General features: G+C 38.4%; 1 protein-coding gene across 1 annotated transcript; it reads left to right on the top strand.

Annotated features, from left to right (window-relative positions):
* Window positions 1-35,608: 35,608 nt before the first annotated feature.
* Window positions 35,609-234,458, top strand: CCDC148 (coiled-coil domain containing 148; the record flags this gene model as incomplete). The annotated part of the gene is made up of 13 exons (XM_080689084.1): window positions 35,609-35,725; window positions 48,510-48,613; window positions 53,246-53,328; window positions 53,531-53,682; window positions 55,203-55,298; window positions 55,378-55,559; window positions 78,300-78,438; window positions 80,568-80,774; window positions 142,284-142,424; window positions 169,537-169,655; window positions 227,832-227,949; window positions 230,116-230,256; window positions 234,312-234,458. Exons 1-13 carry the CDS (start codon window positions 35,621-35,623, stop codon window positions 234,456-234,458), a joined length of 1,734 nt encoding a protein of 577 aa, XP_080545210.1. The 5' UTR covers window positions 35,609-35,620.
* Window positions 234,459-247,989: the final 13,531 nt, after the last annotated feature.

Here is a 247,989-nt window from a genome sequence, read left to right on the forward strand (position 1 = left end):
GTATCTCTCTGGCAAACTTGCTCTGCCTCACCAAACAGTGCTCTCTCCACGCAAAGCCTTTTTCAGATGTTGAGCAGATGTTGGCACCCTGCTCTTGGACTTCCTAGCCTCTAAACTGTTGTTTAAAAATAAACTTCTATTCTTTGTTAATTACTTAGTCTGCAGTACTCCATTATAACAACAGAAAATGAATGATAACATTATATAATTTTTCTATTATTCTAACTCAACTCTCTATATTAGGAAAGGCTTTAATAGGAGAACCACTCTATTCTCTGTGATATTCTTGGAGAACAGATCCATTTGTTTGGTTCCCAGGAAAGCTCATCTATATAAATTTTTTTTTTCAGAACTAGGGGTTGAACTCAGGGCCTAGTAATACAGCTATCCAAGTACTCTACTATGGAGATATATACCAGTCCTTTTTTAATTTGTTTTTGAGGCAGGGTCTCCCTAAGTTTCTTGGTTGGTCTTGAAGTTGGTGATTCTATTGTCTCAGCTTCCTGAGTAGCTTGGGTCACAGATATGTGCCACTGTGACTGGCTATAGCAATGCCTTTTAATATGACATGTTCCTCAATGATTTATCTTTAAAAATCTGTCCACCTGTGTGACCTGCTCTCTTGTCAACTCATCTATTTAATTTTGGCTGCCCTTTTTCTAAATTGAAGCCATCAGTGTTCTTGGCACCAGCAGATTTCTGTCAATCCTCTTTTTATCCATTTTTCCTCTATGTCTAAAGCTGTCCACTTGGCCCCTAATTTGCAGTTATACAGAACTGCTTGTTTGTACTATTCCAAACACATCAAGCTATTGTGCTCCCTGGACTTAAATATCTCTGTTTCCTTAGATCATCCCTCTCCTTGCACCAAATGAAACTGTCCCTACTATTTGAGACTCATGCCATACACATCACTTGTGCTTCTATTTTATACGTTGGCCTTTCACCTCCCAAAGCAAGATTAGGCCCATCTGCTCTGAGTGCTCCAGTAACACACTGTGTGTACCAGGGCCTCTGGCTCGCTCTGCAGACCGGTCTTCAATGTGAAATGTAGGACAATCCAGGCAGTGTTAGGTCTTCTGTTTATACTTCTTTCAAATCCAAGGCAATATATTACCTTTTCTAATCTTTAATGCATGAATTCACCTTGGTACCTTCATTCAAATTTCCAATAGTTCAGGTTTTCTCTCACGTATTTACTCCTATTCAGCACATTATGAAATGTTCATTATTTTTATCTGGTTTTAGATTATGTTAACTCTTTTTTTAAAAAAACACACGAAACTACCTTCTTAAAAATGACAAGTGTCTTCAATGCATTCCCACACAGAAACTAGGATCATAGATAATACTTGTAATGTGAGCAAAACCAGTGATCAGGGCCAGCCAGAGCTGGGTCCTCTATACCGAAGTGATTGTGTGTGACGATGTGTACTAGCTGTGCCATCAGACCCACTCGAAGTAATAAAGGAAACAATAGCACTCCAATTATGTCTTATGGAAGATTTAAAATTACTAAGATCACTCAATATAGATTTATAAAAACTATAACTATCTAGAAATGTTATCTTAAGGATTTATATCACTCTGAGGTAGTAGATAAAGGTAATATGGCAATAGAAATAATTTATATAATTGTAATAATTTTTAAATGCCCCAAACACATTATTGACAGATAATGCTAAAAATTTATGGGTAAGACTATGTAATAAAAATGTTTAGAGGCTTCTACCATGATTTTAAGACTTATGCCTAAAACCATTAAGAATAGAGGCCATGTTGTCTTCATCTGTGTAGCTTCAGCACTAGCCATCATGATGCCGGGACATAACACGGTCAATAAATGTTGAACGAGTAAATAAATCACTGGACTAACTAACATAGAAAAGTGGACACACTGCAGAAAAACCTTACCTGGTATAACCTCAAACTGTGGGTGAGGAGACATCAAAGAATTTGATGACTCAGGTACAGGAAGTAGATTTTTTGGTGTGTGTTTGTTTGTGGTTCTGGGGATAGATCCCAGGGCCTAATGCACGCTTAGGCAAGTGCTCTACCACTGAGCTGTACCCCAGCCCCAGAAAGTATATTTATGTCTGAGGATATGACAACATTATGACTCGACCATGTGAATGCATCTGGTCATTTCATCATTTCCTGTCTCATGGAGAAAGAGAAAGACTTCAAAGTAAAGGGAAGAATTGCCCTCCTCTTTGATTTTTCCTAAAACCATGTAACATTTCCCATACGCTCCATCTGGCTCTTCTTTCCTCACCCCTCCATTTTTTTGTCTCTTTTACAATTGAAGCTTTGTTGCCTAACGTGCTCACCTGAATCACTCGGTGATTTTACTCACTCCCGTGTGGCCACAGTCCCAAAGGTATTTTCTGATCTATGATTACAGCTTTACTTACATAACTCTGTAAAAGCCCATGCCTCATTTGTTAATATAGGCAACAAAAAATATTTCAAATCCATGTCATGTAATTAAATAAAAAATTTCACCTCAAATACTCAATTGTTTTACTATTAATTATCCTTAGAAATTCTGGGTTCCTAATATAGGGATCCTGTAATCATTTTTTATAAATAATAGCATTCATTGCTGAAAAAGCAGTATGAAAACTTATGTTTTCAAAAGTAAAGAAACGTATTTCCCCCCTTTTTTTGTTGTACTGAGGATTAAGCCAAAAGTCATTCTACCTCTGAGCTATGCTCTATCCCATATATACATATTTTATACATATTTTCACTGTTGCCGAGGGCCTTACTAAATTTCTAAGGCTGGCCTTTAACCTGCCATCCTCCTGTCTCAGTCTCCCCAAGTACTAGGATAACAGGCGTGTGCTGCTACACCTGGCTTATTTTCCCAATATTTTAAAGGAGGAAAAACAATTTCAGTAAGTAGCAATATAAAGTAAAACCTCATTACTTTTGCAGTAAATGTTTAATTATTCATCTATGTCATCTCAGTGAAATAGCCTCTGAGATTTTATGATAGTTATAAGATGAACTAATGTATTTCAGGACTAGTAATGTGGCATTCTATAAATAATATTTATTTTTTATTAAATGTTTACCATAAATATAGAATAGCCTCGTTGAATGCATTTTTCATTGGATTTGGGAAAGAATAGCAACCTTCAGTAACAACAAGTGGAGTTTGTCTTTAATTCACTACCCAATGTAGTTTGAACCTAGAATGCTCCCCACAGACTTACCTGCTGAAGGCCTGGTCCCAGCTGGTGGCACTGTTGGGAGCTGGTAGAGGTTTTATGAGGGAGAGCTTAGCCTAGGAGGTAGGTCCCTGGCGGGTGTCTTAGAAGGGCGTGTCTGGTCTCCATTCCCCTCTCTGCTTCTGAGCTGCCACCGGGGGAACATGTTGCTTGGCTATACCCTTCTACCATCATCTTCTGTCTCACTCCAGGGGCTTGGAGTCAAGTGGCCATGGACTGAAACCTCTGAAACCATGAACTGAAAATTTTTTTCCTCCTTTAAGTTTATTTTCTCCAGTATTTTGCCACAGTGACAGAAAGCTGACTAATATATTGCCCATGAGCACAAGAGGCGACTGGCTGGTAAGTACCACAGTCAGGGACCATGTCTCTGGCACCCACTGGTACAGTCCCCATACTAGTATAGCAAGTAGCAAATAATAAGAATTCACTAGCCAGGCATGGTAGTGCATACCTGTAACCTCAGTACTTGGGAGGCTGAGAAAGGAAGATTGCAGACTTGAGGCCAGGTTCAACAATTTAGCAAGGCCCTCTGCAACTTAGTGAAACCCTGATTTAAAATAAAAAATAAAAAGGAGGTCTGAGGGTAGAGCTCTGAGTTAGGATGCCCTTGGGTTCAATCTCTAGTGCAAAAGAAAGAGTTCAATCAATATTGCCGAATGAACGATTGGCATGCATGTACACTCACCCTGTCCTAAGCAGTGCATTTCATTCTTCCTGGCTCAGAAAGACAAGTCTCAAAGAATAACTGTTATTTGGGGCAATGGCTTTCTTTTTCTGAACTGGAGAGTCTTGGTGCTCTCTGGAGATGTTGAGAAGTTCTGCAAAGAGTAAATTCCTTTCTGGCAAATCTTTGATATCACTTGAGTATATTTGTCAGGATTCTTAGTTATAATGCAATGTAGCTCCAGCAAAAGAAAAATGTATTGGCTCGGAGATACCAAAATGTTAGAACAAAAGAAGTCAGGGAAAGGGCAGGGGTCAGCTTGAGCCTCAGCAAAAAACACCACATCCATCTCAGCATGACGTCTTCACAATCACCATAGATGAGGGTTTTGTTTGTTTGTTTATTATTTTTTTGTTTTTGTTTTAGTAGAAAACCTGGTCCATGACAGACTTTTGTCACTGGATAAAGATTGACTTCAAGCTTGCTTTGGCTCCAAGCTTTTTAAAATCTTGGGGAAAAAATTAAAATCTTGGAAAAAGAATTTTGTTTACAAAAGTTTGACTATTAAAATGAGTTTGAACATTTCTTCTCTAAGTAGTTAGTTTTCACCCCACCACTCTCTCACCCTCCTAGCTTTCTCCCCATCTGTTCCTCCTCAGCAGCATTCCCTCAGTCCTGAACGTGGACTCTGTGCCCAGTCTTTCTTCACTCTTGACTCTCCTCCAGGCCCATTTGGCCCTGAGCTTTCCAGTATTTTTGTGTCTTGATAAGCCTTTTGGTCCTTCTATCCCCTGGTCTTGAGAATATTCCCTGCTTATAGAAGCCTCTTCTCAATTCTTGTCTGGGAGTAAGTGAGTCATATAATGTATAAGTTTCAAGATAATGTAAATCACAGTTATTCTATATCTTCCTTGTACTCTTTTATTTCTTATTTTTTATGGCACTGGGGATTGAAACCAGGAGCACTCAACTACTGAGCTACATCCCAAAACCTTTTAAAATATTTTATTTATTTATTTATTTTTTAATTTTTTATTGGTGCACTGTATTCATACATCATAGTGGGATACAAACTTTTGTAGACATACATGCACGCATCGCCCAGTCAGCCCCCACCCGATCCCCACCCCATTCCCTCCATATCCCTCCCTCCCATGCTTGGCTTAGTGGTTGACATCTAGTATTATAGCAATTTATCCAAAATTAAAGATGATAATCTCACATAACAGTTTCATTTGTCTGATACCAAGCTTTTGATGACTTAAAGATAACATTTCAATATTTCTTTTTACTTTCTTACCAGAGAATATTTTTTCCTATTTTTTAGGTGAAACTATCATATATTTATATATTTATTTTTCAGGAAAAAAAAATCTATCCTAATATGGAAAATGGACTCTAGATACCCAAAACGATCTTGAAAAAGAACAAAGCTAGAAGATATATATTTTCTGATTTCAAACCATATAAAGCTACAATAATTGAAACAGTGTAATTCTATTCTAAAGGCAGATATATAAACCATTGGAGTTAAATAAAAGCCTAGAGCTAAATTCTTCCCTATATTGTCAAGTTATTTTTGACAAGGTTTCCACGAACATTTGGTGGTGGAAATAATAATCTTTTAACTAAATATTGTTGAAACATAATAGATACATGGAAAAGAATAAAGTTGGACCCTTACCTAATCCCATATACAAATATTAACTCAAAATAGATAAAAGACCTAAATATAAATCTTAAGACTATAAACTTTTAGGAGAAAATCTGGGTCATAAAACCTCACAACATTGAAATTGACAGTGATTTCTTGGATATGATTTCAATGGCACAGGCAACAGAAGAGTATACAAACTCCCTAAAAAATAAAAAAAAATATTGTATATCCAAAGACAATGTAAACAGAGTTAACAGTTACTAATAGAATGGGATAAAATATTTCCAAATGCTATATCTGAAGGTATATTAATATTCCAACTAGAAATCCTAAAAATTAACAACAATAAAGGCAAACAATACCATTTAGAGATAGGTAAAAGACTAACATAAATAATGAATCTCCACAGATAACCAATCTTAGTTGTCTGTTGGATGGAAACTCTTGTTTCTTTGGTTATGGTGTGTGTTACCTATTTCTTCTTTGTAGTTAATCTCTTTGAGTATTTTCTCTAGTGCTGGTTTTGAAGACATAAATTCCTTCAGTTTCTGTTTGTCATGGAAGCTTCTTATTTCTCCATCTAATTTGATACAAAGTTTTGCTGGGTAGGAAATTTTTGGCTGGAAGTTGTTTTCTTTCAGAGTTTGGAATATGTTACTCCAAGCCTTTCTGGCTCTCATGACTTGGTTTGGGAAGTCTGGAGTGATTCTAATTGGTTTGCCTCTGAATGTCACTTGGCCCTTTGTTTTTGTTGCCTTTAAGATTCTCTGCTTGGCTTCCACATTGGTCATTTTGACAATTATGTGGCGTGGGGATCCTCTTCTCCGATCCTGTCTAAAGGGAGTTCTATAAGTTTCCTGGACCTGTGTATCAACCTCTTGCTCTATGTTTGGAAAATTTTCTGCTATTACTTCCTTGAAGAGATTGTTGATCCCTTTGGTTTCACTTTCTTTTCCCTCCTCTATTCCAATTATTCTTAGGTTAGCTCTCTTAAAATGGGCCCATATTTCTTCAATATCAGATTCCTGCTGTCAGATATTTTTTCCTAGATTAGAAACTATGCGTTCATTTTTGGAATGATCATCTTCTAAGAGTGAGATTCTGTTCTCCATGTGGTCTAATCGGTTGTTTGTGCTTTGAATTGAGGCCTTTACTTCATTAATTGCATCCTTTATCTCTTTTTGGCTCTCTCTGAGTTCTTTTCGAAGCACCTCTATTATTTCTACAGTTATTTTCCTGATTTGATCTTCTAGAAATCTCTGATTTTCTGTTTTATCGGGTTCTGATGTTGTGGGGTTGTGGGCATTCATTGCTCCAGTATTATTCCTCTTTCCCATGATTTCGGAAGTTTGTGCCTTCTCTGGGTTCTTCCCTTGGGTCACTATGACTTCCCTTAAGGTGTTCTGGATCTCGAGTCAGTAGTATCTCAGACCCCACTACTCCTTTACTGGGTTGTATCACAGAGTCTCCGACCCAGAGAGTCGATAGAGGCTGCTTTAGACTGTGGGGGGTGCCAGGTTGCAAGTTCTCCTATGGTGTGATATCTCTGCCACCGCCCCTCCCCCACTGGGTCAAGTTCCAGGGAGTACAGTACTGGGATTTCTCCTCTGTGGCCCGCAATTTGACTCACTGTTCTTGAGTACGCAGATGTAGCTCTACTGGATTCGGTGAATTCTCTGCTGCTGCCGCTGGTGGCAATATGGCACTGCTGCTACGCCCTCGGCCGTGAGGCTGGCATATTTCTTCTTGGTTTTGATTTCCACTCTGAATCCCTGCAGCGTGTGCTGAGCTCAGCCACTGGGAGCTTTAGATTTTACCTGCGGCGAGAAATCCCGCCTGGCTGTTCCACAGCGGCTCACCTCAGCTTGCTGTAGCTGTCCGGTGAAGTCGCCACTGCTGCCGGCAGTATGGCGCTGCTGCCGCGGCCTCGGGTGTGAGGCCGGTGTATCTCCTCTGTGGCTCTGAGCTCTGTTCTCAGTCTGCTTTCTCTCTGGAGCCTGGTGATTTTTTTGTTTCTCTGGTGATGGTGTTTTCTGGCTATGAAAGGCGCTGATTTTGTGGTAATGGAGATTAGTTGTTAGCGGGGCTCTTAAGCCCAGCTTTTCTCAGTTGCCATCTTCCCGGAAGTCCTCCTATTTATTTCCTTATTTATTTATTTTTGAGGTACTAGGGATGGAACCCAGGGGCATTCTACCTCCAAGCTACACCCTCCCAGCCCTATATTTTATTCTTTATTTTGAGACAAGATCTCGTTAAGTGGCTTAGTCTGGTCTCAGTTTTGTTTTTTTTTTTTTTGTTTTTTTTTTTGTTTGTTTTTTTTTGGTGGTACTGGGGTTCCTGGAAGCCCTTCTTCCTCCGGGCTACACTCCCAGACCTATTTTATATTTTTGAAACAGGGTCTCTTACGCCAGCATGGCTGGCTTCGAACCTGCGTGATCCTCCTGTCTCCGCCTCCCAAGCGCGGGGATTACAAGCGTGCGCCACCATGCCCGGCTGGTCTCAGTTTTTTGATCCTCTTGCCCCCGCCTTCCAGCCAACTGGAATTATAGGCTCATGTCATTGCATCTGGCTTTCCTTGTACTTTTAAAAGGTTTTCACTTAAGGACAAAAAGCAGTTATTTGATGTCAACTGTATTCCCAAGCAGTATGTAAATGGGATAGGAGTTCTTAAAATAACTTCCTTTGCAAAGTGGAACACCTTCAAACCTTAGACACCTTGTATTTCCTCTGATAAAAGTAACTAAACAACGACCTTGACGAGTAATACAGCACCTATGAACTAAACATGGGAATGATCAAGATAGTCTTTTACTTTCTCTCTCTGGACAGTCAAATAAAATTTTTACTCCTCCACCTGTCATAAAGCCTGACCTAAGTCAGATTTGACAATGGCATTATTTCACTATGACCAGAGGAACTGCAAGCTCATATTTAGAGCAGGACATTTCACCTGTAGCATCCTACTTAAACTTTAATGCTGAAATACAAACTGTGAGCAACTTGTTTTGGAAATGTTACCCCCTTCCCTTTGAGATTGGATCTTGCCCTGTTGCCCAGGCTGCCTGAGCTCCTAGGGTCATGTGATCTTTCTCTTTTAGCCTCCCAATTTAACATAACCATACCCACCTTGGAAATAAATTTTGCATCTTAAGAAAATAATTTCAGAGCCAGAGAATGACATAAATTTCAATCATCGAAAACTTCTGTGGAAATAAATAGGTAAGGCTGCAGTCCTCCAGAGCATTCTTCACATAGCTCTATTGTGAATTTATTTTAAAATAAAGGAAAATGAAATTTTACTTTAGTTTATGAAGACATGGTAAATGATTTTGAAAGAGTTATGATCGGACTTTTTAATTTTTTTTAAGAGAATGTGGTTTGAGAATTAAAGATGATTTGGGATCAACTAAACTATCACAAGTTTTTCATGTTCTGTAATATATCAATATGAATTCTATCATACATAATTTTTTCTTCTTTTTTGTCTAGTCTCTTTATTTGAAATAATTGAAAGAAGTTTGGGCTAAAATAAAGTTAATTAGGAGATTATTTAGTCTGTATTTCTTCAAGTTGTAGAAAGAATAAAAAATATGTAATAAGGAATTTCTCATATTGAAGATCACTGACATATGCTAAGAAATTTATAAGTAGTCTATAAGCGCTCGGTGTGGTGCTAGATGCTTATAATCCCAGTACTGGGGAGGCTGGGACAGGAGGAGCACAGGTTTGAGGGTAGCCTTCAGCAACTTGAGGCACTCTGCAACTTATTAAGATCCTGATTCAAAATAAAGTATAAAATAAGGCCAGACATATAGCACAGAGGAAGAATGTCCCTGGGTTCAATCCCTGGTACCACACCAAGTATTCTATGAGAAATTAAAGACTTATTTATTTCAAGGGTAACATTTAAGGAAGAGTATAAGTATTTGGTCTAAAACAAATCCATGCAATTTTTTTCACTCATAAATTTATGATGACTTTAGTGTCAAGTGATCACTTAAATGACAATGTGTACATTTTTATATATTATTTCTCAAATCAGGATCTACAATCACAGGGTCTCTGAACATGTTTCAAAATATCTATGACTGATAACAATAATAACTAATTTTATAATATTTTGATACTACATATCTTCCAAGAAAATTTCATGCATTATTTGCTATAATCTTTACAATAACTCTAGGAAGTACCACTATTTCCCTCATTTTATATATAGAAAAAAAACCCCATAGGTTTAAGGAAGTAAGGGAACTCGCCAAAGGCCTCAAGCTGGGTTTTGAACCCAACACTATAGTTTCAGTTATTCACAGGTTCACATACTTTGAGTTCTGTATTTTTTTCAGCCTGGTAGGTATAGTGAGGACTGTTTGTTTTTTTTCTCATTGATAATCTATATTTATTATTATTTAAAAAGCATTTTCCTTCATTAGATGCATATATATTTCAATTCCTTAAAAAGAGAGTATGACTATTTATAGAAGGAACTAATTCAAATATCAAATATTTTTTGAGTTGCTAATAGAAAACTGTTAACTTATAATAGCAAAGTAGAGGACTTTTATGGAGGTACATTATATAGGAACAAAAAATGTTTCCTCTACCCAATTCCTTCTGCATTTTCTATCCTTCTTCAACAGTTAGTCTTAATCCCATGAGATGAGAAAGAACAAAGCCAGTCTTTACACTGGAAGGAGGAGGGAACTGTGGTAACCCAGAGCATAGTATTGGAATCCAAAAATGGGAAGGAGGGCATTTGTGTAGGATGGCCGACCTACATCAGTGTTAGAGGCCAAGGTGGAGATAGCAACCATATGCAGGAGAAGCTTGGTAACCTAAATGGAGTGACATGGTATAGTGTGTCAGTGCCCAGGATGAGAAAGCATCAACATGAAGGAGCGACCTGAGGGGGACACATACCCACGCAGTGGGGATTCAGAATGAAGAAGCAGTCTATTTGGAAGGGCATAGTTGGCCATGAAATATTAAAGCCTATATGGGTGGTAGTGGGAGGGCACCTCCTGTGGATTTTTGGATTCAAAATAGGACAAGGGAAGCATTTGTATAGAAGAAGTGAGGTATTGGAGAGGGGATATTGGTTATTAGTGAGTTGATCAAATAAAAATATAAAGATAATGAGAGTCAGGTTTCCCACTGCTGGAGAAAGGTAAAAAAAAAACTAGACTGCACTTTCCAGTGCTGTTTTAGTTGAGATATAAGTGTGTATCATAGACACTGATAAAGGTGTGTGTGTGTGTGTGTGTGTGTGTGTGTGTGTGTATACACACACACACACACACACACACACACACACACACACACATATGTGACTTCCCAATAGCCACGAGTACATCTAGTCCCAGATCTTGTCTTCTAAATACCAATTCCAAGGAATTTAAACACCTTGGAAAACTAACAGAGCAAGGACTGTGACCAGCAAAAAACAAGATGAGCCTGGAAAATTATCTTGTGCCAGAAAGAAAGGAAAGATTTCAGGAAAGATTTCAGCAGGACACCGAACTCTAAAACCATATATGTATTTTTTATTCCCTTTTCTCTCTTGCATGAATGCTTGTTATATAGCTGGAATATAACCAGGGGTTTGAGTTGATTCTCAGTGATTAACTGGTATAAACTAGAACAAGAATAGAGTGGACTGTTTGGAGCTAGAGATGGTTTAAAACTGAAGGCATGTGAAGGTGAATACAGAATTGAATCATACTATGAGTAGGGAGAGTATGTGAGAAGGAGGAGGTGTAGACGTTCCTGAAAAAGAAATGAATAATTCTGTGACACGAGGGACCTAGGAATTGGTTTATTGTCAAGAATTGAGTCCGAGAATAGTAAGAGATAGGAGGAACTCACCTGGATATCAGGATCTATGGAGAGATGATGCTTTCAAAGGTTATGGAGTTTGGAACATCTCTCTGTGGGTTGAGAAAGTGATGGGAAAAACTCTCCAACCTGAACTTGTGGTTCAACTTGAACATTTAACTGGATTTCCCACTTAAAAGTGCATGCATTAATTTGAAATTTAAGCTCTGGGAGGCTGAAGCTGAAAAAAAAAACAGCTTAGAAGAAAAATTAATATGCCCTGTAACCACATTGCCTATGATTAATTTGCTCTCATGTATAGGGAAGCAGTGATGTGTATGGGAGTGGGTCTTAAAGTAAGCAAGCTAATTATAATGTTTCTTGGGAGTTTTAAAAATAAGCATACAGAATCAGAAACCACGAAAAATCATGAGTATGGTGAAACAGTAAAGCCAGTTGCTTCAAAACCTGATTTTGCAATTTTCTAAATGTGCATCTTTGAACAAGTAATTTAACCCCTTTGTGCTTCAGTATTCTCACCTGTAAAATGGGACTCATAGCAGCTGTTATATTGTGTCATGCTGTGCGGTAAAGATGCTCTCTCGGTAATTAGCTCTTGCTTCTTTTTCCCCACACAAATACATATGCTTTACCCAATAGGATGCTTCACATTTTAGCTAGAGTAAAGCAAAAACTATACTGTAAAATCCTGGCTGAGTGTAATGTTAACAGTTTGATGGGGGCAATACATTGAGAATGAGAAAGAGTTACAGCTTGTCCTTTAAGGCCTTTGGATGCGGCTGCGGCACCGAAAACCAGGGGAACAATGCAAAGCCTTGCTTTCAGGATGCCCTTGTTATGGCAGATGGGCACGACCAGACAGATGGTGACAGGTTATGTTCTCTTTCCTTTCAAGTGACCCTACTCTGCCAAAAGGCCACCTCCTATTCCAGGAAGGATGCTGGAGCTCCCCCAAAATTTGCTAGAAGCCTTGTTTGACCTACAAGTGAACAGGTGAAGAACTCCCTTGATATGCCAGAGTTTAACTATTATTATGTAACTTAAGAGAGATAAAGGAAAGATGTTATCCATTCAGTGTTTGTACAAAAACTGAATCAGATTAGTCAAGCAATTTTGAAGTTCCTTCACTTAATTTGTTAACATCATTGTGTCTCCTTTCATATAATGTTTTACAAACCACATACTTTTTGTTTATATTCTGTCTTTGTTTTTTAAGGCTTCAGCCCATTCCACTGAATGCCTGAATACCTACACTCTGTGCATTATAATTATACATGACAGCAGAGTTCATTATGATGTATTATTACATGCACATAACATAATTTGGCCAGTCGTGTTTCCTAGTGCCTACCCTTTCTCTCTTACTTCCTACCTTGCTCCTTGACCATCTTCATCTACTGGTCTCCCTTTCATTTTCATGAGTTTCCCATTCTCCCACCTTCTTTTCTTTCTAGCTTCCTTCCACACATAAGAGAAAACATATGGCCCTTGACTTTCTGAGAATGGCTTCTCTCTCTTACCATAATACTCTTAAGGTCCCTCCATTTTCCCGTAAGTGACAGAATACTGCTCTTCCTTTGGTTGAATAAAACTGTATATTCTATATTTATTCTATTTGGGATATATAATATATAATCAGGATTATACATAGAATCATAAATATATGTATATATAATCATATTTTCTTTATACATTTTTCTGTTGAAAGATATGTAGACTGGTTCCATAACTTGGCTATTATGAATTATACTGCTATAGACATCTATATCATCTATTTAACCAATCCCCTAAAAAGAAAGTCTTGGGGTTTTATTTATTTATTTATTTGCGGTACTGGGGGTAGAACCCAGAGGCTTTCTACTTCCGGGTTATATTCCCAGACCCATTTTATATTTTATTTGGAAACAGGGTCTCACTAAGTTGCTGAGAGCCTCACTAAGTAGCTGAGGCTGGCTTCAAACCTGTGCGATCCTCCTGTCTCAGCCTCCCAAGTGTGGGGCTTACAAGCGTGTGCCACCACGCCCGGCTTGAGTCTTGGGGGTTTAAAAGTATATGTTATAAGTTTTAATAGAATTAATATCTCCTTTTACATATCTTTGTGCCTCTTATTGTACTATTATGGTGAATTCCTCAAAATTGAAGCACTAGATTTTCAACACACATTGCCAAATTGACTGCCAGAGGTCCTACCAGTGTACTCATCTTTACTGGCATTAACTGAGCTATTTCACTATACTCTTGCCATTACTGTGGCATAACTATTTAAAAAATTTCTCTAAGGCTAGGCATGGTGGTGCACCTCTATAATCCCAATACTTTGAGCCTGAGATGGGAAGATTATAGGTTTGAGGCCAGACTCAACAACTTAGTGAGATCCTGTTTCAAAATAAAAATAAGCCTGGCGTGGTTGCACACGCTTGTAATCCTAGTGTTTTGGAGGCTGAGACAGAAAGGATCCCAGATTTGTGTCCAGTGAAGCCCTCTGCAACTTAGTGAGACCCTGTTTCAAAATGAATTTGGCTGGGGGTATAGCTCAGAGGTAGAATGCCCCTGAGTTTAATTCCCAGCACCACGATAAACAAACAAACAAACAAACAAACAAACAAACAAACATATGGCTGGGGTATAGCTTGGAGTAGAACGCCCCTGGGTTTATTCTCTACTACATGCAAACACAAAAATATATTTTTGTGAGAATTTCAGATAATAAATAGTAATGGTAGTTAATGCACATGCCAACCACTCTTTTAGCACTTTGCATGTGTGATAGACAGGACTCTAAAGTGACCCCACAACTACCTGCATTCTAGTTGCACACACGTGTAACTCTCAGGACTGTGAATATGTGGGACTATCTCTCTGCTGATGAGACTGTATTATACGGCAAAAGAGATTTGGGGATGTAATGAAGGTTCCTGGTAGTAGACCTTAAGATAAGGGAGATTTCCAAATAGGCCTGGTCTTATCAGAAAGACTCTTTCAAATCTGAATAAAATAAATCTATATAAATTATAAGCAAATATATAAAGTATGTGTTTACTATGTGCGTGATGTCAACTTCGAGATGGAACGGAAAATGCACTGGCAGAAGTGGAAATGGCCTCACCTTTCCAGTTTCCCTCATATGAGTCAGTAAAAGCAGAAGAGCAAGCCAGGCGTGGTGGCGCACCCTTGTAATCCCAGCATTCGGGAGGCGGAGACAGGAGGATCCGGGTTTGCGGCCAGCCTCGGCTACTTAGTGAGGCCCTTTGCAACTCAGTGAGACCCTGTTTCAAAATAAAGAATAAAAAATAGGGCAGGGAGTATAGCTCAGGTGTAGACTGCCCTTGGGTTCCATCCCTAGTACTGCAAAAAACCAAAAACAAAACGAAACAATAACAACAAACAAACAAACAAAGCAGAAGAGCAGCAGGGGGTTAGGATCATTTATCTGAGAAACTGGGACCACAGGTGTTTTGGACTTTGGGATATTTGCATATGCATAATGAGATACCATGGGGATGAGACCCAAGTCTAAACATGAAATTTATTTATGTTTCACATTGGTTTTATACCCATAGGCAGAAAGTAATTTTATACAATAATCTCCACGTGCCTGAGTTTTGCTGTGACCTGTACTATGAGCTCAGGTGTGGAATTTTCCACTTGAGATGTCACATCAATGCTCAACTAAGTTTCAGCCTTAGGAGCATTTCAGATTTTGAGATTACAGAAGCCCAACCTGTGTCACCTGCTTGTCAGTGTTCTCTGCTGTACACCTTGCAGTATTAAAAAAGGCTACTACTCAAATAAATAAATAATGTGTTTAGTTAATAACCAAATCATTAATTTCAATGTACCTCTCCACAAAATACTTATTAATTGCAAGTGGAAAAAAGAGTAATTTTATAGTGGGAAACCTGGCAGACACTACTTTCCATAAGTGTTCAAAGTAAACATAATCAGAAATGGATAATTGGAAACCAAGAAATGAAATAAAGACACAACATCATTTCTCTGTTATTTCTGCCACAAATATATAACCTGGGTCAAATCATGAAGAAACACCAGACAAACCCAGGTTGAAGGACATTCTACAAAAAAAAATTGGCATGTAATCTTCAAAGTGTCAGTCAAGATCATAAAAGTCAAAGACAGACTGAATAGCAATTCCAGACTAAAGGAGACTAAAGAGACAGGACAACTAAATGCAATGCTTGATTCTGACCTGCAGCTTTCTGCTATAAAAGACATTACTGGAACAATTGACAAGATTTGAATGACCTCTGAGGACCAGAGGATAGTAATATTATTAATGTTAAATCTCTTATTGTTAACGGTTGCCCCATAGCAATATTGAAAAATGCCCTTGTTTGTAGGAAAGGCACCCTCAAATATCCAGTAGTGATGGGGAATTAGGGCAGCAATTCCACTGACATGGAATTTTTTCACAAAAATAAACCCACCCTTCCCTTGCTCCTTCCCTTGCTCCTTCCTTCCCTACCTCCCTCTCTCCTCTCCCTGCCTTCTTTCCTTCCTTTGTACTGGGGACTGAACCCAGGGGCATTCTGTCTCTGAGCTATATGCACAGGCCTATTTTTTTTTTTTTTTTGACATAGGTCTTGCTAAGTTACTGTGTGCTGCTGGCCTCAAGCCTGTGATCCCCTGTCTCAGCCTTCCAAGTATTGACATTATAGGAATGCTCCACTGTACCTGGCTAGAAAAATAAATTTCTTTATATTGTACTTGCAACTTTCCTGTAATTCAGCGATTGCTTCAAAATAAAATTATTTAAAATTATAAAATAAAACATATTTTCTTTCTTCCATTGAAAATTTGTAACAGGAGCAAAAAAGTTAAAATTATAGTAATGTTTCTGTTGCATTTTATATATAGCTTTGCAATCATTTATTAAATATGCATGTAATACTTATATATACATACACATTTTTATAAAACATGCATATATATTATATATATTATATATAATATATATATATATATATATATATATATATATATATATATATATATATAAATATATATATATATATATTTTGGTGGTACTGGGGTTCCTGGAAACCCTTCTACCTCCGGGCTACACTCCCAGACCTATTTTATATTTTTGAAACAGGGTCTCTTAAGCCAGTGCGGCTGGCTTCGAACCTCCTCCTGTCTCCGCCTCCCAAGCACGGGAATTACAAGCGTGCACCACCACGCCCGGCTTTGCTATTTGTATTTCTTCTTTTGAAAAGTTTCTATTCAGCCAGGTGTGGTGGCGCACGCTTGTTATCCCAGCATTCGGGAGGCTGAGACCAGAGGATCACTGTTCGCGGACAGCCTCAGCTACTTAGTGAGGTCCTCTGCAACTCAGTGAGACCCGGTTTCAAAATAAAGAATAAAAAATAGGGCAGGGGCTGTAGCTCAGGTGTAGGCTGTCCCAGACCCGCAAAAAAAAAAAAAAAAAAAAAAAAAGTTCAGTTCAATTGCTAATTTTGTGATTGGGTTTTAAAAGTTATTTATGTATTCTAGATATTAATCCCCTAACAGAGGAATAGCTGGCAAAGATTTTCTCCCATTCTGTAAGCTCTCCTTTTAGTCTTTTAGTTGTTTCCTTTGCTATGCAGAACGTTTTAAGTTTAATGCTATCTCTGGGCGTGGTGGCGCATGCTTATAATCCCCCACCCCCACCCCACGATTGGGAGGCAGAGACAGGAGGATCGCGCAGGTTCGAAGCCAGCCTTGCTGGTGTTAAGAGACCCTGTTTCCAAATAAAAATATAAAAATAGGTCTGGGAGTGTAGCCAGGAGGTGGAAGGGTTTTCCATGAACCCCAGTACAATCAATCAATCAATCAATAAATAAATTTAATGCCATCGCATTTATTCTGTGTGTATGTGGTCCTGGGGATTGGACCCAGAGGCATTCTTTCTCTAAGTTATACTCCCAGCCATTTCTAATCATTAATATTATGAAATAGATTCTTGTTAAGTTGCCAAGGGTCTCCCTAAATTGCTTAGGCTCGCCTCAAACCTATGACCCTCCAGTCTCTGCCTCCCAAATACTGGGATTACAAGCATGTGCCACCATGCTGGGTAGATGTAACTATCTATACTCCCGCTAATACTGTATGAATGTTCTGATTGCTCTACTTTCTTACAAACACTGGGTGTTTTTGTTTTAATTTTAGCTATACTAGTGTGATTAAAATGTCTTACACTGTGGTTTTAACTTAGATTTTCTCTTTGAGTAAAGTTGAGCACCATTTAATATGCTTATTGGCCACTTGTATATCATTTTATTGTGAAGGGTCTGTTCAGGTTTTTTGTACCATTTTCTATTGGGTTATCTGTCTTTTCTTACAAATTTATATGTGTGTATACTGCAAATATTTGTGTGGCAAATATATATTTTTTACAGCTGGGGTTTCCTTTTTACTACCTTAATGATATCTTAATGATATCTTTAGATGAACAAAGGTTCTTAATTTTAATATTTCCCAACACATTACATTTTTCATTTATGATTAGCTTTTTTTTTTTTTTTTTTTTTTTGCGGTACTGGGGATGAAACCCAGAGGCATTCTACCTCCGAGCTGCACCCCAGCCCTATTTTTTATTCTTTATTTTGAAACAAGATCTCACTGAGTTGCAAAAGACCTCACTAAGTAGCTGAGCTGTCCTTGAACTGAAGTTCTCCTGTCTCAGCCTCCTGATTGCTGGGATTACAAGCTTGTCCACCATGCCAGGCTATGACTAGCTTTTTTTTTTTTTTTTTTTTTTTTTTTTTTAGGAACTGGGGATGGAACCCAAGGGCATTTTACCTCCAAGGTACACCCCCAGCCTTACTTTTTATTCTTTATTTTGAAACAGGGTCTCACTGAGTTGCAAAGGGCCTCACTAAGGAGCTGAAGCTGTCTGTGAACTGTGATCCACGATCCTCCCATCTCAGCCTCCTAAATGCTGGGATTGCAAGCCTGTGCCACCACGCCCGGCTTGATTAGCATTTAAAAAAAAAAATCTTTGCCAACTCCAGGGTCATGAATGTGTTCTCCTTTGTGTTCTAAAAGTTTCATTTTTTATCTTTCAAATTTAGGTCTGTAGTACATCTGGAATTGATTTTTGTGAGTGTTGGGAGGGAGGGAGCAGAGAATCACTTTTTCCATATGGATATCTGAGGGATCTAGGGCCATTTGTTGAAGTCTCTTTGTTCCTCGCTACACAGCAGGGTGACTCGCCCATCACTAATCAGGTGACAGATACGCATGGGTCTATTTTTGGTCTCTTTACACTGCTCTTTGGCCTGCTTGCCCACCCTTGATCCAATAACACACTGTCTTAATTGCCGTAGCTTTGTAAAGGAGCTCGATATATGGGGCTGAAAATCCTCCAGCTTTGCTCGTCAAAATTCTATTGGCTATTCTTCACCCTTTGCATTTCTGTACACAGTTAGAAATCAGCCTGCCAATACTCACACATACATAAAAACCTTCTAGGATTTCAATTGAGATTGGATAAATCCATTTGGAGGAGTTGACATTTTTACAATATGGAGTGTTTCCTACTATTTGAGTAATTTGCTGAGGATGCCACAGTTTATAAGCAATAGATCAGGAATGCAGTCTTTCACAGCCTGCCTTCGAAGCCCAACACTACACTTGAGTTTAGATATACCCATTTTGAGGATGTGCTGTTTTCATTTCAATTATAATAATAATGCATATAATTATATCTATTATTATATTTCATATGATATATTATACTATTTGGTATAATAATATATTATTATTTAAATTATATATGCATGTACACAGTGGTGTTATTTTGAGTTCAACTACATAGACACTCATACTCACTGGTACTGGGGATTGAACCCAGAAGCTCTACTTCTGAGATACATGCCTTAGCTTTTTTAAAAAATAATTTTTATATGAAATATGGTCTCGCCAGGTTGCTGAAAGTCTCATTAAGTTGCTAAGGTTGGTCTTGAACCTGCAGTCCTCCTGTCTCTGCCTCCCAAGTACTGGGATTATAGGCACGTGCCACCATGTGTGCTGGTTTCAATTATATTTTAAGTGAGCCTCAATTTACTACTTTGATTAGGGATTTGTAGGCATGTTCATGACTATTTCATGTTATTGGCCATTATATTTTGAACCAAAGTATTGTGATGGTTTTGTCGCAGTACTGGGGACTGTACTGAGGGCCTCACGCACACCAGCACAGCTCAGCAAGCAAGCACTCCGCCACCGAGCTCTCTCCCAGCACACTGGCTGTACGTTTAGAGCCAGGTGGAAAACCCTGTGCAGACAAATCCTCACTGTTGGTCCCTGTGCTTCATGGTCATTGGCCCCTTTCATCAGTACTCCCCCTTTCTAATTCCCCTGGTGAAAAGGAGAAATCTTGTATTCCCTCTTTCTCTAACGGAAAGAAGCTTACTTCCCCTCTACCGTCTCCACTGCCTTTCAGAAGATGTTACAGAGATGGTTCCTAAGAGAACTTCCAAATCATTATTCAGGTGATTCAATATGGATTCTTTTGCAAAGACATCATGAAATAAAAGTCAGTGAAAAAGTGCCCCTTCCTTTCCCATGTGGAGTGAAGTGGGTCGGGGGTCTTCGGGACCAATGAAGGGGGGTCGGCACAGGAAAGACCCAAGGCCAGCCTCGGAGATAAGCAAACAAGCAAGCAAAAGCTTTATTAAGACAGCCCAGCTTCCTTTTATATCAGGCAGCTGGGAGGAGGGGGCTTCTGCTCACAGCGGAAGATCGCACAAAGTCCGAGGCGCTTACTGATTGGGTGGCTCATGCCCCAGTGGGTGTGTTATCAGGGGACCGGTTGTTGGGCATCCCGTGGCCCCTTTGGCAAGCTCTGAGGTAACCAGCACGATCCGGAAGAGAAGCCGGAGAGGCGCCATCTTTGGCATGACTGGGCTGCTTATCCTAACGTGTAGGACTGGGTTGATCTGACAGCTGCAGAAGTAAGTCTGACATCTCTCACTGCACAAACCTCTGCAGCCCCTCTGCCCACATTGGACTGCTACCCTCTCCTGAAGAGAACTGCTCATCCGGAGCTAGCACACCTCTCACTACAGATTCTACCCAGACCACTGTTTTAAAAAACACATATAAACTGGGTGTGGTGGTGCACACTTGTAATCCCAGCATTGGGGAGGCTGAGATAGGAGGATCGTGGTTCGCAGACAGCCTCAGCTACTCAGTGAGGCCCTTTACAGCTCAATGAGACCCTGTGTCAAAATAAAGAATAAAAAGTTGGTCTGGGGTATAGCTCAGAGGTAGAATGCCCCTGGGTTCCATCCCCAGTACCGCAAAAAAGCTACAAATATATATATATAAAATATTATATATATTTATTATATATTATATATTATATATATTTATTATATATACAATATATATTATATATAAATATATATTTATATTTATATATTTATATATTTTATATGTAATATATAATTTTATATGTTGTGTGTATTACCAGTGATAGAAACCAGGGGCATTCTGCCTCTGAGCTAAACCCTCAGCCTTATTTTATTTATTTACTTTCAAACTGTCTCACTAAGTTGCTGAGGGCCTCACTCAATTGTTGAGTCTAGCCTCAAAACTTCAATCCTCCTATCTCAGCCTCCCAAGTACTGGGACTCCAGGGATGCACCACCACAGCTAGCTCATATTTTATTTCTGTATCTGTGGAGGTATGGTGTGACATTTCGATACATACATAAAATGTCATGTCAGATGGGGTGAATGTCAGACCACCTTTGCTACATCAAACTCCCCCTAACCAGACTCGAGGGACCTAGAAAAGGGAAAAGGGAGTGAGTGAAGCTTTCTTTTTCCTTCCTCTTTTCCCTCTGTGCCGTGCATCTTCCTCACTCTTTCCCTCCCTGTAGATACCATCTTAACACCTTTAATCTTCTTTATTTCTTCACCTCCGAGCCTAGAGATCTTTTCAAACATAACTGGCAAGAGCACAAGTGAATAAACATTTCTTCTCCATTGTGATTATTTTATTCATTCAAAATGTATTAGTAGCTACTGTGACCCAGGCACTGTCATTTAGCAGTTTTATAGTCCTTGGTGTCAAAAGATGATAGATTCCTAATTTTTATTAAAAGTTTTTTTAAAAAACTTTTATGTAACACTTAAGAAGGAAATTGCTTTTTGCAAAGTTAATCCTTTATGAAAAAATGATTTATTCTATAGTATAGCAAACCCACAGATATATTCTTCTATGTTACTTTGTGTGTGTGCATTATTTTTTAGTATGATAATATATCAGAGTATGTATTTTTTCTTTCCTCTTCCAGAACCACCTACACATCTTTTCGCCTTACTCTCTTTCAGCCTGTTGAAGCTGCAAATGAAACTCTATTAGAGTTTTAAAATGGGATGTAATATTTTGCTAGGTGTAATTTTCTCATGCTACTATTGAAGAGGAACAGCAGTGATATTTTCTAGAATTTTATCTCATGTCGATATTGATGGGCATTTTTTAAAGTAATTTTTTTTTTTTACTGGTTTACATGGAGAGACATCAAAATCCCCCGGGTACTTCATATTATCCCAGTATGTCAGTTGAGAATTTGGTTTGGTTAAAAATTATGGGCCCTGAATTCATAGGCCTTGGGAGTTATTTTTCTCATTACAACATGTCCAGAGAGAAGTGGTCCGGGGTAGGCAGCAATAGCAAATTCTTGATATCGATGTCCTAGACCATTTTTACTTCCTCCTCTGTAATTATTAGTATGCACCTTTCATCCTAATAGTGACTACATCGTCATAAAGGACCTCCTAAGTCTAGTTTCACATCAGCACTTCAAGCAGAAGGAAAAGAGTGAGGGGGTATGGGGGAAGTAAGGGAATGCTTATAAGAAATAGCAAATCTTGCCCTGAGCTCCCAGCCGATCTCTACTTATATCTCATTGACTGGAAATGTATGGCATGTTTAGAACATCAGGAGTCTCAAATGAAGGGCAGTATTTTATAGCCTTAGACAAAATTTTGGGATGTCAGGGAGGGGAAAAAAGGAGGATGGATATTAGTGCCTAACTGTGTCTGTCACAATTTCACACTTCAGAGGATAAAATTTCTCAGTAATGGCAGCGAAAGCAGATCAAAATTCCATTAGTTGCTGAACTCCATCGCCTCACTGGTAGCCTTGGCTTTAGTAGTTTTCTTTAATTAACAAGTTTTTAATTAACAAGAGATAGAGCAAAGCATATGTGACCACTAATCACAAGAAAAAAAGCACAGGATTTTAAATCATTATCCCTGTGAACTTAATCAGTATTTTCTGTCCCCTTAAGTCTCCCTCTCCATATAATACAACTCAGTCACAGGACTTATGTGGACATCTTTGGGGAACCATTATTTACTTTTCATAGCATTGTGTATTTGGGAGTCTGCAAATAGTTTGGAAATGTTCAAGTGTAGAGTTTATAGGAGGTAACAGCTAAGCCAGCTGTGCTGAGTTTGAACCCTGTCCTGGAGGGCAACGAGAAGCCATTTCATAGAGCATGAAGTTCTAAGATGTATTTGTGTTTTCTTTGAGATATTACTAATTCAGGCAGTTGTGTAGTAGTTCCTGGGCTAAAAGAACAGATAAAAGGACATTGTAAAAATCTACTCAGAGGCCGGGCGTGGTGGCGCATGCTTGTAATCCCCGCGCTTGGGAGGCTGAGACAGGAGGATCGCGCAGGTTAGAAGCCAGCCTCAGCTACCTAGTGAGGCTCTCAGCAACTTAGTGAGGCCCTGTTTCCAAATAAAGTATAAAATAGGTCTACCAGAGGTAGAAAAGTTCCTGGGTTCCACCCCCAGTACCACACACACACACACACAAAAAAAAAAAAACCCCAAAACAAAGATATCTACTCATAAGATTCAAAGGGATGGAATAGATAACTTTCCTCTACTGACAGAGTAGGAGTAGAAGGGACCAGGAAGAAGACAGAGAACTTTTTTTTTTAAATAGAAATTGATTTTAAAAACTTGTAAGTGTATTGTAGTCATACATCTTAATGAAGTACAAGATGGTAGAGGATATATAAACACATCACTCATTTAGCCGTTCCCAAATTCCCACCCCATTCCCTCCCCCTCCCTCCTTCTCATGTTTGGCTTAGTGTTTAAATTTGCTATGTTTGTTGATATGCATCATGTACATTAGGGAATTTCCCTCTTCCCCCTCTCATTCAACTCAGGTCACCTTATTTGCTAATTTATAGTATCTCCTTCTTTGTCTAGAGTTCTTCCTTTCACCCATTTTCTCTCTATCTTCTGCATATTAAGAAGAGCATCTGATTTCTTATTTTTTGTGACTGATTAATCTTACTTAGCATAATGTTCTCCAGTTCCATTCATTTCCCTGTAAATGACATAATTTTGTTCTTCTTTATGGATTAGTAAAATTCCATTGTGTAAATACCCCATAGTTTTGTAATCCATTCATCTGTTGATGGACATCTTGGCTGGTTCCATAGTTTGGCAATGGTGAGTGAATTGTACAGCTATGAACATAGATACACATGCATTAATTTGGTAGTTTGGTTTTCATTCTTTTGGGTAGATACCCAGAAGTGGTATTGCTGAATCCTATGGTAAGTTTGTTCCCATTCTTCTGAGGATCCTCCATATTGTTTTCCAAAGTAGTTGCACTAATTTGTAATCCCACCAACAATGTTTTAGTGTTCCCACTTCTCTACAACATAGCCAGCATTTGTTATTGTGTTTTGAATGATTGCCATTCTAGTTGGAGTTAGGTGAAATCTCAGGGTAGTTTTGATTTGCATCTCTCTGATTGGTAATGATGTTGAGCATTTTTTTTTCATACATTTATTGGCCATTTGAATTTCTTCTTTTGTGAAATCTTTATTTAGTTCACTTGCCCATTTTTTGATTGGGCTATTTGTTTTATTAGTGCTGAGTTTCTTGAGTTCTCTGTATATTCTAGGCATTAGTCCTTTATCAGAGGAGTAGTTGGCAAAAATTTCCCATTCTGTTGGCTCTTGGTGGAGGTTCTTGATAATTTCCTCTGCTGTACAGAAGCTCTTCCATTTAATGCAATCCCATGTATTGATCTGCCTTTTAGTTTCTTGTGCCTTTGGGGTCTTATTGAGAAAGTTTTTACCTGTGCCTATGTGTTGCAGTGTTGGACCTGTGCCCTCTTCAAGAGAGCCTCAAGGTCTCTGGTCTAATTTTCAAGTCTTTGATCCATCTTGAATTGACTCTTACGCAGGGTGAGAAAGTAGGATTTATTTCCATTTTTCTGCATATGGTTTACCAATTTTGCCAACACCATTTGTTAAACAGGCTATCTTCTTTCCAGTGTATGCTTTTGACCCCTTTGTCAAAAATCAAATGGCTGTAAGTGTGTGAATTTGTTTCTGAGTCTTCTATTTGGCTCCATTGGTCTGTGGGTCTAGTTTTGTGCCAGTACCATGCTGGTTTTATTACTATGGTGTCAGATATTGTGATTCCTCCTGCATGGTTTTATGTTTGTTTGCTGAGAACTACTTTGGCTATTCTGGTTTTTTTGTTTGTCTTTCCAAATGAATTTAAATACTGACTTTTATATTTCTGTGAGAAATGACTTGGTAATTTAACAGGCATTGTATTGAATCTGTAGATCACTTTTGGAAGAATGGCCATTTTGATTATATTTATTCCGCCTATCTATAAACATGGAAGATCTTTCCATCTCCTAAAGTCTTCTTCAATCTCTCTTTTTAATGTTTTATAATTTTCTTTGTAGAGGTCTTTTACCTCCTTGGTTAATTTTATTCTTCAGTATTTTATTTTTTGTGGAATATCCTGAGTATAAGTGTTTTCTGGATTTCTTTTTCAGTGGGTTTATGGTTGGTATACAGAAAATCTTCTGGTTTTTTGAGATTGATTTTTTTTATTCAGATACTTTGCTAAATTTGTTGATCAGTTCTATAAGCCTTATGTTTGCATTTGTTGGGTCTTCTTAGTATCATGTCATCTGCAAATAGTGAAAGTTTGAGTTCTTCTTTTCCTATTTGTACTCCTCTGATTTCCTTTTCTTACCTTATTGCTCTGGCTAAAGTCTCAATACTGTATTGAAAAGAAGTGGTGATAATGGCCATCCTTGTCTTGTTCCTGTTTTTAGGAGGAATTTTTGCAGTTTTTCCCCACTTAATATGATGTGGACTGTGGGCCTATTGCATTTTTTAGAGTATAAGTCCTAAGTCCTACAAACTTCTTGTGAAGTTTATTCCTAGATATCTTTTTTTTATTCAGTACTGGGGATGGAACCCAAGGGCATTATGCCTCTGAGTTACATCCCAGCCCTATTTTTTATTTATTTTAAAACAGGATCTCTCACTGAGTTGAAAAGGACCTAACTAAGTAGCTGAGGCTGTTCGTGAGCCACAATTCTCCTGTCTCAGCCTCCCAAATGCTAGGATTACAAGCATACTCTACCACACCTGCCTGATATCTTGCTTTGTTTATTTTTGTTTTAGTTCATATTTTAAATAAAATCTTTTGTTTTTGAATTATGAAAAATTTATTATGTAGATGAGCTTTTTAAGTGTTTTTATTAATTCTAATCATTTATCTTTGGTTCCATTAGTTTTTTCAAAACAATAATTTTATCTTATGCAGACTAGAATGCATAATGTTTCATAATGGAATTATAGACAACATTCTGCTTTAAATTTAAAAGAGAATTTTAGATATTAGGAAAAGCAAGACTGTTAAAGTGAGACTTTGTCCGTGTGTGTGTGTGTGTGTGTGTGTGAATGTAAGCCAAGGGCATTTGACCTCCAACTATACCTCCTGCCCGATTTTTAATTTTTAATTTTAAAACACGGCCTCACTGAGTTGCAAAGGGTTCACTAAGTAGCTGAGGCTGTCCATGAACCAACATCCTCTGGTCTCAGCCTCCCAAATGCTGGGAATACAAGTGTATGCCACCATGCCTGGCTTGGCCATAATATTTAAACTCAAAAACAAAGGGCCAAGTGACATTCAGAGGCAAACCAATTAGAATCACTCCAGACTTCTCAAACCAAGTCATGAGAGCCAGAAGGGCTTGGAGTAACATATTCCAAACTCTGAAAGAAAACAACTTCTAGCCAAAAATTTCTTACCCAGCAAAACTTTCTATCAAATTAGATGGAGAAATAAGAAGCTTCCATGACAAACAGAAACTGAAGGAATTTATGTCTTCAAAACCAGTGCTAGAGAAAATAGTCAAAGAGATTAACTACAAAGAAGAAATAGGTAACACACACCAGAATCAGAGAAACAAGATTTTCCATCCAACAGACAACTAAGATTGGTTATCTGTGGAGATTCATTATTTATGTTAGTCTTTTACCTATCTCTAAATTGTATTGTTTGCTTTTATTGTTGTTAATTTTTAGGATTTCTAGTTGGAATATTAATATACCTTCAGATATAGCATTTGGAAATATTTTATCCCATTCTATCAGTAACTTTTAACTCTGTTTACATTGTCTTTGGATATACAATATTTTTTTTATTTTTTAGGGAGTTTGTATACTCTTCTGTTGCCTGTGCCATTGAAATCATATCCAAGAAATCACTGCCAATTTCAATGTTGTGAGGTTTTATGACCCAGATTTTCTTCTAAAAGTTTATAGTCTTAAGATTTATATTTAGGTCTTTTATCTATTTTGAGTTAATATTTGTATATGGTATTAGGTAAGGGTCCAATTTTATTCTTTTTCATGTAATTATTATATTTCAACAATATTTAGTTAAAAGATTAGTATTTCCCCCACCAAATGTTCTTGGAAACCTTGTCAAAAATAACTTGACAATATACGAATGAATTTAGCTCTAGGCTTTTATTTAACTCCAATGGTTATATATCTGCCTTTAGAATAGTACTACACTGTTTCAAGTAGTTTAGGTTTATATGGTTTGAAATCAGAAAATATATATCTTCTAGCTTTGTTCTTTTTCAAGATCATTTTGGGTATCTAGAGTCCATATTCTATATTAGGATAGATTTTTTTCTGAAAAATAAATATATAAATATATGATAGTTTCACCTAAAAAAAAAAGAAAAGAAAAAAATATTCTCTGGTAAGAAAGAAAGCAAAAAGAAATATTGAAATGTTATCTTTAAGTTATCAAAAGCTTGGTATCAGACAAATGAAACTGTTCTGTGAGATTATCATTTTTAATTTTGGATAAATTGCTATAATACTAGATGTCAACCACTAAGCCAAGCATGGGAAGGAGGGATGGGGAGGGAATGGGGTGGGGATCGGGTTGGGGCTGACTAGGTGATGTGTGCATGTATGTCTACAAAAGTTTGTATCCCACTATGATGTATGAATACAGTGCACCAATAAAAAATTTAAAAAAAGGCAAGTGAACTAAATAGACATTTCACAAAAGAAGAAATTCAAATGGCCAATAAATGTAAAAATGCTCAATATTAGCAATGAGAGAGATGCAAATCAAAACTACCCTGAGATTTCACCTAACTCCAGTTAGAATGGCAATCATTCAAAACACAACAACAAATGCTGGCAAGAATGTGGAGAAGTGGGAACTCTAGTACATTGTTGTGGGACTACAAATTAGTGCAACCACTTTGGAAAAGAGTACAGAGGATCCTCAGAAGAATGGGAACAAACTGACCATAGTATCCAGCAATACCACTTCTGTGTATCTCCCCAAAAGAATGGAAACCAAACTACCAAACTAATGTGTGTTTATCTATGTCCATAGCTGTACAGTTCATCATTGACAAACTATGAAACCAGCCAAGATGTCCATCAACAGATGAATAGATTACAAAACTATGGAATATGTACACAATGGAATTTTACTCATTCATAAATAAGAACAGAAGTATGTCATTTACAGGGAAATGTATGCAACTGGAAAATATGCTATGTGAGGTTAGTCAATCACAAAAATTAAAAATAAAAAATTGGACACTCTCCCTAATATGTGGAAGCTAGTGAGAAATTGGGTCATAGGAGGAACTCTAGACAAGGAAGGAGAAACCATAGATGAGCAAATAAGACGACCTGAGTTGGCTGAGAGGGGGAAGAGGGAAATTACCTAATGTACATGGGTATACATATCAAAGTCACTAAGCCAGATATGAGGAGAAGGGAGGGGAAGGAAATGGTGTGGGAATTTGGGAAGGGCTAAATATGTGATGTATTCATGTGCCTCCACCATGTAGTACTTCATTAAGATGTATGACTACAATGCTCCAATAAAAAGTTTTTTAAATGTCATGAGATCTTTCAGATAAAATGGTTATGTTTTGCTGTGCATGGTAGTATACAACAATAATTCCAGGACTCGGGAGGCTTATGAAGATGGTGGATTTGAGGCCAACTTCAGCAATTTAGCAAGACTCTGTTTCAAAATAGAAAATAAAACAGGTTTAAGGGTGTAAGGGTGTAGTTCAGAGGTTGAATGCCCTAGGATTCAATTCCCAGTATCACAAAATAAGGTTATGATTTGGAACCACATCAAAGATATTTCATAGTTATTATTCTAACATTGCTTAGACAGGTAGAATTCCCATTTTCTTAGAAAGCTCACTCTAAGGGAATTATTAAATAATCCACAAATCTACACCATTAATTAGTTTAAGTCAACAATGTATCTATATGTTTTCTAATTTTAAGCCTAAGTACAACTTTCCTACTTCAGTGTATTAAATTCTTATTAAACAAAAGGACATACAATTTAACACCGTGAAAACACTGCCCTATTACATAAATTATCTCTTGGTTATTTTTCTCATAACATTATAATCATGCATGATTTTTTCAACTTTAGAAAAGTTACCTTTCATCTACCCTGAAGACAGTAGTTAAAAAGTCATGCTAATTTGTTTGTTTTTAACAAAAGTTTAGATTCTTTACCAAATCTGCAAAACGGATTTTGTATTAGAATGTTTTTTGATCCTTTAGGAACTGAGAAGCTATTGTTATATATCAAAGTGGTTTTCTTATGAGAAATTTCTCACAAAAATATATTATTTAAACTATTTTCAGTAGTTGAATGTATCTAAAGACTTAACATTTTGATGACACTCAAGCAATTTCTAAGATGTCATATAATGTGAACATGGAACAATTTCCAAAACAAAGTGCTCTTAAATTATTTAAGGTGAAAATTTCTCCTAAAGTAGCAGTTACTCAGCCAAAAGCATTTTAACTACAGGCTGGAGTTGCCTGATTGAATTTCTTACTGGTCAGCATAAAATTGACATGACCTTGTTTGAGAATCAGGAAGTGTTTGTTTCAGTACAGTTTCATAATCCTTTGTCTAAAGTGTATATGGCTCAATATATTTTGAGTTTTTCAGATTTTTAGAATTGTATTATAAAGCACATTCTTTATGATCTCTCTATCCCTAGTGAGGACTGAGACAGTACCATATAGTTATATACCTAACAACTTTTTGCACAAATGTGTGCATATTCACATTAAATAAGGTAAACTTTAGCTTAGTTTGGACATAAAAAGAAATGATTTTAGCTCAGGTTGGGTTTGGACACTATTGTGACAATAAATAAGCCTTCATTTTCAGAGATTTTTTTATATCGTGAGATTTTGAAACTGAAGTATTTCTGTTAGTGATGAGGTTTGTGAGTTTGGTTATTTTTCTGAACTTCAGTCATCTCAAATGTTAAAATGAGAAGCTGGACCAAGTCAGTATTATGTAAACTTTTCAAATTCTCCACCTGAATGTCTATCCAGTTCTCTGAATTTAAGAAATATTACGATTAACCCAGCTATATAATACCTCAGTTGAATGATTCCTTAGTTTAAAGGCCTTCAACATTCTTTAAAGGTATTAATATTTATAATTTATATCTAAAGATTCAAGTATGTAGGCTAAAAGAGCTTTCACATGGTCTTCTGTGTCATTGGGACCAAACAAGGGTTCAAGTTTATGAAGACAGATTAGTTTTTGGTTATTATTTTCATTTCCTGAATACATTCTAGTTTAAGATTCTTATAGGCATAATAAAATATGAATAGTGTAAGGCTGGTGGGAAACTGCAGTGCATGATTTTCTTCTGAAAACCAAGAGGACCATTTACACAGGGTTAGATAGGATTCACCCAAGGTAGCAGAGAGGGAATCAGAAAAATCCCATTGTTTCAAAGCCTGAATCTTTGAATCTCTAAATCTCAATGCCAAGAAAACTGAGTTCTAAATATAAAGTGGCTGGGCTATCTACCAACCGAGGAAAGACTAACCGTTATCAGGTAGAGTACCAATGAGATCCTTCTAGATAGAGATAGCAGACAGGGACAGTTAAAACAATGGGTGGCGTAATTAAATGAGAATAGCAGACAAGGTGCACAGGTCTGAGGTAACAACTCAGCCTAGACTGGTTTTGGAGACTTCCTTTGTGTTTCTGGTACCTGTATTGTAAAGATAAAAAATGTATTTGATTATCTTTGGATATGGAATACTGTTTGATTTTTCTTGCCCATTTTCTGTGATCTTCTCCCTTGACACTTATTTAAATTACCCACTGGCCTTGAAGGGCATTTAAATTTGCCACTCCTGAATACAGCTTATTTTGTTAAAGCAGATTAAAATAAATTGATAAGTAGGAAGAGGGAGGCTACAGTGTGAACTTAGGAATTGTTATTATGCTACTCTTCTGAGTGGCTAGAAAACATTCAGCTACCACCGGCCACCTTTTATTCATTTCCTGAAATCGTACTTATTGAGTATCGCTCTACGCTGTGTATATTGTGGGGGCATAATAAGAAATGAGACAGAGTACACATGTCTATGGAGGAAGACAAACATTAAATCAGTAAATATGCAAATGTGGAGATTGATACAAATCATAATGGAAAATAAAGGAATAGGATAAGAAAGAGATAAGAAGTCTTCTCCTATTTAGATAGAGAAGTCCGACTGGGTCTCTCTGAAGGGGTGATATATTGGTCCAACTGAAGGCTGAGGAGAAACCACCAGGGAAAAGGAAAAAGGAAGTCTTCCTAGTGGTATAGTGTTTACCTAGCATGTGGGAGGTCTTGATTTAAAGCACCACACAAACAGAACAAAGGAGGAAAGAAGTATCTTTAAGGCAGAGGTAACAGCAAGTCCGAAGGCCTTATGACAGTATGAGCATAGTGTATTTGAGGACTAGAACAAGGGCTGTGGTTGAGATGCGTGAAGATGCTGAGTGGAGAGGTGACCAAAATGAGGTCATACTGGACTTGATAAGCCATTGAAAGGAGTTTGGATTCTCTGGGGAGTCTGGGGAAACCACTGAAGGACTTCAAGCAAAGTCAGATTAGAGCCTTTAAGAGGTTACTTGTATGGAGGATGGAGCGTAGGGTACAAAGTGGAATTGCTGCTAACATTCAAGCAGAAGGTGGCTTGGTTCATGTGGAGGTGGTAGACATGGATAAGTTGGATATGCATTTTGGAAGTAGAATTTAATGGATAAAATGTTGACATAAGTAAAAATCAATATAGCATGGATTAACAATGTTATTTACATCTTGAAACAAGACTTTCTTAGGCAAAGACACCGCAGAAATTACATATAGGAGCTTATTCCTATATTCCTAACAATGGTGAGCAATCAACATAATTCATGGTATCTTGGCAAAGTTTTCAGAAGTCATAGACCTTTGCTATTTTCTCTTCCTTTTGAGACGTGTTAGGTTACTGCAAAGGCCATTAGATATGAGTAATTCAGCCTAGTGGATATGGTACAATATTATGAAAAGAGGGTACTCTTACAGAGCCACTCAAGTAATGTTTGTCCTGTAGGCGATATTCCTAAGAAGACGTCAGCTCAGTTGAGTACTATTGGTTGGTTTGGGTCCACAGAATTAGACTGAGGTGAGGTGTAGTGGCACATGCTTATAATTCCAGTACTTTGGAGCCTGAGAAAGAGAATTGCAGGTTCAAGGACAGTTTCAGTAAGTAGTAAGACTCTCATCAACCTAGTAAGACCCTGTTTTAAAATAAAAAATAAAAAGGGCTGGGGGCGTAGGTCAGAAGTAGAATGTCTCCCTATGGGTTTAATCCTCAATAACACACACACACACACACACACACACACACACACACACACACGAAATAGATGCTGAGGCAGATTTTGGGGTATAAAATATTTATCAGAGACCCATACCAATTAAAGAAAGGAGAAAGAGGCAGGATTGAATTCTGACTCCATAAGTCAGTTTTGATGTAGGTCCAAGAATGACTAGACTAAGTCAACCCAAACTTCTGGAGCAACGATTTTCCATCAGAGTGTCCCACAGGGGGCCTAACTTGCTTAATGCCCTGTCTTGCTCAGTCACCAGGCATGGGCTCAGTCACTGGGCATGGGTACACCTTTGGTTTAGGCTGTTCTCTGCAGCTGTCCAGTTCTAAAGGAGGAGTCAGCTGGAGGCTCTGCAGACCACATTCCCATGGCTAGGCAGCAAATAATTCCTGGAGAGGGGTGGGTGGAGGAATGGGCTGGTATATCTCAGTCTTCACCACAAGTACTGTGTTACTTATAAGTACTGAGTAATTTATGTAGTTTCTTTTTCCCCAGTGACTCAAGGTAAAACATGAACAGTTTTCTAATTACCAAAATATTTATCAGTTGAAACAATCCAATAAAAGAAAATTAAAAGGGACAAGATTGAAAGGAGTCACCAAGAACAGGAGTGGCTCAGAAGAAGAACACTAGTGGCGGGAGTTTTCTAGAAGCCAGAAAAGGCAAAATTTAATGAAATACAAATTGTTGTGGCACTCAGTTCTGGGCCTCACTGTTGAAAGTACTTCCATTAACACAATTTTAAAAATATACATTTATTTATTTATTTATTATATTGGAGATTGAAGCCAGGGACATTCTATCTCTAAGTGATATCTCCAGCTCTTTTTATTTTTTATTAAACAATTTTTTAATTGGTGCATTGTAGTCATACATCTTAATGGAGTACAAAATTGTAGAGCATACATGCACACATCACTCTTTTAACCCTTACTCCATTCCCTCCCTCTCCCACCTTTTCGTGTTTGGCTTAGTGATTGACTTTGATATGTTTGTGAATGTGCATCATGTACATGAGGGAATTTCCTTCTCCCCTTCTCCCATTCCCCTCATTTTGGGTTGCCTTATTTGCTCATATATAGTTTCTCCTACTTTCAGAGTTCCTCCAATTACCCCTTTCTCCCTAGCTTCTGCATATTAGGGAGAGCATCCAATTTTTTTTTTTACTTTTTTACTGACCAATCTCACTTAACATAATGTTCTCTAGTTCCATCCATTTCCCCGTAGATGACATAAAGCAGGATCTTGCTAAGTTGCTAGGTCTTGCTAATTTGCTGAGACTGGGCTTGAACCTGTGATCTGTCTTTGCCTCCCAAGTACTGAGATTGCAGGCATGTGCCACTGCACCTAGCCTTTTAAAACCTTTAAAAAAATGTTGTGAACTTTAAACTGTCTCTTATTTCCTTGACAGATATGGAAAACATCAATAAGAGCAATTCGCCATTCACGGCAATTCAGCGAAATGCTAGCTCAGGTATTTTTCTATTTTCAACTCTTTTAAGATTTATAGTGGATTATAATAAATAATATATAAACGGGATGACAAAACTAAAATTATATAAATTGGAATGTTGATTTCCAAAATTTAAGGACAATTTTATTTTCTGGTTACATTGAATGATTGATCAGTTCCTAACAAGGATCTGGTTGGGGTTTTTTTTTTTTTTCTTTTTTGGTGGTACTGGGATTCCTGGAAGCCCTTTTACCTCCGGGCTACACTCCCAGACCTATTTTTATATTTTTATTTGGAAACAGGGTCTCTTACGCCAGCGTGGCTTGCTTCCAACCTGTGCGATCCTCCTGTCTCCACCTCCCAAGTGCGGGGATTACAAGCGTGTGCCACCGCGCCTGGCAATAAGGATCTGTTTTAATCTTCACGTGACCAGGATAAACTTGTTTTTCTTCACAGTGCTTACCTTGAAATCATTTGAAAGCCTCTTATAGTGAATCATATAACCCATGATTTCTTTGATAAATCCTTTTACTTTATGTAGTACAGATTCGTTATTCATAAAGTGAAATAAGAGTACATTTTTTTTTGTTTGAATCATTTGGGTTATTACACTTTATGCTACTTGACCTTAGCTATTTTCCACCTGTGATTTACTTTGTCAGAAAGGTAATATACTAAATTAGGACATTATATGTATTTGGGTTGAGAATAATGACAGATTTTGCAAAATGATAAACTTATGTTACCTGCTAGATTTTTTAGTTTGTTTTAAGCTTTTTTGATTTAATTTAGATTATTTTGATTTCACTAGGTTAGAAATTTATGTATGACTTAAAATCTATTTATGTAATTTGATTAATAAAAATGTGATACATACATAGTTACAGTTGATTCTTTACACATTTTAAATAAAAGGAAGGGCTTAAGAGTGGTGATACTTGGTATTATAATTTTCTATAGTCCACAATATGCTGGCTCACATAAAGCTCTTACCTCTGCTTTTTTTGTTTGTTTGTTTTACAAATAATGTTAGTGCTGGGCGTGGTGGCGCACGCTTGTAATCCCAGCTCTTGGGAGGCTGAAACAGGAGGATCATGCAGGTTCCAAGCCAGCCTCAGCTACTTAGTGAGGCTCTCAGCAACTTAGCAAGACCCTGTTTCCAATAAAATATAAAATAGGTTAGCCAGGCGTGGTGGTGCATGCTTGTAATCCCTGCACTTGGGAGGCTGAGACAGGAGGATCGCGCAGTTTCAAAGCCAGCCTCAGCTCGCTTATGAGACCCTGTTTCCAAATAAAATATAAAATAGGTCTGGGAGTGTAACCCAGAGGTAGAAGGCCCCTGGGTTCCATCCTTAGTACCACCATAAAATAAAATAAAATAAAATAAAATAAAATAAAATAAAATAAACGTCTGGGAGTGTAGCTTAGAGGTAGAAGGCCCCTGGGTTCCATCCCCAGTACCACCAAAAGGAAAAAAAAGAAATAATGTTATGCAAGAAATATAGTAACCATATTATGAGAGTTTTTTGGCATAGAGGTTAAAATAATATTATGAACATTATAACATATTATGTCAGATATTTGCTTTAAAATATTTTAAAATAAAAGTCTGAATTTACATTTTTCTTTAACTATATTTTGACTTCCAATAACATTATACTGTTTCTTTGTCATTTTTGTTTTTATGAAAAATAGATAATCTAGCATTACATATGAAAAATAGGATGAGAAGTACCAAGTATAAGCCAGTAGACTATCAACAATTGCGTGCATTAACTCAAGCAAAAAAATTTGCTTCTGCTTCTACAGAACTAAAGGTTAGAAGTTGTATGTGTATGTATTTTTCTAGTTTTGTACAATTGAATTCCTGGGAAATATATTTACATTTCAGATGCAAAATAAGTGACTAATTTTTTTTAGAATATTCAATTACTGATAATAGTGAACAACGGCTGACATTTATTGAATGTTCTCAGATATAGTTACAGAGTTTATATGCATTACTTGTTTAATGTTCACAACACATTTATGAGGTCTGAATTCGACTTTGCTTTTGGGAAGATAGTTATTTCATTAGCCTTCAGCAATTTCCAACTTAACCTGAAAACTCAAAGTTGCTAGTAAGTGCCAGCTATGGATTATTAACTTATTTAAGGCTCCTTCTCCAACTGTATAAATATGCCCTCAGCTCTTCTCTATTCTAGAATTCCCTTTTTAACTTGAAGATATGTTTTATGCCATGGAAAGGTCAACCTGAACTAAATTTAAAAGGGACTTATGTGCAAATGTCTGTGCACAGCGTTTTAGGGTGACGTATAGTTTAGGATTATTAATGCAGTATATTTCTCTTTTGTAAGTAATAGAGTTCACAGAAAATGGCATTTTTCACTGTTTGTTTGAAGTGAAAAACTGGTTTGGTGAAGAAACACATTAATTTGTAAGCTTTCATTTATATTTAAATTTTTCTTATTTTGTTAAACTTGCATGTCTTTTTATTATTTGCATGTATTTAAAAGACAACTATTCAAAACACAAAAAACAAAAAAATTAAAGACAACTATTATGATTTGAAAGCACATTTGATACCATATTCTAAGAAATATATCCATGAGCTATAGTTCTTCAAGCTAAGGTGACTCCTTAAAACTAGGGCATTATTTGATTAAGATATAACTTTTAGCTGGGCGTGGTGGAGTACGCTTGTAATCCCAGCATTCGGGAGGCCGAGACCGGAGGATCACGGTTCTCGGACAGCCTCAGCTGCTTAGCAATGCCCTTTGCAACTCAGTGAGACCCTGTTTCAAAAATAAAAAGACTAAAAGATAGGGTTGGGAGTGTAGTTCAGAGGTACAATGGACCTGGGTTCCATCTCCAGTACCACACACACACACAAAAGATAACTTTTAAAATGATCTCATGTTATAAGGACATTCAAAGAAATGTATAAAAAAATTACATAAATATTATCCTAATAAAACTGTATCCATTTCTCTGACTTCCATTTTGACCTGTTATACACACATATAACATCGTTATATGTGCACACATATAGGTACACACATATTTGATATATTGTACACATACATACATAAACATAAGCGGTTATACATATTTTATTCCATGATAAGCACAAATAGGAAATCCTACATACTTTTCCTTTTAAAATTTTACCATACTATCTTTACATTATTTAATGGTTATATGTTATTTATTTACTTCAGTCAACAAATATTTATTATGTGCCTACCATCTGCCTTGAAGATACACTAGTGAACAATATAGCCCTCACCCTCATGGAGATAATATTTAGTGGGAGAAGTTTTCATCAAATAAGTGTGGAAATAAAAATTATATTAAATATAAGCTGCAATAAAATATGCTGTGTGGTATATAGTTACAGAACTTGGTCCTGATTGAATACTTAGGAGAGGCTTTTCTGAGCAAGTGAAATTGGAATTGAAATCCCAAGGCCAATACGAATGAACTTAACCAGAACAGAGGTGACAAGTATTGTACTCCAAACAGGGAAAGAGGCATGCATCATTGCTCTGTGATTTTGTTTGTTTGGTATTTGGGTTGTATCAAGTTGTGTGATGTTGGAATTCATGCTACTATAAAAATCTTCTTCATGTTTGAGAATAGCCCTAACTTCACAGGATAAATTCCCATGATTGGGATGTTTGAGCCAAAAAGTATCAATTAAAAAAAATGTTTATAGATCTCTTGCCAAATTGCTTTCCCAAGGTGTTCTTTTAATTTATTGATAACCACTGTATAACATAATCCAATGACCTTGTCAGTATTGAAATATGCACATATATATCCCTAATCGTGCTCATTTATCGATCTATTCATCTATTTGAGATGCACCAAAAGAGACATAAATGTAGATTGTAGCATTGTTGTATGTTACAGTCAGTATATGGTCAATGCAAACTCTCTGATAATAGACTCACTATCAAAGAATAAGTATATTTAAGCTCTGAATGATTACAATTTGACACTAAGTGTAGGAACACTAATTTCTCAGCACTATCAGCCACTCTATTGTGTCTCTGGTCATAGTGCTATCCACTTGTGAGATTTAACAGATGCTGTTTTAACTGGCATTTTATTTTAATTTGTTAAGTAATTAGTTAATCAATATAGTGGTACTGGGGATTGAACCCTGGGCTATTTCACCTCTGAGCTACACCCCCAGCCCTATTTTATTTTTATTTTGAAACAGGGTCTCACTAGGTTAATGAGTTTCACTACTTGCTGAGAATGTCCTAGAACCTGCAATCCTCCTGTCTCAGCCTCCCAAATATTAGGATCACAGATGTGTACCACAAACCCGGCTCAACTAGCATTTTATTTATTTTTATTTTTTATTTTTATTTTTAATAAGTTGAACATATTGAAAATGGTGTATATTTAGATTGTGCTTCATGCCCTAGCCCCCTGCCCCCATTCCCCTTCCCTCTTCCCAATAAAGAGTATTCAGGTTAACCATGCTATATTTATACTATTACACATATTTGGATATAGCTCCTCCATTGAACAACCTCAGCTTTCTTCCTCTCTTATCCTTCCATTCAAGTTTGCTGAGATTTACCCTCCATTATCTGGAGTCCCTCTGGTATTACCACTACTCCCTAGCTTGGCCATTATTAGAGAAAACATATGTCCCTTCTCTTTCTGTGCTTGACTAACCTCACTTAACATAATGTTCTCCAGTTCCTTCCATCTTCTTGCAAATGCTATTATTTTATTCTTCTTTATAGCTGAATAGAATTACATTGTGTGTATTTCCCATAATTTTGTAATCCATTCATCTGTTGATGGAGGTCTAGGTTGGTTCCATATTTTGGCTATTACAAACTGCTGCTATGAACATAGGTATGCATATGTTAATGTAGTTCTCTGATTTCAACCCCTTTGGAAAGATACCCAGGAGTGGTAGAGCTGGATCAAATGGTAAATCTATTCCCAGTTTTCTAAGGAATCTCCATACTGATCTCCATAGTGGCTGTACAGAGAAAACTACAAAACATTAAAGAAAGAAATCGAAGAAGACCTTGGAAGATGGAAAGATCTCCCTTGCTCATGGATAGGCAGAATAAATATCATCAAAATGGCCATTCTGCCAAAAGTGATCTATAGATTCAATGCAATCCCCATTAAAATACCAACAACATATCTCATAGACCTGGAAAAATCAGTTATAAATTTTGTATGGAGAAAGAAAAGGCCCAGAATAGCCAAAGCAATTCTCAGCAACAAAAACCAGGCAGGAGACATCACAATCCCAGACTTCAAATTATCCTATAGAGCAATAGTAGTAAAAACAGCATGGTATTGGCACAACAACAGGCAGACTGACCAGTGGAACAGAATAGAAGATACAGAAACAAACCCACACATCTATAGTCAATTGATCTTTGACAAAGGGGCCAAACTCAGACGCTGGAGATATGACAGCCCTTTCAACAAATGGTGCTGGGAGAACTGGCTGGGAGAATTTGTAGAAAGTTGGATCTGAATTCTTACTTCTCACCATGCACAGGAATCAACTTGAGATGGATCAAACACTTAGAAATTAGGCCAGAGACTGTGAAGTTATTAGAGAAAGGCATAGGATCAACACTCCAACATATAGGCACAAGGAGTAACTTTCTCAATAAGACTTCCAAAGCTCAGGAAATTAAAGCAAGAATTAACAAATGGGATGACATCAAACTGAAAAGTTTCTTCTCATCAAAGGAAACCATCAAGAACCTAAAGAGGAAGCCTACAGAATGGGAGAAGATCTTTACCAGCAACCTCTCTGATAGGGGTCTAATATCCAGAATATACAATGAGTTCAAACGACTCAACTAGCATTTTAAATAGCACCACTAAGCTTTTTTGTTCAGAGTGGAATATAATTCAGGAAGAAGCTTTTTAGTTACATGTTTTCCAAAAATAACTTTGTACTTGGGATTCATAGCTTTCCAAATTTTAAAGCATCCCTTGTCTCTACAGATTTATAATGATAAGAAATTGTCTTTTAAAGCATTTTGTATTGCCTGTTGTTTTGCATTTTGACTAGTGAGAACAAAATGTGTCCCGGGTACCTTGTGATTTTGACACTTACTGTTATTCTTCATATAGCTTTCATTTTTATTATATCTGGATTAATAAAATATATTGGGAGTGTTGTTTTACATAATTTTTGGAGTTTTGCCTTCATATTTAATTTAGAAATGACGTGTTCACATTTTGCTTTTAATTTGTTTTTGCAAAATATGAACAATTCCAAAATAGGACTTTTTATTAAAAGACTCATGGGTTAAATAAAATTAAATGACTGGAAATTAAATAAAATTCTTAGTTTTAATGGTATAAATATTAAAGTATCAAACTGCCTTTACTAAGTAGGATCATAGTTATAATATCATTATATTATTTCTTACATTCATTATTTAAATTTTTATAGAAATGTGTTGGCTCAAAAAGAAAATGTGAGTCTTCTTAATGTTACACAGCTAACAAATTCTCTCTTAATATTTGTATTATCAATCTATTTTCCTGTACTTAAAATATTTAAGTACTTCAAAGTGTTAAATAAATGTATTTTGTATTTTATTATATTGAAATGTATTCATTTTACACATAAAATTAACAGTTTTAATAATCATTGTTAATTATTATAACACTTTAGCAATAATATGTATATTTAAGTGGGATGATATAATGTTAACATTTAAAGTGTGTTGCTTTAAGTTATATCTAGAATAATTAACTGTTTACCTGATTTGTACCAAAATTATTTTACTAATTAGAAGTCACAGTTATCTATATAAGCCTTGTGTCATTAGTTAACGATCAATTTCTGGATAAAATGAACATTGACTCACATGCTGAGATTGAACCTGAAGCTATATAGAAGTTCTGAGATGAAAATTAAGACCATTTTTTGGGTACACTGTATATAAATATTTTTTGGGTATATATATGTATATAAATATTTTGGGGGTACACTGTATATAAATATAAATCCCAATTTATTATGTATAAATGGCATCTTTACAATTATTTTATATGAATTTCTCTGCTTACTAAGAATGAATAATTTTTTCTGTCTTACTCAAGTATCCATCTATTCTCTTTTAAACCTTGTGTTATAGAAAACTATAAACATGTGAAAAGATAAATTATATAATGAATCTTTGTGTAGCATCAGCTAGCTTCAACAAGTATCAATCTTTTGCAATCATTCCTTCTATAATCCTGCCCATAAACTTTCCCCTGTACTCCCTGATTGTTTTGAAGCAAATTTTAGATACCATGTTTCATTCATAAATAGTCTAGCCTGTACATCTAAAATATTTGAACTACAAAATTTCTATATCATTGCCATGCCTAAAATGTTAATTTTTCAATAATTTCAATTGTCTAGTCAATATTCAATTTCCTTGATTCTCAGAATTTTAAAAATTGTATTCAAATTAACACCTAAATAATATATATTACAATTAGTCCTATTAGAATTTCTCCACAATTTTATTGTATTTTTATAATTAAATGAATCATGCAATTTATCCTTTGTAATTTTCTTATAGTCTAAATTATGCTGATTGCATCCTGGCAGTATCATTGAACATATTTTTTTCTTTTATTTCCAGGAAATTGGTAGTTGTAACTAGAGAATTAATCAGATTCAAGTTCAGTCTATTTTGCCAATATATGTATTGATGGAATTTTTGTTTTTTAATCTTTTTTCTATTATAAATGATACTGTAATGAATAGTTTTGTACCTATATCAGTTTAGTTTTTCAGTAAGGTTTTCAGGTGTATGTTCATAAATGATATTTCTAGTACACAGATAAATCTATATTAAATACCATGATATATATCCAAATTCCATCTATGGGGGTTGTATCATTTTATATTCCCATTAAAAGGACTACGTTAAGAGAGAGCATGCTCCTCCATAGTCTCACAGAATATTTTGTTAAATATTTGATTTTTTAACTGAAAATAGAACTACCATATGATCTAGCTATACCCCTCCTCTTTATATATCCAGAAGATTTAAAGTAACACACTGTGAAGATACCTGCATGCACATGTTTTTTGCAGTATAATTCTCCATAGCCAAGTTATGGAATCAACATCAGTGCCTTTTATAGATGAAGAGATAAAGAAAATGTGGCATACATATATAATGGAATATCATTCAACCAGAAAGAACAAAATCATGTCATTTACAGGAAAATGAATGAAACTAGAGATGATCATGTTAAGTTCAATAAACCAAACTCAAAGACAAGTACCATGTTTTCTTTTATATGGAAAATCCAAAATAAAAAATGACATGAATGCAGAAGGAAGACTATTAGTGAAGAAGAAGAAGAAGAAGAAGAAGAAGAAGAAGAAGAAGAAGAAGAAGAAGAAGGAGGAGGAGGAGGAGGAGGAGGAGGAGGAGGAGGAGGAGGAGGAGGAGGAGGAGGAGGAGGTTGGGGTCAGGGAAGGTTAAGGGTGGATAATAGAGGCAAAAATAATCACAATATGGTACATGCTATGTGTACAATGAAAAACACTATTATGTATAATTGATGTGTGCTAATAAATATTTGAATTTTTGCCAACCTGATAGATAAGCAATTGTATCTTAAGTGTATTTATTTGTATTTTTGTTGATAGTTCCTTTTAAAAATTTTTATTGGTGCATTGTAGTCATACATCTTAATTGGATACAAGATGGTGGAGACATACATGCACATATTGCCCAATTAGCCCTTACCCAATTCCTATCCCACTCCTTCCCCCTCCCTCCTTTTCATGTTTGGCTTAGTGATTGATACTGATATGTTTGTTAAATTACATCATGTACATTAGAAAATTTCTCTCTTCCCCCCTCCCATCCCCTCAGGTTGCCTTATTTGCTCATCTATAGAATCTCCTTCGTCTAGAGTTCCTCCTATGACCCATTTCTCTCTTAACTTCCACATATTAGGGAGAACATCTGAATTCTTATTTCTCTGTGACTGACTGATCTTACTTAGCATAATGTCCTCCAGTTCCATCCACTTTCTTGTAAATGATGTAATTGTGTTTTTCTTTATGGCTGAGTAAAAGTACATTGTGTATATATTCCATAGTTTTGTAATCCATCCATCTGTTGATGGACATCTTGGCTGGTTCCAGAGTTTGGCTATGGTGAATTGCACAGCTATGAACATAGATACATATGCATTAATTTGGTAGTTTGGTTTCCTTTCTTTTGAGTAGATACCCAGAAGTGGTATTGCTGGATCCTATGGTAAGTTTGTTCCCATTCTTCTGAGGATCCTCCATACTGTTTTCCTAAGTGGTTATACTAATTTGCAATCCCACTAACAATGTAGTAGAGTTCCCACTTCTCCACATCCTTGCCAGCATTTGTTGTTGTTTGTGTTTTGAATAATTGCCATTCTAGTTGGAGTTAGGTGAAATCTTAGGGTAGGTTTGATTTGCATCTCTCTGATTGCTAATGACGTTGAGCATTTTTCTATGCATTTATTGGCATTTAAATTTCTTTTTTCATGAAGTATCTTTTTAGTTCACTTGCCTATTTTTGACTGGGTTATTTGTTTTCAACCATAAATCCACCGGAAAAGAAATTCAGAAAACACTTCCACTCAGGATTTTCTACAAAAAAATAAAATACTTAGGAATAAACTTAACCAAGGAGGTAAAAGACCTCTACAAAGAAAAGTATAAAACATAGAAAAAAGAAGACCCTAGAAGAAGGAAAGATCTTCCATGTTCATGGATAGACAGAATAAATATAATCAAAATGGCCATACTTCTAAAAGCGTTCTACAAATTCAACACAATACCCATTAAATGACCAAGATCATTCCTTACAAACATAAAAAAAAATCAGTCCTTAAATTCATTTGGAACAACAAAAACCCAGAATAGTGAAAGTAGTTCTTAGCAAAAAGAAAAAAAATATGCAGGAGTAATAACAATTCCTGACTTTAAACTATACTACAAAGCCATAGTAATAAAAACAGCATAGTACTGGCACAAAAATAGATACATAGACCAGTGGAGCAGAATAGAAGACTCAAAAAAACAGATCCACACACTTTCAGCCAATTGATTTTTGACAAAGGGGCCAAAAATATACACTAGAAAAAAGATAACCTGTTCAACAAATGGTGTTGGCAAAACTGGTTAACCATATGCAGAAAAATGGAAATAAATCCCTCTTTCTCACCCTGCACAAGAGTCAATTCAAGGTTGATCAAGACTTGGAAATTAGACCAGAGACCTTGAGGCTCCTTGAAGAGGGCATAGGTCCAACATTGCAACACACAGGCACAGATAAAAACTTTCTCAACAGGACCCCAAAGGCACAAGAAACTAAAAGATGAATCAATACGTGGGAATGCATGAAACTGAAGAGCATCTGTACAGCAAAGGAAACTGTCAAGGACCTCAATCGAGAGCCAACAGAATGGGAGAAGATTTTTGCCAACTACTCCTCCAATAGAGGACTAATATTTAGAATATACAGAGATCTCAAGAAACTCAACACTAAAAATACAAATAACCCAATCAAAAATGTTGATAGTTCTTTACTGAGGAATAATTCTTATAAAATGCACAAATCTTGAATGTACGTCTCAGAGGATTTTGACAAATGTATACACACATGTAACCAACATTTAGATTGTTTATTGTTTATTGATCTTTATTTGTAAAGGTAGATTCTTTGGTCTAAAGAGTTTTTTGGTGATATTTGAATATTTATATTTAGGGTTTATTATATTGGATTGTCATAATAAACCATACATAAGAAACTTCTGGTTTCTGATTCTTTCATAAAGAATAAATTTAGCCGGGCGTGGCGGCGCACGCTTGTAATCCTCGCTCTTGGGAGGCAGAGACAGGAGGATCATGCAGGTTCGAAGCCAGCCACGCGCGCTGGCGTAAGAGACCCTGTTTCCAAATAAAAATGTAAAAATAGGTCTGGGAGTGTAGCTTGGAGGTAGAAGGGCTTCCAGGAACCCCAGTACCACCAAAAATAAATAAATAAATAAATTTATCATTTTTACTCTTTTAAAAAGTATTTATTATTTTTATTATTATATGAATATTGACTAATGTTAATTGTAGAAGTTAATGGGTTTCACTGTGGCCTTTCCGTTCATGCATATATCATGTTTTAATCACATCCTCTCTCACTAGTACTTTAACATGCCTGCTCCTCCCTCCTCTGACCTGGTTTCCTTTCCCTTTCCTAATAGCCTTTCTTCTACTTTCAGGTCATCTTTTTATTGTTTTAGCTTCTATATATATGAAAAAAAACATGTAATACTTGTCTTTCTGTGTCTAGCTCATTGCATTTAACATGATATCTTCCATTTCCATTCATTTTCCTGAAGATGACATGATTTTATTCTTCTTTATGACTCTATGACACTCCATTGTGTGTAGAACCATATTCTTTATCCATTCATTAATGGGCACTTAGGCTGATTCCATAGGTTAGTTATTGTGAATCCTGCCAAAATATAGATATGCAAAAATCTCTTTTGTATGCTGACTTCATCTCCTTCAGATATATAACCAGGAGAGGTACAGATGAATCACACAGTTGTTTTAGTTTTAATTTTTTAAGAAAACTCTGTACTGTTTTTCATATGGCTATAGTAGATATCATTTCCACCAACAGCGTATAAGGATTCCTTTTTATCCATATTTTCACTAGCATTTGTTATTTTTCCAAAGGATTTTCAAATCATGAGGATTTTGAATAAGTCATTATCCACCTTATGTATTGATTTTATATGGCTTATTGCCTAGTAAAATGAATTGACTTTATATGGCTTATTGCCTGGTAAAATGAATTGGAATCATCTGAAAATCTCTCTTAATAAAGATAACTTTAGCCGGGCGTGGTGGCGCACACTTGTAATCCCCGTGCTTGGGAGGCAGAGACAGGAGGGTTCGAAGCCAGCCACGCTGGCTTAAGAGACCCTGTTTCCAATAAAAAAAATATAAAATAGGTCTGGGAATGTAGCCCAGAAGTAGAAGGGCTTTTAGGAACCCCAGTACCACCAAAATAAATAAATAAATAAATAAATAAAACTATAAATCTCTTTGTTTTTTGTAAGGCTTTTTTCCCCTCATTTTTGACCTACAGATAGAAGTAGAATCAATGAGTGAACTTACAAAAAATCAGGATGTTGTACAAAATATTGTGTCTAGTGAAAAATCATAGCTTTATTTTGACTTTTACAGTCTATTTAATTGGCCTTTCCCTAGGCCCAAAGGCAATAGCATTGATTTTTTTCTTAAGCCATAAAAATGTCCATGCCTTTCACCAATGTGTTTTAATTTTTTTGTACAACTTGAACCAAATATGTCAAAGAAATCTATTTTTAAAAATTGTGTCTGTTGCAACAAACTTTAGAGAATCTAGAGAGTAAATAGTTGGAATAAGTTTTAAGATTCTTAAAGCCAGTGGTAGAGGACTAGACTCTAGAAACACTGTATTTTTATTTTTCAGTAGGTAAAATAGAGACTTCTGAATGTCTTTTTTTTGTAGTATTCTTTACATGTGTTTTCTAAAATTTTGTAATTGTAGAACCCTTAAGCTATCCTGTAGAAAAGATTTGACTTTGTATTTTAAGTAGTCTTTAGGTTAATTTGTTTTCTTATTTCCTTAATTTTGAATCAGAAACCAGAACAGCAGAAAGATAACTCAAGGTTAAAGTAATCAGTGAGTAATAGCTAGAAATAGCATGCATTAAGAAGATTCCTTTTTGGAACTTGTCTTCTGAAGTTTTATATCTTCATTATTGATCTTTTAAAGTTGTCAGAGTACTAAGTGTTTAATAGCAGATAAATTATGAAACATACAAATTTCATAAAGTTTCCAATTTGCACTTTTATACATGTTTTAAAGTGTTAATATAGGATACACAGGTTTAGAGTACATATAGGTCAGAGTGTAACCAGGAAACAGACACTAATTGAGAATTTGAAGTAGAGGAGCCTTTAATGTTGGGAGTCTTTAAGTGGGACAGCCACTGAATATCACTGCCACCCCCAGGTCAGATAACAAAGTGGCAAGGCTGTACCATAGCCCATGGGTTGCAGTTACAGAGATGTTTGGAATCATGGTGGAATTGTCCAGAGAAAAGTTGGAGCAATAGAGGAGGTGCAGATCCTCCTGAGAGTAAAGAAGGCAGAGGTGGGGGTAATGCCTTGGCTGCTCCCTCTCTCTCCCCCTTCATTCTCCCATAGCCAGCCAGTATTTTTGTTTTGGCTGAACCCAGCTGCAACCAGCTGAAAGAGGTGCCTGAGAAATACAGGCTGCTTTGTGATTTGGAGCAGATCAGGGAGTTGGCAGGGATGGTCTAAGATACGGGGCCTGGCACGAGTTGGCAACGGAAACCCAACAGCACTAATTATGTGCTACATTTAAAAAAATCATAGAGTAGATTGAAGATTGAAGTTAGTTCAAAATTTAGGTTTCCAGGCTAAAATATTTTTCACTATTTAAGTGCTTTTGGATGAATCTTTGCCTAATATTTTAAAAACTTAATTTATAAAGTCATGGAGTTGAAAGATTAAAGGTTCATGTTCAAGGTCTTTGTTGTAAGTACTGAAGCTGGGACGAATGCCAGGCTTCCTAACATCTTATCTAATGAACCTTTTCCATTTATGCCAAAAGACCAGATAAAATTTAATCCAAACACTAAGATTGTATGTGACTCTGGTGTTTAGGAGCTTTACAATCCTCAGTCTTTTAGCTTTCTTTACCTTTGGTGTCCTCATCTGTAGGGTGGGACTAACGATACCCACACTGTCAAGTAAGATGTGTCCAACAGGAGAGAAATACATGGAAAACTCTTGAGAAATGTCCTTAGACCTATATGAATTCGTGTGTTATTATTGTATGTGGAAACAGAGTGATTTCACCCATCTTTTTTCATACTTTAATAATAGTTATTTAATTTATTAACATTCCAAACCATTTTCTCTTTCCTCTTTATGCCTTTTTTTTTATGGTACTGGGTGTTGAGCCAGGGGCATTCTATCTCCCAGTTACACCCCAGCCCTATTTTTATTCTTTATTTTGAAATAGGGTCTCATTAGGTTGCGGAGGGCCTCACAAAGTTTCTGAGGCTGGCCGCAAACCTGTGATCCTTTCTCAGCCTCCCAACTTCTTTATGCTTTTTTTTTAAAAAAAAATACTTTCATCGGTGCACTGTAATTATACATCATAGTGAGGTTCAAAGTCATGCACACAGATTTTGGTGTGATTCCCTTCAGATCCCACCTCTCTCATACATAATAGAAAGTTTGGTAGTGATACCTTCATGCATGGGCATAACATAATTTGAGTATCAGTATAGCACTTTTTGTGTGTGTGTACTGGGGTTGAACCCAGGAGCATTCTACCTCTGAAAGAGCACTTATTTTAGGTGGATTGTGTGTTAGAAGATGCACTCATAAGGATTGAAAAAGAATAAGTATTTAACTTAGAACATGCAGATTAAACATTTCTGTTGTGGAAAGGACACTTAAACTTTGAAGTTGCTACTCTTTTGTTCTTTCTCTAAATCTAGATTAGAAAAGCAGTGCAGACATCAAAGACATCTAAAGAACAAATGCTAATAAAACAACACAAGCAAGTGTGGTGGCAGGAACACCAAAGGCTGAATGAAGTCAGGTAAGAAATGGGGGAAATTTTAATGAGAACAGGAGGGAATTACACTTCCCTCATCAGATGTTCTATAATCTATTATGTTTCATGCTAATTAAACCATTACAATAAAAACTTAGAGTTACAGTTTGAATTTGAGTCAAATTAAAATCTTTTTTGTTTTCTTAGTTCAGTCTGGATTCCAGGGAATATGTTAATATGGCTCTTGCTTTTCATAGGAAAAAATATCATCTCTATCTGCCAATCATTTTCTCTTCTGCATATTTCCTCTTGTTCTTGCATCTACTTATGTTATACTTCGCTCATTGCATTATGGTGCCATAGTTACATATGTAACCTCCCTCTACAGCGGTGAACTCCTCAAGGGTGATCATTGTATCAGTCATCTTTATGCTGGGCTATGTAATGCTGGTATGTACATGCTTTCAGTGCATGGCTGAACAAATGAGCTGAGTTCAAGTGGTTTAGTGGTTTCACAACGTTTTCAATTTTAATTATTGACATGCCAGTACCAGCAGTCACTTAAAGATGAATTAAAATAATTTTCTGTTTGATTGTAATTGTAATGTCAAAAAATAAAGTTTCTGCAAAAGTCAAAGCAAAAAGAGAAGGCACATGTGTTTTTCCATTTCAGGCATACCTTAACAATGTTGGTATTTACAAAGTATTTTTTTAATGTGCATTACTAAGCATTTGTTTTACATCAAAATAGATAATTTCTAGGTTCTTATTTGAAGTTTCCAAATACTACTAACTTTACTTTTGAGTTAGGTGCTTCTCATGTCAATCAGAGTTTCTTATTCTGGCAAGTGATTCCTGTACGTGAAATAAAAGGTTCATGCTGAGTAAGGGTTTATGGTATAATTCAAAACAGAAATTATATTGACTTTATTACCATATCACTGTTATAAAAACACCTAAATCAAGCCAGTTACCCTTAAAAAGGTCACCTTTTGTGGAGAGTAAATATGTGAGTCCATTAGAAATTATTTTTGAAAATTTGCATAATTTGAAATATGATAAAAAGGAAAACCATTATTAGGAAGCTTTAATTATGGTGTTCACTGATGCAAGCTCAATTGTTAAAAAAGACAGTTTTTTTTTATCTTGGCTGTTCCATGTCCCCTATAATGTATGTGTTAATTTGTTCTTGAGCTAGATAGAAGAAGCATGTGAATATTATTCTGAAAAATAATTTTGTCAATTGTCTTGGAATTACTTAAAGTTGATGGACATAAGGAACACTTCATAATAATGACCTTAATGTCTTGCAACATATAAGGTCTAAAAATTAGACAAAAACAATTCCCAGGAAATTTTCTGTGTTATTATAGGATACAGATGAATTTTAATGTATATTTAGTGAAATTAAAAACTAATAGCAATAGGAGATAAACTAGAAAAATGGCTACATTTGTGGAAACTTTAGGGACCACCAGCAAATCAATATTTAAGATTTATCAATGTTTGTCAATTTTTACAAACCTGTAACATCTTAATTAAGTAAAAGATACCTAGCCTTGCCAGAAAACTCTTTGAGAATCCCAGGCCTACAAAATCTAAGGTTCTACAATGGCATCTAGCTTTTGTGAAGTAATTTAATATGTGCCAGAAAATATGGTAAGTACTGTATGATGTTGTCTTATTTGATCTTTGCAATACAGGTATTATTGCTATCCCAATTTTATGGATGAGCCTCTTGAGTCTCAGAAGACTAAAATTACTTGCAGGAGGTAAAGAAGCCAGCTTGTGTAGAGCTAGGACAGAAGCATTTACACTTGTCTGCAGTCCTCGTGATCTTAGAGTTGAGCAGCTTTTTCTTTCTTTCCTAGGGTTCCATTCATATCACCTGAGATCTAATTGTTCTGCCTTGCTAGCTAGAAAAAAATGAAGGCAAACCTCAATTCTTTAAAATCTATGTTAAGGAAACTAGACAAAATTTCCAAATGTAAAATTATGTTTAATATTTAAATGCATAAAATTTTATGTAAAATTTAGTAATCTTGCTCTCAAACTATATCCCTTGAGGTCTGACCCACTTCCCAGAGTGCCTTACCCATTTGTTTCCTTGTAGCGGTATGAAGAACCTTGAGTTTCTGTGTGATCGCTTGCTAGATGATATATTCTTCTACACAGTGAACCACCTAAAGGTGAACCAGCCTAGTCATGGGTGTTTTTGAGCCCTCTGGAGTATGTACCTCTTCTCATCCTTCTTGGGTGAGACCTGGAGGTCTCCTCAGAGCACCAAAGAGGACCCATGGCTTCCTTATTGTGCTTATTCATATGCTCTACTTTCGCTTTCTAGGTGCTCAAAATATGAGGGAGCTGAGTTGGATGGTTTTTAAGTGTTACATTTTTTATTAAGCAACTCTGTTCTGAAATAAATTCTGCTTTGATTCCATGATAATGCACCCATCCTCCATGTAATAGGTGTAAATGTGATTTTTTTTTTTTGGTACTGGGGTACTGGGGATTGAACCCAGGGGCATTCTCCCTCTGAGCTACACTCCCAGCCATACTTAATTTAATTTAAAAATTTAAAGCAGGATCTCACTAGGTTAAAGAGAGTCTTACTACTACTTGCTAAAATAGTCTTCAAACCTGTGATCCTCCTGTTTCCACCTCCAAAGAACTAGGATTACAGGTGTGCTCCATCATGCCCAGCTGTGAATGTGATCTTAAATATTTCTGACAAAAACTACCTGATAAAAAAAAGACAGTGTGAAGTGTCACTTACAGTAGCACACTTTATTTGTACATATGAACAAAAACCCTGTCTCATTTAAGTGAATCAGATTAGAAGATGACTGAATGTATGTATGGAATGGAATTATATGCGTCAATTAAAATTGTAATTATTTATAAAACTATTTAGAAATATCTTAAAATCCCTGTTAAGTGGAGAAAAGCATCACAATATAAAATATTAAATACAATATCATTACGAATATGTAAAATATATGTATTTGAGGGCTAGACATTTATTTGTAAAAATGAAAATAATCATAGCTAAGTGTGGTGGTGCACACTTGTAATCCCAGTACTTGGGAGGCTGAGATAGGAGGATCACAGGTTCAAAGCCAGCCTCAGCTACTTAGTGAAGCCCTCTGCAACTTAGTGGGACCCTGTTTCAAAATAAAAAGGATTAAAAAATAGGGCTGGGAGTGTAGTTCAGAAGTAGAATGTCCCTGGGTTCAATCCCCAATTCCACACAAAAAAGAAGAAAATTGTATTACGATATTGTAATTATTACTATTTTCTTATACCTTTTTAAAGTTGTGTTTTAATAATTGTAATAAACAAAGAACTCACCTCTGTGATTCAGTTGACGGCAGGGGAGAGAATACAGTTGTTTGTTTTTGTGGTACTGGGGCTTTAACCTAGGAGCATTCTACTTTTGAGCTAGAACCCTCAGCCCTATTTTTTATTTTTTATTTTAGAAACAGGGTCTCACTAAGTTGTAGAGGTTCTCACTAAGTTGCTAAGGCTGGCTGTGAACCTGAGATCCTCCTATCTCAGCCTCCTAAGTACTGAGATTACAAGCATGCGCTATCATACCCAGCTAGCATATAGTATTTTTAATACCCATTTTGAGTTAGTTATGGTTTTGCCCTAAAAATGACTATATTTTACAACCATAGAAAAAAAAACCACACAGATTTATTACTCTTATTAACGTAAAAAATAAAACGTACTTTGACTCTCATTTCCCTAGCTGAGAATCTCATCGTTTCTAAACTTTTAAAATAGCCTCCTCGCCGGGTGTGGTGGTGCACGCTTGTAATCCCCACGCTTGGGAGGCAGAGACAGGAGGATCGCGCAGGTTCGAAGCCAGCCGCGCGCGCTGGCTTAGGAGACCCTGTTTCCAAATAAAAATGTAAAAATAGGTCTGGGAGTGTAGCCCGGAGGTAGAAGGGCTTCCAGGAACCCCAGTACCACCAAAAAATAAATAAATAAATAAATAAATAAATAAATAAATAATAAAATAAAATAGCCTCCTCATTGGTCCAGGTTTGCCTAATCGCCTCCTCTTTGCCTTCCATTTCTGTTGCTCACCTGTTTTCAGGTTCCTCCTCTATCTTGCTGCCTGGGGGGTCTTTTTGGAACTCTATTCTGAGCAGATGAGGTCAGCATGCTGCCCTGCGGTGGCTGCCCCTTGCCCTGCGTGCTCTGAGCCTGGAGCAGGGCTAGGGCTGCTGGGTGCTGCCTTTGCTTAAGCTGCTTCTGCTTGCTCTCAGTGAGCACCCAGCCCGTGGTAGGAATTTAGCACATAGTCAACCACACCAGATTAAATGTTGCTAATTTCACTTATTTTTAAACATATATATTGTATTTATGACTGTAAAAATATTGATTGAGAAGCTGGGCGTGTGGCGCACGCTTGTAATCTCAGCATTTGGGTGGCTGAGAAAGGAGAATCTGGGTTTGTGGCCAGCCTCAGCAACTTAGGCCCTCCGCAACTTAGACCCTGTTTCAAAATAACGAATAAAAAAATATATAGGGCTGGGGGTGTCGCTTGGAGGTAGAATGTCCCTGGGTTCCATCCTCAGTACCGCCAAAAAAAAAAAAAAAAAATATATATATATATATATATATATATATATATATATATAAACATATCGATCATGTCTATTTCAGATGCAAATTGGAATCTGAAATAAAATCTTTTCTACATGAAGAGAACATTGGAAATGAATGTCATCATGACCTTGTGAATTTTGGTAAGGTTTTTTTTCCAATCTTATATTTAAAGGGGAATATTGTTTTGAGGAATAAAAACAGGCCACTGACTTCATATTCTTTTAATATTAATAGCTGTTTGGTTTTTTTCTTAAAGAATAAAAGCTGTACTCTAATGATCTCTTCTTTAAGAAACTTAAAACAATAATGTGTTTCCTTGATTCAATTTTTGTTTCACCATAGAACAAGAGTTATCAGAACAATGGTATCCATATCTTAAAAATGTGATAAATCCTATTCTGCAGCTGAGAACAGATCTCAAGTACAGACAGCATCACACTTTGCAGCATTCCCACCCCCGGACGGAGTTTAATACAGTGACAGCACTGGAAGAGGTCAGTATGTTACCTTTATTTTTGATAATGATATATTTCACTTTTGTCCCAACTATAACAGTTTGAGTTAAGAAATGTGTGTTTTGTGTCTTTAAATAGAAGGTCACTCAATATCTCATACATATGCCGAGTCTGTCTCAGCACCCTCATTTCTTATAACTGGTCTCTCCACTTTCTTCCTGGCTCCTCTTCCCAAGGCATTCTGGGATCTACCCCAGTGCCCGTTTCTACTGGAGCTCAGCACCATGGAGGCTGGCCTTTTTGTTGTGCCTCCCCTATGCCAGGCTCCTTGCTGTCCCAAGGCCTTTACGTGGGCTGTTTCCTCTGTCTCATTGATGGCATTTTCTTTCATTTACTCTTAAATGTCCTTTCCTCTGAGAGGCCTGTCCTCAGAAGCCCAGCCCAGCCCAGCCTCTCCTTACCCCAAAACCCTGTTTTCACATCACTGACCTACTCCTTATCTATTTTTGGTTTGTAGTGTGTTGACTAAACTCAACAGAGCATAAGCTCCATGTATATACTTGGGCTGGGTGTGAGGGTTTATTTATTTTTCAATTATTTTTATTGTTGTAAAATACATGTAGCATTTATCATCTTGATCATTTTTTATAGGTACACTGTAGTCTCACATAATGTGGATCATATTGGCAATGGCGTACACTCACACAGTACTTGATGCCCCCCTGCTTCCCCATCAATGAGTGTGTCCAGGTTGACCATGCTACATTCACACTTACACACATATTCAAATGTAGCTCCTCCATTAATCAACCTCAGCCTTCTTCCTCTCCTACCCTTCCCTTCTAGCTTTGCTGAGTTTTCCCCTCCATTATCTGGAGTCCCTCTGGTATCCCCAATGCTCCCTAGTTTGGGCATATTAGAGAAAACATATGTCCCTTCTCTTTCTGTGCTTGGCTGATCTCACTTAACATAATGTTCTCCAGGTCTTACCATCTTCTTGGAAATGACATGATTTTGTTCTTCTTTGTTGCTGAGTAGAATTCCATTGTGTTTATTTTCCATAATTTTGCAATCCATTCCTCTGTTGATGGAGACTTAGGTTGGTTGGGTGTAATTTTTATTTCAGTACTTCTCAGATATTCTTTAATGTGTATGTAGTTTGTAAATAATCATACTATTACTAAATTTAAATCTATGCTCAGTTGGGAACTAGAGGCAAGGATGCAAGGGAAGGGAGGGGTGATTGAAGCCAAGTCAATTTGGTAAGTTCTCTGCCTTACCATAAACAAAGCTCAAATGTGGGTGCAGGGAGGCTATGGCCCCGCTGTGAACCTCCATTTTTGGGTTATACATTTGGAAGCTTCATTGAGGCTCAGCTGTTTGATGGGCACTTCCTGGCAGCAGCTCTTTAATTTTCTTTCACAGGTCCTTGAAGAGAATTTATCTTAATCTAACTTTTCATCACTTAATGACTTTTGAGAAGAATTCATGCATCTTTAGACATAAATATCAAGTGAACTGCAATAATTTGTGTACTACTTGTTCCACATGTCCTCTAGGTTGACTCAGTGAAGAAACAATTGAAAGCTGTTGTTGAAAGCCTTAGCCTGGAGCAACAGAAAATTGAAAATGATCTTTCAGACTGGAGTGTGAAAGTAAGTGTGCAGCAGCTAGTCGTTAGTTTATCAGTTTAGCATTTATGTCAAACAAAGTAATCGTAAAATTTCTTTTCAGATACTAGCTTATTCTTCTGAAGAAAAAACTAATCTTCTTAGTGAACTGCCCATGGAATTAGAAACTTTGGAATGCCCATACCCTGATTTGAAATCTTCAATCCTTAACGAGTTCTGCAACTTCACAGAAAAATATCAAAAGAAACTTCAAGATTTTGACCTACAGTTAGAAGACATATACAGGTGATAAAGTACAACCACTTGACTCTTGTAGATTTTTGACACTAAATTTAAAATTTTGGTGATTATACTTCTGATTTACTGTTTCATGGTTACTATAGTCAATATATGTTTTATATTGACTATTTGTTGAATAGAATAGAGTTTTATTCCCCAAATGAAATCCCACTTATTAAGCTTCCTTATTGCATAGGTAAGAATAGTTTTCAAGTATAAATTTTTAGTAACTATGGATTTTTATTTCAATATATAAAGCTCCTCTGCAGTGGAAGTTTACAAACAGCACCAATAATTTATTATAATGGAAAATATACCAGTGAAACTATGTTACTTATAATCAACTATGAATTTGTCCTGTGGTAGATACAGTGCATGTTTGTGAAAATTTTAAAACCTTTATTATAGCCAGATATGGTGCCACACATTTGTAATCCTAGTGCTTTTGAGCCTGAGACAGGAGGAGTGCAGGTCTCAGCAACTTAGTGAGGCCCTTTGCAACTAAGATCCCATTTCAAAATAGAAGAATATATCAGGCTACGGGTGTAGCTCTGAGGTAGAATGCCTTTGGGTACCATCCCTAGTACCACAAAACATAAAAAAAAATAAACAAAAACTTTATTTAAAATGTTATTTTTAAAAAGAAACTAGACTTTTTGTCGTATCCTAAGAATTGTAGTCATCTTCTGATTAGTAAATGTTCAGTGTTAAAAGTTCAATTTTGGCAGTGGTCATGTTCTCAAGTGTCTTCTATATTATAATTCACATAAAGGACAAATCCAGGTTGCACCCTGAGTCATCTCAATGGTCTGCCTTAGGTGCTGTCTGTATACAAAGTCTCTAGGGAATGTTTTATTAATGTTTATGTTTGTTTGATAATGTTAATGTCAACAATTTCTCAAAAGAATTTATATTTAGAAAACTTCTGAAAGGACACAGTTATAACCAATTTAAAATAAAAGGCTCTTAACTTTAAAATAGAAGATGATGACTATAATGATGTGTGTGTGTGTGTGTGTGTGTGTGTGTGTGTGTGTGTGTTTTGCTGGAGATTGAACCTAGGGACATTCTACCTCTGAGCTACAACCCCAGCCCATTTTATTTTTATTTGGAAACAGGGTCCCACAGTGTTGCTGAGAGCCTCACAAAGTTGCTGAGGCTGACTTCAAACCTATGATCCTCTTGTCTCACTTCCCAATTATTAAGAATTTTTTTTTGCGCCACCATGCCAAGATACATATTTTTATATTTCTTACCACTAGTTGTGAATACAGATTATCTGTTTGAAGTCACTGATGTTTAGAAATAAGGAAGAAAACCTTATATCCTATCAAGTTGCATTGTATACTCTGGGAGCTCCCTGGTCTAAACTCTTGGGTCAGAGCTGTTTCTTACCTCATGGATGATAGAGCCAATGCCAGAGGAAGTCTGGGCCTTCCTGACCTTAGCATCCTCTTACACCTCTGTGAGATGTTCCTGTGTTCTTCCCCATCAGATTCTTGTTGGTCTCCTGAAAGCCCCTCCTTCCCTACTTCTCTCGCTTGCTTTCTTCCTTCCCAACCTGGCAATAAAGCTGAAAATAAATATTTATCATGTATACTTGATTGACTGATTCATTAATTATCCTTTAATTGGAATGCAGTAACAGTGAAGTATTAGCTCAACCATGCACATAGCTTAAGTCTCTAGTGGTAAAATGAATATCTTCTTCCTGCTCCCCATTCCAAGCTTGTTAAAGAGATTTCAGAACTCATCAGGCCAGAGGAAGAGGGGGAAGAGGCATTGTGATTGGGCTGATTAGCTCTGGCTGTGAAGGAGATAAGTCTGACTCGTGCTTTTATGAGCATGCTGTCTGGCCCATGACTTTTCCTCCCAGATGACCCCTTGTCCGCTTAAGAAAGCTGGCTGAATTTGTGTGTCTCTAGGTTAGCAGATCTTAAGTGTGGAAGAGTTTGCCTTAGCAGCCTCCTTCAGCAAGACCTAGGCATCACAGCTTACTTCCCTTCATTTTTAGAAATCGGAAATTAATTTCTGCTCTGCCTTCATTTTAACTCTGTGCCACTCAGAAAAGTTGGGATTCATAGCTCCGTTGAAATTACTGAGTATTAAGGAGAGAATTAGTTACATAAATATCACATGCTAAGATTTCTGTGGAAGAAAGAAACGATGAGGACAAAATGCTTAGGAAGTCTTGATGGAGAAAGTGAAGTTCTCCAGAGACATTGAAGAGTGGACAGGCCTGGCGTAGGCAGGGAGGGATTCTAGGAAGGGGGACTGAATGACTAGATACAAACCCCTTAGGGTCAGAGTATTTGTCCAGCTATATTTATGCGTTTAACATCTAGCACGCTCTGCACGGCAACATTATAAATGATTGAGTTGAATTGAAAGTGAAAACAATAAAGAAAAGAGCAGCAAGGCATGATATGGGCAGCAGGAGTCTACTTTGGAGGGAGGAAGGTTCATCAGTTCTAGTGGAATAGTCTGCCTGCCACATATAGTTATCCCAAATACATTTTATATAACTGATGATGCGTTTTACTTGATGAATATTTATTGAACATTCCTTAATATACAGTGGTCTCTGCTATGCTCCTTGGTAGGAGACTCAGAGAGACAGACTAGTCTAGGCCTTGCCTATGAGAAGGCTCGAAATAGTTTGGGGAAGAAACATGCATATATATGACCAAGTCAAACATATAGGCAAACAGTAATTGAAGAAAATCTGAATATGTGGGCAGTGAGTAATGAAACTTTAGTAAAAACTCAGTGAGTTCTCAGAAATTGTTTTATTAATGTTATAAAGTAGAGGGAATATATTGGATAAAATGGAGATGGTTTACATCAGTATTCTGTGGCTGGTTAGCAGTGAGGTATATAAATATACTGTTCTAATTAACACAGTGAATTACATCTTCAATTATAATATTATTTGTGCCAGATATGGTGGTGCATGCCTATAATCCCAGTACATGGGAGGCTGAGGCAGGAGGATCATAAGTTCAAGGCCAGCCTCAGCAACCTATAAGACCCTGAAACAAAACAAAACAAAGGGCTGGAGATGTAGGTAGGAGGCAGAATACTCCTATGTTTAATCCCCAGTAACACACACATAATGATAATTGTACTTGTTTTTTTTTTTTTTTTTTTGTCAGAATCTATTTTGTTTTCTTTTGTGGCATCAGAGATTGAACCCAGAGGCATTTTACCTCTGAGCTAAACCCCCAGCTTTATTTTATTTTTTATTTGGAAACAGGGTCTTACCAGAGGGCCTTGCTGAATTGTCAGGGCTGGCTTTGAACCTGGGATCCTCCTGTCTCGGCCTCCCAAGTACTGGGAATATAAGTGTGCACCACCATGCCCAGCTAGGATCTACTTTATTTTGAAGTGACCATTTTTCCTTTGGGTTCTAGTTATATCTGGTGAGAATTCTCCCAGAGTGTGTGTGTGTGTGTGTGTGTGTGTGTGTGTGTGTGTGTTCTCACGCATGCTTATGAGAGTGAGTATATGAATACTTTTCAAGGACCATTAGCCAACATTATTGTTTTAAGCCAGTATGATCTGGGTTTTTAGTTGTTTGTATCTAAAAAACAGCACTAATTTGACACAACTATTACCTGGCATTCATAGTTTACATTAGTCACAATTCTCCCACCCCTAGTTATTCTCAATTTTCAAACTTTATTTAGTTATTAAATAATTTGTTTCTATATAGCAGTTTTTTAGCGTCTATCAAATCACAAAGCACATACCATATATTCCAATAGTTCCTATCTCTTAAAAAGATATTATAGTACACCCAGAAGGCCCCGGAGGTCCTTAGGCGACCCCCCCTCCTCAGCCAGAAGGCCCCGGAGGTCGGGCCGCATGGCCCTGACCCCGGGAAGGTGGGTGGACGTGGGCGGGGCTCCCTTAGGTGACCCCCCTACCTGGAAGGCCCTGGAGGTCCGGAGCCACATGGCCTGACCAGGAGCGGGTGGGCGGGTGCAGGCGGCGCACCCTTAGGAGACCCCCCTCCCACCCATTAAAAAAAAAAAAGATTTTCATCACTACCGAGTGCCTGATCCCACATCCTCCCCAAACCACACATACTCTCTTCTCTTATTTAAAAAAAAAAAAAAAGGGAAACAAACAAAAAAATATTTGAGAGGGGTTAAGATGACCCTGGTGGCAGCTAGAATATTGGAGCTGCAGACAAAACATATCCATCTGAACTGGAACTTTTGGAAAAATTCCCAACGAAGGAGGACTGCTGCTTCTCCACATCATTAAGAATCTGGGACATCACCTGTAAGGAGAGAGTCTAGCGGAGACCTAGGAGGAAGGCGGTGGCAGCAGCAGTGGCTGAGATGGCGGTGGAGACTTGTATTTGGGAGAGGCAGACATCTGATCCAACCCACCCTGATCCTCTGAAGAAATTACCCCAAAGGTCAAATGCTATTGTCCATGCTTAGGAACACTGGACATTATGCGGTATCAGAAAAGAGCTTGGGAAAGATTTGAAATGAAGGCAGTCACATTGGCAGCGGCAAGTACTTAGCAGAGGCAGAGATCTGACGTAATACACCGGGAACTTTTGAAGAAATTAGCACAGAGGCAGAATACTACCACCACACACCCTTGGAAACATGGGACAACCTGCTGGGTGAAGAGGGTGCTCGGATTGGACCCTGCCGAGGGGTGAGGCCAGTGCTGGGGCCAGTGAGGCCTGGATTGGAGTCTGCTGTGAGGCAAGGCCGCTACTGAAGCCTCCGAGGCCGGGATCGGAGCCTGCCAAGGGGTTAGGCTGGTCCTGGGTTCAGTGAGGCTGGGATCGGAGCCTGCTGTGAGGCAAGGCTGGTGCTGGGGCCTCTGAGGCTGGGAATGGAGCCTGCTGAGGTGTTAGGCCAGTGCCTGGGCCAACGAGGCCGGGATTGGAGCCTGCCGTGAGGCAAGGCCAGTGCTGGGGCCTCCAAGCCCTGGATAAGAGCCTGCCGAGGGGTTAGGCCAGTGCCTGGGCCAACGAGGCCGGGATTGAAGCCTGCCGTGAGGCAAGGCCGGTCCTGGGGCCTCTGAGGCCAGAATCGGAGCCTGCCGAGGGGTTAGGCCAGTGCCAGGGTCAGCAAGACCGGAATCGGAGCCAGCTGTGAGGCAAGGCCAGTGTTGGGGCCTCCGAGGTCAGGATCGGAGCCAGCTGATGCGTTAGGCCAGTGCTGGTGCCAGTGAGGCTGGGATCGGAGCCTGCCACGAGGCAAGGCCAGTGCTGAGGCCTCCAAGGCCGGCATTGGAGCCTGCCGAGGGGTTAGGCCAGTGCCAGGGCCATCGAGGCCAGGATCAGAGCCTGCTGTGAGGCAAGGCCAGTTCTGGGGCCTCCAAGCCCTGGATAAGAGCCTGCCAAGGGGTTAGGCTGGTGCCGGGGCCAGCGAGGCCAGGATCAGAGCCTGCCTTGAGGTATGGCCGGTGCTAGGGACTCGGACACCAGGATCAGAGCCTGCCAAGGGGTGAAGTCAGTGCCGGGGCCAACGAGGCTGAGATCGGAGCCTGCCATGAGGCAAGGCCGCTACTGAGATCTCCGAGGCAGGGATCGGTGCCAGCCGAGGGGTTAGACTGGTGCCGGGGCCAGCAAGGTCGGGATTGGAGCCTGCGGTGAGGCAAGACTGGTGCTGGGACCTATGAGGCTTGGATCAGACTTTGCTGAGGGGTAAGGCCTGGACCGGGGCCAGCGAGGCCAGGATCGGAAACTGCTGTGAAGCTAGGACGGAGCTGGGACTTGTGAGACCAGGATAGGAGCCTGCTGAGGGGTTAGGCAGGTGCCAGGGTCAGCGAGGCCAGGATCGGAGCCTGTCATGAGGCTAGGCTGGTGCTGGGGCATCTGAGGCCGGGAGAGGAGCCAGCCAAGGGGTTAGTTTTGTGCAGGGGCCAGTAAGGCCAGGATTGGTGCCTCCCATGAGGCAAGGCCAGTGCTGGAGCCAGCAAGGTCGGGATCAGAGTCCTCCGGGTGGCCAGGCCACTACTGGGGCCGTCAAGAGTGGGATCGGAACTTGCAATGTGGCATGCACAGAGAAATAGCACAGAAAATAAAGTCCAGATGCTTCCCCTAATTAGCAAGAACTAGGAGGAAAGGGGGTACAGGAGGAGGTTGAGTAGTAGAAAGGGCCCTATTGAGAAGCAATTAAGGTGACCAATAAGAGGGGAGGGGATGGGGAAGGATGGAATCTCTCTAAAACTCATGAGGTGTGTAAACAATTATATCAAATATAATCACCAATTAAGCATGGGATCAAGGGAGGGGGAGGGAATGGGATGGGGATTGGATGAGGGCTTATTGGATGATAGGTGCTTGTATATCCTCTCGTCTTGTATTCCAAAGTGATGTATGATTACAAGAAAATAATAAATAATTGCCACACACACAAATGATATTATACAAGTATACTCAAATATGTACATACTGAATTTTTTTTAGTTACTGCAGTAGTGAAATATTGAGGGAAAAATCTTAATAAGAATTATTTCACATGTATACAATATATAGACCTATTACAGATGCAAAACAGTGTGAAAACTTACATATAGTGCCTGGAATAATATCCAAGGGTTAGGGTAAGATATAGATTTAAGAAAATAAAGCAATGTATCGTACATATTATGTAAACAGAGAAAAATTGGCATAAGCATATTTACATACATTCAAACACACACACAGCCACATTTGCACATTTGTGTGTCTCAAAAATACACAAAAGTAGATAGTAGAATTCATTTCCTCTGGGAGGGGAGCCAGGTGCCTGGGGGATGAGGTGTGAATTTTTATTATATCTCCCTTAATTGTCCTTTTTGAATTTTGAATATAGTTTCTGTTCTAAACCAAATAATTTTTAAAGGAAAAAAGTTGACAAGAGTAAACATTAAACACTAAATAGGAAAACATTAGCAGCATTCCAGACACAAAATATCAAAATCCTAACATATAAAGATAATTTGCAAATCAATTGAATTTAATTGAAAGGAGAAAAGGAGATCAAGAGAGATTATAGTCATATTTCAGCAAATATGTATTAAGCATCTACTGGCATAAAATAGACAAAAATATCTGTACTCCAGGAGCAAATGGGAGACATGAAGTTATAAATGCAATACATAAGTAAATCCTACACAATAGAGTGTTTGAAGAGGATAAGTGCTATGAGAAATGTAGATTAGGATAAGAACAATAGAAGGAGCTGGGGTTGTAGGGCATGGATTGCAGTTTTAACATAGAAGTTTGGGGATAGGTCTGATTGAAAAAGTGATATGAAGGTATAAAATGGATTGAGAGAGCTAGCTACGCAGATATTTAGGGTAAAATCATTCCAGGCAATATTTATTGCCTGGAATGGAATTGTACTTGAATAATAGATAAGGAGAGTAGTGGTAGATGAGGCAAAGAAGTAAGGGTGAGAAGTGAGATGATTACTTATTTATTTATTTATTTTTGTTTTGGGGTATTTTTGTGGGTGTGGTGCTGGAGCTGGAACAGAAGACCTTGTGCATGGTAAGCAAGTGCTCTACCACTGAGCAGCCACAAGAGGTAGGATATTTAGAGCTTCGTAGCCATTTCTAGAACTTTAGCTTTTACTCCAAGTGATATGGGAAGCTATTGGGAAGTGTTGAGTGGAAGTGAGCCATGACAAGACCTGACTTAGGTTGTAGCATTGATTCTCTGGTGGTTTCTGTGCTTAACATAGACAGGGGTGGGGGAGGGCTGTCACAAAAATAAGATTGGATATTTATGTTATCAGAGTAGTCCAGGTAAGATGATGGTAACTTGGATCAGGGAGTAAGAAGTAGTGAGAAATAGATATCTTCTAGTGTATTTTATTTCTTTTTAAATACTTTTTTTGGTGCATTGTAATCTCACATCTTTATATAGCTCAAAGTGATAGGAACATGCATGCACACAGTACTTGAGTTCTTTATATATACTAGATATTTGTCCTCTAGCAGAGGAGTTAGCTGACAAAGATTTTTCCCCAATTTTTGTAGGTTGTTGAATGAGGGGAGAAATCAGGGGAATAGTTGGAGGAAATTGAGGGAAGGAGATGGGGATGGGAAAAGTGGAGGATTTAGGAAAATAGTTCCAATAATGCTCTATCCATATATGAAAGTATCACAGCAATCTTATGTCTACAGGGAGGGATGAGGGGAGAGCAGGGTAATTATACAACTTAGGTCCAAAGTGATATACAATTACAATGCACCAATAAAAGCATAGTAGAGAAGCAAAGTCAACAACATATTCTGACAGGACAGATTTCACAAGGAGCATGAGAAAGAAAGAGCAGCAAGAATAGTCCAAAAGAAAAATGAGTCCTATTCAGAAGCTGACATACAGAGTTGCCATCACCTGAGGTGGAGAAGACTATAAATGAAGTAGGCTTTGACTATGAGGAAGATCAGTGTTTCTGGTTTGAAGTCCTATTAGCTGAGCATGTAAAGGTTTTGTGGAGGTAGTGGGGTTTGGGGTTTGGAGTTCAGGAAAGAGATATGGACTAGAGTTATGTATTTGTGAGCCATTAGCAAGAAACTCGATGTGTTTGCCAAAGTAGTGAATCAAGAGAGAAAAGACAAGGTCAAAGAATGATTCCTAGGACCTGCTGGCATTACAGTGTCAGAAGAAATGAGTCTATGAAATCCTAAGAAAGACAAGAGAGAGTGGTGTCCTGGAAGGCAGGTGAGGAGGGCGTGAAGGAGTGTTGGCCCACTGCACGATTGCTGCAAGTGGTCAATAAAAGAGACGGATAGGAGACTGTGACTCTAAATGGAGCCCCTGTGGCCTTTTACCTTGAAGAAGTAAACTGCAAATGCCTGAACAGAGTGGACTTGAGAAAAGAAAAGAAGATAATGTACATGGGCAACACCTTTAAGTTTTTCTGCAGGGAAGCAGAGTAAGTCCTAATATTGTTCTTTGCTCTCTTTTTGTGTGTGTCTTTTGTCTTTACTTTGCTTAAAGTGGGAAAAGTAGCTATTGGTGTGTTGGACACTGATGAGAATAGTCCAGTAAGGAATAAACACTGCTGCTGCAAGAGAGCAAGGGTCTTTGCTGAGTGATTTCCTGGAACTGAGGAATTTCGTACCCAGTGGAGGAATACCCACAGTTGAGTCAGGTACCAGAGTAGCAGGTGGGGTGTAGAGTCTGTAATGCCAATGTTGGGAGGTAGACAGATGTCATGGTGGTGCTCTGTGAAACCCTGGGTGATAAGTTAAGCACAAATTATTAATGAATCTTTTTTCCTTATTAAAGTAATGAAAATTAAAACAAAACTCATATTTTACTTATAAAAATGATAAAACATAAAGGATTTTTTTCCAAGGTTAGAATTGGCATGAGAGCCAGGTGTGGTGGTGCACACTTGTAATTTCAGCATTCAGGAGGCTGAGACCAGAGGATCATGGTTCACAGACAGCCTTAGCTACTTAGTGAGGTCCTTTGCAACTTAGTGAGACCCTGTTTCAAAATAAAAAATAAAAAGTAAGCCAGGGGGTGTAGCTTAGATGTCGAATGACCCTGGGTTCCATCCCCAGACTCTCAAAAAAAAAATTGGCATGAGAGAAATAGGCATTTTTATATGCAATTGGCATGCACATTTTTTGGCAGGCAATCTGGTACTATGTTGTAAAAAATTTTTTACAAGTAGAGCCAGGTGTGGTGTTGCATGCCTGTAATCCCACTATCTGGGAGGCTGAGACAGGAAGATCACAGGTTCAAAGTTTGTCTTAGCATCTTACCAATACTCTCATCTACTTAGTAAGTTCTGTTTCAAGATGCAAAAGGGGTGAAGGTATAGTTCACAAGTACAATGCCCCTGGATTCAATCCCCAGTACTAAGTATGTGTAAAATATTGTATATATGTATACTATTACATATATTATTTATATGTTTTATATATACAAATGATAATAATGTTTGTGTCTTTAGAAAGCAGGTAGAGTGCAAAAGGAAGTGTGTCAAGAGATGTGTGCATATATGAACATATCACTTTGAATCTCACTACAATGTATAACTATGATACACCAATAAAAGTTTTAAAATAAAATGATATTTAAGGAATGATCCTGGAAATGAAATAAATATTTGTCTTCAAGGGTGATCAATATTAATATTTCTTTTCTTAATCATATATAAATCTTCAAAACTACCTGAATAGCTATCAAATAGGGGATCATCTTCATCAATTGTTATATAGCCACACAATGTAATACCATACTGATAATTCTCGTCTGAAAGAATTTTTAATGACATAGGTAATTATAATATTTTGCTATATAATTAAAAACAGGATTCTAAATAGTTTGTATAATATATATGCTCTATTTTTCTTTCCTTCTGAAAGTATTACATCTACATTTATATAACCACCACAACAAAAAAAGACCAGAAGATTATCCACCCAAATAGAAATAACTGTAGTTATCCCAAGGCAATTAAGTTATAAAACATTGACATATTCATTCTATTATAAAAAGAAAAAACACAGACTTAAAAAGAATCTAAGTTAAAGGTTGAAGAGGAGACAGCTGATATTTAATGATGACCCTGTTCCATGACATGACACACACACACATGACTACTCAAATTCCCCCATTTAGAAAGCCCTATTTTACAGATGAAGAAGGGCAGCTCAAAAGAGCGAGAGTGATTTCCCTGGTTTCTTAACTGGTAAATAGTGCTGCAGGACTGCTGCTCTGTTGTGTCCCCTCATACCAGGCCATTTCAGGATTTTATGTGTGCCAGTATGTGGATAATGGGGTTTGAGTACTAGATGGGTGCTGCTTAGTATAAATATGTGAGCCACAAATGTGAGCCACATGCATAATTTTACACTTTTAAGTAGCCATATTAGAAATCGAAGAGAGAGCTGGGCATGGTGGCGCATGCTTGTAATCGCAGTATTTGGGAGGCTGAGGCAGTAGGATCGCAGGTTCAAAGCCAGCCTCAGCAATTTAGAGAGGCTCTAAGCAACTAGTGAGACCCTGTTTCCAAATAAGAAATAAAATTGGGCTGGGAGTGTGGCTTGGAGGTAAAGTACCTCTGAGTTCAATCCCCAGGACCAAAACAGAAATTAAGTAGGAAAAAGTGAAAATTAGTTTTAAATGTTTTATTTAACTCATTGGTTTCAAAATATAATTTCAACACACAATATTTATTTTATTTTATTGGTGCATTATAGTCATGTGTTGTGACAATAATTTAAAGTTATTGAGGCTAATGAATTAATGAGGAATTTCATATTCTTGTTTTAGCACACTAATTTTTTTGAAATCTGTTTTCCATTTTCTACTTGAAACACTTTGGAGTCAGGTGTGGGGGCACACACTTGTAATCTCAGCATTTGGGAAGCTGAGACAGGACCACATTTCATGGACAGTGTCAGCTACTTAGGCCCTCTGTAACTCAGTGAGTCTCAGTAGTTTCTGAGGGCCTCACTAAGTTGCTGAGGTTGACCATGAACCTGCGATCCTCCTGTTTCAGCTTTCTAGGTACTGGGATTACAGGGGTGCACCACCATGCCTGGCTAGTAAAATACATTTTAAAAACAGTTTGACTCTATTGAAATTCTTTTTTTAGTCATCATGTTTTCAAAGCTTTTTAGATTCTATTTGGGCTGTATTTCATTAGTAACACAAAGACAAGTTTAATTGCTTGTTTTAGACTCAGATGAGATTGTGGCTTTTAATTTCCTAACATTTGGGTGAATTAATCATATAGATGAGACATCATTGTCTGATGCTCCATTTAGTTATTCCAGATCTGAAGCCAATATATGGGAAAATGCTATAGAGGAATAACAAGTAATTTCAACTTTATTGTTGATAGGTATATTAAATTTTATAGTGTTGGTTCATAATTAATATTCTATTATTTTATGAGATCTGACTACAAATGCTATTTAATATCCACAGTCATTTTAACAATTTTGCCCCCTGTATCTACATTGCTAATACACATAGTTTCTTATTTGTTAACTAAATTATTTCAATTTATCCTTATTGTTAGTAACATTCAAGATAACTGTTTAGTACCATGAGCATTTTATTTTATGCATTGTTCTCTTAATATAAAAATAATTACATTCATCAGAGAACTTTATTTTGGTACTGGGGATTGAACCTAGGGGCATTTGCCAAGCTACACTCCCAGCCCTATTTTATGTTTTCCTTTGAAACAGGATCTTGCTAAGTTACTGAGAATCTTCCTAAGTTGCTGAGACTGTCCTTGAACCTGCAAACCTCCTGTCTCAGCCTCCCAAGTACTGGGATTACAGGTGTCCACCACCATTCCCTGCTTAGAGATGATTTTTTTAAAAAAAATAAAGGTAATCAAAGAAAAGAAACTAAAATTTACTTAAAATTTCCTGTAACCAGAAATATCTTCTGCTACAATTTTGTACATTTCAAATGTATGTATATTGTTGATAAAATAAGAAAATATACATATCTACTGTTTTTTCCTGCTATGAATAACATCTATGCTATTCCTGTTTTCAGGACTTATTGATCTTTATGTATTATTTTCTTTTACAACATATTTTTAATTTGATGCATAATATAATTATGTATGGTTGTATCACATAAATTTAACTCATTTCCTATTTTTGGACAATTATTTATTCCATGTTTTGCATTTGTTTAGAAACCTTAAAATAGACCTCTTTATTACTATATTTTAAATAATTCTGTAACCATCTCCTTAAGATGAGTTTGAACATTGAGTCAAAGGACATGGAAAATTCTAAGGATTTTGAGAGTATTGTTAAATTGTTTTCTAGAAGGGTAAAAACAATTTATAGTACATCAGCAGGCTTTATTTATTGCTTCATTTTTAAATTATTGATCAGGGTATTAAAGGATATTGGTATCATGAGAGTCTTGTTCATAATCTCCTTCTCTCCCTTTTCTCACATTAACCCATGTATCATGCTCTATCAATGTCCTCATGTGACAGTTTTACCAAAACATAAGTAAATATATGTGTAATTATATAATAACTGTGGCTCTTCTTTTGTTTCAAAGTAAGCCATATGCTCTATTGCTAATAAGAATGAAATGAATAAAAGCCCACATCAGAGGCAACACTAAAGAACCAGTGAGTGGCCTCACATCAGTGTAAAGGTGTTACCATGAGCAGAAGCTTACATGCATGAAGGTTGCTTGATGCACCCAAGAGAGAAGAAAGAAAAAGAGGGAAGGAGCCTAATATATAACTGACACATGCTTACTGGGGAGGGAGCAACAAGCTGAAACATCAGAGCCTTAATTGCCAGGTGGCATTTTTTCAGGACTCTTGGAAAGTTTTAGTGCCTGAGCATGTCCAGTCTCAGGTTCTGGTTTCTGGTCTGGGTTGGTTATATCCTAGGAGTGATTAGTGAGGGAAAACTTTCTTCCAAAGAGAGGCATAATGAGTTGATCCTCCAGTTTCCTCAGTCACATTGGTTGGACAACCCACTCGACCAACGTCCTGGACTCTGGCAGCTCCCGCCTTCCCCGGTGCATTCCAACATAACTGTCCAGTTTGGTTCTGGGATTTATATTTGTTGGGGGGGGTGGTTATTAGGGATTTATATTTGTTTTGGGGATGGTTAATAGTTACAGACAGTAGTTTTCTTCATAGAGCTTAATTTTTAATTTTTATTTTTTTCTTTGTCTCACATCATAATGTGGATCATGTAGATAATGGTATATATTTACACAGTACTTGGTGCCCCCACTTCTCCTTTTCCCTCCCTCCCAATACTGAGTGTCTAGGTTAGCAATGTTATATTCACATGCATACACATATTCAAAAGTAGCTTTTTCACTGATTAACCTCAGCCTTCTTCCTCCCCAACCCCTCCCTTCTGGCTTTGCTGAGGTTCCCCCTCCATTATCTGGGGTCCCTCTGTTATCCCTAATACTCCAACATCATTAGCCAACAGGGAGATGCAAATTAAAACTACTGAGATATCTAACCTCAATCAAAGTAGCAAGCATAAAGAAGTCAAATGACAATAAATGCTGGTGAGCATGTGGGGAAATAGAAACTCTTTTACACTGGTGAGAGTACAAACTAGTTCAGCGCTATGGAGATCAGTGTGGAGATGCCTTAGAAAGCTGGGAGTGGATCCACCATATGATCTGGCTATACCACTCCTGGGTATCTTTCCAAAGGGGTTGAATTCAGAATACTACAGTAACATATGCATTCCCATGTTCATAGTAGCACAATTCGTAATCGCCAAAATATGGAACCAACTTAGGTCTTCATCAACAGATGAGTAGATTGCAAAATTATGGGGAATATGCACAGTGGAATTCTACTCAGCAACAAAGAAGAACAAAATCATGTCATTAGCAAGAAGGTAGAAAGACCTGGAGAACATTATGTTAAGTGAGATTAGCCAAGCACAGAAAGAAAAGGGACATATGTTTTCTCTAATATGCTCAAGCTAGGGAGTATTAGGGATACTAGGGGGACTCCAGATAAAGGAAGGAAAACCTCAGAAAAGTCACAGAGCTTTAATAGCTTAGTTTTAAAATAGATACATCATTGAAAATAACCACTTGTGACTTTATACTTCAAATTAGAAACTACTTTTGATCATTATTTAACCTACTTTGGGCTTACTTTGGGAATAAATTATGTTTTTAATTCTCTTGGCTACAATGGGATACATTTTATCAAAAACAAAATTAGCAGTTTCTGCAGAACACCTCAAACAGCTGTCTCAGAATTTGCTTTTGCTTAACTATTGTTACTTGCATGTTATATCTGTGTGAAAAGGATATGTAAGAATAGTGGTTAAAAGTATCTAGATCAGCTGGGCAAGGTGGCCCATGCTTGTAATCCCAGCGTTCGGGATGCTGTGACAGAAGGATCGCGGTTCACAGACAGCCTCAGCTACTTAGTGAGGCCCTCTGCAACTTAGTGAGACCCTGTTTCAAAATAAAAGAATAAAAAATAGGGCAGGGGGTGTAGCTTGGAGGTCAAATGCCCCTAGGTTCCATCCCCAAAGCCCACACACACAAAAAAAGTATCTAGATCAATAGTCTTTACTACATTATTACAGTCCATACATGCTTTTTTTTTTTTTAGATATGCCTTTGTTTTTTTATTAGTTTCACAGTGGGGGGGGGGATCTTTAGGCTTTCCTAGGTATAGAAATCTTTAGGCTTTCTTATGTATAAAATCATGAATAATGTCTTCTGCAAACAGGAGTATTTTGACCTCTTTCTATTCTATTTGGATACTTTTGATTTCTTTCTCTTATGTTGTTTCTTTGCCTAAAATGTTCAATGCTATATTGAGTAAAAGATGAATGTGCACATCACATCTTGTTGATTTTAGAGGAAGTGAATTTAGCTTTTCCCATTCAGCGTGATTTAGGCTGGCTATATATATTTGCGGTACTGGGGTTTCTGGAAGCCCTTCTACCTCCGGGCTACACTCCCAGACCTATTTTATATTTTTATTTGGAAACAGAGTCTCTTAAGCCTGTGAGACTGGCTCCGAACCAGCGTGATCCTCCTGTCTCCATCTCGGGGATTACAAGCATGTGCCACCACGCCTGGCCTGGCTATGGGTTTGATTTTTATGACTTTTATTATGTGGCAGTACATTCCTTCTATACTTATTTTTGAGAGTTTTTATCCTGATGGCATGTTGAATGTGTGTGTGCGTGTGTGTGTGTGTGCGTGTGTGTGTTACTAAGGATTGAATCAAGGGGTCTACTAACTCTAAACTATATTTCCCAGCCATATTTTATTTTATATGAAACAGGGTCTCACTAAGTTACTGAAGCTGTGCTTGAATCTGTATTCTACTGTCTCAGCCTCCCAAGTACTGAAATTACAGGTACACACCCAGATGGGATGTGGAATTTTATTGAATGCTTTTTCTACATCTATTGAAATGATGATATGGCTGTGTATATGTGTATGTATCTGGAATTGAGCACTGAACTCAGGAGTGCTCTATATCCCCAGTCCCTTTTATTTTTTATTTTGAAAATGGAGTCTTGCTAAGTTTCTGGGGCTGACCTTGAACTTGCCATCCTCCTGTTTCAGCCTCCTGAGTACTGGAATTATAGGCTTGTACTGCCACCCCACTTAATCATATGATTTTTTCTTCATTCTATTGATTTAATATATTTGCTGATTTGTATATGTTAAACCATCCTTACAGTCCTAGGATAAATTCCACTAGCTCATGGTATGTAATCTTTCTTACCTGCTGTTGAATTACATTTATTAGTATTTTATTGAGAATTTTTGCATCTGTGTTTATCAGGATATCGCTCTGTGGTTTTCTTTTTTCACGGTGTCCTTGTCTGGCTTTGATATAAAGATAATATTGACTTTGTTGAATGTGGAAGGATTCACTCTCTTTCAGTACTTTGCAATAATTTGAGAATTGGCATTAATTCTTCTTTAAAGGTTTGTGAAATTTTCTCAATGAAGGAAGCTGTCTGGTCCTGGGCTTTTTTTCCCTTGAGATAATTCTTAGTAGTGATCCACTTCCAGGGCTGAGATGGACTTATTTCCTCTAAGGCAGGGAATAAAGTAGATGGAGAAGGTGGGTCCTAACTGCAATCAGCATTCTAGTGGACACAAGAGCAGGGATAGGAGCAATGTCTACTACATCACTTCTTTATATACTTCTTATGATGAATATAGTTATTTAAAACCTGACATGTGGGCTCATTGAGCTATAACATTTTATTTTGAACAGGGTTTTTTATTTTGATGTTATTTAAAAACTTTCACTAAAAATTATATTGACTTTTAAAATGGAGTAGATAAATCTAGAGGAAAGAAGTAATTTAGGAAGCTTTATATCATCCCCCTCTACTCTACCTTTAAGAAATATATATTCTAAGTAAAAAATTAAGCTTCCTATGTAAATTATGACTGAAAAGTACTGAGTATAGTGTGCTTCATATTTGGAAAATACAGCTATCAAATATCCTTCCTGTAGAAAATTCTGGATCCATCACTTTTAGAACCACTCCATATTTTCACTTTCTTATCACCCCACAGAAGAATGAAGATCTGGATACTGGTGCAAGTTTCGGCTTTACCCTATAGGTCACTTTTAAAAATTACTTAAATTCAACCAATTTTACCATGCTCCTGAGAGTTCATTTATTCTGGTTGTCAACTCTTAACCGAATAGCCAGACCGGGTGGAACCCAGGAACTCTAGAGGTGAAAAGTATGAAATGGTAATGGATCTCCTAGAAAGAGAATGTGCATACTCAAAGAAACCAGAGAAGAAGCTTTGTTGATCAGAAGTGGGTCTGGGACCATTCCCCCTATAAACCAGAATGAGAATCAAAGTTTTATAGTTAGGCAATGGGACCGGGGTGGGGTCATTGATGGGTGAGGAGACAGTTTCAGAAACCAGACTGATTAGACTGGGCATTGGATGGTTCTAATTTGGAATGACAGCATTGAGAAATAAAGGAGACTTGGGTTCTTCACAAGATCAGACCTGATGCAGCCAGACAAGGGGATTGTGGTAGCACTGCTCTTTTATCCACAGTAATCTACTGGTGGCTCTCTGCACTCTTGCTCCTTAGTGGAGGTGTACTAGGTGTTCCCTGACACATATTAAGAGATAAGAGTTTTTCCTTAGGCCAAACTTACTGTGGCCATTTGCCAGTCCTCAGGTGCTGATTACGGCACTGACTAGCTCTAGAAGGCACTAATTGCCATTTTTCCTGGAAAGCTCCCTTCCCTCAGAGAAAATATAAAACAGCTCTCAGCCAATGTATACACACAATGTTTGGTTTCATAGACTTTTTCATTGTTAAAGTACCTGTAAATATCTCCTTTGCCCCTTGCCCTGTTTCTACCTCCTACATATATTTTGATGTTGTGGAACTAGTACCCCATGGAAGTGGTTTTAATATGACTCTGATAAAAGGTAGTAGCTAAGCTAATTGTGAATCAATCTAAACTTTTTTGGAATGACTCAAAGAGGTAAAATTGCAGAGACAATTGTTCTGAATCAGGTTGCATTTTTAGAGCCTGGTTGTCTTTGTTTTCCAAATTACATTTTGTCTTACTTCCTGGAAGATCAAAATGAAATGATATTTGTGGATTGCAGTATTTGAAGGTTGGGGGAGCTGCTTGGGGATTGAGTGGTAAATGTCTTGCTCTTCTTCAGTCTGAAATTTCCTGAGGCATTAGCAGTACGCAGTAAACCTGAAAACAGTAAAATCTTGGTGTGCTGGGATAAAAGTAAAAATTACAAAATATTTCAACATTAGAAAATTTGGATAGACCAAAAGAATCAAAACTGCAGACATCTGCCAAATATATTTCTGTCTAAAGAAATTTTTAATTGAAAAAGTAAAATTATACTTATTTTCCAATCCAGAAAGCAGATCAGGGATCAGAATATTTTTTACTATCTGTGTAATTTAGCTAGCTTCATTACGACCACCATCAAAGCAGTTAAACAAGAACTTCAAATCAACTAGCTTTAGTCTGTTATTTTATATGTGTTTTTCAGTACAAAAAAATGAAGATTTGATTAGGAAAGACAAATGTCTGGATTTTAGTTTAGAAATATAAATATATTGAATATAATTTTATTTTAGAGGCTAACAAGCCATGTTTTTAGGAACTGGGTACTTTGTGTTTGTCAAGAGGCTATTGTGTGTGAGTATTCCTCTTTGGTTTTTCCTACACAAAGGCTCAGTGTGTGTGTGTGTGTGTGTGTGTGTGTGTGTGTGTGTGTGTGTGTGATATGTGTGTAATGGTGGAAGTTTCTTCCTTCCTCACAAGCAGCATTCTAATGGAAATGTATGACTGTGCCAGTTGTTGCCTATGTAAATATTTGCATCAAGACTTAAGCCTGCAGCTCTTCAAAACTGCTGTAAATGCTCTGAAAATAATTATATCAGGAGTATTTATATGTCATTTCCTTTCAGTGTGTTTTTCATTTTTATCCTACATGTACTAGAAAAATGACTTACAATTTGCGTAATTGTGGTAACTAGAAAAAGCTGTTGGGATACAACAAGGCTTCTCAAATCAACAAGAAGGTCAAAATGGATGTCACCACTGTTTGCAGTACGCTTGGTTTGAAATATCTGGTTTTAATGTTTTATAGTTGTTTCATATGTTTAAGTGGTTTTTAATGTTGTCACTAAAGTGGCACCTAATTAATACATCCACACAATGTAAAAAAAATGCAGTCTGCTTCACTCAAATTTGCGCAGTTTTTCCAGTTGCTATATTTATTTATTGCAATGTACACTGCTTAATGTGTGCTTTTATATGGAAGGCATTTTAAAAAATGTGTGCTGTTTGCATTCTCTTTGAGGACAACCACAATCTTGTACCACTGTTCAGCAGGAGAGATCATCAAAACAATTAGTTTAAGAGTACTTCTCCATTTACCAAAAATTTTAAACTATATTTTGAAAATTATGGGTAAGATTGCTTGTAGATGATCTAAGGCTAGGCTCTATAGAAACAAAATGGAGAAGAGTGTTCTATAATAAGTGGTTTCTTGGGGATGCTCCTGGAGAAGGAAGTGGAGTAGGGTGGGGAGATCCTATGCAGGGAGGAGGGTCCATGGAGACTGGCTCTGCCTTTCCTCCTGCAGTAACATTCTAGAGTGCAAACGATGCCACATCTGGAGGCAAGTGGGCTCTCCTGCACCCCGTGCCTGCCAGCCATTGGTCATTGTTGGCCCTGGAAAGAGGTTGGGAGCATAGCCTCTCAGGGGGCACCCATAGTTCTCCCCAAAAAAGGAACTGCTTCCATGGATTACTAGCCAGGACCCATAGCACCTTGGTGACAGTTTCAGTTAATAAAGGCAATCTGGTTCTGGTAGCAATGGCCTCCACCATAAAGATAAATGACAATGTTAAAAAAAAAGGGGGGGGGGAACATTTTGGATCCAGTTTCTGTCATTTTCCCTCCCAAGGAAACACCACTCCACACACATCTTCATTTAAAATCAAGTAAAGGCCGGGCGTGGTGGTGCAGCTTGTCATCCCCGTGCTTGGGAGGCTGAGACAGGAGGATCCCGCAGGTTCGCAGCCGCCCTCTGCTGGCTTAAGAGACCCTGTTTCCAAATAAAATATAAAATAGGTCTGGGGTTGTAGCCCGGAGGTGGAAGGCCCCTGGGTTCCATCCCCAGTACCACCAAAAAATAATAAAAAATAAATAAAATAAAGATGGAAATTTAAATTGTGGGCTGATTACAGAGACAGTTTAAAAAACATTAATAAGGATGTGGGTTGTAGTTCTCTTCATGTGTGTTGCTTGGGTATGGTACTGGAGAATGCATCTGGCTAACTTTGCTGTTAAAATGTATTCATGTCACCATAAATGAAAATGGCTTCCTTGAGAGAGAATCTGAGATATTGTCCATGAAAACCTGAGGATGTTTAAAATGCCAGGTGCACTCAGGCAAGCCTTTGTCCTGTTTAATTTTCCTACTTGAAATGCTGTATTTGCCTTTGACTGTCTATACACGCAGAACTGATTCTGACAGAATTCAAGCATTTGGTGTGTTCGATGAATGAATTCCTCTCAAATTCCTTTTCTGTAGTGGATCATTATGTCACACTGAAGAACTGTAAAGTATTTTTCTTCCTGGTAGAATACCTCCAAACCTCTTATTCATCCCATTATAGAACAGGTAGAGAAGGCTTTCTTCTTTAAAAAAGAATCTTAACTTTTCACATTATTTCTACTAGAATAATGAAGTGCCTTATAGAAGCTGTGTGACCTTGTATGAGGACAGTGGAATTCCCATTAGGATCATTGATTTGAAAGGTTTCTTATTGTGTTTTAAATTGCCAGATATTTTTTTTAGCAGCATAAAGACATCAAACCGTTTTTTGGATTGCACAATTCATTCACAAGTACAAGATCATTGATACAGTAGAAATAGAAATGGCAGATCTCCATCTTGGATCAAAGAAGTATTTGTTGCTAATAATATTCCCTCTGATTGCATTTGTACTTGATTATTCTAATTTATTAAACAGAAATAATAATATGCAAATAAACACAGAATATAAAGAGACATTAATTCAGCTTAGAATTCAAACTGATAATGCAACTTTTTCATTTTGCATAGGACTTTGCTAATACTTTATATAGAGTGTGAACTGTACCAGTACCTAGAAATGTTCTAAAAGGAATCAAGCATTTTTTGTTTGTTTGTTTTTTGTTTTGGTGGTACTGGGGTTCCTGGAAACCCTTCTACCTCCGGGCTACACTCCCAGTACCTATTTTTATACTTTTTATTTGGAAACAGGGTCTCTTAAGCCAGCGTGGCTGGCTTCGAACCTGTGCGATCCCCCTGTCTCCGCCTCCCAAGCGTGGGGATTACAAGCGTGCGCCACCAAGCCGGCAGGAATCAAGCATTTTGGAGCAGAATAAATACGTGATTGGGAAGATGACTTGCGGGGATCCTGTTTGAAATGGTTTCCTTGGTGATCTGAAATTTAGCACCACTGGTTATCTTTTTACTACCAATAGTTAGTATTACCCCCATAAAACTTGACATTAAGACAATAAAATAAAACATAATGTAGCCTTGTCCTTATAGACAAACTGTAAATAAGTGCCTTCCTTAGGCTGATTTTTTTCTTTATGTAACTGTTCATTTTGTCTATGTTTGTAAATGTAGGAACTTTGTTACATAAGAAAATTCCTTTTAATCTGTATGCATAGTAATCAGTTTGCCAATATTTGAATTCATTGTCATGGTTTTTAAAATATTGCTATAGGCAAGATAAAATAAATACTTAAAACATTATGTCTCATTCTTTAAATTTGTCTGGAACTCATGGAAAAACCAAGTAAATTATTGAAAGAATCTTCTATGTTAGAATTTAGAAACTTTTTTTTTCCTTGGTGGTACTGGGGATGGACCCAGGGGAATTCTACCTCTGAGCTTCACCTCAGCCAAGTTTTTTTTTTAATTATTATTTATTTATTTATTTATTTATTTATTTATTTATTTTTGCGGGTCTGTGAATGGAACCCAGAGGCATTAGACCTCTGAGCTACACCCCCTACCCAATTTTTTATTCTTTATTTTGAAACAGAGCCTAAGTAGCTGAGGCTGTTCATGAACCGTGATCCCCGGGTCTCAGCCTCCCAAATACTGAGATTACAAACATGTGCCACCACGCCCAGCCTGTTTTATTTTTAATGTGAAACAGGGTCTCACTGATTTGGGTGAGGGCCTCACTAAGTTTCTGAGGCTGGCTATGAACCTGTGATCCTCCTTTCTCAGCCTCCCAAGTACTAGGATTACAAGTATGCACCACCATACCTGGCTTAAACTTTTATTTAATAGACAATAAATCTGGCTAGCATTTAAGGAAATAAATCTCATTTGGGCCAGGCTCAGTGGTGCACACCCATAATCTCAGTGACTGGGGGGAGGAGTGGGAGTTAAGACAGAGGATCCCAAGTTCAAGGCCAACCTGGGCAACTTGGTGAGATCTGCTCAAAATAAATTTAAAAGGGCTGAGGATGTACCTAAGTGATAGAGCGCCTCTAGGTCCAATTCCTAGTACTTCCAATAAGTAAGTAAGTAAGTAAGTAAGTAAGTAAGTAAGTAAGTAAATAGATAAGTAAATAAATAAACAAATAAATGAACGTTTTCCACTTATATATCACTGGAACAATTATCAGCTTGAACAAGTTGAGGTCCTTTAAAGTCCATGATTCTTTAACTATATTTCGTGACATTTTTGTTGCTTCTAGAAACTTTCAACTAAGTGAAGAAGACCACTGGATGTACCAGGCTATTCTAGATCAGTATCCAGGAGATCTCCTTGGCAGAAGGACTTTGTATTTGGACATGTTACAAAGATGTTTTCCCCATAAATCTAGGCATGATCTGGTGAGTGCTGATCCTCCTTACATACTGAAGAGTTGGATTGTTTAGTGGTCAGCAATTATCAAGCCAAATATATGGTACTCTAGAAATTATTTTTTCTATGTTACAGAAAGCAATAAGATGACAGGTAGAAAGCCTAGGCAGGCCATTTTTTCAAGTCCATACAGTCTATAATAAGAAGGAGAGGGGCCATTCTGGCAACACTTGCTCACTTGGAGCCCATTTGCCACAGAGATCTTCATGGTAGTCCCTGGGCCACTCTGCTAGTGTTGGACTCCCAGGTGTCTGTAGTTACTGCCCACCGCTAGAGGTTCTGCCACATCTGGGTCTTGCCTGGAAATGGAATGCCTGCCTCTCCACCCACAGAGCCTGCAACGCCCCAGACCTTCTAGTAGTGGGCAAACCAACACTTCCTGGAGGATGGCACTTACCTGTAACCTCCCTCCCCCTCACAGCAGCTCTGCTTGACCCCTTACATGGGTCTAAAGCACAAATACCCCAAATCCAGAACTCTAAGACATGACTCAAATTTTATCCCAAGAAAGAATTGGGAAATTATTGATTGGTTTTTTAGTGGACAAAGAAAATAGAAGTTTCCAATTCACTAATTAATTTATCAATAACTTACCTTATGTATGTAAATAAGCATATATACTTAATTTATAAAGAGCCATGTTGCAAAATATTATCACAGACTCTGTGCTTTGTCAATTGTTTTAAATTAAGCAAGTAACAACACTCACATGTGTATAGAAGTTATTGTATATCAGTCCTGTGGAAACCCTTTTAACAGACAAAACAGTAGATGAAAGTACTATTGTTACTTATTTTCTGATAAAGAAACTGGAGCAAAGGCCACACAGCTACAACCTTCTTCTCCCATCCTTCCTATTTTCTCCTCAATGATCTGTTTTAATTCTGTTTTTTAACAAAAGATACCTGTTATATAGTAAATATTTCACTCTGAATTTTTAAAAATTCTTGATTTTTAAATTATTTTTAAAATTTTTATTTTTCCTTATCAATTTTATTTGTGTGACCAGTTATTATTGTTGCCTTTGTAGATTTCTATATTTTCCTACTATAAACATGATGAAATTTTTTGCATTTACCTCTTACATTGGATTGATTAGTATGTGTATATAACTTAATATTGGGCAAATATATATTTTTGGCTTCATGGAACAAAGATAAAAAGTTTACAGAACAAATTTTAATAGTCAATACTTTGTTTAAGTGAGACCACAGTCTGTTTCATCATGTACTTTAGCCATACCTAAAGTATTATTTCAGGTGAGACATACTTTATGTTCCTTGTTAGCTTCTTTTCTCACACCAATTAGGAAATAAATAGGTCAAAATCAGCGGTGTGGCCTGCCTGGAAAAAGAAAGAATGATTTAGGTCAGTGACTCTCAACTTGAGAAGATACATGTTTGTGTGAAGAGCTTTTAGAAATTATCTGCAGGGGGGTTCAACTCCCTAGGTTCTCTCCATTCTTGTACTCCCTACAAGATGCAGATACTTCGCATGCTTGAGATTCACTGCCAAAAGAAGCTCGTGCTACCAATATGAGAATGTCCCGTCTCTCAAAAGTGAAGGACGGGATGCGCTAAGTGTCATTGCTGTAATTCCTTTAAGTTTCGCCATCCTGATATCTGAGTGTTCCAATAATTAAAGGCAAAACTGAGTCTTTGGGATAATAATCCCAAATAGTAGCGATTCTTTTAATGTTTACCAGTATGTTATCTAACTGAAACACTTGGTATAATTGTTAAAAATGCCAAAAATGATTTAAAGATGATGTATGTAAAGTTTATTTATGGAAGGAGTATTGTTCACTGAATCATTGCCATTTATAAGTGGAAGCTGTTTTAGAGGCCACCTGTTCTGACTCCATTCTATATGAGGAAAGCAGGGACTTAGAAACATCATGACTTGTCCCCAGTCGCCAGTTAGCCACAGGCTTTGAAATTCAGAGCTAGTACCTGGTTCCTGTATTTATGACCAAGAGTTTGCCCCAGTTTTTCAGAATCATTGGTTATACATAATTTCATTTATTTTCTGTAACAATGACATAAAATATGGGCCCATTTTCACGGTGAGAGTTGCTTATCCTACATGATCTTTTCAGGTAGAACATGAGAAATATTGTGACCAGTATCACTTTGCGAGGGAGCAGAGGAGGATCCTGATAGAAAACTGGAGTAAGAATAGGGAAGACTTTATACAGAAGGCTGTTCTCACCCTCCTTGAGGCCTGTGCAGCTCACGAGATGGAGAGCATACTGGCAAAGGACAGGAAAAAGCAGCAGGAGATATGTGCCGATCTGAAGGCCAAGGTGAGATGCTCTGCAGTAGGATTTTGATATTTGAGGGGTTCATGGGAGAACATACTTTTCCTTTTGTTCAAATCTGACCTAAAGTTGAGGTCTCTGAAAAGCCTCTCTTGAATAAAACTGTTAGTTTGAACCATATGAAATTGCAGTCCTTTTAGGTCAAAACTAGTCAACAATCAACAATTTCATAAAGTTCAAACTAAAGTAACTATAACAGGATATTGATTTTGAGATTTTGCTGGAAATATCCAACACCAGAGTGAGCTTCTGGCTGAAAACACAGAGTGGTGTTACAGAGGCTCTGTCTGGTGCTGAGTTAAGACTCCAGGATGCCTCATTCACATCAAAGACATCAAAGATCAAGATATTAAGTGGAGGAAGGATTCCTGAGGCGATAGATATGTTGGGGCAAGCTCCTGGGGCTCTGCATAACCTTCCACAAGGAGTAAAGGAGTCCAAGGGGTTTTTCTTCTCAGACAAGTGAGGGGCCTTCCATGATGGCTTGGAGAACCTTGTGGATAACCCTTGTAGTTGAAAGAATCGAGGGCTGGTGTCTGATGCTCACAGGGAAAGGCAGAGGACCTGCCTCCATGGCAGAATTGAAAATATGAGCAGCTGCTGTTTGGGGAACAGCTGCAATGCCCGGACTAGTCACAGGTGCAAGAGTCTTAGAAGCCTGATGTGCATGTCCCTACCCCTACCCCCCGCCTCGTGATTGTTGACAGAGACCATTGAAAACAAATTTTATTGAGGTACAGTAAAAATAGAACGCACAAATCTTGATTTGTTGATAAATGATACAGTAGGAGAATATACAGTAGGCATAACAAGAAATTTTATTCTCTTGATTAAAAGAAACCTGGCAAACATTACACTACAATAATTAATAGTATATTGAAACAAATGTCTCTGTTTTGAGAAATTAGAGAGAAATGCTTGTGCTGCATTTCTTAAAACAAAAGATACTGTTGGGGTGAATCCTTGCCTCAGGAACTCAGAATCAGTGGGCTCCTTGGCTAACATGACGGGAAAGAATTTCAGCACATGCCAGTCAGAGATGTGAACAGAGGTTTATTTTGGGAAAAGGGAAGAAATACACTTTCAAGAGAGAATACAGAGCACTTCAAGATGTGGAAGGCATCTTTGGGAGTTCAGGCTTTTTTTTTTTTTTAAAAAAAAAGGGACTTTAGTAAGGGGTGGGCTAGAGGAGATATGTGAGGATGTTTATGGTTTATGAAGTATCTATTGGGTTCACTTGCCCATTTTTGATCGAGTCTTTTTTTTAAGCGGTAAGTTTCTTAAGTTCTTTGTATATTCTAGATACCAGTCCTCTATAAGAGGAGTAGCTGACAAAGATCTTCTCCCATTCTGTTGGTTCTCCATTAGGTTCTTGATGGGTTCCTTTGCTAAACAGAAGCTCTTTACTGTATATTTAGCCTTAATAAATATTGACATAATAGATTTCCAAAGTGATTATACAAATTTGGACTCATTTCATTTCTTCACATCCTCCCCAGCATGTCCTGGCACCTCACTGTGGTTTTTATTCGCCCTTTCTCTTGGGTTGCTTTTGTTGCTATTGTTCATATTGTCCCTTATTTATTCTGTATACAAGTTCTGTTTCTTTTTACTTTCTCTCACTCAATGGCTTGTCTTTTCACTCAATTAAGTGGTATCTGTGGATGCATGAAACTTTTTAATTTTACTTGAAGTATTGCTTTTTATCTTAAATGTCTAAGTTATACATACAAGCCACCCTTTTTTGGAGAAAGTCCTAAGAGTTTTGTAAATGTATGATATGTAGCCACCACCACAGTCAAGAGATAAAATAGTTATATCATCTTTCAAGAATTATTTATATCCTTGGGTAGCAAATCCCTCACCACCCTCCAGCCTTTGGCATCACTGGTCTGCTCTCTGTACCTCTAGTTTCGCCTAACCTAGAATGTTCTATAAATGTGGTCATACAGTATATAAGCCTTTGTGTTTAACTTTCTTTTTTTATTTCGTGTGTGTGTGTGTGTGTGTGTGTGTGTGTGTGTGTGTGTGTGTGTGTTAATGGGGATTGAACCCAGGTGAGCTCTACCACTGAATTATACCCTCAGCCATATTTTTTTTTGAATGGGGGTCTCAGTAAGTTACCGTGTACTGCTGTCAGCCTCCCAAGTACTGGGATTACAGAACTGAGCCACCCTGCCCTGCAAATCTGACTTTCTTCACTAAATATAATTAATCTGCAGTCTAGCCATATTTGTATTTGTATCAATACTCTGTTCCTTTCTATTGCTGAGTAGTGCCCCATTATATATCTCTATTATAATTCATCTATTTGCTAAATGTGTCCAGTCCTGGGCAACTAGTGGTAAGAATGAGATTTAGGCTTCCTGGGAGCCTGTGCCCTTGAGAAGTTCTCTTGCCACAGTTCTGCCCCTTCCCCTGCCTGACACAGCCTCAGTCTCAGGCAGGCCTGTATCTCTGGGTCATGGAGGTAGGGCTGACTCAGTGGTCCTATTCGCTTCTGTCTCTTGCGTTGGTGGTTCTTGTGAGGGAGACAGTTTCCTGCTCCTCCCCCAGGAGAAGAGGTTTTCCTGTTCTTTTCCCCCAGTTAAGAACGTCTACATTTGGGCCCTGTGGGCTTGCTGTTTCCTGCTGTTATTCTGTAGGGTGGTGCTTCTTCTCTCATGGACCCACACTGTCCTCGATGGCTTTCTCTGATCTCCTTCCCTTATCCCAATCTTTCCTGGAAGCACTTTGTGAGATTTCTGGAGAAAAGCCTACAAATGCAAATTTCCCTCTCTCTGTATCTACCACAGGTTCTGTGCATTCATGCTCTGCAAAATTTTAATGTTATTATTATTCATTAATGAACTACGAAGTTTTAGCTACCATCTTCCTACTCACTGGCATGGTGGCCTTGTCTTCTGCAGGTGCTTTGCTGTAGGTAAGCCACTTCTCACCCCATGTCTCTCCTCGGAGGCATCTGTCTCTCCTTAAATGTCAGGCTAGTTTATTGCTCTGTGGCCTCTGCTCTCTGGTAAGCTCAAGAAAAGTCCTGATGTAGGCAATTCAACTTTTTAAATTTTTACTGTTAAAAAGGGAATGACAGTCTTTCCAACTTTCCATACCTAAGTGGAAGGTGAAAAGTCCTAATGAAATACTGTTCATCAATTTTTTATGTGCCCTATTTCAGAAATCACTGGCTGGTGACAAGGATTGTGGTCAAGATATTTCTGCCCACTGGGGCTCCTGCCAGGGATGAATGGAACCCCAGACAGCAGGCAGAATAATAAATGGGAACCTATTCGGTGGAGAGAGAAGTAGCTAAAGGAAAATGCTCATAACCCATATTGGGGCATTTTTCTAGGAACAATCCAGCTGGCAATCAAGGCAATGGAATTGCTAAGAGGTGAGAGGTCAGCATTAAGCACCTGAGAGGTTTGCTTAGAACAGTGCTAACTGACAGATGAGAATGGCGTTGTCCTCTCCTTCACCTTTCTATTCCTTTTCCTTCACCATCCGTGGGCCCTGAATGTCTAAGTAGCTACGGTTCAGCTTATCTTCTGAATACAGATGATAAGTGTAATCAACATGCTGGGCCTGAACACTTTGATTTTTGAATCGAGACTGTTCTATGACTTAGAGTTACCAAGGGCCCTCTCTAACCCAACAGGGGGCCACACATCCTGCTGAATTTTCATCTGGTGACAAAAGAAATATCTGAAAAAAAAAAAGACCAAAAAAAGTAATGCCGCATGTTGATCATTTCTCATACCTCATGCTGTCCAGTGCGCCGAGCACACTCTGTTGAGCACACCTCCACACCAGACATTCTAGTAGGTGCTTTTTGTGCATTTCCTGGTAGCATCCTCAATCACAGATCCAGGTTGCCATGTGCAAAGGCATGTTGCTGCAGTGTTCACCAACGAAACCAGAGACACAGTTGCAGGACACAACAGAATGTGGATCTCCTCAGAGAGGCCTGGTCTCACAAGTGTTGCTATGGATTGAATATGGTTTGAATGTGTCCCCCAAAGGTTCAAGTGCTAGAAGCTCGGTCCCAGGGTGGTAATATGAAAAGTGGGGAAACCTTCCTGAGGTGGGACCTAACAGAAGACAATTAGGTCATGGGAGCTATGCCTGGGGAGGGATCAATGTTGGTCTCACAGGGTGTAATTCTCATGAGAACATGTTATTATAAAGCAAAGGCACCCCATGTGCTCTGTCCCTTCTGCATGCAGTCAGTTCCCTTTCTGTTTCTCTACCACACTGTGACACAGCCGGGGTCCCCCATGGTGCCAGCATGTTGCACCATGTAGTTTGGGTCATGGGTCATCTAGTCATCAGAATATGAGACAAAGAAAACTCCTTACTTTATAAATTATCCAACCTCAGGCCTTGTGTTATAGAAACAGAAAATGAACTGAGCAAGAGTGAAGAAACATTTCTGAATTTTCAGGACTAATGCTTCTAAAAGGGCAAATGTGGGCAAGAAGTGAAAAAATTGGAACAAAATTGTAGTAAACTGGATTTTATTTACTACCAAGATAGTATAAGCATTGAAATCTGTGTTCCTAATGAGAGACTGAGACTACAATTATAGATGGGACTGATAATATATCATAAAAGGAAAGAGATAAATCTGTAAATTCTATAGTAATTTAAAATGTTAAATCATGCTTATATTTTTAATTTTTTTTGTTTTATTTAAGTACTAGGGATTCAATCCATAGCATTCTACCTCCAAGATATACCCCCATCCCAGTTTTATTTTTTTTTTAATTTTGAAACAGGGTCTCACTAAATTACTGAGGGCCCAGCTAGATTGCTGAGGCTGATCTTGAACCTGCAATTTTCCTGTCTCAGCTTCCCAAGTACTGGAATTACTGGTATAGAACACCATGCCTGGTGAAATTATAGTGGGAGAAAACTTGGAAATTTGTTCTCATTCTTTATTTCACATGTCTGAAAGCCAAGTCTGGAAAAATGAAGGTACACACTAGCTTATTCCACTTGAAATTTAATACTATCTCAGCCCCACACAAGTCTGCATATAAGGATCCTACAAAATAACAGAAGATATTTATTATACTGCAGGCCCCAGTGTGCTATATATTAGACCCAGAGAAAGGGAAAAATATTACTTTATTGTGTCATAAATTTGCCCTTTCTAAAACTAATATGCTGGCTATAATAAACATTAATTAAACATTTAGCTATAATTTTGTTCTCAGCCTTGGAATTTAAAAGGCATTTTGGGGGGTGATTTAGATGATTTGTATCTTTTCAGAAAAGTGTTAGAGGAATTTTTAAATCATGCACACACTCTGCTTTATTTTAGTTTTTGTCAGTGCTGGTTGCTGTAGCAAGCAGAGGCATTTATGTTTCTCACCATGGGATAAGAGTGTTCATCCTGCCCCCAGGAAACCTGCTTATCGATCTGCTCAGTTTTCCCAGCCTACAGTCTTTCCCTGGGCCCAGCCTAGACCACCCTGTTAGCTGTGCATGGATTCTTCAGCATCCTTATCTTTCTGCTGCAAGGCTGGGGAACCTGGTTCCCAGGGCTGTCTCACAGTTGGCTTTCTTTGTCTCCAAGCTGGGTGGCCTGTGCTGCTGGGGGGAAAGTGAACACGAGAGGCCAGAGGCCAAGAGGCCTTTGTTCTGTCCTCAGCTGGCCTATTCCTTTATGACTGGCTAGAATAGTTGCCACTCCCTTCACCCAACTCCATAGACCCACAGGCCCAGACTCCAGGAGACAATGGCCTCCCACTTTATTAAGAAAATTAAGGCACTGGGAGTGAACAACACTAATTCCTTCCTCTCCTTCCTCTCCCACATGCTTCTTTCTGTCTCTTGCCAGTGACTGGCCTTCTTGTAGACGCAGGATGTGATGCCTCCCATGTGTCCAAATCCAATCCTTTCCCCTAATGTTTAGAAATTAGACCCACCTAATATTTTAGATTCTACTGACTTTCTACCTCACTTATTTTTTTTCTCTCTTACTCTTTTTAATGTTTTCCACAGCTTATATGTGTGCTAAAAATCATTGCTATGCAAAGAACTTTTTCTTTAGTTGATCCTCAAGGCTCTATGTCTGCCCTTATATCTGAAATCAACCTAGCGAAAGAATAATGAACATTCCTGAACTCAGTTCGTCTGACCTCTCCAACCCACCAAAATCCTCTTCTCTTCCCAAAGCCACACGTGGCCTTCCCATTAGCTGATCTAGTCCGTGTTCTTCACCTGGGTCTTGACGGGACTCTCCATTTCTCTGTTGACCACTCTGTGACATTCTTTACTCTCTTGGAGTCTACAAAAGTATTCCCTTTGCCATATCTTAAAGCAATTTTTGTCTGCCTGTGCATGCCTTACTTGTCTCCCCACTTCTAAAACCTTGCACCCTCCAGGTTTCGATCCTTACTCTTTATTTTTCTCTCTCTTTTTCAATTGGCCCCCAAGAACCCTTGTGACTCTATCAACCCTTATGTTATATGCTAATTATTCTCAAATATTTTTCCCCATTCCTGAACAGTTCTCTCTTGAACCTCATATATCTCGCAACATACTGATTATACTAGATTAAAAGTCTACAGATGCCTCAAACTCAGTGCCTAAAATAGAAATGCTCATTTTTGTGTGGTAAGTTTGTACTTCTTTCACGTAACTTAGCTTCCCATTCTCCCTCATTCTCGTAGCTATTTGACAACCAGACGGTTTTCATTCTGAGCTCTCTCCCCATTCCTTCCTATCACTGGACTCTCGCCATTGCTCTCGCCATTCACTCTGTAATGCTGTGCAGCCTCTCATGGCTGTGCATTACGTCTTTCCCTTCTAAAACATGTCCTTTAAATTCTGGGCAGAAAGCTCTATCTAAAATGCAATTCCGGCTCCCTTAACTCATTAGTGGCACTACTTTGCTTATAAAATTAGTCAAACTTCTTGGTATGGCTTTTCAGGTCCTCAGTAACCTGAACCCTGTTTCCTTCCCCAGCCTCCCCTCTTTTTTTTTTTTTTTTTTTTTTTTTTTTGTGTGTGTGTGTGTGTGTGTGTGTGTGGTACTGGGATTCCTGGAAGCCCTTCTACCTCCGGGCTACACTCCCAGACCTATTTTTACATTTTTATTTGGAAACAGGGTCTCCTAAGCCAGCGCGCGCGGCTGGCTTCGAACCTGCGCGATCCTCCTGTCTCTGCCTCCCAAGTGCGGGGATTACAAGCGTGCGCCACCACACCCGGCCGAGCCTCCCCTCTTGACACACTCCACACCACACTTTCCAACTTAGAAATTCAAGACTCCCAGATGGGCATGGCGGTGCACGCTTGTAATCTCAGTATTTAAGACAGGAGGATCACAGGTTTGAAGACAACCTCACAACTTAGTAAGACTCAGTTTCAAAATTAAAAAAAAAAATAGTACTGGGGATCTAGATCAGGGCAGAATGCCCTTGGGTTTAGTACTCAGCTCAGGGTGGGGGGATACAAGACTCCCTGTAACCCGCCCTCCCTCTTCCCGGGCCGCTTCACTGCACACCATTCTGTTCCCTGCCCCGTGCATCTGGTCCTGCCATGGTCGACTTTGCCTGGAGTGCCTCTCCTCTCCCTCCCTTTTGTCTTTGCCTGGCTAAATCTTAATCATCTTCAAGATTCAGCTCAAATGTTTGCTATAGAAAGCTGTCCTGGAGTCCATGGTTAGAGTCAATACATTCTTTGTCCTAACAGAACTCTTGCTTGCCAGTGGTTATGTTTGCAAGACATTGAAAAATCTACGTCCCTATAACCCCTGTGAGCAGGAACCTCATTTTTTTCATTTTGGTGTAAACCTCTTCTCTCCCCCTCAAGTTTTCAGCATTTGGAACATGATAGGTGCTCAGTATATTCTGCTGAAGCAAAGTAAATAAGTTTCAGGCAATTTTATCCTGTTTTCTCGATATCTCCTGACATAGTACTATTTTAGCTACCTTCTCTCTATTTATGAGGAAGCTTGCTGTCGAAACAAGTATATCATGTGCAAAATTCATTAAGAAGTGAAGTATAAGTCTTAATTATCAACACTGAATATGTTACAATGTTAAATGTAGTTTTAAAAATAAAACATGGCTACCTAAAAAGCTGAGGTTATTTCAGGCATGAACAAGGTCGCCAGGCATTTTCCTGACTCACCTTGTTTTTATGCTCCTTGTTTCAGTCTCTAGCTGATTTTAAGATCTAGTCAAGAAACCCCAATAGTTAATAAATTGGGTAACGTTGAGGTAGAAGTTACTTTTTTGTGTGATACTGGAAATTGAACCTAGGCATGCTGTACCACTGACCTGCACCTCATTTCTTTTTTTTTTATTTTTTATTTCAAAACGGTATCGTTAAGTTAATGAGGCTGGACTTGAACTTGTGAGCCTCTCATTTCGGTGTGTATCACTATTCCCTGGCTAGAAGATAGTATCATTTGAGCTTCCTTTTCACATTTGATAGTTCCTCATGACACCATTTCCTTCCATAATTGCCTCTTTCCACAGATTTCAGCCTCCTCTGTTGTTGGAGAACAAAATTGGACTTGGGTTCCACAAATCACATGTGAGTGGTACTTTATTCAAATAGAGTTTTCTGAGGCTAAATTTCAGAGAATTTCACGTATAGCTGAATCCAGACTCATTCTCACGCAGTAAGAAACTATAAAAACCTGGGCAAATGTGTTAGAAAAGTGTTGGATAGTGAGTACATGGATAAGATCCTTAAGAGAAGCTTTGAAGGTGACCTCCTCATGAGGTCATTTTTCAATATGCAGTTGAGAGGTTCATAACCCAAGCAGAGAATGACAGTCTTGATAAGTGAAGGAAGCAAAGACTGGAGTTTGGGTTGCAAAGATAGCTAGGATTTGGGAGAGAGGGTTCTATAGGTGGAGGTGTTTTTTAAAAAAAGAGCCTCCACAATATAAATAAAATGGTCCTCAGAGCCTTTGCCAATATATAATCTCTGGATGTGCAGACTGAAATACCAAAAGGCCAACACAAAACAGCTCCAAGGCTGAGAACAGATAGAGACTCCAGAGATCACAGGACAGTTCTGGGGTGTGGAGTCAAGATGGAGAGATCTTGCTACTCTATATCTTCATCTGAATCCCCACCCGCAAAGGTCATGCCTTGGGGAGAGGGACTACATCTAAGATTATGGACGAAACTGAAACAAACCTACCCTAAAACAGTCAAAGCAGCCTCAAGATCCACTGCTGACTTAACACTGTTTATAGACTAGCAGCAACCCAGAGCCTCTATAGTATATATCACTCACAATATCTAGCATATAACAAAATTATCATTCAGTAAAAGGAAAAATAACTGATAATCAAGGAATAAACCCATCTCAGAAATGATCTACATATTGTAATTAAGAGAGAAAATTGTTTGTGTGTGCTACTGGGGATGGAACCCAGGAGCATTCTACCTCTGAGCTACTCCCCAAGCCTTATTTTCTTTTTTTTATGTTTAAACAAGATCTCACTAAGTTGCAGCAGATCACACTAATTACCTGAGGCTAGCTGAAAACCTGTAATCCCCTTGTCTCAGACTCTCAAATACTGGGATTATAAGCTGCGTCACCACCCCAGCTAAATAAAACTTTAAAATAATTGGTTAATATATTTTTAAAAATGAAAGAAAAGACAGATAAAATGGATGAAATAAGTAATACTTCAATGGAGAATTATAATATATAAAATAGGGTAAATATTAATTGTAGAAATACAAAATGTAATACCTAAGTTAAGTGCCCATTGGATGGGTTTTAGCAGCAGACTGGACATAGCAGAAAAGAGGATTAGTTATCTTGAAGACAAATCAATAGAAAATACTCAAACAGAAGCACATAAATGGAAAATAATAAAACTAAAAGTAGAATAAAATATAAAGTTCAAAAGAGATATAGAACATGGTAAGAAAGTTTATTATAATTAAGATTCCATCAAGGGGAGAGAAAGAATGAAAAAGTCAATATTGAATAAATAATATTCCCCTCAAACTTCAAAGGTTTAAGACCAACCTCAGCAATTTATTGAGACCCTCAGAAACTTAGACCCTGCTTTGAAATAAAAGATAAAAAGGGCTGGGGACACAGCTCAGAGGTAGGATACCTTTGGGCTCCATCCTCAGTAACCCTGAGTGCCTCCCCCTCATACAAATGAGTAGGAACAAGAAGCAGTAATGACTCAACACTCTCCTGGTCCAAGTTGATCCTGCAGGTACACAGGGCCCTGATTCAGATAACCTCTGAGGTAAAAGTGGCCACATAAAAAAGCTTATCCATCAGTCTAATGGTTTAAGTGACCATCTGCAGAGGAAAGGATTATTTTACAATGCATTAACCATCTATCAGTGTCCATGAATGTCATTTACTTTTATTTATATTTCTGGCATCAACTCAGGGAATATTTCTTTCTTTGGTAGCAGGTAATTTCTTGGCTTTTAGTGATTCCCACATAATATGCTTCCTTGGTCAGAGAAGGAAAAACACACACACACACACACACACACACACACACACTGGTGAACAGGAATATCCAGTGTAGCACAGGAATTGGCAATGATTCAGTAGTTTCTGCCAATCTGAGACGTTTGTTCATTAGTGTCTTCCCGTGGTCCCCCGTGCCACGCGCCATCAGCACAGTCAGTGTTAGCAATGAGTTACGTGCACCATCGTCTTCCCTCTAGACTCTGCAGCTGGGAGCATTCACGAAGAAGTTTCCTGTGATTGACCATGTAGATAACATCAGCAGAAACAAGAGAGCTCTGAAAGCCTATAGGCATCCATGTCAGAGTATTTTTTGGTCACAGAAGCAGATGGTGTTTTCTCTGTACAGCTATATTGTACTATTTGTGACTCTTGGCAGGTAGTTAGTCAAAATTCCACAGGGTTTGGGGACTTGATGAATCTACATATTAGTCCCAAGTAAAATATTCTAAGTATCCCTATCTTTAAAATATCGTAGTTTTCAAAGCATATTTGTCTGCATTGAGGTCTATTTTCTAAGTTTAAAAGAAGATGTACTTTTTAATGTTCTTTATAATGAGAGCTTTATATTTCAGTGGCAAGTCATAACATCTCATAAGATGTTTTGCAAATGAAGATACTTGGTCTGGAATAAAGATGTTTGTATTTTACAGTGACTTTGTGCAATAAAAAATCAGGCAACCATAATCTAAAGTACCGGGTAATTTAAGGGGGAAAGTCACAACTTGGAGCTGGAAAGCAAGTTTTAAAAAAGTACCTGTTAAAAATAAATACGTGGCTATTAAAAAACTTCTAAGTGTGTCTGGTAGAACAGAATCTGGAATCTGGAAAGAGATCTATGTATCTAAAGTCAGTTTTATTTTCAACAAAGATACAACGTTAATTCAAATAAAAAAGGGTAGTATTATTGAAAAATGATGTGAGCTATTGAATATCCAAATCATGAATGTGAACCTCACACATCCATCAAGCTCTTTACAAAAATTAACTCAAATCTGGGTGTGATGGCACACATCTGTAATACTAATACTTGAGAAGATGGGACCAGAGACTTACAGGTTCAAGGACAGTATATAGTAATTGAGTGAGACCCAGTTTCAAAATAAAATAGGGGTTGGAGGTATGGTTCAGAGGTAGAATACCCCGGATTCAGTCTCTAGTACCATACATACACAAAAATTAACTCAAAATTAATCACAGACTGACATGTAAAACTGAAAACTGTAATGTACAGGGTAAAACAACATAGAAAATTTTATTACCTTGGTTTGGGCAAAGGTTTGTTAGATATAGCACCAAATGCACTGTTTTAAAAAGATAAAAAGGATATATTGGCCATCATCTAAACTACTAAAAGACACAGATACAACAATAACTCAGGCTATTCACTAGGAAGAAATATTTGCAGATCACACCTCTAATGAAAGAGTTATTTCCAGGATTTATAAAAGAATTCTCAAAACTGATAAGAAAAAGAAATTCAAATTTTTTAAAAGAGCAAACATTTTGGCCTCCTCACTGACAAAGACATAGGGCAAATAAGATAAGAAAAGATGCTCTATGTCATTTATTATTAAAGAAACACAAGTGAAAATCACAATGACATATTAGGCTATACCAGCATAAAGTCTAAAAATTTAAACTCTGGGCTTAAAGATAAGTGAGGAGGGCAAGATGGCAATGCAGAGGCCATCGACTGCCTGCTCCTCCGTGGTGTGTGTCTGCATGTTGTGGTGAGTGACCATGGGAGAACACCTAGGTTCAGCAGCAATAAGACAGAGAGCTTGTGAAACCCAGGACAAGAGCATAGCAAGAGAAACAGAACACCCTGGCACGTGTCACCAGGTTCAGTAGCGGGGAACGGGAACCTCTTCTCTGTGGGGCTAACAGTGAAAGAGTTTCAGCAAGCTCTATCAGCTCCAAAGACAGCACTTTGCAGAAATGTAGCCTATATAGATGAGAGACCTAGGGCCTGGTATGGTGGCTCATGCCTATAAGCCCAGTACTTGGGAGGCTGAGACAGGAGGATTACAGATTTGAGACTAGCCTTAGCAATTTAGCAAGGCAGGCAGCAACTTAACAAGATAGGGCTGGGAGGTTTAACTCAGAGATAGAATGACCATGAATTCAATCCCCAGTACCCTCCCCCAAATCCTTAAAACAATAGATCAGAGACCTAAAGTCTGCGTAGTGCAGTGGCTTTAGAGGAGTTTATTGCATCTCCCAGTGAACTCCCAGAGTATTACAGTGGGGAGTCATCTTGAGAAAGAAGCTATTACCTGACTTTGTACTGCTCTGGGAACCAGCAGCCCTGCATATTCCCACCTCTGAGACCCCGCAGTCCTTGCACTGCACTGCTTCAATGGGTAGTTGCCGCATAAGACAGCCTTGGCTCAGGATAGTGACCACGACACAAATCTGCTGAGAGTTCTGTGCTGTGGGGGACATGGGCTGCAATGTGGAGGGATGTGGAGAGAACTGCCATTCAGAATCAAGCGATGGGGAACCTGACTCCCTGAGACTGGGAGGCCTGACCAGTCACGAGTGGCTTCTCACAGGTGCCATGACTGGGGGCTCCTGGGCAAAGGGCAGCAGACCATGTGTTTCTCACTGCCACCCTCCTAGCACAGCTTTTTTTTTTTTTTTTGGTTCCACTAACCACCCCCCTGGGAGCATCTAGACTTTTGGAGCTCTGACTTTTGGCCCAGTTCTGGTTATGCTGTCTGCTGTCTAAGATGCTTTGGAGAGAAACTATGCGTGGTGCTGCCTGCATTCCACACTAGCACGTTCTGGCAAGTACCTCAGCTGAGAGGAATTTTAACCAGCTTCAGCCACAACTCATAACTCACTCCTGCTCCATACCTTAGGGGTACTACAACTAAAAGAATCAGAGTGGAGTGGAGAACCCTAGCCCACACCCTGCCCCTGGGCCACACAGCTAAGAAGACCTGGAGAGAAGCTTTGCTTGGCATAGGCCTCATCACCTCCCCTTGCTCACTCCTCTGAACATCCAGACTGAGATAGCTCTCTCCTCCTCTTCCTCCTCCTCCTCTTCCTCCTCCTCCTCTTTCTCCTCCTCCTCTTTCTCTTCCTCCTCCTCCTTTCTCCTCCTCATCTTTCTCTTTCTCCTCCTTCTTTCTCCTCCTCCTCCTCTTCCTCCTCTTTCTCCTCCTTCTTTCTCCTCCTCTTCTTCCTCCTCTTTCTCCTCCTCCTCCTCTTCCTCCTCCTCCTCCTCCTCTTTCTCTTCCTCCTCCTCCTCTTCCTCCTCCTTCCTCCTCTTCCTCCTCCTCCTCCTCTTTCTCTTCCTCCTCTTTCTCCTCCCCCTCCTCCTCCTCTTCCTCCTCCTCCTCCTCTTCCTTCTCCTCCTCCTCTTCCTTTCTACCACTACCACTTCCTCCACTATCTCCTATTCTCTATTAATCTTTCTTTTCTTTTCTGTTGTTGTCATCTTTTTTTTTATCCTCTGTTGTTGGCTTTTTAAATTTTTTATTTTATTTTATTTTTTTTGTGGTCCTGGTGTTTGAGATCAGGGCCTCACACACACTGGATGGGTGCTCTCACACTGAGCTACACTCCCAACCAAGCTGAGAGGACTTGTGCCCCACTCTAGCCACAGCCCAGTCCCACTAAAACCCTAGTGGACACTTCAAGTTAAAGAATAGTGGGGACAAGAGCTCCTAGCCATCAACCATCCCCCAGGGAAGGCATAGCTGAAAGGATATGAGGTCTCAATCTTGAGCAAATATCTTCACAGTAGCAGCAGAGAGTGGTAACAGGATTTCTCTGACACTGCACCTACAAGGATTTGCTAATCAGTCATACCTGAACCTTATAAGGTCACACTTTGCTCATGAGACTGGGTGTGAGAGCCATGGGTAGGAGTGGGGAGCTTGATTCTGTCCTCCATTTCTCTTTGTGAAGCACTTGGGTCTGCGCCAATTTCTAATCAGAGAATAAGAGCATCAAGCCCTTCATAATAACTAAAGCAACCAGTATCACAATCATTTTTTTTTTTTTTTTTTTTTGGTGGTACTGGGGGTGGAACCCAGAGGCTTTCTACCTCTGGGCTATACTCCCAGACCCATTTATATTTTATTTTGGAAACAGGGTCTCACTAAGTTGCTGAGAGCCTCACTAAGTAGCTGAGGCTGGCTTCGAACCCATGCGATACTCCTGTCCCAGCCTCCCAAGCGCGGGAATTACAAGCGTGTGTTAATAGAACCACTATCAGCAGTGACTATGGAAGCCTCCATCACCTGACAGGGACTGCCATTCCCATTGTGGAAGCAACCACTGGGGATTTACTGCGCATTCTCTGTTGTTTATATCATAATTTTCTTAATTACTAGAGTGTCTCCACTTTTGACAGACCTGTAGAGACAGTGGGTCTCTGACTCTGACACAGTATGTGCTTTACCCAAGCCCACTAATCACAACTAAAGAAGCTACCAAAAGATTACACTATGGTGTCTAGCTGGAAATAAACTCAACATTACACAACAAACTGATATAACAAGACACGTCAGTAGAAAAAGCTTTTTGCTAAGAAGGTAATCACATAAAGGTGGAAGAGATAGCTATCCCAACAGATGTGCAAATCTCGACATAGAAGTACAAGAAATATAAAAAATAAGGCAATATGATACAAGTTAAATTAAATAAGGAAGAAAATGCAGGATATGAATGAGAAATTCAGTAAAGAGAAAGAGTAAGAGATTGAAAAAGATCCCAAAGGCACAAGAAATTAAAATGAGGATTAATATATGGGACTGAATGAAATTGAAGAGCTTCTCTGCAGCAAAGAAAACTATCAAAAACTCAAGAGAGCCAACAGAATGGGAGAAGATTTTTTGCCAGCTACTCCTCTGATAGACTAATATCTAGGAATATACAGAGAACCAAGAAACTTACCACCAAAAAAATAATAATAACTGGATCAAAAAATGGATAAGTGAACTAAATAGACATTTCACAAAAGAAGAAATCAAATGGCTGATGAATGTCTGAAAAAATGTTCAACATCATTAACAATCAAAGAGATGCAAATCAAAACTACCCCTGAGACTTCCGGGAAGATGGCGACCGAGAAAAGCGGGGCTTAAGAGTCCCGCTAACAACCAATCTCCATTACCACAAAAAGAGCGCCTTTCATAGCCAGAAAACACCATCACCAGAAAAACAAAAAAAACCACCAGGCTCCAGAGAGAAAGCGGACTGAGAACAGAGCTCAGGGCCACAGAGGAGACACACGCGCCCGAGGACGCGGCAGCAGCGCCATACTGCCGGCGGCAGCGGCGAACTCAACGGACGGCTACAGCAAGCCAGGAGAGCCGCTGCGGAACAGCCAGGCGGGATCTTTCGGCGCAGACAGCATTTAAAGCTCCCAGTGGCTGAGCTCAGCACACGCTGCAGGGATTCAGAGTGGAAATCAAAACCAGAAAAGAAAAAATACGCCAGCCTCATGGCCGAGGGCGTTGCAGCGGCGCCATATTGCCACCGGCGGCGGCAGCAGCAGTGAATTCACCGAGTCCAGTACAGCTACATCTGCGTACTCAAGAACAGTGAGTCAAATTGCGGGCCACAGAGGAGAAATCGCAGTATTGGGCCTCCTGGGACTTGACCCAGTGAGGGAGTGGTGGTGGCAGAGATATCACACCATAGGAGAACGTGCAACCTGGCACCCCCCATAGTTTAAAGCAGCCTCTATCGACTCCCTGGGTCGGAGACTCTGTGATACAACCCAGTAAAGGAGTAGTGGGGTCTGAGATAATACAGACTCGAGATCCAGAACACCTTAAGTGAAGTCATAGTGACCCAAGGGAAGAACCCAGAGAAGGCACAAACTTCCTAAATCATGGGAAAGAGGAATAACACTGGAGCAATGAATGTGCACAACCCCACAACATCAGAACCTGATAAAACAGAAAATCAGAGATTTCTAGAAGATCAAATCAGGAAAATAACTGTAGAAATAATAGAGGTGCTTCGAAAAGAACTCAGAGAGAGCCAAAAAGAGATAAAGGATGCAATTAATGAAGTAAAGGCCTCAATTCAAAGCACAAACAACCGATTAGACCACATGGGGAACAGAATCTCGCTCTTAGAAGATGAGCAATCCAAAAATGAATGCATAGTTTCTAATCTAGAAAAAGATATCCAACAGCAGGAATCTGACATTGAAGAAATATGGGCCCATCTTAAGAGAGCTAACCTAAGAATAATTGGAATAGAGGAGGGAAAAGAAAGTGATACCAAAGGGATCAACAATCTCTTCAAGGAAGTAATAGCAGAAAATTTTCCAAATATAGAGCAAGAGGTTGATACACAGATCCAGGAAACTTATAGAACTCCCTTTAGACAGGATCGGAGAAGAGGATCCCCACGCCATATAATTGTCAAAATGACCAATGTGGAAGCCAAGCAGAGAATCTTAAAGGCAACAAAAACAAAGGGTCAACTGACATTCAGAGGCAAACCAATTAGAATCACTCCAGACTTCCCAAACCAAGTCATGAGAGCCAGAAGGGCTTGGAGTAACATATTCCAAACTCTGAAAGAAAACAACTTCCAGCCAAAAATTTCCTATCCAGCAAAACTTTCTATCAAATTAGATGGAGAAATAAGAAGCTTCCATGACAAACAGAAACTGAAGGAATTTATGTCTTCAAAACCAGCGCTAGAGAAAATACTCAAAGAGATTAACTACAAAGAAGAAATAGGTAACACTCACCAGAACCAGAGAAACAAGAGTTCCCATCCAACAGACAACTAAGATTGGTTATCTGTGGAGATTCATTATTTATGTTAGTCTTTTACCTATCTCTAAGTTGTATTGTTTGCCTTTATTGTTGTTAATTTTTAGGATTTCTAGTTGGAATATTAATATACCTTCAGATATAGCATTTGGAAATATTTTATCCAATTCTATTAGTAACTTTTAACTCTGTTTACATTGTCTTTGGATATACAATATTTTCTTTTATTTTTTAGGGAGTTTTTATATTCTTCTGTTGCCTGTGCCATTGAAATCATATCCAAGAAATCACTGCCAATTTCAATGTTGTGAGGTTTTATGACCCAGATTTTCTTCTAAAAGTTTAAAGTCTTAAGATTTATATTTAGGTCTTTTATCTATTTTGAGTTAATACTTGTATATGGGATTAGGTAAAGGTCCAATTTTATTCTTTTCCATGTAATTATTATTTTTCAACAATATTTAGTTAAAAGATTATTATTTCCACCACCAAATGTTCGTGGAAACCTTGTCAAAAATAACTTGACAATATAGGGAAGAATTTAGCTCTAGGCTTGTATTTAACTCTAATGGTCTATATATCTGCCTTTAGAACAGTACTACACTGTTTCAATTATTGTAGCTTTATATGGTTTGAAATCAGAAAATATATATCTGCTAGCTTTGTTCTTTTTCAAGATCGTTTTGGGTATCTAGAATTCATATTCCATATTAGGACAGATTTTTTTCTGAAAAATAAATATATAAATATATGATAGTTTCACCTAAAAAAACAGAAAAAAATATGCTCTAGTAAGAAAGAAAGCAAAAAGAAATATTGAAATGCTATCTTTAAATCATCAAACGCTTGGTATCAGACAAATGAAACTGTTATGTGAGATTATCATTTTTAATTTTGGATAAATTGCTATAATACTAGATGTCAACCGCTAAGCCAAGCATGAGAAGGAGGGATGGGGAGAGAATGGGGTGGGGATCGGGTGGGGGCTGACTGGGCGATGTGTGCATATATGTCTACAAAAGTTTGTATCCCACTATGATGTATGAATACAGTGCACCAATAAAATAAAATTAAAAAAAAAACTACCCCTGAGATTACATCTAACCCCCATTAGAATGGCAATCATTAAAAACACAAACAATCACAAATTCTGGCAAATACGTGGAAAAGCAGGAACTCTGATACACTGTTGGTGGGATTGCAAATTAGTACAACCACTTCGTAAAACAGTGTGGAGGATCCTTAGAAGAATAGGAATGAACCTATTTATTGTATGACCCATCTGTTTCATTTCTGGGTATCCACCCAAAAGAATGGAAACCAAACTACCATAGTAATGCATGCATATGTATATTTAGAAATGCACAATTCACAAATGCCAAACTATGGATCCAGTGAAGATGTCAGCAGCAGATGAATGAATTATAGAACTATGGGATATATACCCAATGGAATTATAGTCATAAAGAAGAAGAAAATTATGTCATTTGCAGGGAAATGGATGGAACTGGAGAATATTATGCTAAGTGAGATTAGTCAGTTACAAAAAGTGAAAAGTTGATTGTTTTCCCTCATACGTGGAAGCTAGGGAAAAATTGTAACATAGAAAGGACTTCAGACAAAGGAAAAGAAACCTTAGTTGAGTGAAGAGGGAGATGAAAGGAGGTAACAAGGGAAACACCTCAATGGCCATGATGTACATATACAAACTTATCAAAGCCAATCACTGCTCTGAGTATGGGAAGAAGAGGAGGGGAGGGAACAGGGAAGGAAGTAGGGGAGGGCTCAGTGAGTACTGTGTGCATGTGTGCCTCTATCACCTTGAACTTCAACAAGATATAAAATTACAATGCACCAAACGCCGGGCGTGGTGGCGCACGCTTGTAAGCCCAGCATTCAGGAGGCTGGGACCAGAGGATTGCGGTTCGTGACCAGCCTCAGATACTTAGTGAGGCCCTCTGCATCTCAGTGAGACCCAGTTTCAAAATAAAGAATAAAAAAAAAAAAATAAGGCAGGGGCTGTAACTTGGAGGTCAAATGCCCCTGGGTCCATTCCCAGACCCGCAAAAAAAAAAAAATAATAATAATAATAATAAAATAAAATTACAATGCACCAATAAAATATTGGTGAATTAATTAAAAAGAATCAAGTAGAAGTCTTGGAAATAAAACGTCCAATGAGTCAGGTAATAAATTTAGTTGGAAGCCTCAACAATAGACTAGATCAAGCAAAAGAAAGAACGATACATCTTTTTTTTGTGTGTGTGGTACTGAGGGTGGAACCCAGAGGCTTTCTACCTCTGGGCTATACTCCCAGACCTTTTTTATATTTTATTTGGAAACAGGGTCTCACTAAGTTCCTGAGAGCCTCACTAAGTAACTGAGGCTGGCTTTGAACCTGTGTGATCCTCCCGTCTCAGCCTCCCAAGCTCGGGGATTACAAGCGTGCACCACCACACCTAGCAAATAATAGATCTTGAAGACATGTTTCTCAACGTATTACATTAGACAGAAACAAAGAAAAAAAATTAAGAGTGAAAACTTAGGAAAAAAATTAAGGAGTCATGATCTCTGAGACACCATTAAAAGATCAAATATTCAAGTAATTAGCATACTCAAGGGAGAATAAATAAAGATGAAGGGCATAGAAAACCTATTTAATAAAATTATGCAGAAAATTTCCTATATCTTGGGAAACACAACATCCAGATGCAGGAGGCCGTTAGAACTCCAAATAGATATAACCAAAAAAGAAACTTTACACAATATATTACAGCCAAAATTTTGAAAATACAGGACAAAAAAAAAAAAAAAATCAAAATCTGCAAGAGAAAAGGGCCAAGTCACATGTAAAGGAAACCCTCTTAAACTAATAGCAGATTTCTCACCAGGAATCTTAAAGGACAAGAGGGCATAGAATGATATATTTCTCATCCTGAAAGAAAATAACTGCCAACTAAGATTACTACACACAGAAAGGCTACCTTCAAAACTAAGGTGACAAAAAGACCTTCCAAGATAAGAATAAATTAAGGGAATTCATGACAACTAGATCGGTCTTACAAAAGATACTTAAGAAAATCCTATATCCAGAAGTGGAAGAAAAATAATAATCATAATGATGGGCCCAGTAGTGCAGGCCTGTAATCTCAGTACTTATGAGGCTGAGACAGAATGATCTCAAGTTCAAGGCCAACCTGGGTAACTTAGTGGGACCTTGTTGCAAAATAAAAGTAAAAAGGGCTGGGGGTGTGGCTGAGTGGTAGAGTATTCCTAGGATTAATCTCCAGTACCAAAAAATGAATAATTATTATCATGAGAACATTTGAAATAATAAAGCCCATGAGAAAAGTAGATATACATATGAAAAATAGGAAAGAAGTAAACATTATTAAAACACAGAAAACCATCAAATCACAAAGACAAAAAAGAGGGAAAGAAACAGAATATTCAAAAATAATCCTAGAATAGTTTTTAAATGACAAATTCAAATCCATACCTTTCAACAGTAACTCTGAATGTCTATAAACTTAATTTTCCAATTAAAAATACAGACTGGCTGAATGAATTAAGAAACAAGACCCAACAATATACTGTCTACAAGAAACTCACTTTATCTTTAAACATATTCACACACAAACTGAAAGTGAAAGGTTATTCCAAGCAAATGGAATCCCAAAACAAGCAGGAGTAGCTGTATTTATTTCCGACAAAATAGACTTTAAGACAAAAATTGCAGGAAAAAACAAGGGGTCAAGTTATTAAGAATATATAACAGTTATAAATCTATATTCACTGAATTTCAGAACACTCAATTTTATAAAACAGTCCCCATCAACATCAACACTATTGTCCTGAAGGGAGAAATTGACCCCAATATAATAATAGTGGGGAATTTCAATACCTAATAGATTCAGATTCAGAGAAATATTTAGACAAAATAGTAGGGAATCTCAATACAAACATTCAGACAAAATATTCACAAAGAAACATCAGAGTTAAATATGATACAGATCAAATAGACTTAGACATTTATAGAATATTCAGTTTATGCCAGCCTGCTTTGTATCTCTGTGGTCAAAACACCTGACAAGAACGACTTATAAAAAGGAAAGTTTATTTTGGCTCATTGTTTCAGAGGTCTCAGTTCACGATCAGCCAACACCATTGCTCTGAGCCTGAGGGAAATAAATAAAAGGCATATAAGTAGGAAATAAGGATGTCAAATTACCCTTGTTTGTAGATGATATAGTTCTATACATATAAAAACCTAAATACTCCATCAGAAGACTATTAGAAATGATAAATGGATTCGGGAAAGCAGCAGGATACAAAATCGACAATCAAAAGTTGGTAGCTTTCTATACACCAGTAATGAATTCATTGAGAAAGAAAGAGGAAAGCGATTTCATCATAGTAGCCATAGAACAACAGCAAAATATCTAGGAATAATTTTGAGCATGGGAAAGAGCTCTACAATGAAAATTACAAAATACTGAAGAAGGAAATTGACGAAGACACTTAAAATGAAATGACTGTCCATGTTCTTGAATTTTAAGAATGAATAGTGTTAACATGTTCATACTACTCAAGCAATCTACAGTGCAGTCCCCATCAACATACCAAAGACACTCTTCATAGAACTAGAAAAAAAAAACAGTTCTAAAATCCATATGTACAAAAGACACTAAGTAACCAGTGCAAATCTTGAGCAAAAAGAGGAACTCTGGAAGCATCACAATACCTGATTTCAAGACATACTATCATGGCAAAGTAACAAAAAGATCATGGAATTGCCATAAGAATAGATACATGGACTACTGAAATAGAATAGAAGAGCCTGAAATAAATACACACTTTTTCGAAAACTAATTTTTGACAGGGGTGCCCAAAATATCCAATGGAGAAAGGACAACCTCTTAAAAATATGATGCTGGGAAAACTGGATGCCCACATGTAGAAGATTAAAACTTGATCTATATTTCTTACCTTAAATAAAAATTAACTAAAAATGCTCAAAAACTTTAAGATCTGAAACTACCAAAGGAAAACATAGGAGAAACACTCCAAGAGATTGGTACAGGCAACAATTTCTTGTATAGGACTCTGAAAGGCCAAAAAGCAGAAGAATTGACAAATGAGATTAGATCAAATTAAAAAAGTTTTGAACAGCAAAGGAAAGAGCAGGGTAAAAAGAAAACCTATAGAACAGGAGAAAATACTTGCCAGCTATTAATCCGACAGAGAATTAATATCCAGGATATATAAAGAACTTAAAAACTTAAAAGCCAAGCAGTTAAATTTAATAAATGGGTAAATTATCCAAATTGACACTTCTCAAAAGAATAAATACAAATGGCTAATAACATTTTTTTTTGGGTGTGTGTGTGTGGTACTGGGGATGGAACCCAGGGACCTTCTGCCACCAGGCTACACTCCCAGACCTATTTTATATTTTATTTGGAAACAGGGTCTCTTAAGCCAGCTGAGACTGGCTTCGAACCTTCGAACCTCCTGTCTCAGCCTCCCAGGAGTGGGGATTACAAATGTGCACCACCACTCTCGGCAGGCTAATAACATTTTTAAGTGCTGAATATCATTGGCTTCAGGGACATGCAAATCAAAACCATGTGAGATTCTATATCACCGAAGTTAGAATGACTATCAACAAAACACCAAATAAAAAAATGACAGTGAGGATGTAGAAAAAAGAAACACTTATATGGTGTTGGTAGCAATATAAATTATTATACTCTCTATGAAAATATGTAGTTTTCTCAAAAATCTAAAACCAGAACAATCATTTTATATATTTGGAAGAAATAAAGTCAACAAACAAAAGAGACACTTGCATACTGTGGCACTATTCACAATACTAAGATATGGACTCAGCCTAGACGTCCATCAACAGATGAGTGAATGAAGAAAATATGGTATTTATATACAATGAAGTATTATTCATCTGCAAAGAACAATGAAATAATATCATTTTCAGAAAAATGGATCACACTGGAAGACATCATATTAAGCAAAATAAGCCAGACACAGAAAGACAAGTATTGCATATTTCTCTTATATGTGGAAACTAAACAAACAAAACAAAAACAGATGACCTGAAAGTAAAAGAGGGATTACCGGGAACTGGGGATGGGGCTGGAGGAAGAGTGGAGGAAAGGAGAATATAGAAGAATGAATAGATGTGCTCAATGGACAATGTCTACATATATGGAAAATCCCAGTAGATTCCATTACTTTGTATAATCAGTATGTTAATAATTTTAACATAATATTTTCATAATTTTAATATTGAATAAAGTTTTAGTAGGTCAGAAATGGCTAAATTTTAGCATTTCATAAGATATAATCTAGTATGTAGATAAGTGTAAGGTGTAAGAGCTCTTTTTTTGGTGGTATTGGGGTTCCTGGAAACCCTTCTACCTCCAGGCTATACTCCCAGACCCATTTTTATATATTTTTTTTAAAAATTCACAAACAGGGTCTCTTAAGCCAGCTAGGCTGACTTTGAACCTGTGCCACCCTCCTGTCTCTGCCTCCCAAGTGCGAGGATTACAAGTGTGCGCCACCACGCCCGGCGTGTAGCTCGTTTTAAATTATATGTAATGATAGCCGGGCATGGTGGTGCATGCTTGTAATCCCAGTGCTTGGAAGGCTGAGACAGGAGGATCACACAGGATCAAAGCCAGCCTCAGCTACTTGGTGTGGCTATCAGCAACTTAGTGAGACCCTGTTTCCAAATAAAATATAAAATAGGTCTGGGAGTATATCCCGGAGGTAGAAAGCTCCTGGGTTCCACCTCCAGTACCACCAAAATAAATAAATAAATAAATAAATAAATAAATAAAATCTAATGATGTGTTAGCAGCACAGCTTTCTATAGAGATCTTCCCTTTCCATGTAGTACAAAGACTAACTGTTCTCTTTCTCCCCATAATGTTCTTTCTGTTTTCATCACCCATATTGTATTTATTACTTCTGATGTAAATGTCTGTTTGTGTGTTTATTGCTGGACTTTTGAAGGAAAGAGTTCCTTTTATTATTGTTATTGTTATTATTATTTAGCACCATGGATTGAATTCAGGGGTGTTCTATTTCTGAGCTACCCCTCAGCCTTATTTTTTATTTTGAAATAGGGTCTCGCTAAATTGCTGAGACAAGCCTTGAACCTGTCTCAGCCTCCCAAGTACTGGGGTTACAAGCATGTGCCACCACGCCCACTTGGAAAAGTACACTTTAATTTTTGTAACACTAATGCCTGACATCAATTCTAATTCATAATGGGCAATCAACAAAAACCATCATTAAATTAATATACCCTTGAATAGATTGCATTTGTATAAAACTGGCATTTTAAAAATGTGGCATAAAGAGGCATCTTGATACTCATGTTCTCTGATAATCTACTTTTGTTTCAAATTGTTCACATCTAGCTTTGATGTTGTTCCTGGTTTTAAAAAATTGCATGGTAAATCTGTTTATGGCATTAACTCTGAGTTTATTTAAATTGATCCCCACAGTTTTCATAATACAAGAGCTATTCTGGCTTCTCTCTCTATTTTTCTTTAACTGGAAACTCAGAGGCAGATCTGGTAGTTTGCCCTTTTCCCCTGGCATTGTTGGACTGGGAATGTAGGCAGTGAGAGAGGGGATGACTGGGTGGAAAGACTCCAGTCCAGGTTCCTGGCTCTTAGCTCCAGGGGCATAGGAAGCTTGTATCAAAAGAATTTCAGAATTTCAAAGTCAGGATTGACGGTTTGTGGGTGGAGACATGCAGATAATTTTTTTGTGTGTGGTACTGGGGTTCCGGAAAACCCTTCGACCTCTGAGCTACACTCCCAGACCTATTTATATATATATTTTTGTTTTCACTTTTTTTTTAATTAGTGCACTGTATTCATACATCATAGTAGGATACATACTTTTGTAGACATACATGCACACTTTTCCCAGTCAGCCCTCACCCAATCCCCACCCCATTCTCTCCCTATCCCTCCCTCCCATGCTTGGCTTAGTAGTTGACATCTAGTATTATGGCAATTTATCTAAAATTAAAAATGATAATCTCACATAAGAGTTTCATTTGTCTGATACCAAGCTTTTGATGACTTAAAGATAACATTTCAATATTTCTTTTTGCTTTCTTTCTTACCAGAGAATATTTTTTTCTTTTCTTTTTTTTTTAGGTGAAACTATCATATATTTATATATTTATTTTTCAGAAAAAAATCTATCCTAATATGGAATATGGACTCTAGATACCCAAAACGATCTTGAAAAAGAACAAAGCTAGAAGATATATATTTTCTGATTTCAAACCATATAAAGCTACAATAATTGAAACAGTGTAGTACTATTCTAAAGGCAGATATATAAACCATTGGAGTTAAATAAAAGCCTAGAGCTAAATTCTTCCCTATATTGTCAAGTTATTTTTGACAAGGTTTCCACGAACATTTGGTGGTGGAAATATTAATCTTTTAACTAAATATTGTTAAAAAATAATAATTACATGGAAAAGAATAAAATTGGACCCTTACCTAATCCCATATACAAATATTAACTCAAAATAGATAATAGACCTAAATATAAATCTTAAGACTATAAACTTTTAGGAGAAAATCTGGGTCATTAAACCTCACAACATTGAAATTGGCAGTGATTTCTTGGTTATGATTTCAATGGCACAGGCAACAGAGGAGTATACAAACTCCCTAAAAAAAAAAATATTGTATATCCAAAGACAATGTAAACAGAGTTAAAAGTTACTAATAGAATGGGATAAAATATTTCCAAATGCTATATCTGAAGGTATATTAATATTCCAACTAGAAATCCTAAAAATTAACAACAATAAAGGCAAACAATACCATTTAAAGATAGGTAAAAGACTAACATAAATAATGAATCTCCACAGATAACCAATCTTAGTTGTCTGTTGGATGGAAAATCTTGTTTCTCTAGTTCTGGAGTGTGTTACCTATTTCTTCTTTGTAGTTAATCTCTTTGAGTATTTTCTCTAGTGCTGGTTTTGAAGACATAAATTCCTTCAGTTTCTGTTTGTCATGGAAGCTTCTTATTTCTCCATCTAATTTGATAGAAAGTTTTGCTGGGTAGGAAATTTTTGGCTGGAAGTTGTTTTCTTTCAGAATTGGGAATATGTTACTCCAAGCCCTTCTGGCTCTCATAACTTGGTTTGGGAAATCTGGAGTGATTCTAATTGTTTTGCCTCTGAATGTCACTTGGCCCTTTGCTTTTGTTGCCTTTAAGATTCTCTGCTTGACTTCCACATTGGTCATTTTGACAATTATGTGGCATGGGGATCCTCTTCTCCGATCCTGTCTAAAGGGAGTTCTATAAGTTTCCTGGACCTGTGTATCGACCTCTTGCTCTATGTCTGGAAAATTTTCTGCTATTACTTCCTTGAAGAGATTGTTGATCCCTTTGGTATCACTTTCTTTTCCCTCCTCTATTCCAATTATTCTTAGGTTAGCTCTCTTAAAATGGGCCCATATTTCTTCAATATCAGATTCCTGCTGTCGGATATTTTTTTCTAGATTAGAAACTATGCGTTCATTTTTGGATTGCTCATCTTCTAAGAGCGAGATTCTGTTCTCCATGTGTTCTAATCGGTTGTTTGTGCTTTGAATTGAGGCCTTTACTTCATTAATTGCATCCTTTATCTCTTTTTGGCTCTCTCTGAGTTCTTTTCGAAGCACCTCTATTATTTCTACAGTTATTTTCCTGATTTGATCTTCTAGAAATCTCTGATTTTCTGTTTTATTGGGTTCTGATGTTGTGGGATTGTGGGTATTTATTGCTCCAGTATTATTCCTCTTTCCCATGATTTCGGAAGTTTGTGCCTTCTCTGGGTTCTTCCCTTGGGTCACTATGACTTCACTTAAGGTGTTCTGGATCTCGAGTCAGTAGTATCTCAGACCCCACTACTCCTTTACTGGGTTGTATCGCAGAGTCTCCGACCCAGAGAGTCGATAGAGGCTGCTTTAGACTGTGGGGGGTGCCAGGTTGCAAGTTCTCCTATGGTGTGATATCTCTGCCACCGCCCCTCCCCCACTGGGTCAAGACCCAGGGAGTACAGTACTGGGATTTCTCCTCTGTGGCCCGCAATTTGACTCACTGTTCTTGAGTACGCAGATGTAGCTGTACTGGCCTCGCTGAATTCGGTGCTGCTGCCGCCGGTGGCAATATGGCGCCACTGCTACGCCCTCGGCTGTGGGGCTGGTGTTTTTCTTCTTGGTTTTGATTTCCACTCTGAATCCCTGCAGCGTGTGCTGAGCTCGGCCACTGGGAGCTTTAGATGCCCTCTGCGCAGAGAAATCCTGCCTGGCTGTTCCGCAGTGGCTCACCTCGGCTTGCTGTAGCCGTCCCGTGAATTCGCCGGTGCCGCCGGCAGTATGGCGCTGCTGCCGCGTCTGCCGTGTCCTCGGGCATGAGGCCGGTGTATCTCCTCTGTGGCTCTGTTCTCAGTCCGCTTTCTCTCTGGAGCCTGGTGATTTTTTGTTTCACTGGTGATGGTGTTTTCTGGCTATGAAAGGCGCTGATTTTGTGGTAATGGAGATTTGTTGTTAGCGGGGCTCTTAAGCCCCGCTTTTCTCGGTCGCCATCTTCCCGGAAGTCCTCCTATTTTTATATTTTGATTTGGAAACAGGGTCTCTTAAGCCAGCGAGGCTGGCTTCAAACCTGCGTGATCCTCCTGCCTCTGCCTCTCAAGTGCGGGGATTACAAGCGTATGCCACCACGCCTGGCTAGATAATTTTTTAATGTATCATAGTACTCTCTGGGCAATAATGAAGAAATTAACTATATTATTTATTAAAGGAAATCTCTATTTCAATGTTATGTATTGAAAGAAATCCCATAATTCTATGATATCCAAGTATATTTCTACCTAGTAAGGCATTTAGTAGTCTGCGCAGTGTCCCCTTAGGGTTCGTTGTCAGGCTTGTTCTATCCTACCAAATGAATTCTCATCAGAGTACTTTTACCACAAGCTACTTGAGAAACATCCCCATTTTGAAATTGTCTATAATAATGTATATTGAGTTTCTCCTGTATTTTCTCACTGTAGCAAATGTTTTATATGGTTGCTTTGGCTTGCTGGAAGTTCTTTTTGTGGGTGAGAGAGGCAGACTAGTGATAGGATAAAATTGAGCAAAAAAAAAAAAAAAAGTAGAAAATGAAGTGCCAGTGCCTGAGGCATCTATAAGAAAGAGAATCAAGTTTCTAGGTTTGAAAGGATTATAAAACATGTGAAAAGTGATTCTTCTGGGCTCTATGCCTATTTCTGTACTTTCATAACAGATGGAATTTATAAAAGGCATATATTGAATGCCTCAGTATTAGAAAGTGGCTCAGGTTGCTTGTTACTAATATACTTAGCAATTAATTACAAAATCATTTTTTGTAAGTAGAATAGTTCATCATGTATTCACTCAACAACTAGCTTTTACACACCTTCCTTATGTTACTGTGGCACTGTGATGGGTGCTGGGCATTTGGGCATGAGTAAGATGTCCTCAAGGATCATCTCAGATTCCAGTGGAGAGACATATACATAAACATTTAGTAGTGTGGTACATGCCATGGAAGAGATACGAATAAAAATAATGGGAGCACAGAGGAAGGGATGTCCTCTTCAGGAAGAGGCAACCATTAGAATAAACTCCTAAAAGATGGCATTTGTCAGCCCAGTAAAATGAGCATAGAGGACATTCCAGGCAGCGGGGACTGAGGAACCAGTCTACAGATCAGAAACAACATGTCAGGGTACAAAAGCAGTTCTGCATTTCTTCTGAAATTCTGGGTCAAAAAGTAATGGGAGGCCAGGCGTGGTGGCGCACGCTTGTAATCCCCGCACTTGAGAGGCAGAGACAGGAGGATCGTGCAGGTTCGAAGCCAGCTGCACGTGCTGGCTTAGGAGACCCTGTTTCCAAATTAAAAAAAATGTAAAAATAGGTCTGGGAGTGTAGCCCGAAGGTAGAAGGGCTTCCAGGAACCCCAGTACCACCAAAAAAAAAAAAAAAAAAAAAAAAAAAGTAATGGGAGGAAGGCTGACGAGGTAAGTGTATGCTAAATCTTGCATGACTCTGCATGCAATTTCAAGGGTTAATTTTTAGTTAATGTGTGTGATGAACCATTAAAAGATTTTAGCAGGGGAAGGACATATTTTTGTTTTATGGATGTGTGTGATACTGGGCATTGAACCCAAGGGTGTTCAACAATGAGCTTCATTACCATTATTTTAAATTTATTTTTGTTTTGAAACAGGATCCTATTAAGTTTCTGAGACTGGCCTTGAACCTGAAATCCTCCTGTCTTAGCCTTCCAAGTACTGGCAATATAGGTGTATGCCACCACACTCAGCTCTAGGACATATTTTTTAATTTTTAATTTTTATTTTGGTGGTACTGGGGTTCCTGGAAGCCCTTCTACACTCCCAGACCTATTATATATATATTTTTAAATGTGGAAACAGAGTCTCTTAAGCCAACAAGACTGGCTTCGAACCAGTGTAATCCTCCTGTCTCTGCCTCCCAAGCACAGGGATTACAAGCGTGCGCCACCACATCCGGCTAGGACATGTTTTAAGATCAGTCTAATAGCTCGGGGTAGTGTGAACAGAGATGGATTTTATGAAGACAGATCTAGGGAAGGAGAGGGCAGTACTACAGAATTTATTGCTATAGTTTGTGTGAGACATGACAGTGGTCTAAACTAGAGGAATGATAGTGGAAATAGAGAAGGGGAAGAGAGATACTTAGAAATTTAAATGGGCAGAATGGGGGAAAAAGAAAAAGCCAAAGGTGTCCAGGATTTTTATTTTATTACTGGATGTGTGGATTAATTCACTCATTCACGCATTGTTTCATTTTATAAATATATAGTGAGTGCTGATTTTATGTTAGCATTTTTTTCTAAATACTAAGGAGTTAAACAGAGAAAAGCCTCCCAAATCCCAACCTTCATGAAGCTAGTTTCTAATGGAAATTAGAATGATTTACAAGATGAACAAGTAAAATAGATAGTGTAAGAGAGTGGTAAATGTTAGAAAAATATTAAGCAAAGAGAAGATATGAAGTTGGGAAGGGGTGAGGCATAGTAATTCAGATGAGCTGGAAAACCTTTTTGAGAAGGTGGCAGCTGAGAAACATTGTAAAAGAGATGAGACAGCAATCAGTGTGTCTAGGAGATATCTACTCTAAGCAAAAGGAGCAGCTAGTGCAAAGGCCCTGTCTACTCTATTTGAGGAGTAGCAATTAGAACAGTGTGCTTGGGGTGAGCAGAGGATGACATCATCTGACTTAACCAGTCCAACAGGATCCCTCTCACTACTGGTTTGAGAATAGACTAAGAGCTGGTAGACCCATAAGGAAGCTTTTGCAGTAAGCCAGGCTAGAGATAAGGGTAGAAGTATACTATGTGCTGTGTGGTAGGTATGCTCTGTCCCCAGAATTTTGTTTCCATTAGTATGTGTCCATAAATAAAATAATCATTTTTGTTTTACAGTCTGCTAATCTTGCAAATGTCTTTGTTTTTGATGGTTTTGGCTCATTTTGTTTTTGTTCCCATACCTTGTCATTTGGTTGTCAACTAGTCAATGAGTTAAAAATGCTTGTAGAAATCATTTGATGCCTAGTTAATATTATCCTCTTCCAAGATCACATGATGCCTCCTTCTCCCATTTACCTGAAAGCATTAAAAGTCCAGGACCAGCGAGGTATGGTGACACATGCTTATACTTTTAGTACTTGGGAGGCTGAGATAGGAGGATTACAGATTTGAGACAAGCCTCATCAACTTAGTGAGGCCCTAAGAAACTTAGTGATATCCTGTTTCAAAATCAAATGGGGTCAGGTGTAACTTAGAGGCAGAATGCCCTTGGATTCAATTCTCACTACTAAAAAAAGTCAGTAAAAGTCAGGACCATGGCTTGCAGATATTTTAATAACTCAAATTATCCAGGGTCCCTGCCCAGAGCAGAGGATATTTTACTCAGATTTCTACCCTTGGTGACTCCTTTAGCCCTATCTATGTCGTCCTCCTCCTCCTCCTCCTCCTCCTCCTCCTCCTCCTCCTCCTCCTCCTCCTCCTCCTCCTCCTCCTCCTCCTCCTCCTCCTCCTTCTTCTTCTTCTTCTTCTTCTTCTTCTTCTTCTTCTTCTTCTTCTTCTTCTTCATTTGTTGCAATACTGTATCCATCCTCAGCCCTTCTTATTTTTTATTTTGAGACAGGGTCCTACTAAGTTGCTGAGGCTGGCCTTGAACTTTATGAACCTCCTGCCTCAGCCTCCTGAGTAGCTGGGATTCTCGGCATGCACCTGGGCAGTAACAGTCTATGATTGTTTCTGTTTGTGCAACCCTTCCAACCCCGTGCTTCTTTGATGATACTTTCAAGGCTCTGCTCCTCTTCCAGGTGGTGATGGCCAAGTGCTCACTCCATTGTTGTTTACAAATGTAGTGGCTTCCAGTGGCTATCCAAATTCCCCCAAGGAAATCCTCATTTGTCAGATTAATTTCATATTATCTTGTTAGCTTTCTTTTCTTTTTTCTTTATTATTTTTCTTTTTTTTTTTTTTTTTTGCAGAAATGGGTATTGAACCTAGGGGTTTTCTACCTCCGAGTTATATCCCTAGCTTTTTTTTTTATTCTTTATTTTGAAACAGGGTCTCACTAAGTTGTAGAACCCACAATCCTCCCATCTCAGCCTCCCAATTACTGGGATTATAAGCCTGGCTATCTTGTTAGTTTTCTAAGAGGATAGTATTATTATTGATAAGTTTTCAAAATTGGGTAAGCTATTATTAATTTCTCAGCAACAAGTTTTGTCTAATACATCATGTGTCATTATTGATTTTATTTTCAAATAAATTTAATTATGTTTTTAAAAAGTAAGTCAACTGAAGAAATATTAATAGCTACAGATTAGCTATGCATCTAGTTATGAAGAAGACACTAATGACTGAAGTTTTTCAAATACTGGTAATGTGGATAGAACACAAAGTACCAGGCAGATTGACTTGGTTCACATCTTACTCAAATCACTGAACAAGTTACCTCCTCAAGCCTCAAGCCTCTGTCGCCTTACGTATAAAACAGAAAACAAAAGACCTAACTCATTGTGTTGTATTAAAAGAAGCTTGTATATAGGTCACATGGCATAGTCCCCAGCATTTAGTAAACACTTCACTGCATTTAGTCATTATTTTTCCTATTTGAGAGTCAGAGAGAAAAACGTCAAAGGCATATTTACCTCAATCATTATTCTCCTTCTCAGTAGGTATGAACTATAAGTATCAAGAATGGTTATTATTACCTCAAAGAAATGTAGGGTGATTTAAAGTAGCTCCCCAGTAATAAAAATACTCTGAATAGTCATTCAGGTTGTGTACTGCTCAACTTCAATCTATGCAAATGCGCTACCCCCCTTGAGATGTACTGTGCATTTGTTCACCCTGTATAGGTACATGCAGGAACCCTGGGAATGTGCTTCAATAATGATATGTCTTTACTACATTTTCAATATTAATTTGCAAACCATAACTGAACTTATGGTTGCAATTAGTTCTAACAACTTTTGCTTAAGAGACTTTCCTGAATTTTAGTTTCTGCCCTACTAATAGCAATCAGTGTGGATGTAGACAAGTCATTTGATATTCCAAGGTCTAAATTTTATCATCTGTCAATTTTAGAGTTAGGGTAAATTATCTCCAGCTCTAAAATTCTATGATTTGCATGTAAAATGCAATTTTAGTATCTCTGTAGTGGATTCGCATCTTTGAGTGAATTTCTGGTGTTAGCTGGGCCATTTGGATTTTGTATTTATAGACTACTAATTAGCATGAAGTATCATACTTTTTCCATTTGTCATCTTAACAAAGCATGTATTTCTTAGAACAAATCTGTGGCATTTAAAGCAGTGGGTTTAATCTGACCTAAGAGGCCTTTTTAAATCCTGTTCCAGCACCATGATCATCTGTATATAAATGGCCATATTGGTTTCCTTTTAGCTTGTAACATTTTACATGACTGAAAGAATAGCCCTCATCAGTGATAATGGAAATGCCAATTTGTTTGTCTGAATGGAGTTTCAGTTCACCTAATGTAACACTGCATGCCCAATTGGCCTAGTGGTATAACGAGGTAGTTTTCAATGCAAACTCAGTAAATTCCTAGTGCCTCATCCTTACCTCATTAGACACGTAAATAAAAGCTTCAAATCACATGTCTTTAATCCCAGTACTTGGGAGGTTAAGACAGGAGAATCACAGGTTCAAGGGTAGCCTCAGCTACAATAGCAAGACCCTGTTTCAAAGGGTGGAAGTGTATCTCAGAGGATAGAACACCCTTGGGTTCAATCCCCAGTAAACAATTTACAATTAAATATCACAATCTTACATTAAGACTTTTTTTTTTTTTTGGTGGTACTGGGGATGGAACCCAGGGACCTTCTACCCCCGGGCTACACTCCCAGACCTATTTTATATTTTATTTGGAAACAGGGTCTCTTAAGACAGCTGAGGCTGGCTTCGAACTTGCACGATCCTCCCGTCTCAGCCTCCCAAGTGCGGGGATTACAAGCGTGCGCCACCACGCCTGGCTCACATTAAGGCTTTTATGAAGGTAGAAATTAGACATTCTAGAGAGAGAGAAAGAGAAGAAGAAGAAGAAGGAGGAGGAGGAGGAGGAGGAGGGGAGAGGGGGGAGGGATGATAAAGGTAATCCTGTTAGAAATCTTTAAACATGAAGGCAATTCTTTGATTTTAAGTGAATAGATATTCAGGCCATAACTTCTCTGGAATCTGACAAGTAGTACTGATGATATATATAGGGGATTCTCTTGAGAATTTTCATTGTGAGAGAAATGCTCATCACAATATATACTTTTTTCAAGTCATCATGACTACTTGCCTTTTCTAAAGGAATAATTATTTATCCAAAGATTTTTTTAAATTTAAATTGTTCCTATCAAGAGTCTTTTACCAAATACTTTGAATAAATGTAACCAACTACAACTCTGACTTCCAGCTGTCACTGAAGGTCACCAAAGAATATACCTTGATTATCAAATGAGATTGACAGGAATTTGAGAAAAAAAGAGACTCCAAAAAGTCACAGAACTGTTAGGCCCCTTTGTTCACACTAATTCCCTAGTATAGAGCCATAGAGAAGTATTAATATCAAAAGATTCCTTCTTTTCTTTCTTTCCCTTTTTTTCTTTTCTTCCTTTCTTTTCCTTGAGAAAAGAAAACCTAATTACCATCTAGAAGCAAATGGCCTGGCTCCTACTCTGCATACAGATGCTATGAATGCAAACCTCTCATATTGTCTAAAGCTAAACAATATAACAATAACAATCTACTCATCTCCTTAACTTTGCAAAATACTTTGACATGTATTTTTCTGTCATCAAAGCTATCTTATGAAAGAGGACAAATTATTACTCCTAAGTGACAGAGAAGGTCATTGAGTCACAGAAAATTGACCTGCCAGAAATGATGTAGCTCAATGGACATTTCATTTGGGACTAGAATTTTTTTCTGCTTCTTCTTTGCAGTGTCACTTCCCAGAGCCTACAGGATCACTTGGGTGGAGATAGGGATAAAAGGGAAAATGCTACCCAGAGAAAAATGAGCAGATGTTTCTCCTTTTATTTCTCTCTCTTTTTTTTTTATACCCAAAGGAGGGAAAGCCCTCAGTACTCATGCCACGGCAAAAGCAGTTGTCCTTGTTTGTTCCCAGTTATACACACATTTGTGGCCAAAGTATCTACTAATTTTTGCAGTTTGTACAAATCCATTTGATTCTCTTGAAATCCTTTCATTCTTGCTCCTGCAAATCCTCTCTCAGGAGAATCTTCCTTCTATTCTATAGTCACTGGACAGACTTCCTCGGGCTATGATTGCTGTCTCCAACAATGATTCTCAACACCAGCCTCATAATTCTAAATTCATCTTCTAAACAGCCACCAGAATGGTCTACCTGAAAAAAGCCATCCGGCATATTACTTCCTACCTAGGCTTGAACGGTTTGCCAACAGTGTTGCCGTAATCAGCATGACTTTCTACAATTAGTCTCTAACATTTTCCCATAATTTCATATAAACACAAATCACCTGGGAATCTCCTTGAACTGCAGGTTCTAGGGTGAAACCTAAGATCAAGCATTTATAACAAGTTCCAGGTGATGTTTATGCTGCTGGTCCAGAACCCTTGTTAATTAGCTAGAGCTTAGACTAGGGGAACTTCATTTGTATTCAGAAGCTAATGATATCTAGTAACCTTATAGTAAAGTCTTGAAGACCCTGCAAGACTTGGTGAATTCTAGCCTCTAGCATGGGGTTATCTGTATGTTGGAATAACTGCTATCCTGGAGCATAGCCCTGGAGGCCAGCAACCTTGGGCCACAAATCCAGAGCAAGGGCCAGGAAGCTACAGAGAAAGCACTACCCCTTCTCTGAGGAGTCAGTAGTGAAAGTTAGAATCTTCTCCAAGGAACTTGTGCTATTTTTCATAGTACACAAAATCTTCCGGGGATTGCAGTATAACCAGGGAAATCCTGCCAAACCTAAACTGGACATATAATTTCACATTATGTGTTTCTGCAGGGGTTCAGGTGCTCAGCTGCCTGAGACAGATACATGACAGGTAGTGAGGAATGAATGGCACAGTGTTGGAGTCCTTCAGTCAGGAAGTATCGTGAATGATCCATTTATGTCAGCACCCTGAATCACTATGGTTCAGAAAGAGTGGCAGGAATACAGGGCTGGCTAGCGCCTCTAACAATGACAGCTTTGTGAGCACTGGGAGATGCATTCATGGTGAGTTCTTGTGAAAGCAGCCGAAGATTTAGTGATTGCAGAGGAGAGATGACAAAATCTCCCCTGACTTCTGCTAAAAAGGAGGCAAATGCCCATCAGACACATACTTGCTAGTATATCCCTTGTTAAGTCCCAGAAATATTTGGGAGACACTTCATTCTTAGAGGAGATGGACATGAAAAAAATGACAAGGCAGGAAAATTTGTGTAAGATGCTGATGGGATTTCATTGATGGTCACAGGTTGAAGAAGTCTGGGGACACTGGGGATATACTGCTATTTACTATCCTCCATTATTACATTCCTCCTTTACTGTTGTTACTTATAGATCATGTTTGATATTATCATGATGTACACTGTTAACTCATCTTCATTTCCTTTTAGTGTGACACCTTCTATATCAGGCTTACATGACCTCTTATCAAATTTTTCTTTCTGGTCATTATAAAATGCTCACCTATCACCATATTTCATGGTACAGAAAACAAACCTTTTCTTGACCCTTTTCTCCCAGCCAATTATTAACCTCTCACATTCTCCAGTCCCTTCTAAAGTCACGATCTCACATTAGAAGAAAAAACGAATCCACTTTATATGTCTCCAAGGCTTAGACTTCTTTTTAATGAACAACTGCACATATTTGTGGTAAACAATGTGATGCCCTGATATACATACACATTGTAGCATAAGTAAATCAAGCTAATTAATAACAGATCTATTACTTCATTATTTATGACATCTTTAACTTCTGAGATGAGTTTTTGAGGTGGAGGACATTTGTCCTGAATTTTGTTAAGTGCTCTCCCAGTGAAGGCACAGAAGCATGGGGATGGGGATGGCTGATCTCAGGCCAGCTGCCCTTGAACGTCACTGTGTATTGCTGGAAGACAGACTCCCCACATCAGGCCTGCGTTTAGCCACTCGTCCTCTGCAATGAGCTACCCCACATGCACTCTGGCACAGCGCTGTGTGTCCTACTCCCTGGGGCAGGGGATTCTGTGGCTTTATCAGGAGGTCTGAGTCTACCCTGCCTTGGAGAGTTTCATACCTGATAAATAGTTAAGGCTTTAGAGAGTTTCCTTTTTTTTCCCTTTCTATGTCAAAGATAAGAATTACCAAAAAGTTGGCAGTAGTTGTACTCTTTTTCTTTTTGACTTTTATGTAGGGATGCTTTTTCCATTTGTTCAAGAACTATATTTCACCTTCCATAAACCAGAGGTGTAGAGAGATATTACCAAAACCTTCTTCTCCATCAGGGAGATCAGCTAGCTCTTATGACCCATGTGTCGGTCCCTATATTTCCTACTTGATCTACTTTTCTCTGAGATTGTTACAAAATTAATCTTAATCCTGAAATTAAGCTATAGATCTTGGAGTTTCCCTTGGAATTTTTAATACAAATTTCATGAAAATCCTTTAGAATGCTGTATTTAAGATTGTAAAAAATTTTTCATGTCTCCTTGGTACTAAATTATAATTGGTCTTATTTTAAACCAACTGAATGTCAGATCTGCATGTTTGACATGGATTGGAGGAGAGAGAATGGAATAAAAGGATGAAATAAAACAAAAATGAATTAATATAACTTGATTTCCAATAGGAAGCAAAGAGGATTTAAGATGCCTAAAATTTCCATCCCAAAGTAGAGAAATGAGAAGAGTAATTTACATTTGTGACAAAATCGGTACTTTTGGTTTTATGAATATTGTTTAAATGATAGCTATACCCCTATATAAAAATATTCAGCAGTCACACTTTATTTGATTTAAGTATAACAAAAATATATATAGTAAGTTATTCATATTGTGGTGAGTTATTATCCCAGAGATTTAGAAGACTACTGCTTCACTAATCCCATTCGTTGTTGAAAATGAAGGCAATATAATTATATTGAAACAATGAATGGATCAATTTCACAAAAGCAATATGTTGTAAATGTGTATAATGCTTGATTATTATTAAGCAATTAATTATAAAAAGTTCTCATACATTTTTACTTGAAGTCAAATCCAAAATAGATTGCTCATTTTTCTCAAGAGCTGTTTCCCCAGCATTCATCTGTGCAGGCTATAAACATCAAATGAAATCCAGGAGCTGTCCTTTGACAGGGTGCACATTTGTGTCTTCTGTGTGCTAATATATCAATTTTTATCTTTTTTAAAATACTAAGAATGATTTCTATAATAGAAAAATTATCCACCAACAGTACTTGTAGATATAATCAGCATATATATGTATATATATAGTATATGTGCTAGAAATCTGCACCAAAAAGATTTGACTTATATTTGTAATTGTCATCACATCAAGAAACTTGATAAATCTAACCTTTTGAATAGACCAGCTTTCTTATGCTTACTATCAAAAGCTACTTTTGTGTGCACAATGGTGCACACAAGATCTCAGGTTCAATTATTGTTTTCTCTCTGGACTTTTCTTAGGAGTAGGTTTCATCTGACTATTTGGGTATAACTTGAGTGGTTGGAATTATCAGAATTCAGGACTCTGTTCCTCATATAAAATAAAGTAACCCTCTTCTTTGCTGTATGTTTCTTTTCTAAATGACAGAAGGATTGCTGTCACTCATGTCCTCTCTCCAGCCCTGGTATGAGCCCTCGTATTGAGAAAGACCCCCTTCCTTAAGAGACCATACCTAGGCAAAAACCTCAGTTGTTTTTCATATTGCTTCCATAAAGCTATATCACCAAAGTTACAAGTAAAATAAAACAGTGCAATTTACAAATTAGCAAAGAATTAAAATTAAATGTTGATATTTATTTTATCTTTATTTTCCATATTTTTTATTGGTGCACTATAGCACATCATAATATGAATCACGTCGACAGTGGCATATAGTCACACAGTACTTTGTGCCCCCTCTGCTTTCCCTTTTCCTTCCCCCCAATTTTATATATGTGAATATATACACATAGCCTCATATAGCTTTTCCATTAGTAAACCTCAGCTTTCTTCCTCCCCTCCCCTTTCTTCCTCGCTTCACTAAGGTTTCCCATTTATTATCTGGAATTCCTCTGGCATCCCTAATACTCCCTAGTTTGGGCATATTAGAGAAAACATATATCCCTTCCCTTTCTGTGCTTGGCTAATCTCACTTAACATAATGTTCTCCAGGTCTTTCCATCTTCTTATGAATGACATAATTTTGTTCTTCTTTATTTCTGAGTAGAATTCCACTGTGTGTTTTTCCCATAATTTTGCAATTCATTCATCTGTTGATGGAGACCTAGGTTCATTCCACAGTTTGGCTCTTGCGAATTGTGCTGCTATGAACATGGGTATGCATATGTTACTGTAGTTCTCTGATTTCAACTCTTTTGGAAAGATACCCAGTAGCTGTATAACCAGATCATATGGTGGATCTATTCCCGGTTTTCTAAGGACTCTCCACACTGATCTTCATAGTGGATAAACTAGTTTGCGTTCCCACCACCAGTGTAAAAGAGTTCCTTTTTCCCCACATTCTTGCCAGCATTTGTTATTATTTGACTTCTGTATGCTTGCCACTCTGATTGGGGTTATATAGAATCTCAGTATAGTTTTAATTTGCTAATGATGTTGAACATTTTTTCATGTATCTTTGTCCATTTGTATCTCTTCTTTTGTGAAGTGTCTATTCAATTCAGTTGCTTATTTCTTGATTGGGTTATTTGTTTTGCTAGAGTAAAGTCTTTTGAGTTCTTTGTATATTCTAGATATTAGCTCTCTATCAGAGTGGTGGCTGGTAAAGATCTTCTCTCATTCTGTAGGCTTTCTCTTTAGGTTCTTGATGGTTTCCTTTGATGTGCAGAAACTTTTTTAGTTTGATAACATCCTAATTATTAATTCTTTATTTAATTTCCTGTATTTTGTTTTGTTGAGGAAGTATTGTTGAGGAAGTTACTATTTGTTCTATGTTCGAGTGTTGTCGAACCTATGCATGCTTTTAATAGCTTCATAGTCTCTGGTCTGATTTCCAGGTCTTTGATCTATCTTGAGTTGATTCCTGTGCATGGTGAGAGGTAAGGATTTAGTTCCATCTTTTTACAAATGGATAGCCACTTCTCCCAGTATCATTTGTTGAAAAGGCTGTCATTTCTCCAGTGTGTGAATTTGGCCCCTTTGTCAAAGATCAATTGACTATAAGTGTATGGGTTTGTTTTTGTATCTTCTATTCTGTTCCATTGGTCTGTATGCCTGTTTTTGTGCCAATACCATGCTGTTTTAACTACTGTTGCTCTGTAACATAATTTGAAGTCAGGAATTGTGATGCTACCTGCATGGTTCCTATTGATAAAATTTGATTTGGCTATTCTGGGTCATTTCTTTCTCCATATAAAATTCATACTGATTTTTTAGGTCTATAAAGAATGTCATTAAAATTTTGATAGAAATTACATTGAATATGTAAGACACTTTTGGCAGAATGGCCATTTTGATGATATTTATTCTGCCTATCCATGAGCAAGGGAAATCTTCCCATCTTACAAGGTCTTCTTCACTTTCTTTCTTTGATGGTTTATAGTTTTCATTGTAGAGGTCTTTTACATCTTTGGTTAGGTTTATTCCTATTATTTAATTGGTTTTGAGGTTATTATGAATGGAACTGTTTTCTTTATTTCTTTCATTATGGATTCATTGTTGATGTATAGAAAAGCAACTGATTTCTTTAGATTGATTTTGTATCTGCCACTTTGCTGAATTGGTTAATCAGCTCCAGTAGTCATTTGATTGAGTTTGTTGGGTCTTCTAGATATAAAATCATGTTGTCTGCAAACAAGGATAATTTAAATCACTCTTTTTCTACATGAATTCTTTTGGTATCCTTCTCTTGTCTTATTGCTCTGTATAATAAGTTAGTGTCTGGTTGAGATGAGAGATAGTGAATATATAGTAGGATTCTTGTAGTCAGTATAAAGTATTAGGTATTGAGATATGAAATAGCTTGAATATAAAACAAGGAGATACAGAAAAAGGAATCAAAAGTTTTGAGAGAAGAGAGTAGGTATGATAGAGGGAGGAAGCTTGTAAAAGGAATGAGGGAGGGATCAAACAACATGTATAAAATAACAAAATAAGCAACAAAAACTAACTATAATAACAAGAGCAAATGAAAGACAAAACCAACCCCCCCCCAAAAAAAAAACAACTAATGACAGTGAGAAAAAAAGCAATACTGCCAATTTACACATATAGAGCCCGTTTAGTGTCTATTCACTGTAGTAAGTTCTGGAGCATGTTGCAATATTTCGCATTTGCTTTGTAACATTGACAGTTTTTAGACCCACTTTTGGAGTGTTTGTGCCCCTCTCTAGGCTTCCACAGCTTTGTGCTCAGGTATCAGGGTAGTGGGTGTCACATTAAATGAGTTCCTTGTAAGCACAGGGTTCTGTGCTTTCTGGGCCTGGGCTCCGCATTCTCTGACTCTGGGCTCTGAGCTCTCTTGGCCTGGGCTCTGCACCTTTTGGCCCTGGGCTCGCACATCCTTACCTGCACGGGCAGATGGTGTCCAGTGCAATCTCTGAGTGACCCTTTGTGACCCTGTGCAAGTGCTGTGCCCGAGTATTATGAGCCTTTCCTGTGTCTCTGTAAGTTCTAATCTGACCACCTCATGGGTGGGCCGCCAGATCTTAGCCCGCCAGGGTTCTTGCAGCTGCTCTGGGCAGTCATCTGAAAAATGCGCTTAGCTTACTATCCTGCAGGCCCATGTCTCTGGAGGGCACATTGCACCAGCTTGGGTGCTGGCTTCTTTTGAACGAATGGGCTTTTAGATCTTTTTCTCTGTCCCTGAAGTCTGGTGCTGGCCACTGAAGATGTTGGAATTTCTGTGCTATTACTTCTCCTCAAGTCTTTGGTGTTTCTGCTGGATTTCTTGGGGCTGAAAAGTCAGCAGTCATGTTCAGGCCGGTGGCCCAAGATGGCACCGGCCACCACACTGGGTCAGTTGCGCACTTGGGCTCTTTGCTGTCAAACTTGCATTCTGACTATTGGATTTTATTCTGCTGTGGTTCCCTTTTTTGTTTTTTTGTTCATATCTTCACTGCTTTGTTTTCCTTGTCAAGGACTTGCCTTCTAGGTAGTTGATTTTTGTTTGTTACAGCTACTTAGATGTGCTACATCCCACAGTCACATCATGTCAGATCAAATGTTGATATTCAGCAAGTTGACGTGAACATTTTTGCTTTTCAATAAATTAAAATACTATAGTTATATGTCTTCTTTTTATTTTAATAAAAAGACATGTACTTAAGTATTAAAAATCCAACTTTTGCGCTGGGTATGGTGGCGCCTGCTTATAATCCCTGCACTTGGGAGGCGGAGACAGGAGGATCGTGCAGGTTCAAAGCCAGCCTTGCTGGCCTAAGAGACCCTGTTTCCAAATAAAATATAAAACAGGTCTGGGAGTGTAGCCTGGAGGTAGAAGGGTTCCATCCCTAGTACCACCAAAAAAAAAAAAAAAAAAATCCAACTTTTGCAGCCACGCATGGTGGTGCTTGCTTGTAATCCCAGTACTTGGGAGGCTGAGACAGGAGGCTCACAGGTTCATGGCCAGCCTCAGCTACTTAGTGAGGCCCTCCGCAACTTAGTGGGACCCTGTTTCAAAATAGAGAATATAAAAAAAAAATAAGGCTGGGTGTATAGCTCGAAGGTAGAATGCTCCTGGGTTCTATCCCCAGTACCTAAAAAAAAAAAAAAAAAAAAAAAAAGTCCAATTTTGCAATCCCATGCTTCATGATTGAAGACATACCTAAAAATTATACTCTCCAAAGAAGAGAAAAATATGCATTTGTGTCTCTCACAGAGAACACTAGTGTAGGTCATACTTTTTCTGTTAACTTTCAGCTAAAGTACTTTCAAAAGTAAGCTGTACATGAGAAGGAAAGAAGGGGGGAGGGACTGGAGTAGGATTGGGGGAAGAGCTAAATGAGTGATGTGTGCATGTATGCCTCCACCATCTTGTGCTCCATTAAGATATATGATTATAATACACCAATAAAAAATAAAATAAAAAGTTGGCTTAACCTAGATATCTTCTGAAGTATGGTCCGAGACAAGGGTTTCTGTGCAGATATTTTATTTTGGAAAGTGATTTCAAGTAAGGAAAGCAGGGGCTTTGAAAGAGTCTAACAAGAAAAGAGGGAAAGCCATGTCCAGGATACATACATCCTGCTGATCAACACGGTGAGCAGTGCTGTGTTCAGTCTGTGTTCATTCCTACCGTGTACCCTGTGAGAAGCTGCAGAAATGTGCTCTACAGGTATTCTTCCAACAGATGGAAGAGAGGAGTATGTAGCATTGGGCTTTCATCCAACATTGGTCAGGGGTTGACTCATGGGTATAGGCATAGGTCGAAGGGTATACTGGCAATACAGAGAGAAGAGAACCCTGTACACTGGGTAGAGCATGCTTTATATGCAAGTAGAAGAAAGGAAGTGTGTGTGTGTGTGTGTGTGTGTGTGTGTGTGTGTGTGCGCGCGCGCTACTGGGGATTGAACCCAGTGGCATCCTACCTCCAAGCTTTACCTGCCTCGTCCTTTTAATTTTTTATTTTAAACCAGGGTCTTGCTTGTTTCCTGAGATTCTGAGTTGCTGCAGTAGCTGAGGCTGATCTTGAACCTGTGATCCTCCTGTCTCTGCCTCTCAAGTACTGGGAATATACTTGTGCGCCATCATGCCCAGTGAAAGGGATATTTTTTGACACATAATGGAGGACCAAATATGTCATAATAAGAGTTGGGGTTTGAATATAAGTTGAAAACTAATAGCCTGAGTATTACATTGGGCTTTATATATTAGTTTTAAAGAATGTAGGTATATTGTCAACATTAGAATTGTGTAGATTCTGCATCAAGCTCTAGTTTTTCTCAAGCAACTAGAACATCTGATGATTCTAGGCCTCCATTCATTCTTCTGTGTCAACAGCCGACTAGAGTGAAAAGCAGCTTCCTCCTTAGTGTGGAGGCAGTGATTACTTTAGGTGTGGCAGACCCCTCTGGATCAGGGTGGACTTCCAATCATATTATACCCAGCCCCTTTTACTCTTTTTTTTTTTTTTGAGTAGAGGTGGGGATTGAACTCATGTTCGTTCTACCTCTGAGCCCAAACTCCCAGCCCTATTTTTTTTTTTTTAATTTTGAAACAGGGTCTTGCTTAGTTGCTGAGAGCCTTGCTAAATTGCTGAGTCTGGCCTCCATCCTGCAATCTTCCTGGCTTAGCCTCCCAAGTAATGGGATCACAGGCATACACCACCATGCCTGCCTCTCCTTTCTCATTTTGGATACCTGCCTATTCCTGCAGACAGTTGAACTTGTTCCTTTGCAGAAGACAATGGGGAGCTACTAAAAGGCTGGAGGAAGGGTGATAACGTGATTCAATTCACATTATAAAAGAAGCAGGTATGACTGTGAAGGATGGATTGACATTGATAAATCTGAAGGTAGGGAACCTGTGAGGAAAGAATTGTCCCATTGGAAAAGCAGTAATGAAAGTGTCCCTGCGCTTGGTAGCTTGGTAGCTTCAGTACTAGATAAGAGTGTAGATATATTAAGGAGACTTTGATGGCAGGACATGGAAAGCAATGGAGAGAAGGGAGTCTTGAGTGGCTCTTGGCTTGGGCAATTAGGTGACCTGTGATGCCATCAGCCTTGATAGGAGGGAATACAGGATCCGAGGAAAGAATTGTACCTGGGCTTTGAATGTGTTGTTTTTAGAGATCTGTCAGCTGCCTAACAAGAGGCCAGACATAAGAATCTGGAGTCATAGACTTGGGAGCTATGAGCCCATTTGCGGCACTGGAGGCTCAGTAGGTTGAGTGACAAGAAAAGAACAAAAAGAAAACTCTGGAAACATCAAAAGGCACAGAGAGGAAGTGGCTCCCATTACCCAATGGAGATATATACCAGCTATCTAATGGAGATGTTACAGTAGTGTTATTGCTAACTTATTATTAACTCTTTAAAATATGTTTCTATATGACTATAGATTGGAGACAGTTTTCTATTAATTTTACAGAAAAAAAGATTCAGGTCTCTGCTTGGGTGATTCATGAGATGTTCATGACATAGAGGAATCACACTTCTGAGAAAACTAGAACATCATAACTCACCTGAATTTTTTGAAAAGACAAAGTAATTTTAAATGTTAAAAATGTTATTAATGTTAGTAAATGCTTTAAAAACCCAAGATGTTTACACATAATGATAAATAGAATTATTGGTAAGCCATATTAGTTCTTTTATGACAGACATCATCTTTTTTTTCTAGCCACAAGAAATGATTAGTAGGCAGAAAACATGCACTAGAACATGGACTTGAAGGAAAATTCAAATTTCTAAATCTCTCAGCATAAGTGGCAATTAGATTCATACCATCATGCTTTATATGGTCTAGTTAATATGATTTCATGGATTAGGACAGTTATTACCTTAGAATAGCATGGAGTTTTATGTGAAGGGCCATCGCTATTCATCTGTAAGTACATGTAGAGTAAGTCAGGGGAGATTGGGGAAGTTGGAGGAATACATATGAGCTTCAGTAGAGGTGTCATTTAGGAGTAAAATGAGCTAACTCTCCAACATAAAACAAATTAGTTTAAAATAATGCACCGTGTTCTAGTGTTTATCTCCTTAGAGCATTCATTTTGAGGCTTTTTAAGACTTTATAGAAAATAATACAACTTCCCAATTCCATGAACATATTATAATACCCGTATAGGATCCTGCCTCTTTCTAAGTGTCTATTTGGAAAAAGTTCAAGACAACACAATTTATCATCTTGTCAATGCTCAGGTAAATGAGGTGTATAACTTCTATTAACATTTTTTTTAGGATAATATGGGCGAGGTCCCTGTGCAGGGATAAAATTGCCTCTTAATTGTGCATCTTACCATTTGTCTTCTCCTCTCCCCACACTCCCTTTTTTTGGTACTGGGGATTGAACTTAGGGGCATTTAACTCCTGAGCTACACCTCCAGCCCTTTTTTTAAAGTTTGAAACAGGGTCTTACTAAGTTGCTAAGTCTGGCCTTGAACTTGCAGTGTCCTGTCTCAGCCTCACAAGTAATGAGATTACAGGCCTGCCCCACCACCTGCACTCCCCTGCTTTGTTGTACTTTAAAGATATTGTTTCCTTTTCTTAAATATATGCTTTCAAGAAAAAGGCATTTGGTAAATATACATATATCAATGTGTACTGTATCTAGTTTGGAATATTTATTACTGAATAATACCACAAGTTGAAGGGGGCTCTCTCTACTGGTGATAATGGAAGTCATTTTCTTTTATGATTCTTTCCTGTTAATCTTCTTGTGATCTCAGTTTGACTTCCTTTCTTGTTCTTTATAGGTGAGATGTAATGAGTTTGTTGTGTGAAGATATTAAATTATTGCTTAAATTATATGTTGTTGAGTCTGTGCTCTGTCTAGAAAGAACTAAGCCAAGGGGGGTGGGGGAGATATTCACATTAAAGGCTTCCTTTTTGGGTCCTAAAAGTTAGGAAATCCATAAGCTGTAATCACTTTTATCACACTATATAATCACCTTCTTTAATTTTCATTCTCAGCAGTGGTCTTCATTTCATAGCTCTAAAATGGTCTTATCCTCATTAAAAAAAAAAGCATTCCAATGGTTACTGATCTATGAGCAGTTCTCTTGGGGTTCTGTTCATTAAAATAATAATTCTAAGGGAAATATCAGAGCTTTAAGGTATATGGTTATGCTAACAAACTTGTGACTTTAAGACTATTTGGTTATGCTTATTTACATTATATAACCCACATCTCTCACCCTCTTCTTCTAGACATCATAATCCCCTAATTACTGGAAAGGATTTTAGATAACTTCTTTTCTTCTTGGTAATCCATTTCTCTTGCATTAATTAGGCAACTGCCTTGTTCAGTAAATGTGCTTGGTATTTTGTTTGTGCTTTATTTTTAACCATAGCTCAAAATATCAAAGCTCAAATCACGTGATCAAATGGAAGTAGTTGAGTAGTTTCTGGGGTTGAGTGGCTCTATGGCAAATCTTGGATACTGAAATTAAATTTAGGGCTCAACAGAAAGTGGTCTCAGTTTTCATAAGGGATATTTGTTTGAACACAGATACCTTTAAGAATGAGAGTAATCGACTACCTTCTTTGAATGCAGTATGGTAGTAGAGTTAATGGATTACAAAAATTGCATATTGACCTCAGACCACAGGGAGCCCATAATCTGGTCGGGAAGTGAAACATGCACATGGAGTGGTTAATGAACAAAATTTTCTTACATATAGTAATAAAGTGCTAGATATACCTAACTCACCTTTAATAAGCATTTGCGGTGTGCTAGGCATTTTGTTATTTTTTATGGAAGAAATAAAGGAGAATGAATCAGCACCCTCTGTGATAGGTGTACACATGTAAAAGCCCAGCTTTTCTCAAGACCTCTGCTACAGTTTGGATCTGAAATGTTCCCCAAAGGCGCATGTGTTAAACTCTGCTTGGTGCCAATGGAAGGTGGTGGAAAGTTTTAAGATATAGTGCCTCAGGGCCGGGCATGGTGGCGCACGCTTGTAATTCCAGCATTCTGGAGGCTGAAACCAGAGGGTCGTGATTCGCAGACAGCCTCAGCTACTTAGTGAGGCCCCTCGCAACTTAGTGAGACTCTGTTTCAAAAATGAAAAGACTAGCATTGGGCGAGGTGGCGCTAATCCCTGTGCTTGGGAGGCGGGGTCAGGAGGACTGCGCTGGTTCAAAGCCAGCCTCTCTGGCTTAAGTGACCCTGTTTCCAAATAACAATATAAAATAGGTCTGGGAGTGCAGCCCGGAGGTAGAAGGGTTTCCAAGAACCCCAGTACCACCACCACCAAAAAAAAAAAAAAGAAAAAAAAAAAGAAAAAAAAAAAAGAAAGAAAAGGGTTGGGGATGTAGCAGCTCAGAGGTACAATGCCCCTGGGTTCCATCTCCAGTACAAAAAAAAAAAAAAAAAAATGTAGAGCCTCTTAAAGTTGAATGATTTAGGTCACTGGATATGTGCCCTTAAAGGAGACTGTGGGGTGCTGGTCTCCTCTTTTTGCTCCTGGGCTGATATGAAGTAAGCAGTTTGCTCCAACTTGCACTGCCTGCCATGTGCTGACTCAAATGGACCAAAAACCAGTGTTCCAACCAACAGTGTACTGAAACCTCTGAAACTGTGAGCCCATACAAACCTTTCCTCCGTAGAAATTAGTAATCTCAGACATTTTCTTACTTTGCTTGTTGGAAAAATGATTACTATAACCTCTAGTCACAGATATGTAACCTAGAGTCTTAATGTATTCTCAACTTTTCTGTTCTCTTACAATTTAAGTTCCTTCCTTCTCTCTCTCTCTCTCTCTCTCTCTCTCTCTCTCTCTCTCTCTCTCTCTCTCTCTCTTCTCTCTCTCTTCCTTTCTTCCTTCTTTCATACTAAGGATTGAACTCAGGAGCATTCTATCTCCAAGCTATGCTCCCAGCCCTTTGTATTTTGAAATAGGGTCTCATTAAATATTTCAAGGTTTTGTTAAGTTGCTGAGGATGGTCTCAAACCTGTGATCCTCCTGTCTCAGCCTCCCAAGTACCAGGATTACAGACATGCACCACGACATGCAGCTAAATCCTCCTTTCTTGTCATTGTTTAAAGCTGAATTCAGGTCCCATAATCTGTTTGAAGCCTTAATGATTTTAGCCTGTCTTGATGATGAACAGCTGGAACTGGGGAATAGGTGGAAGGAAGTATGGTTTGTGTAAGGAATTATCACCAAAAAATTTTTCTATTGAAATTATGGAATCCTAGCAGTGATATGTAAGAAGGTAATCATCTGGCACTGAGGTTTGGAGACTAAATAAGTATACAGTTGCTAACCTGAGTTTTAGGTAACTTTTCTATTCACCCATTAAAGTCATTGAGCTTCTACTTTCAGGCAGGTACTGTTCCAGGAGCAGGTTAAAATAGTGAATAAGACAAGTTCCTATTATCATGGAGCTTATTATAATAGAATGTATGTGGTGGTAAGTGAAATGAGTAAAAAACAAGATAGGCAGTTAAAGAGTGTTCAGAAATAGGTGGTCGTGGTGGTGGATGCCTTTAATTCCAGTACTTGGGTGATTGAGATAGGAGTATTACAGGTGGGAAGCCAGCCTCTGCAACTTAGCTAGACCCTGTTTTCAAATTTAAAAAAAAATTGTGGGGGTATAGTAACCCAGAGGTAGAATGCCCATGGGTTCAATCTTAAGTACCACCAGGGGAAAAAAGTGTTCATAAGCATAGGAGAGATGACAGAAACTGAGTTTTGAGATCCAGGTTTTGGGAGGAGTCCATTTTAGACAATATTCATGGACACAATTCAGAGACCCATTAAACTGAAAAATTCTCAATGTGGGCAATACTGCCCCCTGGGGAGCACTGGAACAAAATAGAGCTACATAAGAAAGCAAATTTGTCACTGCATCTTTCTGTTTATTTGCTTAAAGAAGGTAGATTTGGAGGGAGTCTGAGTAATTTTTTTTTTCTGAAAAGGAGGCAGTCAGGCAAATAAGTTTGGTGACTTATGTTAGACAAATGTTGAGTGAAGTCATTAGAATGGCCTTGAAGGTCATTCAGGAGTGAGAGCTTCCTACCTAAAGATGTGAGGTAGAGAGGGAAGCATGGGTATACAGGAATAGGGAATAAAGGGAGAGGCAGGGAAAGAGGAAGATTTGATCTGTCAGCTCTGGAGAGCAATATAATATGAAGTCATATGTAGGATCAAGTCCAAATATGCTTTCAGAAACTGTGTCTTCCTTTTGAACAATGGAATGTCCAAATAAATAAATAGCTATAAAGTCACTTGAAATAGTGGCCAGTAAGCCACCACGATTAGAGTTATCAACAGAAAGAGAAAAAATGTGTAAATATGAACCCATAGAGGTGTACAGAATGGATTGAGCCAAAGTGACTGAAAGTCAGGAAAGTGAGCTAGAAAGTAACTGTAGCCACCCAGGAACATAGGTCCCACTTGTGTAGCGCTTGTGCTTCTTACATCAATTGCTGGTTCACTCAGACATAGCTATTGAGCATCTACTAGGAGCCAGGTGGTAGTAAATCACTGGAGATATGGGGGTGAGCAGATCTGATATAGTCCTTTTCTTCAAGGGAATCACAGTGTAGTGAAGAAACAGGTGCTGATTAAGTAATTACAAGACTGAATGTTTAATTTAAAAATATGATAACTCTTTCAAAGAAAAATAAGATAATATGGAGTAATGTAATTTAGGGACATGATCTCACATAGTGTGGATAAGGCTTCCTTGAAAGACATTGGAGCTAAAATTTGGAGCTGAATAAATAATTGATTAGAAAAAAGGATGAGGGAAACAGGAAGGAAGGGAAGAGCATTCCAAACAAAAGAAATAATATGTGTAACAGCCATGTAGCTGGAGGTAATATGGCCTGCGTAGGGATCTGTAAGATGTTCTTTGCACTTAGAGGATAGAGAATGAGTTGGTAATTGTTCAGGATTAGGAGTTGGGGCTACAGAACTGGGCAGGGCTAAACCCTGTGGGTGAGTTAAGACTTCATCCAAGAGTGCAAGAGAGAGAGAGAGAGAGAGAGAGAGAGAGAGAGAGAGAGAGAGAGAGAGAGAGAGAGAGAGAGGTGTGTGGGCAGAAATTAGACATGTTTAAATCTGTGTTTTAAAAATTATCACTCTGAGCCGGGCGTGGTGGCGCACGCTTGGGAGGCGGAGACAGGAGGATCGCGCAGGTTCGAAGCCAGCAGCGCTGGCTTAAGAGACCCTGTTTCCAAATAAAAAAGAAAATAAAAAATAGGTCTGGGAGTGTAGCCCAGAGGTAGAAGGGTTTCCAGGAATCCCAGTACCACCATAAATAAATAAATAAATAAATAAATAAATAAATAAATAAATTATCACTCTGGCCTGTGTTAATAGAAAGGGGCCAGAATGGATGCAAGGTAGGGGGTTCTTATAGGGCTAGGTTGGTGACTATAAAGATGAAAAGAAGAAAATGTGTCTATGGGATAGAAGGAGGTACCATCGTGAGGTATAGGCAACAAAACTTGATTGTATGGAGTATGAGGAACAGGCAGTACTCTGATGATTTCTGAGTTTCTGACTTGTGCAAATGGATGGTGTTTGGATAGTGACCCTATAAAGGGCTCATCATTAGTATCCTGTTTTTCATTAATCTGAAGTTCTAAGTGGTTGAATGTCATGCTCCAGGGAACATCATTAATAAATCACAGAGGTAGGACTCAGACTCTGGTTTATGATTTCAAAACCTGGTTCCTGACATCTGCACTGTGCTCCTGCGTTGTTTGCAGAAGGAATAAGGACCGTGCTTAATGATGGCAGCATAATAGCTTTAGTCTTTAGATCACACAGCCATGGAATCTTAGCATTGGGAGGGATTACAGAGAGCTTCCAGGTGTGTTTTTCAAGCTTCTTTGATCATGACCAACAGTGAGAAATATATTTTACATCACAAATGAATACTCACCAAATAGAAACAGCATTACTTATTGACATGAAATGCATTCTGTTTTTTGTTCTCTCTTACGTAAAAGCAGTACTAGTTGTGAGCTATTAAGTTGATTTTATAATCTACTAATGAGTTTCTTGAAAACCACTAATCTAATCTTTTTAATTTTTAGAAGAGAATTTGAGGTCCAGAACTGGGAAGTGATTTCCCAAGACCTGGCAGCCAATAGACAAGTGAGATCTTGACTTTTACTCCAGGTTTCTGGCTCTTTCTATTAGATAATTTGGCTTTGTCAGCTTCATAAATAAAACTGACACATAGGTTTGTAAATTTTGTCCCTTAAGAGAAAATAGCTCTTTATTATTTTCTTCTCATTAGCATTTAAATGTTTTTCTTTCTGTAGAAGTCTTGTTTTACACTAAGGTTAGACCCTCCAGGACCCAATTAAATGAAACGTTCCAAGATTTTATTGGAAAAGGATGTGGATATGGAACAGTCAAGATAATAATATCACATAATCTTTGATATTCTAAGAAAAGATTAATAAAAAGCCACAGAAAATGGAAAGCAGGTACAAGAAGAGAGGTGATAAAATGCACTTATGAAGTTACCCAAGATACCAAGAGATAATTGTGAAACCAGGAGGAAAAAACAAACCTTTCTACTAAGCAACAATGCCAAGCAGAGAATAGAAAGCTTTAATATCCCATGCAAAATCACAGCTACTGTATTTCATGAGCAAAGTTTAAACAAATGGAACACATAAGATAAAAAAGCTTAGATAGGTAATATTGAAACATAGTGAAGTATTTGGCAAAAATGTAATGAAACTATCAAACTGTTACAGATGTAATAAAATGAAAATTTGAAGTTTGCTCAGCTGAACTGAGTTTAGAAGTTTATAGTAACATTGAGGGAGGAGACAGAGGGAGGGAGAAGGATTTGCTTGCTACTTTTTGTGCTTATCCTCTAAACTAAAAAGAAATTCCAATTTGTTATTGAAGATCCTGACCCAGTTTCTGGATATTTTCCCTACCAGACAAACACAAGTGGAACTTAGGAAGCACCGAAACAACTGGGCCTTGGGGAAGCAAAGCTTTCTTCACAGTGAAGAAATAAAAATGGTAGCATGTGTGGTGGGGAGCTTTTTTTTCTTCAGAAGACCAATTCAAGGAGCAGAAAGAAAATAGTATTTATCTCACTTCTAAGCATAGCCTAAGAGCCTTATTCATGTACCAAATCCTACAGATATTTATTGAACCATTAGTAAGTTCAAGATGTTGTGTTAGGCTCTGGAAACACAGCTTATAAATAAGACAAATTTGGTCCCTGTCCTTAAGAAATTGGTAGCTCACTGGAGGTACAGACCATTCCAAATGGTTTGATGTGTGTTGTTTAAAAAAAATAAAGAGGGACAAGATGCTAGGGAATAGGAAGAGGCACCTGCCCTGGACATGGTGAATAGAGAAGGTCTTCTCGAGTAAATGATATCTAAGCTTAGATGTGAGTAAGGTAAGTAGAAGTTAGGCAGATGAAGGATAAAAGAGATGGGCTTGCTTTTTTCAAGGACGGCATCATATCTTGTATTACTATGGTAATAAAGTATAGGTTGTACATACAATAGATTTTCATAAATGGTTGTTTTTAATATTTTGTTCTTGTAAGTTATGGGACTGATTAAACTATACGTTTCTTTTGATTTCTTCTGTGAAACAACCATATCACATAATATTTCCATAAATACAGCTGATAAGATATGACGTTAATTTTCTACAACTATTTTTAAAGGCCTACACAATACTGGCATTTATCATTGCATTTATTTTGCCTACAGAAGAAAATTTCAGAGCATGCCATATATTTTGATCTCTCTATATAAGGTAAATGTAAAATAGACTCAGAATAATAAAACTTAAAGGAACAATAAAAGTCTTTCAACTCAGTCTTTCCCTTTTAATGTATGAGAAAACAGTGAACCATTTGTTCAGAGTAACAATATTGTTGGTTAGTGACAGAGATGAGACCAAAAAAGCAGGTGTTCAGTATTCATTCCTCTATTCCATATTGACACAGCAGATTTGATGTAAAATTGTTTTAATATTATTACCTTGTTGTCGATTCCAGTATTGTCTTTGAAGTTTTTATGAGCTACATTTGTTGTTGTTTTTCTACTTCTTTGCCCTCCAGAATATATGTGTTTATTAGCTTCACTTTAAATATTTTATTTTACATTAAAAGCAAAGAGTACATGTAATGCTACCAACCATTTTAATTTTAATGACTTAATTTATTATTTGTAGTAGGCAAGAGTATTTTAAATGTCATTTGTTCTCTGTTAGGTTAAAACCTCATTCAAAGATGGTACACTTGACAGGAATATTAAGCAAAATATTAACTAAAGACTTGAAAAAATGTCCTGTAGTTAATAGTCTAAATAATGCTTTCCTTATAATGTACACCTGACTACCACTGAGATAATGTACTTTCACGGTTATTATTATTACACAGTATGTTCACATGTTCTGTTTAAAGCTGCATAATTAGCAAACTCTTTAAAACTGCTAAAATGTTCTTCTGGGCTATTCTTTTTGTTCACTGTTCACTCGGAAATCTCCTGTGCTTTTTGGCCTATTGTAGTAATATCGATTCTTGTGCCCACCTGCCAGCTTTCCTATTCTTAGCTATCTTGGAAAATAAGGTAATTGGTTGTCTTTTTCTCCACATGGTAGCCATCCAAATCCCTTGGCTCTCTCTGTGAGGATTCATTGGATAAGAATTTTTTTCAATGGCACCCTTTATGCCTTATCCATTGTGTGTTCTAAAAAGCCCAGTTTTACCTTACTGCTTAGATACCAGTTGCTACTGAGTCTGCTTCTCATTGCTGTGTTCTCACAACTCTTGGCTTCAGCACTCCTATTTTGTTTTTGAGGGGGTATAATTATAATTACAAACGATGTTGTCAACTATTGACCAGGTAAACTTCAGTGACCATTCCCATGATTCTAACTTTAAGTGGGAGTACTTTAGTTTCTGAAGGCTGATGTCTTGCTCTAGACCCCTCCCCCACTATTTTTTCTTCTTTGCTTTTCTTTTGTTGCCGCTGTTCATGTTACCTGACATCTACAGTCCGTTGGCTTCCGATTATTGAACTTGCCAGCTGTTTCAGAAATCTGTGGTGTGTGCATCCCTTTCAAAAAGGCAACATAACCTTAACTTTTCTGGAAAATAGAAAAAGTATCCTTTAGACTTGCAAATGGCCGGGAAAGGTAAATTAGATAAATTGGTGAGTAACCTAGTTACCACAGTTCCCTCCTCCCTTCTATGCTTTCTTTAAGAAACAGGACTCTTCTCCACTTACAGATCTTTGCTTATGCTTTTTCTTCTTTCAATTCTATGACATATACCTGCAAGGATGAGAGTTCCCCCAGCTTGTCTTAAATAAAAAGATAAGAAGAGTTGCAGAATCTGAACCAATTTACATTTAAATTTATAAGAATAGTCTCAGTACTCAGAAAGGCTGAATGTGTGCTGTTTTTCCTTTCACTACTTTGGTGTATCATAAATCTTCCTAGGACTTCAGAATTTTGATACTACAGTATCTTATTGTATAAATCTCTTTGGGTATACATTATGTATTATGGGGGTTTGAAATAAAAATTTAATGTGGAAAATTTTAAATATACACAAAACCTGTAACACTAACTTTAATAATTATCAACTCACTAGTTGAAATAGTTTCATCTACATTTTTATCTACTCTCCCATGCCCCTTGGGTGACAGTGAGAAACGTCAGACATTATGTCATTTCATCTATTCTTATTAGGTATATATCTCTAAAATTAAAAAGACTAATAACAAAGCATAACAACAGTATTATCATGTCCAGAAACTTTAACACTATTTTCTTAATAGCATTAACTAACCAATCAGTACTGAAGTACTTCCAATTATCTCATAATATTTTACATTTGGTTTATTCAAATAAGAATATGAATATGATTAAAATATTGGCTCTCTTTTCCAAGACCTATAATCTTTCCTTTTTCACATATATTTTTATATATAAAATATACATATTTATATATGTCATATATTTTAATATTACACATTTTAATATTTTGTATTATATTTTAATATTTATATTTTATAAAATGTATAAATATGTATTTATATATTTTTTTACACATATATATTTTGTGTGATACTGAGGATTGAACCCAGGAGCATTCTACCTCTTAGCTATACCCAGCCCTACTTCTAATCTTTATTTTGAAACAGGGTCTCACTGAGTTGCAAAGGGCCTCACTAGGTAGCTAAGGCTGTCTTTGAACTGTGATCTTCCTGTCTCAGTCTCCTGAGACATGTGCCACCATGCTCAGCTTCTTTTTTTATATAATTTTTGAAGGTCCATTAAACTTTTTCAATTTTAGTTATGTTGATTGTTTATTGGCTGAATTTCCTATAACCTGACAGGTAGGTCTAAAGATTTGATCAGATTCATTTTTACTTTTTTTTTGCAATAGCAGCCATGGGAACTGCATATATTTCCATATGATATTAAGACTATTCAGTGTTTTCAGTTGTTGCCAGTCTGATACATTCATGGAAAGTTTTCTAACACTGCTAATGTGAAGTTTTTAGTAGCCATTGGCAATCATTAACTAGCACACATTTCATTATGAGCTTCAATATGGTGTAAACTCAAACCAACATATATTCTTATTTATTAGGTTTCATTAAAAGTGTTTATTTTGATGGATGAAAAAGTAATCACTGAGCACCTGTGATGCACTAGTGCTCTGCTAGCAGAAGTGGAGGCAAATGCCTGGATCCTGCTCTAAGTAGAAAGAAGCAAGCTGTTAAAAACGAGTAAAGATTAGATATAGTATGGCAAGTGAAGTAATCAAGGGAAATGAGCGTTGAAGAATGTTTCACAAAGGATGTGGGCCATGGGCGAGGCCATGAGCTGGGCAGGGAGCATGTTGTGAAGTAGATGGAATCCAAAGGCATTCCACATGGGACTGTTTGCATCACCCCATGAAACTAAAAGAATAGCCATGTAAGGGAGGATGCAGAAACATGCCTACCTACAGATTATATGTTAGCTGGATTAAAATGGGACATTGGTTGAGACTAAAATAGTTTAAAGTTATTTAGCCGGGCGTGGTGGCGCACACTTGTAATCCCCGCGCTTGGAAGGCTGAGACAGGAGGGTCACACAGGTTCGAAGCCAGCCTCAGCTACTTAGAGAGGTTCTTAGCAACTTAGTGAGACCCTGTTTCCAAAAAAAGTATAAAACAGGTCTGGGAGTATAGCCCGGAGGTAGAAAGCCTCTGGGTTCCACCCCTAGTACCACCAAAAATAAATAAATAAATAAATAAATAAATATAAAGTTAAGTTATTTAGATCCTATATTGATCTATTGATCTTTCTGGTCTTGTTCTAAATAAGAAAGATTTGGCAGGAGATTTTGAGTGAGCCTAGAAACTACAACCAGGCTCAGTGGCTTAAAATTTATATGTAATAAATAAAAGTTCATATAAGCATAAAAATATATGATCTTTTAAGTTGATTGTAAAATGTAACAAAACAGTCATATTAATGGGTATGCACAATTAAAAATAAACACACAAACAAGCCAAAAGGAGACTCGTGGTTCCACAGACCATACCAGGATGTTTGAAAAGGAGAGGCAGTTATACAGAGCTTGTGTGAAGCTGCAGCAAAAATATAAATGTTGAGTTTAATTTAGGAAATGATGGATTTCAAGTACGTCTACAAATAGCCATGTCTTTAAAAAGTTATTATAGGATTATATTGTAGAAAAAAGGAGTTGATAATGTAGATTTTTAGAAAGACGCCTAGGAGTGATGGACTCATAGACAAGGATGAACACATCAAATAATAAAGAGAAAGGCTGGAGGTCAAAGAGAGAATAGTGTAGGGTTAGGGTGAAGACTAGACACAAGAAACAGGATGAAGAGAGACTTGTCCATTGCTGACGAAGCAGGCAGTGCAATGTTGTGGCCAGAAAGGAAAGGTTTTTTTTTTTTTTTTTTTTTTTTTTTTTTTTTTTTTACAGTTCTACACATCTGTTTATTTTTTATTTTTTTAACAATTTTTTATTGAACATAAATAGTATACATTTAAACTATATTTGGTGCCCTCTCCCCCCCCCCGTCCCCATTTTCCCTTCCCCCCTCCCACCTATGGTTGTCCAGGTTAACCATGTCTTATTTATATTTTACACATGTTCAGATGTAGACCCTCATTAATCAAGATTGGCCTTCCTCCTCTCCTATCTTTCCATTCAAACTTGGCTAGTATTTCCCCTCTAATGTCTGGAGTCCCACTGGTATCCTTTGTGTTTCCTAGTTTGGGCATATTAGAGGAAACATATGTATCTTCTCCTTCTGTGCTTGGCTGATCTCACTTAACATAATGTTCTCCAGGGCTTTCCATCTGCTTGCAAATGATATAATTTTGTTCTTTTTTATGGCTGAATAGAATTCCACTGTGTGTATTTCCCACAGTTTTGCTATCCATTCATCTGTTGATGGTGATCTGGGCTGGTTCCATATTTTTGCTATTACAAATTGTGCTGCTATGAACATAGGTATGCATATGTTGCTGTATTTCTCTGAATTCAACCCCTTTGGAAAGATACCCAGGAGTGGTATAGCTGGATCATATGGTGGATCTATTCCCACCTTTCTTAGGAATCTCCACACAGATCTCCATAGTGGCTGAACTAGTTTGCATTCCCACCAACAGTGTAAAAGAGTTCCTCTCTCCCCACATCCTCGCCAGCATTTGTTGTTGTTTGATTTCTTTATGCTTGCCACTCTGACTGGGGTTAAATGGAATCTCAGTGTAGTTTTGATTTGCATCTCCCTGATGGCCAGTGATGAAGAACATCTTTTCATGTATCCATTGGCCCTTTGTATCTCTTCTTTTGTGAAGTGTCTATTTAGTTCATTAGCCCATTTCTTGATTGGGTTGTTTGTTTTGCTAGTGTAGAGTCTTTTGAGCTCTTTGTATATTCTGGATATTAGCCCCCTATCAGAATGGCGGATGGTAAAGATTCTTTCCCATTCTGTAGGCTTCCTCTTTAGGTTATTGATAGTTTCCTTTGATGAGAAGAAACTTTTTAGTTTGATGCTATCCCACTTGTTTATTCTTGATTTAATTTCCTGAGCTTTGGGGGTTTTGTTGAGAAAGTTACTGCCTGTGCCAATATGTTGTAGTGTTGAACCTATTCTCTCCTCTACTAACTTCACAGTCTCAGGTCTAATTTCTAAGTCTTTGATCCATCTTGAGTTGATTCCTGTGTTTGGTGAGATATAGGGGTTTAGATTCATCTTTTTACAAATGGATAGCCAGTTCTCCCAGCACCACTTGTTGACATGATCCTTTATCTGGAAGACCCAAAGAACTCAACCAAAAGACTTCTGAAGCTGATTGACAAATTCAGCAAAGTCGCAGGTTACAAAATCAACCTAAAGAAATCAGTGGCTTTTCTTTATGCCAACAACGAATCCACAATGAAAGAAACAAAGAAAACAATTCCATTCACTATAACCTCAAAACCAATAAAATACCTAGGAATAAACCTAACCCATGATGTAAAAGATCTCTACAACAAAAACTATAAAACATTAAAGAAAGAAATTGAAGAAGACCTTGGAAGATGGAAAGATCTCCCGTGCTCATGGATAGGCAGAATAAATATCATCAAAATGGCCATTCTGCCAAAACTGATCTATAGGTTTAATGCAATTCCCATTAAAATACCAGTGACATTCTTCAGAGACCTAGAAAAATCAATCATGAACTTCATATGGAGAAAGAAAAGACTTAGAATAGCCAAAGCAATCCTCAATAATAAGAAACATGCAGGAGGCATTACAATCTCAGACTTCAAACTATACTATAGAGCAATAGTAGTAAAAACAGCATGGTACTGGCACAAAAACAGATATACTGACCAGTGGATTAGAATAGAAGATACAGAAACAAATCCACACACCTTTAGTCAATTAATCTTTGACAAAGGGCAAAACACATACGCTGGAGAAAAGACAACCTTTTCAACAATCAAGGAAAGGGTTTTAAACAGGAGGGGATGGTCAGCAGGTTCAGGCACTACCATGAGGTGAAGAAACAGGGAACTATCCTTTGGGCTTGCTGACAGTACTTGATTGGACACTAGATTTTAAGGATAGTAAGTGACAAATAGAAAATAACTAGAGAAAGGAGAGCTATAAAAGCAGGCAGTCAGGACAGAGGCACACGTGATCTATTCTAGGCCTGCAGTTCCAAAGAAGGCAGGTTTGATGGCCAAGATAAGCAGCAGGTGGAGAAACTGAACTGTGCTTGAAAACAAGGAGTGGGAACTTCCTTGATTATTTTGATAATATTTTCATGGAAAAGTACATTTTAAAAAATATATTTTTCTGCCGGGCATGGTGGTGCACGCTTGTAATCCCTGCGCTTGGGAGGCAGAGACAGGATCATGCAGGTTCGAAGCCAGCCGCTCTGGCTTAAGAGACCCTGTTTCCAAATAAAAATATAAAAAAATAGGTCTGGGAGTGTAGCCCGGAGGTAGAAGGGTTTCCAGGAACCCCCCCCCCCAAAATACATTTTCCTGAAACTAAAATTTTTAATATAGTTAATGCAAAAAAGAGACTGTTTAGAGGCACTTTAATCATATTTGTAGGACATTACCTTTTCAATTTTTAGTTTGTATTTATCATTAATGAATATTTGTGTTGAATATATAAAAATTAGGTATTTAATTGGGAAGGCTGGTTACTTCCTCTCCTAAAAAGAATTTTGAGTACTCCTGTATATAACCCTCCATACTTCTTCCTCAGCCAGCTGTGTACATGGATCAAATGATTGTTTTTATTTTATTTTAATTTATTTCCTCCTTATAAAGAAAATGTTTATTTTTAAAATGTTGCACATCACAGATGGATCTGAAGTATAAGTTTCTAAATCCCATAAATTTATGTTACAGAGATGATTAATATTATTTGATAAACTTCTTTCCAAATATCTTTCTTTTTGTAGATGTACAGATGATATTTTATGTTAATGAGATCATACTATAAATGTGTTCTGTATGTGATAATATGTTGTGGATATTTTGATGCCAATGAATATAAAGATTTAACATCTCTTTTCAATGGCAATTATTATTTTTGAGTGTTTCATAATTAAGCAATTTACTACTGCTAGACATCTAGACTCTACAAATTTTTTTTGTTTTGTTTAAAGCAGCACTACAGTGAACATTCCTAAGTTACATTTTTTGTGCACTTGTTCACTTGACTTTCTTTGTATGATTTCCTGGAAAAGGGGATGAGGATCAAAGGCTATACATACTTTACATTGTGGTACATATTTACCTATTACAAAAAAATTCTACAAAAGATTATACCAAGTATATTCTACCAATAGCAAATATCAGTATCCAGGAAATTCTTTTCAATGTCTTAAATATTTTCTCATCCAAATTCAAGGTCATTTTCATACTTATAAAATAAAGAAGCTGAAATTCATCAGTGGATCTAATCTTTTTAGGATCTTCAGGCCATTTTAGAATTTTGGATCATTGTTTAACCTACTTTTCAGAAAATCACATACGTACAAAAAAACTGATTTTTAAAAATATACTATTTATGGTAACTTCCAGAACCTTTGAAGTCAAGTCACAAACTCTAGGACTTTACTCTATGAGGCCAGGCAAAGAATCTCTGAATGTGATAAATTTAAAGTTCCTTCTTTTAACACTAACATGCACGCATCTTACATACACATATCAAACACTCATTGCGTGCAGAATTTAAATGCCTTAGGACAAACTTCGACTTCTTGGTACAGAACCTCGTTTCGTGAGAAATCACCTGAGCGTACATAGTGAAGTGTTTTTGTTTATTTCAGGTTTCTGAATGGCGAGCCCACCAGGAAGAGGTAGCAAGACTGGAAATGGAAATTTCTGCCAGAAGAAGAGAAAAGGAAGAAGAAAAAGAGAAACTATGGAAGAAGAAGGAGTTGTTGCAAAGAGAGGAGAAGAAAAAGAAGGTATAGAATCTTCTGTCCTTCTGAATGAATGTTTAATTGCCTGATTAAACTTTAGTTAATCTTTTTTGGGACATGGTATTCTACTAGGCAGTACTAGAAATTGTAAGAATCTTGCTTTAGTTTACTGGAGCTGCAAAGATTTGCACATTTATTGGTGCATTATAGTCTTACATCGTAATACAGCTCACAGTATAGTGACATACATGCACACAGCCTTTGGTGAGTTCCTCTCAGCTTCCTCCACCCCCCCCCCATCCACAATATTAAGGCTAGCATTGGCATTCTCAAGGTCAATGGGAATGTTTCCTACAAGAAGGCACTTATGCCTGAAAAGATGAAGGCCAAGGAGAATTTCAGTATCATCAGTCATGTGTGCAGATTAAACTTAAATACCCTTCCCAGTTTTAGAGTGCTAGATTGAACCCCTCTCTATGAGTACTAAAGAAGTAAATGTTAGGAAGGTATAAAAATTTTCATACCTAGAATAATTTCTTGGCTCCTGGTTGCATTTTACTAAGTCATATGTATGCATCACTTCACTTTCTTATACTTTATAATGAGGAACATTACAAGAATTGTCCCTCTAAATATTTTGTCTTATTTGTACAGAGTATAGCTCTAAGCCAGGTCTGTTTTCAACCCTTAAAAATTGTGCAGGACCAAAGCATATAATTTTTTTACTTGTATTTGTTTTAGAATACTTTTTATGCTTAGATACTCTTTTTAAAAATATAGAGCTTGATATGATAAACACATTAGCACTCATCACCTAGCATTGATTTAACTGTTTTATATGTTGAAAACACATTTTGCCTCTCCAGAATTTAACAGTAGCTTGGCAGATTATCTTAGAGCCCCCCTCCCCGAAATATTACCTTGCTAGCAGGTGGTTTCCGTTCTTTCCTTTCTTTTCCTTTTTCTTTTTAACATCTACTGTTTCACCTACCCAGCCTTTTGTATTCATACAGAAGCACAAGAGGAGATATAGAAACTATGTAATGTGTAAAACCCCACATATGATTTCTAAACAAGAAACAATTTTTTCCTAATTCTTCTTCTCAGCAATTTGTCTTTTAAGGCTCATTTGCTAATTATTTATTATCCAGTATTAAATTTACCCTTGTAGGTATCCAGCTCATTAGGTCACTTTTTCTTTGTGCTTTCAAACTCTAGATGGATATAAGATTCAAAGATTTTTTTCTCAAGGAAAGTTTTGATTCAGAAGTTGTTAGATAATATTGGTAATTTTTCACAAGCATCCTTGTACTTTGAAATTATTGTCATGATAAAATCAGAAGATGATGCCTTTCTATAAGTGATCCCTAGGAGCTATTGTAAGAAACAAATTACTGTGCTAGATGGACCTTAAAGTCCTGATATGTAATACTGGTCCCTGTGCCACCCTTTCACTAGATGTGGTTCTTGGATGGTGTGAATAAAATAAAAATTGCTCTGCATCATAGAGTTTCAAGAGATTTTGTTGCTGCATGATGCCTAGTCTAGAGCTCCATGGGACTCAAGGCAAAGGTAGTTCCAGCCTTGCTCCAAAAATGGAAATTTTGAGCAAGGCTCATGTACAAAAGAGATATCCCTTTTCTGGTCTATTATTTCAAAATTCTCTGCAAATTTTTTGTGTGTGCTTTTATTGGTGCATTATAGTCTCACATCATAATGTTGACAATGACATATATACAAATAGCACCTAGTGCCCTCCTCAGCTCCCCATTACTGTCCCTCCCAATACAGAACACCCATGTGGACACTGGTATATTCACATGTAAACACATAGTCGATGGTAGTGTTTCCATTAATGAACCTCAGTCTGCAAATTTTAGCCAACTTCTGATTCAGCACAGCAAACTACCACATCATACAACTGAGAGTAGGGAGCAGTTTTCAGGTAAGCTGAGATACTGCCACTGGGCATGTGAACTTTGGCCTCACCTCTGAGATGTTTCTAGAGAGAAATCTATCATTTTGTGAGTTTTCAGCCTCTTGAGGGTTCATACTGCTAAGTACCCAAAGACCTTAGCTTCTGCAGAACCCTGGCACTTGAGTGTCTTCCTACTTCCCAATTGGATCTGGCAAAATACCCAGAATTACATGTACCCTAAAGATAACCAAAGGAGAGGAGAGACAGTATAAAAGCAAAGGGCATAGGGTATCATAAATGGAATGCAAGTTAGAGAGAAACACTTCTTATCAGAAGATTCTATGAGCCCTGAGCTCCAGAGGAAACCCTCAATATAGATCAAAGCAATTCTTCCAGGGTAGGAATTTGTAGGTTCATCTGAAGGTAATTCATCATGAAATCATGAAACCTTTCCTGCAGTGTTTTGTAATTTAATAATATATTGATCTAAAATAAAAGAATTAAAAAGGTAGGGATGGAAGAATATAAATTTTAAAAATATCAGACTTTACACTTTGTTCCTTTAGAATTGTGGGAATTTAAAGCATTGAATGAGTCAGGCATAGTGGCACATACCTGTAGTCCAGTACTTGGGAAGATGAGACAGGATTGCAGTTTCAAGAACAACCTCAGAAATATAGTAAGACTCTCACAAACCTAGCAAGACCTTGTATCAAAATAAAAATTTTAAAAAGGGCTGAGGGTGTAGCTTGGAGGTCGAATGCCCCTGAGTTTAATCCCCAGTGCCACAAAATAAATAAATAAATAAAAGGTCCAAAGAATAACTTCTATAACAAGCAGGCTTCTAAGATGGGTCTTTCAATTCCCTCCTCTTGCCTCCATATATACCTTTTATAATCACCAAAGCTGTGAACACTATGGGTTTTATTCCCATGATTAGTTTAGATTATATGGTACAGATTATTTTATTTATTTATTTATTTATTTATTTATTTATTTATTTTGGCGGTACTGGGGTTCCTGGAAACCCTTCTACCTCTGGGCTACACTCCCAGACCTATTTTTATATTTTTTATTTGGAAACAGGGTCTCTTAAGTCATCACGGCTGGCTTCGAACCTACCTGATCCTCCTGTCTCCGCCTCCCAAGTGCGGGGATTACAAGTGTGTGCCACCATGCCCAGCAGTCAGATGATTTTAAAATAGGGAGATTATCTGTTTGGGCCTGACAGAGGATGAAAGCCATGTTTAAAGCAGAGAGTTTTGCTTGACTTTGCAGAGGAGGTAGTCAGAGATTTGAGTCACAGGAAAGACATGCCTAGCCACTGATGGCTAAAAGATTAAGGGAGTCATAGGAAAAGAAATGTGGGCAGCTTCTGGGAGCTGAAAATGGCTCTAGCTCATCCAGCAAAGAAATGGGAAGTCACAACGTACACTCCTTCTACGACCATAGGAACATAATTCTTGCAAAAACAAAAATGGGCCTGAAAGCAAATTTTTCTACTAGTGAGAACTTAGTTTATCAAAATTTTTAAAATTCAGCCTTGTGATATTATGAGCAAGGTACCTAGCTACACCGTGCTGGATTTCTGAGTTTAAGAGCTCTGAGCTAATAAATAAGCATTTTTTTCAAGCTGACAAATTTGTCATAATTTTTATAAGATAATATTTAAAAAAATCAATACAGATTTTGGTATCTGGAAGTGAAATGTTGCCATAACAAATACCTAAAAATGTGGAAGTGGCTTTGGAATTGTGAAGTGGGGAAGAGATGGAACACTATTGAGCAGATCATTCTGAGGTTAACGGTGAAAGAGTAGATTACCTAGAATAGGCGATTAGTAGAAATATAAATGTTAAGGGCTTGGCTGGTGAGGGCTCAGGAAGAAGTGGGAAACATTATTGGAAACTGGGAAAAGGAAGAAAAGTATTATACAGTGACAGAAAATGTGGGGAAGTTGGATCCTGAAGTTGAGTGGAAGAAAAATTCACAAGTCATGAACTTTGTAGGTGATGATCTAAGATTGCCAAGGTGTTGATGGTGCCAACTGGCTTCTTTTTGCTTGTAGTTGAAAGGAGAGAGATAAATTGAAAGAAGAACTGTTAAAAAAAAAATCAAGACTTTGGGACATCCTCAACCTATCCAAATGGGGAAAAGACCTACCCGAGAGTTAAGAGATTATTGCCAACAGTACAGCATAGATAGAAGGCTGAAAGTGTGAATATACAGTCCTTTACCATTTCCTTGAAAGAATCAAAAGTCAGAGGATTGTTATATAAGAGAACTTCCAAGAAATCAGAGTGTTTTTGTGGCTCTTTTCAAATTAGAAGGCCTATGGAAAGCCTAAAGGGGATGTCATTCAGCCACCTCAACTGGAGGTCAAGAGAGAGAAGGGTTATTCTTAAAAGATTGTATCTCTAGCTTTTGTCTAATACAGTGTATTACCATAAAATCCACACAAGGAGCTTGTGTAATGGCTCACACCTATAATCCCAGTATTTGAGAGGCTGAGATAGGAAGACTGCAGTTTTGAGACCAGCCTTGGCAATTTAGTGAGGCACTCAGAAACTTAACAAGAACTTGTTTCAAAATAAAATAATGAGCCCTGAACCGGACCACGCGGAGTATGCCAGACCCCTGGAGAAACCAGGCCCGGTCATCAGACCCTGGGTCCCGGGCAGGGGTCAGGCAGGGCATGCAGGACCCCGGAACAGCTGGGGCCCGGGTTGCAGGACTCTGGGCCCCGGATGGGATTGAGTGGAGCATGCCAGACCCCTGGAGAAACCGGGGCCTGAACACAAGGCCCTGGGCCCCGGGCAGGGGTCAGGTGGGGCATGCCAGACCCCTGGAAGAGCCGGGGCCCAGGTTGCAAGACTGGGCCCCAGGTGGAGTAGTGCAGAGCGTGCTGGACCCATGGGGAAACTGGGCTGGGTCACAGTGCTACTGAGTGCCTGACCCCACTACCTCCTCAATCCACACATACTGTCTTCTCTTATTTAAAAAAAAAGGAAAAGAAAAAGAAAAAAGAAAAATATCGGAGAGGGGTCAAGAAGGCCGAGGTGGATGCCAGGATACTGGAGATGCAGACAAAACTTATCCAAATGAACAGGAACTTTTGGAAAAATTCCCCGTGAAGGAGGACTGCTTCTTCTCTACATTGTTAAGAATCTTGGACATCACCTGTAAGGAGAGAGTTTAGCAGAGACCAAGGAGAAAGGCGGTGTTGAAAGAGGTCACTGTGATGGCGGTGGAGACTTGTATTTAGGAGAAGCAGAAATTGGTGCCTACCAACCTTATTTTTTTGGAGAAATTACACCAAATGTCTAATGCTACCATCGAGCATGCTTAGGAACACTGGACAACATTCAGAGTGGAAAAAGAGCTTGGGAAAGATTTGAAATGGTGGAGGCAGTGGCAATGACAGTGGTCAGTACTCAGGGGAGGCAGAGATCTGATGCATTACACCTGGAACCTTTGAAGTAACAACCCCAGAGGCAGAATGCTACCACCATGCACCCTCAAGAACAGGGGACAAATGGCTGGGCGAACAGGGTGCTCGGATTGGAGCCTGCCGAGGGGTGAGGCCAGTGCCGGGGCCAGCAAGGCTGGGATCGGAGCCTGCCGTGAGGCAAGGCTGGTGCTGGAGCCTCTGAGGCTGGGATTGGAGCCTGCTGAGGGGTTAGGCTGGTGCCAGGGCCAATGGCCAACATTGGAGCCTGCCGTGAGGCAAGGCCATTACTGGGGCCTCCAAGTCCGGGATCAGAGTCTGCCGAGGGGTTAGGCCGATGCTGGGGCCAGTGAAGCTGGGATTGGAGCCTGCCATGAGGCAAGGCCAGTGCTGGGGCCTTCGAGGTCGGGATCGGAGCCTGCCAAGGGGTTAGGCCGTTGCCGGGGCCAGCAAGGCCAGGATTGGAGCTTACTGTGAGGCAAGGCCAGTGCTGGGGCCTCAGAGGCTGGGATCAGAGCCTGCTGAGGGGTTAGGCCAGTGCCAGGGCCAGCAGCCGGCATCAGAGCGTTCCGTGAGGCAAGGACACTACTGAGGCCTCCGAGGCCGGAATCGGAGCCTGCCAAGGGGTTAGGCCAGTGCCGAGGCCAGCGAGGCTGGGATCGGAGCCTGCCGAGGGGTTAGGCTGGTGCTGGGGCCAGCGTGGCTGGGATCGGAGCCTGCCATGAGGCAAGGCCAGTGCTGGGGCCTCCGAATCCGGGATAAGAGCCTGCTGAGGGGTTAGGCTGGTGCTGGGGCCAATGGCCAGCATTGGAGCCTGCCGTGAGGCAAGGCCGCTATTGGGGTCTCCGAGGCCGGGATTGGAGCCTGCTGAGAGGTTAGGCCAGTGCTGGGGCCGGCGAGGCAGGGATTGGAGCCTGCTGTGAGGCAAGACCGGTTCTGGGGCCTCCGAGGCCGGGATAAGAGCCTGCCAAGGGGTTAGGCTGGTGCCGGGGACAATGGCCAGCATCGGAGCCTGCCGTGAGGCAAGGCCAGTGCTGGGCCTCTGAGGCCAGGATCGGAGCCTGCTGAGGGGTTAGGCCAATTCTGGGGCCAGCGGCCAGCATCGGAGCCTGCCGTGAGGCAAGGTCAGTGCTGGGGCCTCTGAGTTCGGGATCGGAGCCTGCCGAGGGTTTAGGTTGGTGCTGAGGCCAGTGAGGCTGGGATCGAAGCCTGCCGTGAGGCAAGGCCAGTGCTGGGGCCTCCGAGGCCGGGACCAGAGCCTGCTGAGGGGTTAGGTCAGTGCCGGGGTCAGCGGCCGACATCGGAGCCTGCCGTGATGCAAGACCACTACTGATGTCTCCGAGGCCTGGATTGGAGCCTGCCTTGAGGGTAGGCTGGTGCTGGGACTACCAAGGCTTGGATTGGAGCCAGCTGAGGGGTTAGGCCAGTGTCGGGGCCAGCGAGACCAGAATCGGGGCCTCCCATGAGGCAAGGCCGCTGCTTGAGCCAGTGAGGTCTGGATCAGTCCACCGGGTAGCCAGGCCACTACTGGACCGTCAAGAGTGGGATCGGTACTAGCAACATGGCATGCACAGAGAAATATCACAGAAAATAAAAACCAGATGCTTCCCCTAATCAGCAATAACTAGGAGGAAAGGGGCAACAGGAAGAGGTCGAGCTATAGAAAGGGCCCTATAGTGAAGTAATAAAGGTGACCAATCAGAGGGTATGGAATAGGGGAGGATGGAGCCTCTTTAAAATGCAGGAGGTACATAAACAAATGTTTCAAAGTTAATCACCAAATAAGCATGGGATCGAGGGAGGGGGAGGGAATGGGATGGTGGCTGGATGAGGGCTAATTGGATGATGTGTGATTGTATATCCTCTCAAGTCTTGTATTCCAATGTGATATATGATTACAATGCACCAATAAAAATAAATTTAAAAAAATAAAATAATGAAAAGGTCTGGCAGTGTAGTTTGGAGGTAAAATGCCCTGGGTTCAATTCCTGGTACATAATTTTTTAAAAAAAGAAAAATCCACAGAAGGCCCATGGGATCTTTGAGAATAGGGCATAAAATAAAATATAATATGAAAGGAGGCCAGTGGACCCCTATAATTTTACTGACAGGAAGAAGGCTGATAAAACTACTCATCTGCAAGCCTCTACTACCATTCAGGAGAACCAAATAATACAGATAGAAATGAGAATAAAGATAATAATAATTAGAGGCAATGCTTTTAAAGGTGTTTCAGAAACTAAGGTCATGAACATACATTTTTCCCCAAAAAAACATGAAACACATTTATTTATTTATTTATTTATTTATTTATTTATTTATTTTTGCCTAGTTACTCTTAGTTGGCAGGAGAATGTCTCTTAAGTGACAGAACTCTAACACTAGTGATTGTACAAGTCTTTGAAAGTTCCAGTAAGATAAAAATTTCTAATTAAAACAGGATTACTAGCCGGGCGTGGTGACGCACGCTTGTAATCCCCGAGCTTGGGAGGCAGAGACAGGAGGATAGCGCAGGTCCGAACCCAGCCTCGCTGGCTTAAGAGACCCTGTTTCCAAATAAAAAAATATAAAAAATAGGTCTGTGAGTGTAGCCTGAAGGAAGAAGGGTTTCCAGGAACCCCAGTACCACCAAAAAAAAAAAAATTGAAAAATATTACTTACACTTTGAACCAAATGATCATCGATTCATTAGTATATCCTCTCGTTCTAGGTGGCATTCATTTGCTCATTTATTTACCTATTGAATAAGCATGTTTTTAATGTGATAAATGTTTATCTCATTATCAAATGTGATTAAAACACGCTTTTAATGTGATAAATATTATACCTAGTCTGTTCTCTATACCTCAGACAGTTTTAAGAGCGTACTCTCAAGTTGCCCTTCTTTGGATACACTTTAAAAGGGATGTGTTTACCTGCTCTATGATGAAGATAATATGCAATTCATAGATCAATGGAAGTTCTTAACAATAATTCAGAAAGGTTTCTTTTAGTTTCAAATTTATAAGTACAACAAAAGAGTTAATAGGGAAAAATTAAAATACAAAATAGAGTAGATTATATAGTTTGCAGTTGATTAACTTGAACATCATTACATATAGCAAACTAAATACACATGTGTACATATATGTACATATACACATGGATATGTACTATACATATACATAGAACTAGAATATGGTTTTAAGGTTAGCTTCTTGCCCTTTTCAGGATGAATGCACAAAGTCCTTAGCTCGGGGCAATTAGGAGAATACCTTTATTCTCATTACTGCCTGGATCTCCTCATCTCATATTTCCTGTCCTGCATCATCAAACCATACCCTATTTTGGACATGTATCCTCACACTGGCCTCTGCAGGTCTGATTGCTTCCTAGTGTGAATGCCCTTATGCTAATAGAAGTTATTAGTTTTGCCATAGTTAATCAAAGTTCAGGCCTTGGAGTACAGACTTTCTGCCCTGACTGGTTCCAGAAGGGCTCATCAACTCTATTAATTTTCCTCTTTTCGTTTAGGCCTTTAATTGCCATCGCATGCATTTGTGCACCGCAGGAACTGCAGGATATGGAACTGTCCTCTGAAATTTCCTTCAAATGCCTGTGACTGATTACCTTTCATCTCCATTGAGTGCTCTGCTGTTCAGGAGGGAGATGATACACGGATTGTAGGGCTTTAGGTAGTGGGAAAAAGAACCTTTAGGAATCAGAGTACTCTCTGGGAAAAGCAGCCCTTAGGAGGGGGTACTTCCTCATCCTGGCCCAGTTCCCCTATTTCTTTCAGGTTTATTTCCCTCATGACACTCCTTCCCAACCTGTGTAACATAAAACATGGAGGCTCCTTTTAAAGGGGTGTGTGAGTGTGTGTGTGTGTGTGTGTGTGAGAGAGAGAGAGAGAGAGAGAGAGAGAGAGAGAGAGAGAGAGAGAGAAGAGAGATATCTAACTGGATCCTAGTTAGACTAAAATGACTTCAAATGTAAATATTGTCAGTTTATGTACTGAAAGTGAACACAGACAAAAACACTATGGTAGCATTTAGTAATACAGTCATGTTCAGGTGATTTAAAATTGGCTTACAACACATTTTTTTCATTTTCATAAAACTGAGAGTAGGGAATATAAGAATACCCATAGATTCTTGGAGCCTGGAGACATGTCTTTGCCCCCTCTGAACACCAGCTTGATCTCTCTACAGTCTCACTCAAATTCTCCATGGCAAACATCCTCTTTGCAAAGCAGCCAGCTGCCACTAGAGCTGGAGTTTCCTCACTGGGCTGATGGCCAAGCTGTTGAACTACTTCATCCCTTTGTCTGGTATTTTTCTCTATAATTAGCTCCCAGAAATGTGATCTTGCAAAATTTGAGGGGATATAATATTTTCCTTTTCATCTTGTGTGTGTGTGTGTGTGTGTGTGTGTGTGTGTGTGTGTGTGGTGTTGGAATGGAATCCATGGCCTCCTGCATTTTTGGCAAGTGCTCTATCACTGACCACACCCCAGCTCAATGTTTTTATTTTAATTATTAGTCTTTTTATTTGGAAATCTGATGAAATACCCCAAATAGGAGAACTAGAAAACCCTAATGGATAAGTTATGATGATATTATAATGGTAAAGAGGAGAAAGATAGGCGATAGATAGATAGATAGATAGATAGATAGATAGATAGAGCCAGGTGTGGTGGATGCCTGTATCTCAGTATGTGGAAGTCTGAGTACTTGGAAGGATTGCAGATTTGAGTTTAGCCTCAGTAACCTAGTGAGACTCTTGGCAACCTAGTGAGACCCTGTTTCTTCCTTTTCTTTTCTTTTTCTAACATAAATGCATTTTAATTGACAGAATATGGTTTTCCAAAATATGTTTTTGTTGGAAAATATAATTAACTATAGTCTTTACAAAATATCTCAATAAGTCACGGTGTACTTTAAACCCCTCTCCACTAAGACACGTCTCCCCCAGTCTCCTGGAAAAGCTGTTTAACATTCACTAATAAAGACAAAAAAAAAAAAAAAACAAAACACAAAACCCTGTGAAATAGTAACACCCTTGCACACAGCTAGTGATGGTGACAAAAATTAGACTTGGTCTCACTCTTCCCTCTCCACCTGCCCCTCTTGTCTCCTTCATCCTTAGTCTGCTAGCAGAGATTCTGTAAGGGACAGCTCACTCAGATGTCTTTACAGAAAGAATCACTCATTTACATCCTAGCCCTAGATGACGGGAGGGAGTGTGAAAGACCCATGTCTCTGTGTATGCCTTGTGCCCTCCCCAGCCTTGTTGGAGTAACTTGGGGGAAGGCATGGTGTCCTTGGTGTCGTTGTGGTGCCTGTGAGTGGCAGGCCTTAGTTCCCTGGTTCTGTCAGAGGCATACACATGGGACAGTCTGTGGACCCAGGTTTTAATACTGTTTCTGTCACTGATTGTTTTTTTTTCTTTTTTTTTTGGTGGTACTGGGGATGGAGCCCAGGGGCCTTCTACCTCTGGACTACACTCCCAGACCTATTTTATATATATATTTTTTGGAAACAGGGTCTCTTAAGCCAGCAAGGCTGGCTTCGAACCTGCACCATCCTCCTGTCTCCGCCTCCCTACCGCAGGGATTTCAAGCATGCGCCACCATGCCCAGCACTGATGATGTGGTTTTGAGAAATAATTTTTACCTTTGTGGGCTTCAGCAGAAAAAGGTTGGACTAGATCTGTATATCTCTGTCTCTGTGAGAGTGTCACTTTCAGACCAGCACCTACCCAATCCAGCCCTTCCTGCAATGGAACTGAGATTTGGCAAAGAAAAAGAGAAAGAGTAGTCATACTTTAAAATAAAAATGCCCAATATGTAACACAAATATTTTGTTGCCAGCCTATCTTGTTATATTCATTTTTGTTAAAATTTCAAACAAAAACTTGCGTTTTTGAGTAAGACAAACAGACAGACAGAGAGAGAGAGAGAGAGAGAGAGAGAGAGAGAGAGAGAGAGAGAGAGAAAGCTTAGCTGTCTTCCTTAGATAACAATTTTTTTTCTTTTTTTAACTTTTTATTGGTGCATTGTAGTCATACATCTTAATGGATAACAAAATGGTGGATGCATACATGCACACATCTCCCAATTAGACCTTACCCATTTCTCTCCCCCTCCCTCCTTCTCATGTTTGGCTTAATGATTGACTTTGATATGTTTGTTAATGTACATCATGAACAAATATTTTTTTCAAAGAGTATTCACTTAAAGTAGTGCAGAATAGAGTAACATTTGGCTGTTGTATTTATACAGTCAAAAATATGCATAGAGACCTTGTTTCAAAACAAAAACCAAAAAGAACCAGAGGTGTAGATTGGAGGTAGAGCACCCCTGGGTTTAATCCCCAGTACCACAAGAAAAAAGAAGAAGGAGATGGTTTTTATTTTATATAGTCAGAACTCAAAATAAACTGAGGATTCAAACCTTATATTCTGAAAACTTAATATCAGTCCTCTAAATAATAAAGAAGTTACTGTAGAATGGGAGATTCAATTATCCAGAAAATCAACCAAGAAGCATCTAATTTGAAAGTGTTCATAGCCTTCCTTTATTATTAAAATTTATAAATAAAAATCAAGGTAAGCTTATTAAGTTAACTGATTATAACTTTCTTGCATGAGACTGAATGTAGAGTCAACTCTTATTAAGTCAGAAGATGACAGAAAAAGTAGGATGATGACCCAAAGCTGGCAGAATGAAAACCCAAGAAGCCAGCTTGCCTGGCTCCACCTGTCTTTTGGAAGTTGAAACATCTACTAAAACTTGTTTTTAAAAAGGGTAAAACTTGATGGCTCTTCCTAAATTTTGTTAGGGCACAATTTTAAGAAAATGTCAGATGAGGCTGTGGAGGGGGAGGAGAAGAAGCCTGGATGATTAAAGAGGCAGATGTATTTGTTTTTCTGCCAAAGATTTCCCAGTACACAATTTTAGAGGAAGAAACTTAAAAATCAACTCCAGGTGTTAATTTTTGCTTTATTTCCAGGCTAGATCTTGATTATTCGTTGTCATTTGATATAATTAACAGACACCTAAACAGTGTTCTCTACGTGCAAGGCACGCTCTATGTACATCTAATCTTCTTAACAACCCCCAGGGGTGGGTAATAATTGGATCCTTGTTTTGTAAATGAAGAAACTGAGACATATAGATGTTACAAAACTTTCCCAAAGTCACATAACCATTACATGGAGCAGTTAGGATTTGAACTCAGGTATTCTGTCCCCATAGTTTATTATCTAAAACACTGTGCTCTGCTGCCTATCACTGTGATTGCTGTTTGCTGTTAATTTTGTGATTAATTCTGAGAAATCTTAATTTCAAACTCTTTATTTCAGGGCCATTTTCATGGCTTCAGTCCTGTCTTGGTTTCTCAGAACAGTGCAATGGATAGGTAACTGATAATTTTTATTTATTTATTTATTTTTTATTTATTTATTTATTTATTGGTGGTACTGGGGTTCCTGGAAGCCCTTCTACCTCCGGGCTACACTCCCAGACCTATTTTTTATACTTTTTTATTTGGAAACAGGGTCTCCTAAGCCAGCGCGCGCGGCTGGCTTCGAACCTTCGCGATCCTCCTGTCTCTGCCTCCCAAGCGCGGGGATTACAAGCGTGCGCCACCACGCCCGGCTAACTGATAATTTTTAAAGTCTTTAATCACACCTGCCTGCTTACTAGTAGGCTTTTTTTTATATTCTAAAGGTGCACATAGCTCACTATGTCTGTCTCCTTACTCTTCTTAGTATTCTCTCAGGATTGCTCTGAGTTAATGAGCCACTGTGGTAAAGCACTTTACAAGAAATCAGATCATTATAATAAGATTATGTTATGAACAGAAAAAATACCTTCTTCATTGCTTCCTTGATACTATTCTTTTGTTAAGCAGACTGAAGAAAATATTAGTGATTTTGATGTGGTTTTTACCTATCAGCATCATTTTCACAATTAGAATTTTCCACAAGCTTCCATTACCAAATCAATCAACCTGTCTGAATCTACCCCTCCTTCCCTCATTTTGCAGTGTTGAAGTGTCTGTGCTCCTATCTCAGCCAGCCTCTTCATTTGTGCACTGCATTCTTTCTCCTTGCTCCCATACAAGGTCATCCTAATCTCTTTCTCATCTCTCCTTCCTTCTATACCTTTTAATAAATATGCCATTATTCCTTCCATCTAAAAAATACTTTCTTAAAATCCCACACCCTTTCCAGAAGCCCTCATTTCATAGATTAAACAATGTTTCCAACCTCTCCCCTTTCATTCTCTTTTTTTAAAGATTATCTTTTCTTTAATGGACACATAGAAATTGTTACCTATTTCTAGAGTAGCATGTGATGTTTCAATACATGTATAGGCTGTATAATGTTCTAATCATAGTAAACACATTTATCTCTTTGGAAAATGTTTAGCATTTCTTTGCAGTAAAAACATTGAAAATCTTTTAAAAATTTAAAATGCATATAATATATTGGTGTTATCTGTCATTACGGTACCATGCAACCGTGCACCAGAACGTCCTAGCCCTATATAACTCTGTACTTGTTGACCAACCTTCCACTGTCGAGCCTCAGGCAACCTCTGTTCTACAGGATCATCATTTCTAGCTTTTTTCATGAGTGAGGTCATGTATACTTGTGTTTCCCTGACTGTTTTATTTCACTTACTCTTATGACATCTAGTTCTATCTATGTTGTCACACATGACAGGATTCATTTCTTTCTCTGGCTGAACAGTAGTATTCCATTGTGTAAACCTGCCATATTTTCTTTATCTATTCTTAGGTGGTTTCCATTTATCCATTAATGTGAACAATGCTTCCATAAACATGGAACTGCAGATATCTCTCAACATACTGATTCCAGTATTTGGGGGAGCATCCCAGCAGTGAGGTGGTGGGATCAAACGGTAGTTCTTTTGGAGGACCCTTCATAGTATTCTCCATAATGGCTGTCCTGATTTACAGTCCCACTCACAGTGTGCAAGGTTCATTTTTCTCTACATCTTTGCCAGTACTTGTTGCCATTGTCCTTTTGACAATAACCATGTTAACTAGAATAAAGAGATACCCCATGGTGAATTTTACTTGTAACTCCCTAATAATTAGTGCTATAAACATTAGTTTTTCACTCCTCTGCTCTCTTGAGCCAGTTTGTCCTTCTATTCCAGCAATGCTTGCACTTGTCAAGGCCACCATGGACCTTCATATTCCAGAGGCTAATTTCAGTGATAAATTCTTAGTCCTTATCTTACTTGAACCACTATAATAAAATTGATCACTTCCTTATCCTTGGAAAATTTGATATCCTTGGTTTCTAGGAAGCCATTCTTTCAATGTGCTTCTGTTTCAATGGTCTTCTTCTTCTTCTTCTTCTTCTTCTTCTTCTTCTTCTTCTTCTTCTTCTTCTTCTTCTTCTTCTCCTTCTTCTTTTTCTTCTCCTTCTCCTTCTTCTCCTTCCTTCTTCCTTCTTCCTCCTTCTCCTTCTCCTTCTCCTTCTTCTTTTTTTTGGTGGTACTGGGGTTCCTGGAACCCCTTCTGCCTCCGGGCTACACTCCCTGACCTATTTTATATTTTTATTTGGAAACAGGGTCTCTTAAGCCAGTGTGACTGACTACGAACCTGCATGATCCTCCTGTCTCCACCTCCCAAGTGCAGGGATTACAAGGGTGCACCACCATGCCCAGCTCCATCCATATTTACTAAGAAGATACAAGGATGGATCTTCCTCATCATTCATGTAATAAATGGCTTGGGTTCTCAGTCTTCTAAGTGTGTTTACTCTCTAGATAGTTCCAGATAATATGATATAGCTATGTTTCATTTGTATACTGACTAGTACCAATTAATATGTGTGGCCTGCACTTCTGCCTTGAAACCCAACTCACATACTCAACTGTCTCATATCTAGTGTGCCCAACTATAGTTTTGCCTTTCCCTCCAAGCCTATTTCTTCCCTTCCTTTCTTTACTCAATAAATAGGAATCTCTTCTCCCTGTGCTCAACCCAAAAGTCTGGGCATCATCTTTGATTCTTATTTTTCCCTGTCACATGTGTTGGCATGTGCAGAGGGCTCTAGCTTTAAAATGTAATCATGGAGGAGAAACCTCAGTGGAGCCAGGGAGAAGATCTAAGGGAAGGGAAGGAGGAAGATTGAGGTTCATTGATAGGAATATTACCATTGACTGTGTGTATACATGTGAAAATACCAATGTCAATCTGGGTACTCTGTATTGGGAGGAAGGAAAATGGGGAGGCAAGCAGGGGGGCACCAAGTAATGTGTACATGTATGTCACTGTCAACATGATTTATATTATGATGTGAGACTATAATGTGCCAATAAAAGCACAAAATGTAATTAGGCTGGGTGTGGCAGTGCATGCTGTAATCACAGTACTTGGGAGGCTATGGAAGGGGAATCTCAAGTTTGCAGACAGCCTTAGAAACTTAGGAGGTAATCAGAAAAATAAAAAAATTAAATTAGGGCTAGAGTATAGCTTGGAGGTAGAATGCCCCTGGGTTCAATCCGCAGCACCAACATATATGTATACATATACATATACATATACATATACATATACATATACATATACATGTAACATGGCCTAATATAATAGCCTCCTACTCTCCTAATCACTTCTCTGCCTCTGCCTTTCCATTCCTACTCTCCTCCTCAAATCTGTGTTTTACACAGAAGCCAGACTTTCTAAAACTCTCTTCAGATCATGTCACACCTCTGCTGAAAACATATCAGTGGCTTCCCATCTTACTTGAAATAAAATCCCAAGTCCTAACATTGGCATAGAGGCCCTGCATAATCTCCCTCCCTGAGCTATAGGAGTCAATCTTGGATTTCATGTCCTACTACTTTCTGCCCTGACTCTTCTGCTCCAGCCACAGCTGCCTGCTTCCTCCCCATGAGCACACCCACACTTCCTCCCCGTGAGCACTTCCTCCCCATGAGCACACCCACACTTCCTCCCCGTGAGCACTTCCTCCCCATGAGCACTTCCTCCCCATGAGCACACCCACACTTCCTCCCCGTGAGCACTTCCTCCCTGTGAGCACACCCGCACTTTTTCAAAACTTGAACCTTTCCACTGGCTCTCCTCTCTGTCTGGAGCGCTCCTCTACATATGTCTGCATAAGAAACTCTTGTACTCCATTCAGTGTTCCAGGTAGATGTTGTCTTTTGAGAACATCCTTGATGGGCTAACTTAAAGGTGCACTCTCCTTCACTGTCATAATTGATGATCCTACATTATTTTTCCTTAGCATTTATCACTTCCTGACATCCATTTATTTATTGATCCTGTCTTCACTTCTAACACAAGGCCCATTAGGAAAGGGAATTTGTCTCTTTTTTCATTTCTTTATTTCCAATGCCTGGTACAAGGCACTGAAAACAATAGCATGACTGAGTTTAAGGAGTCCGTTGTACTAAGTTATACACAACATTCAGCTTTGATGTTTAGGCATAGAAAAAGATACACCAAACTAGGAAGCACTGACGAGATGGATGACCTTGGGCAAGTTATGTAAGCTCTGTGAGATTTTGCCTCCTTAGTTGTAAAATGAAGTGTTTGGATTAAATGACCACAAAAATCACCTCAGCTCTAAGAATTATGATTGACTGAGTCTGAGGTTTAATTAGTTTTCACTTTTCACTCTCCCTGACACTTCAGGTTTTGAAATACAATATCCTTAATATATATTCTCCCTTCCTAATGAATAGTGAAAAGAAAGAAATTAAACAAGATTACAAGCAAATTCATTTCAGCAAATATCAATGTATGACATGATCATTATGTAACATTTCAATGCCCATCTTGAAAATAGATGTTCCTCCTAAAGAAGACATGACAGTTATTTTTTAATCCACCTGGCATTTCAATTAAGAGGGAGATAAGTAATGTGTTTACCCCCAGAATACTTTTTTGGCTCATCCTGTTATAAGGACATAGAACTGCATCACAGCAGAAAATAGCTTATTGCTAATGTGAGTAGGCAGCTTTGCTGTGGAAAAGGCTCACATGAGTGACTAACATGAACACTGCCTAAAATGAATCAATGTTGTTTATTTATGCATATAGGCATCAACTACTTCCAAACAATTTATAATAAGGCACTAATACTATTGTGCTGAATAGCTTCTCCTTGAGTCGTATCCATCCTTCACGCAGCTCTGTGGCCCAGAGCTGTATCTCCCTTGGCCTCTGGATTCTCGTTGGGTTCAGCCAAAGAGGATCACAGGAGGTCAGGGTGAAGGAGGAGAATGAGGGCGAGAGTTGTTCCCCCAGCTCTTTCTTGGCCCTGAAAGGGCTGTGCTGACCAGCTGTGTCTTCCACCAGAGGTCCGAGCTCCCGTTGGGTGGTCCTTCCTCTTCCCTCCTGAGCCTGCTCTGTTTGTGGTCTACAGGTAATAAAGCAGCTCAGTGCTGCATGGCCCCTTTTGGTTGCCTTACATTCCAAACCTCCTCCTTCAATTATTCCATCATTACATTTTTCTCAGTTTGTCCTAATTTTGATTGTGCCATCTGTTTCTTATTAGAAACCACTAAAATAGAAAATCAGTGAAAGAATGAGAGACAAGACATTAAGGAAATGGGAATATAGTTACATCAGCAAACCAAGAAGGATGTCAAAATTGAACATGGTTAAAGTTAAAGAAAAGCAGTTGACTCTTACTAATGATAGATAACATATCAGCACATCAGGAGCTGGAGGCATGTATTGGAGGGAAAGATGCAACCTACGTAATAGATGGATTTTGAACAGAAGAGTCTAAGTCAAGTCTCATGTGATATTATATTTTCATAAAATTAAATCATGGTTCTAGGAAGGGTTTTTACAGAAAGTGGAAGCAATGCTGCATGCAAGGTGATATAAAGTGAATGTTAGGTAGAGATGTGTATAGTGCTATTGTCATTTGTATGGGGATGGAGCGGGAAAACTTTAAGAAGGAATAATATTCATGTCCCTTTTTATGCACCTTATAAATATTGACTTTCTTGGCCAGATTTTAAAATAATCCCATACTTTTGTAATTATATTATATCCTTTGTAGGTAGTTTAGAAAATACAAACAAGTGTATAAAAATCACCCCAAACCCCAAACCACCACCTAAAGAAATTAACAGTGACCTTATATTCTTTTTTGTGCACATGCAGGTCTATTATTTTAACCTAATTTTCCCCACTTATTAATATATTTTAATGTTTCCCATTTTTCCTACATATACTTTTATTGGTTGCATAGTATTTTATCAGAATAGTACATTTCACTAATCTTATATTTTAAGGTAGTGAGATTGTTTTCAATTTTTCACTCTTTCAAGACTAGGATGAACATATAAATCTTTGTATATGTCTTTGCTTGTTAGTCCTTAAAAAACTTATTTCTTAATTCCTAAGGATTTTGCTTATTTTCATCCTCTTATTTCTTTCACAGATGTAGTGTGACAATTTCAGATGTAGTATGACAATAATAAGCTAATCCACGATAGATTAGCTATGGAAAGTTGAATTATTACCATCTATCCACTATGGATTAGCTTATTTATTAGCCTCGAGATTATTGGCTAAAATTTTCAAGTTTACAGTACTAATGAGTGGCTGAACTAAGAGTCTAAATTGTGGACTGAAAAGAGATTCATTAATTTCATGGGCAGGATGGTGATAAAACTGACTTTCTATTTTGTAAGCCTAATATTTGGCTTCGGTTTTTTGCCTTTGTAGAGAGTTTTTCTACCTCTGCATAATGAATACTCTAAAGAAATTCTATTGCAGCCAAAATTTTATTCAAAAACTTAAGCCAGTCATATGTTGAGGCACACAGAGATTGCTATGCCAGGTAACACTGCCTGAGAGGTCTGGAGGGTGGGAGTAAGTGTCCACCTCCATCACAGACTAGCTTGATTATGGCTTTTTAAATGAGGTTCTGGGGATAGAACCCAGGGGCATTCGACCTCCAAGCTACATCCCCTGCCCTATTTTTTATTCTTTATTTTGAAACAGGGTCTCACTAAGTTGTGGAGGGCCTCACTGAGTAGCTGAGGCTGTCCACGAATTGAGATCCTCCAGTCTCAGTCTCACAAGTACTGGAGTTGCAAGTATGCCTGGCCTTGATTATGGCTTTAATGAGTCACTTAACTAGCAGGAGATCCAGGTCTCCATCCTCTGTTGGTCCTCAATGCCTACACAACCCCACATAACTAAATAAAATGCCTCATTGACTGGAAAGTTGAATTGTTACCATCTATTCAGGTGCTTAGGGATTTAAATGAACTAAGAAAGGAATTTTGTTCAATGCTACATTTTTATACTCTTTTTTTATTGGCAAGTTTATCAAATGTGTCTTATACCTCTGTTCTACAAGATGTATACTAGATATGAATAAGTACTACTGTAAGTGTGTTCTTTACCTTCTTAGGAGTTCCCACAAGTGTGCTGAAAATTATATGGCAAAATATAGGTTATTGTTAAGTGGGTGATGTAAAATCAGGTATCATACTTCAATTGTTGGTGATTTTTATGTAATGCAGATACCATCACTGTTCTTTTTAATAATTATTTTATTAGGGCATTGAAATTATACATCACAGTGAGGTTCAATGTACTTAAAACATACAGGCACACAGGTCTTTGTGTATTTCTCTCCATATTTCACCCCACTCTCTTTTTTTCCCTCTCCACACTAGACAGTGAGATTGGCAGTAAGATCTCATATATTGTCATAGAATTATTTGAACTTTTTCCTGCTTCACTCTTCTTAATAAAATGAATGGATATTTTTTGTGGTACTAGGGATTGAACCCAGGGGCAGTCAACCTCTAAGCTACATTACAAGCCCTATTTTTTATTATTTATTTTGAAACAGGGTCCCACTAAGTTGTGGAGGGCCTCACTAAATAGCTGAGGCTGGCCATGATTCTGCGATTCTCTTGTCTCAGCCTCCCAAGTACTGGGATTACAAGTGCGTGCCCCCATGCCCCACTGGAAAAATGTAAAGTTCAAGAAATGCATATTTTTATTAAGATGTACTATTTATTTATGTTTATATGTAAGAATGGTATTTGTGTGGTGTTGCATATTCATTGTCAAAAGTAGAAAGGAGATGTGTAAGTTGCAAGGAACTAGTTAAGTAAATTAGAACTTAATAAATGGAACAGAAATATACTTTTTCTTAGTAGTTTATGGGGACTAGAACTAGATATTTTAAGTTTCATAGTTCATATTTTTTGTGTATCTGGTTAAGTATTATGACCTCCTGCTGAAAAAGTTATTAGAGCTCAGGAGAGAACAATGTACAGAAGTAATTTACTATCTCAAGAGATAGCTTGAAATTAGAAGCCACCTCTTTTCCTAGTCTAATGCTCTGATTCTTATGTGTAAACAAGAAATTCTTATTTCATGCTGAATTTAATGGTTACATAATGTTAATCTAACTTTTTCAGAGTTAAACTTTGATATACTCTTGTACCATGAACATCATGCTTGCTAGTGGAATTTTAAAATAAGAAACAAATTGTTTTGAAGATTACAAAAGTAAGGTCTGATATAAAAATAATATTAAACCCTCCAGAAAAATTTTGTAACATTATTTTGACACATAAGTCTACAAAATGTGTTTATATTTCTACTGGCTTAACTTTACTAAAATGAAAAAGTAGGACTATAAAAAAGAGCATCTTGCATCTAATACAAATCATAAGCAATTAGAGAAGATGGGAGATAATTAGGCCTTTTTTTGTTTATTTGTATTTTATTTTGAGAGCTTGTTTTGCAGAAGTCAAGAAGTCAGGTTCAAATTCAACTGTTATCACTCATACTACTTTTCTGAACACCTATCACTGCAATATTTTAAGGATTACTCAAAAAGTCTAAGTATCAGTGCATTTAGAATGTGTCTCAATAGATATCCCAAAGGGTTAAACACCCTTCGTCTTTACTAATTTGAGGCTTAATTCTTGATCCATACTACTTGCTCCTATTAATTGATGAGAAGTGAATGGAACTGTCCTTAGGGAAGTGCTTAGTTCAGCTTTTACTATCCTGCAAATAAAAGTGCTGCCCTGCTTCCCATCCACGACTTTGTTATTGTTGAACTAGAGACCAGAAGAAGCTTCCACTCACCTAACAATGATCCATTAAACCTTGTTATGTGTCAGAAATGATACAAGACACTAGGGATACAATGATAAATAATGCAGAACAATATTGGAAATACTATACTAAGAAAACATAAATAGTGCCTTAGAGGGTACTATATACCTAGCTAAGTCTGGAGGAAAAGGAGAGGAAGAGAGGCTTGGCAGACAGTACTAAAATTGAGCCTTAAAGGCTGAACAGTGGGAATTTACCAGGCAATGAGCAAGATAATATTCTAGGCATGTGGTAAATGACCAAACATATTGAGAACAATCCAGGGGGAAAAAATATCTAGGAATTCCCGGCAGGACCAGAAAGGAGTGTAATAAATCATAAGCAAAGTATCACTGGTGGGCCAAGAATAAAGTTGATGTTTTCCCTGGGGGACTCAGGAAGCTTCATGGAGGAGGTGGACAAAAACAGAAAACATGGAAAAGGAGACAGAGTAAGACTGATAGGTGGAGAAGGGAAGTAAAAACATTCTAGTAGAGAGAGCTATGCAAAAAGCAGATAAGCATGAAAGTGCTTGGCTCCCTTCTTTTATTTACAGTCTCATCCTAGAAATCTGTCTAGTCCTGTTGCATCAAATACCACTTTAAGTAGCTCTTTACTTTAGGCCCCCAGCACTGAATTCTCCCTGTGAGACAAGCATTTATACTTCCATATGTTTATTTGGCATCTCTACTAAGATCTGTTATAGGCACATCAAACATTGTATGTTTAGAACTGAGCTCTTGGGTATCTTCCTTTTCCAAACCTGTTATTCTCTTTGTTTATTTGTTTGTTTGGTATTGGGAATTGAACCCAAGGGCATTCTACCTCTGAACTATACCCCCATATCTATTTTATTGATTGATTGATTGATTGATTGATTGATTGCAGTACTGGAGTTGAAACCCAAGGGCATTCTATGTCTGAACTATACCCCCATATCTATTTTATTTATTTATTTATTTATTGCAGTACTGGGGTTGAAACCCAAGGGCATCCTACCTCCGAGTTATAGCCTCAGCCCTATTTTTTTATTCTTTATTTTGAAATATGGTCCCACTGAGTTTAAAAAGGCCTCACTAAGTAGCTGAGGCTGTCCGCGAACCACAATCCTCTTGTCTAAGCCTCCCAAATGCTGGAATTACAAATATGAGCCACCACACCTGGCTTTTTATTTTATTTTGAAATAGAGTCTCACTAGGTTGATGAGAGTCTTACTACTTGTTGAGGCTGTCTTCAAACCTGTGATCCTCCTGTCTTAGCCTCCCAAGTACGGGGATGACAAGCATATACCACCATGCCTGGCTCATCTTAGTTATTAACACAATCATCCAACCAGTTGCTCAAGCAAAAACCTTAGAATCACTATCGATTCCTCTTTCCTCCAATCTCCATATTCATCTAATATCTCAATGAGTACTCTGATTCCACCCACAAGCACATCTCAAATCTGAACATTTTGACCATTTTCAATTCCAAGTGACCATCTTTGCCTTATCCTTCTCCCTGGTCTTTTTATTTCTCCTTAGCTCCTCTATTATCCATCCTCCACTTTAATAGCTAAAGCTATCTTTTTAAGTGTCACTCCTTGCTCTAGACTCTTCACTGACTTTTCCTTGTTTTAGTTACTAAATTCTGGTGTAATCATCTAGTCCCTTAGCAGATCATGCCTCAGGTCCTAAATTGCATGACTTAACACTAGTTGTACTGGTCTCCTCCCAGGTCCCAGCCTGTAAGGTCCTTCCCTCCTCAGGCTGTTGCACACACAACTTTCCCTTTCTGTAGTATTTCTCTTCATCACTCCCTGTGTCTATTTTACTTGTCTTTCAGATTTTCATCCAACTATGAATTGAAGGCATTTTATTTTATTCCACAGTGTTGGGGATTTAATCCAGGGGGCATTATACTGCCAAGCTACACCCCTAGGATTTATTTTTATTCTTTATTTTGAAACAGGGTCTTACTTAGTCTCAGAGGGCCTAAGTAGCTGAGGTTGGCGGAGAACCTGCTATCCTCCTGTCCTACCCTCCCAAGTACTAGGATTACACATGTGGTAGCACATGCTTGAAATTCCTGCTCTTGGGAGGCTGAGACAGGAGGATCTCACAGGTTTGAAGCCAGCCGCAGCTACTTAGTGAAGCTCTCAGGAACTTAGTGAGAACCTGTTTCCAAATAAAATATAAAATAGGTCTGGGAGTATAGCATGGAGGTAGAAAGTCTCTGGGTTCCACCCCCAGTACCACCAAATAAATAAATAACTAAATAAATAAATAAAATTTGCTTTCTAATAATACTACCCAAATTACTCAGAGTTATCACCCTCCTTAGTTCCTTCTTAGGAGTTAACATAATGTACAATATCCTGTTCATTCATTTACTTGTTTATTGCCTGTCCCTCTTTCTATAAAGTTCAAGTTGCTTGAAGTGCAGGCCTTATCTCTCTTTAAGTACCATATCCTACTGCATAGTACTGTATCTGGCTTTGAGCATGTTCTTGATAAATATTTGTTGAATAAATGGATGCCAAAGTCAATAGTTTTTTTAAGACTATAGATAAGGGTTAATAGAATAAAGTATACAGAAATATCAAGTAAAATAAGGACTTTTTTATTTGATCCTCTGGAAGTCACTGGTCAAGGCAATAAATATGGGCTGGAAGGCAGAGGTAAGAATGCCATGGGTGAAGAATAAAATAGAAGATACAAAATTGGAGAATAGCAAGTATTCTACAATGCTTGGCTGTAGAGGAACAATGAAAGAAGTGGTACTGCAGTCTTGGCATTTGAAGTATGTCCTTTTATTTTTTTAAATGGGAGAGATTTGCATTTCATTTTATGTGGGGAGAAGGAAGCAGCAAAGATGAAGAAGATGAAGGTAGAGGAAAGAGAGGGGATGGATGACAGAGTAAGATTGTAGAGAAGATGGAATTAGGAATGGGAACTGCTGCCCAAATAGGGGATTCATCTTGAACAAAGGAAGAGCACTTCTTCCTCTGATAGGCAGGACATCAAGAAAGGTACCTTTAGAGTTTCTGTGTCCTCTGATAAAAACAAGGAAGTGGAAACAGGTACAGAACTTAACATAATGAGTATGTTTTGGAATATCACTGTGAGAAACTGAGAGGCATTGACCAGAAATTCATAAAAAGGGATTCTGATTGTCATTGAAGATTTCATTGAAGCCATAAATTTAGCACCAGTTCCTCCAATTGTATCATCAATCAAATGGTTACTAAATACATGCTATATTCTAGACACTTTTGTTGCTCTCAGAGTACCAAGATAAATAAATCACAATTTCTACAATCTAGTGGGAGAGAGAAAAAGTTTACTAATTAGCAAGGCATTGTGATGAGAGCTGAACTAGAGGAACTGTATTATTCAACCAGAGTGCAGAGGATGGTGGGAAGGGGGTTCAGTTCTGGTCACAGAGACTATTGCTATAATTCAAGATTTCAGAGGTGGGACTGTTCTCAAGATAATAGAATCCTAGTGTAGAAGATGGTTCCCTGGAATAGAAAAGTCATGGAACTGAGAATAACAAGTTGAAGGGATATTCAAGACAGAGGCTGAGGTTACAAAGGAAGGTAGAAGGAGTTGGAGTATCTGAATTCTTGATAAGTATTTGGAATAACTTAGAAGTCCACACATACCAGTGATAAGGACAAGTAAAGGGAGATATATTTACATAGTATAATCATCAAAGTAGAAGGAATTACACATGAGAAAGATATCATAGTGTTCTTAAAATAGTAGTTAATAATGAAGAAAGCTCTCAAATTTCTAGCCCCATAGCACATGGGGCATCAGAATATGAGCATCCTTCACTCAAGAGAAGACAAGGAAGTAATGTTCTGAATAGTGAAGATATACAGAATTTGATAGATGATGACACAGAGACTTCAGAGGATCCAGCAGAAAGGAGTAGATTGAGAGAATTGGAAGGAGGGAGAAAAGAAAGAAAGGAGACAGACAGACAGGCAGGCATACTATAGCAAAGGCTGAGGGTATCAGAGTCAAGAATAGAAATAAATAGTTCTGAGATTCTCAAAAGCCCAACACCCTGGGTTAGTTTGATTATGGTGAAGAGACTGTATGCAGAAGAACCACTTCCTCCAAGGCCAATGCTGGCAGAAAGTGAACATTATTGGTATGTTACAACCTAGAGGAAAATACTCTTTAATACTTCAGTATTTATTATTTTAAAAAATTTAGTTTTGAAGTAGCTTTATTTTACTCCTGATAATGAAAGTCACACTCATCCAAAAAAAGTTAATAGAAGAAAGTATAATGAATAAAGATTGCTTGTGATCCTCAGATAGAGATAATATAACCATTGTTAAAATTTTTGTATTTGGCATTAATGGAATTCCTGGCATTTACCAGTTAGGACTCTGGAATATACCTCACCAGTCAGTGTTTCTTTCTTCCACATTTACTCTTTCTCTCACAGTCTCTGGTGCTGTGACTTTCCAGCTTTCTCTTTGTTTTCCATGAACTAAAACCTTAGGCATCTCTGGAATGGATATCACATTATATCAAGTTCATCATTAAGCATCACATTAGTCATTAAGCCTTGAACCAATGTCACCATTGTGGAGAGTTTCTGTGGCTGTGGACCCAGAGCTTGAGAGGCTTCTTCTGGCTCTCCTAGGAGTCAGAGATCATATTGCTAGAGTAAGTCAGGAATCAATTTAGCTTTTTGTATCCTCCTCTCAGAAGAGGAAATGCCACACTGGGGGTGAGGATCAGGAGGTGATCTTCTGCCAGGGACAAGAGACCCTCTGCTGCTAGTCACTCGCTGGTGTTCACCACTGAGGTACCACTCAGTCTTCCACTAGAAGATCCAGTCTATGGCCCAGACACAACATGGCAGGGCAGAGCAGTAGAATGGGTCTCGGTCAAATAGCCATTAACTTCAATTGCCTCTCCACGCTGGGGAATCCTGTGTAATGGTTTCAGTTCCCTAAAAATAGCACACATAGAATTCTGTTTTTCTCATTCTACCTCCATTTTCAGAGAAGAAAATTAAAATAGGCCCAGGAAAAACAATGCTTTCACCTTTTTGAACTTGATAAGTCTGACCTTTATTTTACCACATAAGTCAAAACAGCTATATACCACAGCCATGCTAATTTGTTCTTTTCCTCCTTCCTCCCACCCATCTCCTGCCACTTCCCCAGAAGCATAAAGCTTTCAGCATCCTGCTGTCCATTAGCATAAATAAACCCATGGCTTTTAAAATAAAAATAGTTTTAATGCTATATTTGTTAAAGACTGCATTACCATAAGAGGATAAAAATATTCTTGAGTAACAGGTAGATCATATACTTTAGAGACAGTAACATGCTTTTATTGTGGTTTCTGAAAGTTGATTATTTTATGCAGAGATTAAAACCTTGGGGCTCAGCACAAGTGACATTTCCACTTCAGAAACTGTTAAACCATGATGTTTCTCAGGACATGTGCCTTCATGTTTTCATTTATTTTTCTGTTGCTAATATATCACACGCAGTTCTAAGAAACAGCATCAGAAAGATGAAATGCCATTTAAATTCATCTTTTCTAGGTGAACCAACCGATAATGTGATAGCTTTTCTCTTATTTTTAATCTGTTGGTAACTTCGTTTTTATTTAATATTATATAATAGATAAAGAAATACTGGGCTCAGAAAGAACAGAAGTGGCAAGAAATGGAAAGGAGAGATCTTCAGCGTCTAGAAGAACTGAAGAAACTAATGGCTGAGCAGTCAGCAAAAGATAGAGAAAGGTAAAAGTTTTAAATTGTGTGATAATCAAGGCGATGAATGGAGTCTCCTGTAATGTAACAGGACAAGCAATGTCAGTGGGAGCATTAATGTGTCCACTTAATACCTGTATTTGCAAATGGCTAAAATGATTTCTGTAATATATTTTAAATGTTCTCATTTTCATACATAAATCTCTTTATCTACATTTTGTTTGTGAGATGGCTTTCTAGTTAAAACTCTCACAGAAAATTTTATAGTACTTGGCTGCCCACTGTGTATATGGAATGATACTGGCTGCTGCTATGACTTCTTGTTTTGATCCAGAGGAGAAAACCATTATTCTAATGAGAAGAGAGACTCATTTACTGTGACCGAGGCTGGGGAAAACAATATACAGTCGTACATTTGTGTGGTATTCATGATATAATTTTTTACCTTATATGTGAAAAATCTCCTAGGATTTTCTAGAATGATACATTTTTATTCCTGGAAGGGATATTTGAGACCTGCTAGCCCACTCTCCTCATTTTATGTATGAGTACACTAAAACTAAATTTTTTCTTCCAAGATTACAATATCAATCAGAAAACAGAAACAAAATAGTAATTTGAACAGGAAAAGCTTAATACAAAGAATTATAGACTCTAAGCCGGGCATGATGGCGCATGCTTGTAATTCCAGCATTTGGAAAGCTGAGCCAGAAGGATCGCGGTTTGTGAACAGCTTCTACTACTTAGTGAGGCCCTTTGCAACTCAGTGGGACCCTGTTTAAAAATAAAAAATAGGGCTGAGAGTGTAACTCAGAGATAGAATGCCCCTGAGTTCAATACCCAGCACCACACATACAAATTAGAATTATAGACTCTAACATAAGATCCCTGTGATTCAAAAAAATTGAACAATACCATAGGGTTGAAGGGGTGTTTCCATACAAAAAACAAGTCTGGGATTTGGGGCACCCTCTACATGATTGGAATTCAGACCTCGTTGTAAAGGCTGTGTCTCTGGCCCACTGCATGGTGGAAGAATTCTTGGATGGGTTAAGGCAGAGGTGGTTCATAGACATGGCCAAGCAGGAAGCACTCCACTTGGTATAGGCAGACCAAAGCTGGAAGCTGAACACTGGGAGACTTGCAACTCTCAATGGAAATCTGATCATGGTGGTACCTTTGACCTCTGATAATTATGGGAAACTGACATGGAAGTGCCATTGGAATTCCAATGGTGAAGGTGCCACTAGGTGTACCCTTCAGATACTACTGGCCACCTTATAGTAGGAATAACTGAAATAACTTCTTCAGTGTCCTTCAAGCACCCTTTTCCTACACAGCTTAATATAGTGCCAGCTCTAAGAGGAGAAATAAGGGGTCCAGCTACGTTTTCACACAGCAGACAATAAAGAGTAAACCTGGAGTGGTGAGACAATGAGTTGATAACTGATATAGTCATCTAGTTTAGCTCCTTAGCCCTTTTCTCACATAATATAAACTGAATATAGATCTTTGTTTTCATATCATCCATCACCATGAGTTTTCTTTAAGTAGTGAGATTCCCTAATGCATTTACTTTTCATTTAATTTTGGTATGAACTTAAAACTGCTCTAAAAAATAAGACCCATTTTTAAAAAATGCTCTTTGGATTTATATATACCTTTGGAAGACATAACTATTTTATACAATGATGTTCACTTCTCTCTAGGAAGTTCCTTTTGTGATCTTTGTGACAGTTCTCTAAAACTCAAGTAACCAAAGTTGCGGAGTGAATCAGTAGATACAGAAAGTTATTCCTAAGGATTTTCTTGGGTGAAATTTACCTTCTTTTTCCAGCAGTTTAGGATTTTAGAATTGAGTCTAATCTTTTACTGAAAGAATAAAAAAATATAGCAAATCCAGGGCTTGGGTTAAAAGGTCATGCAACCAATAAGAAACCAGATAAATAAGTACAAAGAGATACACATGGATACCAGAAGAAAGGCCATGATATGGTTCAGAAATAAGGAAGTAGACAAGAACCCCCAAACAGCTAAATACTAAAGGGTAAGGCAAAGGCAGTGGGCAAAAGGCTGGTTGGACAGTCTAAAACTATCCCTGGCAAAGGAAAGAGAACTGAAGACATTAAATGGGGTGAGAAAACAGATGTGAAGTCCCAGCATTAGGAGACATGCTTCTAATAGAATCATTTCTCATAGCAGGGAGCTTCTTTGATTACAGAGTCATTTCAGTCTTTCACTTCATGTCCCAGTAATTATCAAGATTAGCTGATTCAGAAGTTCAGTTGAAAAGAAGAGAAAGCAAATCAGATTAATTTGCATTACATAACAGGAAAAAATAGCCACAAAATAGCATAGCAAAAAGTAGTAAGGACTAGGAGCCATAAGCCAGGGTTTTATTCTTATCTCTTCTTTGATAGTGTATGACCTTGGGAAAGTCATCACTTAACTTCTTCGAGGCTCTCTTGTCCTCTGTAAAACAAAACTGGATAACATCTAAAGCCCATGTGAATTGATTGGCTTTTAAGGGTCTATGATTTGCATGTTCAATTCCTCTGATGAAATGCTGCAGACTCAGATAATTATGGATCCAATAGTCACAAGTCAATGGGAAATCAATGAGGAAAGCCTTTAAGATATCAGGAAATATACAAGCAACAATTCTCAGAAAAACTGTGATATTTTTGAAAGAATAGTCCTCATTCTGTGAACTAGGAAGATGGAATTCAACATGTTAAAAAGCTCATAGCTTTTGCTTCTGACAAGAACCAAAACTTGTGTTCTTATGTAACCATCCTGACACGAAGAAATTTGGCTGATTGGTTAAAACATTTTTCTTGAAAACTGAAATACAATTCACAAGGTTGTGTTTAATAGTTTCGATGTAGGCACATTTTTTTCATGTTGGAATAAAAAGGCTTGAAATCATTTCTAGATCTGTCTTCAAATTATGCACAGACATCACTTTGAGGGCTTGAAAACTTATGCCATTTTTTCTGCCATTTTTAAATTTTGGATTGAGGTTCTTAAAGAGAATGTTCATAAACTGGTGGTTGAACAATATGGAAATTTCATATTTGTAGGTCCAAAACAGTTGAATGTCAATAATTTCCTGTGGCTTAACATGATAAAAAGATATAGCAATTCATTTTATTTATTAATTATATTTCACTGTCTCAACCTATTACAATATGTCTTTTGCCCTTTTCATTTTATTGGAATTATTTTTTGTCAAAGTCTTCACTGGCCTCCTAATTTCCTAATATTCTATTTTCATTTTCAATATACCATTGATAAAAGGATTTCTTTATTTCTTTCTTTATTTATTTTATTTGTGGTACTGGTGTTCCTGGAAGCCCTTCTACCTCCGGTAGACACTCCCACGGGCTACACTCCCAGAACTTTTTTTTTTTTTAACATTTTTATGTGGAAACAGTCTCTTAAACCGGCGAGGCTGGCTCCGAACCAGCGCCATCCTCCTGTCTCCACCTCCCAAGCACGGGGATTACAAGCGTGCGCCACCACACCGGGAGATGGAAGGTTTTAGAAACAAGTTGTTGGAATTGGAATCCTATCTGTATCCTTTATAGCTCTATGATGTTTTAATAAGTTGCTTAATGCCTCTGTTTTTCAGTTTTCTCACCTGTACAAGGAAGATATAAACAGTATCTGCTTCCCAAGATTGTTGTAACACACTGCCTAGGACATAGTAAATAGTAGTCAAGTATAAGTGATTCCTATTAATTGACTTTTTATAACACAAGGCATTTCTTTTTTTTTTTTTTTTTTGGTGGTACTGGGGTTCCTGGAAGCCCTTCTACTTCCGGGCTACACTCCCAGACCTATTTTTATATTTTTATTTGGAAACAGGGTCTCCTAAGCCAGCGCGTGCGGCTGGCTTCGAACCTGCGCGATCCTCCTGTCTCTGCCTCCCAAGCGCGGGGATTACAAGCGTGCGCCACCACAAGGCATTTCTAACATTGTTCCCAAAATATTTAAGCATTTCAAGTATTTCAAACATGTAATAATAAAGAAATTCTTATAAAAAGTAAAACATTTAAATTAAAGCATGTTGTCCCTTCACCACCAGCCTCAAAAAAACTCTTTTCTGGAGGTCATTGCTATTTAACAAATATGTATACATATTATCTGTATGCATGTACTTACCATCTATATGTTCCTATGTAAAAAAATAAGTTTAAGAACAACTAAATAAACCCTCAATGCATTTAAAAATATAATACTTGTATTACTCAGCATGGTATTCCATAAAAAAACATAGATTGAGTGGATTAAACAATGAAAATTTATTTCTTTCAGTTCTGGGTGTTAGAAATCAAGATCCAGGTGGGGTTCTGATGAGGATTCTGTTTCTGGTCTACAAATGGCAGCCTTTTCAGTGTATCTTCTCACCTGGCAGAGGGAGAGAGACAGGAAGTTCTTTGAAGTCTTTTCATATAAGGGCACTAATCTCTTCATGAGAACCCAACCTTTCCCAAGGACCTTATCTCCAAATGCCATCATATTAAGGATGAAGGTGACAACATGTGGATTTTGGGGGTACACATTCAGTGACTGGGTAAAAAAAGTATTATGTAGATGCAAATTATCTATTTACTATTAACTACTATTTATTGGTTGCTGCTAGCAAATAAGGTCTTTGTGCCAGTTAGAAAAGATGGCAACAGAGTACACAGAACCCCTGCTACAAGTGAACAAATTAGGAAAGGGCTCCTCTTCTGAACCATGGCACACATCTTAGCAAGCAGGGGCAATATTGGACATCATGCCCCATTTATACTCCTGTTCAGTAATCATTTTTAAAAAGCCCAAACTTCAAAAGTATACATGAATGATACATGGCATCTCTGCAAATAAGCATCACTGATTCTTTAAAAAGAATATATATTTTTCTCATATTTTCTAAAAATTAGCTCTGTAGCCATCTGGATTTATTTTCATGAATGATATGAGCTAACTGACTTTAATTTTTTCTAAATTGATAGCCAATTATCTCAATACCAATTACTTAATGATTCATCCTTACCCACTGATTTGAAATGCCACATTTATTATATATTATATTTCTAATTATACTTTTATAGCCATATGGACTCTTGATTAGATAAAATAAAAAAGATCTATATTTATATTTCTACATGGATACCATGCTGTTTCTATCATTCTGCTTTGCTTTCTAATGGAACAAGTGTTCACTCATTGTTCTTTTCAAAAATAGCTATTCTTATGTCAAATATCATTTAAAAATCCAGTTGACTTTTTGCTTTGGAATTTTGTTAAGGAGAAATGACATGTATATCAGATTTAGTCTCCTAGGAACATACCTCCAAAATAGCTCTCTGGTTCTAGTTGCTCGTAGCTCCTTTAGAAATTCAGCAGATTTTTGTGGTGAAAGTTTGGAAATTATTTTGGATTATTTTGGAAATTATTTTTGATTAGGTAAAAATTGGTGATTGAGAAGCCAATTCTAAGTTCCCTTTATAAAGCTCTGTAAGAAGAAATGTCTGCACTCAGGTAGTGGCAGTAGGGTGCAGCACTTACCCGAGCTGACAAGTATTTGTGAAGTGTTAGCTTTGGGGACCCTTTTTATTGGAGACAAATCTGAGGGAAGACAAAGAAAAAACCTGATGTTGAATTTTTCTGGTCTCTTGGGTTGAAAGCTTTAGTTACTGTATTTTCAATGTCTTTCATTTCCTACTACATTTTTTTTGGTCTGTACTTTTGGGGAGTTTTTTTTTTTTTGCTGTGTATCTTTGGCTGCATTCTACAAAATTTTAAATTGTGTTTATATTATCTAATTTCTAAGTAGTTCTTATTTTATTTTTGCTGTCCTAAAAAGTTAGTGGACATTTGGGTGCTCACCAAAGACAAGATCATTGATAGTTTTTTATTTCTTCTACTTTTCTCTTTCTTTATCTTTTCATAATAATGTACAAAAATTCACCATACTTTATTGAAAAATACTAAACACTGCTACTTTTAACACTTAGTAAATTTGTTTATTTAAGAACACAGTATTTGTCATATATTCCCCTGTTTTAAGTGTATAATTCAATGATCTTCAGTAAATTTAGAGCTGTGCAACCTTGCTAAAGTCGAGTTTTAGATAATTTCTATCACTCCATAAAAATCTTTTCTGTCCATTATCATTAGTCTTCTATCTCACTTCCAGCCCCAAATAGCCACTAATTGATTTCTGCCATGAGAGAACTGCCTTTCTGGACATTTTATATAAATGGAATGCATCTGGGTTCTTTTCCTGGGCATAATATTTTTGAGATTCATCCATGTAGTGGCATATTTCATTAGGCTTCCCCACCCTTTTATTGCTGAAAGTATTCCACTTCAATATTATTTTTATAATGTTTTACAAAATAATATAGTTTTCCCTTTTAGGGAGAGATTAATATTAATGTATGCATGATGGCTGTTAAAAAGCAAGGTTCAAAATTTATGTAAAGTATGATATAGATTTTATAAAAGACTCTGTATTGAGATCAAATCCTCACAGCACTCCCAAGTGCATAAAGAATAGTAGCTTTTTAATTTCAGTAAATGACATCAGTAATTTATTTCAATTTCCTCACGAGCTCTCTTCCTCAAGGCAGTGAAGAGCAGAAGGAGCCTTTTCCATTAGAAATATCTTTAAACTCTTTCATTTCAGAACTGCCCCATTTCAGATGATCTCTTTCAGACAAAGAACAAACAAATCTCTACTGGAGGTTAGGCATCCTCCTCCAAGTAGAGGGATGAGATGACTAGTTGGCTTGTGTGTTCTGACTTTTTAGTGTCATCAGTGTCTTCCTCCTCCCCAGAGTATAAGGCAGTGGTATCCAGTAGAAATATGTGAGCCACATATGTATTTTTAAATTTTTTGGTAGACATGTATTAGTTAACTTTTTTTGTCATGGTGACCAAAATAATTTCGACTCATGGTTTCAGAGGTTCAGTCCATAGTCAACACTGGCAGAAACATCATGGTAGCAGGAAAAAAGCTTCTCAGCTCTTTGAGGATGGAAGCAGAAAGTGACTAAGAGGAGGGGCCAGGAACAGAAGTGGTGCTCAAGGCCACGCCTCGGTTCCCCACCTTCTTCAGCCACACCCACCTCTAAACCTTGTAACATCACCCACACATGGCTGTAAGTGTGTGGATTTGTTTTTGAGCCTTCTATTTTGCTCCATTGGTCTATGTATCTGTTTTTGTGTCAGTACCATGCTGCTTTTGAAGTCAGATATTGTGATGCTTCCTATGTGGTTCTTGTTGAGAACTACTTTAGCTATTCTGGTTTATTTTCTTGTTCCAAATCAATTTAAGGACTTGTTTTTTCTATGTCTTTGAGAAATGACCTTGGTAATATAATAGGTGTCACATTAAATCTATAGATTACTTTTAGAAGAATGGCCATTTTGATACTTATTCTGCCTATACAAGAACATGGACGATCTTTTCATCTTCTAAGTTCTTCTTTGATTTTTTCAATATTTTATAATTTTCTTTGTAGAGGTCTTTTACCTCCTTGGTTACATTTATTCTTAAGTTTTTTACTTTTTTGTGGGATATCCTGGGTGGAAATGTTTTCATTTTCAGTGAATTTATGGTTGGCATATAGGAAAGCTTCTGATATTTTAAGATTGATTTTGTATCCAGATACTTTGCTGAATTTGCTTATCAGTTCTATAAGCTTTGGGGTTGAGTTATTAAGTATTTTAAGTGTAATATCATGTCATCTGAAATTCTTCTTTTTCTATTTTTACTCCTTTGATTTTCTTTTCTTCCCTTATTGCTCTTACTAGAGTCTCAAGTACTGTATTGAATAAAAGTGGTGATAATGGACATCCTTGTCATGTTATTGTTTTTAGAGAGAATGCTTGAAGTTTTTCCCCATTTATTATGATGTTGGCTGTGGGCTTTTTGTATATTGTCCTTATGAGGTTAAGGTATATTCCTTCTATTCCAATTTTCTGTGGTGCATTTAGCATAAATGTATGTTAGATTTTTGTCAAATGTGTTTTTAGCATCTATTGAAATAATCATGTAATTTTTGTCTTTGTTTCTGTTTATGTGATCAATTACATGGATTGATTTCCATGTGTTGATACATCTTGCATCTCTGGATGAACTCTATTTGGTCATGGTGTATAATTTTCTTGATGTGGTGAATGCATGTTGCTAGTACTTTGTTTAGCAGTTTTGTGTCTAAGTTCATCAAAGATATAAGCCTGTAGTTTTCCTTCCTTGAGCTATCTTTATTTGGTTTTGGTATTAATGTGATGTTGGCTTTGTAGACTGTATTTGGGAGAGTCCCATTTCTTCTTCTTTCACAAAACAGATTGAAGAGTATTGGGATTAGCTCTTGTATCAAGGTTTTATAAAATTCACTTAGGAAACCATCTGGTCCTAGGCTTTTCTTTGATGGTAGGCTCTGTATCGCTGTTTTAATCTCTTTGATTGTTATTGGTTGGTTTAAATTTTCTATATATTCTTGACTCAGTTTAGGAAGGTTATATTTATCTAGATAATTGTAACTTTCTTTCAGATTTTCCATTTTTTTGGAGTATAGATTTTCAAAGTAGTTTATGATAATCCTCTGGATTTTACACTGTCAGTGGTAATATTTCCTTTTTCATCTCTTTCATAATTTGGACTGATTATTTATTAAATTGAATAGTGGTTTATCTATCTTCTTAATTTTTTCAAGAAACAAGCTTTTGATTTTGTTGATTTTCTGTGTTTTTTATTCTCTGCTTCATTGATTTTTGCTCTGATTTTAATCATTTCCTGTCTTTTACTAGTTTTGAAGTTAGTCTGTTTCTGTTATTCAAGGGCTTTGAGGTATGTCATTAGGTTATTTATTTGGTGATTTTCTGTTCTTCTTATGTGGGCACTCAGTGCTATGAACTTTCCTCTTAATATTGCCTTCAAGGTGTCCCAGAAATTTGATATATTGTATCTCTATTTTTGTTTGTTTCTAGGACTTTCTTAATTTTACCCTTACTACTTCTATGACCCTTTCTCATTCAGTAGCATGGTGTTCAGTTTCCACGTGTTTATGTGGTTACTCTGGGTCTTCTTATAGTTGATTTCTAGTTTTATTCCATTATGGTCTGAAAAAACACAGGGATATATATCAAAGTTTTTAAACTTGCTAGTGCTCACTTTGTGGCCCAGGATGTGGTTTCTTTTGGTGAAGGTTCCATGAGCAGCTGAGAAAAATGTAAACTCTGCTATAGTTGAGTAGAATATTTTGTATGTGTCTAATAGGTTTATTTGGTTTATGGTGTTCTTTAGGTCTGAGGCATCTTTACTGACTTTTTGTCTTGAAGGTCAGTCTACTAATGAGAGAGGAGTGTTGAATTCTCCCAGTTTTATCATATTGGGATCTATGTGTGACTTAATGTCACAAAGAATTTGTTTTATGAAAGTGGCTGCACCTATGTTTTGGATATAAATGTTGACTATTATTATTTCCTCTTGCTGGATTGTTCCATTTACCAGTAAAAAATGACCTGCTTTGCCTCTTCTAATAAACTTAGGCTTAAAGTCTAACTTGTCTGATATCATAGTTGCTACTCCTGCTTGTCTTCGAGTTTGAATTACCTTGTTCTAGCCCTTCATCTTTAGTTTGCTACTATCTTTACTTGTGTATTTTTTGCAGGCAGCAAATAGATGGATTCTGATTTTTAATTCATTTTGCCTCCTTATGTCTTTTTTATTGGGGAGTTAAGGCCATTTATGTTCAGTGAGATTATTGAGAGATGGTTTTTAATTACTAACATTTTGAATTTTAACTTCTGTTTGAGGTAGTGTTTGTTTGATTGATGGAAATAATTTGTTTCTTTGGTTGTGGCATGTATTACTTATTTCTTCTTTGTAGTTATCTCTTTGAGTATTTTCTCTGGTGCTAGTTTTGAAGACATAAATTCTTTCAGTTTCTGTTTTTCAAAAAGAATTTTTTGCTTTGTATTTGAGAGATAGTTTTGCTGGGTAGGAAATTTTTGGCTGCAAGTTGTTTTCTTTCAGAGTTTGGAGTAGTTACTCCAGGTCCTTCTGGCTTTCATGACTTGGTTTTGTAAGTCGGGTGTGATCTAATTGGTTTGTCTCTGAATGTCACTTGGTCTTTTGTTTTTGTTGCCTTTAAGATTCTCTTCTTGGCTTCTACATTGGTCATTTTGACTATTATGTGGCATGGTGAACCTTTTCTCTGATCTTTTATAAAGGGGGTTCTATAAGTTTCCTACCTGTGTATTACCCTCTTTTTCTGTTTGGAAATTTTTCTAACATTATGTTCTGGAAAAGATTGTTGATCCTTTTGGTTTCACCTTCTTTTCTTTCTTCTATGCCTATTATTTTTAGGTTAGCTCTTTTAAGATGGGCACATATCTCTTCAATGTCCAATTCATGCTGTCAAAATGTTTTTCTAAATTATATACTATGCATTCATTTTTGGTGTGATCATCTTCTAAGAGAGAGATTCTATTCTCCATGTGGTCTAATCTATTCTTTATTGTTTGTATTAATGCCTTCACTTCAATGACTGCATCCTTTATTTCTTTTAGGCTCACTCAATATTTTTTGGAAATCCTGTCTTATTTCTAATATTAAATTTTTGATTTGTCCTTCCTGCAATCTCTGCAATTCTGTGTTGTCAGGTTCTGTTATTGTGAAGTTGTGGGAGTTCATTGCTTCTTTGTTACTCCTCCATCTCATAATCTCAGAAGTTTGTATCTTTGTTGCTTTTGATAGAGTTCTCTCAGTCTGTAGGTGTCAGCTGGTATATACAAGGGCAAGTGCTATTATATTCAATGATGTAAGTTGAATGAGGAGGAAAGTGATTAGGTTATAAATGCAAGAATAGAATAAAGTCACAAACAGGATCAAATAGAATGAGAATATGAGTTTGGTAAGGTAATATATAGTAGAGAATAGAGATAGAAAATATGGCTGGGCGTGGTGGCGCACGCTTGTAATCCCCCCACTTGGGAGGCAGAGACAGGAGGATCACGCAGGTTCGAAGCCAGCAGCGCTGGCTTAAGAGACCCTGTTTCCAAATAAAAAAGTATAAAAATCGGGCTGGGAGTGTAGCCTGTAGGTAGAAGGGTTTCCAGGAACCCCAGTACCACCAAAACAAACAAACAAACAAACAAACAAACAAACAAACAAAAGAGAAAATATGTAGTAGGATTCTAGTAAGCAATATAGAGCATTTAGTATAGTGATATGAAGTGGATTTAATACAAGACAAAAAAGAGAAAAGAAAGCATAAGGAAAAAAGAGATGAAGAGAGTAGATATTATGAAGAAAGAGGCTTTTGAAAGGGGAAGGGAAGAGAGCAAACAAACATACACACAAAAAATACAAAATAAAACAACAGCAAAATAATGCAACCCTACAAATATATGAACACTGAGCAGATTTTGCCTCTGGAGTCTCTCTGTGTGCAGGCACCGGTGCCACCAGCACCTTTCCTGCTGCAATCCGGGTCTCTGATCTCAGAATGGACCTGTCTCTGAGACTCTTCCAGTCGATGCAGGCAGCTGACATCAATGGGGCTGGATCTAGTGTTAAGTGAAGGTCTCCCTCCATACTTTCCACTGATGCTGAGCCTGAGTCTTTCTCTGTCTGTGTAGCCTGAGGGTGCTGCTGGGACCAAATCCAGTGTATGCATAGAAATTCCTTTCTCCACAGCTAGAGCTGGGTTGATCTGACTTCTCCTTGGTCATCAAAATTGGGTCGTTTGTGGTGATCTTACTAGGGCTCTGAGCCCTGGAACTGTAGGCCTTTTTGCCTGATTGGTTCTGTAGGCGGTCTGCTAATCCACACCTCTGCTACGTCCAACAGCAGACTCCATCCCCAACTTTGCCAGGGTGAACTGCTAAGTCTCAGACCCTAAAATTCTACAGCTTGCTGCACGAGTCCCTGCAGCCACACTGGATGGTCTCCTGCAGGGATGGCTGGTTCACTTACCTTGTTATTGTGCACTGCTCTGGATGTCTAGAGGCATGGTGAGCTTGGCTGCCACTGCTGCAAGTTGTAGTTTGGTTCTGTCTAAGAGGAGCAGATGGATTACAATTCTGATGAGTTGGAGCCACTTATTTCAAGTCATTTGCTTTTTTTCCTGTGTGTCTCTGGCAGTCCCAGTGTGGTGAGGCAAGATGGCACCACCAGTGCACAGCCTCAGCCATTTGAGGTAGGGGGGGTCCTTTTCTGCTCTCTGCTCTGAACTTCTAGCTTTTTTTCTGCCACCTTTCACTTGTCGGTTTTTTTGTTCAAATTTATGTTGCATTTTTTTTTCTTTTGTCAAAACTCTGTTTTTATGGTGATAGAGATCAAGTGTCAGCAGGACTGGTATGTGCTGCTTCCCTCACTCATCATCTTCCCTCTGTATACATTTTAGACCCTGCTGTGTTTTTTTTTTTTTTCCACATCCTGAATCCTTCAGGGTCTTTACTATGCTTGCTATGATGTCCTTTGTATTGCTTTTTCCTGGGAGTCAGTATCAGACCTCAATTCTGCTGGTAACGTAATCAGATCCACATATGCCTTTAGGCATATTAGCCTTAAGGTGCAGATTCATATATGCTGCCGCTGGCCACACACCTGCCATTGCCTATAGCCCTGAGAGTCTCTTCTTCAGTGAGTTCTTGTTTCCTTTTTTAGGTCTTACCAGTCCCTTGTTTCCCCATAACCTGGCTTGTGCTTCTAATAAGGCCTTGTGTACACTATGAGCAACAAATCCTTTCTTACGCAATCTCTGGACACCTTACTCTCTTTCCATACCACTTTTGACATGATGCTAGGCTTCCCTAGGAGGCATTTTATGCCAGGGAAATAAGGAACTTACTCTTGGATTCTCCCATACCTATTTCAGAGTTTCTACTAAGATCCCTCTCCTTCCAGTGACTGCAGTTCAGTCTACGGCAGGGTAAATAATATAGAGCTAACATTAGAAGATTTTAGCAGTCTCTCCCTTCTATAAAAGTAGAGTGGCCAAAGAGGTTGTGATTTACAGTGAAAATGAATATATGACGCTGATATTTCCAAAATTTTGTAATATCTATTTAAAGAAAAATATAGAAAGAAATATAACTCTGTGATAACAGTTTCTGTTTCTAGATAATAAAGGATAATTTCATTTTTATTTATTTTTATTTTTTATTTTTTATTGGTGCACTGTATTCATACATCATAGTGGGATACAAAAAAACTTTTGTAGACATACATGCACACATCATCCAGTCAGCCCCCACCCGATCCCCACCCCATTCCCTCCCCATCCCTCCTTCCCATGCTTGGCTTAGTGGTTGACATCTAGTATTATAGCAATTTATCCAAAATTAAAAATGATAATCTCACAGAACAGTTTCATTTGTCTGATACCAAGCTTTTGATAACTTAAAGATAACATTTCAATATTTCTTTTTGCTTTCTTTCTTACCAGAGAATATTTTTTTCTTTTTAGGTGAAACTATCATATATTTATATATTTATTTTTCAGAAAAAAACTCTATCCTAATATGGAATATGGACTCTAGATACCCAAAACGATCTTGAAAAAGAACAAAGCTAGAAGATATATATTTTCTGATTTCAAACCATATAAAGCTACAATAATTGAAACAGTGTAGTACTGTTCTAAAGGCAGATATATAAACCATTGGAGTTAAATAAAAGCCTAGAGCTAAATTCTTCCCTATATTGTCAAGTTATTTTTGACAAGGTTTCCACGAACATTTGGTGGAGGAAATACTAATCTTTTAACTAAATATTGTTGAAAAATAATAATTACATGAAAAATAATAAAATTGGACCCTTACCTAATCCCATATACAAATATTAACTCAAAATAGATAAAAGACCTAAATATAAATCTTAAGACTATAAACTTTTAGGAGAAAATCTGGGTCATAAAACCTCACAACATTGAAATTGGCAGTGATTTCCTGGATATGATTTCAATGGCACAGGCAACAGAAGAGTATACAAACTCCCTAAAAAGAAAAAAAAATATTGTATATCCAAAGACAATGTAAACAGAGTTAAAAGTTACTGATAGAATGGGATAAAATATTTCCAATTGCTATATCTGAAGGTATATTAATATTCCAACTAGAAATCCTAAAAATTAACAACAATAAAAGCAAACAATACAATTTAGAGATAGGTAAAAGACTAACATAAATAATGAATCTCCACAGATAACCAATCTTAGTTGTCTGTTGGATGGAAAATCTTGTTTCTCTGGTTCTGGTGTGTGTTACCTATTTCTTCTTTGTAGTTAATCTCTTTGAGTATTTTCTCTAGCGCTGGTTTTGAAGACATAAATTCCTTCAGTTTCTGTTTGTCATGGAAGCTTCTTATTTCCCCATCTAATTTGATAGAAAGTTTTGCTGGGTAGGAAATTTTTGGCTGGAAGTTGTTTTCTTTCAGAGTTTGGAATATGTTACTCCAAGCCCTTCTGGCTCTCATGACTTGGTTTGGGAAGTCTGGAGTGATTCTAATTGGTTTGCCTCTGAATGTCACTTGGCCCTTTGTTTTTGTTGCCTTTAAGATTCTCTGCTTGGCTTCCACATTGGTCATTTTGACAATTATGTGGCGTGGGGATCCTCTTCTCTGATCCTCTCTAACGGGGGTTCTATAAGTTTCCTGGACCTGTGTATCGACCTCTTGCTCTATGTCTGGAAAATTTTCTGCTATTACTTCCTTGAAGAGATTGTTGATCCCTTTGGTTTCACTTTCTTTTCCCTCCTCTATTCCAATTTTTCTTAGGTTAGCTCTCTTAAAATGGGCCCATATTTCTCCTATGTCAGATTCCTACTGTCGGATATTTTTTTCTAGATTAGAAACTATGCGTTCATTTTTGGATTGATCATCTTCTAAGAGCGAGATTCTATTCTCCATGTGGTCTAATTGGTTGTTTGTACTTTGAATTGAGGCCTTTACTTCATTAATTGCATCCTTTATCTCTTTTTGGCTCTCTCTGAATTCTTTTTTTAAACACCTCTATTATTTCTACAGTTATTTTCCTGATTTGATCTTCTAGAAACCTCTAAATTTCTGTTTTATTGGGTTCTGATGTTGTGGGGTTGTGGGCATTCATTGCTCCATTGTTATTCCTCTTTCCCATGATTTTGGAAGTTTGTGCCTTCTCTGGGTTCTTCCCTTGGGTCACTATGACTTCACTTAAGGTGCTCTGGATCTCGAGTCTGTGGTATCTCAGACCCCACTACTCCTTTACTGGGTTGTATCGCAGAGTCTCAGACCCAGGGAGTCGATAGAGGCTACTTTAGACTATGAGGGGGGTGCCAGGTTGGGCGTTCTCCTATGGTGTGATATCTCTGCCACCGCCACTCCCCCACTGGGTCAAGTCCCTGGGAGTGCAGTACTAGGATTTCTCCTCTGGGGCCCGCAATTTGACTCACTGTTGTTGAGTATGCAGATGGAGCTGTAATGGACTCGGTGAATTCGCTGCTGCTGCCACTGGTGGCAATATGGCGCCACTGCCACGCCCTCGGCCATGAGACTGGCGTATTTCTTCTCTGGTTTTGAGCTCTGCTCTGAGTCCCTCGGCTCACTGTCCGCCGCTTCTGTCTGGAGCCTGGTGGGCTGTTAAGTGTGTTGGTCTGTAGCCATAGCTGTCCAGTGAAGTCGCCGCTGCCGCTGGCAGTAAGGCACTGCTGCCGTGTCCTTGGGCGTGAGGCCGGTATATCTCCTCTGTGGCTCTGAGCTCCGTTCTGAGTCCCCCTCCTCTGTGGAGCCTGGTGATTTTTTTGTTTTTCTGGTGATGGTGTTTTCTGGCTATGAAAGGCGCTGATTTTGTGGTCATGGAGATTGGTTGTTAGCGGGGCTCTTAAGCCCCGCTTTTCTCGGTTGCCATCTTCCCGGAAGTCCTCTAATTTCATTTTTATATTTTTGCATTTTTTTAAAATTTCACAGTAAGCATATATTTCTGATATTAAGAAAATTCACATTGTTATTTTTCAAATAATGCAAAACTTTTCCAGTTTCATTGACTTTTCTGGTCATGGTCCTCAAATTGCTGGGCAAACTGGGAAGTAGTATTAAATGTAAAGTTAATATACCAATCCAAATATGAAAGTATTAAATTAAGTGCCCCTTATTTTTTTATGTAACAAAAGTAGAAGTCTTCAAAATTACATAAGAAAATACATTTCTACTTTATTTTTAACATAACATTTATTCTCTAACTTAGTACTCCAAGACTTTTACTGTCCATCCCAGCCCCTTCCCATTTTGACATTCCTACTAGCTTTCCCCAAGATCTTCTTCTTCCATTCACTGCTGGAAGCTAAACTCTCTTCTTTTTCATGTAGTCGTCCTTTCTTTTGTTCCATTCAAGTCTATGAATACACTTGCTCCCCACACCCTTCCTACTTCCTACTAGTTTGGCTGGTGCCACAGGTCTGGTCATGGCAGTGTATATCTGTCAGGCTCTAGTGGGTCCTGGATGTTTTTGTTTCTTTTGTTATCAGGTGACCTTAAACATTTATCCTGTCTCCAAACTTTACCACATATCCTGTATATTAGATAGAGAAAGGTTATGCTCTTGGGGAGGAGGAGTTGAAAATCAGGATGCACAACAGTCAGGTCTGACTCATTGACAGAAATTGAACCACTCTTCTATGCACAAGCACTCCTCTCCCCTCATCATTATGATATTTTATAAATGCTTACTAAAATGTTCAATCTCTTAACTCTTGTAAAGTCTCATTTTCTTGTAGTTAACATACTATCCTTCCTCAGTATTTCCCAATTATTGTTTTTAGAAGCATAAATAAAATTGTGGCCTTTCAGTTTTTTCATTTTCATTGCTGTAGCTTGTAATTTAATAAATACCCTGCATTTCTCATCTTACCTTTTTGTGGTATTATTATTATTATTATTATTATTATTATTATTATGTTAAAATTTTCAACTATACAATCTGGGAGGTAATTCTTAAAGATTTCTAAAAGGCAGATTTACTTAGCTAAACAGTTTCTAGATATAATTTCACAACCAGAAAACTGAAGTTGGGCAAAACCAACAAATGGACATTTGAGGTTCTATGAACATTATCAGTCCATGCTAATGTCAATACTAAAGCAGTTGTTCTTCCACTCTTTGCTATATTAGAATCACCTGGGAGCTTTTAAGCTTTCTGATGCTCAAACCCAACACCAGACCAGCTAACTCATTCTTACTGATGGGAAAATTCTGGCTCCAGCATTAAAAAATAAAATTTTAAGCTTGGTGTGGTGGCGCACACTTGTAATCCCCGTGCTTGGGAGGCAGAGACAGGAGGATCACGCAAGTTCGACGCCAGACGCGCTGGCTTAAGAGACCCTGTTTCTAAATAAAAAAGTATAAAAGTAGGCCTGGGAGTGTAGCCCAGAGGTAGAAGTGTTTCCAAGAACCCCAGTTCCACCAAAAAAGAAATAATAATAAAATAAATAAATTATTAAAGATTCCAAAATAAACAGAACTTGAAAACCATTTTACTAGATTTTGTTCTACACTTTTTAAAGTATAGGCTCCAAATCATCTATTAGGATCTTGAAAAGATTCCACTTTTTATAGAAATCCCATAATTTCTCTTTTCCCAACGCTATATCTTCATTGAAATAGTTCAGGCAAACTATGTAAATGAAAACTTGTATTCATGGAAGAATTTGCCAATTCTGGACAATATTTTCAAACAAGAGTTTTGCATGTTTAATCAGTCTGTGTGTGTGTGTGTGTGTGTGTGTGTGTGTGTGTGTGTGTGTGTGTTGTGTGTGTGTAATGAAGAAAACATTGATTCCTATAGTAAACACACACACACAGACACACACACACACACACACACACACACACACTAGATGCTAGTCATTTTAATAGTATCTTCCTGCAGTGTAAAATAGAAAACATTTGAAGTTTAAGATGTCAATGACCATTTGGAAAGAAAGAAGGTAGCGCCAGCTGTCTTCCTAACACTAAATTGGCTTTGCTAATCTAGTGTGTGTTTTTAGGGTGCTTGCCAGCATTGGGGAATTGACAGTTATTGCATTTTCAAAGTAGTAAAACCAGATGTTTCTCTCTATTTTTCATGTCTTTCCTTAACAATGTGCAAATTTCAGCATGTATCAGAAGGCATTAAGGGCATTTGAAGAAGTCTAATGTTTGAGATTTTTAAAGAGTATGTTTAGTAAAGTGACTTAATCTGAAACTTATAAACATTTGTTATGTTTTTGCTTCTCAGCATGAGATTTCAAAAAATTAGTGAAGATGCTCTTGTTCATTAACTCTCTGTCAACCAATTCTCCATTCCAAGTGAATATGCCAAATGATGTAGATCAAGGATCACAGTGAGCTATTAAACAAACAGTTCTTAGTAAAGCTATTTATTTTATCTTTCAAATGTATATTAGAAATGCTTTGCAAATTAACATTAATTTAAAAGACTGAAAGGGACCTCACTGATAGCCAACATACTATTTGGCAATCTATTGAGGCAACTTTGCCTAAAATAATAATAGCAATGATCACAGTACTTACACCAAGATAACAAAACTAACTGTGGCGTATGTGTGTGTATTTGTGTGTGTATGTGTATGTGTGTGTGTGTGTGTGAGAGAGAGAGAGAAAGAGAGAGAGAGAGAGAGAGAGAGAGAGAGAGAGAGAGAGAGAGAGAGAATGGAAACACAGATTATATATAATTGTAGTAGTTTTCCAGAGGAGCTTAGCTGAGCAAGCATGATTGACAGAAGGAAGCTAAGAAATTTATGCCCAAAGCAACATATAGCCATTTTAATGTGAGAATGAAGCAAGCTCGTGCCAGCGGGCAGACGGAACACCAGCTGGGTAGAGATGCCAGAGCCAAGGGTCATTGTAGAGGTCTTGGATGATGATTTGCTTCCAATGTATGCAAGGATGGTTGTGTATCTATGGTCCCTCCAAAACCACAATCAAAGAGGGTCTTATGTTAAGTAGTTTGGGTTGTTTTTACTTTATTGTTTACAACAATGACTTACAATTTTAGAAATCGTGGCTCATTAAAAAGAATAGTGGATTTCTACTATATGCAGGGTTGATTTGTTGAAGCTACTTATTCAGGTCATAAAATGGAATGTCAGTAAATCTGTTTGTTAGATGGCAAACAATATTCAGAAATGGTTTAAAATGCATTTTAATATAAAATTAGAAATTTTGTGCTCCCTTCATAATCATTATTTTTGTTTCACCAGGGATTTTTCAATGGAGTCAACACAGATGCTATAATTCCAGATAAGAGATTTCGGTGTTGTGGTTATTTTGAGAATTAATTATTTTGGTGCTATGGTCATTTTGAGAATTAATTATCTCAAACTGTCTTCTCCAGTAACTAAAGCTTTTATCTTAGTCCATTATTTGTGCTATAGAACTTGTAAGCTTCTCTTTGCTATAGAAACTTGCAAGTAGCTCCTTGGCAGCTAAAGGTCACTGCATTACCCAGTGTCTCACACAGTATTTTGTGAATGATGTAGAGGTGACCACTTTATACTTTATTAATATCTTTATCACTAACTTCTGAGCTAAGGAGTTTCACTAAGCACTTTTAGATAATGAAATGCTAACCTAGTAGGAATAAACTTCACAAAGATTTCACAAATCTGCCGGACAAGGCAGACATAATCTTAGCAGATATAATTAAAGTTAGTTTAAAGCCATGGACTAGGAAAAATGCAACTGCAACTTTCACTAAATGCCACTGTCTTGGTGGATACAATATAAAGTCAAGCACTTGAGTTTTATCCTTAATTTGGAACTACCCTTGCCAAAACACACATACACACAGCTATAAGGTAATATTAAGTAATAATTCAAAGGTCAGAGAAGGGAGCATGCTTGTGATCTAGGTTTTTTTTTGGGGGGGTCTGGGGATGAAACCCAGGGGCATTTGACCTCCGAGCTACACTCCCTGCCCTAATTTTTATTCTTTTATTTTGAAACAGGGTCTCACTAAGTTGCAGAGGGCCTCCCAAAATAGCTGAGGCTGTCCGCAGACCACAATCCTCCAGTTTCGGCCTCCAAAATGCTGGGATTACAAGTGTATGCCACCATGCCCGGCTGTGAAATAGGTTTCTTTTTTTTTTAAATTTATTTTTATTGGTGCATTGTAATCATACATCACATTGGAATACAAGACTTGAGAGGATATACAAGCACACATCATACAATTAGCCCTCATCCAGTCCCCATTCCATTCCCTACCCCTCTCTCGATCCCATGCTTGTTTGGTGATTAACTTTGATACATATGTTTATGTACCTCCTGCTTTTTAAAGAGGCTTCATCCTCCCTTATTCCGTACACTCTGATTGGTCACCTTAATTGCTTCACTATAGGGCCCTTTCTATAGCTCGACCACTTCCTGTTGCCCCTTTCCTCCTAGTTATTGCTGATTAGGGGAAGCATCTGGTTTTAATTTTATGCGATATTTCTCTGTGCATGCCGCGTTGCAAATACCGATCCCACTCTTGACGGCCCCAGTTGTGGCCTGGCTACCCGGTGGACTGATCCAGACCTCGCTGACTCAAGCAGTGGCCTTGCCTCATGGGAGGCCCTGATTCTGGTCTCGCTGGCCCCGACACTGGTCTAACCCCTCAGCTGGCTCCGATCCCGGCCTCAGAGGCCCCAGCACCGGCCTTCCTCACGGCAGGCTCCGATGCTAGCCGATGGCCCCAGCATTGGCTTAACCCCTCAGCAGGCTCCGATACAGGCCTCGGAGACCTCAGTAGCAGCCTTGCTTCATGGAAGGCTCCGATCCCAGCCTAAGAGGCCTCAATAGCGGCCTTGCCTCACAGAAGACTCCGATGCCGGCCAGTGGCCCTGGCACCGGCCTAACCCCTCAGCAGGCTCTGATTCCGGCCTCGGAGGCTCCAGCACCGGCCTTGCCTCGCGGCAGGCTCCGATCCCGGCCTCGCTGGTCCCAGCTCCGGCCTCACCCCTCCGCAGGCTCTGATCCCTGCCTTGAAGGCCCCAGCATCAGCCTTGCCTCATGGCAGGCTCCAATCCCGGCCTTGCTGACCTCAGCACCGGCCTAACCCCTCAGCAGGCTCCGATCTGGCCTCAGAGGCCTCAATAGCGGCCTTGCCTCACAGAAGACTCCGATGCCGGCCAGTGGCCCTGGCACCGGCCTAACCCCTCAGCAGGCTCTGATTCCGGCCTCGGAGGCCCCAGTACCGGCCTTGCCTTGTGGCAGGCTCTGATACAAGCCTCGCTGGCCCCAGCACTGGCCTCACCCCTCGGCAGGCTCCAATCCTGGCCTCGGAGGCCCCAGCACCAGCCTTGCCTCACGGCAGGCTCCGATCCCGGCCTCGCTGGTCCCAGCTCCGGCCTAACCCCTCCGCAGGCTCTGATCCCTGCCTTGAAGGCCCCAGCACCAGCCTTGCCTCATGGCAGGCTCCAATCCCGGCCTTGCTGACCTCAGCACCGGCCTAACCCCTCAGCAGGCTCCGATCTGGCCTCAGAGGCCTCAATAGCGGCCTTGCCTCACAGAAGACTCCGATGCCGGCCAGTGGCCCTGGCACCGGCCTAACCCCTCAGCAGGCTCTGATTCCGGCCTCGGAGGCTCCAGCACCGGCCTTGCCTTGTGGCAGGCTCTGATACAAGCCTCGCTGGCCCCAGCACTGGCCTCACCCCTCGGCAGGCTCCAATCCTGGCCTCGGAGGCCCCAGCACCAGCCTTGCCTCACGGCAGGCTCCGATCCCGGCCTCGCTGGTCCCAGCTCCGGCCTAACCCCTCCGCAGGCTCTGATCCCTGCCTTGAAGGCCCCAGCACCAGCCTTGCCTCATGGCAGGCTCCAGTCCCAGCCTTGCTGACCTCAGCACCGGCCTAACCCCTCAGCAGGCTCCGATCTGGCCTCAGAGGCCTCAATAGTGGCCTTGCCTCACGGAAGGCTCCGATGCCGGCCAGTGGCCCCGGCACCGGCCTAACCCCTCAGCAGGCTCTGGTCCCCGCCTCGGAGGCCCCAGCACCGGCCTTGCCTCATGGCAGGCTCCAATCCCAGCCTCGCTGGCCCCAGCACCAGCCTAACCCCTCGGCAGGCTCCAATCCTGGCCTCAGAGGCCTCAATAGAGGCCTTGCCTCACAGAAGGCTCTGATGCCGGCCGTTGGCCCCGGCACCAGCCTAACCCCTTGGCAGGCTCCAATCCTGGCCTCGGAGGCCCCAGCAACGGCCTTGCCTCACGGCTGGCTCCGATGCTGGTCATTGGTCCTGGCACCGCCCTAACCCCTCAGCAGGCTCTGATCCTGGCCTCGGAGGCCTGAGTAGTGGTCTTGCCTCACAGCTGGCTCCAGTGCTGGCCATTGGCCCTGGTACTGGCCTAACCCCTTGGCAGGCTCCGATCCCGGCCTCGGAGGCCCCAGCACCAGCCTAACCCCTCGGCAGGCTCCGATCCAGGCCTCAGAGGCCGCAATAGCAGCCTTGCCTCACGGAAGGCTCCGATGCTGGCCAGTGGCCCCGGCACCGGCCTAACCCCTAAGCAGGCTGTGATCCCGGCCTCGGAGGCCCCAGCACCAGCCTTGCCTCATGGCAGGCTCCGATCCCGGCCCTGTTGGCCCCGGCACCGGCCTAACCCCTCGGCAGGCTCCGATCCCAGCCTTGAAGGCCCCAACTCCAGCGTTGCCTCATGGCATGATTCGATCCCGGCTTCACTGGCCCCAGCACAGGCCTAACCACTCGGCCGGCTCCGATCCCGGCCTCAGAGGCTCCAGCACCGGCCTTGCCTCACGACAGGCTCCAATCCCAGCTTTGCTGTGTCTGTCGCCGGCCTCACCCCTCAGCAGGCTGTAATCTGAGTACCCTCTTCGCCCAACCATTTGTCCCACGTTCTCGAGGGTGCATGGTGGTAGCATTCTGCCTCTGGGGTCATTACTTCAAAGGTTCCAGGTGTAATGCATCAGATCTCTGCCTCCCCTGAGTACTGGCCACTGCCATTGCCACTGCCTCCACCATTTCAAATCTTTCCTAAGCTCTTTTTCCACTCTGAATGTTGTCCAGTCTTCCTAAGCATGTGCGACGGTAGCATTCAACCTTTGGTGTAATTTCTCCAAAAAAAAATAAGGTTGGTAGGCTCCGATTTCTGCTTCTCCTGAATACAAGTCTCTACCGCCAACGCGGAGACCACTTTCAGCACTGCCTTTCTCCTTGGTCTCCACTAAAGTCTCTCTTCTTACAGGTGATGTCCAAGATTCTTAACAATGTAGAGAAGAAGTGGTCCTCCTTAGCGGGGAATTTTTCCAATAATTCCAGTTCATTTGGATAAGTTTTGTCTGCATCTCCAGTATTCTGGCATCCGCCACCTCCTTGACCCCTCTCCAATATTTTCCTTTTTTCTATTTCTTTTCTTTTTTTACAGGGTCCTTCCGGGTAGAAAGGGGTTCTCCTAGGGGTGCCCCACCAATGCCTGCCCACTCGCCCAGGGTCGGGGCCAGAGGCCCGGACGGGTGGAGAGGGGGTCGCTGAAGGGTGCCTCGCCAGCGCCTGCTCACCCGCCCTGGGTCGGGGCCAGGGGCCCGGACCACAGGGTCCTTCCAGGTTGGGAGGGGGTTGCCTAAGGGTGCCCCGCCAGCGCCTGCCCACCCGTCCAGGGTCGGGGCCAGGGGCCCAGACCACAGGGTCCTTCCGGGTGGGGAGGGGTCGCCTAGGGGTGCCCCAGCCAGCGCCTGCCCACCCACCCAGGGTCGGGGCCAGGGGCCCGGACCACAGGGTCTTTCCGGGTGGGGAGGGGGTCGCCAAAGGGTGCCCCTCCAGCACCTGCCCACCCGCCCAGGGTCGGGACCAGGGGCCCGGACCACAGGGCCCTTCCGGGTGGGGAGGGGATCGCCTGTGAAATAGGTTTCTCAATACATAGTTTATTATTGTTCTAGAGTCTGATTTTAAAGCAGGTAGGAATCTTAAAAAGCATGTAGCCCAACCCCCTTGTATTAACTAATGTCCTGGTTTGCTAACAACAGAAATGATTTCTAGTTGAATTTTGCAGTAAAAAGATTTAATTGAAAGCTACTGAGTTAACTAACAGAATTATCAGAAGGCTGTAGATCTAAGCTTAGAGAGCAGTTGAGAATAAAAGAGTTGAAAGATAGGAAAGAATCAGTATTGTAATGCAGCTCCTTCACAGAATTATCCTGACAAATCCATCCTTTGACCACTAAATGCCATGGCTTGCCTCCTCCTCTGTCATCTCCTGACTGGACACCTCTAGTATCAACACTGCCTTTGCTCATATTCCTGCCACAATGCTACGTCTGGGGCCTTAACAAAGTCTTCACTGTCCCTATTTCTAAGTGAAGCATGTGACAGGCTGACTCACATGTTCACACTCTAACTGCAAAGGAGGCTAGGAAAGCAACCACTGGATATCAGCTTTCAGCAGTGGTTTCTTCAAAACAGAAAGAAGAGCCAGGCATGTTGGTGCACACTTGTAATCCCAGTACTTGGAAGGGTGATACAGGAGGATCTGGGATTATGGCCAGCCTCAAGCTACTTAGTGAGGCCCTCTGCACCTTAGTGAGACCCTGTTTCAAAAAGAAAGAAAGAAAGCAAGAAAGAAAGAAAGAAAGAAAGGAAGGAAGGAAGGAAGGAAGGAAGGAAGAAAGAAAGAAAGAAAGAAAGAAAAGGGGCTCAGAAGTTAAGAAGAGGAGAAAAAGAGAGAGAATGCATTCTACAAGCTACCACTTTATTTAAATTTTATTTTTGTGGCACTAGGGATTAAACCCAGGAACATTCTACCTCCAAGCTACACCTCCAGCCCTATTTTTTATTCTTTATCTTGAAACAGTGTCTCACTTAGTTGTGGAGGCCTCATCAAGTAGCTGAGGCTGGTTGACATCCTCCTGTCTCAGCCTCCCAAGTACTGGGATTACAAGCATGTACTACCACACCCAGTTCTACAAACTACCACTTTTATTAGAAAAATCAACATATGCTCTCCTATACTATATTTAAAATTGAATTTACTACAAAGGTCCAATAGCAAGCCAATAATTATTTCTTATAAGAAAAAAGTTATGATTTGCACAGAAAGTCTGGCTGCTACAGAACTCTGGGGTCTATACTATACAGAGATGTGAAGTGGGTAAGGGTTAGCCAAGAGTGTTCCTAATAGAAGAAATGTCCATTTGAAGACACAGTGGAGGTAAGAAAGATCCTGGGACCCCTGGGAAACTGGCAGAGAAGTTCAGACAGGGTCAGGAGAGGCAGAAGTCAAGGGACTGAGTGACCAGTTCCAACATAGTCCTGCATCCAACATAGTCATCCCCTAAACAACCTTAAGGGACCTGAATTTTGGCCAAAGTATGAAGAAAACATAATCAAGGGTTTTCAACATCAGATTGGCCCATTGCACATGTTTGCATTGGGAGTGAAGCTGAGGTCATGTAGCTGCGATTCAGATGAGAGATGATGGTGGCCTGGTCAGGGAAAGCAAAGTGCATCAACAATTAATAGGTAAATTTAGCAGATTTACTAGGGCTTTGTCCCTAGGCATGATAGGTGAGAGAGGCAGGAGTCACCTGGGTTTCTGACTGGGTAGGGGGGAAAGCTGGTGTCATTTACAAAACGGAACACTGGAGGAGGAATCAGCTGGAGAGCGACAAAGAACTCCATCTGGAGCACAGAGAATTTGAAGTTCTGGAGAGCTGGCCATGTGGCAGAGCCGGGGACAGCTGGCTAGACATTGTGGATAAAGAGGAGAGTGTGGAAAGGAGCTAACATAACAGTGTGCGTTTTATTCCAGGTACTTCACATATGTCATTTCATTCTGTTAACAACCATGTGGGAGCTGTTGGACAGGAAGGTAACTTGGTCTCAGGGGTAGGAAATGGTAATGTAAAGAGTGCATATGAATCTCTTACTTCATGTTCACAATAAAGGACATTGAGCTTCTTTCCATATAAAAAATAAATACATAAAGATGATCACAGTGCCAGGTGACACCATTTTGATTTGGAGGGCAATACAATCAGCAACTGGGAATGCCTTGCCAATCAGTTTAGTGGGTGACCTGGAAAGCCAACAGCTCTGAACAGTGGCCAGAGCAAGAAAAAGCTGTACAGCTGGCCAAGCCACAGTGTGGACAGCAGTGCCTGCCCCTTGGTGTGGGGACACAGTGGGCTCACTGGGGCTCACAGAGGGCTCATCTGGACATTCTGGATGACTGCCTCAAGAGAGACCTTCTCTCATCCTGGGTGAGATTAGGTGTTCTTGAGATATATTTTCCTGTTGGGATTAACTATTGCCATTATACAAATCATCCTCTAACTTATTGACAAAAACAAGGATGATGTTATTATGTCTGTATATTCAGTAAATCAGAAATTTAGGGCATGGAGAAGATGGTTTGTTTCTGTGCTGGAGACAGCGTCTGGAGTCTTCCCTGGGAAGAATGCATGGCTAGGGGTGATTTGAATGGCTGGGGACAGAAAATATTGTGATGACTTTATTTATTTGGGCTGGGGTAGCTAGATAGCTGGGCATAATTGGTGTAATAGTTTGGATCTCAAATGTCCCCTAAGGTCCATGTGTTGAAGGTTTGGCACTCTTGGGAGGTGGTAGAACCTTTTAAGAGGTGGGGCCTAGTGGAAGGAAGTTAGGTCATTGGGAGTTTCCCCTTGAAATTGGGACCTTCCTCCTCCTTCTCTCCCTCACCTCCAGAGGTGAATAGGCTCCCTCCACCACACTCTCCTTGCTGTTACCATGGGCTGAAGTTTCTGACACCGTGAGCCAAAGTATGTTTCTCCTCTCTGCAAGTTGATTGTCTCAAGTATTTTGTCATAGCATTGGAAAGCTAACAAGTCTTGGAACTATGAATTGGAGCAATGCACAATCTCAAAACATACTGGTCTCAGAGCAGCTGGCTTCAGGACTCCAGGAGCTCATCTTCTATCAAAGAAAGCAGAAGCTTCATAGCTTCCATGACCTAGTCTTAGAAGTCACATGATAGAAAAAAACAGTCGTAAGGGCCAGCCAGATCCAAATGAAGAGGGTTAGATCCAAACTCTCAAATAGTAGTAGTAACAATTTGTGATTGTGTTTTAAAACCATCCTAGTGCCTTTTGCCTGTGCGATCTCTTTTTTTGTTTTGTTTTGTTTTGTTTTGTTTTGTTTTGCAGTACTGGGGATGGAATCCAGGGAAATTCTACCTCCGAACTACACCCCCCAGTCCCATTTTTTATTCTGTATTTTGGAACAGGGTCTCACTAAGTTGAGGAGAGCCTCACTAAGTAGCTGAGACTGGCTGCAAACTGCAATTCTCCTGTCTCAGCCTCTCAGATGCTGGGATTACAAACATGTGCCGCCATGCCCAACACTGTGCGATCTTAACACAATTTTCATTGTAGTTACTTGTTAAATATTTCTTTTCTCTAGTAAACTCCAGTAAATTCTGTGAAAGTGGAATTTATGTCTGTCTTTGCCACCATACTTACATATTTGGCACATTGTAGGTACTTGATTTCAATAAACAGCCATTAAGAGAAGAAAGAATTTGACTAAGATAAATCACTACTAGGTAAATGATAGCAGGGCCCTGATTTGTGGTAGGCGAATGGAGTACTCTTAACATAATTCAACACAATTTTCTTGGATCTGGTTAAACTAGAGGGATAAGAATTTTCTCAGTCTTAGTTATTTTTTTATTTCTATTCTTAAAAAAGAAAATGCCATCTCAAAATTGTCATACCTAAGTAGTAAAGGTCATAGCTTTTACAAGTCATCCATTTCAACAGTTTCAATGTTTGCATCCATTCTCCTACTTCTCCAATCAGTGTTCATATACCCTAGGCATGTATACATCTCCTGATGCTGAATTTTGCTATCTTTTAGGCAGTACATTTAATCTTTAGACAGATGTAGGATTTTTCTTTATTTATATTTTTGGCAGTAAGCCCAAATTTGTCCCCAGTAGCTTCCATATACTGATCCTCTTTTTGCTTGAGACAATATGAAACAACTGTGAATGTCTGTCTGTCTGTCTGTCTGTCTGTCTGTCTGTCTGTCTCTCTCTCTCTCTCTCTCTCTCTCTCTCTCTCTCTCTCCTCTTTTTTTCTTTTTTTCTTTTACGGTACTGGGGATGGAACCCAGGGGCATTATACCTTCAAGCTATACCCTTAGCCCTGTTTTTCTAGTCTTTTTATTTTTGAAACAGAGTCTAACTGAGTTGTGAAGGGCATTGCTAAGTAGCTGAGGCTGTCAGTGAACCACAATCCTCCAGTCTCAGCCTCCCGAATACTAGGATACTCTTCTCTCCTCTCCTCTCCTTTCCTCTCCTCCCCTTCCCTCCCCTCCTCTCCTCTCCTCTTCTCCTCTTCTCTCTTCTCCCCTTCCCTTCCCTCCTCTCCTCTTCCCTTTCCTCCTCTCTCCTCTTCCCTTTCCTCCTCTTTCTCCTCTTTTTTCCTCCTCCTCCTCCTCCTCCTCCTCCTTCCTCCTCCTCCTCCTCCTCCTCCTTCCTCCTCCTCCTCCTCCTCCTCCTCCTCCTCCTTCCTCCTCCTCCTCCTCCTCCTCCTCCTCCTCCTCCTCCTCCTCCTCCTCCTTCTTCTTCTTCTTCTTCTTCTTCTTCTTCTTTTCTCTCTCTCTCTCTCTCTCTCTCTCTCTCTCTCTCTCTCTCTCTCTCTTTCTCTCTCTCTCTCTCTCCCCCCCTCCCCCCAGGATTGAACTCAGGGGCATTCTACCTCTGAGCTACATCCTCAGCCCTTATGTAATCTTATTTTGTTTTGAATCAAAATTTCACTAGGTTGCCGAGAATCTCACATAGTTGCCGAGGCTATCCTTGAACCTTCTATCCTACAGTTTCAGCCTCAGAAGTACTGGGGTTACAGGCATGCGCCACCAGGCTCAGCTTATTTTTTACTTTAAAACAGGGTCTCACTAGATTTCTGAGGGTCTCACTAAGTTACTGAGACTGGTCTTGAGTCTGCAATTCTCCTTTCTCGACACACCAAGTGCTGGGATTATAGATATGTGCTACTACACCCGACTGTGAACCTTCTTTCTCTTGACAACCATTCAAATATTGAGGACATTTTCTCTTATCCATCTCTCTTCCTTTTAGGCCTTTCTTTTATAAGCTCTTCTTGGAAGGCGTATGCTTTCAACTCATTTGCCATTTATAGAGGAGAGAACTTATGAGGAAAACCCTCACTGGATAAAGCAGCCCAGGATTGCTATGGAAATATTATTTTAAAATAAGAAAAACTGAAAATAAAAGTTATTACTTGGAAAGTTATTTGTGTCGGTATCTAATATAAGTTTTATATAAATAGGACAAGTCTATATCTAAAAGCGAAACTTTTTCTTTTTTCTGGTGTGGGGATGGAGCCCAGGGGCATTCGACCCAGGGGCATGACCTAGTTACAGCCCCCCCTGCCCTAGTTTTTTTTTTTTTAATTCTTTAATTGAAACAGGGTCTCACTAAGTTGTGGAGGGCCTAACTAAGCAGCTGAGGCTGTCTGTAAACCACAAACCACGATCCTCTGCTCTCAGTCTCCTGAATGCTGGGATTACAAGCCAGCCACCACACCCAGCTTTAAAGCGAAGCAATTTTATTGTGCAAAGGTATTAACATGAGATGGATCTGTTAAAGCCAAGGTACCACAGTACAGACAGTGGGGAGGTGGCCTCACTTGCAGAAGGGAGCATATGAGCCACCTCTCTCCATCTCCCCAGTGGAAGTTGGGCTGATAAACCAAGGTTATAGCTACTATTACTTACATCTGACTCCCAATCACACGGATTGCACAGTTGGAACAAGCCTTCCTGTTTAGAGCAGTTCATTGGCTTCCTTAGTCTTAGAGGTCTGGGATGAGACCATCTGTTCAATAGTTTAAGAGCATAGAGCTGCTCAGACCTGTCCCACCCTCCAAAGAAGCCCCTCTCCTTCACATTGTGAGGCAGCTGCAAGGCAGCCAGCACAAAAAGACAATTCCTTTTGTTCTCTAGGTTGGGCCATATCTGGCTCTCTACCTGGTTTCTGTATTGCCTGCAAGCTAAGAAGACTTTTTACATTTTTAAATAGTTCAAAAGAGAAGACAGAAAATAATTTGTGTTTTGTGAAAATTATATGAAATAAAGACTTCTGGGTCCATAAATTAAAGTTTTATTAGAACAGAGCCATGCTTATTGGTCTCTGGCTGCTTTTGTGTGGCACAATAGCAGAGTTTAATTGAAGCCACAGAGACTGTGTGGTCTGAAAAACTTATCATTTGACCCTTTACTGAAAAATAGAAAGCTTATTGGCCCTATGTCTAGGGGGATGCCAGAAGAAGTGGAAGGCATTGATACTGCTACTTAAAAGCAAAATATTCTTCTATAGGTGGGCTCTATTTAGCCTTTGGATAAATGCAACTGGAATGAAGGGACGCTAGGAAGATTTGATGATTTAATTAAACATAAACCACCATTCTCATCTGATTGTATCCTTTGTCTGTTCCCTGCCACGGTAAAGCACTGAGAGCTCTAGGTAGGGTCTAACTCCCCGCCAAAGCAGAGCAAAATTAGAAGCTGCTTCCCCAGGTGCCTGTGTTAATTTGTAGTGCCAAATCATTTGTGCGTGTGTGCATAGATTGCTTTAAAAAATTCATATTGAACTAATGACCATGTCTTCTTTTTCTTTTAACCCTTTTCTTTAAATCTTAATTTTAATAAGATTTTAAGCTTAAAGAAGTGTCATAAGCATGGTACAAAGCATTTCTGCTCACATTTACTGATATTTAATTTTTTGCCCATTTTCTTCTTCATCATCCTCTCTCTTTCTTTCTCTCTCTTTCTCTCTCATGCATACACTTACTTTTCCATACCTTTTGATAATTGAACTACATTATGATTTGAGACTATAATACTCCAATAGAAGTATAAAAAGTTAAAAATTGCAGACATCATACTTTACCACTATAAAGAATAGAGACATTTACCTATTATCTTAAAAAATGAAAAGCAATTACAAAATATTATTTAGCATCTATTCCGTATTTGAATTTTTATTGCCATAAGAATATTTTATAACCTCTCCCAGCTAAGATAATATAATCACATGAGGAATAATTTTATTTCAAGTAAGGTTTTTTGGTTTGTTTTGGGGATTGTGCCCAGGAGCATCTTACCTCCATGATATACCTCCAACCCTTTTTTATTTTCTATTTGTGGAACAGGGTCTCACTAAGTTGCTGAGGCCGGCCTCCAGCATGTGATCCTCCTATTTCATAATCCCGAGCATGGGGATTACAAGCATGCGCCACCATGCCCAGCACAATTTTTCTTTTTTAAAAATAATCTTTTTCTTGCTGGGCGTGGTGGCACATGCTTGTAATCCTCATGGTTGGGAGGTGGAGACAAGATGAACGCGCAAGTTTTTTTTTTTTTTTTTTTTTGGTGGTACTGGGGTTCCTGGAAGCCCTTCTACCTCCGGGCTACACTCCCAGATCTATTTTTACATTTTTTTTAATTTGGAAACAGGGTCTCCTAAGCCAGAGCACGCGGCTGGCTTCGAACCTGCAGGAACACGCAAGTTCTAAGCCAACCTCGCTGGCTTAAGAGACCCTGTTTCCAAATAAAAATATAAAAAAATAGGTCTGGAAGTGTAGCCCAGAGGTAGAAGAGTTTCCAGGAACCCCAGTACCACAAAATAATAATAATTAATAATAATAATAATAATAATAATAAATAATAATAATCTTTTTCTCTAGAGAATGACACCATAAGAACTTAGAAATAATGCTACCCCAGTGTCAATAATATGCTTAGTATCTAGATATTGATTTCTAAATATCATGCCCCATCTAAAAGACCCAGGGTTAATTAGACAAAAATAAGGACTGATTTAGGTCGGACACAGGGAAATTATAAGTTTATTTTTGGCTATTTTATTGTACTTGCTTGTAAATACTGAAGAAATAATAGACTTAGAAAAATGACAATTATTTATTCTTAATATAGTAAATAATTCAAACAAATATCAGTGGCTGGCAAAATTTTTGGTTGAGAGCTGGGCGCGGTGGCGAACGCTTGTAATCCCTGGGCTTGGGAGGCTGAGACAGGAGAATCACACAGGTTCAAAGCCAGCCTCAGCTACTTAGGCTCTCAGCAACTTAGTGAGACCCTGTTTCCAAATAAAGTATAAAATAAGTCTGGGAGTATAGCCCGGAGGTAGAAAGGTAGAAAGCCCCTGGGTTCCACACCAAAAAAAAAAAAAAAAAAAAAAAAAAGAATATATTAAAATCTTGGTTGAAGGATTTTGGTGAGAAATATGATATGACTCAGAGCCAAAAATCACTCCACAAATTAGCAAATGAAACAAAAGTACTTTTACAGTGGATAAATTTGATTTGTACCTTGAGTAAGTATACAGATTTAACAGCAGTACTAGTAGAGCAGCCTGACACTGTGTCTATGCAATGGTGTAATATTTTGGATCACCTTTGCTCCAAAATAACTTGCTTGAATCTAATAAATTTTCAAATTGATTAGTTGGCAGTTACTATTTCTTTAAAGAGGCAGTTGATAACTATTTTAGGCTTTCTGGGCCACATCTTTTGTCACAACAGCTAGACTGCAATTCTAGCACAAAAGTGACATTGACAATGTATAAACAAATGGATGTATGTGTTCCAATAATATATTATTTATAAATTTAAGTGATGGATTGGGTCTGGTAATTTGTCAAGCTCTATTTAAGACCTAACCTACTGTTCACAGGAGATTCAAGGCAATTTGGATCTAAAGTAAATAACTGAACACTAAAATGAAATTCAAAATGAGGGACATTGTACAAGATAACTTCTTCAAATACTTCATAAAACTCAGTGTCATGGGGAATAATGGGATTGTTCAGACTAAAATAAATTAGGCGAGGCATAAAAACCAGTATCAGTGCATGAACTCAACTCTCCAACTGTGTCCTTGTGCAGCTGATTTTTTTGACAAAAGTGTGTAGAGTTCTTTTAATTAACCTTTCCCCTCCACTCCTGATCTGTAATCACTACCAGAATGAACAGTTTGAGAGTATCTCAACCCTCTTGACCTGAAAGCCTCCTGACATAAATTTAGTTCTGTTTCCTTTGAGCTTTTCACAAAAACCATTAAGAAAACAAGTTTATAGAGACAGAGGCAGAGAAAAAGATGCTTATACTTCAATCATTAATCATGAGTTATCATCAGTCACAAGTAGGAGATTTGTGTCATTTCACCCTTTTATTCTCAAAGGAAAAGAAAATTTGCTTCCTACTAATAACAGTCTATGCAGGTAGCTATTTTTAGCAGTAATTATCATAAACTTATCTTTGTTATTTACCTAAAATTTGCCTATGGAATAAGATTTGGAGTATAAATCTAAATTTAATTCAAAAAATGTCAGCTAGGAGCACCTAAAGTCTGTGATAGAAAGATAATTTAAAATACCTGTCAAGCTAAAAACTAGTTTTAAATTAATATTAATATATGTTTTTATTAAAACTACTTATATGAAAGTTACTTTCCAAGCTTCAAGCATCACATATGTTAAAGCAAACTAATAAAACCAAGTAAGATTATTTTAGACCCAGACATTTTTCTCAATTCATACCTTATTGTCATGACCCTCTTCAGTTCTCCCTGCAAGGCCTATATTTTTAACTTTAGAGCAGACTTCTTCACCCTCAACGAATCTCAACTGGTCTCAAGGTCTCTGACTCTGCCTTTCCACTCTTGTTTTGGTCTCCTCCTTTAAGAAGTCATCTTTGTGAGGACAAAACTGTTTTAAAATCAAGGTTTGTTTGATTTTACTCATCATAAAAAAAGTTTTCTGCTTTTTTGTTCCTTAGGGGAGGAGATGTTCTTGAACTTTATATTGGCTTTTCAGTTCTCTTTAACAAAGAGATAAAGTTTGTGCTGCTGATAACACACAGAATCAAACCTAAGATAAATTTAAACTCAGTTCACCATCTCTGTCCTACAAACTATACTTAAAGGATGATAGCTCTAAGAGATCATTTTTAACTGGAAAAAAGAGAGCTTGAAGCTACTACAGGAGTTACCTGAAGATATCAGCCAAAAAAAAAAAAAAAAAAAAAAAAAGTCCAATGATATCCCAGGCACCACTAGGAAAGAAACAAAGGAATAAACTGATGTGCATGTAAAATCATCATGAATTTGCATTGGAGAGACTTCATGATTCCTGGTGTGACTCGGAAAATGATGAATATGAGGCCATGAATTTGTGCCATTCTTGTAGAGGAGAAGAGTTGCCTTTAGTAAAGGAACATAGTAATTATAAAATTTTTAATTCATCAACTATATAATTTGTAGATTTAACAATTATTATTGAGTGTCCACTAACTTGGGATATAGTGATGAACAAAAAAGACACAGTCCCTGTTTTCAAAGGCCTAAGGTCCTCGTGGGAGATATTCCTGATACATATAAGTACAAAGCATTATGGGAACAGAACTTAACCAGCCAGTGGTGGCAGGGTAAGTGAAAAGTCTTCATGGTGGAAGGAAAAGAAACGTCTTCCAGGAAAGGGAAACACTCTCATGCCAAATAGCTAGACATCTTTAAGGACCTGAAAGTAATTTAGTGATCAGCAGAAACAGAATTTGGAGTGGGTTAGGAAGTCCTTTGGAAGACTTAAGTCTTGTAGAATTTAAATAGGATAAATTCTGACTACTAACTCATTGTAATTAACTTAATTAAGCAATTAATGAATTCACTTAGTGGTATATGCTTTTTCTATTCCAAGAGAATTTTAATACAATTCAGAGATAATTAGCAAATTCTAGGATTCTGAAATAAACTACATCTACCATTATAGTGGTAGTAAAATAAAATAGTGGAGTAGATATCATAGAAGTTTACACACATTAATCTATAAATGAGTTAAAATAGAATTGGACATACAAGGTGACTTCAGAAGTTATTAGGGGAAGTAGTTTATGGGCTGCTCTCACATGATCTCAAAAAAAAAGAACTTCACTTACATTAGAATCAGAATTTAGACAGGATGCTTTTTTTGGTTTGATTTGGTATCATGTCTTAGATCTTTATACCCTCATTCCTTAATTATATAGACCCTCTAATCACTTCTGTTTTAAGTTGCCTTAGTAAATATGATCTTCAACTGAGCTTAGAATTTTAGAGAACATTTAGAAAGCTCAAGTTCATATCTACTTGTGGAAAAAATGCAACGATCTTATCTTCCATTGACTATATTTTGGGGTGACTTTTTAGTAATAAAACTCTACCCTCAAATTAAGCTTCTAGAGGACTGTTGATTAAAATGCTTGATTAAAAGCAAATTAAGGGAAAATATCTTAAGAAAATTTTCGCTTACTGAGTTCTTCTAAAGTTTTTTATAGCAGTGCTGTAAATTGAATCCCTCTTGATTTATCCTGAGTGGGAACAGGGAACAATGAGCCCTCTGTATACAATTTCCAACTATGCTCCAAGATCAATTGCAGTTTTCCATTAGCCTTATCATTCCTTTATAAGGAGTTTTACTTTCATTAGACTTTCCTAAATTATTTTTCTGATCTTTTAATAATGTTTACTGACCTCCACAATTTCCTACTAAGAATTCAAGTATTTATTCTAAGACACTGAATTATCTTACTTTCTAGTGTTTTAGTAGATACTAAGTAGGCTTGTTAATAGTTATTTTAAGTTAAAGTTATCCAAACAGAAGTAATTATGCAGCTACTCTGTAATATGCATAGATCTACACACAAACACAGACACAAAGACATGTGCAGAATAGAATCTAAGAGACAATATAGATAAAAGAGTAGGAACTTTGAACAGAGGAAATTAACCATAAAATTTATGTAAGAGAATTTCTGATTCCATCTTAGAGAGGGAGGCCAATAAACAGAAATTAGCCTGAACCTTATTTAGGTCAGTTATTCGATACAAGTTATATTTCCACAGGCCTTGGCTTAAGACATGTTAGACCATATTGAAAGCTAAACAGGATGTGGGGAATGGGGAAGTTTTCAGTAAAATGAGAAATTTAACCCATAGCTATAATTTACTTTTGTGGGTTTTCCTTTTTTTTTTTTTTTCTTTTTCTGTATTGTGGTACTGGGGATGGAACCCAGGGAGTTTCTACCTCTGGGCTACACTCACAGAGCTACATTTTATTTGGAAACAAGGTCTCACTGAGTTGCTGAGAGCCTCACTAAGTAGCTGGGGCTTCCTTCAAACCTACATGATCCTCCTGTCTCAGCCTCCCACGTACTGGGGTTATAAGCATGTGCCACCTTGCCTGGCTTGGTTTGTCCTTCTCAATGCTAAGTGGGTTCACCACCAATATCGAACTAGTAAGTATTTAGCAATTGTCTGAGGATGGGAGAAGGGCTGAGTTAAATCTTGATTTGTAGCATGTACTGATATTTGTGATATAAATATGTCCACCATAATTTGTTTCAAATTACCAGTCTAATGTGACAGAATTGGGAAGAGATATGCATTTGTATATCATTATATAATATTTTTATCATGCAGATATATTAGATACAAGTAACCTCAGGAGCAAAGACAACCTTATTTGTAAATATAGTAAAATATAGTAAAGTAATTAGAAAGTGATGTGCTTTGAATATTTGTCCTTTCTTCTTTAGTCTATTTTATTATAAGTATATATAATCTAAAGTTTAATAATGACTATTTAACAACTAGTTTGTAAAGCTCCTAAAACTTAATACTTGGCTGTCTCCATCTGATATGAAGTGGCTCTAGCACATGACAGGTTCACAGGCACCCCATCAGATGGAAGAAATCATGTACTAAGTCTCATGAGGAGATGGTTGGGATTCCAGTGGATCCCTGGGGAATTGCCTACGTACAGACCTGATATGCCATATCAATTGTGTCGCCTCTCCCAGTTAGCATGCTCCAAACACAGACATGAGGTCCTCAGCCTACATCATTCACCAGATACTCTGCACTTGTCCTGGTTTGTAGGTTCATTTTGAAGAAAAGTAGGAGGTGTCCCAGAGATCTTGATGTTTCCGGTAAGCAGAATGAAGGGGCTGAGTGTGGAGGCGTGTTTCCATGTTGTCGCCTTGTTAATGTAGATAGTGTTGGAAGCAAAGTAAACAGAAAACTCTTAGAATATTCTGTGTCTTTTCAAAATGGCTTTCTGAACTGGCCTGTTGCCAGAAAGAGAGTCTCTGTGCTAGGGTTGAAAGTTACTTCTCAAAGTTAGACGAAGTCTTTTTGACAGAAGGCTTACAATCTTAAGGGGTGGGGGAGGGGGAGCCAGGGGATATTAGGAGAAAAATGAACATCCTCAGGGATCAGGAGCAAATAAAAGGATACAATTAGTTGGTGGTAGATGAGTGTTAAATTATGATAAATTCTTGAAGGTATGACAGAGGATTGATAATTATAGTGTAGAAATGCGGACCATGAACTTAAGTCTGGATTGTAGATGTGCCTTCTTGTGAAATACTTAAATGTGGAAAGCACCTCTAAACACAGTAATAAACAATGAATATAGTGGGGAAAGTGGAAAAGAGCAGGAGCGGTAGACTATGTCTAAGCACTGAGAGTGGGAAGAACATATGATATGCACCTCAAATATAGAGAATAAGCCAATGAAACCAATGAACTGGAAATAGCATTATAGAGCAAAGAATAGATAATTCCTTCTATATAGGTGGCATTGGTGGAAGGAGGGCCTCACACCTGCCATGACCAATGGAATGAATCAATCCAAAACAAGACAAGCAGAGATTGTAGAATGGACCTAGCACGGTGAGTTTAGGAATAACCAGCAGGTCATAGAGCACTCACCACTCTCAGGAGTCTGTGGCAGAAATTCAAAAAGAATGGGTGAGTTAGCTGGGGATGAGACACTGAAAAGAGAGTCATGTTATAGTCAGAAGCAGATAAGCATAAGAGGTATCCCAGGTAGAAAATCAAGTAGCCTAGTGACCAGGTGTTTGAAAGTATCACCAGCACAGGGTAAAACAGTAAGTCATGAACAACACCCAGTGGACTAGTCAGTAGAAAAATGTTCTAGTTCTTTGATGCTGGGTTTTCTATAGTTCCTATGCTGCAGGCACCAAGCCCAGCAAAGCAGTGGTTTCCAGACTCTGGAGAGCAAACTGTTACCTGGTAAGTATACAAAAATACAGATTCCAGAACCCTACCCTCAGATGGCCTGGGATAGGCCCAGGAGCCTGCATTTTAAAAAATACGCACTATTGGACATTCTGGCGCAGTTGGTTTGCCAGCCTCTTCCTGAGAAATGCAATATAATTAATCCAGGACACCTGCTGGTGAGACAGGTCTGGAAACCTGGAGTTGAACAGGCACACAGTTTTGGAGGTCCCACCTGGGGAGCAAGCTCTGACTCTGGAAAGAAGCAAATTTGCCGCCCAGCTGTGACAATTGACTTGTGGCAGTTGCTTGGAAACATCTACTCCTTTTACTGGATTTTCTATCTTTGGTCTTATTGTTGCTCTTTTTCCTTATGTCTAATCTATATGTCATTTCAAATCTTGTTTGGAAGCAGGTAGGTTATAAATTCTAATTAAATCTTTAAAAACTTACTGACTCGCTTTCTCATTTAATCAGAACAAAGGAAAGTGAATGGCACTGCTTAAATATTAGTTGAATCGTAAATTAATTTTATAGTGACTCTATCCTGATAATGTGAAAGCACCTTTAAAATTGTTATCACAAATAATTTAAAAATATTAAGTATTTCATATATACCCAATAAGTATATACATGCATCTATAGTATTCTTATTAAATGTAATTGCATTTATAATGTTTTATTGATTGGAGAAAGTCCAAAAGTTTCCATCAAATACACCTATAAAATATACATCACTTTGTCAAAATGATGTGGCTCTATGGTCTTTCTATCTCTTCCAAATCTTGCAGAAGAAGGATTATTGTAACTATCTGAGTATGTGTGGACTTAAAAGCTCTAAATATATCTAAAAGAGCAGGGTTATGGTTCCATATACTTTGTCTTCCTAGGGATTCCATAATTTATTTTATGTTGGACCAGAACAGGGTCTTCCCCTGGTTATGGGTAGCAATTGGCCTTGCAGAACTTCTTTTCTCTGTGCATAATTATGTTAATTTCTGCATATAAACATTTTTATGCCTAGAATTGGGGCAATCCAAGCAACATGTTTCTGCTTGAAGAATTCATATAAGAGAAAAATACTATCTGTGCCTGGCTAAAGTGATAAAATATTTTCAAAGGATCCAAGAAAAAGACAGATTTGTTGATGTGACAATCCTCAGGGAAACCAGACATGATATCAGGAAAATATCTATTCAAAAAGAGACCTCAGGGAATATTCTTGTCTTTTGAAATAATAGGAATCTGGCAGATAGATTGTGACACCTGGGAGAGAACAATGAAGATTATGATGTAGAGTCACTTGGAGAAAAATATGAGTTGCCTTTCATATGTGTGACAATGTTGGCTTTATCTGTAAGAAATTCAAATCTTATCAACATTAACCTATAGGTGTTTTTTTTTTTTTTTTTTTTTTTGGTGGTACTGGGTTTCTGGAAGCCCTTCTACCTCCGGGCTACACTCCCAGACCTATTTTTTTATATATATTTTTTAAATTTGGAAACAGGGTCTCTTAAGCCAGCACGGCTGGCTTCGAACCTGTGCGATCCTCCTGTCTCTGCCTCCCAAGTGCGGGGATTACAAGCGTGCGCCACCACGCCTGGCTAAACTATAGTTTTTAGAGAAAATAAAGTTGTCCTTTTTTGTCATCCAGGCAATGGATTGCCCAGAGGCTTGAGGTGGAGTAAATATCCTATCTTTAAGGATAACATTAATACCCCTGGGTCAACTAAACATGGAGTGAGTGCACTTTCCTGTGGGCACCTGCTTATAGGTGCTGTGAGTAGGATCCATGGGAGAAGCAGCTCTGTGTTTTCTCTGGGCCTGAACTTTCTCTTGTGAAGAGAGAAAACTTTTTATTTTTTTTTATTTTTTTTTAAGGAGCCTCCATGCTGTTTCCTTACTTTCTAAACAGAATGTGGAAAAAGAGACACAGCTCACCTTTTGGTGAGCTTTGCCAGCTATAATGAAATAGGCCAATGCTTGGCTTTTATAACATTTACTAAAATAAAATTTCATAAGAGTTAGCTATTTGTTTAAACTATCAATGTGCTTGAAAAACCCTCCCTACTTCTCTTCCAGGCTACCTTTTCCCAGCTACCCCCAAGTTAGGGATATAATTATAATTCAGATATACTACTAAATTTCACAAACTGTGAATTTGGGGAAGCCTATTTTATTATACTTCTTTGGTCCATGACCCTCCTGTAGGAATTTCTCTATTTCCTTTGAGAAGTATCCAAAGAGATGTCCTATGGAAGATGGGTGTGTCTATCTCTAGCTTAATATAGAAAGAAAAATACAGGGGTTATGGATATTCATTTCTACTCCTTTCTAGATAAGATATATATCTTTATTTGAAAAGTTATCTGGATCTCTTTGTCCAGTTTACTATTTCATCTTTCTCAGTGATGTTGATTCCTTGTCCACTTAGTGGATAATACTGTTTTCAATTTTCAGTGAAGAAAGCCACACATCTCTCTCTTTCTCTCTCTTGGCCTTTCTAGAAATCAGCCTTGGCATCTCACCTGGCAACACTGTGGTATAGGAATCAGAATTCAACTAGTAGGTGAACTACTAGGGTTGGGACCTCGCCAACATCCAGACACCATGGTAGAACCTGGCAGAGCTCTGGGATGCTTTGTTGAATAGAGATGTCTATCTCTAAAGAAGAAAAGAACGATGATCCCATGATCCCAGGGCTAAATCCTGAAGGCCGGATTCTGAGACAGAAAGGAAACTGCTGTGAGCCATAGCAGGGCAGTCACCGAAGAAACCAGTTGAAACTTGAAACTCCAGCTGTAGCAAGAGGAAAGCAGCATCTGAGGGAGCCAAGGAGAAAAGCACCCGGAAAGTCACATCCAGCACTTGAATACATTTTATCAGTTGTTTCAAAAAAAAAAAACAAACATATTTTAAATGCCTAACCAAAATGTTTTGCTAAAAAAACATTTTATAATGTTCTTAGAGTAGGGATTAGAAAGGTTAGAGAAAGGAAGAAAAGAAGAAAGTCCAAAGGTGTTTATAAAAGCAACTGTTCTGCCACACTTTTTTGTCTTGTTTTGTTTTTGTACCTGGAATGTTAGAGTCTGTTTGTGAAGGCTCTTCACTTATTTTCTAGGCTGGAAGAAAAACAGGGTTGACTTCTTTGCCGTGGGCAGCTAAATCACTCTTACAATCTTTGGTCCTTTTGATGTTTGCTGTCTACAGAAGTTCTGAGAGACCTGGGAAGGAAGAAAGAAAATGTAGCAAGAATTTTCAAACAGTACTAGAGAAGCCTCGTTTATTACTTTTATTGACTTAAATCATTTGTTGAGAAAGAGAGCCACTGTTGCTTTTGTTGTTTTGGTGCTAAACCATTAAACACGACTGTTGAGGAAGAGAGACCAAGTCCAGCATTAAAATCCAATGTTTATCCCCAGAAAAATGAGAGCTAACTAAGTCACTTCTCACAATATGAAGTTAAAACAGATAAAACCATACTGGAAGTTACAATTTGCTAACATGGTGGTCTATTTTATTAGTATAATTTGCAAAAGTCCCATGCTAACATAATGCTTCTTTCAGTATTTGTGATTCTGGAAAGATACTTTTTGAAATGTTTTCCATTTTTATTAGTATATTAGAATTATGCATAATAGTGTGATTTGTTGTTACATTTGCATGTTCACATGATACAATTTGGTCAATTTCATTCCTCAGTACCTCCCCTGTCCCTCTCCCTGGTTCCCTTCTCTTCTCTGCTGGTCTCCCTGCTATTTGAGCATTAGAAATTATATATATATAATATATATATATAATATATATATATATTATATATATATATTATGAGAATTCTTTTTAAAACTTCAATAAATTAATCACCCAGGCCTATAATTTCTTATTTTAAAAACATTTCTTTTTTCTTTACAAATCAAAGTGAAATAAAGTTATAATGAACGCTTCTAATGTTGTAAAACCCCAAAATGAGCTCCCTTCTTATTCAACTGTTTAAATAATCATTTAGCATCTTTGTAAAAAATTGTAAAATGCAACACATCTTAATTGTGAAGTTAAATTATGTCTACCACCAGCCATTTGTGAGTTCAAGATTCACTGTACAAATTATCCAATTAGTGTCAAATGGCAGATGTCTTTTCTTAGTGAACTCATATGGCAAGTGGCAGGTTCTGCATGTACTATATTCAAAGTCCCAATTTAGGTTCTGCCTTGTCTACTTGGTAGGTGTTTCCAGTGCTCTGGAATTTTGGGTTGTTTTGGAGAAATATGATCACTATATATTTGCATATGTGGTCCTTTCATATATGAGTTTTGAAAAGTAAATTTATGGATGGAATTAGTCAGGTAAATGCCAGTCTGTCTCAGTAGCCTCTTAACTTCCTGATTATAATAAATAATTCCTAAAAAGCATAATATAATTTCTGCCTGCACTGCTCCTCCAAAATCATAATTTTATCATCAGTTTGTGGCCAGCCTCAGCAAATTAGCAAGACCCTGTTTCAAAATAAAAATTAAAATAGGGAGACTTCCGGGAAGATGGCGACTGAGAAAAGCGGGGCTTAAGAGCCCTGCTAACAACCAATCTCCATTACCACAAAATCAGCGCCTTTCATAGCCAGAAAACACCATCACCAGAGAAACAAAAAAATCACCAGGCTCCAGAGAGAAAGCAGACTGAGAACAGAGCTCAGAGCCAAAGAGGAGATAACCGGCCTCACGCCCGAGGACGCGGCAGCAGCGCCATACTGCCGGCGGAAGCGGCAAATTCACCGGACGGCTACAGCAAGCCGAGGTGAGCCGCTGCGGAACAGCCAGGCGGGATTTCTCACCACATGTAAAATCTAAAGCTCCCAGTGGCTGAGCTCAGCACACGCCACAGGAATTCAGAGTGGAAATTAAAACCAAGAAGAAATACGCCAGCCTCACGGCCGAGGGCGTAGCAGCAGCGCTATATTGCCACCGGCGTCAGCAGCAGAGAATTCACCCGAATCCAGTACAACTACATCTGCGTACTCAAGAACAGTGAGTCAAATTGCGGGCCACAGAGAAGAAATCCTAGTACTGTACTCCCTGGGACTTGACCCAGTGGGGGAGGGGCGGTAGCAGAGATATCACACCATAGGAGAACTTGCAACCTGGCACCCCCCACAGTCTAAAGCAGCCTCTATCGACTCTCTGGGTTGGAGACTCTGTGATACAACCCAGTAAAGGAGTAGTGGGGTCTGAGATACTACTGACTCAAGATCCAGAACACCTTAAGTGAAGTCATAGTGACCCAAGGGAAGAACCCAGAGAAGGCACAAACTTCCGAAATCATGAAAAAGAGGAATAACACTGGAGCAATGAATGCACACAACCCCACAACATCAGAACCTGATAAAACAGAAAATCAGAGATTTCTAGAAGATCAAATCAGGAAAATAACTGTAGAAATAATAGAGGTGCTTCGAAAAGAACTCAGAGCCAAAAAGAGATAAAGGATGCAATTAATGAAGTAAAGGCCTCAATTCAAAGCACAAACAACCGATTAGACCACATGGAGAACAGAATCTCGCTCTTAGAAGATGATCAATCCAAAAATGAACGCATAGTTTCTAATCTAGGAAAAAATATCCGACAGCAGGAATCTGATATTGAAGAATTATGGGCCCATTTTAAGAGAGCTAACCTAGGAATAATTGGAAGAGAGGAGGGAAAAGAAGGTGAAACCAAAGGGATCAACAATCTCTTCAAGGAAGTAATAGCAGAAAATTTTCCAAACATAGAGCAAGAGGTTGATACACAGGTCCAGGAAACTTATAGAACTCCCTTTAGACAGGATTGGAGAAGAGGATCCCCACGCCACATAATTGTCAAAATGACCAATGTGGAAGCCAAGCAGAGAATCTTAAAGGCAACAAAAACAAAGGGCCAAGTGACATTCAGAGGCAAGCCAATTAGAATCACTCCAGACTTCCCAAACCAAGTCATGAAAGTCAGAAGGGCTTGGAGTAACATATTCCCAATTTTGAAAGAAAACAACTTCCAGCCAAAAATTTCCTACCCAGCAAAACTTTCTATCAAATTAGATGGAGAAATAAGAAGCTTCCATGACAAACAGAAACTGAAGGAATTTTTGTCTTCAAAACCAGCGCTAGAGAAAATACTCAAAGAGATTAACTACAAAGAAGAAATAGGTAACACACACCAGAACCAGAGAAACAAGAGTTTTCATCCAACAGTCAACTAAGATTGGTTATCTGTGGAGATTCATTACTTATGTTAGTCTTTTGCCTATCTCTAAATGGTATTGTTTGCCTTTATTGTTGTTAATTTTTAGGATTTCTAGTTGGAATATTAATATACCTTCAGATATAGCATTTGGAAATATTTTATCCCATTCTATTAGTAACTGTTAACTCTCTTTACATTGTCTTTGGATATACAATATATTTTTTTTATTTTTTAGGGAGTTTGTATACTCTTCTGTTGCCTGTGCCATTGAAATCATATCCAAGAAATCACTGCCAATTTCAATGTTGTGAGGTTTTATGACCCAGATTTTCTCCTAAAAGTTTATAGTCTTAAGATTTATATTTAGGTCTTTTATCTATTTTGAGTTAATATTTGTATATGAGATTAGGTAAGGATCCAACTTTATTCTTTTCCATGTAATTATTATGTTCCAACAATATTTAGTTAAAATATTATTTCTACCACCAAATGTTCGTGGAAACCTTGTCAAAAATAACTTGACAATATAGGGAAGAATTTAGCTCTAGGCTTTTATTTAACTCCAATGGTTTATATATCTGCCTTTAGAATAGTAAGTACTACACTGTTTCAATTATTGTAGCTTTATATGGTTTGAAATCAGAAAATATATATCTTCTAGCTTTGTTCTTTTTCAAGATCATTTTGGGTATCTAGAGTCCATATTCCATATTAGGATAGAGTTTTTTTCTAAAAAATAAATATATAAATATATGATAGTTTCACCTAAAAAAATAGAAAAAAATATTCTCTGGTAAGAAAGAAAGTAAAAAGAAATATTGAAATGTTATCTTTAAGTCATCAAAAGCTTGGTATCAGACAAATGAAACTGTTATGTGAGATTATCATTTTTAATTTTGGATAAATTGCTATAATACTAGATGTCAACCACTAAGCCAAGCATGGGAGGGAGGGATGGGGAGAGAATGGGGTGGGGATCGGGTGGGGGCTGACTGGGCGATGTGTGCATGTATGTCTACAAAAGTTTGTATCCCAATATGATGTATGAATACAGTGCACCAATAAAAATAAATAAATAAATAAATAAATAAATAAATAAAATTAAGGCAAACAAAAGCCCAAAATAAGGACAAATGACAATGATATCTGGATAAAATTATTGCATCATATGTAATAAAAATAATTGATATGCAAGCTATATAAAATTTTAAAGAATAAGAAAAAGATATTATCTAATAAAAAATTGTTTTGGTGGTACTTGGAAAAAAATAAATTGTATTGTTTGCTTTTAAAAAAATAAAAAAAAATTAAAAAATTAAAATTAAAATAGGGCTGGGGATCTAGCTCAGAAGTATAGTGACCCAGAGTTCAAGCCCCATTACCACAATCAATTAATAAACAAATAAATAAATGTAAAACTAGGGATGAGGGTATAGCTCCAGAGATAGAATGCCTCTGGGTTTGATCCCCAGTACCCAAACCAAACAAACAAGGTCCATTGTGTACATATATATATATATATATATATATATATATATATATATATATATCACATTTTCTTTATTCATCTGTTGGTGTTGTCTGATTCCATAATGTGGCTCTTGTGAATTAGGCTGCTATAAACGTGGGTATGCAGGTATCACTATAGTATGCTGACTTTAATTCTTTTAGATAATTTATACCATTTGTGATAGTGTAGCTGAATCATATGATGGATGAACACATTTTTTTCTGGCACATGTGTTAATATCCCTTGGAATTACAACACCCTATGGATGGGCCACCAATTTCAGAAACAAACTGATTACTACCTGGAACAGCTAGGTGCATGTCTTTCTGTTACAGGGAATAAAAAGAGATTATATACATATACATACACATATACACATATACACATGTACACACACACACACACACACACACACACACATATACAATATCCAGGTGTGGTGGTGCATGCCTGTAATCCTAGTTCTTGGGAGGCTAAGACAGAAGAATCCCAGGTTCATGACCAGCCTCAGCAACTTAATGAGTTTTTTAGTAAATTAGTGAGACTCTATTTCAAAATAAAATAGGTCTGAGAGTATACCTAAGAGGCAGAATGCCCCTGGGTTCAGTCCCAAGTACCACACACCTTAAAAGTATGTTAGCTGGGCGTGGTGGCACACGCTCATAATCCCAGTACTTGGGAGGCTGAGGGCAGGAAGATCTGGGTTTTGGGCCTGCCTTAGCTACTTAATGAGATCCTGTTCAACTTAGTGAGACCCCTTTTCAAAATAAAGAATAAAAAATAGGGCTGGGGGTGTAGCTCAGAGGTAAATGCCCCTGCAAAACAAAACAAAACAAAACACCTGAAATTTCATCCTAAACCAAGTTAGAATGGCAATCATCAATAATACAAATGTCTCAGAAGCAACTGACAAACTCATACTAGCTTAGGTGGAAAAGGAATGGACTCATTCACAAGCATGGGAATCCAAGAAAGGGTTTTGCCTCAGGGACTCAAAGGGTATCTTCAGATTCCTTCCAGTTTCTTCCTACCTCTTTACTAAGTAGTCTGTGCATTGATGTATTGATATGGATTTCCTCTCTGCCCCTGGACTGGGTGTGATGAGAAGGAGAAGAGATGGTGTGACGACAACCATATCCAGGCTCAACTGTAAAGTCCTAGCTTACTGGCTTCTGAAAAGAAGAGGGCGCTTTCCTTTTTCAGTATCCATATATAAATCCAAGGGGAAGATTCTAATTGGTTCATCTGAAGCCATGTCTCACTCAGGGCCAATCACTGTGGACATGTTTATACTGCACTAATTATATCTGGTCACAGATACCATTTAATACCAGGAAGGAACTGGAGAGGCAATTCTGCTGATGAATGGCTTTGGTGTTATTCAGTTGATGCTAGAGAGATGAAAAACAACAGCTATCTACCACACTCTGCTTTAATTATTAAAATCTAGATTTGGTCATAATAGGCAGTTGGCTCTGGCATCCAATTACTGCTAGTAAAAAAGATTTAAAAAATCAACTATTCTAATATTAAAGTCATTATTCTTAGAAGACATTCCACAACTTATAAAGTGGTTTGTAGCTAATAATTCCCAAAGACAAGTCACCCCAGTCATTTCCTTAAGCATTTAAGAGACTTTGTTTGCCCTAGGAAGTTGTATTGCTCAAAGTTATACATTCTGAGTGCTTTCCTTGGATCTTTAAAGAGCTATAACTACTAACTCTACTATAAATATTTTAGGTCAAAATTGTTACGCATGTCTTTTACAAGGTATTCAGTACTAGAAACTTAATTGTCTTTAGATCACAGTGAACTCAAAATAATTGACTAGGTAGAATCTTGGTACCATCACGGCTCACCTCTAAGAGGCCCTGTGGACTTCAGTTTAGACTTGTCATTAGATTTGTTCTTAAGTTTTTATATGATGTGAACTCCATACCCTATTCAGACGCTCTTAAGACAACAACTCTGTATTGCAGCCAGCAATGTAATATAGTTACACTTGAGGAACTTGTCTGACAGCAATCAAATTTACAAAAGAAAAACTAAAAGAAAAGATCTGAGCTGGGCACCTGTAATCCCAGTACTTGGGAGGCTGACATCGAAGGATCATGGGTTGGAGGAGAGCTCAGCAACCTAGCAAAACTCTGTTTCAAAAAAAAAAATTAAAACAGGGCTGGTGTGTAGCTTGGTGGTAGAATGGTCCTGGGTTCAACCAACCCCCAGTACCAAAAGAGAAAAAGGAAAAAAGACACAGATCTTTGAGGATGGGGGAGGGAGGAGGAGGCTGTAGTTGAAGGCAGAGTTTTCAAAACAAAATTTTAAATTTAGAGAAAAAAAAGAGAGATTTGTATTGAAACTTTGTATGGACAGATGAGGGGGAGCCAAGAAAGATATGGATGAAAAACAATCAGAGAGATGGGGGGCACATTTCAAGATAAAGCTAGTCATCAGTACTAGGTTTGCCAATGGGCCAATTCAAAGGAGCACCAAAAGAAAACCGAGTATGTAACATGGAGTCAGCAGTTAGGCTGAGAAGAGTGGTTTCCATAGAGTGGAATGACTGAGGCCAGACTGCAGGGAGCTCTGGACTGAACAAGAATAGGAAATTCTTCAGTGAAGGTAATGAGAGAAACAGGAGGGTATCTGAAAAGTGCGTTAAAATTGAGAGAGATATTTCTCACCCCATTTGAAGAAATTTGTATATAGAGGAGAAAAAGAACTATGAAAAGGCATGGAGAGAGAGAGAGAGAGAGAGAGAGAGAGAGAGAGAGAGAGAGAGAGAGAGAGAGAGAGAGAGAGAGAGAGAGAGAGAGAAGAAGAAGAAGAAGAAGAAGAAGAAGAAGAAGAAGAAGAAGAAGAAAAGGAGGAGGAGGAGGAGGAGGAGAAGGAGGAGGAGGAGGAGGAGAGGTTTATTTTTGGAACAAGACCTAAGCAACAACCAGGCTTTTGGAATTAAGAGCCCAGGCTCAAAGAGGAAGAGATGAGAAAAGATGGGCCCTGACACAGCTGGAAGTGAGAAGTGAGCAGTTATTGCCCTTTTCTTTCTTTTCAGTGAGGCAGGAGGTGAAGTTTTCTGAGAAGAGAGAGAATTAAGTATGACATAGAAACACAAGGAAAATGTTGAACAGCTGGGGGTAAATAAAGTTTTCTGGAGCCATAAAGAATATTTAATTCAGATTTGACTTAGGTTGGATGAGTGGGCTCATGCCTATAATCCCAGTACCCAGTAGAGGGTGAGATTGGAGGATCACAGGCTGGAGGCCAGCTCAGCAAACTTAGTGAGGCCCCAGGTAACTTAAGAAGACTGTTTCAAAATAAATTAAATAGGGCTGGAGTGTATAGCTCAGAAGTAGGACACCCCTGGGTTCAACCCTAGTACATCAAAAAAGAGAAAAAATTGACTTAACCAATATATAATAAATACAGTGAGGACTTAGGTCTGGGAATTTGCCGGGTACATGTACAAATGTGCAAGGGCAAGAAGACTAAAGGGTACGGGTGACCATGTGTTTGAAGAGATAGAACCAAAGCCTGGGAGAAAATGAAGATTGAATGGAATTCTGGCCTGAGGGGGAAGGAAAATGTAGAAAGAAAGATGGGGGATGCTTTAATTATAAAGAAAGATGGGGGGTGCTGGGCGTGGTGGCACACGCTTGTAATCTCAGCACTTGGAAGATTGAGACAGGAGGATGACAGTTCACAGACAACCTCAGCTACTTAGTGAGGTTCTTTACAACTCAGTGAGACTCTGTTTCAAAATAAAAGAATAAAAAATAGAGCTGGGGGTGTAACTAAGAGGTAGAATGCCCCTGGGTTCCATCCCTAGTACCATAAAAAAATAAAAAAGAATAAAGAAGCCAGGTATAGTGGCACATGCTTGTAATCCCAGCATTCAGGAGGCTGAGACTGGAGGATCGCGGTTTGCGGACAGCCTCAGCTACTTAGTGAGGCCCTCTGCAACTCAGTGAGACCCCTGTTTCAAAATAAAGAATAAAAAATTGGGCAGGGGGTGTAGCTCGGAGGTCAAATGCCCCTGGGTTCCACCCCCAGACCCGCAAAAAAAAAAAAAAAAAAAGGAAGGAAGGAAGGAAGGAAGGGAGGGAGGGAAAGGTAGGTAGGGAACTTTAGGGGGAAGGCTTATCCTGGTACCTGGCACATGATACACAGTTAATAAATGTAATTGAAAAAAAGAGAAAGCTTGATAAACTAAAGCCACAGACAGAGAAAGATGGAATGAAGGCATGAGAAGGCAGTTGGCAGGCATTCATGAAAATAGACTTCCTGGAGTGGTGTGTGCACCGCCTTTCTAAATAGATGTGGTGACTCTAGAGAGTGGACTCATAGAATGGGATCTCCCAGTTTAAGATTTTGGCAGGGGAAGAAGAGTTCTATGAGATGTCAAGCTCCAGAAGGAGTAGGTTGTTGGAGCAGGAGCAAGAGGAACGCCATTGCAGAACAGGAGACTGTTCGGATAGTTTGAGTAACTCTCAGTCAGTGTTGGTCACTGTACTGGAAGCCAGCTTGGGGATTCCAGGAACAGTGGTGGAGAGGAGACAGCAGCATCCCAAAGTCAGTGGGTAAAACTTTTCTGTAATTGTCAGTGGCGACAAAACTGCAGCCTCCTCTCCATAGGTTCTCTCAACCATAGGCGGTTGTAATAGGAGAAGTGCCACCTGGGAGGCACTAGCTTTCAACTAAGAAAAACTGTAGAGAGGATGGAATAAAACTGCAGACAGGGGGTGGTGTGTGCTTCAGTAGAGGGAGTATTTATCACTAACGTTGTTCAGACTTTCTGGTACAGAGTGATTTTTTTTTAAACAGGCTTTTAGTTGGTTTTATTACTGTTTTAACCTTTACAGATAACGCAATTCATATTGCCTGTACCCCACGTGAAATATTATTGTAAAGAAGTAGTCTAGGAAGATGTTGAGGATACATAAGGATATAAAATGGTTGACAGAAACTCAGATAGAAAGGGGTTCGAATGGTTTGAGAAGAGACGCGTAAGTAAATAGTGACAGAAATGGGATTTAGGACTAATTTGGGCTCATACGATATTTGCAGCATTCTTCGGTGCCTCTCTCTTCACATCCTATCCTGCTTTCTACCTTGGACCCCCAGGTTCAAGTTCTTGTTTCCTACTCTCTGTACTTTTACATCCCTACACTTTCAGCTCAAGCGAACTCAGCTCGGAATGACTAACCAAAAAAATGCACTACCCTCTCATTGATAAGTCTTTGCTTCCAGCATTATAAAATACCTATCTCCTTGTGCCCGCAAAAGCTATCCTCCGAGAAAGTGGCTCATACCTCCTTTATAAGGCCAAGATGACTTCAAGTTATTTCCTCTTTTGATTTGACTGAATAGACGCTTTCAGCATGGGCCAGTAGCCTGAGGTTTTCAACTGTCAGCAGGATACACAAATGTTTTGTTCATCAGAAGGGATGAAAGAGGTTCAGTAACAGGCATAGTTGTGACTGCTCAGCGCTGGCACTGATCAAAGTCTGAAAAGGTCTGGCCACCGGGGACCTCATTTTCTCACACTGGAGCCATGGGTGGGGGTAGGAAGGACAAGGTTGTAAGACCCTGCTCTTGAATGTCAATAGCACCAAGTACAAATTTCTAGTTTGGATCGTTCTTGAGGTATATAACTGTAATGTTTAGCACACACAATAAGAAATAAGCTCTTTCATAGGTAGTAATTTGTACTTGGTTTGGTCTTGATAACAATAGTCAGACAGAGTTCCTCTAATCTGTGTATTTATCTATGTTGTAGTTCTCAGAATGTGGTCCCCAAACAAACAGTATCAGCATCACCTGGATACTTGTTACAAGTGCAGATTTGGGGAGCCCGCTAGTTACTATAGAATGGGAAATTCTGGAGGGGGCCTGGCAGCCCATTATCCCCAGGACCTAGGGACCTAGACTCCAAAAGTGGGCTGCACCTGGGGGTACTGGAACAAAATATAGATACATAAAAATTTGTTACTTTGCATCTTTCTTTTTATTTAGGAAAAGAAGATAGATTTCTGGGGAGGGGAAGACACTGAGTTAGTTTCCAAAAGATGCGTAGTAAGCCAAATCAGACTGGAAATATGACATAAACTCAAGTTTGGGGACTACTGAGGTCTGCAGCGTAGGCTCCTTGTTAGGATCAATCAGGAGGACGTTTACCAGTACTTTGACCCACAGATTCTGATGTGATTAGTAGGGGGAGGGCCCTGGCATCAGAAGTTTTTTTTTTTATATATAAGTTCCAGTGATGCTAATGACAGTTAAAGTTGATAACCAAGAAAAGCCTTCTTAATTTAGAACTCTGTGATCAGTTGGAAAATTATTTATAAGAAAAATCTTAAGCATTTTTACCAGTGTTGATTTAGACATATTTATAAAAAACAAACCACAAATTGTGTAAAACTTTAGTAGGGTGAGAACCTTCTTGTATTTTGCCCCCCTCCCACTAGTGTATCCTGAATACCAAGATCAGCATATGGCACCTAGTAGGTGCTTAAATAACTATACTCCATCAATTGAGTCAACAGTCAGTTAAAGCATGGGGGCTTGCTAGCCTCACAAAGGAAGCAGTAGGTGCTCTGAGCTGGAAAGAATGGCCTGTGTTTGGGGCTGGCTTTTGTCCATCTGTTCCTGGTTCTGTGGATGCTCTGTGAGTCTTCTTTGTTCTTGCCTCGTGCCCCATACCCATCTGTACCAGGGTATCACTGTCTTGGGTCAGGATTTACATTACTATTTGCAGAAATTGATCTCTCTTCCTGTGCCCTTAGCCAGAATCCCCACTGAGCAGAGCCTCCCTGCCCGTGGAGTCAGAGGGCTATGCTCTTAGTGTGAATGTCTGCATATGCGATTTCCATGTCTCCGCTAGGTAGGCTTCTCCCCTTTGTTTGAGAGGTGTTGGCATCTGACCAACCTCTGCTTGGATCTGTACATTGTTTCTTTTTTTTTTTTTTGAAGATTTAAAGAAGTTTATTAAAAGATAGAAATACAGAAAATAGAAATACAGCCCCATGCCAAAATGGCATGAGGGGGTGACTCGAAATGAATACACCCTGTACATTGTTTCTTGTCAAGGTATCTGGGGGCTAATGGAGGAGTCCTTTCTGCTTAGTGGGAAGAACAACCTACTGAGTTGGAGTTGAACCAAAAATGGATTTCTCAACTGGTAAAATCACATTCCTGAGGTTGCTGCTGCTGAAAGCCCTTTGGCAAGAGCACCTCTGGCAGGTGCCTGATTAACATTTTCTTCTTCATTGTCAAAGTTCATGGCTTCGGCACTAAGGATCAAGTTCATTTGTAAATGGCCTTTAATTCAGTGGAGCAAATCACTTTTCTGAAATATTTTGGGGGATGGAGTTCAACACTGGTTAGAGTGCCATAACACTGATATGTCTTTGTTCTGTTTTATTTACTTTTTTAGAAAAGTTTAAATGTTAAATTATAAAAGTTTATATTACTTGATACTACTGTATATTCTTGAGAAGTCTTTCCCCCCCTTGGTTGATGTAGCTTTACCTGTGGCTCCAGCTAGAGGGACGTTCTGGATTTTTGTGCTTAATAGTTTACTCAGTTCTCACTAAAGTCTCATTGAAGCCAAGGGAGGCTACAACTGCAGTTCCAGGAGTTTTCAGACCATTTGCATTTGTGCACTTACTTCTTGGAGTGTAGCACACACATAAAACGTGTCCTACATGGTAACTAAATTCTCCATTTCTACATGAAAGCTTACTGTCCCTTCAATTACTCTCAGGCCTGGAGGCTTAAATAAAACCCTTTTCAGATTATTGTTAATGTCGTGCCTGATTCTGCAGCAGCTGTTGCTTTTGAACAATATGAGGTTTCTTTTTCCCCAAGAAAACTTGAGTATGCCTCTTTGCAGCACTTTCGACCTTTGTGGAGTCGAGGAGCGTAAAATAGACTGAGAAATGAATGCAACGGTCCTATTTGGGAATTCTGTGCATGATGTAGAAACTATTGAGTTTAGCCGCTTCCTGACATTGACTTTCATAGCAATAGTTTAATTTGGAGAAAATCTGCTACCTTAAATGGCTAGAAGTATTTATGTGGAAAATTTTCCAAATGATTGACTTCACTGTGTTGCTGTTTTCTTTTCCCATGAATATGTGAGTATTTGGCTTTCTCCCAAGAGTTTTTCTGCATCACTTCTTCTTAGGCAAGGTAATTTTTTTCTATCCAGCGTAGAAGAAAAAATCACTAAGAGTTTTTACTTTTTGAGTGAAGCATTGTTTGAAGTGAAGCCACAGAATTTGTAAAACTGAAGACTATGAGTGTGTCCCTTGTGTCTGCAAAATTTGTCATGCAAACCTTTAAGGTCATTAGAGTGACCATGACCACCACCATCGAGCCTAAACAACCGTGGTCACCTGTACCAGCTTTACAAGGGTTGTCTCCACTACTTCTCTTACCCCCCACTAATTCTTCAGCCACCACTACTAATTGCTCTTGCTAAGATCACCAACCACTCCCTGCCATTTAATCCAATACCTGTTTGGGGACTACTACTGTAGCCTTTGATATCATTGGTCTCATTTTGTTTTACTTTCTCAGGAACGTTCATCCTCCTTGTTTCCCTAGTTTCCTCTTCATCTGCCCTTTGGAATCAGTACAAAGTCCATTCCTCTTCTGACCCAGCACCCTCATTTCCGACAATAGCGTCTGCCCCATGGATTCAGTTCTGTTGTACTGTGAAGAGTTGCCATCTATTTGTCCAGCCCAGCTCTGGTGAGGAACTTCTGTGTCCAAACCGACCCCAAGCTCCTTCTCTTTCCTGTTTCTCTTTGAGGTTCACAATCTTAGGGAGGGCACCTCCACTGTGCAAGGCAGAAACCTTTCATTCTTACTCTATCACTTTACTTCATAAAATAAGCTAACATTTTAAAATTTATTTTATTTCCTTCATATTTTTTAATCCAAGTCTTCCTACTAGTTCCCTCCTTTGTCCTCGATCAGGAAACTGTCACCATCTCTCTGGATAACGCTCTCTGTCCATCCTCCATCTTGCAGGAGAGACTTGCTCTGACCACTGTGCTTTGCTGATTGAAAGCCTACATGCTTTGCAGAGTCCCCAGAACCCGGCCCTCCAGCCTCTCTAGCTTGAGTTCTCAGCACCTCTCACCTTACATAGGTCATTTGTGGCCATACTGAATTTCTTTCCCTTCTTTAAACACCCAATGCTCTCTCACCTCTGAGCTTGCACATGTGCTGCTTTCTGCCTGCTACATTCTTTCTATTTCTCCCCCTCTGGTGAACCATGCTCCCTTTTCAAGTCTCAGATTCAGAGCACTTCTTCTCAGATACTTTCTCAGATACCCCCAAGTCTGGCAAAGGTGCCTCTTCTGATGACCCCTGCTCCATTGTCCTGTTAGAGTACAAATCACCCTGTATTAGAATTGCCTAGATTTTGTACCCACACTAGATGGTCATTTCTGGGAGGAGAGGAACGTGTCTCTTGTGTTGACAGTGTATTGCCAGAGCCTAGCACAGCGCTTGATTCGTGGCAGGTACTCGGCTCTATGAGTGTCTATTTTTATTTTTGTGGTATTGGGGGGTGAAACCCAGGGGCTTTTCTACCTCCGGGCTATATGTCCAGACCTATTTTTATACTTTATTTGGAAACAGGGTCTCACTAAGTTGCCGAGAGCCTCACTAAGTAGCTGAGGCTGGCTTTGAACCTGTGCGATAACTCCTGTCTCAGCCTCCCAAACGCTGGGATTACAAGCATGCGCCACCATGCCCGGCTTTATGAGTATCTATTAAATGGACAAATGAACCTCGAGGTAAACTGTGAGTCAGCCTTCTCCATGACACATAAATAAATGCCTTAATCTCATTTGTAGCTTCTTTGTCACTAGTCAAGCTCCCCTGGCAGGAACTATTACTTTTCCACAAAGCAGACAAAAACTTTATTGCAGACGAAGCAACCTACATATCCCACAGGAAGAGAAACTTTCCAAAGGTTCTGGGCATTAGCATATGGTAATTGGCGAATCCCAAGGTGTCTTTTAATTGAACCTTACAGTGGTTCACTTAGCTTGTACTCAGTGCTTAAATTGAGTAGAACCTCATTAGGGAGGTGGTGTCATGCATTAGTGAAAATAGAGTGAAAAATGAAACTTTTCGTGACGTGGAGGTGTGGAAAAAGAAAGCATCCTGGTCTGTGGGACTTTACTTTGTGAGTCTCGACTGCACATGGATGCCATGAACCTCAAAGGAGTTTAGGATCTTCCCTCTAAAGCCCATGCTAGGTTTGTATACACAAGGATCCACCATGTGCCTCCCTCCTTTCTTCTACTGGTGCTTCTCCTTCAAGGGCAGCCTCATGACCAACTTTTTTTTTTTTTTTTGCAGGTCTGGGGATGGAACCCAGGGGCACTTAACCTCCGAGCTACACCCCCTGCCCTATTTTTTTTTTTAATTCTTTATTTTGAAACCGGGTCTCACTGAGTTGCAAAGGGCCTCACCAAGTAGCTAAGACTCTCCTTGAACCGCGATCCTCCGGTCTCAGCCTCCCAAATGCTGGGATGACAAGTGTGCGCCACCACGCCCGGCCCAACTGTTTTTATAGAGCAATTCCAAGAGAACTATGTGACTGCCAGGCTTAGCCCACCAGCACTTCTCCGCACCTCTCTATTTCACACACCCACTTACTATGTTTTGCAACCCTGAGCCCTTTCCTCCCTGCGGCCCCTGTGAGCAGGAGAAGATAAGTGATCTGCCTACTCTTTGCCTCAAAGGTGCCTCCTCTCTGCCCTCATCCCTGCCTGCTTCTCCTAGTCCACATCCTAGAGACCCAGCAACAGATGCTGCCTGGAAGCTCTCGCTAAGTCCCATCGGTCTCCCTAAAACCCCTGCAAATGCTCCTCTCACTTTCCTCCAGATTCCCAGTGGCCCTGACTTAACACCTCCCTTAAAACACTGCGCACCTTGTTTAGTTCTTAGGCATGGCTTATTGTTTTGTTTCAAACTACAAACTTCTTGAGGGCAAACGCTTTCTCTTAGCATGCCCACAAAATCTAGCACAAGATTTGTCACACAGTAGGTATCTAGAAGCCAGTGGAGAAATCAAGAGGAAAAGAGAGGAGGAGGGCACAATAAAAATCACGTGGCGGGGGAGGGAAAGCAGCAGGCTTGGGTTCTGAGACCAGTCGTTCTGGGTTTCATTGTGGGCTCTGCCACTTACTGGGCATGAGACTTTAGACAGGTCTCATCTTTATCTATGTCTCCATTTCTGTAAAATATCCCTATCTGTAAATGAGAAAAAGATGCTACCTCAACACATAATTCTAATTCATATGAAGCCTCAATAAGCTAAAATATATAAAGCACTTTCACAAGACCCAGTGTGCAATGAACACTCAGTAAATGTCAAAACCCAGAATACAAAGGGTCTAGCAGAAGGGATGTCCAATGGAAATGCAAGTGTGCATGCCAAGAGCAGAGGGCATTTATGGCTGATGTCACAAAGAAAGCTAAATTCAAGCTAGCACTGATGGAAGACAGAGGCAGTGGCCAAATGCTCCTCTGAGAACTCAGATGCCCGTTGTTTTGAAAAGATGAATCCTATTTCTGTAATTCAGTAAAGAGAATAATTTGGACAAGAAGATGGCAAAGGAGGCATCAGAGAATGGCCACATGAGCTTGTGGTATTAGCCAGTATGTAAATGTACCCTGCTTTAATATCTGATAATTTGGAAGGGGATGGAAATATAATGCTGAGGGAAAGTCATGTTTCTGCTGCCATCTACAGATGTCAAAGTGCAATGTTGTAAGTTTCTTAGCACACACACACACACACACACACACATTCAGAACAGGCATTCTTGACAACATGAGTGACAGTATACATATGAATTTTAGTTTAAGTCTAGTAAGCAAAATAATTTAGCATATTACAGTAGTAATTTATTTTACTTTTCTTTAAAAAAAAGTACATTTAATAAGTAACACCGACAATTCTGACATGTCAAATTGTATTAAAGCTTTGCAGCAAAACACTGCTACAAGAATTCAGGAGCGAGCAGGCATCTCTTGGGGCAGCCAGACTGCAGCTGCAACCACCAACAGCTTAAACATTATTAAATTGTTTCTATGAGGCATGGCATGAATTGGCTTTTACTTCATACTCCTACACTTCTGTGGTTGTTATTAGAATCACTGTAAATTTCATATATTTGCCTTTTATTGTCTGAATATGAGAAACCAACCAAAAATAAATAAAAGAAAAAACCCCAGAGTCATGTCACCTCAGGAGGCTTCTGCCCCTGTTCATTCCCTTATCCTCTGCTCTCCAAGGCTGCTGTGATGCCCCCCTCAACTTTCTTGTTTGTTATTTTTAAAGGGTTAAGTATAGACAAGAATTATTGGAAAAGCGTTTGATGGAGAAAAAGGAAGTCGCCCTTCAAGAAGCCCATGAAGAAGAAGAGAGAGTGAAGCGCCTGGAAGCCCTCAGGAGACAGGTGTTTATAATTTGGAAATTTTTATGGGTGGTTTAAAAAATGTTTCTAAGTGCTCTTAAGAATATTATTACCGGTGCTTAGTTCATGACATATGATAGGTAAAACACACCTTTTCCAAACGGGCATGGTCTTTATTCCAGGGAACAATTAGATTTATGTTGAACTATTTCCAGTTTATCTGTATATTAAAAGAACTACATCAGCATCTTTTAAAAAAGCTTTCCCCAGATTTAAATGCATCCATATCACCTCTAGTTTATTGTTGAATAGTATTCATTTGCAACAGTTAAACCCTGCATCTAAGCAAAGGATTTGACTGTTCTCCAAAAAATGTGGCAGAGCAAGATAATCTTCTTTGGGGTAGGAACCTGTGCTTGGAAATAGCCTGGAAATAGCCTGGAAATAGCCTACAGTCAACAAACAGATTAAAAGCCACTTCTCAGAAATGCCCTTTTTGTGGAGAAATAAAATTATCCCATTATCTTGACTAGTAAAATTAGGTGGAAATAAACAGTAGATAGCAAGAGCAGGAACTTAAAGACCTGGGAAATGCGATGAAATAGTTTTACTTGGTATTGTCCAGCACTTTAAACTCAAAGTGATCAGTTCAACCCACAAGGGCTAAAGTCCTCTTTGACTCCATTTCCCAGCCGGTAGGAATGACCATCTAGTCGGTGGAGATGATACAGAACCAGGGATAAGAACCGCGGCATCTCGTGTCCTTCAAACTCAGAACAACCTGGGCTGGGAAACTTAACTCCCTCAGCTCCATTTACTCATCTAAAACATGGGAATCATGATACTAGTGCCTCCTTTGAAGGCTTGTAGTAATGTGAATTCAAATTTGCCAAGAAAGTGTAAGAATGTAAAATCTTATTCTTAATACCCTATGTACCAATTGGTTTAATCTTTACAATAATACTATTGTGTAGCTACTATTAATATTCCATTTTATAGAAGAGGAACCTGATGAGGCATAGAGATAGGTGCTTTTTCCAAAATCGCACATTTAGTAAATGTCAAATGGAATTCAAAGCAAGGAGGTCTGGATAAGGGAAAGTACAGATGCAGTATGAATGCTACAACTCTTAGATCGACATTTCTCTTTATTACATAGATTACAGAGATAAATTCAAAGCGTACTAAGGTAAGTCTTGGTATCCTAGATTTGGAAAGTTCAAGTTATTCAATCATTAGGAAATAGCCTTCTGGGAACACGACAATGTCATTATTACTAAACAAATTCTGGTTCAAACTTCAACTTTAATAACTACAGAGTCTATAGGACTAGAATTCCTTCCATCTGTGAGCCCTTTGAAAGAGGAAATATATGTGCTATGATCTGTAATTGATGTTTAGCATTATGCTTTATTTAAGCTAGGAAATGTAATAATTAAGGTATGTTTAACCCCTAGTTATTTCATTACAGTTTTTAACGACATTGGAAATGCCATTTACTTAATGTGAATTCTTGACTTTCAGAATTAACAGGCAGGTGTTACTAATGGTGCATATAATTTACAAAATTAGAAGCTTCTTTTCCTTACGATGCAGGTTTGAATTATCATATAAGACAATGGCACTTGTGTTAAAATGACTGGACAGTTTTTCAGTAGAAAAATGAACAATGATTCACAGCAGTTCCTGGAAATCTAGTTGCCTGGTACAGTGGAAATTCACCTGTCTTGCACAGTAATACCAACACACTGGACTTACCTATCAGCCACTTGCTCTAGATTCAGCATAATCAGATTGAACTCTTCAGAAATCTTCATGGGATTGTTATCAGACATAGTTTGCTAGTAGTTAATCATTGATTTTTTTTCTTTTTCCTTTTTTTCACTTTTGGTTACTTTCAAAGTATCAGATATATAAGTTTTCTATGTAAGATTCTCTATGACTTTTATCAGAAAGGAACAAGTGAAATTATTTAATCATAAGCAAATATATATTATATGCCTTTACATGTAGCCATTTAATATTATGTTTTATGTGTTAACTCCTTTGCGGATCTCTAGGGCTAGCCTGGTTTCAATATTCTTTGTTCTTTCCTTTTTAGGTTTAATACAATTTTTTAACTCCAATGGGCATTAAGCGTTTTTAATGTTGCCCAGGAGTATTTAGCTTGTACCTTGGTCCAAACAGGCATGCTTTCTCTTCTTTCAGGTTGCTGTGGTTGCTCAATTTGATCCTGTTCGAATGATGTCAGATACAGTGGCATCGAAAGCAAGGATGGGTACTGAAATTAAAGAAGAGTTTATTCTTCAAAAGCCACTCTTCACACTGAATACATACAATGAACGCCAGGTAATTATGAAAATTAGCATGATTGATTCAAAACCTATGATGATGATAAGAAATGCAGAAGTGTGTGTTTTGGGTTACAAGTTGTCTTCAATATTTATATTTGAATACTATACACATTAGCATAATATTTACTTCTAACTGAAAGCACATAATCACTGCATAATTCTTAATACTAGAAAACAGTAGGGAACCAAAGAACAAAGCAGTTACCTAAAATGTCATAAACCTGACATTGTAAATACATTTTTAAGTTTAAAAACTTTATAAGGTTGTATATGAGGATTACATTAACATTATTTTGTGGTTTAGATGTTTCTTTGTTGCACTGGTAACTTATAATTAAATTTATGGTATGAATCCTGTTATGATGAGAAACTGCAGAGGAAAACTTCAGAAGTTAAGATTAACAGAAGATAATACATCAGAGCTAATGAACAAATAGAAAGTTTTTCTGTGGAAAAACCACTGTAGGAGTTATTTAACCATTTCTAGAAACTTAGGATCCATTTTAGTCTGTGCTTAGAACTAAGGATGACTTTAAAAAGATCTTTTAGATAGATGGGATAGAAGAGATGTAGGCTAGGAGGGAGGGCAGATGAATGGGCACCACTGAACTTAAGGGAGAAGGTAGCTGTTAATTCACAAATCCAAGAAGAAAATATAATTACATATTTAGTTATGTACATACACAAAAATTACCAATACAATCTCAATAACATGGACAAGGAATGGGAGGAAGTGGGGTGGAATTCAGAGGGAAACACATAAGTGCTGTGTGCATGTGTGCTCCTATCACTCTGAACCTCATTATGATGTATAATTACAATGGACCAATAAAAGTACATCTTAAGAAATCAGCAACTTGCCAGGCGTGGTGGCGCACGCTTTTAATCCCCGCGCTTCGGAGGCAGAGACAGGAGGATCGCGCAAGTTCGAAACCAGCCGCACTGGCTTAAGAGACCCTGTTTCCAAATAAAAATGTAAAAATAGGTCTGGGAGTGTAGCCCGGAGGTAGAAGGGCTTCCAGGAACCCCAGTACCACCAAAATAAATAAATAAATAAATAAATAAATCAGCAAACTTCATTCATCCACTTTCCAATGAAGCCATTGCGCCTCTACTATGTGCTGCATACTTTGCTAGAGAACAAAAAGATAATTTATTCATTTGCTAGTTGAGCAAATATTTATGGAACATATACCATATTCTGGCTGTGTGCAAGATGCAGCTCTAGGCTTCATCCTGAAGAGCTAGATGGGTCGAAAGGAAGTGAGTAGAGAACCATGGTTTAGGAGAGAAAGGGGCATGTTCAGAAATAATGCTGTGAGGGGGAGATCAGCTCCATGTGGAGGTCTAAGGGCTGCTGCAGCCAGGGGAAAAGAAAAGAGCTTAAACATTAAGTGACTGGAAAGTTGGAGGATGTGTCATAGAGGAAACTTTTGATCTCCATCTTAGTCAAAAATTTGGGGAAGTAGTAATGAAATGCACTATAGTTTATTTATAATAATAATAATAATAGGTTGGGAGCATAGGTTAGGATTATAAGGATGCATGGGTAGCTCCAGATGCCGGCTGCCAAAATTGAGAGGGCAGCTAGGGCTTGAAAAGGTTGATGTCAGCAAAGTCTCAGGTGAGCCAAGCAAGTAAAAGTTCTACCACACAGAAGTGGTATGAGGCCCTTGCTGGTGTGTCTTCAGTGGAAAGTATGTGGCAAGGCGCATCTGATAAGTGCTGAGGCATGAGACTGGAAACATGGGTTAGTCAGACTGTGCAAACATCATAAGCCTCACTACTAAGGCATTTGACTTTTGTCCTGTGAAAAGACGTTAAGACTTTAGAGCAAGTTATATAATCAGATTTATATTTTAGCTGTATTCTGAATAGAAAATAGGTGCGGGTGGGCATGGGCTCCTCTTAAGAAGACAGAACCCTCATAGAAATGGCGGTGTATGGGGTCTTGAATTCTTCTGAATGAGAGGGGAAGGGAATAAAGAAAGTGAGGATGATCTTAAGCTAAATAATATTGATAATATTGGTAAGAGCTCACATTGTAGATTCAAATCTACATCCACTATTTATTGGCTGGGTGCAATTGCATAAGCTATTAACATTCATAGGCTTTTTAAAAAATCTTACAATAATTATGTCACTGACTTTGTGAGAATTATAAATAATAAACATAGGCTGCCTAGAATATTGCCTGGCACCTAGTAGTAATTCAATGAATTATAATCACTGGATGATGCTATCATTCACCATTCAAGAATATAGATGGAAAAACAAACTTATGGAGAACTTATTGTGTTATGTCATATTTCAGATGAAGATGTCTAGTACACATTTACAAGAAACTGATTAGCTGCTTCTGGGAATGGGAATTGGGCAATTGAGGGCTGGGTAGGAAATAGAGATCCCCACTTCATTTGCTACCTACTCAAAAATAGAACTGAAATAACTTAGCCTCATAGCCCTGGAACTAAAGAGAGAGGTGAATCCTGGAAATGATTTGGAGTCCTGAGTACAAAGAGGGAATATAACTCCTCCGGAGTGGGTGAGAGTGAATAGGGAGAATATATTGAGGCCAAGGAAAATCTAAGGCTCCAGGCGATGGCCCCTCGGACAAAAATTTGTAATTTATTCTTGATTTATACTCATCACTGCCCTAGCACTGTATCTGACCAGTTGCCAAGTTCTATTGATTCCTCTCTTCACAGTGTTTCTGACAGTTACCACTTCCTTGCTACCAGCCAGTGTAGGCATTTATCACTTCATGTCTAGACAATTGTAGTCGACTCCTGACCGCTCTCTACCTCCATCTTCCCTTTCCTGTCAACCTTAATTTATTCTGAACTTATGATCAGATCCTTCTTCCTCTGAAATTACAATGATTTTATCACTTCTCTAACAGAGAGAAACCAACACAACCGCACTTTCTCCTTAAGCTCTTGGGCATGACCTTCACCAGCACCAGGAGATGGACCTCCATGCTTTTCTACTCTTAGAGCATCTGTCACATGTTTCCACAAACTGCAGTTATCTGTATAACTTATTACACTCACTCATTTAAGAGCTCCTTGAAGGAGGGGCTGCTACCGACACCTCATTGTCTCATATTCTAGAGGGACTTCAAGTCCAGATAAAATGCCTCATTATATATAATCCATATAATCACTTCTTATCATTGTAAACAGTGTCTGTTGACATTTAATATACATACAAAAGAGGACTATGGCCCAATCAACTCTAAATGAAAAAAGAAATTTAATGATTCATATGTCTACTCTCACTTACCATCAGATTGATGGAGTCATTTTCTAGTTCTGTTTGAAATAGAAACCCAGCTTCAGAAGAAAAGTTCCATTGATTTTGTTTTTCAAGTAGTAGCCATGTGTTTAAACTTAATTTACATAGTGCCAAATGATGGAGAAATTAAAATGTCGCTTTAAAGACAGATGCACAAGGTTGTAGCTTAGATGTGTTTTAATCAGTGATTGTATTTTATAATTATAGCCAGTAATAAATAATAAATCAGTGGTAGTACTGAAAGTAAGTTTCTTTTATCTCATCTTTTAATAATATATTGTATCTAGACCAATCTAGTATACAGTATTCTATACAGCCTACATTGGAAATAACTAGCATATTGGAAGTGAATAACTGCAAAAAAAACTTAGATATTTTTACTAAAAATAAGCAGAACGTAGTCACAAAGTATTCACAAAATTTATTCCCATCCAGTCATCTAACATAATATGTGTAGCTTGAAAAAATATGAAACTATGCTAGGCTTGGTAGTGCACGTTTGTAATCCCAGCATTCAGGAGGCTGAGATGAGAGATTGGGGTTCGAAGACAGCCTCAGCTACTTAGTGAGGCTCTCTGCAACTTAGTGAGGCCCTGTTTCAAAATAAAAAATATAAAATAGGGCTGAGGGTGTAGCTCAGAGGTAGAATGCCCCTGGGTTCCATCCCCAGTACCAAAAAATATATAAAACTAAATGATAAATTTTTATTTAGCTCAATTAATTATTAATTTAAATTTTATTTTATTTCTACAGATAATTTCTGACCCTAGACTTCGGTTTGAATTAGCACTTCGAGAAGCTGGACTTCATAAAACATTGTATGCCAAAGAGATCTTACCAAAAATCAGTCCTCAAAAACCTCCAAGAAAGGATATGGAGTCAACTATATTTAAAATCTAGAACCCATACTCAAATCTTATATGTAAACAAGACTTTTCTTTAAGAACAATTGTATGAATAATAATAATGACTACTTTTGACATTTTAAAAATACCAAAGATAGAAATTATAGTATCTACTAATACAGGTTGCCTTTTTAAATAATTTCTAGAATTTTACACACAGTTTCCTATATCCTTAAGTTATATTTAATAGTGCTAACTTCCACAAGAATATGGAACTTAATTATGGCATATGTGGTATATGTACTATCATTTAGTAAACTGTTTTGGAAGTTATGTCATTCCATGAAAAGAACTCTAAATAACTACTTGGGGCATTATAAATAATGGAGCTGCTACCTGCTAATGTTCATTTCTTCTTGTTATTTCGAAACTTGACTTTTTAATTATGGAAGCTTCATTATCATTAATACTTCTATTATTTCTTGATTATTGTAAGAGAAGATTCAATCTTTCTCTAAATTTAGAAACAAATTCGGTACACTATGTTTATTGCAAACCAATCATCTAAACAATTTTGTTTTGCAAATTAGCCCTTAAGAATAAATTAGAAATTAGAAATAGTATTTCAAGTATGGGAATACCTGTTTTGATTTGGAAAAACAAGGCAGTTGTGTGGTTGTTTAGAAGGAATACTTAAAAATGTGTGATATTTGCAATGTTGTCAAAAATTCCAATTATCTAATAAGTATCTAGAGGATTTTATTTAAAAAAAAGCATTTCAAATAAAACTCAAGCATAAATCTTTCACTATTTATAAAAAAAAAAAATGGTTGTTCCATCAAGCAAGGCAGTGTTGTTTAAAGTTACCAGGGCTACTCACTTTCCTCCTCCCCTGCCATTTTCCACCCACCTCCAGCCCAGGAGTGGTAGCTCCAGGCAGTTACTGAAATGATTTTACAAAAGAAAAATGTCAGTCTGACTGGTGGAATCTTCATCTTTATGATTGTCTCCAGTATCATGAGAATGAGTCCAGTTTGTCATAATCAAACTTCATAAAATTTTATGGGAAGACTCCTGGTCCATAATCTAAAATTTAATCTAATACCCTCCCAGCTCACCCTTTTTCATCATAGCAACATCTCATAAAAAAAAAAAGAAGGAATCTTTAACACAGGGCAGGGAGTAGTAGGCACTAGCATTTATGTTACAGGGGCCTTTGGGGTCATAGAGTTCTTTCATAGGCCTCAGACCATAAACTCACAGAAGTCCTGCTATGTCAACATATCCTCTTTACATGGCAAGGTGGTCCTCAGGTCTTTGCCAACATGAACATCTATACTTTGGTCCACAGAAGATCACACTCAAATTCCAACTGAATACATCTCTTAAATGATGATGTTCCCAACAGAGAAGACAAGTTGCTGGAGTTAATACTGCCATTTTGAGAGAGATGAAGATTTGATACGTTGTGAGTTTGTTGAAAACATGAGTCATTGGCTATGCCCAGACTCAGACACTAATAATACTTTTCCTTTAAAAAAAAAAAATAGTATTAAGCTGGGCGTGGTGGCACACGCTTGTAATCTCAGCGCTTGGGAGGCTGAAGACAGGAGGATTGCACAGGTTCGAAGCCAGCCTCAGCTACTTAGTGAGACCCTGTTTCCAAATAAAATATAAAATAGGCCTGGGAGTGTAGCCTGGAGGTAGAAGGCCCCTGGGTTCCATCCCCAGTACCGCAAAAAAGTATTAAATTTAATAGTTAATTACTAATTGCATATTACTAGAAAATACTCAAACTTTCTCTAAATTTAGAGTTCAATTTGCTATACCATGTTTATTTACTATAAAGCAATCATCCAAACTCTTTTATTTTGCACTCGGCATAAACTGTATGCTCAGAGCCAATATGTGCTTTCCATATGATATCTTTGTGTGTGTATGTGGGGGAGGGGGTAATTGGAGGTTGAACCCAGGGACATTCTACCTACAAGCTATATCCTAGCCCTTTTTTATTTTTTGTTTTTAAATGGAGTCTTAATAGATTGCTGAGAGTCTTGCTATGCTACCAAGGCTGGTCTTGAACCCACAATCCTCCTGTCTCAGCCTCCCAAATACCAGAATTACAGGCGTGTGCCACCATACCCAGATCCACGTGATATCTTGATTGATCATAATGACATTATGAAATGTAGTATACATTTTACAGGTTAAAAAATGTTCAGAAAGGTAAAATAATATGCCCTAGATCAGCTGTTTTCAAAGTGAGAAGTTTAATTAATTTAGTAAGTCTTGACCAGCATTTTAAAAATAAAACAAAATAATTGGAAATCCAAATGCCTAGTAACACATACAAAGGTAGAAATCCTAATTAAAATTCCCACTTGAGAAGCTGAGACAGGAGGATTTCATGTTTTAGAATAGCCTCAGCAACTTAGCAAAACCCTGTTTCAAAAATATAAAAAGGGGCCTTGTAAATCCCATGCTTGGGAGGCAGAGACAGGAGGATTGCGCAGGTTCGAAGCCAGCCATGCTGGCTTAAGAGACCCACCAGAGAGAGAGAGAGGGAGAGGGAGAGGGAGAGGGAGAGGGAGAGGGAGAGGGAGAGGGAGAGAGAGAGAGGGAGGGAGAGAGAGAGAGAGAGAGAGAGAGAGAGAGAGAGAGAGAGAGAGAGAAGGAAGAAGAAGGAGGAGGAGGAGGAGGAAGAGGAGGAGGAGGAGGAGGAGGGAGAGGAGGAGGAGGAAGAGGAGAAGGAGGAGGAGAGAGAGAAAGACCCTGTTTCTAAAGAAAAAAGTATAAAAATATGTCTGGGAGTATATCCCAGAGGTAGAAGGGTTTCCAGGAACCCAGTACCACCAAATATATATATATATATACATATATATATATGTATATATATACATATATATATATGTATATATATATATGTATATATATATATATATATATATATTTGGAGTGTAGCTCAGAGGTAAACTGCCTCTAGGTTCAATCCCCAGTACCCCACACCAAAATCTCCCGGTAAGGCTAGACATAGCGGCACACACCTGTAATTCCAGAACTTGGGAAGTTGAGATAGGAGGATCACAGGTTTGAGGATAGCCTTGGCAATTTTTTAGACCCGCACCAGCTTAGCAAGACTCTATTTAAAAATAAAAAAGGACTGAGAATGTGATTTGGAGATAGAATGCTCCGGGTTCAATCCCCAAAATATATAAATCAGTTCACTAACTTTTAATGTATGTACCCACCAGATTGGCAACACAACAAATGTTACAATGCCCAGTGCTGGTGATAGACAACCACAGAAAGCATGCACTGGTGTATATTGGAAAAGTTTAGACTTGCCTAGTAAGGCTGAAAGTCTTCATACTCTTTGATCCAGAAACTCTGTTCCTAGATCTATACACTTGAGATGGTCCTGCAGATATGTACAAAAAGATGAGATCTAGGGTTCCCCCAAATAAACAAATGCCAAATTGTGTTATATCTTCTTATGGAATTGCATGTAGCAATGAAAATAAAAAATATATTAACATGGACATAATATTTAGTGAAAGGAGCCAGGTATAAGTATGGTACATTTGTGTGGTATTTCATTTATCTAAAGTATAAAACCAAGCCAAACTAATTTATATCGTTTAGGTATTCATATATAGGTGATAAAGCAATAGAGAAAAACAAGAAGGTTGTTAAAAATAAAATCAAGGAAATGATTAAGTCTGGGAAATAGGGAAGCAGATCAGGGTAAAGACTTCCAAGTTACTGAAAATGTTTTCTTCCTTAACCAGGCTACTGATTATGTCTATCATCATTTTTAAAAGTGTACATAAGTGTTTTATATACTATTATATCTCAATACTACAAATTTCCAATAAAACAAAAAAGAACCTTAAGAAAGCAAATGATTACTGGGCATGTTGGTGCATACCTATAGTCCTAGTAGGTGGGAAAATCAGACAGGATGATCACAGGTTTGAGGTTAGCCTCAACAACTTAGCAAGGCTCTCAGCAACTTAGTGAGAACCTGTTTCAAGATTAAAAATTTTAAATTAGGGCTCAAAGGTAGACACACACACACACACACGCACACACATGCACACACATGCACACACATGAAAGCATAATTTTATGAGTATATAAAGTGCATCAGATAATCTTTTAGTTAATTTTTAATTTAATATTCCTAATTTGCATGAATTCTGGGCTGAAATCAAAGTATCATTGGGGCTCTATTTCTTTCTGGATGCTCTAGAAGAGAATCTATTTCTTTTCCTTCCTCAGCTTCTAGATTCTGCTCATTGTTCTTGGCTCAGGGACCCCATTCAGTACCGCCAAAAAAAAAAAAAAATCAACAAAATCACTCCATATTCCTCTTCTGCCTCTGTTCTCCACTGATATGGATTCATGAGGTGACCTTGGGCCCACAATGAGCTCAAGACAGTTTTCCTATTTTAAGGTCAGGAGATTAGTAATCTTGATATCCTTTGCCAGGCAACAACATATCCATAGATTCTGGGATTAGGAAATCCACATCTTTGGGAGGCATCTTTTGTCTACTCCAGGGTACTTTTTGTACTGAAGTCAATTTCTGGTTGAGGCTGTAGTCATCTAAGGCTCTCCTTGGCTGGATGGCCATGAAGACTCACTTACATGGCTGCCAGTAGATGCTGACTGTCAGTTGGAGCTCATCTGAGGCTTTCAACTGGGTCATTTACACATGTCTTTCCATATGGCTTGGATGTCTCAAAAAGTAGGAGTGAAGTTCCAAGAGCAAACATAGTAAAAGGCAACAAGTGCAAGCTTCCAAGCCAGTCAAGATCTGCTGGAACTGGCCCAGAGTCTCTATATTCATCAAAGCAATCACAGCTCTCTGCGATTCAAAGGGTTGAGAAATGAGCTCTACTTATTGATAGTGTGTGGCGATGACAAGCTCACACCATAGGAGAGTTATGTGAAATAGGAGAGTTATGTGAAATAGGAGATATTTTTGCAGCCATCTTGGAAAACTTGTCACATTTGTTATCTCGCATGACAAGATGTTCCAGGCTCATGTAAAACATTTCCTGCTCTGATCTGGAATCAGTCTTTTTTCTAACAAGCTTTGGTTCTTTTTTGATGGGAGATGATATTTCAAGTCTAAAATTTAGATGCTAAGGATAACAATGCTACTGGGTTGGTCTATTCAGTAAGCATCACTAGAATAAATATACACACATAGATACAAAATCACTCCTCACATACATATGTGTATATACATATACATATATGTAAATGTAAATAAAGCCATGTTGTCATATTAATTCATTCTGTTACTTCTAATTCAAATTTTATGGAGATTTTACTTCCACTTTGACATTTGTATATTTTTCCTCACTGAGAATTCTCGTGTTCAATGATTAAGAATGTTAAAATATGACATGATTTCTCATTTACATTATTCTAAGTTTTATATATACAACAGTCTTAGAATAAAATACAAAAATGATTTAAAAGCACTATCTTTTATTATCTTATTCCTTTTCCCTTTGTCATAGTGGTATCTAATTGTCAGAGATTACATAAATATTATACACTTCCTTTCCAGCCCTAATTTAATCTTATTTTATAAATATGTTTTTACTGATTTTACCACAATTTATATCAACATCTCATTTGTCATTCTGGTTGTTTGAGTCTTGTTTTTTAGAAGTTTCTTTACAAATTGGTCATGAAAACAATATTTTCTGAGTTCTTGAATGTTGATATCAGTTGTTGGAGTTCTTTAGAGTTGAAAGTCAGTTTTTTCTTATTATAAAAAAAATGCCTTATTTACATTTTCTTTTCCTAGCACAAAATGTCAAGAGGCTGGTTAAAATATGGCTTTCTTTCCCTAATAATCACTTGATCATCTGCCTGACTAGACCTAAAATTTTTTTCATTGCTTTTATAATACAGTACTCTTACTGGACTTTCTCTTAATATTGGTCATTCTGGGTCAGTTTATTCAGTAAAAAGTATTCTCTTTCATAATATAAATTCAATTTTGCTCCAGAATTGTTAATAAATTCGTTTTAATACTTGTTATGTTCTCTTTTTATTTTTTCCCAGGAACTCATTATGCTATAATGCTCTGATGGGTTTTCTTTGTCTATAGTCTTTATCACTTTCTCTCAAATACTTTGAATGTCTTTTTTCTTTTTTGCAAGACTCTTAAGAATTTTTTGCTTGGAGACAATTTCAAGTCTATAGAAAAAACTGAAAACTAAGATTATTGTAACTTTTACATAGATTCACATATCATTTAATATTTTATTCAATTTGTTTTATTTTTATTCTCTCCCCATCTTACACACACACACACACATTTTTGCCCTCTGAATCATTTCAGAGCAAATTGCCTCTGCCAAAATAATATATACGTTCACTAAGGATAAGAATTCTAGCTTACATAACTCCAGGATAGTTAAATATGAAAAATTTAACATGAATATATTTTTTCAATATACTTTCCATATTCCACGCTTACTAATTGGACCATTAATATCCTTTGTAGCATCCTTTCATATTAGGATCCAGTATAAAAATCAGGCTGTTTGTTTTGTTGTTATGTCTCTTTAATCTCCTTTGTACTGGTTAATTTCTAGAACCATTTTGTCTTTTATGGCATTTGGGGATTTTTATTGTGGTAAGTATGCATAACATAAAAAATTTTATCTTTAGTATATAATTAAGTAGCATTAAATACATTCACATTATTGTGCAACCATCACCACTGACCTTCTCCAGGACATTTTCATCATTTTAGCCTGAATCTTTGTACCTGTTAAGCAGAAACTACCCACCATCCAGTCTAAACTCAGTAACCATCATTCTAGTTTCTTTTTTTTTATTTTTTTTAATTGGTGCATTGTAGTCATACTCCTTAATGGAATACAAAATGATGGAGGCATACATGCACACATTATCTCTATGAATTTGACTATTTTAAGTACCTCATATAAGTGGAATCTGGCAAATTTTTGTGTGATTAGTTTATTTCACCTGGAATGTTTTAAGGTTCATCCATATCATAGTATGAACCAGATTTTCATTTCTTTTTTTTGGGGGGGGGGTTACTGGGGATGGAACCCTTCTACCTTTGGGTTACACTCCAGACCTATTTTATATTTTATTTGGAAACAGGGTCTCTTAAGCCAGCAAGCCTGGCTTCAAACCTGCGTGATCCTCCTGTCTCCATCTCCCAAGCACAGGGATTACAAGCGTATGCCACCATGCCTGGCTCTATAATTGTTAGTTTTTGTAATTTGCTTTGTTATATTGTTTGTGCTTGTTTGCTCCTTCCCCCCATTCCTTTTACAAATTTACTCATTCTAGCCTATCTACTCTCTTCTCTCAAAACTTTTTTCCCTTACTGTATCTCCTTGTTTTTTATTCAAGCTATTTCATGTCTCTATACCTAAATACTCTACAAACTATAAGAATCCAACTATCTAATCTTCTCTCATTCTCAACCAGAACTACCATGTTATACTTAAATTCTTACTCAACCTAATCATGTCCTCTACTTTACCCAACTCCTGTACCCATTTCCCCAGTGCCTCCCTCCTTATCCAACCCTCACCATTGAAAAAAAAAAAAGCCTGCTTACCCATGCACAAACCTGCTGACACCTTTAAATTCCTACAACTAAGATTGGATCAGGTCAATAAATAAAATTAAGAAAGCAATAGAAAGAACTTCTGGAAGATTACATGAAATGGAAAATAGAATATCATTGTTAGAAGACATTTCATTCAAAACCAAAAGCACAGTCAATAGCATTCAGAAATCATTACAGCAATAAAATTTAAACATCCAACAACTATGGGGACAACATGAAACATTCTAACTTACAGGGAAAAGGCACTGAAGAAGAGACAGAGGTACAGACCAAGAGTATTCATAATCTCTTCAGGGAAATAATTTCAGAGAATTTTCCAAACATGGAAGAAGACTTGGACAAACATATACAGGAGACATACAGAACACCATTAAGACAAGATCAAAGAAGAACCTCCATGTAATCAGACAGATTACCCACAGAATCACACACAAAAAAGAAGATGCAAAGACATCAGAAAAACAAACCCAAGAACCCTGAAAATAAGAGAACTAGGAAGTGTGAGGAAATAAATGAAATCACAAATACTGGCCTACAAGAAATGCAAGAGGGAGAATTTTGAATCTTAATCTTCAATATGATGAAAGGCTTCACAGCAAGTGAACAGAAAATGAAAGAAGAAATGGAGACATTAAGGAAGACCAATCAGAGAGCAGAAAAGAAATCCACCCGCCTCACGGCCACGGGCACCACAGAGGTGCCATCTTGCCTCACTGCACCCAACTCCCAGAGCCAAACAGGAAAACAATCAAGGACCTAAGGTATGTGCTGCAGATCATTGGAATCATAAGCCATCAGTTCCTCCTGCTCAAACACCAGCTGCAACTTCCAGCAGTGGTGGCTGAGTTCACCACACCCTCCAGAGATATAGAGCAGCACTCAACAGCACCAGAAAAAAACTTGTCCGCCTTGTGGCTTCTGGCGCCACAGTGGTGCCATCTTGCCTCACTGAACCTGACTCCAGAGACAAACAGGAAAACAACCAAGTACCTGAAGTAAGAGGTTGCAGATCATATCAGAGCCATCAGTTGCTCCAATACAAACACTGGCTACAACTTGCAGAAGTGATGGCTGAGCTCACCACAACTTCTAGAGATCCAGTCCAGCACTCAGCAACACCACTCAATCTCCATCAGTAAGTGAACCTGCCATCCCCATGGGAGAACTCCCAGCGCTGCGCCCCAAGGGACTTGCACAGCTCCAATAAATTCCCTGGGTTTGAGACTTTGAAGTACAAATCTGGTGAAGGTGGGTGTGGAGTCTACAACTTGCAACAGTGGCGGCTGGGCTTACCACATCCTCTAGATATCCAGACCAGTGCTCAGCAACAACATAAGTGATGGTGTGGTCTCCATGAGAGAACGTACAGCATGGTGCCCCCAGGGACTTGTGCATCTGTGATAAACTCCCTGAGTCTGAGACCTTGCAGTTCAACCCAGAGGAGGTGGAGCTGGAGTTTACTATTGTACATAGCAGAGGCTTGGACTGACTTAGGCTCTGCATCAGTAGAAAGTGTGAGGTGAGACCTACATTAACACTAGATACAACTAGTAGGATCTCCAGGATTACCACACAATCATGGTAAAGGGGGAAAAGTTAGACCAGACCAGCCCTAGCTATGCAGAAAAGAGACTCTTAGATTGAGTTTGGTCTCAGAGGCACCTGCCACATATGGAGGCAGGGAGAGACTGAGATTTCACATCTGTGGAAAGTGTGGAGGGTTATCTACACTTAACACTAGATCCAACCCAAATGATACTGACCATCTGCATGGACTTAGAAAGACTCAAAGGACCAGGCTTGCAGCAGGAAAGGTGCTGGTGACACTTGGTGCATTTACAGAGACTGAGGAGGCCCAGTCAGCTGAATATCCATATATTTGTAGAGTTACATTATTTTATTTTTGTTTGGTTTGGGGTGTGTGTGTGTGTGTGTGTGTGTGTGTGTGTGTGTGTGTGTGTACTTGTTTGAGTGCTCTATGCCCAATCCCTCTATCTCCCAAGCTTTTCCCCTTGAACATACCTACTGTATTTTCTCCATATCTTTTCTCTCTTTTTTTCCCTCTTCTTTGTCTTGTATTAAGTCCACTTCATACCACTAAAAACTCTACATTGGTTACTAGAATACTACTAAATATTCACTATCTCTAATCTCTACTATACTAAACTCATACTCTCATTCTATTTGATACTATCTGTGGCTTTACCCTATTCCTGCATTTACAACTTCACTTCCCTCCTCACTCAACCTTCACTGTTGAATACAACACAACTTGTCCTTGGATATATCAGCTGACACCTAGAGTCTGAGAGAAATCTACCAAAAGCAACAGACACAAGCTTCTGAAATCATGAGAAGGAGGAATAACAATGAAGCAATGAACTCCAACAACCCCATAATAATAGAACTTGACAACACAGAATTGCAGAGATCTCCAGAAGGTCAAATCAGGGATGTAACTAGAAATAATACAGGACTTTTGAAAAGAATTTAGAGAGCGTCTGAAAGAAATAAAGGATGCAATCATTGAAGTGAAGTCATCAATTCAAACTATAAACAATTGATTAGACCACATGGAGAATAGAATCTTGCTCTTAGAAGATGATCACTCTAAAAACAAACGCATAATATATAACTTAAAAAAATTCAACAGCATGAATTGGACATGGAAGAAATATGGGCTCATTTTAAAAGAGCTAACCAAGGAATAATTGTCATAGAAGAGGGAATGGAAGGTGAAACCAAAGGAATCAACAATATTTTCAAAGTAGTATCACACTGCTGAATGAAGAATGGGTCAGAAAAAAAATGAGTGAAATCAAGAAATTTCTAGAAACAAACAAAAATAGAGATAAAACATATCAAAATCTCTAACACTTTGAAGGCAACACATCTGGCACTTTCAAGGCAGCAGTAGGAAGAAAATTCATAGCACTGAGTGCTCAAAAAAGAAAAACAAAAAATTACCAAATAAATAACCTAATGACACACCTCAAAGCCCTTGAAAAACACTCAAAGCCAGTAGAAGGTAGGAAATTATTAAAATCAGAGCAAAAATTAACAAAATAGAGAATAAAAATACAGAAAATCAACAAGACCAAAAGCTGATTTCTCAAAAAAATTAACAAGATAGGTAAACTACTAGCCAACTTAACAAAAAAAAAGAGAATCAACCCAAATTATGAAGATAAGAGATGAAAAAGGAGATATTACCACTGACAGTGTAGAAATCCAGAGGATTATCAGAAACTACTTTGAAAAACTATACTCCAACACAATGGAAAATCTGGAAGAAATCGACAAATTTCTAGATAAATACAATCTTCCTAAACTGAGTCGAGAAGATATAGAAAATTTAAACCAACAAATAACCTATTTTGTGGTCATGTCTTTCTGATGCGCATTATTTGGATCTTCTTTTTCTTTCATCTGTTGAGGGATACCTAGGTTGCTTTCTAATTCAGCTATTGTGGAATGTGCTGCTATAAACATGGATATGCCTGTATCAGTATAATATCCTGATTTAATCTCTTTGGAAAGATACTCAGGAGTGGTGTATCTGGATCATATGGTGGATCCATTCCCAGTTTTCGAAGACATCTCCACACTAATATTCATAGAAGCTATAGTAATTTGCATCATGCCAACAGTGTAGAAGAGCTATTTCCCACATCCTCCATCGATTTTTAAAGATATTATCCTATTGCATTTTTCATTTATTCTTTATTTATTCTTCACTTTTGAAATATTTTTGTTTATTTATAATAGTTCCCTAGATATACTGCCTAATTTCTTATTTTTTCTAATTATAAATAATGTTCTTTAATATCATATTATTTTCATAGTGTTTTGTAGGTTTGGAGTGTCAATACATTCTTAGGTTAAAATTTAAACCTATTTTGTGGTAATGTCTTTCTGGTGTGCATTATTTAGATATTATCTTACTTTCAATCTTTATATCATTCCTTTGCTACCTAATTTGATTCTTTTTGTTGCAGTTTCTTCTCATTTTCAGGATTTGTGCTAAAAGTAAATTGACTAGTTAGCTTTAGAGTTCATGGAGCTCAGATTTCTCTGATTCTCTCAGACTTTACTGCAAACTTCTTATTCTCACCCAGTATGGCTATTTTAGAATTTTCAGTGCACCTGATGCCCCCATATATAATAATTAATATAATATAATTAATATAATATAATATAATATAATATAATATAATAATATAATATAACAAATATCCTCCTGGTGAACAATGAGCATGTTTCCTGGTTGCATAGTCTCAAACACTGACTCTCTGGCCCTCCCAGAAATTCTTGAAACTACTTACCATCTTTTCAAAAATTGGTTCCCTACTTCAAGTAACTGGAGTGGGTTTCATTGTTTGCTATGGATGCAAGGATACTATAGATGCAAGGATATAACTCATATATTTTCAACTTCTTTAACACACTAACCATAGTGTAATTTCCTCTGCAGATAATCCCTCAATCTCTGCAAACTGTCCAACTCAACTGCCATTTCCACTCTCTTAAGATAGAAACTATCTGAACTCACTAAACTCACATTTAGTGTCTTTTAACATCACCTTAATTGCTAAGTACTACTTTTCATAGTAATGACTTCTACTATAAAAATGAGCCACTTCTTTTTTTATTTTTTATTTTTTTAATTTTTTGCAGAACTGGGGGTGGAACCCAGGGCCATTCTACCTCTGAGTGACACCCCCAGTCATATTTTTTATTCTTTATTTTGAAACAGGGTTGCACTGAGTTGCAAAGGACTTCACTGAGTAGCTGAGGCTGTCACTAAGTTGCAAAGGACCTCACTATGTAGCTGAGGCTGAACCGCGATCCTCCTGTCTCAGCCTCCCGAATGCTGGGATTACAAGTGTGAGCCACCATGCCCAGCTCAGAGCCAATTCTAAAATTACTTTCTCTCCTGTTAAAGAACTCAGTGTTGTTTTTAATATGCAGACATGTATTATTTTTATAGTTCTAATATTTATAAAAATTATAAAAAGGGTGGGACTTCCTACATCTGACATGTATTTGGTTGTTTTATTGAGTCCATATTTTTGGATGTTATGTTAAAACAGCTCCATCATCTCTATAGCTCATTAAAACAGCTTCAAGCCAGGCGTGGTGGCACACGCTTCTAATCCCAGCATTCAGAAGGCTGAGACAAGAGGATCCAGGATCGAGGACAGCCTCAGCTATTTAGTGAAGCCCTCTGCAACTCAGTGAGACCTTGTTTCAAAATAAAGAATTAAAAGATAGGGCTGGGGTGTAGCTCGGAGGTAGAATGTCCCTGGGTTCCATCCCTAGTACCACAAAAAAAAACAAAAAACAAAAAAAACCCAGCTTCAGCATCTCTATCTGTGGTAGATTTTAAGACTAGGAAGCCATTTTGCAGGTAAAAGACTTTTTTTAAGAAAAGAAAAAATAGGATTTTTTTATGATCAATACATTGACTGGACAAATCATGAGAAAAATCTAAAATATACAATTTTAAGAGACTCCAGTCTCACCCAAGAAGTGATGACATTTGGCTAAAGAATAAGAAAGGTTCTGCTGTTTCTGAAATCAGATTGATTTGTTTGGAAAACTGGGTGTACGCTTACTAATGCATTTGAAGATGAACACTTGAGAGATTTTTCCCAAATACTAGAAAGATCCTGAGTGGACAAATCCCAGGAACACAGACATTAAACACTTAGGAACATGAATATTTCACTTAGGCCTCAATTCAGAACTGGATTATAATAGAATTCACAAGCTCTATTACCCCTATAGAATAAAATATATATTCAAACCTGATGGAAAAAAGGGACATCAAGTCTATCTTATTCCTGTCATATTTTTCAAATCCACAGAAAGATGACTTTAATCAGTAATTCTTCACTTTGTACTAATGAATACCTGTATTCTTTCTCCTTCAAACCTTCAATAG

This window comes from Muscardinus avellanarius (genome assembly GCF_963383645.1).
Source record: "Muscardinus avellanarius genome assembly, chromosome: 2".
Lineage (NCBI taxonomy): Eukaryota > Metazoa > Chordata > Mammalia > Rodentia > Gliridae > Muscardinus > Muscardinus avellanarius.